This window comes from Pectinophora gossypiella, chromosome 11 (genome assembly GCF_024362695.1).
Source record: "Pectinophora gossypiella chromosome 11, ilPecGoss1.1, whole genome shotgun sequence".
NCBI classification, from domain to species: domain Eukaryota; kingdom Metazoa; phylum Arthropoda; class Insecta; order Lepidoptera; family Gelechiidae; genus Pectinophora; species Pectinophora gossypiella.
Window position 1 is genome coordinate 3,110,637 of NC_065414.1, and position 247,703 is coordinate 3,358,339.

The following is a 247,703-nucleotide window of genomic DNA, read 5'->3' on the forward strand; positions in this document are numbered from 1 at the left end:
ATCTAGACTGCTGGTACGCAGAATTCTATAGTAATATTTCTTTTTATTTTTTTCTTTCGGGGAGCTTACAGCCTAATTTACAAAATGTTTTGACTTATAATACTTAAATGCCAATCAACAAGCTTCCACAAATGAAAAGAAAAAATATTAAAAAACATAATAAGTCAAAGCCACCCTTAGTGCTAACGTATCAGGTCTGGTTCTCTATGCAGTATCCATTTGATAGTTTGTGTACTACTATAAAACAAGTCAAAGCGGTCAACCGCATTATGCCTGTTGATCATCTTTGCCGTTCTCAGCAGAAAGCTGTTATTCCGGCAGATATACATCACACTAACTTTTTTGACAAATTGAACTGTAAGTCTCACTAAATGTCAAATATGTTAGTGCGACAGAGTCCTAAAGTGGGTACATTATATTGCTCATGACTGTACATCCACTCCTCACCAGCTATGTTTGAGATCGATGTGATGGGGGCGAGCCTGTTGCTATTAACCAAGCACAAATCCCGGAAACCACATGATATCAATTAGCTATTACAAAGTTACAAACTTATATTATATTTTGCAAACGCAAATCGTAAAACAACTTAAATATTCATTCATTTTATCCCCTTTCTATTGTACCTAATTTCCCTCGACACTGTTTCAGTAAACCTACCTAATAAGTAAGTACGCACCTTCTAAGTACAAGTTTAGAAACACAATTTTCACTAAAATATATATTTTATTTACACCATAAACAAAACAGTTACTTACACGACAGAAATAGACTTATCAAACAAAATAAAAATAAAATTGAATAAAACTTAAATAAATAAATTAAACTAAAAATAAAACAAATTATTATACAATTAACACTTAAACTAAACCTTACTTAAAAAGCCCGCCTTCAATAGTATCTGGCGCAAATGTACCTATAATGCTGGCTGCGTTTCCGTGTTGAATAGATAGCGATATGCATTGCACCAGGTGCGATTCTGAGCGGGATCCGTATCTCTATTCCTGAGGTGCTTATTCGCAAAAAAATCATCCTCCGAAGTAGTTTCCTAATACCTTACACATCGAGTCGTTACTGAACCCCATAATTCGATAAATAGCGAAAGGAATCCGAAATTAGGCAGTTCCATAAATTTTTGAGAACACGTCAAAAGCGACGTCGCGTCGCGTCGTGCCGAACATCTTCAGGATTACATATTTATCAGAAAAGGTCACGAGTTCTTATAACTTTTTGTAAGATTACGCGGAAAAGTTTTCCATTCGGATTTTTGTTTTTACCCGAATCATGATATCAGTCTTTTTAATTTGTGTTTCATTTTATTTTATCATGTTAGACACATAAGAAATGAATAAAAAAATGTGTTATGAAAACAATTTCATAATATATTATTTTAAAACAAAATATGTAACATTTATTTCAAACATTACAGTTATTTAAAAAGAATAAAATGCATGAACATTCGAAAATTCGAACTCAACACACCCATTACTTCGAAACGAGTCGTTTAAAAACAATGTATTGGCTATCCATAATTACTACCGGAAAATTTCGACGTGTTTAAAAGTTCCGGAATTTCGGGAAAAACGAGTTCAAAATTATTCCCGTCACAGAACATGGAGGCGACTTTTTTCCAAGAATTCAATTTGCGCGATGCAACGCTGTCACGTGGTGCCTAAGTATGGCTGGCGCGTCTACTTTATATTTAGAACGTCGTAAATTCGAAAATAATATTTTAAATTTTCTTTACAAATACATTTTTTTATTTTATATACAATTAACATAACATGACTTCATTTTATTTATTCCTTTTAAATGTAGGTATCTTCTTCTATTTTAATAAAAACATAACATTGATTTAAGAGGTTTTATGTATAATAAATCCCACTTAAAACATTTTCATGTAAAATGTTGTCAAAACGAGATCGTGTTGAGTCAAGCTTCTAACTCAACACGCCTTAACTAAAACACTAAGTTCACAAACTCTAGACGTTAGGCAAATATGCAGGATGTTAGTGACATACAATGCAATGGAATTTCCTATCGGATTTTTTTTGTGTTCTTTTTCCGTTCCATACTTTTGTGACGGAATATTCCACTTGATATCAACTCAGAATCATAGTCTGAATCATTCCTCAAAGTTTTAGTTGCGATGTCACTAATACCCTGTATATAGCTGTGATGCAATCGTTCAAAATATCATGTGTGGGATATTATTGTGATAAGTTAGGTACCTATTTCATTTCAGGACTCTCCAAAGAAAAAATGTTATAGGTACCCATGTTCCATCAACATCGCAAGCCAATTGTTTGTAATTCAACAATCAACAGTATAGAAATATACTGGCCACTTTTCCCGTCCAATATTATTTTATAAAATAAAACAAAAACATTGAAACTGTCTGGTTTTGAATTTCAAATAGAACATAGTTTTAAATCTACATGGTTCCGAATTTAAATCACACGCGTCAACGCCGCTACCCTCTGACGTCACGGTGTCACATGACACCACGCGCGCCAAATTGAATTCTTGCGAAAAGTCTACGCGTCTGGTTCTCTGGGATTTAGAACTAGTTTGAATTATACCATTATATTATATAACTTAAACATGATCACTGAGGTAGGCAGAGACCACGCAATTCCCCTAGGTATTAAGCTTCTTATATCCCTGCGACTCGCTTCTTTAACTCGCATAATAATCTTCGAACATGTTCGCCGACGTACCTATCTACTCTTGCTTCAACTGGCCTTTCTGTAAAATTATGAACATCCTAAATTAAGTCGTATTATGCGAGTAGTCCTCTACCGACTTAATTTCCTTTACTTTAATAATAAGATCTGTTCCCTTTTGTTCGTGATAAGTACTGAAACTTCTATGCCGATTTTGTCCCTCCGAAATATTATTCTGATATGATTGAATGAGACGTAATCGACCTCTGTGACACATTTTATATTAAATAATTATTTGGATTGGATGACGTAATATCTCTGACATGTACGAAGTCGTATGATGAAAATGAGTACCCACGTAGAAAGCTCATTACTCATTAAGAAGCTCATATCCACCATACCAAAAGTACCATCAAGTTTCGAAAACCAATTCCCTGCAGTCAAACATAGAGAAGTGACTCCAGGGAAAACAAATAGAAAATTAAGCATCTCAAGAATCAACCTCGGTAATGGCAAACAAAAACAATTTGTGATTCAACGAATACACTCAAAACTTCGTTCCTCGTTTTGCCCTCGAAAGTTTTTCAATTAGGAAGGCGATCGTGCTAGGGCGAAGTAAATTCGTTAAAAAAAAATTGCGCCTCAATTCCATGTCCTATTGTGTTCGGAGTTTTAATCTAAATTTCTTCATTTTTCGCGGCGTTAAAGAATTTATGCAGTTTCTGTTGCTTATCTGTTTTAATACATACATTCATATAATCTTCTCTCTTTCTCTATTTCATTTCATGTACAGATTGGTGCCGATGCTGGCAGATTAAAATTAACTTTATTTTAGTCTGGCAACTCGAAAATAGTGTCCTGTACTTACGACGACTTCAAGACAGAGATACTGCCAGTTTTAGAACTGTCAAACTTAATTTAAATTAAGTTGGTGTCTGCAGGAATCAGTACCATTGTAGCTCCGTCAGGCTTAAAATATACTGAAAAGTCAGAAGACTTTAAAACTCATCTATCTGTTCATAATAACCCTCCTAACACAAAATTAAAAACTGGCCAAGTGCGAGTCGGCCTCGCGCACGAAGGGTCCCGTACCATTTGGACTAGGTAAACATCAGTAAGTACACAAATTTCATATTGTAACCTTTTTGATATCAGTCAAATATAAGCAAAAAATTTTGTTTTCTTTTGTATGAGAGCCCCCTTATTTTATTTTTCTTTTGTGGATTATTTTATCTCATTATTAGTATTTGTTTTTATAACGGCAATAGAAATACATCTGTGAAAATTCCGACTATCTGACTATCATGGTCCACGAGACATAGCCTAGTGACAGACGGACGGACGGACGGACCGAAGGACAGCGGAGTCGTAATAGGGTCCCGTTTACCCTTTGGGTACGGAACCCTAAAAATAATCAAATCAATTATTTTTTCTTTACTAAGGACTGAATTCTCTTTTTCCCAGCAGCACTCACTGAAGTGCGTTTATGTGTGTGTGTGTGTGTGTGTGTGTGCGTGTGTGGGCTGTATCCATGTAACACTCAATTTAAAATACAAATAGCTGACTGACTCAATTACTAAGTAATTTCTCTCACCGTGTCACCTCTAATGGCACAGATAAAATATTGTGTCTGGTTCTCAGATCACCGTTCGGCCTTTCCCAATTTTATGTCTGTTCAAATTCAATTTTACTCAAGAGTTTTATAGCAATAAAATTCGGCTGGATTCCAATTTGGTTAAGCACTCAGTGAGATGAAAAATTTAGAACGTGAGGTACTATTGATACTCGAATCGTGCTCGAGTCACGATCGGTGCACGAAGCGATCTCGTTTGGTATTTACCTATAGTTTTCCACGTGTGTAGGGCATTTTGTGGTGAAAAGTGGGTGTAGAAAGTTTTGAAATTTGCTTTGTCTGGAAAAAATGAGTGGGACGTGGTTAGATAATGTGGGTAAAATCTTTTTGTTTGTTACTTTCCATTTTTATTATCCTTTTTTTTCTTTTACCCATTTGTGGGTCAGGCTAAGATCATAAGGCCATGCTGCCTAGTTTTTTATTATCCTTCAATCGAGATACGAGTTATTTTTTGGCATTTAGTGAGGCTTACAGTTCAAATTACAGTAGTTTTAGGCGGATGAGACGTTCGTTATGTAAAAATTGACGATTCAAAGTCTAACTATGTTACCAATTGAATAAAGATGTTTTTGAATTTTAATTTTAATTGTCAATAAAAAATATAAAATATTTATTTTCAAGCAAACAAAACTTATTAATTACGGTCAAAAATTTTACTTCAATAAAATTAACTAATAAAATAAAACGAAAATAATAGGTAATATATTAAATAGTAATAATTATTAATAATCGATTAAATACAACAAATAATAATTACGACTGCTATTATAATTTTATCACAAACATAAATAATAAAACATTTATTAAATTATTTTTTATAACACTTAAAAAGTGAATGCGAAATGGTACCTGTACTTATATGCTTACTTACTTATTATACTTATATTATGTCGTAATTGTGTGTATTCAATAATAACAGAATTATCTTATCTCTCTACACCTATGACAACAGTTGCGGAATCCACGAGGCAATCAAGTAATTCAACATTATGCAGAGGTAAGACTATTTCAATATGCATTATGCATTGGAATATGTGACGTAATACAATGTAATACCATCTAATTTACAAGCTAATATAATCTGATATATAAGCATTTGAAATGTATGAATTGAATTTATTTTATGAGTTCTGTGGGGACTCTCCTTTTTTAAAATAATATAAGCGATTGACCCTGAGTTACCTAAGATTTCGTATTCTTGAATTTGGATTAGGTATTAAATCAATTCTCAAAACGCAGACTTACTTTCTATTTTGTTTCATTAGGTATTATTATTTTATAATTATTCTTCCTTTATCGTGTGGATTGTGAAGTAGATTACCAACCCCATCAACCGTCAGGGTTATTACTGAGTCGCCATAGACTCATGTAACGACTACGTACTTACATTAGTAAGTAATAGCCGGGACCAACGCCTTAATATGCCTTCCGAAGCACGGATAATCTTACTTTTGGACAATCAGGTGATCAGCCTGTAATGTCCTAATCAAACTAGGGATCACAAAGTGATTTTTGTGATTTGTCCTCACCGGAATTCGAACCCGGGACCTCCGAATCGTGAGCACAACGCTCAACCAGTGGACCATGAAGGCCGTCATACATCATACAAAAACCATAAAACGTATTCATAGAAATGCCTATTGTTTTCGAAGAAAGAACGGCAAAGGAAACATAAAACGTTATTCCACTCTCCCTTTATGCCTACCACAAAATCGACGTACCTCCAAGACGTGTATAAATACCCTCCTGAAACATCTCTTTACTCTAAATAAATAATGACCTTTACCGTAAAAGAGCTAATTCAATTAATTCTTCAAACATGGTAAAATAAATACGGGGTAGAAAAAAAACCGTTTCGTGAAGGCTATTATCCCGGACGTAACTCCGCTGACGTAAGCGGGAATAAACTGCTTGTGTCCTGTCAGGGATGCATGCATAGTATAAATAAAACAGTATCCCATCTTCATATAATAAAGGTTCTAGCTAGACTATTTATTTATTTATTAATGGATCACTAACAGCTATGCACATTATAACATTTAGTTAGGACATAATTTAACAAATTAAAACAGTACTTATGTGTAAGCCAATCACAAGTGAACACAACATTCATCATAAAAAGAAAGCAACATCTAGTCTGTTGAGGCTAACTTCTCAGCAGCTAAAATCTCACTATTAATAACATTAGTATTAGACTAGGATTGTATATATTTGCGTTCTACGTAGAGGCTTTTTCTGGCGGAAATTAATTATTTTATAGATTTGCCAGGACGGTTTATAACCCAGCGGAAAAACGGGTATGAAAGTACAAGCGTAATGCGATAATAATTCAATAAGTCTGCCCTACCTTCAGTCAATGCCGTTAGGATTGAAATCCTCTTTCATTTATCGTGAAGAGAGATCTGTTCTCAACAATTTTCGGCAGTGAATAAACTTAAATATGACAAATTAGTCGAAGATCAAAAAAAGAAAAAAAAAGTTTTCATCTCGAGCTCCTCCGTGCTTTGGCAGGCACGTTAAGCCGTTGGTCCCGGCTGCATTAGCAGTCGTTAATAACCATCAATCCGCACTGGGCCCGCGTGATGGTTTAAGGCCCGATCTCCCTATCCATCCATAGGGAAGGCCCGTGCCCCAGCAGTGGGGACGTTAATAGGCTGATGATGATGAGTCAAAGATCATTTTCCACTATCTTTTTTCGTATATTTTCGAGCTTGTATATAACTAAGACAAGGAAACAGCAAAGCGCGTTTCTACCATTCTAATAAGTTAACCCTCCATTCTTATTTTGCTATGGCCCATATCCAACAAAGTAGGACCGAAGTAAAATGTTGCTTGCCATTCATTCTTCGTTGTATTTTTCCTGTAGAGCAAAATACGAAGGATTATGTCAAAGTAATGTGGACATTTTGCGAGTTGTTTTTCGATAAAGGGACGAAAACAACTGACAATTAGGTCACTATGAATGAAGCTTAGAGTCTTAATTTGTATTAAATATTAAACAAAATCTCATTCTGTAAAGAAGTAAGTACGTAAACAAAATAACAAAACACGAAAAACAACTTAACACGACGGAGTATAAATTAAAACAGCAACATTTTAAACGCCTGAGCTCCGACTACATTTCTCACAAACGATAAATCGTAAATTAACCCGTAAATTTTATCTTGTTTTAAGTCAAAAAAGGTGGAAGGAAATTAATTTCGGCCCCACCACACATTGTGAAGGCGCCCGCTGGTAATTGGCTAATCCTTTACACCTTTTTTTTAAGTTTTTTTTTTCGACAGTGACCGGAGGCAGCCATATTGGTTTTCCTTTTGTGGGTTTAAAATGTCGCTCCGGATTATTTAAGCTTGGCGTAAAAAATATTGACTGGAAATCACGTCGTTATTTGAATAAGGAGTATTTAACTTAGTCGACTATAAAGTCACGACTGTGTTACTTCTGAAATAATCATTAATTGTATTCATTCGTACCAATCTCTCTCTCTTTATTTAAGAGCTGCGCTCTTTTTGGTGGAGTAATCGCCATTCCTCTCTTCTTCCCGCCAAATCCGTCACCTCCTGATACGACATGACATTTTCTTTTATTTGTTTCATAAATGTTCTCCTAGGTCTACGCCTTCCTCTCTTCCTTTCAATTTTTCCTTCTGTGATGTTTGTTATAAATGAATCGTGTCGTATCAGGTGGCCAATCATATTTCCTCTTCGGTTCTCTATAGTCTCATTATGGTTCTTTTTTCTTCAACTTTTTCCAGCACTGTTTCGTACAAATCTACAGTGCGTAATTTTACCGATATTTTTATTTAAACATCAGAAAACCGTTGAAAGTTTAAACAAAAACAATCAATCGGGAGTGAGCGATGCCATGTCGAGTAGATGAATATGAAACCGCGGGCGAATTGCAACCATTCCATCTGTGCACATACCACGGTTGTTTGCGCTCAATATACACACTGTTAGTATGTGCTATATTTTATGTATCTATGTAATACACTCCAGGATCGTGATAGGTTATTTTTTTTTTTTTAATTAAAATCAGCTTGCGTTTGACCACAATCTCAGCTAATGGTAAGTGATGATGTGGTCGAGGGTGGATCACGCTTACCTAGCAAATGAATATTTACTCTAGCATTGAAGGCTCCCAGATTATAAGGAGTTAGAAAAACAGACGACGGCAGACAATTCCAGTTCTTTGTCGTTCGCATCAAAAAGGAAGAAGCAAACGTTAGTGATATATAATATAATCATTTGAGTAGACAATAGTAAACATCCAAAAAAAATGTTGAATGTTGGTACTGAATAGCTTTATTCCGTTTTCACAAGGTCCGCTTGTACTCACCAGAAGATTTGACAGGTCCGGTATTTTACAGAAGCAACTGCCTTCAAATAAGTCCACCGGCTGCTGTTGCTGTTGTCGAAATCGACTGTGAAGCATCAGAAATAATTATCAAATCAGTCAAGATGCTGAATCTGAAATCCGTTCTTTAATATCTCATTAATCGCTAGAGATATTCATAGATAAATTAAGCATTTTCGCACCAAGTCTTCAGTTGGAAATGTTTGCTTATAGGCATAGGAGACCAACTCTTCGTCACTTATAATTCAACATGTTTAAAAACATCACAGAAGGAAAAAAATGAAGGAAGGAGAGGAAGGGGTAGACCTAGGAGAACATTTATGAAACAAATAAAAGAGAAGGTGCAGCTCGTATCGTATCAGGAGGTGAAGGATTTGGCGGGAAGAAGAGTGGAATGGCGATTACTCCACCGACAAAAGCGCAAAAATAAAGAGAGAGAGAGAGAGAGAAACGATGAGGATCTTTCCAGGCTTTGTTCCCAAAAAATAATATAGATGGCCTGTTCAAATTTGTGATAACTACCTATTTTCTCATTATTCAAAAAATAGGTCTGATGGTAGAGGCATTTATAAAAATAATTGTTGCTTGTTAATTGGATCACATTACGTATAGAATTATGTTACTACGGATATAATATTGCTTTAGTTCTCTGAACTGAATAATAATTGTGCCTGGGTATAATAAGAAGGGTCATCTTTTGTACCCAAAAACAAAAATAAAATATGCATAATATCTGTTATCCAATAAATAAAAGAAAGGAAGGAAAATCTTTACAGCGCCATCTATGTGGTTGAGGAACGTAGTCTAGAGAGTCCCTCATTCCTCTGTCGGCTTTTACGACATGCCCGGAAAGACAACGCCCTTTCTTTGACACTTTTTACCTCTCTCAGACGAGCTCGGAAGATTTTCTTTTTTAAAGACCTGTCTTTTGGTGGAATCCCGCGATACTTGTCACGTGGACGTCGATAGCGTGCACCGTACTGCGGGGGCAGAGTTTCAATTTGTTAGCGGTTTGATATTCATCTGCGCGACACGGCTCGTTTCATTCCGCCTTTCGATTGGTCGACAACCTTCTGATTGATTTTTTTATTTGCACTTTAAATGGCTTTCCGGGGTATTGGTTTGGTTCGTTGTGATAAAAATATATATATATGTTTTTACCTCAGCTTTTATTAGTGCAACACTTTGAGGTCGCAGGTTCGAATCCAGCACAGGTCTAAACCAATGATTGTCGAATCTGTTTTCGAATTCATGTTTGGATCATAAAGTTTGTCACATGCTTAGTGGTGAAGAAAAACGTCGTGAGGAAACCCACATTGCCAAGAAATTCATTTTCGGAGATATGACTGTGTTGTTTCCCTGCTCGATCGAATCAGAAATGAGGAGATCCGCAGGAGAACTAAACTCACCGACATAGCTCGGAGAATTGCAAAGCTGAAGTGGCAGTGGGCAGGACACATAGCGAGGAGAACCGATGGCCGATGGGGCGGAAAGGTTCTTGAATGGCGACCACGTGTCGGACGACGCTCAGTGGGTAGGCCCGCTACAAGGTGGACCGACGATCTGGTGAAGGTCGCGGGAAGCCGCTGGATGCGGGCAGCGCAGGACCGGTCGTCGTGGAGATCCTTGGGGGAGGCCTATGCCCAGCAGTGGGCGTCGTACAGCTGATGATGATGTGTTGTATTAGGCTGGTTTTCCCTTTGCGGGTTGGAAAGTAATATTTTTAAATTTTGAATTTGAATTTGGAATCCAACTCATAACCCACACGATAGAAGAAGATAGATAATACACCCGTTACACACTCATCTCGCAACTCACATTGTCAAATTCCTGAGCGTCACACGGTAAAACACTGCAATCAATTTTCGAGTCAGCGCTTATGCCATGCCTCTGCCAATACCTCGCACCATTAAACTTATCTTTCACACTGTTTTTAGATTTAAATCTTACGCTGACCTAAAATATTGCACTTTGGACGTAAAATACTGGCGCTCTCGCAACGTCCGTCTAGCCAGTTTCCTTCGGGAAAAATTCTGACTGCGTATCCTAGGAAACGGTTCATGTATCTTGTTAAATTCTTTATGTAAAGCTTTAAACTTAATGGTTTCAGCTGGGCGTTTTAAATTTTCTGGAAAATCCCTTTGAAGGCTAAGTTATGTGAGTCGTGTATAAGAATTCTGTTTTATTTAAAAAGGTGGTATCGCCTGTGGGGTCTCCCACGAAGGACGTAATATACGATCCTGACGACCAGATTACTCTAGCCACAGAGGCAGCCAATCAGCTCGCGACACCAAACACTTCAGGACCCCGATACCGACCCCGCCGCCGTGGTCGAAGATTTCCCTCAATCAGCGTTTATCGCTATCGACCCTCTAGGGAGGATTAATTCTTTCAAATATTTTTCCCCTCAGACGACGCCCTGAGCCGAGGTTCGCGCCCAACTGGGCACCCTCAGGCCTGATGTCTTAAACTTTGTACCGGGTGAGAGCCTTCAGCTCTCGCCATTTGTCCGGCCAAGTAGTTAATGCCATAAGAGATAAGTCCACTTTGTGAACCTATTTTTATCATTATCAACTATATTTACGTGTATAATAAAGAGTTTATATAAAATCCATACTACCCTTCTTATGTCCATAATGGCGTCCGCAATATTTACCGGCAGACAGAGTTTCATTTTACGCGATAAAATACCTATCTAGAATAAACTGGGATGGGATGGAAATTGCTTTAAGTACGACTTTTTTTTAGTTTATATTAAAATGTTATATTGCTTCCGTGTCTTGAAATTACTTCTTCTCTTCTTGTTGCGAAGTCGATACTATTTAGTTTGCCACCGACACGTTAAGGAGAGAAGACTTCTTCTCTCGTGTGGGTTGAGAGGTGGATTACCAACCTCATCAACCCTGGTGTCAGGGTTACTATTGAGCCGCCAATGGCCTCTGACATGACTCATGTAACGACTAATTATTTAGTAACCGAGACCAACAGCCTAACGTGCCTTCCGAAGCAAGAATCATCTTACTTTCGGTCAATCAAGTGATCAGCATATAATGTCCTAGCCAAACTAGGGATCACAAAGTAATTTCTGTGATATTTCCCCACTAGGATTCGAACCTGGGACCTCCGGGTCGTGAGCCTAACGCTCAACAACTGGACCACAGAGGCCGTTTTGAAATTACTTACATACATACATACATACATAAACTCACGCGTCTTTCGCACCGGGGTGAGCAGAGACTATGGAATTCCATTTGCTTCGATGCTGACACACTTCTCTTGCTTCCGCATTCATCAATCGTGTCATACGCACACGCGGGTTCAGAGTAGATCGTACTGAACTTTTCTAAGGACATCTTCAATTTGGTTAATTTACGTCCTTCTAGATCTTCGGTAGAAAAAAAAACACTCGCCCCGTCACGGAAAAACGTGATAAAATGTCGGACTACTTATTACGTTTTTCTTCATTAAGAATCATAAATAAGTTAAAAAGAAAAACTTAAATGTTTTTCGTTAGTTTTAAATCTGTCTTTATTTATTAGTCAGAATTTCATAATTTATCTTGAACCTAGTACACGACCCAATTCATTCAAAAAAGCAATATAGCATTTTTACATTTGCGAATATAAAAGTATCCAAATGCACAATGTAAACAAATGTCAAATAGCAATATTGCTTTTTTAAACGAATTGCTTTAACATTCGAGATTTAAATAGTCCACGCCCCATGCGATGTTGCAATATTAAAGGACTTAATAATTAACAATTTCTGTAAAATTATTGTTGTAAATGGCCCTATCCTTGACTACTAACTTTATTTATTTATTTAGATAGGTATACCAACAGTACACATATTGTAAGGTTATAAAATGCAAGTCTTAAAATTAGTTTTTGTATATGTGCCCCAATTAGAGGTACACACTGGTGCTAATTCCTGTAAATACCATCTAATTTTATTTTAAGTTATATCTGTCATTTTCTTATCCGCCGAAAAGGAAAGGGACGGGTAATCGACAAGCATAAAATTTATGGAACACACGTCAATTTTAAGCACAAATCTAAAACAACCGTCTAAAAATTTTACATTGGCCAATAACCCGACACAGTAGACAGCATGTCAAACGGATTGCATACCAGTGACGTACCTTTTTGATTCGCTCGGGTTATTCATTCATTTACTCATTCTTCCTAAAATTAAGAGCTGTGAATCATCCGTCCCTTTCCTTTTCGACGGATATGAAACTGACGGATATAACTTAAAATAAAATTAGGCGGTGTCTGCAGGAATCGGGGCCACTGCATTCACAATTACAACAACAAAACGTATATATCTAGGTGTATATAATTACATATAAATATATATGTATAAAACTTAAACAGAAATTATCTTCTAAATGAAAACAGCCATAAATCTTCTTAACAAACATAAGACAAATATCACGTTACATCTTGGAATCTTTAAAACTAAGAGTGGAATAGACTATACGAAGCGTGTACCAGCTTAGGCCAAATCTTCACTTACCGTCAGATTGTGGACAAAGGCAAACAATTTGTTTTTTAATAAAACATTTCAACTCCCAGTAGTGTTTTGAAATTATTATGCCGCGTCATCGTTCCCATGCCATAAAAATTTCCACGATCATAAAACAAGACACGACTCATAAAAACAAAAAAATGCAAAAGCAATTGAGTACAAAACAAACTTGCACAATGTTAAACAAAACAAATTACATACACCAAGCCTATATTGTGCTGTAAAGTCTTTTCGGAACTTTTAAAAAGGATAAAGCTCCTTTTAATAACTTTTTGAAAGTTGAAGAGCCCTTTTTAATACATAATTGGCTGATCAAAACTGACGAACTTTTTATTCATTAATGCTGCTTATGAAAATACTTTTTGGTCATACTAATTTATTTTTTGGTTAAAGTAAGAAAATATTTTTTTAGCTGGTTTTGTATAAACCGTGGTAGCTCAGTTGGTGGAACGCTTGCCTCTCAATTTGAGGTCGCAGGCTTGAATCCAAAGGCCTAAACCAATGATGATTGTCGAATTTGTTTTCGAATTCATGTTTAGATCACAAATGTTTATCACGTGCTGAGCGGTGATCCCTTTGCGGGTTGGAAGGTCAGAAGGGACTACAAAGTCCACATCAAAACAACTTATCTTAAAAGTAATATTGCAATGTGACATTTGCGCATACAAAAGTAAGTGCGAAGTGTTATTTAAATGTTTAAATATTGCTGTTTAGATAACACATATATAAGCATATATCAAACTTATAGCTGAAGCATGAAACATTTCATGAATTTTCCGACGGGAATTTCCACTTGATATCAACTCAGAATCATGGTCTGAATCATCTCCCTCAGTATTAGTTACGGTGTCATTAACCTGTATCTTGGTAGGTGTACTGCGGAACGGAAGGCGATCGGGGCAACCGCCGTTCTACACGCCCTGTCTATGGAGTATTGAAGGCGATTACTCCAGCGACAAGAGCGCAGCTCTTAAATAAAGAGAGCGAACTTGTATATTACACGTAAGCGTCTTCCTAAACACAAATACGGTAAACTGCCAACTAGAAACAAAATATACCTCTATAACAAACACTAACAGTAATAATCTTCCGTCAACTCGCAGATTGAAATCGTCGTGCCCTTCCTGTCCCTTGGGAAATAACTGACTAGTTCCACGTTTAATTTAGTACGAAGGCTATATTGTGGTACAATCATACAAAATAATCTTGATAGTAGCTTCAACAGTCTTCATACTTACATGATATATGTTTTTCAATAATATATGTTCGCGTTTAATCACAATCTCTCTTGACGGTATTTTTTTTTGACGTGACTTATTGTAGATTTGCCGCAGATGGCATTAACTACTTGGCCTTACAAATGGGGAGCGCTGAAGGCTCTCACGCGGTACAACGTTTAAGACAACATGGCTGAGGGTACCCAGTTGGGCGCGAACCTCGGCTCAGGGCGTCGTCTGAGAGGAAAAAAATTTGAATATTTGAAACTAGTGGGTCGATAGCGATAAGCGCTTATTAGGTAATCGGCGACCACGCCGGCGGGGTCGGTATCGGGGTCCTGATCTCTTGATGGTAAGTGACACACGCTTACCTAGAAAATACCTATTCACTCTAGCCTTGAAGACTACCAGATTATAACGAGTTGGAAAAACAGACGACGGCAGACATACACATTGTATACACCTGTACATTTACATCGTAACGATTGATCATACTTACATGAGCTTACCTGCTGGCCTGGGAGTAAAAAAACATAGAACACGTTCTACTGCTTAAGTTACGTATTCTATACGGTGTCACTAACAGACTGTATTTGAGACTCTTCAGTAACTTTGCGTAATAATTCCCGTCTGTAAACCAAAAGAGTTATTGTACGTACATTATCTCTGCGCATAGACATTTGACGATAATAACTCCTTGGTTCATTATAAGTATTTCTATATTTCGTCGCTGATGTAACGAATTAACGTATTTGCAATTTGTGCCGAAATAGATTTGCTCTTTTTGCAATAATTGTCAATAATACGCAAATAACTTTAGCAACAAATTCCAGATACGTCAGTTAGCAAAGTCAACCACGATTTGACCTACTTTCTTAAAACTGCGACCATATAAAAGACACATTTTATTATCAATATAATCACTTAATGGCGGCAATATTTTATGCTTAATTTAAAAGAAAATTGCCGGATTAATAAAGATTTACTGGGTACGTTGTAATATTCTTAAAATACTAAAATATATCGATAAAATATATTGACTGGAGATTGGTTGGTATTCTTAATAGGCAATTTCTTCATTAAGTATCAGGAAAAAAGCGAATTTATGATTAATTACTTTAAAGTTATTAGTGATAGGTGTCATTCAATGACTTTATTTGTCTCGACATAATTTTGAATACTTAAACTGTTGCCCGCGGTTTTATTATTACCATTCAGGTATTTTCGTAATCGCAAATACTGTAACTCCTTTCCTGTTTATCGATCTATCATATTTCTTTATTTAGTTATTTTTGAGTTTGATAATTTCTAATGACGTCACCAGAAGAATTCGGCGCGTAACGCACTAGGTTGATGGCATCCGTTTTTTTTTAATCTAACTCTGTTCTGTGGTCTTAAGTGATTATTATTTCATACAAAACTGTAAAATATCGTATGATGTGACGAATTTCGATTTATTGGCACCTTTATGACATTAGGGTGGATAAGAAAAAAAAACACATAATAACGGGTTCTTACCGCGTTTAAATGGGGATATGAGACTCCCGATATACACACTAACCACTGTAAACTTAAAACAATGAAGAAAAAAAAAAAATTATGTATATGCAAGCTCCATAAATTTTCCACACGTGTGTGACAAAACAAAGAACCTTACCTTAACTCCAATGCACTTTAGTCGAACGAGTCTTTCTAACAGGGGGCAACCTGTCAACGTCAATTTTTGCCACGGAATAGAAGAATGAGCTCGAAAAGGCCCTAACGCGCATATTGCATGAGAACCGCTGTCAACGTATCAACCCCATTCTCTCTTACTACTTACTACTTTTACAAACAGAAAACTACGATAGTACTACTGCTTCCCAAATTCCACAGCCACTTTTCCATCTATGCATATTTTATGTGATAGGTATAGGCTGCAATTTTAACATTTCTTTTAGTCAAATACTTTATTGATAAATAAGCAATCATACTAGGATTTTCAGCTTTCCTGTGATAAGGAGGGATCTGCTTACACCATTGTCGATATTTGAGTTTTTGCCCCGTAGATTGTGATGCACAAGACGACCTTTTAATATACCTACTATCGCGGAGCTCCGTGCGTCGTAAAGTTTGCGAACGAGTGGAGTGCAAACTTGAAGTATCAACTATTTACTCATACGTGTAAGGCGCGCTTTTCGACCTCACTTGGCCCTTCCAAACACTTTCTTCTATTCCACAGTTTTTACTTTTGAGGTTTTTCAAAACTTCTTATAACGACCTCCGCGGTCCAGTGTTTGAGCGTTGGGCTCACGATACAGAGGTCCTGGGTTCGAATCCCGGTGGAGACAAGTCACAAAAATCACTTTGTGATCCCTAGCTTGGTTAGGACATTACCGTCTGATCAACTGATTGTCCAAAAAGTAAGATGATTCGTGATTCGGAAGACACGTTAAGCCGTTGGTCCCGGTTACTACTTACTGATTTTAGTAAGTAGTCGTTACGTGAGCCATGTCAAGGGCCTTTGGCGGCTCAGTAATAACCCTGACATCAGGGTTGATGAGGTTGGTAATTCAACTCACAACCCACACGATAGAAGAAGACTTTTGAAAGAAATGAAAAAAGGTTTATTAATGTGTAAGAAACACAACAACTATGTACTTACCTAGACACAACTCTAACAATTTTATTTTCAATTTCCAACAGTGCCTCTTGCTACTACAGTCGCAGGTACAACCTGCAATTCCCTTTGTCCCTTTGGCAAAGTAATAAACATTTACTGCGCTACACATTGCTGGTAAGCTACTGAGACGTTTACCTTACTAGCTCGATGTAAACTTGGATATAAACGTATATTAACCCGGGTTCGAATCCCGGTGGGGACAAATCCCAAAAATCAGTTTGTGATTCGTAGTCAAATCAGTTTGTCGTTCGGTTAGGACATTACAGGCTGATCACCTGATTGTCCAAAAAGTAAGATGATCCGTGCTTCGGAAGGCACGTTAAGCCGTTGATCCCGGTTATTACTTACTAATGTAAGTCAGTAGTCATTAAATGAGTCATATCAGGGGCCTATGGCGGCTCAGTAATAACCCTGACACAGTCTATAATGTGAGATTGAGAATAAAAAATAAAAAAGGATAGAACGTGTTCACCTGCTTACCTCCTGTCACATCCCGGACACTTCATACAAAACACTTTGTTTTACACAGACATTACACATTGACATTACCGTACACGCGAATCTATTTATGTGGTCCGACGCCATACGATTGAAGAATAAATTGGGACCAAGAGGGGGTGAGGTGAACCTAGCTCAGCCGCTCGTGGGGAGCGGAGAGTTACCGTTCTATAAAAAGTATTATTATTATCCTTATTCTATGCTCCTTGGCAAGTGATAAAATCCAATTCAAGGATTGTGTCCTTTCTGAAATGATCCTTTTCTTCTCGTGAGGGTCGATCAATGACCGAGCCAGTCAGCTGTTGCCAGGGTTACTATTGAGCTGCCATAGACCCCTGACATGGCTCATGTTACGATTACTTGCCTACTGAGGTTAATAGTAGCCAGGGCCGATTACTTAACGTGCCTTCCAAAGTACGGACCATCTAGTTTTCGGACAATTTAATCATCATCATCAATTTAAGAGCCACGCTCTTGTCGGTGCAGCATTTTCCATGCTACTTTTTAGGTAAAAATAGGGCAGTGGTTTCCTTCTTGCCTTCCGCCCCACAGTACTCTGTCTGACGCAAGTGGGATGGCGCCCCGAGTAGTCTATTACAAAGCCATACTAGGACTCCTGTCCTCCGCCTCTGAATAGTACTGACAGTTACTGCTGCCCTCTGTCAGGTTCCAGGTTACAGTCCCAGACAATTGCACAATTCACAATTGTTAATTGGCATGATCAGCCTATAATTTGCTAACCTAACTAGGGACCACAAAGTGTTTTTTCGACCACTGGACCACGAAAGCTACTGATTACTTGGTCCTCTGCTAATCTCTTTAACCTTTCACAAAATATGATGAGATTTAAGTTGATTTGTGGGGGGTCCTTCACTTGTTTATATGGGTATATTATATACTTAGACCCACACCAATTATTGTTCTAACTATAACTAATCAGGATGAAGTCACGAAAGTAAAAACACTTAGTGAGTTTAGAATCTGTATTGTCCAGTAAACACTGATTACAATTATGAGGAACACAGATTAGACCTGGAATTATTATTATTATAACCAAAAAGTCTTCTCTGTTACTGAGAAATTAGCGTAGCAGATAGATATTTGCACCAAAGACTCAATCAAAAGGAATGTATTTTCACGTGAATGCCTATTTGCTCAATTCCGACTGTGGTTCCTCAACTGTGAATTGAGTTGCGTAATTCAGTACAATGTTGGTAACTCATACCAAAGAATAAAGAATAATACTGCGTATAGAACGGTAACTCTCTGCCCCGCACCAATTCGTCTCGGGCGCCGACCTCACCCCCTTTGGCTCTTACTTTACTCTTCTTCTTCTGTCGTGTGGGTTGTGAGGTGGACTACCAACCACATCAACCCTGGTGTCAGGGTTACTATTGACCCGCCAAAGGCCCCTGACTTGGCTCATGTAACGACTACTTACATACATCAGTAAGTAGTAACCGGGACCAACGGCTTAACGTGCCTTCCGAAGCACGGATCATCTTACTTTTTGGACAATCAGGTGAACAGCCTGTAATGTCCTTACCAAACTAGGGATCACAAAGTGATTTTTGTGATATGTCCCCACCGGGATTCGAACCCGGGACCTCCGGATCGTGAGCCCAACGCTCAACCACTGGACCACGGAGGCCGTTACTTTACTCTTAAATGGTCATAAACGTAAAAGGGTGTTTCTACTTCTATTGACTAATGACCATATCTCGCCCTTTATTACAGGTCTTCAAAATAGCTGACGGCGAATGGGTGTATCTGTATACATGAATACACATCTGCCTACCCCTTCGGGGATATAGGCGCGATGCTACCTTATGTTTATGTTGTAGAAGGCACATATAGATCCTCTGTCAATTTTTATACAAACACACAAAATCGCGATATTTCCAACCGGGGTAAGCAGACACTACATAAGACACGAGGTAGAGAGTCGGATTGTACGTTCGGTTTTTTTTTGTGATATATAAAAGTGGTAAAGACCCTTCCATTACAGCGGGAACAAAAAACATCTTAAACTTACATACTATATTTTCACTTATTTATACTTATTTTATTTTCTTGAGTTTGGTATCTCACAACCCACACGATAAGAAGAAGACTAGACACAAAGTGAACATTTAATAATCTTATTTAAATATTCTAAAACAGCTTTCTACAATTTCTACGAATTTCACGTCATCATCACCATCATCACCAGCCCATTAACGTCCCCACTGCTGGAGCATGGGCCTTCCCTATGGATGGATAGGGAGAACGGGCCTTAAACCACCACGCGGGCCCAGTGCGGATTGGTGGTTATTAACGACTGCTAAATGCAGCCGGGACCAACGGCTTAACGTGCCTTCCGAAGCACGGAGGAGCTCGAGATGAAATCTTTTTTTTTTATGGTCACCCATCTTATGACCGGCCTTTGCGAAAGTTGCTTAACCTCAACAATCGCAGACCGAGCGCGTTTACCGCTGCGCCACCGAGCGCGAATTTCACGTAGTCGTTCCCTTTTCTTCTGTCCATTCACTCATACCTCTCGTTCTTCCACTTTGTTCAATCATATCCGCTTTCACTCATTTCCTTTATCTGTCTCTTTCACTTCTACTATCTTACTCTTTTACCTACACTTCCATTCATCCCACATAAATAATCGAACATTTTCTTAACCTATTTAAGTGTTGCATACATGGTTCATTCAACAGAACATTCTTTGAGCACACTACGCTAGAACGATTTGGCTTAAGATTTTGTGTTAACTGCCAAGTATGTAAGAGTTTCTGCCAAGCAAATCTCTCGACTTTTGGAATAAATAAATGTATGTACCGTTCTTTCATAAATATTAATGACTGTCGCTTTCATAGTACTTTTCACGTAGATAATGAAATACTTCGGTATGTACTGGTACAAAGATATGTTGTTTTATGAAATGTTATCCAAAAAAATACTGATATACTCACTGGCCCTGTGGTTTACCGGCTTGTTTCTCAAACGGGGAACGCCGGTTGATATTCCGGTGCTGGTCTTTCACCAATGAGTTAATAATTTTTAAATTGTCATAACTTGTATCTGCCCGGCGAAACACCGTAGAGACTTTCCAGTACCTCCACTAATCCTTAGTGGTTTCATTTAGTTAAGTGTTAATTATATAAATTGCCGTTTTGATGCTCAACATAATAACCTTTTTTTGTTTCAGGTAAGCATCGTCTTTTCAAACATAAAAGTGAAATATGAACTGGTAAAAAGTAATTTTTATTTTATAATATAATGTAGGTACCTATTTTGTAATTTTCTAAGTGTCAAACAGCGGTCGTATGCACTTTGGAAACGAAAATGTTTAGCCACATACTTAACATAATTTAAGATAAGTAGTAAAATATAATGAAAAACTTAGAATCGGAGGTATTCTGTACCCAGCAGTTGATAGGGACTCTTGCTATCGAAGATTTATTGTTCAAAAAACCTTGAACGAAAGTAATCGATAGCGGCATAAAAATTCGAATGTGTAACAAAAGCAATAAAACATTCGGAATTTCCATGAAGCGCGCGACCTTTTTGGTCCCAAACTCATTTTCACATTTTGTTTGCAAACAGTCGCGCATAGACTAGACGTACAGGAGTTACATTTTAAAATTCGAACACACGCCCCGCGTACGACGCGGCACGTTCGTTTCGAGTAGAATTTCAATTCGGAATGTTTCGCCTTTAGTCGGCTTTTGCCACGTACTGGCAGGAAGGATGAATTTTAAATTAGAATTCCTTTTTCGAAATTCAAAAGCATCCATTTTGTTTTCAACTCCTCCACCATTTTGACTATCAATGAGAGAGTCACTTATTTTATTGTAACGGGCCTATTCTTACTATTCATCTAACAATAGAAAATTCTCTCAGTATAATTTTGTTTGTCTGTGTGGTACGATATCAGTGCAGGTTAATATTTTATCTGGCTTCGTCAGAGCAGACACTGCGATCCAGATTTTCAATTTGACCAGCCATTTTGAATATTTCACCGGATTTCGGCGCACAGCGCTATTTTATGACTGTGGTTCCGTAGGGTCGATTCGAATGCTAGATTTATTTTATGTAGCTTGGCTAGTTCGAGTTTTTTATACTATTTACCGACGCGGAGTGAGTTGATTTGATGTTCTACATAGGAAAAGAAAACTTAAATAAGTTAAATAAAACATTTCACTAGTCTGATTTGGAATCATACCTATTAATATTTTAGGATACAAAAAGTTCATAATATTATTAAGGAAAATTCTCATATTTTATTCCTAACCTAAATACGAAATACTTCTATCGTCTGGATTAAGGCTGATCTAACCAACCCTGTGGTCAGGTTTATTATAGAGCCGCCAAAGGCTCTTCAAATACAAAATTAATAGCCGAAAGAATCAGACTGTACCAAAGTATGCTACTGTATAAAAATACTAGATTCGTCTAAGTAAACCTCTCATTACCCATGTTGCTTTAGTATACGTATAATAGTCCCAATCGAATCATACGCTGAAATTACAGCTTACCAGCTAAGACTTGAAAGCCGCTGTAAAATAACTATCTGAACCGAGCAGGCTTCTACTAAACTCCACACCTAAGCCATTCTGTTACGTTTCGATTATATTGTAGATACCTATTATAGCACACATTCTGGAAATGATTCTGTTGATATATAGTCTCGAGATTATTTTCCAATAGACGTACACAAAGTATGGTTTGACGTAAACGCGTTAAGTTTTCTTACTTAGATTAAGTATGTGCCTAATTTTAACTGACTTCGTAAAATAAAGTTTTAGATTCAACCCATATGTAATATTAAATTTACTATTCATAATGGTAGAAAAACTATAAATTTACCTGTAACAATACATAAAAAAATATAACAATTCAAATAAAACATAAATTCCAGGAAAGAGGGCTTTCAGCTCATCGTCACAAAACTGACGCTGCAGGGTGAACAGAGCGCTGATTTTTAGTCGAACCCTTTAGGGTTCTAATAGAAAAATGCGTCTAAGCTGTTTTATTACACAAATTTTAAATAGCCAAAATTACTGTTATATTGACTAAAGAATCCAAAGATTTACAACCTGATTAAAACATACTCTTACACCACAACCAAGAAAAACCTCACACAGCATTCCAGTCTCGCCTCAACCACGGAGTATATTCTACCACTAGATATATTCTACCCCTTTATATTCTACTATAAGTATATACTATATTTTCTACCGCGAGGAAGGGGAAAACATCCCCTCATGCTCTGCCCTCACATAATAAGGCACCACTTCATTAGGCCCTGCACACGCACTAACAACTTACATTATTATGTACCTACTGTGAGAGCTTTTGCTTATAATTATATTGTAGATGTAGGTACCTAGTTTGTTAAGAGCTAATATTTTCACACTAGGTGAACGTGAAGTAACAAATAAATAAAAGAAAAGGTGCAGGTCGTGTAGTGTCAGGAGGTGAAGGATTTGGCGGGAAGAAGAGAGGAATGGCGATTACTCCACCGACAAGAGCGCAGCTCTTAAATAAAGCGAGAGAGAGAGAATGTGAAGTAACGTTTTCGAAATGGTAGCTAGAAAATATTTGTAAACACGAACATTTAAAGATTTGAAGATATCGAAATATAAATAGAATCGATTAAAAGCAAAATAAATCTTATAAAAACTTCAGCAATGCCAAGAAAACGAAGTAAGTAACTTACCAGTTCCCACACACTTCCCTTTAAATCAAAACTAAGCAAGACGTCCACGAACCCCTCATCATTCCTTTAAATTAACGGAACTTGCACTTTACCTAACCGACTCAAACAATCGCCAATCAAACCGGCCGAGACCAGATTAATCTGGTTATCAGCTGCCACGCTCCAGGACGCGGCAGACTATGAAACAGACACACTGAGCAGAAAATCCGCATTTCCTTATCGCAGATGGTACAATACATAGGCTTTAGACAGTCTTATGAATGGCAATAGATTGTAATAGTAAGAATTACACCAAGCATGTAATCACTAAAACCTCTCCTAAATTGGCTGCGTAATATGGCAATCTGTGTAATTTACTTGTAACTGTAGGAAGTTATAGAAAAGCTCATGTTTATTTCAAATTCAAATTCAAAAATATCTTTATTCAGTAGATAACATAGTTACACTTTGAATCGTCAATTTTTACATACTTAACGAACGTCTCATCCGCCTAAATCTACTGCAGCTTCTCACAACCTGTATAGCCGGGGAGAAGAAGCTGCAAGAAAAACCTCGGCACAGGGCCCTAGACGTTGTTTAAAAAAAAAAAAACATAAAATATTGTTATACAATTGAATAATTTAGCTGCCTAATATCAGTTCTCAGACAGTTAATTCCATGCATTCATATCTTCTAAATAATCACTAACTTTCTAATAACCTTTTTTTTTCTTATCGAGACATGATAGACTATTAGCGGCTTAAAATTAACAACACAAAAAACGAAGCCATCTTCTTTCTATTCCGTGGACTATACTGATGCAAATTGTAATGAAAACAATCATTTTAAATAATACAAAACGTAATTAAAACACATAATAACGGATTCTTACCGCGTTTAAAGCAGGGATATGAGACTCCCAATATTTCGACACTGTTGCAAGTGCCGTGATCATGGCACCCGTTATTATGTGTTTTAATTATCATCATAACCGCGTAAACTTAAAACAATGTATACAAAACGTGACGATTAATCAGTCAATTGAAAATTTATCTTCTAAAGGCTGTGTTTATTTCAACAACTAAAAGATAGGAGTCAGAGTAGTGATATAGGTATCTTGGAGGCCTTTTGATCAGAGCATACGAGCAGAGAACCATATTTGATTTATGCTTTTTTTCACAACAGCGTCACATCTTAGGCTGTTGTGGATGGAGGCATGAACTAAATATGATTTTTGATCAGTTTTAGACAGTCTTGATTGATAGGGCTGGCATAACAATCTCTGTTAAAAGCCCTTAAATAGAATAATAAAAAAGAACTGCTAGTTTTGCTGTTAGCTGATATTTCCTTCGGGTCTAATCCTATCTATTTATGTTCATCATCACCAGCCCATTAACGTCCCTACTGCTGGGGCACGGGCCTTCCCTATGGATAGGGAGATCGGGCCTGAAACAACCACGCGGGCCCAGTGCGGATTGGTGGTTATTAACGACTGCTAATGCAGCCGGGACCGACGGCTTAACGTGCCTTCCGAAGCACGGAGGAGTGCGAAATGAAAACTTTTTTTTGTGGTCACCCATCCTATGACCGGCCTTAGCGAAAGTTGCTTAATTTCAACAATCGCAGACCGAGCGCGTTTACTGCTGCGCCACCGAGCTCCTCATTTATTAACTATTTATGTTACTTACATAATATTCCTCTATACCAAAGCTACAATACACAACTAACCGAATATACTCTAATGCCAAGCACACAACGAATGTTAACGAGAAAGCCCTATTCCAGTACAGAATTAAGCTTCTATACATTAAATGCAGCCTTCGTGGTCTAGTGGTGAGAGCGTTACGCTCACGATCTGGAGGTCCGGGTTCGATTCCCCGATAGGGACATTGTCGAAATCACTTTGTGAGACTGTCCTTTGTTTGGTAAGGACTTTTCAGGCTTGAATCACCTGATTGTCCGAAAAAGTAAGATAATTCCATGCTTCGGAGGGCACGTTAAGCCGTTGGTTGGTTGGTTGGTAACCTACCAACGATTTATTATGTTCGATCGCTAGTTTCTACCAACAATCCAAATTTTCGGAATTATTAAATAAGTTCCGACGAAAACTTGTAGGTTTAGAACTTGTGAAGGCTATAATTTATAATATGAAAACTAGCCAAGACAAACCTTAGGCTACAATATATTATCTTATGTTATAAGAAGATATGATATGTTATACTGTTATAAATAAATTTCAGGACTGACCATTGAACTTAGCACCCATTTAGATCTCACTTCTTTTGTCGTTGAAGTCAACAAGCAAGGCATTTATCATAATATTGGACTTGGCTCTAATTTCACATGTATGTTTTTGATTGGTTTAAGTTATTACAAGTATCTACGACTATGTCAATATAAAGTCGTAGATACTTGTAATAACATAAATATGAAAAGGCGTTCTCGTAAACTTAAATACTTACTAACTTAATATTTGACCTGGTGAACTTCAACTTCTGACCTCGTCGTCGCGCTAAACTCGTTTTCTACTTATCTTCAAAGCATTCATATTCGCAATGCCTTTTCATTTACATTTAGACACTGAAATTCATATTTAATATCCATTTACATATTCCTTTTCGAAATTAATAATTAAATCATTTAAAGTACGAGGGCGCTAAAATATTATTACGACTCTTGCACGCTGTAACGATTACAGAAATTCGCGCGAATTCGTCGACGCCAAGTTTCGCGAAATATTCGGTGTTTCGTAACGAATTCACACGTTCCTTGGGCTAAATTATTTCAATTGTTCACGCGAGAGATGGGGGCAATGCGAAATATTGCGTTTGGGGCTCGGGGTCCTCATTTAGAGAATAGTATTTGGTCGGTATTAAATTTATTTCTGACTTTAATTAATGGAGGTATTTAAGAAGTTCTTATTTCCGTTATTTTTGTATGGATATTTTGTAGTAGGTAAGTACTCAAACTTACAAGTATCTTTATTCATGTATAAGTTTTTGCCTTAAAGTTACTTTTTTTTAAAATTATTTTTATTATAATTTATTAAATGCGACGTAATTGATTCGTGAAGTATCTACTAATTTTATTTTGTCAAATAGAATAATTAAACTAGTTTCGAAATACGACCAATTTAAAACGTCATTCTTATTTGAAAAATCAGAACGCTTTTATCTTAGTTTAATAATTTCCAATAACACTTACTCACTACCTTCCACCCCTACTAACGGAATAACTTAAAAACTCTCATAATCAAGAATGAACTTTCATAAGAACCCTACACCCATCACCTTTAGGAAATTATAATGGAATTTTAATGCTATCGACCCGAACGTTCTTAATTGAAAAAGTTTTCTGCCCCCGAGAGAATGTGCAAAACCATGGAAAAGACGATGTATTGAATTTGTAAAGAGTTCTGTCAAACATTCTTATTGAATAATTGACGGTCGCGTCGCGTGTGGCCGGAGAGCGAGTTTTAAATGAATTTTCATAGTAGGGGTCTCATTTGAATAACGATCAATTTATGACGTGGATGTGAGTTTCCCACAGAGCCGCGGTAGCCCAGTTGGTAAAACGCTGCTTCACTTTGAGGTCGCAGGTATGAATCCAGCACAGGCCTAATCCAATGATTGTCGAATTTGTTTTCGAATTCATGCTTGAATAATAAATGATTATCACGTGCTCAGCGGTGAACGAAAACATCGTGAGGAAACCCACATTCCCAAAAAATGCTTTTTCGGAGGTATGTGACCTTACCTGTTGCGGGTTAGAAGGTCAGACAGGCAGTCGCTTCTGTAAAAAACCGGACCTGTCAAATCTTCAGGTTAGGTAACCGGACCCTGTGAGAAAACGAGATGTGAGTTTCCCACATAATACATAAAAAAGTGTTAGTACGAGGGGAGCGGGGAGTGAGAATGAAACGACGCGTATTACTCACAAGATGGTCTATTAGTGACTGCCCTAACCGGTCGTGTAGGGCGCAGCGTACACGCAAATCTTGATGTACCTTACATTACTAACATACCCACCCCTATTATGCCATCACCTTTGAATTTTAACTCTGATTTCTAAAAAGGCATGACATTGGAGCAATGAGGGTTTTCTGAAATGACGTCCCGTTTTGACAGCGCGTATTGTTCAGATAAGAGACCCCTTGTCAAAGTGACGTGAATTTTCCTAACCCTCCCCTTTTTCTTCTCTCATATGGGTTGCGAACTAAATGACCGACCTGCTCAACCCTAGTATCCGAGTTACTAGATACAAAGCGTGGCATCTGAAGCTCGGATCATTCTACTTACTCCGGATCATCAGCCCGCAAAGTCCTTAGCAACCTATTATAATCATTAGCTTTACACACTTAGTAGTATAGGGGTAAAATACCTTTACAATACAAATACCTTTGTGATAGATGGAGAGACAACCACGGATCATCTTACTTTCGGACAATCAGGTGATCAACCTGTAATGTCGTAACGAAACTAGGGATCACAAATTGATTTTTGTGATATGTCTCATCATGAGCTCAACGATCAAACACTGGACCACGGAGACAGGAGCTTCATTATTCATCACGTGCGACATCCCACCCAAAAGGCTTCTGAGTAATAAATAGTACAAAATGTCCTATACTAATGGAAGTTGTAGCCATAATAACTTATCTTTTCCCGTACCGTCACCCCAATAAATAAGTTCTGACAAATTAAGAGTTTGATAAATTATGCAGTTTAATTAAACAGGTCCCCATATTTTATCCCCCATACATTCTTGAGTTAGAAACTGTATCGTATTGTGTTTAAAACCTCAAGATCCGAAGCGCCTGACAAATTATTTATACTAATTGTTTTTTTTTCGATATGTGTCCGAACCTAGCAATAGGTATTGTTGCAACCTTCACTTATTCTATTGTGTACTTCTCTGAATAGACGCTAATACTCCGAAACCTTTGTTTTTCTAATTAAATTCCTGTGATTAGTTTAATGCATATTGAGAAATTTGGAATTAGTCTTATTTCGTTTTGATTGGGTGAAGTACGCTCTGCCCGCTAAAGTCTTTATAACTACCTACATCGTCTCTTTATGGGGAAACCCGCGTACTTAAGCGTGTTTTTGAATCACAATCTGATGTTTTTTCTTCAACTCTCTCTCTCTCTCTCCTTGGCATTTATTATTCCCATCTGATGATGGGGTCTGCTATCTTCGTACTTCTCTTCCACTTCACTCTACAGACGTGTCTTCCTCGGAGACATCGCACATGCAGAGGTCCTTTTTGACCACATCCGCCCATCTTGTTTTTGGTCGGATGTGATTTTCTTTTACAATACCTCGATTTTATCCAATTAATTTCATTCCGTGTAAAAATTGATACCACGACTTTTTTATATGGATTGAAACTAGTTTGTCTATGGCTTGTTTATTTTTTGTCGATTGTCAATTGTTTTGTTTCAGTATTTTTATTTTATTTATTTTTATGCTTTATATTACGTTTGTCCCTCCGGTTGATTGAGGGAAGGCCTGTGCCCAGCAGTGACACGTATATAGGCTGTTTATGTATGTATATAATTATGATTTAATTATGTGTGATTTATTAAAAAGTCGCTTACGTGTTAAGGCGACGAGACCCTAATAAGTAGACTTCTTATTCAATTACTATCTCTATATAATCGAAGTTTAAAACACAATTACCGCGTAAACCAAAGTCTGCTCGAGATTAAATTTCCATAACTTTCTGGTCCAAGTTCAGGATTGGCTGGCGCAAAGTACACTCCCTATGGAGAAGTGTTATCCAATTTAGTGAGGAGTATTGTAAGGGTGTGATCATAGCGACTATCCAGCGCGTGCGCCGCTCTGCTACATTTAGGGTCGCGAAATTCGTGTTCTATGTCTCTCTGTAACTGTAACTACGACTGCAAGTTGAGAATTGTTTACGATCCGGAGGTCCCTGATTCGAATCCCTGTATTCGAATATTACAAATTCGATTCGAATATTACAAACAAACACTTGTCATCGGTAGTTTGGTTAGAACATTGAAGATTGATCACCCCATTGTCCTAAGACAAGATAAGCTATGCACGTTCTTTTAGCAGTCGGTCTTAGCTACTATCTATTTAAGGATACGTTCAAATTCAAATTCAAAAATATCTTTATTTAGTACGTAACATAGTTACACTTTGAATCGTCAATTTTTACATAACGAACGTCTCATCCGCCTAAAACTACTGCAGCTTCTCACAACCTGTATAGCCGGGGAAAAGAAGCTGCAAGAAAAACCTCGGCACAGGGCCCTAGACGTTCTTTAAAAAAAAAACATAAAATATTACGTATATACCTTTCTCCCCTATCAGATTCAGTTTATGTAAATTAGTAAGATTTTTGATTCAAAACTTTAGGTAAAAGGAATGAAGAAAGAAAATATTTATTATCACAGGACGCCACAGTGACACTCTATTTAAGTAACCGACAGATACAAAAGAAAATATATAACTTTTGAAGTCTTAAGCTATGTCGTTGGGCCAATAAAGTTTTTTTTTTTAATTATTCTCGTCCCCCTACCGTACAGGAAAGGCAGCGACATTGTACAACATCATACGTATCTACCGACTATTCTTTATTCTCTAATAAGGCCCTACGATCCGGACACATCCATTCCAGTCCTCTATTACCATACCAGTTCTCGCATTTATGCCTCTCGCACTTTCATTCGTCATCCCAAAATGGGCCAATAATGTTACCACGAATTACTTGAGCCGGTAGTTTGTATTTCAAAATCATCATCATGATCTCTCTAGCACTATCCCGTTTTTCACAGGGTCCGCTTACCTAATCTGAAGATTTGACATGTTCGGTTTTCTACAGAAACGACTGCCTGTTTAACCTTCCAATCCGCGAAGGGAAAACCAGCCCAATATAGGTTAGGTCGCATACCTCTGAAATGCATTTCTCGGAAATGTGGGTTTCCTCACGATGTTGATAGTTTTTCAAAATGCCTGACATAAAAATACTTCAGCTAAGTACGTGGATAAGTTGGATTAAATCCGCCACTGCGTCAGTGACGTGAAGGTGCGCCCGAAAGACGCTAGTTTATCATCGCGGCCTTATGTCCCAGGAGCACCGTCGCTTCAAGGATTCAGCCTGGTACGTGCCTCGGTGGAAATATTAATCATTTTCTTGATTTGCATGTCCAGTGGTCAAATCTCCTTTGGGTATACGTTAGCGGACAAATATTTTGGGTTTAAACATTAAAGTTGGTGGTTGAGGTTTCAATTCGGAATCGGTTGGACAAAAGCTTTGACGTGTGCACCAGTTTTGAGTAAAGTAATAAACTAAACGTTTGGCGTTTTAGTAATATTTTAGGTTTTAGAATATAATAGAATACATACATAAACAGTCTATACACGTCCCACAGCCGGGCACAGGCCTCCCCTCAATCAACCGGACGGGGTATAGAGCATACTCCACCACGCTGCACCACTGCGGGTTGGTGCAGGTATTTGGGCTCGTGTTTGAAGCAGGGACCAACTAGCGTGCCTTCCGAATCACGGAGTCATCTTACTTTTTCAGAGAATAGAATAGAAATTTTTCATTATAAAAGGACGCAACACACAAAAACAAGACAATAACACAATTTAATTTTTTTACAGACCAATTAAAAAGAAACAGGATTTTCATTAGAATGATCATTGTTTTAAGTTTACGCGGTTATTATCATAATTAAAACACATAATAACGGGTTCTCTGGTTTAATAAAACATAACTTCACAAATACTTTATTGCACAAACAAGAAACACAAAATGCAAAACAAAAGAGAAATACAAAGAGTACGATAGGCGGCCTTATTGCTAAGTAACAATTTCTTCCAGGCAACGTTTTAGTAAAGGAGATATTTAATATTATATATAAAATAGAGGAATAGTGCAGCGGGAGTACTTATACTTGTAAAACGTTCCCGATACAATAAATTTAATGTTTCACACTACCTAGCTACGCCACTGCCTAGGCCCAGTATTCCCAAACCTCGAAAACTAACGACAACTAACTACTAAGCATTAAAAATGTACCCAAACTTAACCTCTTTCAACTAGAACAAGTATCCCCAAAGGCGTCATCTTCTCAAGAATTCACACTGCAGTAAAGTACGTGTGCCAAGCGAAATATTAATCGAATAGTTTTCAGAATTGACGCCCCACTGGGCCGCGGTGCACGATGCAGATTCCTGCTAACCAACTCTTGCAAAGTACTTTCAAGTCACTGCAGTTTTGTAATGTTGTTATGGATGTTCAGCTTAACCTCGCGAACCACAGAAAGGGACTCAAACTCAAATATTATTTATTAATTAGGTAAAATTATACTTTAAATCGTAAATTGTTACATAAATATTTTTTTTAGTACATTTCATCCACCTAAACTGCACAATTACGAGAACTGTATAGCCGAGGAAAAGTAGCTACAAGGACACCACGGTACAAGCTTTTGTTCTTAAAAAAACGCAAAAATCTTGTTCGAGATTCCGTTTCCGTTTAGTTAAATCGTGGCGTATCTACTAGGTACGTAATACTGGTTTTCTATTCCTTTTTTTGCATTTAAAAGAAAAACTCATCTATTTCCACGTCGACCACATTCTTTTTTTTTTTTTTTGTTTTGTTTTTCCCCGAAGGTTAAGGCAACGGGAACTATGCCCATACAGCCATGTCTTACGTATTTTTTTTCTTGATGATTAATGAAATGATGAAAGGTGATGATGATGAAACCTAAGCCCCCACCCTCGGAGTAGACTCCTACTCCGAACCCCAAACGAATTAACTCAAAAGTCCGCATAAACTTTTGAGTTATGAAGCGGCTTCCCAGCACGAAGCGAAAATAGGCAGATACACTTTGTTCATTGAATACTCCAATATAATAACACTCGCGAATGTCTTCCGACTAACTTAATGCGATCATTAACCACAAAACACCACTTCGTATTAATTATTTAGATTACTCAATGAAGAAAGCAACTGTCCCGTTCCCGTTTCCCGCTGAAAAGCCTCGTCGACCACATTCGATGCAGTTTCGAAATTTAAAAAGTTATACGTTAGTTTTTTTCTCTCAACCGTTTGACCAAGGCAATCCTCTATTCAGCCTAGCCAGTCAATCAATCAAACAGACCCTCGACATGTTTTCATTGGAAGTAATGGATGCAGATGAAGGCCTTTTGTAAACGGATTGCTACTCTTTGAAAGGAAAATGCAGTTTGAATCGTTAGTGCAGGTATAAAGTTCATCGTATGCTAAAATAATACGTACTTACAAATCAGAATAAGCTAGTATTTTTCTTTTTCTTTAGGTACCTACTTAGCTATTCCTTTCTCAGTAAGTATAACAGTCTCTCTCTCTATCGTGTGGTGAGATGAATTACCAACTTCATCAATCCTGGTGTCAGGGTCATTGTTAAGCCGCCAAAGTCCCCTGGCATGGCTCATGTAACGATTACTCACTTACATCAATTAGTAGTAACCGGGACCAACGGCCCTCCTAAGCACGGAATCATCCCAAACAAAGGACAGTCTCACAAAGTAATTTCGACAATGTCCCCATCGGAAATCGAACCCGAACCTCCAGATCGTGAGCCTAACGCTCTAACCACTAGACCACGGAAGCTGTTTCTGATGTAGGTAATTGATGTTAACTATATAATGACATCAAAACTTATATCGTTTCCGCTGTCTCAGGCATAATATTCACAGCGTAATTAACTTTATGTTGGGCAAAATGACATTTAATTAATAGTGGAAGTGGAAACGGGCCTGATAAATTGCGCTCCATGTCACATGCAGATACATGGACCCATTTTTGATAGCCAACTTAATATGTGCTGACGGAAATTGAGAGGGTTGGATTCGTAGTTTATTCGATATTCAAACGTAGAAAAACTCACAAACGTTATCCTTAATGTAAGCAGAGTCGCGAGTAATCCACAAGATCCGCAGCCCATTGGCTACTTGACAGCTTTCGGAAAAGTATTTAATAAAAAAAATACAGATTGTAACACAACTATGTAAAATAGTCCATGCGCCACGCCAATAGATGGCGTTAGTAGTCTATGAGAACGCGGTATCGACATTGTTATTAGATTCTAATAAGAAGATTACACACATATGTATCGTTGTACTCAGAATCCAAGCTTCTGGATAGCTTGCCTACCTCTAGGTGACTACCATAGGACCGATCTAGGAACTATAAGTTCTGCTTCCGAAACGTATTTCATAGATACGTAGACTTTTTCGTACTCCCGTGTTACGCGGTTAGGACAAACCCCCTCTTCACAATTGATTTCCAACGTGTGGCCCCTTCACCAGATGCTCATTTTATACCTCTTAACTCATTTTATACCTCTTAAAATATTTTATTTTCTCGAAAAAGCTTTTTTTAATAGAAAAAAAAAACCAAATTTTTCTTCGTGAGCCCAACGCTCATCCACTGGACCATGGAGGTCGTTACCTACCTCACTTGTACTTAATTTAAGTTTCTTAAGCCAGATTATATTATTATCAAAGTTTCACTTATGCACTTCTTCATTGGCGCTTCTGCACTGTAATGTCGTGAAATGTAAATAAATAATAATAATACTAATACTAATAAATAATAAACATACATTCGAAATTCAAAAGCTACTTCATTTAGATTACTCACATATAGAAAGAAAGAAAGAAAGAAAGAAAGAAACATTTATTACACACTTATACATTTACTTATGCATTTATACGCACTTTGACTCACAAGTTAGTACTCGTAAATTCGTAATACCTAATTTGATCAGAGACCCAGCAAAATCTCAAGGATTTAGGCGTGGTTTTAGGGCGGCACCAAAGTTATTAATTACCGGAATCCTACACTAATCACTTCTTAGGACAAGATAGTACAACCTAGACTACGGATTAGACAGGATAATCGTAAATGATTACATATTTACTCTCCAGTAAGTAGGTAATGGGATAAGACGTTCAGTTACAGAGATTTTTAACATTGACCAAATTGGTGATGTCCTAAAAGAAGGCTTAGTATCTATAAACCACTCTGGACCAGCGCGCATGTATTAAAATTCAAAATCCCCGTTATACCCCTCCCTGCCTCTAACACCCCGTTTAAAGCGTGCAAATCTCCTAAATGGTGTAGCATTTGCAAAATTTATCGCTTAGAAACTCCAAGACCACATCAGAATTGCACTCGGATGCTTTACTTGGAATTACTCCCTGCTTTCAATTGACAGCTGAAATTGTTGAAAGCGCTCACTTGAATGAATCTTGAGATTTCAGTGAATTGTGATTGACGAGATTCTGTTCTGAAAGTATGAAAAGCGAAGGAATTAAATCTTCTCCATAATCTCTGTTTTCGGTACAGTATTCTCCATTCTTGTCTGAGACTTCTTTATAAGACACGACGTTCGCCTTCTTTTTCATTTGTTGCATGTAAGCTCTTCTTGGTCACCCCTTTCCTCTATTTCATTTTATCTTCCCTTCAATAATGTTTTTACTAAATTCATCGTGTCTTATCAAGAGTCCTATCATCTCTCCTTTCTCTTACTCTTTCTGGTTATCAATAATAATTGAGAATAAAATCTATTTAGTTCTTTACGTTTAATTCTATTTCTCTTTTGTTTTGTTTTTTTCCTGTTTGTGCAATAAAGAATTTGTTATGTTATGTTATGTTGAACACGGTTTAATGTTAGTCACCACTTATGTCAATACATAGTATAAATTGTATCAGATTTAGTTGAGACATGTATACATACATAGATGCATACATAAGATCACGCTTATATCCCGTTGGTGTAGGCAGAGGTCACGGAATTCCACTTACTACGATCCTGACACACCTTCGCTTCCCCCACTCTCATCAAAGTCTGCATGCATGCTCGCCAGAGTTCTTTAAAACATCCTGGATCCAACAACAGCATTCTGGATTCTGGATTAAGATAAGTAATTAAAGAAAATTAAACATATGTATTACTAAGTTTTACAATGTTTTGATTTGCGTAAGCCAAGTTGTTTCGTTATGCAATAAATTGAGTGATACAAAAGGTCTTATAAAACTGCAAAGGCCAACAAAAACCTACTCCAAACCCACTTTTTCAACAAAATTAAAATGCAGTCGCACAACTTCTTTACGACGCAATAATTAAACCGCAAAGGACAAGCATAATAATTGCATTCACGTTGCAACCAGATATAATAAGAACCAGCGACCACTGTGTGAATATACTGCTTAAGACCTGACAGTGTCAACCGACATCGTACTTACTCGCTACTCTTGATATTTTTGTCCTAAAATAACATCAAATTCAAATATTTATTTCAGACATTAACACATCCAAAGTATGGAACACATCCATAGGGTTAGTATGAATGAAGACTTAATAGCTAGATTTTTTTGTTTATTTTTTTCACGTGACTTGTTGTAGATTTGCCGCAGATGGCTTTAACTACTTCGCCGGACAAATGGGAAGCGCTGAAGGCTCTCACCCGGTACAACGTTTCAGACGACAGGCCAGCCTGAGGGTACCCAGTTGGGCGCGAACCTCGGCTCAGGGCGTCGTCTGAGAGGAAAAAAAAATTATTTGTATCATCAGCCCTGTGGGGTTATGGCCCAAAATATAATGATCAATCATATTAAAAGGGCCTTCCTGTAGATTTTTACTTTCTATTTGCTCCCCAGAAAATAAAACAGGGCCAGAAAATATGAATACCTTTAATACTATCCGGAACAAAAGATCCAAAAAAATCAACCCAGACAGACAAGCATGTAATTGCATTGTGAATATATCCTCACATTCTAACCTGAAATAAAAACAAAGGCGTATAACCGCTTCTCTGAACGTACAGCCGCATATAAAGGACACAGACGACAGGAGAGCATAAATCTTTGTTAAAATATCACAGAATATCACAGACGGAGTTTATGCAAGTGGCGGAGAGCTATATAGCTGAGCAAGCCTTTGAATTGCTTCGGATTAATATATTAAACGGTGAAATGGTTTAATACTAGACATACTGGTCTTGTTGGTAATAGCTGCATGAGAGAATATATTTATACGACAATAAGAAAATGAATAAATAGGTACAATTGGGCGGAAGGCGAGAGGGAAACCACTGCCATATTTTTCCCTAAAAAAGTAGCACGGAGAATGCTACACCAGCAAGAGCGTGGCTCATTTAAATTAGTGATGATGAGGTACGATTATAAAAAATACAAGATCTTTAAATAGTTTGTAGGTACTTGTTAATTTGCAATGATTATAAAAGTTGAACAATGTTTAGTATGACCATTTAATAGCTGGGTGGGCATTTAGTAAGTTATAATATTGGCGTAAAAAGGAATTCGTATCGCCGCCGACTTGCCTCCGTCTTACTTCTTTTAGTCTTACTTTAGTCTACTTAAAAGTAAGAGAGAAAACACGCGAAATGTATTGAGATACATTATGCAAGCACTCACTACTCGCACTTATGCATTAGATTGCACACGGTAAGATTTTTGTTTCCTGCCGCTATGCGCATTTGGCTATATGTCTACCCCGATAGGGAGCAGAACCGTGAGTTTTATTTGTCTTGTATTTTAAACAGTAACAACAGACAAATGTTTCTATGCAAAGGAGCCTGTAGGATACCTACTTGAGATGCACTGTGTACCAGGAATTCGTGAGAAGATTTGAATAGTGAGTAGCTTTTGGCTGACATAGAAATTGGTTAACGCTTTAGGTCCATTAGGCGGTGATCGGAGGTGATGGTGACTCCTAATGTTACTTGGTAGTATGAAAGTAGTCCTTGTGTTTAGCAATACAATGACCCCGATTCCTGCAGACACCTCTTAATTTTATTTTAAGTTACTTATCCTCCGAAAAGGAAAGGGACGGATGACTTAAAATAGGCATTTCTCTGATATGCACCCCGTTTGACGTGTGCTGTCAACTTAATTCTGTCGGGTTATTGGCTAGTATAAAATTTTAGAATGGTTTTTTAAATTTCTGCCTAACACTGACGTGTGTACCATAAACTTCAATTTCTTGTCGTATACCCGTCTCTTTCCTTTTCGCCGGATAAGAAAATGACAGGTATAACTTGAAATAAAATTAGATGGTGTGTATTGGAATAAACACCAATAGCAACTGGACACCCTCAGGCCTGTTGTCTTAACTCAGCGCTCCCCATTTGTCCGGCAAAGTGGGTAATACCATTTGCGGCCAATCTACAATTACTATAAGTCACGTATGTTGAAGTTAAGCAACTGAGGAGCTCGGTAGCGCAGCGGTAAACGCGCTCGGTCTGCGATTGTTGAAGTTAAGCAACAACAGAAAAATAAAATCTTTTCATCTCGAGCTCCTCCGTGCTTCGGAAGGCACGTTAAGCTGTTGGTCCCGGCTGCATTAGCAGTCGTTAATAGCCACCAATCCGCACTGGGCCCGCGTGGTGGTTTAAGGCCCGATCTCCCTATCCATCTATAGGGAAGACCCGTGCCCCAGCAGTGAGGACGTTAATGGGCTGGTGATGATGATAAGTCACGTTAGAAAAAAATGTTTAGCTATAAGGCTGCCTATTGGCGCGCTTCTTCTTTCCGTATAAAAATGACTGTCTTCTATCGTGTATTGTGTGCAAACAGTTATTCATATATTGATTTCTTTTTTTATTTAATTATATATGGTTTCTTGCATTAGCCGTAGTTTGCACATATTGGGGAGCCATGGTTAGTAAGAGAGATACAATACGGGGGTTTTATGTAAGTTTTCTTAAGTGGGTACAATGACCTTTCAGACGAGAGACTTGTATAATATATGTACTGTATCGAGTACAAGGCTCAAAGTAAACGCATTAGAGATAATTTGAATAGTTTACAAACGATGTAAAGGTGAACGACCGCAAACCACTGGTTGAATACAGAATTTTGCGACTCGTAGACTAGTAGGATTGGTAAATCCAGAAATACTCGCAATGCAAACATCTCCGATTTGTAAGAGACGGGAGGGTCAATAACCTCAAGAAATATTCCTTTGACTTGACATGTCGTAAATATGACTTTCTAACCTTAATGGAGTAATAGTTTGAAAACTTGTAGGTACAAAAGTAATTATCCGCGTTATTGTTTTAAAATCGATGTCAGCGACCGAAATGAAACAGGACTTTCTGTGAATCATCACTACATAATGTAAAATAAAGTCGCTTTTTCTGTCCCTATATCCCTATGTACGCTTAAATCTTTAAAATTACGCAACGGATTTTGATGCGGTTTTTTTGATAGATAGAGTCATTCAAGAGAAAGGTTTATGTATTATGTAAGTATAATAACACCCATTAAATAATGGAGAAATACTGTTATTTTTGAGGTTTTTAATGTGATGTCGTAAATAATTTATTTTTTTCCTCAGCATTGCGCCCGAGCGAAGCCGGTGCGGGTCGCTAATTAATAATATATACTTAATAAGAACACAAAATAATTATAATATAAAAAAACCTTACTTCATAATCAACAAACCTAGGCAACTATAGCTGCCAGATCTGACGCCAACATCTCTCCTCCTGGTAAGAACCAAAGGTCTTACAAAGAGTGGCTGCAAGTCTGAAGATTTGGGGTTCTGCGCTCTGATAAGGATTACGGTCGATTATGTTTCTAAATATTGAATTCTGTTAGTGAAGGTGGAAAAGAGATCCAGACTTTTGTATGTACTATGCAAGTTCACCACACTGCCGTGGTATACGAACTGCCGGGGTGACTGCATACTCCCTCGCACCACTAATTTCTCTGTAGCTGTTCACTCTTCTTCAAAACCAGAGTGAATAGGCATTTACTACATAAACGTCCACCTTCAACCACATCTGAGATTTCGGTCAAATGCAAACCTATATTTCAAATTTTAAAAAGCGAATTCCAAATCGCTATTCATGGCAACGACGCAAGGATCAAAGACCTCAGGAATTCAAATAAAGGACTTTATAATAGAATCGTCACAGACAACCAAAGTCTCATACAGCACAACTTTGTAGAAACATTGCCCAGCCGAAATTATTCATACGACCTTAAAAGTCTGCACAGAAGTCGCGTCGTAAATTCGGCTGTAGTGCCATCAGAATAAGGATATGACTTTGCTGTCGTATGCACCAGATTTATTGCACAGCCTTCCGTCTTTGCTTGCTGCATGTTCCTGTTGGGTTAGTGTTGGGCAAAGTGTTCGAAATAGCTTGGAAAAAAACACCCAGGCGCGTTTAGAGTGCAGGTTATAACTTAAACTTTTTGTTTATGTGGTATATCTATGTTGTTTGCTTATGGTTTTATGTCATGTCAGATATGATAGATAAAAATGCAAATGCCGTTTTATTATAGTATTTTATGCAACAGTTGTATAAGAAGGGTCAAAAAATGCGAGTGGCGTGAGTTGCGATGTGAGCCTTGGCGAACATCGCAATAAGAGACGCCACGAGCATTTTTTGACCTAGTTATACAACGTTGCATACAATACTTTTTCTACGACGACGTAATTTTAAATGAAACAAAAATTTTCCAATTTATTTTCCAACGCGCGGGAAAATGGCGGCAAATGTATACTTTTTTTTTATAGTATATCTATGGCACCAAACAAAGTAAAGGTGCCAGTTTCCAGGTCAAAAAAAAAACATCAACAATGCTTTTTTGGCGACATTATAGTACAGTTACACTTTGTAAACAATGCTTTTATAGGCCATAGAGCGTACACTTTTTCAAAGAGTTTAATTATGTATGTACTTATATTAGACTTTTTGGTTATTTAAATGCCAGATTAAAGTAGAGGAGTAGAAAAAGTATATTATAAAGCAGACGAGGGTGTTCTGTTTAGGCTAGAGGGTACAGGTCCGAAACTATACGGACCTGTCCCAGAGATGGAAATTTGGCGAGGTTGTGAGAGTACCGGGGCCGGAGCACTATCTGATGAGAACGGGTGACGCCGAGACCTGCAAGAGGCACGTCGACCAGATGCTGCAGACCTCAGTAACAAGAGACCAATAGTAGCTTATTACCAGATTTAGGGAGACCTGTGGTATATCTATGTTGTTTGCTTATGGTTTTATGTCATGTCAGATATGATTGATAAAAATGCAAATACCGTTTCATTGAGTATATTAGTTTCACTAGCACAGTTGGTTCGACCATTATAGACGGCGACACGGCTCGCTATCTATCACGTTGGTCTAATAAAAAGATGAGGTGTGGATAATTAGTTCATCTTGCGATGGATGTAGTTCTCCCAATTGAGATAATAGTCATGAGCTTATGTTCTATTGTTGTGTTATTTTTGAATCCGTGGAATCCCCTGTTCGAAGAATGTGTCAGTACATCACAGATCATTAACATATTTCTTTTTAAACGTGACCTAGATTGCCACAAATGGCATTAACTACTTCGCCGGAAACGAGATTGAATACCGGCTTAGACTTTAAACCACTAAATTCGACCTTTACCACCTTACAGATAAAAAATAAACCAGAGATGAGCGTGGGTTTAAGTATTTGACAGCCAAGCAAAATTGAATCCAATTATCATACAATTCGATTGAACTTTGCTTGGCTGTCAAATACTTAAACCCACAGAACCGGTGTAGGACCATCCATGGAAAGTCAAACGATCACCTACATAAATGGGGCTTAAAGGAGTCGCCATACTGTGAATGTGGTCACCCGGATCAAACCATATCTCACATAGTGAACGAGTGCGCTCTGCACCGGTTCCCAAGTGGCATAGCCGAGCTGCATTGTGTGACGGATGCGGCAGAGACTTGGTTAGGGGAGCTTCAGCTGGATCCACGCAGGATATTTTATTTTTGTCTGCCATACGCAATAATAATAATAAACTTAAACCCACGTTCATCCCTGGTTTATTTTTTATTTGTAAGGTGGTTTGAATTCATGTTTGCATAGTTAATTCATATCACGGGATAGCAATAGGTTTGCCCTCTATTACATGCCAGTTAAAAATGGCTGACGAAGATTGGCCGTTTTAGAAATATAGTCGTAAGCTTATGTCATGTCACACATTCCGCTTCATAGTCTTGTTTTTCGAATAAATAAAAAATAATAATTTGCACAGTGGTTATGTTAGAATACGTAGTCTTGCGAAAGAGCTCAATACTCAAAAATAAATAATAATTTTAAAGTCATTATAATTCTACCAACTTACTACTTTCATCTTTTGCTTCATCTCTCTTAGCCGCCATAGCGAAAATACTTGTAATTCCGCACAAATGCTCAAAACCTCGGGTACCCGGATATAAAGGTCTGTCACACTGCCACACTAGACAGAAAGGCATAAGTCCTGAACATACACCCGGGTTAAATGCTTTCCTTACCCGTGACTTTTGACATTTACCCTTGATCAAAGAAGAACTAAGATCCAATTATTATGGAAGTACTTATGTATACTCCTAAATTCAATAAAATATTAGTCTTTGAATACTTGCGAAAATACATTGTTTTAAGTTTATGCGGTTATGTCTGCCCGTAGAAAATTATGGATCTACCTACTCCACTCCAATCTCATCAGTCATCCCGTGATCATGGCACTTGCAACAGTGTCGAAATATCGGGACTCTCATATCCCCACTTTAAACGCGGTAAGAACCCGTTATTATGTGTTTTACTTGCGAAGATGTTCTGATGATGACCGAATAGACAGGTGTAACCTTCACCCGTAATAGGCATAGTTTGATTGCAGTGGAGGTCCTAGAAAAATAATTAGGTGGTGCAAGAACTCACAGTGTCGCCCTTGAAAATACAGTTTTGTTTACGGCCGCCGAAACATGCCTAATTAACATACATACATAAACTCACGCCTATTTCCCACCGGGGTAAGCAGAGACTATAGAATTCCATTTGCTTCGATCCTGACACACTTCTCTTGCTTCCTCCACATTCATCAATCGCTTCATACACGCACGCCGGTTCAGAGTAGATCGTATGCCACGCCTAATTAAATATTTTAAAAATCTCGTTTACGGTCACCCATTGAATGTATGAGTTTTATGTGACCACTAAGAGGTCTAATTCAAAGGGCAGGTGTGCCCAATCCAGTTACTCCCGTATAGAATCGAGGCTGCTAGCCAGGGTGGTCCCATGTTGGCGGATTTTGGTGCTGTGATGCTGTGATCAGTCAGTTACAACAATAATCAGAAAACAATTCGCAGTCGCTTTTCATTAATTGCAGCTACGAATAAATAATTGCAGTCATTTCAATGTTATATTCTTATGACTATCTGATCATCATCATACCCTAAATACTAACCAACAAAAACCAACTAAAACCAAAGTGCTGATCAAGAGAAATCAAACAAAACTTGGGGGTCTTGCGGCATTTAATTGTCGAGTTCCTAAGATCACCTGGTCATTATCCGACCTTGGATCTTTTAATCATATCTAAAAACCTTCTCGCCTATACCAGGTGGAATTGGAATCAAACAAAAAAATCTCATCCACACCGGAATAACTGTTCTGGAGCTGTGATGGCGCAGACGGATAGACACTTATGAGACATCTTGCGATGCGTCAGGGTTTAAAAAGGACACAGTCCCTTTATCGATAAAGAAAAAAAAAATCGTCAAAAAAAATATATACAAATTTTCTCAATTAACTTTGTATCTAACCCACAAGAGATTCACAATGAAGAATGTAGAAGTAAAACTTGGAAAGTGGAATTTCTTGTAACACCAATGTGATTGTCTTCCAAACTTTTCGATGCTCTCCAATAGTTTTTGTTTTACGTCGATTTGGCAGTTTCGAACTTCAGATCGGATAAATTGCACTGCGTTTCGTTTCAGGTTGTAAAATAATAATATATTCTTATTAATATTATTCACCAAAAAAAATATGTTATGATGTGAAGAAGGATATATTTATTTATATTACATTTGTACTGAGGAGATTTCATTTTAAACGAAGTAATACCGTTCTACGGATCATTTGTAAACTTATTCCAAATCTAATTTCCTCATTCATCTTACAAGACAACTGAGGTACCTATACACATATAAACATTTTACTATAATTCCACCATATCGTCTCGAGTTGTCGACCCCTATGTCAATGCCGGGTGGTTATTTTGGTAGGTTCTGATGTGGGGGTTAAGGAGTAGGCAAAGGAATCGAGTCGATAGAGACACCGGAAATCAAATGACGCGATCCTCGCCCTAACCGGATATCTGTAGATGACGTCGTTGCGCAGCATCCGGTGGACCTTGTGAATACGAATGTTCTATATCTTATCTGTGTGTAGGTATTTTATCGGGAACTTTTGATGTGAGATGAGAATGCTGGCTGGATGAATTGTACCTTTCTATCTTTTTTGTTTGACGAATGATAAAATATTTTCAACTTTCTCTTTCTCCGCTTCCCCCCCCCCCCCCCCCCCAAATATAGTTAATGAGTTGAATCGTATGGCGTCAGACGTCACACAAACAGATGCGCGTGTATGATAACGTCAATGTATGGTGTCTGTGTACAACGAGGTGGTTTGTATGGAGTGTCCGGGGTGTGATGTGGATTTATTCACCATAATAGGGGTTTTGGACTTGAGTATGAAACGATTCTTTTCATGTAGTGTCTTCTACTCATATATCAATAGCGATAGAACATAGGAAGGTACATAAGCAAATCGAACGAAACGCGATTTGAAGATCTTCTGGCCTCTATACGGATTTATATTGGATTCTTACGCTTCGAAGAGTCTACAAAGCGGACTTTCGATTTGGAGAACATTTTGCAGAACCCTTTTCTGAGAATAAAACCTCTTACAATGTTAAAAATTGGGAATTCGCTACGTGTCTGCGTCTGATTTTGTATGGGTATTTGCATTTTGCCTTAGAAGTTTAACAGATGACGTCTTCGCTGCGTTTTCCCACGGGAAAATCCGAGTATAACATTAAAAAATAACTTTGTATTATACGGCCATAAAATGGGCTTTTCCTCATGGTTTTTGCATGCATGAAAATAATTAATGTTAATGCAAGAAAAACACTTATTTCGAGTGGCAGAAGTATTTTTGACGTGTCTTATCGTAGACTTTATAGCATGTTACTTGGCCAGACAAAGGTGCACTGAGGGCTCTCACCCGGTACAATATTTAAGACAATAGGCCTTAGACTGCCCTGTTGGTCGCGAACCTGGCTCGGGGCTTCGTCTAAGTGGATTATATTTGAAAAAAAGAATCGCCTCTACTGAGCCGATAGCGATAAGCGGTGAAAGAGGGAAATCATCGATCACGCCGGAGGGATCGGTATCGGGGCTAGAACAAAATATAGAATGCTTTTACCTGCATCAAAACCAGGTACTTATGTCGTTATTTTGATTAAGATATATTCGCGTCTTCTGTAACATAGGTATTAGACAATGTGCACTCTCTGTGTATATTATCTGAGCAGAATTCTATCAATCAATAATACTTTATTGCACAACAACATACAGAGTGTTAGTGACATCGTAACGAAAACTTTGAGGGGTGGTTCAGGCCATGATTCTGAGTTGATATCAAGTAGAAATTTCCGTCGCAAAAGTATGGATTGGAAAATAATTAAAAAGAAAAGAAAAATTTTCATGAATTTTTTGACACGAAATTCTCTGTCTGAACCATCCCCCTCAGTATTCGTTACGGTGTCACTAACACCGATACCTACTTATATGGCTACCGTATGTACTTGTACAGGGTGTAAGTGTCATCGTAACGGATACTGAGAAGGATGATTCATCTGATTATTCTGAGTTAATATCAAGTGGAATTTTCCATCGCAAAAGTATAGAATTGAAAATACTTTAAAAAAAACTAAAAAAAAATCATGAATTTTGCGACGGAAAATTCCACTTGATTTTAACTCAGAATCATGGTCTGAATCAACCCCCTCAGTATTCGTTACGATGTCACTAACACCCAGTATACAAAGGACATAAACATTCGAATAAAACATAAGCACAATAGGCCGCCTTATTGCTAAACAGCAATTTCTGCCAGGCAACCTTAGGGTGAAGAAGAGTTAGGTGTCTATCAATCTCTCACTAAAAAGGGTTATAGAAAACGTTTACGTAATCGATCCATGATTCATTCCAACGGCTGAGTTATAACTGAATCCATAATAAAGTGATAAGTTTCATTGGAATACCAATCATTGAGTCTGTCTCGCAATTCTGTACATTACAAATGCAATGCAAAAAATGTACTTTATTGCACCAAAATAAATAAAATATAACTATTTTATTTATATAAAGATCTTTCTTTATAAAGGTAAAAGTTCTCTTGAACTTGAAATTGAAATTGTACTGAATGGCCACATCGAAGCAATTCATCTAAGAAAGCAATATTGCAATTTGACATTTGCGCATATAAAAGTAAGTGCGCGATGCAAACAATTGTCAAATATCAATATTGCGTTCTTATATGAATTGCTTCGATGTGGCTATTTTAACCCCCCAGTATTCATGTGTTATGTCTGATTGTTGAAACTTAGTTCTGTGCAATAAAGTATATTTGATTTGATTTGAACTTAACTAGGTATATGGCAAATATTGGCTTTATCGTTTAAAACGATAGTTTTATTATTGTTATTAAAAAGTATTGATGACATCGGTCATTGACCTCACAACCCACGCGAGAAAGGCTCAAAGTGTCGAGTTGACTTGTACGATATAACATTTAGCATTAAATTGTTTTTATCGCAAAGCCCCTGCCACGTCGGTACAGGCTCGGATCTGATATTTTAATCCAAAACGAGGGATTATAGGGTCTCAAGGCGCTTGGGGCTCCAATTACCTACGATCGTGTCCCTATTTGCTATGGGACAAGGTGTACATATAGGCCCGCCCGATTCGTGTATGTTTATTCTTCGCCCTGAACATACATTGATTAAATAAATATGCTAATGGTGCTGATTCCGGTACATACCGTCTAATTTTATTTCAAGTTATACCTGTCATTTTCTTATCCGCTGAAAAGGAAAGGGACGGGTAATTGACAGGCATAAATTTATGGAACACACGTAAATTTTAGGCGGAAATTTAAAAAAAAAAACCCTCGCGCAATTTAATATTGGCCAATAACCCGACAGAAATAAGTTGACTTATAAAACGGATTGCATAACAGCGAAATGCCTATATAATTCGCGGGTTATTAATTCATTTTAAAATTAACAGTTGTACAGTTGTAAAGCCCCCACCTGACTACAGCCCCCCCCCCCCCATGACTACAGCACCCAACCCCACCCCTCCACCCATGACTGTATTGTATTGCATTATAAAGACATGGACTGCTATTTATAGGATATTTTGCGACGTCAAACGCTAGTGCCCCTAAATTGGACCGTACCCCAAAACAGGCGGCACGCCTATTCATATTTAATCTTTAACTAAGCCGATTTTCATTTCAGTAATCCTCATTCCCCCAAATTCTAGCGATTGTTACTGTTCCAACAAAAGGGTATCATTAACTATAATTAAGGTTAAATTACACATTTAGTTTAATTATGAATATAACTAACTGATGGTGAGTTAGTTAGGCTTTTGGAGAGAACACTTTTGTTCCAATTTCAAAAAGGAAAGTGGTTCAAAATAATATAAACATGCGCTTTACAGCTGAGTACTGGAGATTGACATTGTAATCGAATAAAGAGTGCTACATAACATAATAATATCAATTTCATATATCTTATGATGGAATTATATTTGATTCATAACTAATTTAAGAGCCACGCTCTTGCCAGTGTCGCATCCTTCATTCTATTTTTTAGGAAAAAATAGAGCAGTGGTTTTTCTCTTGCTTTCTGCCCCGCGGAACTCTGTCTGACGCGTGAGACGTCGCCCAGAGTAGTCTATTTCAAAGCCGTACTAGAACTCCTGTCCTCCGTCTAGTTACTAACTGTTGCCCTTTTTCAGGTATATTTGATTACACTGTCGTTTTGCACTTTCCGGCAAAGTAGGTAGTTGTTGCCATCTTTGGCAACGTCATACAAGAAGTCACGTCTAAAAAAGAAGAAAATAAAATTTTTAACAAAAAAAAACCGACTTCAAACGCAAAACTAAAAAGCAATAAATAAATTTACTTCGCACAAAGTAATTAGTACGTATTTTCAATTAGTTAATTATTTTATAAATCTGAAGCCGGTGCCAAGGAAATGCTACAACGAAGTACCGATTCATATATTTTTCAATACTGATTGTTTTGTAATTTTTTGTTTGACATTGTTTTGTAATTGCTTTGATATAGGTATTAAACAATATTGTGTGTACATAGTAATTTGATATTGTAGTAGGGTTGTTGTAGCATTTACTTGGCACCGACTTCAGAATTATAAAATAATTAACTAATTGAAAATACGTACTTATTACTTTGTGCGAAGTAAATTTATTTATTGCTTTTTAGTTTTGCGTTTGAAGTCGGTTTTTTTTTGTTAAAAATTTTATTTTATTTTACGATTTTAAGTGATGGTTAGACCGAGCAAGGATGCAGACAGACAGATTGTCTGATTTATATTCATATATAATAATATAATATATTATTAGTAGTGATCACAATTATTATTGATGAACATGTTTACACACACACACTCACACACGCGCTAACGCACACGAGCACACGCGCACGTACACACGCACACACACAGACACACGCACACACACACACACACACACACACACACACACACACACACACACACACGCGCGCACACACACGCACACACACACACATGTGTATGTGTACATACACACATGTGGTTGTCAGTGGAAGCTGCTATCATACACACTCACGCATACATATAGATACAGTAGATTTCGCGTGGTTCGCTCGCTGCTAAAGCAGCTCGCGTGTCCTGTTTATTCGAAACTGTCCCTCTTCGTATGGCGGCCATCTTGTTTTTCCGCCACTTTGTTCTTTTTCACCGGCGACAGAATTTGACCAAGATTTAAATGGGTGTCGTGGAAACAAACAAAATCCAGGTGCAATAGGTTTGCCAGGCCGTAGGATGTCTCCCTGATTGGGAGCAGTTTTCAAAGATGACGTTCCGATCACACGCCTATACATCATTTTTACCCCCAAGACATTTTCTGGAAAAACAAAATTTTGTATGGCGGCCATCTTGTTTTTTCGCCATTTTGTATTTTTTTCACCGGCCATTAAATTCGACCAAGATTTAAATAGGTTTCGTGAAAGAAAAATTGGTTCAGGTGTGATAGTTTCGCCAGGCCGTAGGGTGTCACCCTGATGCGGAGCAGTTTTCGAAAATCGGGAAGTATTTCCATACTTAACATGACGATCCGACCACAACCCCGATATATATTTTATATCCCGAGACATTTTCTGAAAAAACAAAATTGTGTAAGGCGGCCATCTTGTTTTTCCGCCATTTTGTTTTTTTTTACGCGCTATGGAATTTGACCAAGATTTAAATAAGTGCTCTCAAAGAAATATTGGTTCACGTGCGATAGTTTTGCCAGGCCGTAGAGTATCTCTCTGATGCGGAGCAGTTTTTGGTGATCAGAAAGTATTTCCGTACTCTACATGACGTTTTGAGTAAGCGCCCCATACATTATTTTTACCCAAACGGGCTTCTTCCAAAATCGACAAAATTTTGTATGGCGGCCATCTTTTTTTTCCGCCATTTTGTTTTTTTGCACTGGCGATTGGATTTGATCAAGATTTAAATACGTTTCGTGAAAGAAAAATTGCTCCAGGTTGTATAGTTTTGCCAGGCCATAGGGTATCTTCCTGATGCTGACCAGTTTTCGAAGGCCGGGAAGTTTTCCCGAAGCCTAAAGATCGATCCGATCAATATGACTTTACAAACGCACTAGTCGCTCCTACGATTTTTGAAAATTCCCCTCGATTTCTCTGGTCTTCCATCATCAGATCCTGACTTCCTTGACATGGGACCCCCTTGGGTATATCTCCTTTCAAACAAAAAAAGAATTATCAAAATCGGTTCATATACGACGAAGATATGCCCGAACAAACATAAAAAAAAAAAAAAAATATACGGTCGAATTGAGAACCTCCTCCTTTTTTGAAGTCGGTAAAAATAAAATCTGACGTTATTCGTAATCGATTGCAACTTGGCTGAGCACACTGGCTACGCATTTCGCCTAATTCTCATGATTATAATCTTATTACGTACGGTCACATCATATTTATTTAAATATACCTTATTTAGGTTACGATATTGTGACAAATATATGACAATTACGGCGTATATAACAAACACAATTAAGGATTTTAAAAGGTATTTAAAAAGAAAGTAAAAAGTAAGTAAGTTAAAGTAGCATGGAGAATGCTACACTGACAAGAGCGTGGCTCTTAAATTAGTGATGATGATTTAAAAAAAGTACAAATAACATACACAGTACATTACATACATATACAGGTACATTATTTTACTGCTATAATTAATTAATTAATACATGTTGAGCTTTATATTAAACTCAAAAAAAAATTACATATATTTATTCAGTGGATCATGAAACACATACTGGTAACTTGTGCTTTAATACAAAGTGCAATTTGTCTTTTACTTATTATTTAAATTAATTTCATATCATCCATTATTATCGGCCATTTTTGTCTGGCAGAGTAGTCAATGCCATTTGCGGCGTAAAAATGTATTTCCTGGTTCAGCTCCTTATTTACATTAGGGATGACAAACGTGACTTATTTTGTAGCATTTTTACATACATACATACATAAACTCACGCCTATTTCCCACCGGGGTAAGCAGAGACTATAGAATTCCATTTGCTTCGATCCTGACACAATTCTCTTGCTTCCTCCACATTCATCAATCGCTTCATACACGCACACCGGTTCAAAGTAGATCGTCATCAGCCCATTAACGTCCCCACTGCTTAACGTCCCCACTGCTGGGGCACGGGCCTTCCCTATGGATGGATAGGGAGATCGGGCCTTAAACCACCACGCGGGCTCTGTGCGGATTGGTGGTTATTAACGACTGCTAATGCAGCCGGGACCAACGGCTTAACGTGCCTTCCGAAGCACGGAAGAGCTCGAGATGAAAACTTTTTTTTTTGTGGTCACCCATCCTAAGACCGGCCTTTGCGAAAGTTGCTTAACTTCAACAATCGCAGACCGAGCGCGTTTACCGCTGCGCCACCGAGCTCCTCAAGTAGATCGTATTAAACCTTTTCTAAGGACATCTCCAATTTGGTCATCGTAAGTCCTTCTCGCTCTTTCTCTGCCAGCCCTACCATCAACATTAGCAGCATTACTAGCATTTTTCCACTGAAAAAATCCAATTTAACATAAAAATAATCACTTACAAAGTCGGAAGCGGGATCAGGCTAAACCTAGAACCGCAATCCAAATAGAATTTGGTTCTAGACTCGGTTTAGTTCATCTCGTAAAAATAAATCAAGGAGTTTAACTCACGCTTCAGGGTAATCCCTCTTTCCATTACCTCGGAATAGAACCGCTATTCTTCAAGCATTTTATGGGAAACGCCATACATTTTGCGCTTGTGAAACTACTTTTTCGTTCCGCAGTACCTCACTTGCACCAATGAGCTATTAATTTCTCTGAAGTGCAATTTCCATCAACTCCCTCCGTGGTCCACGACCTCCATAGTCCAGTTGTTGAACGTTAAGCTCACGATCCGTAAGTCCCGGGTTCGATGCCCAGTCGAAACATACCACAAAAATTACTTTGTGGTCCCTAGTTTGATTAGGACATTATTGGCTGATCACCAGATTGTCCGAAAGTAAGATGACCCGTGCTTCGGAAGGCCGTTGGTCTCGGTTACTACTTATTGATGTAAGTAAGTAGTCGTTACATGAGCCATGTCAGGGGCCTTTGGCAGCTCAATAGTAACCCTGACACCAGGACTGATGAGGTTGGTACTCCACCTTACAACCCACATGATAGAAGATCAACTCACTTGGCTTGACCATCATAGACGGCTGATATCATGGTCTAACAGACAGAGCTCGGTGAAGTGTGGATACTTTGTACCTCTGACTTACCCTATTATGAACATAGTTATGAGCTTATATACTTAAAATTCTATAGTAGCAATGATTATTAAATTTGTAACATCCCTAATATTGCTATATTATAGGATGCATAAAACACGACTCCAAACTCTAAACCTAACCATTCAAAGTTTGGTATACTTTGCAATTCTGTACAGTTTCAAGAAAGTTTATTAATCACAAACAAACCGTATTTTATTGCTCATAAAGTTCAACTTAGCGTGTTTTGTGTTCTTCCCTTTATGCCTGTGACAGTTACATTTTTAAAGCTACTGTGACCTTATTTTGAGGAAAGTTGGGACTGTAAAAATTGTTAGAACTCTTATGGGAGACGTTGTGAGGTTGTAAAACTAGGAACTTGTGAACATTTTGTATTTTTGACAAATCACCGTTCAATTTTTAACTGTCGTAGGAAATTATTTCGTTGTGTAAAATTCTTACACTTTTTAGTATAATTCTTTGTGGTCCCTAGTTTTACCTAGTTAGGACATTACAGGCTGATCACCTGATTGTCTGAAAGTATGACGATCCGTGCTTCGGAAGGCACGTTAAGCCGTTGGTCCCGGTTACTACTTACTGATGTAAGTACGTAGTCGTTATATGAGTCATGTCAGGGGCCTTTGGCGGCTCAATAGTAACCCTGACACCAGGGTTGATGAGGTTGGTAATTCACCTCACAACCCACACGATAGAAGAAGAAGTATAATATTTTGTAGATATGCCTTGAATAGCACCAATTACATGGCCGGAGTAGGTAGTTGTGAGGTCTTAAGTAGAAGATCCAAATCCCATTGCTTGACTATTGTACCTGGAAATCTCTGTTTTAAGAAGTTAAGTAACTTAGTATTTTTAATAAAAAATACGCATAAGTCTTCATGACAGATTTCATACCACGTATGACTGCAAGACACTCATGTTTAAGTAACTAGTAGTAAATACTAACTGACCCTTCCCAATAAGGATTTCTCTCATCATTTTTAATTCTTGAAATAATTTTAAGGAAGAAAAGCATACTTCTGTTAGATAGAAAATAATTGATCAGCCAAATCTAGACTGATACATCACTATGCAACACCGTGACGTTCCGTTCTTTGACACCTGTCAAAGAACGGAACGGGTTTTTTAGATAACCTTATCTAAAAAAAAATCAAATCAAATATACTTTATTGCACACAACATACAAAACAAATAAAATGTTCTAAAATGTTGTCTTTATTGAAATGTAATCACTGATTGTACTAAACTGGTGATTCTGCTTAATACGAATACCTTCTGGGCACCTGCCTAACTTAGTCTTAACTTATCTTGCCTAGCCTAAAGTGTTCCACTGCTGGGCAAAGGCCTCCCTCTCAAGTCTCTCCAGTGCTTCCTCCGGCCAGCCTTCCAGGGAAACGCCATCTCCGCCTCGGTCTGCCACGCCGGCATCTGACTAACTTACCTTTTTTTTGTCGAGGGGAATCGTCTATCGCATACCGTCCCGCCGCGGGGCAGCGAGAGGGTTATGCTCGCACCGACTAAAACCCCCCGATTTACGTTTCACCGACGTTATGCCAAGCTGCGGGGACGCTTTCGCATAACCTAACCTAACTTAGTAATAAATCTAAAATTATAATATTCTACAAAATGAAAACACACGAGTGCGATAAATTTTTTCATTGTCAGACACCGTCTGACGTACCTTAAACCTCTTAACAGCGAACACTTACAAATACAAGAACGAATATCGAATAAGAAAACACGAATGTGGAAAGATACAAGGTGTTACGTGTTACGACACGACATTACGTACATGAAGAACGAATAAAATAAACTTTAACACAGTGTTAATAAAAAGAAAATAAATAATGATAACAATAAATATTAAGAATATTAGAAAATCAACTAAGATGCAGAGCCACCAACCTACACCTTACAAAAAACAATGATCTGTCGATAGACCAGCATAGCGCATATATATTTGCAATAACTTTAAAAACTTTATAAAATCCTGTAGAATGTACTTAATAATCTTGTCTTAAACCTAATGAGGGACTTTAGAAGCTACAATCCCCAAAAACAATATAGATGGCGTTGTATAGTTTTAACACGAGTTACCTAATATTCCCGTTGCTTGAGTACATAATTTTTCAAAAATACAATGTAAATGGCAGAAGCTTACAGAAAAATAATTGTTGCGTGATATTTGGATCACATTATGTATAGAACTATGTTGCTACCTATATTTTGCTTCTCTTTATTTTGATAACAACAAAAATTGTGTCTGGGTGTAATAAAAAGGGTCATCATTGATATTCAAAAACAAATATAAAACATGCATAATACTCGTATTATGTCTGTTATCCGTGAAATAAGAAGTTTGAACGAAGATAAATCTGTACAGCGCCATCTGAATTGTTTTTGAGAAACGTAGCCTGAAAAATGCTTCATTGAAAAGCTTTCCATGGAAATCCGGGGTCGGAATGAAAATACGGAAGAAACCCTGTTAAGATACTTTCGTTAGCTATGTTATTAAGACGATCGAATTTTAAAATTTCGGCTATACGCGTTCTTTGTTTTTAATTCTCTCCAGATAAAATTGTTCTATCGCGGTAAAATACTATTTATATTGTGAGATCGTCGTTCAAGCTTGTTCCGAGATCGGGATTACATCTGAAGTCAGAGTTAATTGCAAGATAAAGCTAGGGTAACGTGGTGTACCGCTGTAAATCAATCAGGAAGTGCTATCGTGGGGGGGAAGAAATGTGATAAGAATGTAATGTTGTTCAACCAAATGCAACGAAGCAAAGAAGGATAGCAGTGTTATCCATGTAGGAGCATAGAATCCGTACTAATATTATAAATGCGAAAGTACCTCTGTCTATCTGTTACGATTTCCCTCGTAATTTCCTACTAGTCAAATCAGTTATCTTTTACTTAACGTCAAAACACGAAATGGCTTTGGAATTTGTATGAAAATGAAAAAGCGCACTGTGACGTCATAGAAAAATGTGACAAAATGTCACAATTAATTTTTCGTTTTTTAAAAAAAAACACCTTCGACAGTAGCATACGTACTTTATTTAAGTACCCAGATAAAACGATGAAGTAACAAATTTTCTAATTAAGAACATTCAAATTTCCAATCTGTCCATGATCAAAACGGGCTTGTCTATCAAACGGACATTTCCTGGAACATCCCATGAAGATTGAACTCTGTAATGGTTCCTATAAAACTGAAATTACAAATTCCACGTTACAAAGTCTCTTTGTCTTTACTTAGATACTTACTTACGTTTATGTCAATTTTACAAAGATCTTTTGGCGATAATTTATATCTAGTAACGAACTTCATTGTTCTGTGTATTGATGATAAAGTTTTGGTGTCAATGCTTTGAAGATAGATATTAACGAAAATGAACAAAATAGCAATATTGATGTATGTACATTAATATTAGAAAAAACCGACAATGTACTGCTCGCGGTCGTGGGGCGCTCGGCCGAGGCAACCTGAGACACGCCCACACCGGCCGAAGCATCAGTTCATCATCCGAAGATCTGGCCTCGATTCTTGGTAGGAATACGTCTAACTAAAAATCACTTTGAAAACAATTCTTGGCTTGGTTTGATATCTGAAAATAACAATAAGATCTCGTGTTGATGTCTCGTATAAAGAAATCCTCTCATTTGACGTTGTAGCCTAAAATTGTGGTAGTAAGAGTTACATCCACCTCAAGACGGCGATACGGCTCACCACCTGTCACATTGGTCAAACAGAATGCTCAGAGATGTGAGTACTTACTTGGTTCATCTTGCGGTGGATTTACCTCTGACTACCTTATCTAACCTACCTACGGGGTTAAAGTGACCAATTCATCTACGAAAACAATATTACTATTTGACTTTGCGCACTTATATGCGCAAATGTCAAAATGCAATGTTGCTTTCTCAGATGAATTGCTTCGACGTGACCATTTTAACCCCCCTATTCTATTTAGTTACCTGATATTTCTTCTAAAATTGCCTTTTTCTTTGTTCCCAGGGGTGGTGTTAGCCTAAGATGGTGTTGGCGCTTGTGGTCGGAGTGTTGTGCGTGTGGGGCCGCTTGACCGTCGCAAACCCTGAAGCGAAGCGGCTGTATGACGACCTCCTCTCGAACTACAACCGCCTGATCCGACCTGTGGGGAATAACTCGGATCGGCTCACCGTCAAGATGGGGCTACGGCTCAGTCAACTCATCGACGTTGTAAGTACTTGCATCTTCTTCTAAAACACCCTTTTCATCTTCATCTTGTCAAAACATAATAAACACTTTCTTGAAGAAAAGACAAAATTCAAAACAAAAGAGAAATAGAAGATAGAGTACGGTCACGAGCATTAATATGTACACACACTTTGGTACCATGTCACATTAACTTTTTTGACAAATTGAACTGTAAGTCTCACTAAATGTCAAATATGTTAGTGCGACAGAGTCCTAAAGTGGATACATTATATTGCTCATGACTGTACGCGGCGGCCATCTTTTTTGTCTAAGGTACTTGACTCTACTAATTTGTATCTACCAGATGTAATCCTTCTGTATTTCAGAGGTAGACTCGTTTGAGGGCCTTTCATTTCTTCGAAGTTTCTCTTTATGTCGATGTTATAATATAATATCATTATTATCTGGAACTTGGCTTGCTGTCGTTATCAGAAGATTCACCTATATAAAACGATGATTTTTTAAATGAGTTACTCTGCACTAAACGTACGAAAAGTATTTATTACTAATACTACCGCCTCCGTATATAGCGAAGACCTTTGAAGACTAAAAGACTTTTAATATGGAAATTGAATCTTAAACTTAAATCAAAAGCAATAAGGTACCATGACTATTCTGTTCCTAGATTGCTCAATCCTGTCCAATTCAATTGACCGTTAACATTTTCATAATTATTTTGTACAATCTTATTATCAGTGCTGTCATCAATAGATTTCTACGTTACAATAAGATAGGTTCTTTATAATAGACCCTTTTGTAAACAATGTATTATTGATTTATTCAAGTGAAACTATAACTTTTGCCATTATATGAACGTCCACAATACGACGAAGTTACAAGTTTGTCTATTAATCGAGTTGCAAGTTTCAATGAAGTTGTTCCAAAGAATAGTTCTTCAAATATTAAACACAAGTGTTTAGTAACCATCCCTCAAATATTCTTGACAACAATAAACCCGTGCACAATAGACATGAGTATGTAATTTCGAGCTGTTGGCATGGAATATTGGGCCGAGATGGGATGATTTGAGTCAATATGACAGATGACAATCCCGTCGTAATATTGGATGCCTGAAATTTAATTGCGTGGTGGAGGTAGTTAGAATATACTTAGGTTCAATAAACTTGCTTTCCTGTGAAACTAAATAATTCAATGATTCTTACATTTGTCTTGATTTTAAAATATCATACTATGAAAATAATAGCTACTATGGAAATTAATGACATTACCGTAAGGTAAAATTCTATAAACTACAAAACTAGGGTACTGAAAAATGCATGTTTAAGAAACTACATTATGTATATGACAAATTCTGTGTAAACCGCATTACGGGTCGCTAGCTTCCTCTCAATCGTGTTGGATAGTAAAAACACACTTTATTTTTTTAAACAAGTACACGCTAAAGACTATCCTTTAGCCTAATCAGACCATTCCAACCTCTACTATGAATACCTATAGGTGTACCGTTTCACCAACCCTAATATATTTTATCCTTATTAAATTACTCTCACGTTTCCTCTTTACCCTACTAGTCCAGACCTACAGCTCATCCTTTATATCTTCAAATCCCTTCATTAAAAAGGGGTTTGCTCTGTTCGGTTTACCTCGTTCACTGTTTAAAGTAAGTTGCATTGTTATAACAAGGTTATGTTATTTCGTTCAGCTGGCTTTAGCTGTGGCCAAATCTAATTTGCGATTTTATTATGAAGTTTCAAGTTGTGTGAAAAGTTGGCATTTGAGGTTCTGTGGTTTTTGGTGTGGACATTTCGGTCATTTTAATTTCGGATGTGTTTTTTCTACCTCATTATAATGTAGATATAATAATGTGCGTATTTTAATGAATAATAATAATAATAATAATTTATTGCCAAAAAAGTAGGTACAATTTTTTCCTTAAAATAGCTTAGTCTTGGACACAGGTATAAATAGGTAGGTACCATAGCTGACTAAGTATATAAATACTTGTATTACAGCCTATGATGCCTCTCTCCTGGATAATTATGTTACTTAAGCTAGCTAGTTTACGCACTTATGTTTCCAAAACAAAGAAATACAAAAGTTTTTAATGACTGGCTTAACAAAATAAAAAGACAAAAAAAAAACAGAAAGAAAGAAAGAAAGATCCTCTCTTTGTGTGGAATGTAGTTGTACGTGAGTGTGTGTGAGAGGGTGTGTAAAATAGTAAAACATAAAAAGAATACAAAGTATTTTTTTTATTTATATTATATAAATTTGATCACTTTGGTGTTATTTCTTTCTTTAGTCTTATTTGATAATTATTCTTGAAAATAAATTGGGTTTAGTTTTATGAAGAAATATGCAATAATTCCTCAGTGTCCTCGTACGAAAGTTTAAGAAGCCACTTAGTAATTTTGGTTTTACACTCATATTTATTTAATGAATATAGTGACATGATTTTATTTACTTTATTGTAAAGGTAGGGACCTATAAAGCAAAGAAACCTATTTGAGAATGCTCTGTTGAATTTAGAAGACCTATGACAAACCACATCACATCGACGCTTACGGAGAAAGTTTGGGTCGTATGTTAGTTCACTATGCTGCCTGAGAATAATGCTCAAAACAAAAAGGAATGGAATCCTTTTTTATCTCAATCCTTCCAATCATGTTTAATATTTGCTTTTTCTAATTTAATTTGTTAACTTCTTAGGAGTATGTTAGCACTTATCTTTGCTTTCACTCAAGCACCTTAAAGTAATAATCCGAATCCACCAACTCCAGCTCAAAATTTCATCTCTTAATATTCCACTGGCAATCTTAGTTTAACTGCTGTAAGTAAGATAGTATTTGCATTCAGTGTAGAAATCGTCTTGTTTTGTAATTAGTGGTATGCACCCGAATGGCAATTAGTTACAAGTTCGCCACCAGCATTCAGTTAACACAAGCAGTTGACTATAACTTCCTGAGCTCTTGATTTGTGAACCCCTTTTGTGTAATCGAAATGTACTTAGACTTCCGCTTAGATTGGGTTTGCTACACTCGCTTCTCGCTCTTTCTTTGTTGTGTTGTTGAGAATTTTGAATTAAGTTATTATTTTGATATAATCGGTAATACACCAAAGGTTGTTAGTAGGGTTGACAGAGGAAGACTCAGAAGGACGTACATTGATCAAATTGGGGATGTCCTTAGAAAAATTTAGTACGATCTACTCTGAACCGGCGTATATGTATGAAACGATTGACGAATGTGGAGGGAGCAAGAGAAGTATGTCAGGATCGAAGCAAATGGGAAATAGATGTAAGTTGGAAGAGAAATTGTTAATTCTTGTAGTTTATCATCTGTCTTTGCTTACTCAAAGGTCTGCCTCTAAAACCTTCGATATTCCAACTAAGTACCTTTTTTGACTTTACTTATTACGTGCAGATTTACATCGTCATTCTAGCACAATCATGTTTTTCTCAGGGTCGTTACCTACGTTGAAGGTTTGACAGGACTTCTACAGAGGCGACTGCCGGTCTAACATTACAACCTGAAGGGAAAACCAGCAAAATGATTACAGGTTAGGTTATATACCTCCCAAAACACAACTGTCCGTCCGTCTCGGTCTTTTTGGACAGCATTTACTTCATGACCGGATATTTCATCTACCTGTAAACTTGATTAACGAGTGTAAAATGCAAATGGCCGGCTCACACAGCTCTTTCAAAGACGAAGCTCCAAGCGATCATCCTATCTACTGAATAACTAAATCTCCTTTGTTAGCCTAGCCTACTTGCATAAATACCTATACCTTCCTTAGGTTTATTACCTTTCCGATATATTAGTTTCAAAATAGTTAAGTAATTATACAACGTGAAGCTTGTGAGTCCTAGTTTCAATTGTTATTTCTTTTCTCTGTAGCCTCTTTCACATTTTCTTTTCCTTTATGTTAGATTGGAGACTTTTGTCACTATTTTCTTTTATTTTATTTTGATGCAATAAAAATATTTGAATTTGAATTTAAAGAGCGTCTTCTTTCACCATGTTATCAGAAAAGTTGCTTTTTAACACTAGAAATATGTATGATACTATTAAATAAACAACACATCTACCGTTTTTTGGAGGGCGTACAGACAAGCTTAAGGGCCCAATCTCGCAAGGCCACCCTGGCTGTAAGTTTCACAATAATGGCTATGATAAAAGGTATATTCTTACAAGAATTAAATGTAAATTATTCGCTCTTTCTATCTTCTTCTTATCGTGTGGGTTGTTAGGTGGAATACCAGCCTCATCAACCTTGGTGTCAGGGTTGTGATTGAGCCGCTAAAGGCCCCTGACATGGCTCACGTAACGATTACTCACTTACATCAGTAAATAGTAACCGCGACCAACGTCTTAACCTGCCTTCCGAAGCACGAATCATCTTACTTTCGGACAATCAGGTGATCAGCCTGTAATGTTCTAACCGAACTAGGGATCACAAAGTGGTTTTTATGATATGTCCCCACCGGGATTCGAACCCGGGGCCTCCGGATCGTTGGACCACAGAGACTGATCTTTCACGAGTACCGTAGATGCTCAGAATTAAAAGCTGAAATCATCATATTTCGATAAGCTGTCGAAGGGATGGTATGGACTTTTGAAACGATCAGTCCGGGCAATATTTGGTCGCGGGGAATCGGTCGCGAAATTTTTCCCCGGTACTTTTGGGGTAGGACATTTATAACCGGAGTAGGCTTTGTTTTTGTTAAATCGACAGTAAACAAGAGCCTCGTAGGGCTATTTGGGGCTTCCCAATTTTCCAGTAATGATTCTTTTTGTTTAGATATGGAGGAGATTTGTTTTGTTTACTGATTGGCGGAAGGGAACGTGTTGAGATATATTTCCAATCGATTATGAGGGTAAACAGTGAGTTCGCGTGTCTGTGACCTAAATGAATACGAGTAGGGTATTTTGTTACTACCTATAAACAATACGTTACGATAATTAAAACACATAATAACGGGTTCTTACCGCGTTTAAATGGGGATATGACTATGGGAGTCTCATATCCCCATTTAAACGCGGTAAGAACCCGTTATTATGTGTTTTAATTATGATAATAACCGCGTAAACTTAAAACAATGTATAATACGTTACGATGTCACTTACTCCCCGTACAAGTATACAGGTAGCCATACAATATACTGGTGGCGATGATTCAGACCATGAAAGTTGATAACTAGTGGAATTTCCTCTCGCTAAATTTATGAAAATTTTAGTGTTTCCATTAATTATTTTCAGTTCCATACTTTTGCAACGGCAAATTCCGCTTGATCAACTCAGAGTCATGGTCTAAATCACTTATTAAAGTTTTCGTTACGATGTTACTAACAAACCTGTATAAAATCCAATACAAATAATTACTTCATGCAGTCCAAAATCTAGGAACATACATTCAACTTTATTCCTATATGTGCATCGAATTCAATTTCAGTATTCCTGTCGGTTCAGTTAAATGAGTTCTGAGGTGGCCTGACCGGTTCTAAGCAGTGCCACAGCTAGGGCGGGTGACACCCGGCACAGATAATGGGTGTCACCTTAAAAATTAATACCGTTAAAATTGATAAAAATCAAATAAGTGTAAATTTTGACCTTTGACAATAAATCAAGTTATCTGACTTAAAGCATCTTGAGTGGGTGTATTTCTACACACATCTGCCTACTTCATGTCAGCAAAAGATAGGGAATCATTTAAGATCAAAACATAAATTTGAGACCAAATTCGAAAATCATAGGTTCAGTCCCGTGTTGGATTTGAACCTGCGACCACAATGAGGGCCACGGGTCCTCATTCGTCGCTACATTTAATAATAATAAGGCCTGACCCTGTCATGTACTTGGCTAAGGCCCGTGCACGGCAGTAAACCGGCAAAAGCCGAGGAAACCTAAGGTTTTAAAAATAATAATAATAATAAAAAAAAAAAAAAACATTTTATTGCACACAAATTCACAAAACATTTACAGGATAAACTTATTCTAAGGTGGGCAAAGGCGGCCTTATCGCTAAGAGCGATCTCTTCCAGACAACCTTCGGCAAAGGATATATGGTACATTTGTACAGCTGCAGTGTAGCGCGCAGATACGTAAAATAAAACAATAGACACATTTTATATATACATACACAATCTTATACACTAAATATATATGTTATACACACACATACTATAGATATATACATACAATGATACATATAAGTAAAAATAAAATATTAGTTACAAGACGATGATTTAGCCAAGAAAAAATGGTGAAGTTAACATAAATGGTACTTGGTTTAAATAGAATGAAGTTGCAGACGAAGCCTTCAACTGTTAGTAATACAAACTACACTCATCATCTCCCTAGCATTATCCCGTTTTTCACAGGGTCCACTTACCGAAGCTGAAGATTTGACAGGTCCGACTTTTTACAGAAGCGACTGCCTGTCTGACGTTCCAACCCGCGGAGAGAAAATCAGCCCACTACAAGTTAGGTCACATACCTCCGAAAATGCATTTCTCGGGAATGTGGGTTTCCTCACGATGTTTTCCTTCACTGATGAGCAATCATTTATGATCCAAATATGAATTCGACAATCACTGGTTTAGGCCTGTGCTGGATTCGAACCTGCGACCTCAAAGTGAGAGGCAAGCGTTCTACCAACTGGGCTACTACGACTCCACTAATGTGCTACTGCACGGCGCTGATGCAAACTACTACTTTTACTACTCCTAGTAATACAAACTTAATATATAAGTACAGAGTAACAACTTGATAAGTTTTATATTTTTGCGGTTACCTATCACTCGGATACAAGTGCCTAGCTACACCACTGTTCGGCAGTTTTCAGCGGTTCTACACGCTTCGAACCAGTTCTATCCGGATATGTGTGGTTCTAGCCAATACAAAGCGTCATTGTTAGAAAGTTAAATAGATTCTGCGACTGATTGAATTGGAATTAGTGGGCATATCAGGATCAGTGTTGAAATTGGATGTCGGCTTTGGGAAATATAGTTTTGTGGAACAGTTTCGCTTTGATCAGTAAGTTCAATTGCATATTGGCCCATACTCAGGGCATCTCCATTGTGTTTTCCGGCTTTATGTCTCTCTCTCTCTCTCTATTTAAGAGCTGCGCTCTTGACGGTGGAGTAACCGCCATTCCTCTCTTCTTCCCGCCAAAACCTTCACCTCCCGATACGACACGACCTGCACCTTCTCTTTTATTTGTTTCATAAATGTTATCCTAGGTCTACCCCTTCCTCTCTTCCCTTCAATTTTTCCTTCTATAATGTTTGTTATAAATGAATCGTGTCGTATCAGGTGGCCAATCATATTTTCCTCTCCGGTTCTCTATAGTCTTCAATATGGTTCTCTTTTCTTCAACTCTATCCAGCACTTTTTCAGTTGACACCATTTCAGTCCAGCAGCTTTATGTCTAGAAGACAATAAAGATTTTTTTTTAGTTTATTCTAATTAAAGCATCGTGCACTTATAGACTCCGTAATTAAGATTAAAATGAAAAGACTTAAGATTAACTTAAATATGATGCGGATGTAAGTGATAGAGTTGGAAAAGGAAAACCTAGACGTACTGACACGAGCACTAATATTACACTTTGATACCATGTCACATTAACTTATTGGACAAATTAAACCGTAAGTCTCATTAAATGTCAAATATGAGAGTGCGACAGGGTTCTAAAGTGGCTACATGATATTTCTCATGACTGTACATACTGCGTTCAGATCCACAATAATTTAAAGAAAGGCCACGTCTAAAGTACTGTAAAACGGTGAGCATGTAGTAGTGGAATTCCGTGGCCTCTGCCCACGCCAACAGGAAATAGGCGTGATCTTAGTTACCTACATATAGTACATTTGTGTGTGTATGTAAAAACATCTTGTATAAAGCATTTCATAATATACGTTTTAATAATCCTACCAATAGGTATTCATATTAATAAATATGAATATCGATTCAATCCTATGAATATGCAATGAGTAAAGTAAATAGACCTACTTTTAATGTAAATAAGTTGTAATCTCACCCGTTCACAGGATTTCTGTAAAAAGTCGGGTAATGTCACATTTTCCCCTCCGTTCCTTTGCCTCAAACACGCTTTGAACCTAACATTCTTTGCCGAGTTTCTCTAAAATAAATATAGTTACGTTTCGGCTTTAAATCGAACGCTTTTTTATTTTTTTCGGTGTCGCTTCAGCACTGATTGGAAGCTTAACGTTTCTTGCTCAAGTACCTAATTGGATTTTTCTGCCTTTAAATCAGAAATACTTCTCAGTACTTCTATAAAATGTTCACAAGCTATTCCTTTTACAAAAAAAATACAATAAAAGCTCCACAAAGTAGCTACAAAAGAGATTAATTTTATTACGAATTCTCTGGACGAAATAGATGAAATATCTAGAGAATTTAAAAGCATATTTTCTTAAATTACCGCCCATTCTTATTCAAGTTACTGGCATAATAAGGGTTATTTGAAAATGGAATGGAATAACAAATTACGAATAGAGATAGCCGGGCATTTATCGATAGAGCTCGATGATTCATCAATTTGAATATCGATAAAACGCCGCTTGGGTATTCGAATTTTAAAATTCATCACGTTCGCGTTCCCCTTTTCTCGGCAACGCACCACCCGCCCGGAGCGTCGTCGACACGAAATCTTTGTTTTACGAACTTTTTGGATTTTTCGAGAGATTGACATTTATTTGCTTACGGCACGAGCAACTCGCGGCAATTTTCCGTCGATATCCTCTCTGTACCTACTTATTTCTGCGTCTCAGATAAAATATTTTTACGTGTATCTGTCGGAATTTTTCTCGAAAACAAGGTCTTTAACATATACTAGGACGGCACTAAGACGGCAAACACCACTTAGATGGTTATAAACAACCAAAACATAGACACAAAACTTTACGACAATATTCGGATTTATCCGCGTCCCGAAACTAAAGTTCAAATATTTAATTGTTAAACTTTGATGAACGTTTTAATTGACAAGAAGTTCAATTTAAATTTTGACAAGTCAAACCTGTGGTTGTTGTTGTTTATTAACCAATTTATCGAGAGGTAAAACTGACTGATAGACTTGCTTATCAGCCCAATACAGGGTGTTAGTTACATCGTAACTAAAACTTTGAGGGATGATTCCGACCATGATTCTAAGTTGATATCGTGTAGAATTTTCCGCCGCAAAAATATGGAACTGAAAATAATTAAAAAAACACAAAAATTTTCATGAATTTTCCGACAAGAAATTCAACTTGATATCAACTCAGAAACATGGTCTGAATCATCCCCCTCAGTATTTTGTTATGGTGCCACTAATACCCATACCTACTTGTATGGGGTGTAAGTGACATCGTAACGGATATTTAATACGGAGGGTTGATTCGGCACGTTTATATTAGCCAATAACCCGACAGAATTAAGTTGTCAGCACACGTCAAACAGGTTTTATATCAGCGAGATTCCTATTTTATTCGCCCGGGTTATTCGTTCATTCACTCATTCATTTTAAAGTGAACTTGTCAATCCTCTGTCCCTTTCCTTTTTGGCGGATAAGAAAATAAAATTAGGATGTGTCAGCAGGCGTCAGGGCCATTATTTCGTTACCATATCTCGGTACTATAGAATGCAGGACTTTTGGAAGGCGTGCATAGGGCAAAAGCCAACACTTTCACCCCTAAGACAATTTAATCTAAATGTGTGGTGTTATTATTACTATAATCTACCAATATTTTGCGCTGGCAACTTTAAAATTCCTACCAAAACCGGTTGCACGTCCCAATAGGCCGAGGAGCGACCATAAAATACCTACCGAACGATCCGCCGCTGAATAAAATATCCCTATAAAGAAAGTGCATGTGTTACTATTCAGCCAAAGTTACTTCGCGTAATAAGGGTAGAATACTGGAGTGTGTTCAGCATCCAGGGAGCTACTATGGAGCTCGATGCAATAGGAAATAGGTTTTGCTATCTCAGATGTCATAAGAGAGGATAATCCTGATTTTCTATATTCCTTAACACTGTGGTTAACTACACTGGTGGACAACCGGGTGAGAGCCCTTGGCGTATCTCATTTGTCCGGCCAAGTAGTTAATGTCATAGGCGACAAAAAGTCGACTCAAGTTCTCTTGTCAAATTAACTGCAGTTCGAACAAACTAAATATGCATAGAAAAAAAATAACGAACTTTTTAGCGGATAAGAAAATTACTGGTATATACGTATATAACTTATAATAAAATAAGTGTACAATAATCAGCACCATTATCTGCCTAAAGGTTAGGTAATAAAGATTTTTTTACATAGCTTCTGCGCTTTTTTACTGCCGGCAAAGTTCCCAAAGTGTTAATATTGTCAGGAACCGCACATCACTGGTCAAAGTGCATGTGTTACTATTTCACCGGTCTTTCTGGAGTGTTCAAGTCTCGAAGGAGCTAGGAGGTACTTGATGCAATCAGCTCCCGAATCTGTTTAAACATTCATATCGTGAGGTCTCTACTATACGTACAGAGTGTTAGTGACATCGTAACGAATACTGAAGAGGATTCAGACCATTATTCTGAGTTAGTATCAAGTGGAATTTTCCATCGGAAAATTCAATCTATCAATCAATAATACTTTATTGCACAACGACATATACAAAGGACATGAACATACGAATAAAAATAACCTTTTTTCTTTAATTATTTTTCAGTCTCACACTTTTGCGATGGATTCCACTTGATATTAACTCAGAATCATGGTTTTAATCATCTCTCAAAGTTTTCGTTAGGTATGAGAACCCTTTCGCAATAACATATTTGACATTTAAGAGAGAATTTGTTTAAGTTTTGACAAATAAGTCAATACGACATGGTTCTAAAGTATAAGTTCAGATATTTTTTAGACGTTATCGCACTTTATACATACATACATAAACTAACGCCTATTTCCCACCCGGGTAAGCAGAGGCTATGGAATGCCATGTCCTTCGATCCTGACATTCTTTTGCTTCCTCCATATTCACCAATCGTTTCACACATGTACGCCGGTTTATAGTAGGCATTTCTAGACGTTTTTGTAAGGGCATCCCCGGACATTTGGTCCAGACTTACCAATGACCTTCACCACTGTCCTTTTTGTACTATTCAAATTGTAATATATCTTTAAGCATTTTAGTAATACAAATTAAAAATAAAAACAAAACTCTGTTATATATGAGAAAATATAAAGAAAGATAAAACTAACTAAGTTTAAAACCCTACTAACTTTACAACACTCATCCGTAACTACTAGGTACCTAACTCTCTCCTTAGCAATTATCCCACGTGTTATAAAGGAGCCTGCCTTCCTTATAACTATGTGTAAGTAATAATAATAATAATAATAAGTTTATTTCCAAAAAATAAAGTAAAGTCCTAAAACAAACACATATAACCGGCTTTTACTTAGCTTTTAAACAATTAGCCTGTGTGTGTGCGAACAAAAACGGGATAACGAAAATAAGTTGCATCCACTGATATACCATAAACAAATAGACTCACAATCGACTAAGGATTTTTGTGTTATAAATACGTATACTATTGGCGACCTACCAATAATAAACTGGTTCTCGTGCAAACAGCAATAATATATTTTACAAGAAGCCATAAAAAGTCATTGTCAAAAATACAAAGACAATAAAGAAATAAAAGACTATATCAAAGAGTTAAAAATGTATAAAAAATTGTGCTATCTTACACATATACATTAAATTATGTATGTACTGTAAGTTCTTTCCCTCAAATTAAGATGTTATGGTTGTTAAAATAAAGGAAAATATCTGTTTTGTAATGTCGTCATTACACCCATTGCGACTAAATTCGATCTTGACAAGCCGTCAATTGGTGACGAGGCCCCGGGTTCGATTCCCGGTGGGGACATATCAAAAAAATCACTGTGTGATCCCTAGTTTGGTTAGGACATTACAGGTTGATCACCTGATTGTGAAGATGATCCGTGCTTTAGAAGGCACGTTAAGCCGTTGGTCCCGGTTACTATTTGCTGATGTAAGTGAGTAATCGTTAAATGAGGCATGTCAGTGGCCTTTGGCGGCTCAATAATAACCCTGACACCAGGATTGATGAGGTTGGTATTCCACTTCACAACCCACACGATAAGAAGTCGATTAGTGACAAGATGCACCACGGACACTTTTTTACAGAAATTGGTAGTCTATTTGTTTATATACGAGGTCAATGGTTGCAACTATTCTATTCACATTGCATAGTAGGAAAGCTTTCTTCCACGCGCGTGTCCGCGAATCCAAATGAGGGGTCGTAGTGTACGTTTGTTCGCGAATAGAAGGTAAATAATATGACGTTTTCACTAATATTTCATAGAAAAACGTGCTACGGAAATACTGTTTTAATAACGCGTGTTTTTCCTGGGAATTGGATTGTTTCGTGAGTAATGCGCGGGGGTTATTTTGTTTTATGAAAGTGTGAAAGACTGTTTATATAATACGTATACTTAAATACAATTGAATCGTTACGAGAATGGAAAAAATACTTTTCTGTTTCATCGGCAGTTAAGAAAATTATTTTTTTCGTGTACTCCAGCCAATCTATTCGATGAGTGTTAAGGTCATCTCGTCACCGGTTATGCCTATCTAAAACATCGATCGTTGTGTTTAAACATACACCAATTACTTATTCTTCTTCTTTCGTGTCATGTAATGAAATGAAAACTTATTGTCATAAATGTGGTAGGTATATAGATGGTAGTGATGCTTATAAGTGATCCGGAGGCCCCGGGTTCGAATCCCGGTGGGGTCACAATAATCACTTTGTGACCCCTAGTTTGGTTAGGACATAACAGGCTGCTCACCTGATTGTCCGCAAGTGAGATGATCCGTGCTTCGGAAGGCACGTGAAGCCGTTGGTCTCGGTTACTACTTACTGATGTAAGTATGTATTCGTTACATGAGCCATGTCAGGGGCCTTTGGCGGCTCAATAATAACCCTGACACCAGGGTTGATAAGGCTGGTATTCCACCTCACAATCCCCACAATAAGAAGAATAAGTTGAAATCACCTGTGAGTCCCCACCTGAACAGACTTGGCCAGAGTAAGGGCCAACCTGTGATTACTTATTGAGAAGTATCAATAAATTACCCACCTGCAGAAAATGCACAGGATCTTCGTTCCAATTTTAACCGTTAAGAATACTAAAACTTCGCAGACCCGATAATCGCCATCACATTTTATACCTACGCTCCGAAACGCTGCTCCCGTGGCTACTGGCGGCCATTTGTCAAAATTCACGGGAACTCCGTGTGTTAGCGCCGTACGCTAGGCAACACTGCTTCCGCCCCTCCCCCCCCGACCAGCGGATGTTCGCGCCCCGCGCTACAACGTTCTCTCCACCGCGCCACGCCCGACCGCAACGACGCTCTCGAAATACTACGCGATTTTAACCTAACAACGACCTTGTAATTGATATATATTCAAGTATTAAACGATTTCTAAGTGAATAAATATTTTATTGAAAATTCATACATAAAGTACATGAACCGCCAACCAGCGCGTTCATGTTGGCGACCGTAAACTGCACGAGACCTGCACGAGTCACGCCAAGAGGGCAATCTTCGGAAGGCTACATATTACAAGCCACGAGCGTCAAGCAGTTGGTCGCGGGCAAGTCAAGATACCTATCCAGCAATTCGAGTTTCACAAGTAAGCGGTGGAGAGCAGAAGCCACGTGGACGCACACATAGCGGCGCCACGTGTTACAAGAAGAGGACGCCACGCGAGAGCCACGCATCTGCAAGAAATTGTATGCAGCTGCGCCAGAGGCACAATTAGATTCCACTTCAAGAAGAAAACCACGTGTCTAGACGCCTTCCCAGTCGGTCTACATACGTCTAGCATCAACCAGTACAAGATACCAGGTCCCAGGTCATCGGCAGCGGAACGCCGCGTCGGTGGCAGTTCATCACATCCAGCTCGGCTCAGCACGTCGCGGCCTGCACGGGCGTCGAGACAAGGAACAGCGAGCGAGCGAAGGCGAAGAACGTCGGGAGGAGGCGCCGTGGTACATAGTGGAATGCCAAGGAACGTGAGCCCATCCTTTTATTTCCTATCTTTCTATCCTAGTTTCCGTCTTTACTTGTGCGAACAGAATAGGCATTTCTAGTGTCCCTATCGTTCAAACTAATATCTCTAGTTTTCTATTTCTTTTCTTTTTATTAACAAGTCAAGTCTAGTATTCCCTATCAAAAGTTGTGCGTAATCATTTTATCATTGCAAGTCTAGTTTCGATTTCGCACGCTCATTGATTAGGGCCAATTATTTCTATTGAATACCTACTGTCTAGTATGCAGCTCAGGTTCAATTGCCACTGTCTAGTCATGCAGGGCAATCCAGTGTTTTAGACCAAGTTTCGTTTATTACTGTCAAGCTATACAGTATAGACAAGATCAAGTATAAGCCTACTGTCTAGTTATGCAGTAGGCACAAGCTAGTATTCCTAGTTCTAGTTAGGTTCTCTTATTATTGTCTAGTATGCAATACAAGTGACCAAATATTTCTAATTTTCAAGTCTAGTTTCTCTTGTTATTGTCGAGTATGCAATACAAGTGCTTATATGCCTATCTAGGTAATTATTAATTAATTACAAGTCTAGTTCTAGTGCATCCTTATTACAAGTCTAGTTAAGTACGTGATCCTAGGCAAGTCTAGTGAAATTAGGTGCGTACATTCGCTTATCTGATAAGGATTGTCATACAAGTTCAAGTCTTACGTAAGTTTTTACGAGTCTAAACTACGTAGGGATTCCAAATAATCCAAACAATTATTTTCAAGCTATACAAGTGTCATAAAACAATCGAGGTTTTATAATTGAATAATTCAATTGACTTCCATTTTCAAGTCTAGCGAGCGAGTGAACGAACAAACAATCGAATGATATAGTAAGAGTGAGTGAAAGGAAGCTATAGCTAACTCCACGAGTGTGACGAGTCTAGATATACCGGCGTCCACGCCGGCGGCCATTTTGTCATTACCTTATTTTTTCTTCTAGTTCTAGTAAACAATAGTTCGTTTCGTATTTTCGAGTGAAATATTATTGAAATTACAGTGATTTTCTACAGAGTTTTGTGCATAACGTGTAGTGAAGTTAAAAGGTGATATTTGTAGCTAGTTATTACAATTTTATAATCATGAGTGTCGAAGTAAACAAAGAGTTAAACGAGTTAACAGTGAAGCGTCGCTCTGTAAAGGGCAGAATTACGAAGTTTAGCAAGTATTTAAATTCTTTACCGGCTGGAGACCTATCAGTTCAGGATCGCAGCCAGTTATGCACGAAGCTCGAGAAGTTTACTGTGATGTTTGATAGTTTTGACGACTTACAATCACGTATTGAAGTCTATAACGAGGACAATTTGGATGACGAGTTGCAAGAACGTGAGGAAATAGAGGACAGTTTTCATAGCAACATAGCATTCGCTAAGGTCAAGTTAGGCACAATTTCCCTTGCCGAAACGAGTGGACAGGCAGAGCGTGAGAGTGCAACATACACTCCTAATGATTCACAATGCGCTCATAGCTGCGGAGGTCAGCAAGATCTTGGTTTCCGCCTTCCAGTCATTCAAATCTCAAACTTTGATGGTACGTATTTCAAATGGCTTGAGTTTCGTGACACATTCGAGTCGTTAATTCATAACAATACGCGAATTAAACCGATCAACAAGTTTCATTATTTATGCTCGTATCTGCAAGGGGAAGCTGCGCGTGTCATTTCAAATCTAGAAGTTTCTGATAAGAATTATAGTGAAGCATGGGACTTACTTTGCGAGCGATATAACAACAAACGCCAATTGACAACTAATCACTTAAATTCATTGTTTAAAATTGATCCTATCTCACGCGAATCTGACAAGTCACTCAGGTTTCTAGTGGACCACGTAACTAAAAATTTACGTGCTTTAAATAACCTTGGGCAGCCCACAGATCAGTGGGACACATTAATCATCCATATTATGTCCTCTAAACTAGATAATGTTACAAGTTTGAAATGGGAGGAGCATAGGTCAAGTTCTAGTAAGGAAATGCCGTCTCTTGATGATTTCTTCAAGTTCCTCAAGGGTCGAGCAGACGTTCTAGAGTCAGTACAAAGATCTAAACAAGATAAACAAGTCTCGAGTGGCAACAATAATACACATAACAAGTATCAAAGGGCTAACAAATCTGTGAATGTCATTTCAGCTAATCCAGTAAATTTCGAACAAGTCAATCGAGGTCTGCATTGTTTCGTCTGCAAGGGCAAGCATAGAATATACGACTGTCCAGCGTTCCTGTCCATGAGCATCGAGGAGCGGATACAAAAGGCTAGTTCACTGAAGCTCTGTCTGAACTGTCTGCGGAGCGGCCATATTGCAGGCGCTTGCAGGTTAAGTAGCTGTCGTATTTGCAATGCACGTCACAACACAATGCTTCATAAGCCACACACACAGACCATCACAGCCACTCCTAGTATTGACAATGTTATCCCTACAAGTACCACAAGTACAAGTACTCCCAATTCAGTCACAAGTGATGCAAGTACAAGTTCTATTTCTATGTCTGTCACTTCCACTAGCCAGGTTGTTCTTTCTACAGCACTAGTGGACATTGTCAATCCAGATAATAATCAAGTGGAAACAGTAAAGGTACTGTTAGACTGCGGAAGCATGTCTTCATTTATTACAAGTGATTTGAAGCAACGGCTTCAACTAGATACACAAGTGCTAGATGCCACTACTATAGTAGGTATTGGTAACTCTTCTCTTAACTTTGCTCCGGAGAGGGGCACTGTTACTGTCAAGTCTAGATGCAATCCATTTAGTGTCACATTGTCATGTCTCGTATTGCCTGAGATCACAGCCACATTACCTAGGCGCCCTATAAACATGAAACAATTTAGCTTCCCTAGTAACATCAGCTTAGCTGATCCCAGTTTCAATGTCCCAAGCAAGGTGGACATGCTTATAGGCGCGGATCTATTTTGGGATCTTATAGGCCCACGACAGCAGTCGTTGGGTGCTAATTTACCCACTCTGCGAGAGTCCAAGTTAGGCTGGTTCTTAGCAGGTCATATACATGACAAACAAACAAGTAATTTACAAGTGGACAATTCTAACACAAGTATTCAATGTAATTTTTCAGCACTGGAGAGTCTGCACACCAAACTGAGCAGGTTCTGGGAGCTAGAGGAGCTTCCGACGTCGCAGAAGGCTTCGGAGGCGGGAGTCGATGCAGGGAACCCATGCGAGACACATTTCATGACACACACCACCCGTTTAGAAGATGGTAGGTTCTCTGTCCGATTACCACTAGTAACCACTCCCGACTGTCTCGGAGACTCTTACAGTGTCGCTAAGAAGCGATTTCTCAATCTAGAAAAGCGTTTTGAACGCCATGCCCAGTTAAAGTCTATGTATTCCGACTTTATGAAGGAATATGAAGACTTAGGACACATGTCCGAATCCAGTCTAGTCAAGCCACCAGTTTCTTATTTTATTCCTCATCACGCGGTGATGCGAGAGAAATCCGAGTCCACCAAGCTGCGAGTTGTCTATGACGCCTCATGTCGTACGTCGTCAGGCTTTTCCATCAATGACCTTCAAATGATCGGTCCTAATATTCAAGATTCCCTCTTTAATATCCTAGTTCGATTCAGGGAATACAATTACGTCATGACGGGCGACATTGAAAAAATGTATAGACAGGTACAAGTATATGATTTTGATCGCGACTTACAGTTGATACTGTGGAGAAGCGACCCTTCTAGTCCATTGAAAACATATAGGTTAAATACAGTAACCTATGGCTTCGCTAGTGCAAGTTACTTAAGTACAAGGTGCATATGGCAGTTGGGCGAAGAGAGTTATGATCCATTAATTAAAACTATTTTACAAAATGATTTCTATGTTGATGATCTGATTACAGGGGCTCAAACTGAACAAGAACTGCTCTACATACAAGATTCTGTGGTCCGAGCCCTGTCATCGGGTTGTTTTAACTTACGCAAGTTCAGATCGAATTCTAGGGGTGTGTTGCAAAATACGCTAGCTAGTTCTCATGACAATTTAACTCTCAGCCAGACATATGACACCTTGGGACTTAACTGGAACCCTGATACAGACACTCTACAATTTCCAATGTCTGTACAAGGTCGAGAATCCAATGTTACAACAAAACGCTCTATATTGTCTCAAACATTTCAAATTTTTGATCCCCTAGGTCTACTTAGTCTATGTACTATAAAACCAAAGATCTTAATGCAAAGACTTTGGGCTAGCAAGATTGAACGGGATTCAGTTGTTCCTTCCGACATACAAAGGTCATGGAAACGATTCATTGATAACCTATCATGTATTTCACACATTACTATTCCAAGAAATGTAATTAGAGACTTACCTGTTTCAGTCGAGCTTCACGCCTTCAGTGACGCTTCCCAGGCTGCCTACGGTGCTTGCATCTACGTCAAGTCTGTCGATCAAGCAGGAAACACGAGCATTCTTCTCTACTGTGCTAAGGCACGCGTAGCACCGTCTAAGGCGGCTCTCACCATCCCGCGCCTGGAGCTGTGCGGCGCGCTACTCGCGGCCCGCCTGCTGTGCGCTGTAAAGAGCGCCCTCCGCCGACAGATAAGCAAGTCTTACCTGTGGACGGACTCCAGCGTCGTGCTAGGGTGGATCGCCACCGAACCCTCGAGACTTAAAGTCTGGGTTTCCAATAGGGTTAGGCAGGTTCAAGAAATGACAAGTACTTCATCGTGGCGGTACGTCCCTACCGCTCACAACCCAGCCGATCTAGCATCCCGCGGCGTAGACCCACATCAAGTTCAAGACTCCACCTTATGGTGGCAAGGTCCATCATTTTTGTCTAGGCCTGAATCCGAGTGGCCTACTCTCTATTCTCACAAGTGTGACAACCTTCCAGAGTTAAAGGTACACACTACTCTAGTTACGGACTCTATCAAGGCTAGTATCGATATATCTAGGTATTCAAAATTGCAATTCTTACAACGAGTCATTGCTTACATTTATCGATTCATACATAATTGCAAGAACCCCCATGATAAGCACACTGGCTCGCTAACTGTCGATGAGTTAGAGGGTGCATTCACATGTCTAGTTAGAATGTCACAACAAGACTCTTTCCCTCACGAATTACAGACTTTACAAAGACAAGACAATCTCAAGCTCAAGTCTAGTATCGTATCATTAAACCCATTTCTAGATTCCCAGGGCTTGCTCAGAGTTGGTGGAAGACTGTGCAATTCACAGTACGAGTACGAGAAGAAGCACCCAGTTTTATTGCACGCGAAACACCACCTCACTAAGCTCTTATTTACACAAGAACACCACAGGCTGCTGCACGCGGGACCACAATTGTTGCTCGCGTCCATACGAGAACGCATCTGGCCGCTAGGTGGTAGAGAGTTGGCTCGTCGTACAGCGAGAAGCTGTATCAAGTGTCGGCGTATCAGCGCTCAACCTCTACACAACATTATGGGTAACTTACCGGCGCAGCGAATCACACCTGACTACCCTTTTAGTACAGTCGCCGTTGATTTCGCGGGTCCTTTTATGATTACAGACAGGAAGGGTCGAGGCTGTAAGATAACAAAGGCATATCTATGCCTATTTATATGTTTCAGGTCCAAGTGTGTCCATCTCGAGGCGGTGAGTGAATTGTCGAGAGACGCATTCATGTTAACACTGCGTAGGTTTATCGCTCGCAGGGGTAAGCCGAATGACATTTTTTGTGATAATGGGAGGAATTTTGTTGCTACTGCTAGGGAGCTAGGTACGTTTTTATCTAACAATTCTGACCTCATTGCGCATGACGCCAGCACTCATAACATAAATTTTCACTTCTCCCCTGCTTACGCACCTAATTTTAATGGACTTGCAGAGGCCGGAATAAAATCTGCTAAATTCCATTTAAAACGCATACTAGGCAATTCTCATCTAACGTTTGAAGAGATGTCTACTCTTTTTGCACAAGTCGAGTCAATCCTTAATAGCAGACCCCTGTGTCCCTTGTCATCATCCCCTAACGACTATACCCCCCTTACTCCGGGACACTTTCTGATAGGCAGACCACTAATGTCACTGCTATCGCCTTCTCTAGAAGACGAAAATGCATCCCGCCTGAACCGCTACCAGCGCATCGAGCAAGCTAGAGAACATTTTTGGCGCCGGTGGCAATCCGAATATATCTCCGAGCTGCAACAAAGGCTTAAATGGCGTATTCGTTGCAGAGATCTGAGACCTGGTGACTTGGTGCTCATCAAAGAAGACAACACGTCACCACTCCAGTGGCGCTTGGGTCGTGTACAACAACTCTTCCCGGGCGCAGACGGCATTCCGCGCGTCGCTGACGTGGCTACCGCCAGGGGCATCGTGCGACGAGCTCTATCGAAGATCTGCTTGTTGAAAGCGGACGCTTCCAACGGGGGCGACGATGTTAGCGCCGTACGCTAGGCAACACTGCTTCCGCCCCTCCCCCCCCGACCAGCGGATGTTCGCGCCCCGCGCTACAACGTTCTCTCCACCGCGCCACGCCCGACCGCAACGACGCTCTCGAAATACTACGCGATTTTAACCTAACAACGACCTTGTAATTGATATATATTCAAGTATTAAACGATTTCTAAGTGAATAAATATTTTATTGAAAATTCATACATAAAGTACATGAACCGCCAACCAGCGCGTTCACCGTGAAAAACTAGCGCCAGTTAACTGACTAATAGCCATCTGGACGTTCTTCGGCTGTAATTTGTTCCGCTTGTGCCCCAATGATTAAATTATACCATGTTTTATGTCTGCCGCCGGCTTATGGTATTTAGTCTTTGTTCATTATGTTTAATTCTCTTCCTACAGTGTAATGAATCTATTTTATTGCGGAAGTGTATTAAGAAAAATTATGAATAAGGATTACGGAAAAAAAACTTTTTTTCCTCTATTAGAGACGAATCATAGAAACCTGCAACAGAAGTCATTGTTAATGTACTTAAGTCGAAACAATGACTTTGAGCAATGAACTTAATATGAAAAAATCACTATCAAAATTACATCATAATTCCCTCCAAAAGTACCAAATACCAATTCCAACAAAGGCAATTCCGAATCCAAACACGGTCCTTATTTTTAATGATACAGCCACCTGCAACTCGCATATCTAAACGCGGGACAGTTATACCAGAACTCGTATACTATAGTTACTACAGTTATACCACTACTGGTACACTATACAGGCATACTCTGAGACAACAGACCGGGCCATTGCAGTGTCCCTAAATAGCTTGCACTGACATTATGCAAAATGCAACGCAGCCTTCCAATTCTGGCTATCTGCTTGAATAGTTATTGTTGAATGTCTGAAGCATTCAAGATGTTACCTTTAACGTTGATTGTTGCAAATTCCAATATTACCAACAGACACTGTAATTTGTATCGGAACGGACAGAGCTGCAATTCACCACAAGCATAGAATAAAGAATAATACTACATAGTAACTCTTCGCCCCGCACCAATTCGATTTACCTCACCCCCTTTGGGTCTTACTTTAGAACGACGCCGCTAAGGAAAAGAGGGAGCGCGCGCAGACTCTGTCTCGTTCGCACTTAGGCGGTAAAGAGGTACGGATGATAATCGATTCACTTTAATTTAAGAGCCATGCTCTTGTCGGCGAAGCATACTCCATGCTATTTTTTTAGGGAAACATAGGGCAGTGGACCGCCACTACTGTGTATTGCGCGAGTGGAATGGCGCCCAGAGTAGTTTATTTTCGATTAGTTGTTTCAAATTGGCTCTTTTTCTAAACCTGCCACCCCTATCGAGTGTCAGTACCCATCACTGCAAAGTCTTCCCATTCCTGAGCCAGCGTGACTGCTTCCATACTTTTACTTCGTTTTTGGATATTATGCAGCCATTTTAAATCTCCCTTCTTCCCCTTCCTAGTTCCACAAATATTTTTCCTTCCATAATTACTTTTATTATGCATATTTGTTGTGTCTATATTATATTATGTCCCCAAAATATGCAATCTTATGTTTTCTTTTTTTCCATATGACTAAAATTTCCCTCTTCTTAAATAAGATTAGCTAATCATGACCAATTTTACTAAATTCTTCTTTTTAGCCGTATTTCACAAAATCTCATGTTAGCACTGAAAAATTCAGTTGACCATTAAAATATTCAAGTTTTACGTCCTCGCAAAGTTGCATCCAATTCCCTCGCCGACGCATTTAAAGTGAGCTACTCGGAGGTATTTCCTCACAAGATATGTTGCTAACCGGTCGCCTTGAGACGTTTTAAGGTCTTGCAGACGTGGTGAATTCTTACATTTGTGAAAATGAAGACATTGAAGAGGAGATAATTCCTTGAGGAATAATTGTTAAGAAGAGAGGGATTAGCTGTCTGGAAACTGATTAAGCAGCCAAATTACTGAATTATACGTTCCGTCTAGCAGCTTCTTTTCTCCGGCCATACAGATAGAAGCTTTAGGCAGTAGTTTTAGGCGAATGAGGCGTTTGTTATGTAAAAAAAATGACGATTCAAAGTGTAACTATGTAAAATTATGTTACATACTGAATACTTACATGTATTTTAGAATTTGAATTTAAATGAGATGGATAAAGAGAGAGAGAGAGCTCTCTGGGGGACTGAGATGACGATAACAAGAAATTAATAATGTTGTTTTGATAAAATATGTAAATATTAGACGTAGTAGAATCCATTAAGATTTAAAAAAGACATAGACATAGATTGGGTAAGTATAAAAATGATATTATTTATATTTTCATTATTCCTTAAACCAACACACCAACCCACCCAACCCGCATTGGAGCAGCGTGGTAGAGTATGCTCCATGCCCCCTCCGGATGATTGAGGGAAGGCCTGTGCCCAGCAGTGGGACGCATATAGGCTTTTTATGTGTATGTTATGTTATTCCTTAAAATCATCATGATGTTATGATAGTTCCGTAAAGCCAACTACGTGCAAATATAAGCGATCCAAGCCACACGTTTCGAATTCCATAGCGTTATCCCGTTTCCACAGATTTCGCTTACCTCACCTGAAGATTTGACAATTCCGGTTTTTCCAGGTTACGTTCCCCAAAAATAATATAGATGGCGCTGTCGAGTTAACGTGATAATTAATTATTTTCTCATTATTCGGGTACATAATTATTCAAAAATGCAATGTAATGGCAGAAGCACATATTATATAAAAAAAATTGTTGCTTGATATATGAATCACATTGTATATAATTATGTTGCTAGGTGCCCTATATTGCTTCTCTTATTTTGATCAGAATATGGAAGAAGATGGAAGATGTAACTATGCCTGGGTGTAATAAAAAGGGTCATCATTTATACCCAAAAACAAACATAAAAGATGTATAATGTATTTTATCCATGAAATTAGAAGGTTAAACGAACGATGTAGTTTTAGTTTGAGGGACGTAGCAAAGAGGGACTTCTTTGATAAAAAATATTAAAAATTTCTGATTATCTATTCCAGTAATGTAACATAATGTTACCTAATTGCCGTATTTAGGTACATTATTACACTACCGACACTAGGACACTAGACACTACACTACTTGAGGAGCTCGGTGGCGCAGCGGTAAACGCGCTGCTATTTGTTGAAAGTTAAGCAACTTTCGCAAAGGCCGGTCTTAGGATGGGTGACCATAAAAAAAAAGATTTCATCTCGAACTCCTCCGTGCTTCGGAAGGCACGTTAAGCCGTTGGTCCCGGCTGCATTAGCAGTCGTTAATAACCACCAATCCGCACTGGGCCCGAGTGGTGGTTTAAGGCCCGATCTCCCTGTCCATCCATAGGGTAGGCCCGTGCCCCTGCAATGGGGACGTTAATGGGCTGGTGATGATGATTACACTACTATGTGTAGAAGGTCGAAATTGAATGCTTCCCTCAGTCACTGTGAATACTAAAACTTCTCCGTCTTTTTTAACTAGAAACAGACTGTAGAGTAAGTTCGTTAAAAGAACGAACATAGAACTCGAGTACGCGAAGTTAGGTGAATAAGTAATGTTACTTAGACCAGGACTTTTAAGAGTTTATGTCGTTTTCTGTTCCTTTGCTTAAGTAGTCGTCTGACTATTACGATTCAAGACAACCACAATGTTGCTCTGTGGAACATTCTTTGTTTTTACTTGCCTGTGTGTTTTTAACGGCCTCTGTGGTCCAGTAGTTGAGCGTTGCGCTCACAATCCAGAGGTCCCGGGTTCGAAACCCGTTGGGGTCAAATCACAAAAAAACACTTTGTGATCCCAAGTGTGGTTAGGTCATAACAGACTGATCTCCGGATTAACCAAAAGTGAGACGTTCCGTGCTTCGGTAGGCACGTTAAACCGTTAGTCCCGGTTACTACTTACTGATGTAAGTACGTAGTCGTTACATGAGTCATGTTAGAGGCCTTTGGCGGCTCAACAATAACTCTGACACCAGGTTTGATGAGGTTGGTAATTGACAACACAACGCACACGATAGAAGAAGAAGACTTGTGTGTAGTTTCTAGTGAAATTATGAACTACTGTGACTTTATTGAACCTTCAGGATAATTATATTATCTAATTCCCATGGATTGCATTCTATTGCATAGGTAATACCAAGTGTATATGTGTTTTCAAGTTAGTAAAATTATAATTCTATTTTTAAACACTCCAATTCGCCTTATTTGATTACAGCAACACGACTCTCTCGTAAATTGCATAAAATATTTATTGGATCAATATCTGCTCCAGTATCGTCGCTAAGCACATTCTTCAAACTGTCACTAACCGTCTGAAGTCCATTCTAGTTTGTAATTCCATCGAAGCATTATTGAATAACAATGTTTACTGTACAGTCGCTCACCTCGGCTGACCTGGTAACTTTACCCGGCAAAATGCAGCTGGTGCTCCAGTAGTACGATAGCATAAATAATACGTGTCGTTACAAACTTATCGGGTAACGTTGAAGTTGCAAATATGTTAACAGGTACATCGATCAAGTTGGAAGCTTTGGGATTGTTCACATGGAATTTGTTGAGGCAAGTTCATCTCGAGGGTGCAATGTTCTGGAACTTCGTGTTTCGATACACCGATTAAATTTACATATTAATGTCAACTGTTCAAATTGACCGATTCGTGACTAAGGCGTTTAGACTATTCATGAGATTAGAAGCCTGTGGATTCACATTACACTCAATAGTAGTAGCCTCTTAACTGATTCTCTAAATCGAAGTGATGTACTCTGGTCTCGAGTGTAGAATGTCTTTCCTTTACATATTACTTTTATGGCACCGAGTTCCATTACGTTCGTCTTCTACGCTGGACTGGGACACATACATACATAAACTCACGCCTACTTCTTACCGGGGTGAGCAGAGACTATGGAATTCCATTTGCTGATCCTGACATACTTTTTCTCGCTTCCTCCACATTCATCAATCGTTTCATCCCTGTACGCCGGTTCAGAGTAGATCGTACCTATCGTATCTCCAATTTGGTCAATGTACGTTCTTCTAGGTCTTCCTATGTCAATCCTACTAACAATTTTCGCCTTTTATACCGATTATATTAAAATAAGAACTTTATTCAAAATTTGAAGTGGTCTAAAACGAGAACAGCAGAAATGGACCGTGTAGGTTATTATTTTGGGATTGTTACGGAAGGTTTGCGTTTATACGTATTATACATGTATAATAGAAGGGTTGTTAACCTTTAACTACTTTGTAATAATAACGACCTCCGTGGTCCAGTGATTGAGCATTGGGCTCACGATCCGGAGGTCCCGGGTTCGATTCCTGGTGGGGACATATCACAAAAATTACTTTGTGGTATCTAGTTTGGTTAGGATATTACTGGCTGATCACTAGATTGTCCGAAAGTAAGACGATCCGTGCTTCGGAAGGCACGTTAAGCCGTTGGTCTCGGTTACTACTTGCTGATGTAAATAAGTAGTCGTTACCATGAGCCATGTCAGGGGCCTTTCGCGGCTCAATAGTAACCCTGACACCCTGGTGTCATCACCCCTGGGTGATGAGGTTGGTAATCCACCTCACAACCCGCACGATAGAAGAAGAAGATTGTAATAATATTTTTAACACGCACGTACAATTAGGTTGTCTGTTATGCGAAATCTGTTATGCGAGACCTACATCCCAACAGGGGATAAAAGAATTAGAAGAAGAAGATGCCCGGTCGGGCACGGATTAGTAGCTTGATTTTAAAACTTGTCGCTTTACTATTACGATATGCCACTTTCTAGATAACTTTGTAATAATAATTACAATTTTAATAAATTAATATAAGACGCACACACGCGTGTACGATAACGACAATGTATAGTGTCTGCGTAAAACGAATTTCTTTTTGTACGAAGTGTCCGGGGTGTGGTTTAAGCCTTAAAAGAATTGTCTGAAAGCCAATTTATCAGGCCTAGGTCTCAACAGTAAATTAGGCGAAATAAACCTTTTACGGCCATTGTTTTCGGAGACCAAAGATCGTTGGCGGCTATTAAAGATAAGCACGCCTGGATAATATATTGTCTGACCTTTGGAAAATTAAAAGTAAAAACGGCACTTACTTCTTTGTGTTACCCATTGCGTATTGTCACGAGAGGCTTTTACTTTTAATAAACATCTACTTTCATATCAAAATATCTACCATGCGGTCTTCTTCTTCTCTCGTGTGGGTTGCGAGGTCAATGGCCGACCTCATCAACCCTACGATGAGGCATCATGCAATACACACACACACACACACAAACACACATACACACACAACCGAACTCATCCGAGTCCCGGGTGCGATTCCCGATCGAGTCAATTTATGGAAATAAAACATTTATTTTATTTTTATTTTCAATGATACTTTTTTTTTTAAATCATTCAATCACCACCATAATCTCACCTGATGGTAAGTGACGATGTAGTCTAGGATGAATCACGCTTAGCAAATGCCTATTCACTCTAGCCTTGAAGTCTCCCAGATTATAACGAGTTGGAAAAACAGACGACGGCAGATAGTTCCAGTCCTTTGCTGTTCGCATCAAAAAGGAAATTTATAAAACATATTCCCTATTAAGGTAGTCATAGGTGCATCATATTATGTATGCATGACTTCAAACCATTATAATAATCATTGAATTATAGAGGTAATTACGAACTAGAGTCAGCGAGCTTTTGTTACAAATTATATAAAAAAAACATGTCTGGTATGAAAACAACAATGGCGGACTTGCGGAGTCAGTCGAAATTAACTTTAGTCATTAACCGGGCCTGGCCGATGCGTTTGTCACACTCAATTTACTCGGAGGGGTTCCGCATCTGACACTTAAGCGCTTTCCGTGCTGGAATTAGCGCGAGGACATAAAATGGATTCAATTACTCTCAAATTCACGCACTTTATACATAGTAAACTAATAAGGTAACTATAAGGTAATTCCCTCAATCAGAGCTTATCGCTATCGACCCACTAGGGTCGATTAATTCTCCCAAATATTTTTCCTCTTAGACGACGCCCTGACCCGAGGTTCGCTCTCAATTGGGCACCCTCAGGCCTGTTGTCTTAAACGTTGTACCGGGTGAGAGCGTTCAACGCTCCCCATTTGTCTGACCAAGTAGTTAATGCCATCTGCGGCAAATCTATAAGGTAATTGTTTTTATCTCTCGTTAAAATAGTTCACAATGTATAAAATCGTTTCGTTTTATTCGTAGATAATCACTTGGATTAAAACATATCGGAAAGTTATTGATTGTGTGTATAACCATATCTCTATAGATACTGGAAAGCAAGCAGATCTCCCTTTCCTAAGCAAATAAAATATATCTAATTCGTTTTTTTTTTTTCGGGACAGTGTTCCCACTGATTTAACCTACTGGTATAACCACGCTATACCACTTTCTTACTAAATTGATTCCTATTGATTGGTATTACGATCTTTTTCATCAAATAATAAGTCGGTATTCGTCGGTACTCGTGTTTACAAAAAATAACATAATTATGATAGTAAACTATCGAATTCAATATCAATAGACAAATTATATTTTCAAACGATTTGATTGCTCTTCTAATTTACCAAAAAAAGCGGGTTATCAATACGAAAGAAGAATTAAACATTATTTATTTTACACTAGCGGCCTCCCGCGACTTCTTCCGCGAGGGCTTCGATTTCCGTTTTTTTTTTATTGTTATAGCCTGTGTGTTATTCTGATGTATCAGCTACATTACTGTAAAGTTTCAGAATCATAACAATGATCTTACAATTAAAAAAAAACATTCGGTAGTTTTTGTGTGAAAGAGTAATAAACATCCATACTCACAAACTTTCACATTTATAATATTAGTAAGATTTGCTTTTCATTGGTACCTATTAAATATCCTTTGCAAAGTTTAATTATTCAGTTTTATATTAACCTTTTAAAGCTCTTTTTGGCTTGATTGTCTGAAGTGCGTTTAGGAAATGGATCTAACGATTGATGAAGGACCCCTACCTGTCGGCGTCTGTTTTAATCAGCGCAAGTGTATCGGAAAGTAATATGTGGTTTTTGAATTTTGGGGCGAGGAACCTTAAATTAGAAGGGGGCTAGTGAAAATTGGGTTAGGGTCTTGATTTAATTTGAGATGATATATTGGAAATGAGTGAAAATGGGAGGAGCTCGGTGGCGCAGCGGTAAACGCGCTCGGTCTGCGATTGTTGAAGTTAAGCAACTTTCGCAAAGGCCGGTCATAGGATGGGTGACCACAAAAAAAAAGTTTTCATCTCCGTCCTAGCCGTCCTAGCTGCATTAGCAGTCATTAATAACTACCAATCCGCACTGGGCCCGCGTGGTGGTTTAAGGCCCGATCTCCCTATCCATCTGTAGGGAAGGCCCGTGCCCCAGCAGTGGGGACGTTAATGGGCTGGTGATGATGATTTATTCTTTATTTTATTTTATTGTATGATGATGATATTGGAAATAAAGGTTATAGACGTAGGATCATTTATTTTTTAGGGAGTTTAGAAATTGTCTAGTAAGTTGTAAAACATAATAAAAATAAATAATAGCCTTTACAAGTCCCACTGCTGAGCACAGGCCTCCCCTCAATCAACCGGAGGGGGTATGGAGTATAATCCACCACGCTGCTCCACTGCGGGTTGGTAGAGTAAGTTGTAAGTTGTTGTTAACTTTTCGTCTATATTACGGGGAATGCTCTGAAGAACTGTTTTGCTCTTATCCCACCTACAGGGTGTTAGTGATCGTAACAAAAACTTTTAAGGATGATTCAGACCATGATTCTGTATTGATATCAAGAGAAATTTTCCGTCGCAAATCTATAGAATTGAAAATAATTAAAAACAAAACAAAAAGGCAAAGTCTCTCTTGTCACGTAGGTCAGCTGGAAGAAATCTCTTTGTTTAGAGATAAGCTTGCCTGTACTATCTGTTTTCTTCGTATGTTTCTTGTGTCTGTTTTATTGTGTACAAATAAACAAATAATAAATAAAGGCATGAGTTTTGCGATGGAAAATTTCACTTGATATTAACCCAGAATAATGAGCTGAATCATCCCCCACAGTACTCGTTACGATGTCACTAACACCTGATTACGTCCTACTGCTGGGTACACACACACACACACTGGGTTTGGAATTACACATTTATGTATATATATATATATTATATATATGTATGTTTATAACCCAAACTCTTCGAACCGTTTGATCTAAAGCTGCTATAGCGGCATAAACGATGTTCTGAACGTCCAACAAATTTTAGAGCCAAACTTCTCTCTCAGCTAAGTATTATTGTGGCAAACATCCAAAGTTGGAATAAATTATTCTATTGTATATTCCGAAAGCTTTTAGAATGTGAGAGCGAGCAATATCGAAGTTACTAGTAAAGTTGTTTGATTTGCGTGAACGCATGAACTAACAAACAAATTAACGTTATGTTATACCAAAACCGATTTCACCTAAGTATATAATATAGCACTCAATGTTCCCCACGTTTGTAACGTATGTTATCTCTAGACGTGTCGCCCACCATGCTGGTCGTAGCTCCCAACATGTTGGAACACGTCCCGACGTGTCAGACATATGCTATTTGTGTTAGCCATAATGTTGGTGACACGTGCAAGTAACAATCATGTCTTCAAGACATATAAGAACGTGAGGGTAGTTTGAATTTATAGCCGAAATGCAGTTTTAGAGCATAAGTTCGGTACTAAAGGTAGCTTTTGTTTTACAACTTTATGTAGTTAATGTAGTCATTATAATGGGCTATAAAGGATACAATTGAATTTGTTATGGCTCTGTTATTGTTATCTATGAACGACTTCTAAGTTTTAATGGGTTGGTGGCAAGTCGCCCACTTAATATATTATGCGGGCGAGTTAACACTTTTATATTTTTTGAAGTCTGCTTACGTGAGACTGATTATTTGATTGATTTTGAACCTGGGCCAGTTTTTTCCGAACGAAGAATAAAGAGGTAATTCGCTCCATTTCCTTTCTTATAGAAATATCATTTACAATATTTTACAATAAAATTTCCCTTTTATTTTTCGTTCGGAGTAAACTGGCTCAGATTCATGTGTAAACTCGCCAACAGGCCAGATATTAAAGGGGCGACTTGTCACCTAATCCGTTTTAATACCGTGGAAATCGACGTATTAACAAATAAAAATATTTTCCTGCACATCCATCGCTAAATGAACTAAGTACCCACTCCTCGCCGAGCTTTCTGTTAAACCAATGTGATAGGTGGTGAGCCGTATCACCGTTTATTTTAACAGCTATTCTTATTTCAATTTCTATACAGTGTGACCATCTAAAACCTATTTTTCACCTTCTTTTTTATGTCGCGAACTAGAAAGGTTATTTACCTCGACAACTCGAGGTAGAATTTCGTTTCACGTGTTCATTTTGTTGTGACAGAATCCAACATAAATCTTCGTACTATGTCTACCCTTTAAGGCATAAAGGTTTGAAGGAGAGGACCTTTCTTAAAGGTATTTTGTAACCAGCCGTGTGGAATGTGCCTTTCAGTACATATGGAGCATTAAAATGCAAACATCGTTTCCGCACTCACTTCACTGTACCTTTCATGTAAAGTTGAGAATTTGAAAGTACATTTTGCTTGAATTTGTTAAATATAATTTTGAAAAAAGAATGTTTTCTTAGCGTATCGATGTACTTGGTTTGTGGTATTGTAATACAAGAGTTTCGATTGATATCCGGTACAGTGTAGTGTAAAGTCCGTCTAGTCGGCAATCATAGCATTTCCACATTTCGTGAACAAAACAACAATGAAGTACATAGTTCTAAATTCTAATTCTAATACATGATAAATCTAATAATTGATGGACATGGAAATACGCATTCGTTTGTATTCGGAAATGTAATGATTGTCAAACTTTGTAGTTAGTTGTCTATAGCCATAGTACATATTTATCAAAGACTAGACGTTTCTAACAAAAATAAAACTATAATAATTTATTGGTAATTTCTTTATTTCCATGGCATGGAAATAGGCGCGAGCTTATATATGTATGTATCGACTTTTCTAGTCTGAATTTACCTAAACGATTCTCTTTTCAAAATAATAATTGAAGATTAATATGGGAGCTCTTTAGAACATCTCTATTTCCCAATCAAAATCCAACTTCTAGTCTACACAGCAACTATTTGAAAGCTATTATAATTTATTTACAAAACTAAACACCAATTTATATGCTCACAGCCACTAAAGAGCGAAGCTGCCGATAAATAAACCGTTAGAACGCTTTCCAAAATCGTGGAAACCTTTAAACGCAAGGTTTGAGGCGGAGACTTCCTCATACATAGTAAATTGAACCCATATTGGTGCTCCGCGAACTGTTAGGACTCCGTGAGTGAAATAGGAAGATGTTTTGTTGCTGTTTCCTAACGTAGATTGAAAAGTTGTGTGAAGTAACTGCGAGGTGTGTTTGTAGAGGAATCAATATTATCGCACGATAAACTAAGTACCCACACCTCACCGAGCTATCTGTTAGACCAACGCGATAGATGGTGAGCCGTATCGCCGTCTATAATGGCCGAGCCAACTGTGTTAGTGAAAACTGTATTTAATGTAAATTAATAACTCATTGGTACAAGTGCGGTATTGGGGTTCGAACTGACGCTCCTCGTTTGAGAAGCAAGTCACCACAGTTACTCTACAGAACCTACTGATTCTGCTATAGAATCTTACTGGTGATAGTTTAGTTTCTCACAAAGTATTTCGTAAAACGAAAGAAAATAATTTACATTACGCCAAAGGTATTTTCTCAGAAGCCTCTAAAAACAGCTTAAAGGCAACTCGTTAAAGAACAAAATCCACATTTCGAATGTCATCTTAACTTGCCTTTTAAAATACGACTTAATTTTGAAAATAATTCTACGCAATCTGCGGTGTGCGATAATGAAGCTCTAGCCGTTGGAACAAGGTATTATATTCCGTAACGGTAATTAGTTGAACACTAAGAAAATGCAGTTAGCTCGTGGACAAACACAGATAGGAAACTTCTAGATGTGTCTTAGTTATGTTTTTGAAAAGATACACTATCAGCATATACACAAGATAAAAACAATTACAATGTGCTAACACAACTAACGAATGCCAATGCGAATGCTAATGTGCCATAACTGGCACTTACATACCTACATAGATAGAACAATTCCATAAACTAAATGAAATTGTTGGCACCCTAACAGAATGTGATCTATTTGACTCCTACGATATGCCCAGAATGATAATACAGTGACATCATAACGAAAACAAAATAGAACGTCTATTTGATGGTTTTTTTTTATCTACTAAAAACGATGGTAGATGTATTTCTTCTCGCAAATGTTTAATTAAGATATTGAGTTTTTACTATGCCGCAATGTAAAACTAACAACGCGAACAAGCAGCTAGACCTATTTACCTACGCGCTACCTTACACGTGCGTGATACGATGTTGATACCTAGGTCGGTATTTTAGTAGAGATTTCATTATCTTTTATTTGTTTTTAAGTATTTAGATGCATAGAGGTTCAAAGTTTATTTTTTTTTAGAATTTGTTGAAGTACCTAACATTCTGTATACAGGGTATTTGTGACATAGTAACGATAACTTTGAGGGATGATTCAGACCATGATTCTGAGTTGATTATAAGATATATTTTTTTATTATTTTCAATTCTATACTTTTGCGATGGAAAATTCCACTTGATATTTACTCACCTTGGTTACCTAAGAAAATAAAAATAAACTTTTTGCCCATATTATTAAAACTTGTATTTTACCTATTACCTAAAAATAAAACACAATTCAGTTATTCGAACAGACTTACGTTTATTCATACATACATAAACTCACGCTTATTTCCCACCGGGGTAAGCAGAGACTTTTGAATTCCATTTGCTTCGATCCTGACATACTTCCGTTGCTTCCTCCACATTCATCAATAGTTTCATACACGCACGCCGGCTAACTTTTATTCATAGACAAAACAAACCAAAAAAATCTTAGATAAGGTTGGATAACTGCATACAGACAAACCATACCGTGTAGTATTTATTTAATATTAACACGCTACCTACCTTTCAGACCAAGCAGGAAATGTCATTAGAGCCAAATCTACAATACCCTACCCATGTCTTCTTCTTCTGTCGTGTGGGTTATAAGGTGGATTACCAACCTCATCAACCCTGGTGTCAGGGTTATTATTGAGCCGCCAAAGGTCCCTGACGTGCTCATGTAACGATTACTCAATTACATCAGTAAGTAGTAACCGGGACCAACGGCTAAACGTGCCTTCCGAAGCACGAATCGTCTTACTTTCGGACAATCAGGTGGCCAGCCTGTAGTGTCCTATCCAAACTAGGGATCAGAAAGTGATTGTTGTGATATGTCCCCACCGGGATTCGAACCCGGGGCTTCCGGATCGTGAGAGCAACGCTCAACCACTGGAGCACAGAGGCCGTTAACCCACGTCATGTTACCTAGTGCGAAATACTTCGCATTTACTTAATAAAAAAAAAACAGTCTACTTAATAAAAAAATAAATTAAACGATATTCTTTACTGAATGAACACTCGACTTATTCATAAAACAAAGCATTTAACGGTAATCGACACTTAGGGATTATGAAAAGGAGTACATCAGGGGAAAGAAAAATTAACCTCACCGCAAGTGCGTTAATGAGACCCCTCGTTATATCCCTCAAATATTTAAATTACGTGGAAGATTTATTATGATGGAGATTATGTAAAATACCTCGGCTTTGTAAGCCTGTAGTCGAGTCGTCTTAAGTTATGATTCGAAACGCATTAGCTTTTGAAACAATACTGTCATTATTTACCAGTTTTAGAATTCATGTTTGGATAAATGAATAGTCCTCATACAAAATGCTTTGACCTCCTTGTAAGTACCGCATACCTATTATTTAAATTTTTTATACATCCTGTTAAAAACGTAAATAATAATAAATGTATTCGTGCGTACCTGGTCGTTTTTAGTGACCCATGTATGGGTCACGGACGTATGGAGCTAGTCCGTAATGACCCGTATATGGATCACTGGACTGTCAACGTGCTAAAACATCGTGAGAAATAGATTTTCGGAGGTATTTGGCCTAACCTCTAGAGGCCGGTTTTCCCTTTCTTTTTTGTAAAAAAACGGACCTGTCATATGTTTTAAGCGTTCAGGAAAACAGTTGACTCGACTGTTATAAACAGCGATACGGCTCATAATAGAAAGCTCGGTGTGGTATGGGTACTTAGTTCATCTTGCGATGTCACCTCTGACTACCCTAATTGGGATATACTCGTGAGCTTATACCGTAAAAATAACGACCTCCGTGGTCCAGTGGTTGAACGTTGTGCTCACGATCCGGAGGTCCCGGCTTCAAATCCCGGTTGGGACAAATCACAATTATCACTGTGATCCCTAGTTTGGTCAGGACATTACAGGCTGATCGCCTGATTGTCCAAAAAGTAATAAGATCCGTGCTTCGGAAGGCACGTTAAGCCGTTGGTCCCTGTTATAACTTACTGATGTAAGTACGTAGTCGTTACATGGGTCATGTCAGGGGCCTATGGCGGCTCAGTAATAACCCTGACACCAAGGTTGATGGGGTTGGTAATTTACCTCACAATCCACACGATAGAAGAAGAAGACTGTAAAAATAGGACAATGCTAGGGAGTCGATAAGATTAAATTAGGGATGTACGGAATTGCCCTTGTGTAGCTCTTTTTCACATTGACTATATTTAACATTATGTAAATGAAAATAATGTGACTTTACTACCAGTAACTAACTATCCGTAACTACCTGTACAGACTTTACACCTAGCACTAAACTTCCAGGGACTTTAATTCCGTGATAAAGAACTACGAAGCAGTTACTTTCCTTTAGTTTCACAGTGTAATGAGAAAATGTACGCCTCTACCGAGTTTGTCTTGCATATATTGTTTTTAATGGCTCCTTCTAGAGTTAGTCACAATGGCTAATGCGCTAGCCTTCCTTTTATGCGAGCTACTTAGCCTTTTTAATGTGGCCTAGCTTAATTCTGTAGGTGTAATTTTCAACTATAAATATTGTGTTTTTATCTTCAAGCGTTTAGCGGAGAAAATTCCATTTCTTAATTATCAACTCTCTGAAATTATTGCTTGAGATGTGAACCGGTGTTGGCGACCGTCTGCAATGACTTTCTTTGAGGGACTTCATTCCCCAATTGTATCTAATTTTGCTCTAGAAATGTCAATAGGCTATTAAAAAAATGGGTGACAATCTATCACTATGTCATTTATTATAATACATCTTAAGGCGAACATCAAAAATATCTGCGAATTATCTTAGCGGTAACTTATGATTTTTCACAGTACATAAGCTCACGACTATAACCCAAATGGGGTAGTCATAGGGTCCCGGCAAACTTCTTGAGCATCGACCTTGACTGCGCACAACCGAATTTTAGATCTCTTTGGTGGTACGGTACGGGGCGCGGGGGCGGGTGAGTCCCGCATCGACCGGCTATTGGTAGATCAGTCGATACTTCCCCCGCGCACTCTTGCCTTCGTCCCTTTGACTCCCGAATACACTTGCGTGCAGTGAAACTGTCACGTTTTTGTTATTGCTCTTTTGTTAGTTTTTTTTGTTATTGCTCATTTGTTTAAGTTTAAGAATTAGTTACTAGCACGAGGTCTATGTCTACAGATCCAAAACCTAGCACCAGCTCATCAACCCCATGGAAGGAATATTATACTTACCTGACGATTAGTTTTTTATTAAATATAATATAAGTTTTAATAAACTATAATAATATACGTTTAGTTTTATTTACATAATTATATAATATAATTATTGTTTTTTTAATGAGTTAAGAAAATAATCCAAAGTTCATTTTTTTTGCACGGAAGTGTACGTGCGCGAACTTTCCCCCACTACGACACTCGATGCTCAAGAAGTTTGCCGGGAGTTATACAGTCATGAGCAATATAATGTACCCATTTTAGGACTCTGTCGCATTAACATATTTGACATTTAGTGAGACTTACAGTTCAATTTGTCAAAAAAGTTTATGTGACATGGTACCAAAGTGTATACATATTAATGCTCGTGACCGTACATCTATCGCAAGAGGAACTAAGTACCCACAGTGTGGATCCGACACCTCACCGAGGTTTCTGTTAGACCAACGTGATTGTTGGTGAACCGTATCACCGTCTATAATGGTCGAGTCAACTGTGTGTTTTCTTATGGTAATTATGGGTGTGCATGATTACTTGGTGCAAACGGCCACCGACCACGGCAATTTATGACTGTCGCTACCACCGCATTTGTAGCAGACTAGGTCGCTTTTCACACAGCATTATTATTTATTATCTTGTACATTTTCCAACAGAATCTAATGCTATTATTATCCCCTGTTGACCAAGAAGACTCATCAAAGACGCCCATTTCTTATGCAAGTTGAATTAATAATGGCCCCAGTACACTTGAGTGTCAACTGTCGTGTTATACATTCCGGCGGCATGTATTATTCTCGATGTGAAACATACAGTAAGCTATTGTGTGCGGGCCGGTTAAACGCCCATATACAAGGGGATTAATTGCTTTTGTACGCGATTAATTATCTTTCTTCAGTTCCGATCAAATTGCCTACAATATCCCGCAGAAAATATTCGTTTGAAAGATGTATTCGTATCATTTACTTCTACTATAACATATTTTTAAGTGACACTACTCGTGTGACTAAATCGTAATACTTTTTTTATTAATAAATTACAGTACAAAATTCTTTATTGCACTTATAACAAACATAACAATAAACATTTATAATCAGTTAGGTTGCTATATAATTATTGCCCCATATTCAACCTTACGTTTATAGGACTGTTTTTATTTTTTATTTTACTAGGACTAATTATTTTTATTACTTCACTGAACAATATAAATTAGTTACTTACATAAGTCGCTCTTATTGTATTTTTTTTTTTCAATTTTTAATGTAATATTTAAAAAGTTATTTCAATTTTAATTTCAAAATACAATCAGTGTTACCAAGTTTTACAGTATATTATAGTATAGAATATCATTTGAGGTTAGTAAATTTTCTTAAATACTAATTTTGACAAGCTTTATGGTTAGGTGTACCTCGACATACCCCAACTCAGTACCAGTTTGGCTATGTCATTCCACGGATCAAATTCCACATTTGACATAAATTTTGAATACCATATAGCGTTACCGCTCGGAAAATCAAACTGTATGTTTACCAAACTCGTCATCCCCACGGCAATATTCCACAACAGTATACGTAATATAGACGATGCATTCCTCATTTCAGCAGAGTGTTGACACTATGGAAATTAGGATCTGCTCTGGTTTTAATAAAGGCGACGTATAATACTGAAGTGTTTATTAATAGTGCTATTTGCATAGCAGTTATGAGTTCTCGTTGGACGAAAAAACGTTGTGGGGTTGAATATTGCTCGGGGACTTGACTGAGTATGAAAAAAATGTAGGTTACTTTTCATTAATACGCCTATTTCTTGTTGGGATAGACAGATACCACACACACATGCACACACACATGCTTAACACATGTTTATGGAACACCCGGTTCAACGTTTAAGACAACAGGCCTGAGGGTGCCCAGTTGGGCGCGAACCTCGGCTCAGGGCGTCGTCTGAGAGGAAAAATATTTGAAAGAATTAATCGACCCTAGTGGGTCGATAGCGATAAGCGCTGAATGAGGGAAATCGTCGACCACGCCGGCGGGGTCGGTATCGGGGACATGGTTTAGAGTACTCTTGACCTGCCTTTTTTTAAAACATCTTGGATTTGATCGCGACATGTTCGCCTAAGGTGGGACAGACGTCTTTTATTTCACTCGTCTGTTAAGATATAGGTGCTAATTCCTGCAGACGCCATCTAATTTTATTTTAAGTTATACCTGTCATTTTTTTTATCCGTTGGAAAAGAAAGGGACGGGTAGTCGACAGACATAAAATTTATGGAATACATGTCAATTTTAAACAGAAATCTAAAACAACCGTCTAAATTTTTTACATCAGCCAATAACCCGACAGAGTTAAGTAGAATGCACGTCAAACGGATTACAATACCAGGGATCGGTTATTCATTCGTTTTAAAATTAACTTGTTGACAATCATCCGTCCCTTTCCTTTTCGGCGGATAAGAAAATGACAGATATAACTTAAAATAAAATTAGGAGGTGTCTGCAGGAATCGGGGCCATTATTAAACTTATATGACAGGTTTCTAACCCATCCTCTATATAACCAACATTTGCCTTATACTAGACAAGCCTCTTTTACCTCTGCAATCGTTTCTTTCAAATTATTATTTTTTTCTTTTTTTATGGATACTTATAGTATTATGTATTATGACATCATCATCATCATCACCAGCCCATGAACATCCCCACTGCTGGGGAACGGGCCTTCCCTATGGATGGATAGGGAGATCGGGCCTTAAACCACCACGCGGGCCCAGTGCGGATTGGTGGTAATTAACGACTGCTAATGCAGCCGGGACCAACGGCTTAACGTGCCTTCCGAAGCACGGGGGAGCTCGAGATGAAAACTTTTTTTTTGTGGTCACCCATCCCATGACCGGTCTTTGCGAAAGTTGCTTAACTTCAACAATCGCAGACCGAGCACGTTTACCGCTGCGCCACCGAGCTCCTCGCATTATTATTATGACATAATCATACAAATAATTTGACAGAAACCTTCATTTAACCAGGCCTACCACCACCAAGACAAGATTGTACCCAAACAGTTCTGAAAAGCACAGAGCTTATCTTATCCGACCAGATTCTTTCACTGTAACATTTAATTCCTCAGCTTTTGCGGCATAAGTTTACTGTATCGCACGCCTCGCGACATATATCGCTGGCTTCAACCAAAGGACGCAACAAATTCTGACTACATAGATAAACTTCGTACAGGCAATGGTCTAGCATAAGTATTCTACTAACCCGCTACTCTATATCTGTATATTTTTTAAACCGGAAGGTTGCTTGGAATAAATTGCTGCTTCAGTCATAAGGGCGTCTGTTGTACCTACCTCGCCTTATGTTTCTGTAGTGTGTGTTTCATCAAGTATATTTTATTATTATTATAAGTGCGCAGGATTTCCTATTTGGGCACTGTAAAAACAAGTGAGTGCTTGTTAAGGCAATGACCGTACGTTTATTGGACAGAACACATTATTTGTCGCGTCGCGCGCTATAGCGTTAACCCACGCAGCGGGGACAGGCGCACTTTTTAGAAAGGGCTTAATGTTAAATTCCATTAATTCGGCCACATAAATCCGCGTTAGGGCCACGGAGGGACCTCGTTGGGCTCTAGTGATACCAGGGACCAGTATAACTTGACCTCTGGGCTTGAGACCGCTGTAATTTCATCAGAGGAGGGCCTATAAGGGTTCGGCTTGATGTTTGCTTCTGTTAAGTAATGAATTGCTTATTTTCATTATTTCGGTGTGATGTTTGGTTTCAAATCATGTTTAATTATATTTCAGCTATACCGCTCTTATGGAATACCTGAATTAGAGCCAATTTTATATGATATTTGACGTTTCTTAATCTCATAGTAATAACGTTAGTTTCCCTTGCTGGCTCCCGTTTATTATACGTCGGACGTTGTCAAATACAATCAATTAAATTGGCCATACTTTCATTTTAATAACAATTTGTTATGTGAACCTAGATATATCTATATCTACCTACGTAAATAAAAATCCATTCTATTATAAATGCGAAAGTAACTCTGTCTGTCTGTTACTCTTCCACGCCTAAACGGCTGAACGGATTTTAATGAAATATGGTATGGTGATAGATGATAATCTAGAAATGGTCATAGGCTATAAATAATCACGCCATCGTTCTTAGGGGGTAGGCAGTAGGCAGATAACTAAATTGAGTTAGTGATTTTTTGGCGTTTTTGTTGGGACTTTTGCTCTTACTCACTCTCTTTTAATCAAATGCTATACCGTTCCTTTTATATAATCCTTAATATTCAAATTAATAGTACGCAGATGAAATCGCGGGTACCAGCGTCTCATATATCTAAAATAAAAGCATTTTTTTTTCTACTTCTAAATTCAAAACCACACATATTTTATTCCTAAAACCTTTACCTTTAAACTAAAACGAATAAAAAAAATATCTACAGAACGTTTTCATCATAGTGTTACAATACAATACCACGAAATAATTACAAAAAATAATTACAAAAAAGAAGTACATAATATTATGTAGTGTCTTGTATCAAAATTGGTTGTATATAATGTAAAAAGAACTTAACATAAAACAGAAATGTTTATTGAAAACCGTCCAGCCAAACCCTCCATATTCGCCCGACGGAAATCAATGAAGCCTTCACAGTGCGTTAGCGGCGTTATCTTGCGCGTAGTGTACACAAGCCCTAATTAAATCCAATGACAGTGTGTGCGTGCCTTTACCCGGCCTTTGTTTAGCATGTTGGTGTTATGTATGTTGATGACTGGAAGGCAATTGATTACGGTGTTAGGGTAGCACGTTAAGCTGAGTTCAGATAGATAAATATAACGACATTAACACCCGCATTCTAAGAAGTTCACCGACCCTAAACGGCCTCTGTGGTCTAGTGGTTTGAGCGTTAGGCTTACGATCCGAACGTCCCGGGTTCAAATCCCGGTGGGGACATATCACAAAAATCACTTTGTGGTCCCTAGTTTGATTAGGACATTGCAGGCTGATCACCTGATTGTCCGAAAGTAAGATGATCCGTGCTTCGGAAGGCACGTTAAGCTGTTGGTCCCGGTTACTATTTACTGATGTAAGTAAGTAGTCGTTACATGAGCCATGTCAGGAGCCTTTGGCGGCTCAATAGTAACCCTGACACCAGGGTTGATGGGGTTGGTAATCCACCTCACAACCCACACGAAAGAAGACGATTTCAAGGTTTTTTTTTGGAACTCAGCTCAGGTATTCTTAGATGGCGCCTCACCTTTATCTCGACTTTACTCCAGTAAGTCATGACGTCATTCAACGTCATTGGAGCTTCACGTTGGTAAAGTACTAAGTTCTGAATTCAAATTCTTTTACTCGATAAATATAATAATTGATGAACATGGAAACTATCATTTGTTTATGTTCGGAAATGCGACAATCACTGAGGGTGGAAGGACCAACAGTTTGTCCACCAGAGGAAAATACTGTACTATGTAATGGTAATACTGTTAAACGTACCACATTCGTCGTAGGTAATGAGTGCTCGTATGTCGACGGTAACCGTGACACCGTGATCACAAACCACCGGCTTTCCTGGTAATTGTGTTCATTAACCAACTGCGCAAAGGCAAAGGCGGGTTATGAGTTATGCCGTATGTGAGCAGGACCCTAAACAAGATTATATCTACAAGTTTGTCGTAGTCTGTGCTTCTGTGAATATACAGTAACAGGACAGCTGTTTCATCTTAGCTCCTAAATTATATAGTGTTAGTAACACCGTAACGAAAACTTTAGAGAATGATTCAGCCCATGATTCTGAGGTCATATCAAGTGGAATGTCTTTGCGGAAAATTCATGAAAATTTTAGTGCTTTTATATATTTTTTTCAGACCAATATTGTGCTGCGTAGAATTCAAATTTAAAATAAAAAAAATGAAACTGAATAATTATTAAAAACTCAATCAATGTAAATCGAACGACGCGAACAGTCGCTAGACTATGTATAATTAGACGTATAAGTTGTTCGCGCGCGTTGTTCGACTTACATTACGGCGCAGCAAAGACAAATCCTTGTCAAATTCAACGATATATACCTGGATGGGAGATAATGAACGCGTTCTATGCTATTTAACCATTCACAATCCAACATAAACGTCATTAAAAGTAATATACTGTCAAATACAATCTATTAAATTGGCCCTACTTTCATTTCAACAATTTGTTATATATAGATATATCTATACCTACCTACGTAAATATTATAATAGGTACATCTCGTATAGCTAAAACAAATGCTTTTTTTTCTACTTCCAAATTCAAAAATACACATTTTTTATAACTATAAACTTCACCTTCTACAAAAGTCATTAAAAATAATATTAATTTTAAATGCCACTATATCGAGTTCTGAGAAAACGGTCCTACACAGTACACATAGAGCGAACAAAAGCTTTGCCAATTCCGTGTCTTGACCTATGACGAACCGGGTTGGACTGAAGCCAGTTCTATTCTACTTACAATGAAAAATTTAGCTTGCAGTAAGATATAAATTCAGTTATGCGTCTGTTCCCCGCATTTTTATGTGAATTTTCCATCGTGTCTTTCTTTTATGGAGTTCGAAAATGCTTCGGATAATTTTCTTTATACCTACCTACTTACATTTTACAGTTGGTCAAACTTTTGAATGTTTCTGTTACCAACGTAGGTAATTTCGGTGGTAACTGTAATGCGACTGAATTGAATAGAATATAAATTGTTTATTATAAAAGGCCATCATCTTGCTAGCGTTATCCCGTTCCTCACGAAGTCTGCTTACCTATCCTGACGATTTGACAGGTCCAGTTTTTACAGAAGTGACTGCCTGTCTGACCTATATATAGGAATACTATGAAAATCCCATTTTTTACACGTGAAATGCTTTCGTCATTAGATAGAAAACTGCTTGTGAATTTCCTACAAAAAAAGCTGAAACTAACTTTGGGGAGTATAGTGAAAATTCTTTTCTTTTTTTCACAGCCAGATATCCTTGAGCTCTCTCGTAGGGTTTCGCCCTTTGCGTCTTTTATTTTAAAGGTTGTTTACGTACCAAGTTTCGCTGGATGTGAACGGTCACGTATGCAACAAAAGGAACTATGATAAAGGTCCGGTTGTTATTAAAAACGTCCGGTTCTGGTCCTTTTTATTTATGTCTGTTTTCGCAAGGTCACTACTACAGTACCAGTGGATGCGTGATGGGAAATTTTCCAGAAGTTTTCCTATTACAGCGAGGCTACACAATAAAATTGTGGCTATATTCCTACGCTCCGTCGATCTGAATATATTCTTTTCTTATATATTTCAAACTTTTACTTTTTCTGGTAAGCTGGGTTATTAGAAATGACTAACTAAACTTTCTTAAATAGTGGTAGGGGGAACCTACCTTCCAAATCATGTAACCATTTTTTTATGACGTCATAGGGTGCTTTTTCATACAAATTCCATAGTAATTTCGTGTTCAGACGTTTCATCATCATCATCAGCCCATTAACGTCCCCACTGCTGGGGCACGGGCCTTCCCTATGGATGGATAGGGAGGTCGGGCCTTAAACCATCACGCGGGCCCAGTGCGGATTGATGGTTATTAACGACTGCTAATGCAGCCGGGACCAACGGCTTAACGTGCCTTCCGAAGCACGGAGGAGCTCGAGATGAAAACTTTTTTTTTGTGGTCACCCATCCTATGACCGGCCTTTGCCGAAGTTGCTTAACTTCAACAATCGCAGACCGAACGCATTAACCGCTGCGCCACCGAGCTTCTCAACTTCTGACGTTTAGTAAAAAGTAACTGATTTGGCTAGTTGGAAACTGGCCTATTGTCTGTCATTGTAGAAAGGACACAATGCTTATGTCGGATATTACGACAAGAAACTGAACGTATTATGATACTCTCAATCCCTCACTAATCACTCTCTCCCTTACACGAGGCACAGAACTAAATATGACATGTCATGTGTGGGTATAGATAATATAATTAAATGGTTGACGCCTCAAACCCCTAATCTGCACATATAATAAGGAAATCCTTCCCTATAATCAAAGATGGGTATTGCATAATCCTATAATCAGTACACTATATTCTATCTATACTAATATTATAAATGTGAAAGTGTGTCTGTTTGTTTCTTTCACCGCAAAACGGAGCGACTAATTGATGTGATTTTTTTAAATGGAGATAATTGAAGAAATGAAGAGTGACAGGGCACTTTTTGTCTCTTTAACCCCCCCCCCCCCACACACACACACACACCACTTCCCTGAAATGGGGGGTAGAAGTTTGTATGGAGCAATTCATATTCATATATTCATATTCATTTATTCCTTGTAACAACTTTACATTGTGTTGGAAATTGGAAATAAAAAATAAATAAAAACAAGCTTAAACTACAAATTTTCAAGGTAGAAACCTAGAAATTGTTACGCGGACTCATTTTTTTTTCTTAAGGAGGGTTTTACCTAAAGGCATGACACCCTCATAATGAGGCACCAATAACGCGGACTAATTGTGACTAACAAAAAAAAAACGCGCATATTTTTTTTGGAAATCTGCCCGAAACCCCTTCAAAGAGGGGAGTGAAATTTTAAATGAGACTTTGACAGTTTTCATAGTAGGAAGCTAAAAAAATGACAGATTCCTTGTTACCAACAAAAACTATCTGCCTTAATTTGTAAACCGTGTTATCCCGAATTGAAAGCGGGCGCAGCCACGGGCAGAAGCTAGTCTGTATATTATTATGTTATTCTATAGTGACCTCAATCCGGCACATTTAGGACTGACTCTAATCTTACTATTATCTTAACCACAATGGGACTAAGGACTATGTAGGGCACTTTGACTGTTCGGTGTTGTTAGTATTAGGCAGTTCAATATGTTTTTAGATACGTAAGGTTTTATTTAAGCTAACCTAGCTAACACCTTATGATGTTTTTCCAACGGACACTTTTTATTTCGAAAAAAATTTATGAAAATCTTAAATTGAAAATCCCAAACAATGTGAAAGTAAGGGTTTCAGAGGAAAATGTTCAGGGTAACTTTTTGGTCGATATGACACTTTTTTCACTGGTTGGCACTTTTGACTGTGGGCCCAACATTGTATGAAACGAATGGTCGTCCTTTGTTGCTACATGGCGTGGTAGAGATTCCAAATTCAAAGTCTTTTTTGGCTTTTTGGCATGTCGCAGTTTGCGTATCTATCACAGACATCGATGTTGTGTAGTTCAAATAAAATACCATAAAGATACAAAAGTCTTCAAAAGAATGTTTAATATTAACACGGGGCAGCGTTGTAGCTACATACTACGTCGTAGCTACATGCTACGCGTGTAGCAAGTAGCCACGACGTTATTACTATGAGGTTTCATTTTACCACTAACTCCCTTACGTATTTATCCTTTAAAAAGTAATTATCAATAATGTCTGGTAGAGAATGTGTTCCTCTAGTTATAAATAACTTGTAATGTACACCTACATTGATTTAAAAGATATGTTACTGTTGCAGTTTCTTGTCTTTCTTCTCCTCAGCCATAACACCTTGCGAAATGACGTAAATTCAAAAATATTACATTGACCTTCAATAAGTTTATCCGTGATAATTACGTTGAATAAATGATTTTGATTTCTGATTTTTTAGTATCATACTAATAGGCAGGAGATTTATTAAAAATGTTTAAAAGTTATGTTATTTTCATTTAGTGTATTTACTAACATAGTTATAATTTGCACACAAATCACTGGCCTGTGTTGCCAAAATAATCAATTTTACTATTATTATCATTTACATGAACGTATTTTTTATTTTCTCCGAAGAAGCTCAAGTGACACGGGCCGCAGCCAAGTGCTTTCATAGTCTCAGGGATAGGAACACGTAACGACGCGACATGTTTTTAGAATAACTACTTATTAAAAAATAGTTTAGGCGAGAGTTATGTATTTTCATTACCCGTAAAATTACATACTGTTTTCTCGGAATTTCTCCCATTCCACCTCAAGATTACTTCCTCGACCCACATAGTTAATCACTCATTTATCTTCTTCTTTATTTAGCGAATAATTTGCCAACATCATAATCCTAACGTTACAGCCAATCCCTCGTTATTTATTATTAAAGACGCCTTAATGATCTCTCACCCGGCATTACATAACACAATTCCATTATTACGGGCCACAAAAGCGAGCCATAAATCAACACGACCAGTAAAAGTTGACATCTTTTTTAATAACAAAAGGAGCGTCATCGTGTCATCCTTTGTTCGGCTGGTTATCGCATACAAGCGGAGGAAATAAAGAGGGCAGCAGAGCCGTCTTTTGTGGATAAGATTCTCGTTTTAGATACAGGTGTTTAAAAAATTAAAAATTTGCCTCCGGTTAAAAAGGGCCTTCTCGAGTGGTCTTGAACTGAATATCCTGTTTGATTGCCCTCTTGATAATGCTTGCGTGGGTGCTGGTAATCTTTTTCGGGGTAAACGATTTCGTAAAGCTGCGTCATAGAATAAAAACTAAAATTAATACTACGTATAAAAATGTACACTCCGCCCCGCACGCACCAATTCGAATCAGGCGCCGAGTTACATTTACTTCACCCCCTCAGGGTCTTACTTTAATCTGAATGGCCGTAAACCGCTAAATACAACAAAACACGCTAGCGCGCGCGATTCATCTGTCTCTCTCGCACTTACGCGTTAGGCTTGACACGGTGAAAACGAGATTTTTGTATGGATCGTCGTGTGGTTGCGGCTAAATTTTAATTTAGGCTAGAATATATTTTTTTATCACGCTAGAATGCCGACGCAATACTTTCATGCAAAAGTAACAACATTTTACAAATACATACATTACTCATTGAAGTAAAACACTACTAATACTACTACTTACTACTACTACTTGTTTAGTATATTGGTAAAAACTGCAAGGGGATACAAACGACCACATCGAAGCAATCATCTCATCATCTCCCTAGCATTATCCCGTTTCTCACAGGGTCCGCTTACATAACCTGAAGATTTGACAGGTCCGGTTTTTTATAAAAGCGACTGCCTGTGTGACCTTCCAACCCGCGACGGGAAAACCAGCCCAATACATGTTAAGTCCCATATCTATGAAAATTCATTTCTTGGAAATATGGATTTCCTCACGATGTTTTTGAACACGTGATAATCATCTATTGAAGCATCCATCACCACCAACCAACCACCACCAAGAAAGCAATATAACCATCTAAGAAAGCAATATTGCTATTTAAAATTTGTTTGCATTGCGCACTTACTTTTCTATGCGCAAAATGTCAAATTACAGTAATGCTTTTTTTAGATCGCCTCAATGTGCCTTTTTAATCCCCTATTTCTTTTTTTACACTAAGACCTTCGCATCTAAAACGCCTACAAATTATCTTCTCAGTGTTTTTAGCACTGCCCACAATAAAGACTTGGTTTTTTGTATTATCATTATGCAACAAAAAAGTACGAATATAAAACCTTAGCAAATATTTAGTGCCATCACTAAAACGTTGCTATAGCTGTTATGTAGCAACTAGCGCCATCTGTGAAGTAGCGCAGCCATGATGAGTAATTTAACTTTATAATTGGATTGGTCGGGCCAACTGGTTGCGATCTTGCGGACAGCGTGAAATGTAAGTAATTTAGCTACTCCATTCGATTTACATTTATTTGCAGCTTATTCTCGTATGGAAATTCTGGTTTAATCGCATTTTGGTATTGCTGAGGAGTTCATTTTAATATTAAGTGATCGAAGCACGTGAGTCATGTCACGTGAAGGTTTAGTACGATCTACTCTGCACCGGCGTGCGTATATGTGGAGGAAGCAAGAGAAGTGTGTCAGGATCCAAGCAAATGTAATTCCATTGTCTCTGCTTACCCCGGTGGGAAATAAGCGTGTGTTTATGTATATACGTAAGTAAGCGCGTGATCGTACAATTATCATAATTAGGTACCGGAATTTGGCGCGAAGATGCATTCCATTACTAATGTCATAGTAAACATTGAGTATATGGTAGATTTTTAAATCGGTGTCCTTAATTTTTATTTTTTGTAAGACTTATTGGAGTATGCTACATATCCCCACCGGTTGATTGAGGGGACACATATGCCCAGCTGCGGGACGTATGTAGTCTGTGTACGTTTTGTTATGTATGGAAGACCGAAGAGATTTTTTTAATTGAGTTGGGATCAACCTACATACAACTTAAATTTCTGAGGAAGCCTCTCAGGCCATTGAGGATAGTTTGTCTTTAAAATTAAGTCTTTTATATTGAGAAAAAAACATGAGGAATTTCTGCAACACATCCTAACGCGGCCATCCTAACCAACCTGAGTGATAATTGTCCTTACACTATTATACACGAAGTAACACCCTGTTACAGTTCCACATGCACTAGAAGAGGAATTTTCCACAAAGACATACTTACTTAAATAGTGTCAGCAGTCTTACCTACACAAATCAAATGCTAGAATACATGCCACTAGAATTATTCTAGTGGCATGTATTCTAGCATTTGAACAGACAGACAATACGGATTGTTTATTTTTGTTTTGGAAAACAATGGTTTTTTCTTTCATAAAAGCCGCAAATTGTTTTTTGCCATCTTGTGTAGGTAAGACTTTATTTTCTTTTTTTATGTATCCGCATTTTATTGAAAATGTGTATTCAGTTAATATTGGGAATAACAACAAGGAAGTTGCTCTCTATAATAATTTCCATAAAAATGTCGTTATAAAGGGATTATTTTCAACGAAATAACTTGACTGCGAAATAAACAATAGTTTATACCAAAAATATTGTATAATGAAAAAGCAATTTCAAAGTATGAAAGTTTATTCTAGTAAAAGTTTAGGAAAATAATTACGTCTTCTAAATGCATAACGATTTTTAAGCTGTTTCGAAAAATCTTTAAGTTACTAAATGGCAAATGAAGTATTACTTGTCATATACTAGAATTTAAATCACTTTTATTTTGAGATAACATTTTTTTTTAATTTAATAAGCGACATAATAAAATTATTTCGCTCAATATTTTTAATGATAAAATGTATCTTGACGCTAGGTTCCAAGCGACGTATATTACGCTTTCAAATCCTACTTGATCTGAACACAAATTTTTGAGTAGGGTTTATGTGACAGTTTCGATTATGGAGAAGTCGCTTCTCAACAATATGGGTCCGACACGTAGAGGGAATTCATAATACGCGTCCTGTTTAATAAATTTCGGCAAAAAAATTGAAGGGGGAAAAATTTTAACTCTTTCGGATTTTTTTCGTAGAGATTACAATAAATGGACAAAAGTAAAGAAATGAATATATTTCTCAAGTAATTTCATGTTTTTGCAAACTTAAATCGTCTATAGGTCACCAAAAACGTGTTATGATACTTTTAACTGCCTTATTTTTCCCTCAGGGTTGCCTAAGATTAGATGGCAGTAGTGTCTTTATGTAAAAAGTGCCTGCTGTTATTTTACTAAGGTTAAGTGTTCGAACTTACTCCGGAATAAACGAGGAATAAAAAGCACGGGTTAACACCACACTTTACCTTTCAAATGGCATTTTAATGCAGCACACCTTCATATTTATCTCCACTTATGTTTACCATCAGTCTTAGCTGGACTTTGGGCTTTTTTAGTCCAACACTTTTTTTGAAATGCACGCTGCTCGAGCGATAATAATAAAAATTATTTAATTTTCGATAATAATTCCCAGCGATTTATGATTTTTCAAATTTCGAAACTTTAATCCTACGCCGCACTCTAAATTTAAAATCAACTTAACCCATCCTTTGTCGTCTAAATAAAGCGCACAACTCTTGGTGCAAATGGGTGGCTAGGCGAAGTGCGAAGGGACAGTACTTATTAAACTTTGTAATTGCCTCGGCGAGTCTGGCGTGACATCTATGGAACCGTTTTTCAAAGGCCTTCAAGTACCGTTGTACGATTTTGAAGAGTCCAAACGAACCTTCGTGAATAATTTGCATTATTTTGATTGCCTCATTTATTTTATTTTTAACTTTGTGAAATAGACAAAAATAGGAGTGGACAAGGTACAGCCAGTGAAATGAGATCTCTTTTGCACACCGTCAGGTCTTTCTTTATCGTCTTCATAACAGAGTCAATCAATCAATCAATCAATCAAATCAATTTATTTGCGAGAACACATAGAATACAAAAAAGGTGGTAAAATAATACAAATAACAATGTTGTGATGTGTTCGGCCTGCAGGCGTACAAATATACATAAAAAAATAAGAAATAAAAAATAAAGAAATGGTACATTGAAAAGAAAATTATTGAAAATATACTTATTATTACTAAAAAATTACAAAATTTAATTATTTTTATGTTCAAAATATTCCTTCAAATTATAGTAACATTTTGTCCAAGCCGTTTTGTTAGGTTATTCGCGCGCGGTCGCGTGCTTACAGGATATTATTTCGTGTCATTTTATTTTTTCTTGTTTGGATTGTAATGGTACGGGTCTGAATTATACCGAGAGCATAAGCTGCAAATGCTATAACTGTAATACGGCTGTTGATCGAAGCCATCGATATAATTCGCGTGGAACCCGTAACGCGGACGCCAAAATTATTATTTATTTACATCTTTTATTTTATATTTTCTAAGGCTGACTGTTATGCCTGTCCTTATTTTTGTTTATTTCTGTATTAAGTGTCCTGTGTGCTCAATAAAGTATTTTTATTATTATTAATTTGTAACGTATTTACATCGTAAGGAAACTCACATTCCCGAGAAATGTGTTTCGGAGGTATGTGATCTAACTTGTATTGGGTTGGTTTTCCCTTCGCGGGTTTGAAAGTCAGACAGGCAGTCGCTCCTGTACAAACTGGACCTGTCAAATCGTCAGTGTCACGGATAAGCGCCATCTAGCGCATAATTTAGGAACCAATTAGTTCCCGTCGTTCCTTTTACTTTTACTTCAATGCCAAAATATTTGTAAATGTAAGTGAGTAGACAAAAAGCCTAACAGATATCGCTATTAACCAACGCCAATCAAATAGTTTCTACCGAGATGTAGTAACGACGAGACACGGGTTTTTTTTTATTTTCCGCTCCCAATTAAATATGACTACAAAGTAAAAACTAATTCATATCAAAATACAAACTTACATCCCTTATTTCTTCAGTCAGGTTAGGTAAGCAGGCCCGGGAGGGATAACTAGGAAGATGATGATTATTATTTTCGCGTGTCTTCTGTCCATTACTAACATCACTGTATCGCATAGTAAACGAGAACCCAGCATTTTTTCTTCGAAAAAGAAATCAACTAATGCCCTACTAGCTACTAAAGGACACGTTTTTACATCATTATTTTAGTCACGAGCACGTCTATAAACAGTGAAACCGTTTTTGTTCCTAATCGCGCTCCCCCACACTGTCAAAACAAATCGTCGCTGTTTTTATACGCCGTTCAACGTTTACGATATCGTTTCGATAGCCATACAATAATCGTTTGCAAATCCGCCCGACCTGTTAGGAAGCAATTGTGTTATAAGAGTCATAAAAGTGAGAAGTTAACAGAAAGGGACGGAGAAGTTTGGTGATGACTTAGTCATTCTGTTCCAAAAACAACCTATAAACTTTCATTGCTGAACATTGAATAGATAATACGACGTATATAACGGAGTCCGGAATCCGTGCTTCGGAAGGCACGTTAAGCCGTTGGTCCCGGTTATTACTTACTGATGTAAGTACGTAGTCGTTACATGAGTCATGTCAGGGGCCTATGGCGGCTCAGTAATAACCCTGACACCAGGGTTGATGGGGTTGGTAATTCACCTCACAATCCACACGATAGAAGAAGACGGACTTTCCCCTCCCCGCACCATTTTTTATCGGTACCGAGCTACATTTACCTCACCTCCCCTTTGGGTCTCACTTTAGTGTCTAAAAGAGCACGCGCGGACTGTCTGTTATAAAAATTCTGTCTAAAATTGAGTACCTACATGACAGTGTTCGGCTTAGTATTTTAAAAATTACAAACGCTTATTTTATACCTCTTAAAATATATTATTTTATCGAAAAAGCTTTATACAGGGTGTAACGGAACGGGGGTATCAACCCGAAGTGTGCCTACTCTGTCACTATCTACAAATCACATGCGAGAGTATTGGCCGCCTAAATTCATATTTGCATTAGTTATGAGCAATTGAATTCCAGGTCTTCATGTAATAAATTCAAATTTGCACAACACTACGTAGCAATCAGCTGTTCAAGGTATTTAACTTTTGAGTGAACAGCTACCACCTCTTTTATTTATGCCTGCCCTAGTAAAGGGTAAACGTGCCAGTGATGGCCATATTAATCAATATTTTTTAAATTGTTTTGTTTCATCCTTGTGAGGCCAAGATTTCCAGACACAATAGTTAAAAAAACAATGGGCATTGGTCCCGGTTACTGCTTACTGATGTAATAAGTAGTCGTTACATGAGCCATGTCAGGGGCATTTGGCGGCTCAATAATAACCCTCGCACCAGGATTGACGAGGTTGGTTATCCACCTCACAACCAATAGGATAGAACAAGATGTGAACATACATAAATCACGGCTTTATCCCTAATGGACCAGACAGAGCTACAAGTAATTACACATATCTAATATCACACTTACTGCGCTACTGAGATGGGCAGAGTCACTTTGTTGTACAAGTTTTGTCCAAAAATGTAGTCGATTACCTACATTAATAGTTGATAAAGAAATGTACTTTACAATGCATCTCGTCTCCTTGTGTAGTATGCTTTATTTTATGATTACGTAATATCAGGCTCCCTTAACACCGTCATCCAGGTCAAATGGGCATCACACTAGCGGCGAATGCGTTCATGGCTAGCTAGGTACGGGACAGTTTCATTAGAATACTTTCAGAGTTTTGCAGGCCCTAAACAACTACTACTACTCATACACAGTTACCACCAATCACTGACTAAGGTGTGCAAATACTAACACCTCACTTTACAATGGATCAAAGGACACAGTGATTCAAGAGGTAACGACGCGGCGGACGAGTTGGCCAGAAGGGGAACGGGAGGTAACAGCCATCGGTCCGGAACCGATATTGCCGATCTCATTCGGACAGGTCCGCTCGCTGCTACGAACGAGAGCAGCCAACAAACACACCTTTTTTTGACGTGACTTATCGAAGTTTTGCCGCAAATGACATTAACTACTTGGCCGGACAAATGGGGAGCGCTGAAGGCTCTCACCCGGTACAACGTTTAAGACAACAGGCCTGAGGGTGCCCAGTTGGGCGCGAACCTCGGCTCAGGGCGTCGTCTGAGAGGAAAAATATTTGAAAGAATTAAACGACCCTAGTAAGTCGATAGCGATAAGCGCTGATTGAGGGAAGTCGTCGACCACGCCGGCGGTGTCGGTATCGGGGTCCTGAAATGTTTGTTGTCGCTAGCTGATTGGCTGATTCTATGGCTAGAGTAATCGGGTCGTCGGGATCGTATTACATACTTCGGACGCCGATGCTATTCAGTACCGTTCCTAAGCGGGATGTATTCGGAAGCCGCAACTACCAGGGGATTTGGTTGGTGCGGAGCAGAATCAAAAAAACTAATTTGAGCCATTGGGCAATGGTTGGCAGACTTAGGTCAATGTGCAGATTTTCATTGCGATGGAACCACGAACGATTTTGTATTTCCTGTAGACGGTGGATTTGAGAGAGACTCGCGTGAGCGAAAACTACCCCTGCATAGGTCATGATCGGACGGATGCAAGTCGTGTAGATTCCAAAGGGATAATTTACTACGCTTGTTAAGGAGACAATGAACACGGCCCATTACAAACGTGGCGCGATCGCGCACACGTTTGATATGGGCCTTGAAAGTAAGACGTCTATCTAAGACTACGCCGAGATATTTGACTTGCTCCTCCCAAGGGATCGGCTTGCCAGACATCTTGATGACTTAAGTTGACAGCGTGACCGTGACGTATTATAATAGCCCTTTGAAAAGTACACCGCTGCACTTTTCTCCGGGTTTACCTTGATTCTCCATTTGCGAAACTACTTGCCCAAGGCATTGGCGCGTTGGAGAATTCCGGTCATCATAACTCGACCACGGCACGAAGAATAGATGGCTGTATCATCCGCAAATAAAGCTAGTTCGGTATTAGGGTATTTGGGAATGAACAAACACACCAGACTATGAACCACCGTAAATAAATGCAGGCAGGCTAAGTTGGCACTACCCAACATCAATAGTTGTCTCTCCAAAAGAATTCTAAATGTGAAGAGGTCTCCACTAATACAGGTAACAGCTGCAGGTAGCAGGTGTAGCTGTGTGGTCACGGTGATATCAACAAACATCTGTTTACACTAGGTGTCACCGACAAGCCCCTGTGCAGAACCTGCATGGACGAGACAGCGGCCCATGTGCTACTGGAGTGTGAAGGAGCCGCCAACTACCGGGTCCGGCACCTTGGCCAGACGGGGTGCCTCCCTGAGGCGACCGGCAACGTCAGAGGCTTCTTAGAATTCCTTGGGGATTTACAACATAGTAAAAGCAAAATAAATTTCTCAAGTACCGTTGTGACTGCCTACCCCTTAGTGATACGGGCGTGATATTATGTTAGTATGTTCTGATTACTTATGGCTCTGCCCACCCCATTAGGGATACGAGCAGCTGCAAGTGATTGTGTATCTTATTAACGAGACATTAATGTTACGTTTACAACATAGTAAAGACAAAATCAATTTCTCAAGTAAAGTACCTACCTAACATAACTTTACTTTTACTATGACATGGTAAAAGTAATCTTAAAATAAGTACTTTCGTACAATACAATAATACTTTATTGCGTACAAGGAATTAAAAACACATAACAGTATTTTTTTAAATCTTTCTATCGTGTGGGTTGTGAGGTGGATTACCAACCTCATCAACCCTGGTGTCAGGGTAACTATTGAGCCGCCAGAGGCCCCTGACATGACTCATGTAATAACTACTTTCTTACATGAGTAAGTAGTCACCGGGACCAACCGTGCCTTCCGAAGCACGGAATTGCAAATTGCATTGGGACAGTTAATGGGATTTATACCCTGTACCAGGATGCCAGGGCTCGCGAATAGAAAAAGGCACGCTAGTGTTTCAAACTATCGATAGTTCAGTATCGATTATCGATCATAATCATTTTCAACTACGATTTTGATTGGTAGAAATAAAAAAATAGCTTTTCAAAAAATCTAAATCCATGGACTTTTGAGTTATTGAAATTCAGTTTAGACAATCAGCCCACTCAAAATAACCATACTATCGGAGTGTAGCAATACTACTGACTGAGGGCAAAATTATCGATAGTTTGTTATTAATCCGCAACGATACTATCGATTGTATTGCACTTAGGTAATAAAATCGAAAATGTTCCCACTTTCCGAGTTATCAATAGTCTTGCTATCGATCGACTCTCGGTCGGGATAGATTATCGATAGACATTTTTTGATCGGCAAGCCCTAGTGCACCCGAAATTCAAAATGGCGGTGCTGTTAAGGGGAAGTTATCATTAACCATGATAAAAAATATTTTTTTTTTGTATTTTTTTTCCTTCCTAAATTGTAGTCGTGTATTATCCAACAGTGAACAATAACATCACGCCTTTTTCCCATTGGAGTATGCAGAGACTGCGGAATTTCACTTACCACTACACGCTCGTATCGCTACATGCCCGTACCAAACATACATACATAATATCACGCCTTTATCTCTTATGGGGCAGACAGAGCCACAAGTAATCATAACATAGGTACATAAATAATTATCATGCTCGTACCGCTAATGGGATGTTCTTGTGACTCTGCCCACCCCATTAGGGATACGGGCAGAGTGATAGTATGTCTTATTATTGACAGATTAATTTCGCCTTCTGCTATTGCGCGGGATATTTGCGAAGAAACGTGGCAATTCTGTGTTAGTGCCAGAGTGTGAGCGCGGGTGATCCTTATTAGATAAACGACTTTTTTACTTTTCTAGGTTCAAAGTAAAATACGTACCTACTTTCATAAAATACAATACATTCATTCATTCATTCAAACAATACCATAAAAATATTTTATTGCGCACAAAGAAATAACACACCCTTAAGTACCAGGATACTAGCATTCCAAAAGAGATAGAAACATGCACACGAAAGTAAACTGTCAAATTATTTGTCAGTGCTTGTTTACTATCTGTGGAGTGAAGTTCGAAATTTGGATTTGTTGTGATAACTGTGATCAGTGATAGTTCGAGGTGTCTTTGAGTAATGTAGGTTATTATGAAATGATGATGTGTGTGGGTGCCGGCGATGGCAACTTAAGTGAAGCACGGAACTTGTATCAGCGATTCATAGAAGGTAGACCAGCTGATGAAGCCAGGCAACTGCCTTCACTGCATTGCTTCAGGAAAATGGTCAATCGCCTACTGCATTTAACGGGCTCTTTCCACGCGTCATCCGAGACTGGCCGCTCGGCGACCCGTGATCCGGAGTTTGAAGAAGCCGTACTAGCCGTGCAGCCAACCCAAGGACTACCACGCGAACCTTACCACATGCAACGTACGCCCGAGCTAATTCCTGCTGATTATTTACCTCGTGTGGCATTCTGAGAATGGTACCGAGTTCAAGTGGAAAGCTCACCAGACTTTGCTTCGAAAGTGTTGTGGACAGATGAAGCGGCAGGTCTGTGCATCGAACGGGGATGACGACATTTCGAACCTTTCTTGTAAAACGTAAGTCTAATTATTAATTACCTACCTACTTACCCACACTTTCACACTTTTTTTCCTATTTACTATTAAATTAAATACCTTACCTAAACAAGTAGGTAATTTTAACTTATTTTACACGTCATAAAATAATGTGAGAATAGTTGTCAAAGCAAAATGACTCCAATTATTAGATGCTTTAGTGTCATTCTTGTTTGTTACAGTCGCCGACGTGCCGCCGACTCGGATTGTTCCAATCGGCCGCCGACTCCTTTTGACGTTGCCGCCAAAGCCGCCGCCCGCTCGAATTTCGTACCTATCGCGGCCGTGCGAGCGCCGCGAGTACCAGGCGACCAGGACGCGCTAGGAGATTTGTGTAGTGCCAATATTTGAGTGGATTAAGAACAGTGACCTCAATAGTGCTGTGCCGTGTTTTTTACATGCTGGAAATATTAAAATATTTTTTTAACTGAAATTGAAAAAAATATCAAAAGTGTTTTTTTTTAATTGAAATTTTGCAGATAAGATCTACATAAGGTATAGTTTTGTCCCCTTTCGGCTTGATACCCCCCTTCCGTTACACCCTGTATAATAGAAATAAAAACATATTTTTCTTCAATTATTTTAAATTTGGCGCGTAAACAGTTGGTCACGTGTCATATTGGCCAGTGACGTCACATTTCAGTAAACAAAGATACTGGAAACCTGACAGATAGTTTTTTGTTCATTTTGTGATATAATGACTTCATAAAAAGCTCAATCATTGCCGCCCGCTTTTCAGGTCTTACAATACACAGAAAAAAATCGCATTTTTATTTTCTAAAAATAAAGTATTTAAAAATAATCTTAATAAAAAAAAACTATTGGATAATTATAATTAAATAATAAACTACCATATCTGTCGTATTTCATATTTTTTCGTTACAACTGACAAGCAGCCAATTATTAATATTTCCAATAATTATACTTGCAACCACTGTATTGGACTTGGTGAGTTTGAATTCATATTTGGATCATAGATTATTGTTATCACGTGGATTCCAGGTTTCGCGCCCGTTTGATGGCAATAGAGTCCCCTCCTATTACATGGGACTTAAACGAAGCTGGCGACGTGTGGGAGGAATATATACCTATGCTACTATATACCTGCTTTAAGACAGTAGTTAAACAAAAACTTTCCAAAAAAGGTTATTATAAAGTTAGTGATTATTTAGAAGATATGAATGCATGGGATTAACTGTCTGAGAACTGATATTAGGCAGCTAAATTACTCAATTGTATATCAATATTTTATGTTTATTTTTATTTTTTTAAAGAACGTCTAGGGCCCTGTGCCGAGGTTTTTCTTGCAACTTCTTTTCCCCGGCTATACAGGTTGTGAGAAGCTGCAGTAGTTTTAGGCGGATGAGACGTTCGTTATGTAAAATTGACGATTCAAAGTGTAACTATGTTACCTACTGAATAAAGATATTTTTGAATTTGAATTTGAATTTGAATATGCTTACCTCCACGGAGATACAGGATCTGTTACTTGGCCAAGCAAAAAAAATATGTCTTTGATAAACTAATTTGTTACATAATATCACCAGAAACCGACTTCAACGAAACAACACAATCAGAATTTCCGAAGTTGCAATGTTCCAAACAATTCCCAACTTTCATTGTGAACTAAGTTTCAGGATTCCTTTAGATTTAATTACCAAGACTGCAGTTCTGATAAAATTCTTTAGCGTTCGTGGAATGTAGAAGCACGTTAAAATGGGGAATAGCTGGCCGCCGTGATTGTAAAAGTCTTTTGCAATTGAAGTTACATTATGTTTCTTCGATTATCGGAAAAATCTTAGGTATTTCATTTTATTATTTGGAATTACTTGCTTAAGAACTTTGTATTTAATAACTTTTGTGCTGGACTGTGAGTAAAAATAAACACAGATCTATGCGTAATTTGCTATGTGTACAAGGAGGGTTAAAAAGGCTTTTTTTTCACGTGACTTATTGTAGATTTGGCGCAAATGGCATTAACTACTGGGCCGGTCAAATAGGGAGTGCTGAGAGCCTTTACGCGGTACAACATTTAAGACAAAAAGCCTGAAGGTACCCAGTTGGGCGCGAACCTCGGCGTGCGCGTCGTCTGAGAGGGTATTATTTGAAAGACTTAATCGACCCTAGTGGATCGATAACATTAAGCGCTGAATGGTTAAAAGAGCCACATCGAAGATATTCAAACAGCCATATTGCACTTTATCAAAAATAGCAGTTTAGCATGCAGTTTTGTGCAAAAATATTGCTTATTTGATAAAGTTACAAATTGTCATGTGATTACTTATAGCATTGCTCACTCCATTAGTGAACACGGGCATGAGTTTATATACCTACATACTATGTCAAAACCCACACTTACACGAGATACATTGTAAAATTTTACGATCGGTATATCTTTGAACTTTGCGGAGACATTTTGCGCGTGTAAGCTAAACTTTATGATACCTACTTACTTTAAATTCTAAGCGTACGTTAACATTTTTGTTGTTATATTAACTTTACAACTTATAATAAACTTTAGAATACAAAAACATAAATAATTTTCCGAAATAAGTAAATGTTGTTCTATTTCAGATTTGAAAATCAGTCTATATGGGTTCACGAAACCGTCTTTTCTTTTGGATTAGATACCCTGAATACAAATAAATGAGGTATATTTTACCGCGAATAAACTTCCCTGATACTAACCCTGTCGGCGAGGTCGATGATTTCACTCATTCTTTCAAATGTAATACTCTCAGGCGGCGCCGTGAGCTAAGGCCTCAGGCCTGTTGTCTTAAAATTTTGCGACGGATAAGACCCTTCAACGCTCCCCATTTGTCTGCCAAGTAGTTAATGCCATCTGGGGCAGCCCTGCAAGAAGTTACGTCAAAACAACTTTATCATCAATGACGGTCGTGCTTGTCTAATAAGTTTGAAATAAACCGATTTTTTTTTTATTCTAGAAAAACACGGCATAATACTTAGTTCCAAACTTTGTTACCTCAATTGACTTAACCAGAATTGCGGACATACACATTTTATAACTACTAAATCCTAAACATTGTCGCTTTAAATAATCATAGTAGACTAACCCGACACTCGAAGCATAAAAGTTCCAAAATTGTCTCCTACATTGTAAGCAAACCGGCAGAGTGTAAACGTTTAGTCAGCAGGATATTTTCGAAGGAAAGAGTCGACGCTTGAACGCACTACCCTTTTGCCGTATAATATTACGGACATCAGAGCACTTGAGTGGCGACCTAAAGTGAACAATGTCATATTTTTTTACATATGAATATTATTTATTCACTTATTAAATCCATGATCGCCCTATTTGCTGAATGCATGACTTACATCATAGGGCTCGAATCCGGCCTCGGTCTCTAAACCCAATCTTTACAAACACACACACAGGCACAGATACCCGTTTGTAAAAACTTATTTTGTTTATCTTTTGTTGAGATATATTGTAAATCTAACTGTTTCTTCTTATCGTGTGGATTGTAAGGTGAATACCAGCCTCAACAACCCTGGTGTCAGGGTTATTATTGAGTCGCCATAGGCCCCTGACATGACTCATGTAACGACTACGTACTTACATCAATAAGTAGTAACCGGGACCAACGGCTTTATGTGCCTTCTGAAGCAGGAATCTAACTGTATTGTGTTAGAAGAGCGAGGCATTCCCAACACAAGTGTCTTCGACTACTTTTAAGGAAGTTTCATTAATTGATGTAAAAGATTTATAGAAATAAAACTATTTTTATTTTTTAAACTACTAAGTTCGACTTTAGCAGTTTGTACCCGGTTGACCCCCCTATTACATGAGACTTAAACATAGCTAAGGAACAGTGGTGTGTGTATAGAGTGAGTCTGCCTGCCCCTTTAAGAATACAGGCGTGATGCTTTGTTATGTTATTTATTTATAAATTCACGTTTAGCTGTTTAACTTCTTATATCGTAAAAGATCTTGCCTCTAACATAACTAGTATCAAATTATCATGGCGTAGAAGGGATGCTACAAGGAAAGAGAGGAAGGGGAAGACCAAGAAGAGCTTACATGGAACAAATAAAAGAGAAGGCGAACGTAGTGTCTTATAAGGAAGTCAAGGAATTGGTCTTTGATAGACAAGAATCAAATTGCTGTTTAGCAATAAGGCCGCCTATTGTGCTTATGTTTTTATTCGTATGTTTATGTCCTTTGTATATGTTATTGTGCAATAAAGTAGTATTGATTAATTGATTGAAGAATGGGGAATGCTACACCGACAAGAGCGTGGCTCTTAAATTAGTGATGATGATGATGACTAGGTGTCTAAACTTTTATTTTATAGAAATAGAAGATATGTATTTCTTAACACACTGAAATTACTAATATTATGTTTTTCTTTCTTTTCAGAATCTTAAGAATCAAATCATGACAACGAACGTTTGGGTAGAACAGGTGAGTCAATTGAAGTTTATATAATTATTATTTATCTTTAATATAGATGCGCTTATAAAGTTACATACTTAAGTAATTAATATACATATTATAATAACAAGTAATAACTAAAGTCCTAGAACATAGTAAGAACAATAATTATAATTATTACGTATATTTAAGGAAGATCAAGATGTACATAAAAACAGCCTCTGTGGTTCAGTGGTAAGAGTATTGGGCTCACGTTTAGGTCCGGGTTCGATTCCCGATGGGAACATAGTCGAAATCACTTTATGAGATTTTCCTTTGTTTGGTAAGAATATGGCAGGTTTTGGGTCACCTGAGTGTCTGAAAACGTGAGATGATTTCGTGCTTTGGAGGACCTGTAAGCCGTTGCACCTCCACCAACCCGCAATGGAGCAGCTTTGTGGAGTGGTGAGGAGCTCCATACCCCGTCCAGTTGATTGAAGTGAGGCCTGTGCCCAGCTGTGGTACATATATTTTTTGTATGTCATCATCATCAGCATCACCAGCCCATTAAAGTCCCCACTGCTGGGGCACGGACCTTCCCTATGGATGGATAGAGATCGGGCCTTAAATCACCACGCGGGCCCGGTGCGGATTGGTGGTTATTAACGACTGCTAATGCAGCCGGGACCAACGGCTTAACGTGCCTTCCGAAACACGAAGAAGCTCGAGATGAAAACTTTTTTTTTTATGGTCACCCATCCTATGAGCGGCCTTTGCGAAAGTTGCTTAACTTCAACAATCGCAGACCGAGCGCGTTAACCGCCGCGCCACCGAGCTCCTCAACGGTTTTTTGTATGTATGGATAAAAAAGTACTAAAGTTATATAATAAACTATGAGTTGGGATAAACAGCGAGGTTAATATAAATACTGAGTAAGATCTTAGCCGTGAACTGTTGTGTCTCCACCTAACCCAGTAAGGTCCTCAGGTAGTCTGCATCTCAATAAAAGTAGGTCTCAGGTAGTCTGCATCTCGAAAATCTCATAAAGTGATCTCAACTCGTCCTAATTAAATAAAACACCTTCCATAATTAAACAAACATTCACGTCCCAATTTACGTAACGAAATAGACTTTAACAAACATACAAAAACAAAAGTGGGTCGTTACAATGAGCTCCATCATTTATTTCTAAACAACCTTTTTTGGTCTCATAAAACTTATTTAATTATCTATTTTGTACACTTGCGTAACAACGTGTTTGGTCCAGACTAATAAATTAACCTATAAAAGTGTTGCTTACGACAGTATTACGGAATATTTACTTATACAGGGTGTTAGTGACATCGTAACGAATACTGAGGGGGATGATTCAGACCATGATTCTGAGTTCATATCAAGTGGAATGCAACGGAAAAAAATATTTTTAATTCTATACTTTTGCAATGGTAAGTTATTCCACTTGATATTAACTCAGAATAATGAGCTTAATCATCCTCCTCAGTATTACCATAGTTCTGAGTTGATATCAAGAGGAATTTTCTGACGAAAAATTCATAGACAATTTAGTTTTTTTTTTTTATTATTTTCAGTTCCGTACTTTGCGACGAATTCCACTTATTGTGAACTTAGAATCATGGTCAGAGTCTTCCTTCAAAGTTTTCGTTACGATGTCACTAACACCCTGTATACTCATAATTTACGAATTGTGATATTCCTATTGATTGTGTCCTTCGGAAACTTCGCCGAATATTCTATCTCTTTCCTTCCTATACGTAAATCCGATTAGGCGTCTCGCTGTATCTAACGCCAGATCAACTTTTTTCGCCGGAGAAGTTATTCTTCTGATAATAAAAATGTTATGATCGTGAGAGAACTTTACGATTTATTTATTTGGTGGTAGTTGGCGAATTTAGGGTGTATATTCGTGTAATATCGTGGCGGTTTCGGCCTTGTAACGGCTTGTATGTGTGGGAGAGACGTAAACATTGTTAAACTTGGTTTGTGGCTCTTAAAAGATACATTTATTTTCATTATTCCTGGGTATTTTTACTTAAGCTCCACGGCCTCTATTGTCCAGTGGTTGAGCGTTAGGCTTACGATCGGGAGGTCCCGGGTTCGAATCCCGGTGGGGACATATCACAAAAATCACTTTGTGATCCCTAGTTTGATTTAGGACATTACAGGCTGATCAACTGATTGTCCAAAAGTAAGACGATCCGTGCTTCGGAAGGCACGTTAAGCCGTTGGTCCCGGTTACTACTTACTGATGTAAGTACGTAGTCGTTACGTGAGTCATGTCAGGGGCCATTGGCGGCTCAATAGTAACCCTGACATCAGAGTTGATGAGGTTGGTAATCCACATCACAACCCACACGATACAGTAGAGAGTTTACTTAACCTTTTTTACATAACAACGGCTAAATGTGAATAAAAGTATACCTTGGGAGTCAATCAGGAGGAATTTCCATGAGTCAAACGGCTTGACGTGCCTTCCGAAGCACGGATCGTCTTAATTTTGGACAATCAGGGTGATCAGCCTGTAATGTCCTAAACCAAACTAGGGATTACAAAGTTAGTAAAAGAAGCTTTTTTAAAATATTGACACGACCCAAAGAGGGCGACAAAGAGTATATATTTACTTAAGTTAGTAAGATAACATAGATACATAAACTCGCGCCTATTTCCCACCGGGGTAAACGGACTATGGAATTCCACTTGATATTAACTCAGAATCATGGTCTGAATCATCCCTCTCAGTATTTGTTACGATGTCACTAACACCCTGTCTTTCCGGGCACAAGCCTCCCCTGAATAAACCGGGTGGGACATTATCCACCATGCTACTCCACTGTGGGTTAGTGGAAGTCTTTGGGCTAGTAGCCCGGGGCCAACAGCCTAACGTGAATCACACTTTCGGCCAATCAGATGATTCAGCCCGCAATGTCTCAACCGAACAATGTAAAATCTCCCAAAGTGATTTGGACATTATCCCCCTCGGGAATTGAACCCGGACTTCCAGATCGTGAGCCTAACGCTCTAACCACTGGACTATGAGACTTAGGTCATATAGGCTCAACAATAACGTCCCTTTTAAAACACTAGGAAATACTTTCATAAAAAAAGAACTGCCAAATCACCTCGGACCCAAAAGGCCTAATTCACTATTCTTGTCATATTGTCCCCTAGAGGCCAAATAGGGGTCCGCGTGGAAAAATCGCAGTGTGTGTTGGGCCTAATGTGACGTCATCAGCTGACGTCGTGGCTTCGCGTGGGTCTAATGACGTCGAGGTGGGCCCAGAGAGCAAATGGGGCCCTTTGCCGTTACGTTGTAATGGCCTTGCCATTGGTTCGGTTAATTTTTCAGTTCGTAATTGATTTTGTATATGCGACACGGTTTTTTGTTTAGTGTATTATGCATAGGAGCTCGGTGGCGCAGCGGTTAACGCGCTCGGCCTGCGATTGTTGAAGTAAAGCAACTTTCGCAAAGGCCGGTCATAGGATGAGTGACCACAAAAAAAAAGTTTTCATCTCGAGCTCCTCCGTGCTTCGGAAGGCACGTTAAGCCGTTGGTCCCGGCTGCATTAGCAGTCGTTAATAACCATCAATCCGCACTGGGCCCGCGTGATGGTTTAAGGCCCGATCTCCCTATCCGTCCATAGGGAAGGCCCGTGCCCCAGCAGTGGGGACGTTAATGGGCTGATGATGATGATGATGTATTATGCATCTACGTGTTAATCGCTAGGATAATATTCATAGCTACATAAACTCACGGATGACACATAGTAGTAGGGTCGCTTTAAGTAAAACGATGATACAACTAATACTTGTATCGCACTACCACTCTTTATCTCACTCTAGCAAATAACGCTTCTGAGTGGCATAAAAGGATAGAAGCATAGGATAGTGCGACCAGTAGGCTCTGCACGGTAACCGCGCCGCGCGCGGCGCGAATTATTTCAAAGCCTTTCGACCAATAGCCGTTTGACGTCCATCTACGTAGATAGCATTCGTATCGTTTATTGGTCGAAGCGCTCAATATAATTCGCGCGGCGCGGTTGTCATGCACCCGGCTTATAAATGTAGTTTAACCCTAACCATAGAATAAGGAATAATCAATAATACTACGTATAGAATGACAAAACCAGCGGCTTATCTAGGTTTACCTTACTCAACGGTCTTACTTTAGTCTTCAATCGTATGGGCTTCAGACATCACACACACACACAGATGCGCGTGTACGATAACGTCCTTGTGTAATGTCTGTGTATAACAAGCTCTTTGTGTGAAGTGTCCGGGGTGTGTCCACACAATATAATCACAACATAACTTAATATAAGCTCACGACTATGTCCCAATAGGGCTAGTCAGAGGTACATCACAAGATAAACTAAGCACCCACTCCGCACCGAGCTTTCTGTTAGACCAACGAGATAAGTAGTGAGCGGTATCGCAGTCTTTAATGGTTGAGAAAACTGTATTAGTGAAAAATGCACTTAAGATGAATAACTCATTGGTGCAAGTACAGTACTGGGGTTTGAACCGGCGGCCTCAGTTTGAGAAACAAGCCGGTAAACCACACGACCACAGGGACTACATACTATAATCGACGACACACACCGATATGAAAGTAGCAATGATGTCTTGCAACCGACTTCTCCTTTATAAATGAACTCAGTACGTATGAAAGATATTTATGATCTGTCAGAAAGTCACATTTTAGAAGCACTTTATTCAATTGGTAATATTGGTTTTCTTTTAGTGGGACGGGAGCTACGGTCCAATATTAAAACTGGGATGTAATAAATTTGTTCTCATTCCTTTAACCGACTTTATGCGGTTTTGTAGAAACGTATCTCCTTGGAACACATACTTTATTGGGCAGTCAGAATTGATAAAATCGAAATGTGTTTATTACTCTTGATTTTAATTTTGATTTAGAACAGTCTCTTGCAAATATTTGAATCGTTAGAATCATTTGCTAATAAAAAAAATAATTGGCACTTATAGTTACAGCCTTTGTGGTCTGGTGGTTAGAGCATTAGGCTTACCATCTGGAGGTCCGGATTCGATTCCCAATGGGGACATTGTCAAAATCACTTTGTGAGACTATCTTTTGTTTGGTTAGTACATTGCAGGCGTTTGTAACCATTAAACTACACATTACATTTCAAGTTCTTTTTTCGAAAGTGTACCTTGTGTACTAAACAGTTATTTTTAATAGTGTAGTGCTGAGTTTTGCAGACCAATGCAGTTTCGCAGATAGGACTCGTTCAAAATGCGTTAAAAGAATGATTTACGGATAGCCTGCAGAAGACAGTGGAAAACCCTCGTTTTATTGATCACTTGGTAGATATATGGCGGAGAAACTTTGGGCTCATCTATGTAGGTACTAGTGTGGTCCTGTATAGATGGCAGATGATAGACTGTCGATAAATATGTGGGACGGAAAGCTGGAGGAACCTATGGTACGGTCACGAGCATTAATATGTATACACTTTGGTACCACGTCACATTAACTTTTTTGCCAAATTGAACTGTAAGTCTCACTAAATGTCAAATATGTTAGTGCGACAGAGTCCTAAAGTGGGTACATTATATTGCTCATGACTGTACAGCAGTTTATACAGGTCATGGCAAGGAAAAACCATATTGTAAAATAATATGTAATCATTTATACTTTTTAAAGGAAGTAACACTTAGAAATAAAGATGCATTCGTTATTACAGGACGCCACAGGATTAGTGCAATGTAGACATTACATAAACATACATAAAATCAACATTACACTCTGTCCCCTTTGCGCCAAATTAATGGCTTTGTATGAAACCAAAACCATAGCCCTTATTATAATAACATAAACCGCCTATATACGTCACACTGCAGGGCACAGACCTCCCCTCAATCAACTGGAGGGGGTATGGCGCTCCACCACGCTGCTCCACCGCGGGTTGCTTTTTATAATAAATAACATAAAATAGTTTAATAGTTTCGATACTTTCGATAGTTTTGAACAATACATTGTTTTAAATTTACGCGGTTATTATCAAAATTAAAACACATAATAACGGGTTCTTACCGCATTTAAAATAGGGATATGAGACTTCCAATGAAATGAAATGGGGAGTCATATCCCTATTTTAAACGCAGTAAGAACCCGTTATTACCCATGTGTTTTAATAGTGACTTTACCACGCAAAAGCAATACTATCTATGTTATCGATAATATGTCACCATCGATAGTTCAAATCTATCGATAATTTCGACTATCGATATATCGATACGTTTGGCTTTTAGACTAGTGAAATATTAAAATTATAAAACTATCGATTTTTCAGCAACACTAGGTGCCCATAGTATCATTGGGCAAGCGCCCTGTCTTTGGCAGGTGGAATTTATTTATGGGCACAAGAAGTAGGTTTACGAGGAAGGAGTTGGCAACGCAAGAACAAATATGAGCAATTTTAAACGCAATGTCTTGTCGTTACAAGGGTAATAAAGAGATGATCGGTAGACATAATGACACATTTCTTAGATGTTGGAGGTAATATTTTTGAGAAAATACAGGGTGTTAGTGACAACGTAACGAATACCAAGGAGGATGATTCGAACATGATTCTGAGTTGATATCAAGTGGAACTTTCCGTTGCAAAATTCATGATCTCTTAGTTTTTTTTTAAATTATTTTCAAGTCTGTACTTTTGCGACGGATGAGGAGCTTGGTGGTGCAGCGGTAAACGCGCTCGGTCTGTGATTGTTGAAGTTAAGCAACTTTCGCAAAGGCCGCTCATAGGATGGGTGACCACAAAAAAAAAGTTTTTATCTCGAGCTCCTCCGTGCTTCTGAAGGCACGTTAAGCCGTTGGTCCCGGCTGCATTAGCAGTCGTTAATAAACATCAATGCGCACTGGGCCCGTGTGATGGTTTAAGGCCCGATCTCCCTATCCATCCATAGGGAAGACCCGTGCCCCAGCAGTGGGGACGTTAATGGGCTGGTGATGATGACTTTTGCGACGGAAAATTCGACTTGACATTAACTCGAGCTGAATTATCCCTCAAAGTTTTCGTTACGATGTCACTAACACCTTGTATATGTAGCTTGGTTCCGTGTGATGGAAACGAGTTACAATGGAAAGCAGAATAAGTTCAATTACACATACCTACATAAAGTCAGAGTGACAGAGAGTTATTCTTTATTATATTACTTATATATTCGGTTTTGGTGAATTCGACAATGTCCCCGTCGGGAATCGAACCCGGACCACCGGATCGTGAGCTTAACGCTCTAACCACTAGACCACAGAGGCTGTGCTTTGTGAGACTGTCCTTTGTTTGGTAAGGACTTTGCAGGCTTGAATCACCTGATCGTCCGAAAAAGTGTTTCGGAGGGCACGTTAAGCCGTTGGTGCCGGCTATTGGTCGTAAAATACCTTTACCAACTCGCAGTGGAGCAGCGTAGTGTAGTATGTCCCATACCCCCTCCGGTTGGTTGAGGGGAGGCCTGTGTATAGCAGTGGGACGTATATAGGCTGGTTATGTTATGTATTCGTATTTGGTTGAATCCGTGATAGCCCTGTTGAATCCATGATGGCCCTGTTGAATCCATGAAGGCCCTGTTGAATCCGTGATAGCTCTGTTCGGCGATCGCGTGACTTACATTGTTCATCGTAGTGTCACACGTTCGATTCCCAGCTCGGGCTCTAAACCACAAAATTCGACTTTATGACGTTGAATTTATGTTTGAATCGTACACGGATTTGTCCAGTTAATGGAAATAGGCTCGTCAACTAATTTATGGAACTTAAATTTCACTTAAATATCGCCTATCACAGACACCAGTCTCTTGCCTGCTTTATTAATTTTGTACCCGTATTGATTGGATATTGTACTCAAGTTCTAAGCTAGTGAGAGAAATAAACATTATTTTTATTTATTTATTTTATTTATTTAAATATACTGGATACCCCTATGGGAATACAGGCGTGTTGTTATATTATGTACATGGTTTAATTTTTAATATAGCAGGTACCTGCTCTTGACCTTTGTCACCTTTGTAATTGGGGAAGTCGCGAGGGTACGCCCAAAACAAGCACCTTTACCGATAGAATGATGGATTACTAGAGGAACAAACATCAACACGTTTGCATCACGCCTTTTTCCCCAAAGGAGTAGGCAGAGGAGTAATAGTATACATAAACACCCACCCGACTATATTTAAGTCCTATGTAGTAGGCGAGCCTATTGGTATAAACCGGACACAAATCCTGGAAACCACGTGATATCAACTAGACTGTCTAAGTAGAGGACATTAAAGTCGTACCAAAAATGATGAATCTATATGGGCGACAGACTGATCCCCTATCACCATACGGTTCATCATTATCCATCTTAGGACTATGTATCAAAAGTGGCTGCAAATAGTCTTCTGATTATTTGTGGCTCTGCCCACCCCTTCGGGGAACATGGGCGTGAGTTTATGTATGTATGTATGAATTAAAGTCTTAAGAACGTATGTCCTTTTAAAAGCCAAACCCCATTGATTAACTATAGTGTCTGGAAATCTCGAGCTTAGGAGGTTAAAATAAATAACAGATAGAAATCAGAGAGAAAATACATTCAGCACACATTTTGAAACAGACTACTTCAAAACAATCCGAGAAAGTCAAACTCAAGCATTAGTAAAAACAAAGACCTATACAGCTACTAAGTACTACTCGATAAGTCAATAGTAGCAACCTTTCGAGAACATTGTCAAGAGTTTGACGTTACCACTTACCCACAAGGGTCGATTAAATCCTTCAAATCCTGTCAAACGAGACCCTGAGCCGAGTTCTGTGCCCAACTGAGCACCCTCGGGCCTGTTGTCTTAAATTTTGTACCGTGTGAGAGCAGTCATTGCTCCCCATTAGTCCACCCAGTAATTAATACCATTCGCGGAAAATCTACAAATTCAAATTATAAAATATGTTTATTCAGTAGGTAACATAGTTATTCAGTAGGTAACATACTTTGAATCGTCATTTATTACATAACGGACGTCTCATCCTCCTAAAACTACTGCAGCTTCTCACACCCTGTATAGCCGGAGAAAAGAAGCTGCAAGAAAAACCTCGGCACAACAATAAGCCACGTCAAAAAAAGGCATTAACGAGTTCTTTTCATAACAAAATGTGTTCAAGTCAGTTTTAGCAGAGGATCCTTCGTTATTTCATCCGATGCTATAAAAACTTGGGCCATGATAAATCATTGGTAGATTACCGCGTTTTGGGAGGCGACGAAAACTTTTTAAATGGAATTTAACCTGCCAAACTTGGGAACTTTAGGTTATATTAAGAGCCGACTTAGAATTTGGAAATCGACCGCACGAAAGTTTGTGATCCCAACGGCTGGAAGGACTGTCTTGAATGTGTCTGTCGCGGAGGTTTATTTTGTATGGAATTGAACAACGCTACGCATGGATGGAGAAAATCTACGTAAAGGTTAAATGCATATTTATTAAAAAAAAACGAGTAGGTATCAGAATAAAACTTATTCATTATATAGATATTAGAAAAAAGCAGTTTGACTAATAGACGTACCTATAATATTTATGGAATTGCACAATATTTTATTTTACTAGGAGACCTTATGGCTTAATTTACTAAGATCGCTCCAAAAACATTTTAATTTTTCTCGAAAACTAAATAACATGTATTGTATCCCTTTTAGCCGATTTAGACTACAGCGACTACTGCTTCTAATGGTAACCCCTTTCTTAGGGTTAAGAGCATTGCTTGTCTGCTCTCTTGTTAATAAAAGTGCGAACACTGACTACACCTTAGAACACTGTTAACATAGTGATAGGTAGTGGCAGCAGATAGTTTAGTCTTAAGGTGATTCGTTTTCCATACAAAAGTTGATGCAGTGCTACAGGAAAACGGATAGAGGAATATTGTTATAAAACCGATAAATAGTAATATTTTGGTGTATTATTTTCGCAAACTAACAAAAATTTAGGGTCCGAATACGAGAAGTACCATATTTCAGACCCTCAATTTTGATCAATTCTACATTTGTAGTGGTGCAGATTACAGTGTATTTGCTGAGCGTGTAGTGGTGTCAATGTTAGTGTGTGTGCGTGATAGTTTTTTTTTTTCTCTAAAGGCTTTGACTACTTGACAAGTGTAATAGAATGTCAGTGACAATTTATAAAGAGATTTTGTATGAATAAATAAAAAACTAAAAATATTACAATCTGAGAAAAGGAATATTGGAAAAATATTTTTGTTTTAACGCATATTTTTTAAACATTTTTAAATAATGGGTAAGTACCGTGTTTTAAAAGAGGGCATATATTATAATAAAAAATCAATACATAAAATGACATGGCTGTATGGGCATAGTTCCCTTTGCCTTACCCTTCGGGGAAAACCAAATCAAAAAGAAAGTTGTTGCATTTGCCGGCCTAAATAGTAGTCATTTATAATTAATTGTTTTTCCATCCAACATACAGATTTATTTATATTCTCTTTGCCGCGGACTTTTTGGTGGGAACGGGAACGGGAAGGTTGCTTTCTTCATTGAATAATCTAAATAATAAATACGAAGTGGTGATTTGTGGTTAATGATCACATTAAGTTAGTCGGAAAACATTCCCGATAGTATTATTAAATCGGAATATTCAATAAACAAAGTGTACCTACCTATTTTCGCTTTGCGCCAACAAGCCGCTTACTTCGTTTGGGGTTTGGAGTAAGAGTCTGTGTGGGGGCTTAGGTTTCATCATTTCATTAATCATCATCAAGAAAAAAAAACACAAGACATGGCTGTATGGGCATAGTTCCCTTTGCCTTGCCCTTTGGGAAAAAAAAATAAGATAAATTTTGAAATTCTTATGTATAATAAACAAACATCACAGACATCATGACAGATCTAAAACTAACGAAAATCTTTTTTCTATTTGACTTATTTATGAATTTTAATCAAGAAAACGTGATAATAAGTTCGACAGCAACCAGTTCAGGTCCCCGAAACAGCCCATTTCAGGCCGCGTATATATGGAAATACTACTTCAACACGTCCCAGCCTCGTCATTTTTTAACGTCCTCGTTAAAAAAAACGTCCTAACCTGAACTAATTAACCTAACAATAAACACCACGCGTAAATATAAGTCCAGAAATGCGCTGCAAGTCGTCTGGACTGGGCGCGAAAACAACATAAAATTCGATTAGCTGCTAAGTGTCCCGCATGCTATCACCAGCTGTCACTGACATACGTATGAAGTCCTGCGGATTTTATTGGAACTAAATGACAAGTCATAATAATTATATGCGGATACTGCGACATCAGCGCCGTGCTTGCGGGACGTCCTGAAGCGCTATTACATCTTTCAAACGCGATGCGTCAAAGTTTGAACCGACGCAATTTAGGAAAAATCTACCTTATTATTACTGTACTGCGATCGTTATTTGTAAAATCATACAATACATATACACAATTCTTTATACACAATATAATTATTATGACATATTGTGGACTTTCCGGTAGACCTACAAAAATGGAACAATTCAACCATACGTTGTTTTGTTATATCTCAATGGGCTCAGGCAGCGTTTTCGCCGAAAGCTCCAAGTCGGCTATATTTGTAACGATAATTATGTTTGATATTCATCATCATTTTTGAACCATTTTATACAAACAAAAAATACTTGTATAAATTATATACCCTAAAGCACGCCCATGAATCACTCTACTCATTGGTGAAAACCGTATGAAAATCCGTTCAGTAGTTTTTTAAAAAATACGGAAATTACGGAAGGTACTTTAGTGCAAAGTACATTATTGTATAATTATAATATTACTGGTAAAAGTGATACTTTTTGAAAATTCCGTAACAAATAAACGGGTTCGCCAAATTCAATTGTAAAAAAAAATACAAAAAGTAAAAACAATTAAAACATGCACTTGGGGTTTGAACCGTGAAACTTAAGAATGGCGGCGACTGCTTTACCAAATGCGCCATTTAGAAGTTAGAAGTAGACTTCAAATTATGCATCTCTTTTAATAGCTAACCTAGTTCGCATGTGTGTGTGACAGCTTCGTGTTTGTACACAAATTGAAATGACACCAACTTTTGATGCAATGTTTTAATATGATATCTGCAGTAAATACTTCAAAATTGTAGCTTAACTTAAAGATAATGTATGTAAGATTTCGCCACCTAACGTTTCACTGGGTCAGAACTCAACACTAAACGAATAAATGGAAAAAAATACGAAAAATGCAGAAGTAACGCCATCTGCTGACGCAGCGTTACCTAGCTGACTGACACGCATCACCTTAAATAACATGATTTAAAATTCCAAAGAATTACACAATAAACACAACAAAGCATTACAAATTAAATGCCAACAGCTAATATAAACCTTTAAGTAAACCAAGTAAGTAACTAAATGAACAACCTGTATTTTTTTTTTTTTATGTATATTAAGAAACAAACGGTCATTTACATGAAAGTATTACATTATGGTAATTAGTTTAGACCTATAGTTTCCTTAATTAATTATAATTAACAACAATGTGGCCTGTAACTTAAATTACTTACTACTTCCATTTTAATTTATCTAGGGTAGTTTACTTTAATAACTACTATCACAATAAGGTTAAATTTCGAGAAAAGTAATAAATGATAATTTAGAAAAAAATATTAAGTACACGACCACACTGCTCGGCGTACAAAGACGGACTGTATCTATGAACGCTAATCCCTTCCTTTAACTAGCTTGTCGATGAGCGATAGGTAGCCATACTTCACTCACACTTGTAAACAACGTATCAAAGCGATGTATTTCTTGTTTTTGGTAAGTTTTTATATGCATACCCTCTCTGCCTGCTCAACGGCACTTAAGTGACTATGTATAGTTTTTTCATGAGAATAAAGTTCTTTAAACTGAAAATCAATAATAAATCAACCGTTTTTTTTTTTGTTTTTATAGCACTTAATTTGCAAACAGAAAAAAATAAAAAATCTACTTGGACGGTACTTAAACCCGCAGCATGTGAAGCCGGGACGTGCTTGTCAAAAATTAAACCACCAACGGGCTGCATATCAGCGAGATGCCTATTTATTCGCCCAGGTTATTCATTAATTCACTCATTGACTTTAAAATTAACAGTTGTCAATCATAATTTTATTTTAAGCAATAGAAAATGATTTCTTATACGCCTAAAAGAAAAGTCTGTTCCTTTTCTTAACTTAAAATAAAATCAGGTGTTTACGGGTTTATCGGGGCTAATGTCGCACAAAGCGTCCCAACAAACATAAAAATTTAATTAAACAAAAATATATCGTAATTTTTATCTTGACTCCCTTCGCCATACCATCACACATTCCGCAACACTGTCGCTCAATAAACAGATTTTCGTTGTCGTAAAATTTTATTACATTTACAATTTTAAATGCTTTGTTTCCAAAATGCATTCTTGCCTCGAATTCTTGCCGTGCTCCCGTCGGCTGCAAACTTTTAAACATTTTTACTCTCGCTCCAGAATTTCTGAACAATCTCGTATAGCAGTTTGCCTGTTTTTTAGCTTTGTTGATGATATTTGGCTGTGATCCCCACTTGGAGTTATTTCGCTACATCATTACTTCATGTTTGGAATTGTTTCTTGTAAACAGTTTATTTAATTCCTGTTCTTTTCTGCTTTTGTTTATAATTGAATTTTCAATACACTTAATTGAATTGAGCTTTTTTTTGCCCGTGCGGTCATAAAATTAAAAAAAAACTTTATAATTATTTAAAAATACAGAGACCATAAAGTTTATTTGATACAGGTTCTTTGTCACATTTAATGTAAATAAAGCAACAGAATAACTAGTCGTCAATCATCAGTTCTCCATTCCCCTATGATTAATCGAGAGGAGGCCTGTGCCCAGAAGTGTGTATACGTATGTAGGCTATTTATGTCATATATTATATAACATAACATAAGTCCACAACTACATTACATCCACCATAAGATGAGATGAACTAAATACCCACGCCTCACTGAGCTTTCTGTTAAACCAACGTGATAGGTAGTGAGACTCATTCAATAACTCATTGGTGCAAGTCCGATATCGGGGTTTGAACCGGTTCACCCTGTAGTACGCATATTGTATTGTTGTGTTCGCTGATAGATAATAATGTTTAATAATAAAAAGGCTTTTTTCCACAAAAAAACATTGTACAGTGAATTACAAAAGTTCTTAAGCTAAATATGTAGATTTTTAAGTAAAATTCATAAGCCTCTGCAGCCAAACTAGGTGAAACCTGTATCTCAGCTAAAGACGATGGAGTGTATGGACAGAGTGTTCCCTTTACAACCGGACGATCGAAAGTTTGCGGCGACTCATAAAATTTATATCAGTTCATTATTAGGACTTATTGAACACAGAAAAAATAATAAAAAAAATCTGGAGTATGCTGGTCTTCAGCAATCAGACCCTCACGATCGTGAGGTTCAGGAAATAAAGTTAAGTGGCACGTAAATGAGGGTTATGTTTTACTTAAACGTTTGGTTATATTATCGGGAAATAAAACAAGTAAATTAACTCAAATCTAAACTTTTGATATTTATTCAACTTACAAGCAAAAGAAAACATAAGAAAAGATATTTTAACTAGTAATATTTAGGAACTTAGTCAGATTACATCAGTCAAGAAATTTCTTTACTAAAATAAGAACGTAATGTAGATGTAGTTATTACATAGTAAACAATCTAATTATTTTTTATGATAACGTACAAAACAATCTTTAACACGAGAAAGACACAAATATACAGGGTGTTAGTGGCATCGTAACGAAAACTTTGAGGGATGATTCAGGCCATGATTCTAAGTTTATCTCAAGTAGAATTTTCCGTCGCAAAGGTATGGAACTGAAATTAATTAAAAAAAATACAATTTTCATGAATTTTCTGGCAGGAAATACACTAATATCAACTCAGAATCACGGTCTTCATCATCCCCCTCGCTACGGTCGTTTGCTACGGTGTCACTAACACCCATACCTACTTGTATGGCTACCTGTATGTACTTGTACGGGGTGTAAGTGACACCGTAACGAATACTAAGGAGGATGATTCAGCTCATTAGTTTGAGTTAATATCAAGTGGAATTTTCGGTCGTAAAAGTATACAATTAAAAATAAAAAAAAACTAAATAAAATCATGAATTTTGCGACGGAAATTTTGATCGGCCACGTACAGATCGGCTTTGTCGTGACCGTGAAGCTGTAGGACTACCAGCAGGTGAGTCAAGTGGTGGCGGAGATGGTGGAGGCAATCGTGACGGTGAGACAAGCGGCTCTTGTACTGTGTCCTCGGCTGATAATTCCTCGTCATCACTGTTTTCTAAGTAATCGAACACCTGAGGCACAAATTCTGCATCTTCGTCATCCACATCTTCGATTTCTGACAAGGTTCCTTCTCCGAGAATGTCTTGTATACTTGGTCTAGCAAAGGAACCCCTAAAATAAGAAAAATAAGCTATAATTGAAGCAATATCAAGCAAAAATTTTGATTGAACCCCAAAATCTTTTTTGTTAGCGACAACCGGTATAACACGATCGTGCGTGTCAACATTTAGAATATTGCTGTGCAAAACCTATTAAATACATTCAATAAATATAAATTCATATAGGTAAATAGATCAATATTCTACCAATATAAATAAAAAACTATAGTGAAATTAATGATTAAACGAACTTACCTGTATGTGAAGTTCTATCATAATTATACGAGCTGCTTCGTCCGAAGAGATTAGCATAAGATACATGTAGTAGCACATACGGTGTCGCCTTATCGCACTGTTTAGTTGAGAAATATAAAACAAAAAATGTCAAAAAGTGGCGGGTAGATTGTTTCCCGCTCAGTTAGTAATCCACATTTCGTCATTTAGTTAAGAGAGATAATAGTAGGGTATTGGTGATATTTCACGCACTGGGGTAGAACATAGGGTGGGTGGGATGCTAATCTCTTCGGACGAAGCAGCTCGTATAATTATGATAGAACTTCACATACAGGTAAGTTCGTTTAATCATTAATTATACTCGTGCTTCGTCCTCGAGATTAGCATAAGATACATGTAGATCTTGAGAGATCACGTGAAATATCAAATAATAGAAATAAAATTCTATCAATTATAATTTTAATTTCTAACAACATAAAATGACTTCTTGTATAAAAGGAAAACAACAATATTTTTTAAATGAATAAATAAATTAAGCTAATTGTGCTTAGGTAAATTATAATTTATATTGTAAATTAATCATTCCTGATTTATAAGTTTAATATAATATTAGTGTAACGAATCGTTATTTATAATAGATCTAGCAAATAACTCATGATCGATTATGTCCCCAACAACTCTGTTATAGAATCTACCAAACACATTAGAAGATCCGCTCCACCCAGCGGTCTTCCTTATAAGATCCAAATTAACTCCTAGCTGGTGCGCCCTAGAGGTCGCAGCGTGTCGCGTACTGTGTGCCGTGAACACAGACACGTTTATACCGCACTCGCTAAGAGTGCTTTTTACCCACCGACTAAGTGTTTGAGATGATACCGATTTATGTGGTTTTTTAATACCGATAAAGAGGTAATGATTATTGCCTCGCAAGGAGTCAGTCATGTCTAAGTATCTAAGCAATACATTAACAGGACAAACCTCTGGTCGGTCTCGAAAATAAGGGAGGACGAGTACAGGTTGTAAGGAGCCAATACGAGACGTCTTAATCAGGTCAGGGATTTTTATTATTACCTTATCAGGAAATCGTTCAATATTATTAATATTAATCTTGGACAAGGTCTGTAACCTATGAGCGGTTACAAGAGCTAAAAGAGTTGAAATTTTTTTTGAAAGTTTATCGAGATTTAAATTTTCATTAGGATACCAGGTAGCCAAAGTGTCCAGAACAGTTGATGTGTCCCAGGTCACGTTATATTTGGGTAAGGGTGTACGGAGTTTAAAAACACCTTTAAAAAACCGTTTCATACGGTCATCGTTACCAACGTGAACACCGAGTATCAACGACAAGGCTGATCTACAACTATTAAGGGTCCCGTATTGAGCACCTGCTTCAAAAAGTTTCGTTAGAAAATATATTACGTTAGGAATTGATGCTTCAAAGACATTAAAATTATGAGCATTACAAAATTGATACCACTTCCTCAAACACGTGTCGTATTGCCTGACCGAACTGTCAGAAAGTGAGGCTAACATAATCTGGATGGATGATGGCGGGACTCTACGCCTCAAGAACGATTGGCGGACAACAGCCCGGCAACCAGGGTAACTCGCTGGTGGACGGCTCGGTTGCTGCAATGAGACAGGATTAAATTTCGACTAGGTTCGAATATAATCGGCTTGGAAACAAGAAGTTTTCTGAATAATGGATACCACGGCTGTGTGGGCCATAAAGGGACAACGACTATGCCTGTGGCTTTATCTTTTATTATTTTCCTAATTGTTTTTAATACCATAGTAAATGGCGGGAAAGCATATACTTAAATAGAAATCTGACCATGATAACGTAAAAGCATTTATGGCATATGCGTCAGGATCTCTGTGCCAAGACACGTATTTGGTACATTTCTTATTGATTCGACTAGCGAAAATGTCTATTTCGGGAATCCCAAACTTATTGATGATCTTTTGAAAAGCAAAATCATTTAGTTCCCACTCAATATCTGGGTGGTTCTTTCTAGATTCTGCATCTGCAATGACATTTTCAGTCGATTTTATGTACGATGCAAATACAATAATAGCCCTAGACTCGCACCATTGCCATAAATCCTTCGTTACTTGTGTGAGGTGTGGGAACTGAACGCCACCCATACGGTTTATGTACGATATGGCTGTGGTATTATCAATTCGAAGAAGAATTTGACAATTTTTCATAGATTTGGCAAAGACTTTTAACCCAAAAAATGCTGCAAGAATTTCAAGATAATTAATATGCATCGTTCGCTCCTGCTCTGACCACGAGCCACTTGCAGTGTTATCCCCACATGCTGCTCCCCACCCCGTAGTCGAAGCGTCACTGAAAATTTCCATGCAATAGTCATCATATTTAATTTTATTTGCCGGCAGTAAAATAGCCTGTAACCACCAGTCAAATTCAGCAGAAAGATATGATGGTAAGTTCATGAATCTGTCATAATTCTCCGGGTCATCCTTTAGATTTAAATATTTGCATCTTTCAAAAGCCTTTGTGTACAGCCAGCCGTATTCTACGGCTGGGCAAGCAGAGTTAAGCATACCTACAAGACGAGCAAATTCTCTTATTCTGCAATGTTTCAAAGATTTGAAGCGATTTAATTCGTTCTCAATTTTTGTGATTTTGTCATCAGGTAGGCTAACTTGGAAATTTTCAGTGTCTATTACGTAACCTAAGAACTTGCAACGCCTACTAGGTGTGAGAGAGCTTTTTTCGGTATTGATAATAAAGCCTAAAGAAGTTAACAGTTGCTGTGTAGCGTAAATGTTGGCTACGCAAGCGTCATACGAAGAACCGAGTAAAAACATGTCATCTAAATAAACCGTAGATAGATATCCACAGGAGCGAAGCAATTTCACAACAGGTTTCATTACCTTAGTGAATACAAAGGGTGCAGTATTTAGACCAAACGGTAACACATTGAATTCATATAACTTGCCATCAAATATGAAACGAAGATACTTTTTTGAATTTTTGTGAATTGGAATTAAAAAGTATGCATCTTTCAAATCCAAAGTGCTCATGAAGTAATTTTCAGACACTAGTTTCAAAGCCGTACGAAGGTCTTCAAGCTTAAAATGTTCAGTATCTATGAAATCATTAAGGTTTTTCAAATTTAAGATAAATCTGTGTTTACCATTTGGCTTCGGTACTAAAAATATACTCGATATGAATTGACCCTCACATGGTCGACACTGAGATATTGCACCCATTGTCAAGAGGTCTGTAATACATTTACCTATTTGTATTTTTTCTGTACTAGAATAATTATGATTCATAGGAGGATTACTTTGTACAACTGGCCTTGAAAACGGAATTTCATATCCAGCTATCCACGACAAAACTACAGTATCACTGGTTAAAAGTGACCACTGGGTAAAATACTGAGAAAGCCTGCCGGCGTATCTCACCGGGACATCTAGCGGCGGTTGTAATTGGTCTGCGATGCCTGCGCCGGCGCTCGCTGCGATGGTCGCGAGGAGTTCGCGTGCTGGTTCCTCTGAGCAGGCTCCTTCGCCCTCTGAGTCCCCTGTTGCCTGCGACCCGGGGGAGGAGCCTTCCAGTTTAAATTATTCCTGGTATGTTGTCTAGATGGTCCTGGATTTTGTTTGTTCTTGGCCGGTTGTGTAGATCTTATTGTAGATGTGGTGGGAACTGATTTTAAATCTGCCCCCGATTTAGATATTGATTTTGCAGTCTTAATTACCTCCACTACATCAGAGCCAAATAGAAACTTATCAATTTTTGACTTCACGAGGTGTTCCCTTATGTCCTTTTTTATGTTATTAAGGACAAAATTACGCCGCGTGACTGAATCAGCATGTTGACAATCACACAAAAGTCGACTTCCATCCATTAAGAGTTTGATAATCTGTGTGTCCTTATTCTCTCGAGATAACAATATTGTTAAAGCTTCACTAATACATGAAATTGCACAACCGACTTGTTTCTGTTTCGCTTGGATGCTTCGGTCTCTTTTATATATAACATCGGGTATAGCAGCCTTAACTTCAAGATTAAGTTCAGGAGCGCCAACACAATTACAATTACGAGGTGGTAAATATCTGTCATGTAACTCCTTCCGAATTTCTTTGGGCATTCCCTGAGTAAGCAGGTGCTTAAGCCGTAACGCCAAGTCCGCCTGAATGTCATTTCCATATTCCTTGACAACTGATAGGTCATCTCCTAGTATCGCTAAGATTTCATCGTTAAGCTCTGGACCCGGCAGCAGCTCATTAGGAAGATCGGCGGGCGCCGGTGCGGTGCCGGCACTCGTTGATGGTAATGGTTCGTCATCAGAAGCAGTTGTTAATAACGGCAATGTGTCTCCGACCTCATTATTGCTAGGTAAGTTCGATCGACTCGACTCCAGTACTTCTTCCTCACTAGATATAATATCATAATTGTTTCCTACAATCGGTGGACCGTCTGTAAAGACAGAAAGTAAACAAGTAGGTATATGGATTTTTTTTTTTTGTTGAAAAAATATATATCTTTTAATAGATATCTTAATTGTAAATGTAATCCTCTCAAATACAATTATTTGATGTTATAAAGTGAAGTGACAACGCGGTATAATTGCCCGCAACACTAAAGATCATTAAAACGATCGTAGCATAAAATAAACTGTTACATTCTGCACTCTTATTGTGAAGTGACAACCCGGTATGGATGCCCGCATCACGTTTACGAGTTCACGCTGATTAGAAAAGTGACAGCCCCTCAAACTGCCCGCAATTCCAACTTATACGTGATATAAACTGCGTTTACATTCTTAAGTGGTAACCCCTCGAATTACCCGCAATAAGAATACATAACGCCAATGCACATAATAGTACAAGCAGATGTAACTAACCTTCTTCGATTGACGGTGCATTCCTCGATGATGTAGAAGACGTATCACTATGATTCTTCCGGGCTTTTTTTAATTTCCTTTCGAGTTTCTTCATTTTTTTCTTAATATAATCGTAATCGTCGTCACGTTCACGCTTCCTTTTTCCCATATTAAAGAACTTTACACTATTTAATTATTGGCTTGAAAAAATTAAAGTAATACGTGCGAACCGGCGGAGCACTGTACTGTGAATGACGAAATGTGGATTACTAACTGAGCGGGAAACAATCTACCCGCCACTTTTTGACATTTTTTGTTTTATATTTCTCAACTAAACAGTGCGATAAGGCGACACCGTATGTGCTACTACATGTATCTTATGCTAATCTCGAGGACGAAGCACGAGTATAATTCATCAAAACCAGTAAAAAAAATACGTAGTTACCTGAGCGGGTACGACGATCAAAAAATGCAGCCATCCCTCCGGCAGGTTTTGGACGACTGGCGAAACCAAACGTGTACCGACATGTTCAAAGTATTTTTTTCTATACTCTAGAATACCCGCACGATCAATCGGCGCCGGTTGCGTCCGCTAAAGGTAATTTAAATTCAGCCTAGAATTTTTCAAAGTTTAACAAACTTAACCCGCACGATCGTATAGGCTCGGGTGTAAAGGGATGGACAGAGTGTTTGGCTTTTGCGAGAGGATATTTTTCTATTATTATTTTGATATTTTTTTGTGTGATTACCTTTCAATTTTATGATTGTAATCTTTTGTTTTCCTTTTTTTTTTGTTTCTTTTTCATACATAGATTATTGCGTATCCCTAGTGTTAACGACGGCCTCCTTGGTCGTCCTAAGTTTTGTTTTTTAAATACACTTGTTACGTTCTGTTGTTTTTTAAAAAATGATAGTTTTTGTTCAATATTAAAATCAAGTTTTTATTTTGTTTTCTTGTCATACAGCGCATTAGGTTACACTGTAATGTTGTATGTTCCTTTATAATTAAATAAATAAATAATGAATAATTGTATAGAAATAAGTATGAGTTTCAAAACAGCCAAGTTTTGAGGCGAAAAGGAATGTGGCATTGACCTTCTCGTACCTTTTTGCTTACCCTTCAGTTATCGGAAAATAACAGTATCAAATTGGACCCAATCAATTGAGAGCAATGGTAGCCGGTACGGAATGCTTTTGATATCCATTCAGAGCTCGAGTTTTGATCTTTGATCGTACAAATGAACATTTTGAAAACAACCTGCATAATTTGTTAGAAAATTTTAAAGCTCATGTGAAGCTTAGAATGATTTCCTAAATTATAAAAATGTCTGGTATTAATTGTGTTCCTTAGTTATTAAATAACCAATTATAATGAAAAGAAAAAATACTCAAATTCGTTTCTTTAATAGAGTAATTTATCATTTAAAAAAATACCTTACATAGGTACCGAATTAGTTTCAAAATCATTCAATTTTACTATCATTTAAGGGGCAGTCATTGACGTGTCGATATTTAAATTGATATATCAATTGGAAACCATCGTTGGCAAAGTTACGGGTGCGTTAAAAGCCTGCGTATTAATACAAGGGATTTTGTGTGAAAGTACAAAGCTTTTATACGAATACTCGATTATATGGTGATCAGAGGAATGTGTGATTCGAATTTGATACGACTCGATGCGTGCGTTCAGACCGCTTTTTAACTTTTCGTCTTTTCTGTTTTACTTCTTATTTGCTTTTGTGGGTTTTTTCTGTTCGGATAGCCTGGTAAATCGTTGGGTATTTATCAGTTGAATGTACGATACATAATCCTGAAAGTATAATTTATCTGCTGGTATTTAATTTTTTATTATTTAAGTAAATTCAGAAACACCTTGAGTGGCACATATTTATGTATTTCAAAAATACAAAAAATATTCGACCAAAAGTAGGTACTTTTAATTATTTAAATTCAGAAACATCTTGACGGCACATAATATAATAAATATTTCAAACATAAAAATTAAAAAAAAATATCGAACAAAAAATAGAAAATGAATTTAGTGTACTTAGGAACTTTTCTGGTTCTGTGCAGAGACCGCTTCCAATTAGTATTTCTAAACCGCTTTGGCATCTGTCCGTTTGTTTGTCAGAAGGTCTGAAAATTTTACTTAAAAACCCTGTAGCTGATGGTACTTCTAAAATTGGAAAAAAAATACGGTAACGGCCTCCGTGGTCCAGTGGTTGAGCACGATCCGGAGGTCCCGGGTTCGAATCCCGGCGGGGACAAATCACTTTTTGATCCCTAGTTTAGTCAGAACATTGCAGGCTGATCACCTGATTGTTCTGAAGTAAGATGATGCGTGTTTCGGAAGGCACGTTAAACCGTTGGTTCCGGTTACTACTTACTGATTTAAGTACGTAGTAGCTACTTGAGTTACGTCAGGGGCCTTTGGCGGCTCAATAATAACCCTGACACCAGGGTTGATGAGGTTGGTCATTCCACACAACCCACACGATAGAAGAAGAAGTAGAAGAAGAATGGAAAAATTGTCTCGTGGCAGGTCTTCTGACAGTTACTGTAAAGGGTACCCAGATAAAAAGGAACAAGCGTAAATTACTTATGTAAAATACATGTCAAGTCATCCAAAGGTGTTTAAGTGAGCTTTAGCTTCCTTTTGACCTTAAATCTTAATTCCGAATTAAATAAACGTAGTAATTACATTATAATGAGTCGTAAATGGAGCTATTCGGGATGACTTAGGTAGGTTTATGGAAACAAAGAGGTTTTGTCGTGCCGTGGGAGAATTAATTCTTTAGTCTCCGGTTACGTATGGGGAATTATAATTCAATATAACATAACATAAGCTCACGTCTGTATCGCAATTGGGGTAGTCAGAGGTACACCCATAACAAGATGAACTAAGTACCCTAGCGTCACCGAGCTTTCTAATCTTCTTCTTCTATCGTGTGGATTGTGAGGTCAATTACCAACCCCATCAACCCTGGTGTCAGGGTTATTACCGAGCCGCCATAGGCCCCTGACATGATTCATGTAACGACTACGTACTTACATCAGTAAGTAAAAACCGGGACCAACGGCTTAACGTGCCTTCCGAAGCACGGATATTTTTACTTTTTAGACAATCAGGTGATCAGCCTGTAATGTCCTAACCAAACTAGGGATCACAAAGTGATTTGTCCCCACTGGGATTCGAACCCGGGACCTCCGGATCGTGAGCACGACGTTTAACCACTGGACCACGGAGGCTGTTAGCTTAAGCTTTCTAATAGACCAGCGTGATAGCCTACCCCACCGGGATTCGGCGGACGGAATCCCGGTGGGGACATATCACAAAAATGACTGTGTGATCCCTAGTTTGGTTAGGACATTACAGGCTGATCACCTGATTGTCCGAAAAGTCAGACGATCAGTGCTTCGGAAGGCACGTTAAGCCTTTGGTCCCGGTTACTACTTACTGATGTATGTAGTTGTTACATGAGTCATGTCACGGGCCTTTGGCGGCTCAGTAATAACCCTGACAACAGGGTTGATGAGGCTGGTATTCCACCTCAAAATCCACACGATAACAAAAATTATAATTATATAATTATTTTAATAAATCACTTTTCGTATATATATGATATTATTAGATACCCATTAGAAAACATAAAATCTTTTAAGTATTTATATTTATCATACATCCTCATATAATAATAAATTAATCAATATCTTCTTTATTACTTAAGCTAAAATAATATTTTGCAAGAATACGATGGCAACACTGCAGTAACTAAGATTGCGTAGACAAAATTTTAAATTGAGTTTTGGCTGTAATTTTGTCGTAGGCTTTAGAGTTGCCAAAATAATAATTGAGTTCCATTTACCTCGGCAGTGACTTTGCCAAATTTTACACACAAGTATAAGAAAGTATATGTAGTAACTAAAATCATAATTTTGGTACAATTACAATTACCCGGGAATGTAGGAGTTGATGCTTTGACCATGTTTTGTTTGTGATTGACTAATTAAAGGCGATGATGGTAAATTGACACTAATAGTTTAATCTTTAGGCTATGTAAAAGTACTTAGGTAAATGTTTGTTTTTACATAGCATTTTACCACGCCATAATCATAATCACAGCTTAGACACTCCATACAAAAATCTTGTTTTTACCATTTCCCGCCTAACGCGTAAGAGCAAGCGAAACAGACAGCCCTTTCCTATCTTCCATCCCTTTCTGGTTTACGGCCATTTATAGCGGAGGATGAGGTAAATCTAACACGACACCGACACTAATTGGTGCGGGGCGGAGATTGTCCGTTCTATGCGTAGTATAATTCTTTAGTCTATGACACTATTCCTGGCTTTATAAGAGCTGCTGGTTCGAATCAAATTACGAGCGGCAGAACGGGAGAGGTAGACAAAATCGATTGGTGGACAGAGTAATCTTGATACAGCCAATCGCGACTAAAAACTTAAAAATGTTTTTTTTCTATTTGTATTCTAGCGAAATACCGGAATAGCGAGAGCCGTGGTAGCCTAGTTGGTAGATCGCTTGACTCTCACTTTGAGGTCGCAGGTTCGAATCCAACACAGGCTTAAACCAATGACTGTTGAATATGTTTTCGAATTCGTGTTTGCATCATAAATGATTATCACGTGCTCAGCGATGAAGGAAATCATCATGAAGAAACCCGCATTCCCATGTGACCTAACCTGTACTGGGCTGGTTTTCCCTTCGCGGGTTGGAAGGTCAGACAGGCAGTCGCTTCTGTAAAAAACTGGACCTGCCAAATCTTCAGATTAGGTAAGCGGACCCTGTGGAAAACGGGATAATGCTAGGGGGATGACGATTTAACGGAATACCAACACTTCTCTAAACCGAGATCCCGATTCATATACAATACAAAGTCTATAGAAATCACTCGACAACAAATGCAGGCCACAAACGATTGATCTTTTCTCCTTTCGTACTAAAGACCAAAAATATTCTTTACAATCTTAAAACCGATCCCGTTACCATGGCGACGGGTAGTCTCGAACAAAAAGATGCCTTTGGGGAATAAGATCAATATCAACCATGTCTTTCTAACGTGCTCTGTGATATGTGACACAATAGAAAAGGTCCAAGTCTTACACGATTATTTTAAAGAGATTAAAACATAAATGTTTTCGGATTGAGGATAAAAATAGAAGCAGAATTTTGACACTTCTCCATACTGTCCGGCTAAAATTCCTGATAAATTGCTATAAAATGTAAAGCACAGTGGAGTGTATCTCGTCCGAAGGATGAGTTACTTACGAAGAAGAAAAACAGCCAGTTGGAGAAAGGCAGTTTTGATTAAAAATAAGTTTTTCTAAGTTTCCTTCTTTCCGATATTTAGGGAATAATACTATGATTTTGCAGTTAAACGCTAGCGTAAGGGGTTATAGTGTAAAAAAATATCCATACCAATACGTGTGTTTACTGAAATAGTATGGAGATTTGGTGGGAGAAATAGGTAGGTTTAATCCTCACTCGGTTAATATACTTAATTTTTTTTTCAGTTTTTTACTTTTGCGATGGAAAATTCCACTTGAGATTAACTCAGAATAATGAGCTGAATTATCCCCTTCAGTATTCGTTACGATGTCCCACAAGTATGTATGGGTGTTAGTGGCAACTTTGGGGAATGATTCAGATCCTGGTTCTGAGTTGATATAATAATAATAATAATAATAATTGGTGAGGCGGGTAAACCGCCTCGCAGAAAGCGGTGTACACCTCTCGATACCCTGAGCTGCTCACAACCATGTTGCTGCCTTGCCGTCCAGCCGCGTCGGCTAGATATGTGGCCCATCCAGTGAGTGGCGAGTCACCGCCTGCTCATTTATCCATGTTTACCAACATTGGTCGAGCTGGCGCCATAGTCCCCCATATCTCCAGTATCCCGGTCCACTAACCCCCAACCCAATAGCCCAGTTCCCTTTGTTCCCATAATCTGCAATAGTCCTACACGAACCGGGGATTGTCTTTGTGTGCACTCCCATAGTGCATACAGGGATAATCGCCGGTTGGTGTCACACCACATTTAGATTAAACTGTCTTAAGGGGCCTCTACGTGTTCGCTTCGGCCCCACGCACACCTTCCAAAAGTCCGACCTCCATAGGCCCGAGATATGAAAAAGACATACAATAATAATAATAAGTAATCAATTGGATTTTTTACATTATTTGAAATACAGCTTTTCTACTGGAGTGGGAATAAAAGGATGAAGTACTCTCAGCTGCCTATTATCCGGCCACGTCTTATATGTTAGCTAATTTGACCGGCATTCTTGAAAATCGAACCGCTGGTAAACCGTAACCATAATACCTAATGTTGGGACTTCAAAACCATACTCAATAGTGTATTTGACTCGGTCAAAGATAAATTATAAAATGCTAATATAGAAATAGAGGCCAGTCTAAGATGGTCAAAAATCAATCTTACAAACTCTTCCCCTTCTCTCTCTTTTTTCTTTTTTTCTTCTTCTACTCTTCTTCTTTACTATTCTTCTCCTTTACTTTTCGAATTATTATTATTTATTTTTATTTATTCGGAATAACAACAGCTAGTTTTTACATATAAATATTTTAAGTTATAATTTTACAATATACACCAAAATAGTTATCCACTTTTGAAATTATTTTAGAATTTTATTTATGAATTATGTAATAATGAGTATGACGTTTAACCGTTTTCATTGATGACGTCACAGGCCAGTATTTTCATACAAACTCCAAAGAAAACTTTCGTTTAGGCGTTTCGTAAAAAGTATCTCATTTGACTAGGTTGTCAAGTACCCTATTGACAATGTTTAAATCCCACTATTGTCATTGACCGATGAGTATGGACTAAACAATAATTATTATTCAAACTTAAAAAGACGAATTTATTTAGTAATTCAGAGCCCCAGCCGGATTCGAACTTGTGACTATGATGTAAGAGATAACCCTCTTCGACGAACGCGTTATCTAGGTTTCCTTTATTGCAAAACTAAAGACAAAACCTAAAGAAAAACTACCCTCAAATTAATCCCGGCACAATGCTTACAAGTTGAAAAATGGTCAACTCTACTTCAGTCGAGTTTTTCAATCGCTCGGAAGCGGAAACTAATAAGACAGCGCAATATCCGGTTCCACTGCGGGTAAGCCAAATAACTCGACCTTCCAAAATGTGGGTACTTGGAAAATGTGGGTTGAAAATGTGTAGTTAGAGGGTCTATTGAATTCTGAGTGCAACTCGAGTCGTAAGGGTTAGTAGTTAGATAGTGGAATGGTTTTAGGGGTAGGAATCTTGGGTCGTTTGTTCGATGGTGATAATTTCGGTGTAGTAAATAAGTACGTTATGTTCGGAATATATAGGGTATTAGTGAAATTATAACGAATACTCAGAGGGATAATTCTGACCATTAATCTGAGTTAAATCAAGTGGAATTTTCCGTCGCAAAATTCAAGACATTTTATTATTTTCAATATATACTTTTGCGATAGAAAATTCCACTCGATATTAACTCAGAATAATGAGCTGAATCATCCGCCTCAGTATTTGTTATGATGTCACATACAGTCATGAGCAATATAATGTACCCACTTTAGGACTCTGTCGCACTAACATATTTGACATTTAGTGAGACTTACAGTTCATTTTGTCAAAAAAGTTAATGTGACATGGTACGTAAATGGTACCAAAGTGTATACATATTAATACTCGTGACCGTACATACACCCCTTACAAGTTTGTATGGGTGTTAGTGACACCGTAACGAATACTGTGGAGATGATTCAGACCATGATTCTGAATTGATAGAAAGTGAAACTGTGACTATTTTAAGCTCAGAAAATAACATATTATATGACTGTCAGTGTCTATGATAAACAATTTCCTCATTGTTTCAGGAATGGAACGACTACAAGTTAAAGTGGAACCCAGACGACTACGGTGGAGTCGACACACTACACGTGCCTTCAGAACACATATGGCTGCCAGATATCGTGCTTTATAATAAGTAAGTGATTGATTGATTGATTTCAAAAGTCTTTATTATACATTAGAAATTACAGTATTACAGACACAGTCTAACAATACTCACAAGAATTAATTTAGTACAAATATTTCGCCAGCCTTGAAGCCATACAGAAATTTATGACACATACATTGAGAACTATTTTAAAAGTTAACTATGTTGGTATTATGAATCTGCAATGGAGTATTAATAATACCAACATAGCAACTTATATCACACAGCGACAGTTTATGTGAATGTAGGTAGATTAGTTAATATGAGAGTACAGTACGTTCTCATTTATAGCAACTAAGTATATAAATAAGTTAGTATTTTCTAATAAAAATAGACGAAATAGACTACGGGAGTTGCTACCTTATCGTTTCGGCGCAACGTTATTATTTTAACATATGACCTTCGTGGTCCAGTGGTTGAACGTTGGGAGGCCCCGGGTTCAAATCCCGGTTGGGAAAAATGACAAAAGTCACTTTGTGATCCGTAGATTGGTTAGGACATCGCGAGGAAACCAGCGGGAGGAGGAAATGTTTTTCTCGTCAGGTGACGTCACCTGACCTGTATTTGGCTGGATTTCTCTTTGTGGGTTGACAGGCAATCACTTTTATAATAAAAAACCGGACCTGTCAAATCTTCAGGTTAGGTAAGCGGACCCTGTGAAAAACGGGATAATGCTAGGGAAATGATGTAGTTTGGTTAGGTTAGGTTATAACAGGTTAATTACCCGATTGATGATCCGTGCTTCGGAAGACACGTTACTAATATAAGCGTGTAGTCATTACATGAGCTATGTCAGACGCCTATTATGGCGGCTCAATAATAACCCTGACGCCAGGGTTGAAGAAGTCGGACACTGACCACACAATCCACACAGAAGATTTTAACATAACATAACCTGAGCTCACTTCGGCTACTTAGAGTCACATTAATCGCAAGATAAAGTGAGTACCCATGCTTCACGGAACATTCTGTTAGACCAATACGATGGCTGGTGAGCCGTATCGTGCTCATGAATGGTTGAGTCAACTTTAATAAATCTACATAATTAAATAAATTAATAACTCATTGGTGTAAGTCCAATGCCAGTGATAGAATCGTTGTTTCGCGATTGAGAATTAATCCGATGATACACAGGATCACAGTGACTTGTTTTTGAGTGTCACCTATGCTTTATCTGTTTGTGCGCTCACAAGTAAAAAGATAATTAAACAAAACTGCAATATATCATTTACATTCATGTTTTTTACAGAACGTTCACGCAAATGCTTCCAATTCCCCCTGATGGTTCTATCAGCCCCATAACAAATCCTTTACGATAAAACAATCCACAAATCCTTACATTTATCTCACTCTAGTATGTTTACTGAAGAATCAATTTAAGGGCGAACCTGCCTCACAAACTTTCTCAACCCCATTTCTTTCAATGAGAATAAACTTTGCCAAAGACCTATAAACTTTATTAGGTGGACCTCTTATCTCTTTATTTCTTCAGACATATCCCATTATTCAGCATTATCACAGCAATCCTAGCTAGTTTGTCTGCTCAAAGTTCAACCGCTTCCTTACATAGTTTCTTTTTCTAACAATTGGGAATTATAGTCCAAGTTTTTGTGGATGTACGGTTGAGTTTGCTCAAGTTAGTGGAAATTATGTTACGGTTTGAAAGATAGGGAGTTTCTACCTATCACCATCGGTACGACCTCACAAAGAGAAAATTTAAATCGATAAAATTCTGACTCGCACGGGACTTGAACCCGCAGCTCTTGGCAAGCCGGGACGAGCGTGATAACCCTTACACCAGCAAGGAAAAGATCGTGAGAAAACCCGCATACTCGATAGTTATCCGGAGGTGAGGTGGTGACCTGTATAGGAATGGTCTTCCCTTCGCGGGACGGAAGGTCAGATAGGCAGTCGCTTCTTCAAAAAACCGGACCTAATCATATAAAAATATTGTCGAAACGTGGTGGAGTATGCTCCGTACTTCATCCATAATGTTACCTACCAATGTATAATTTATAGCTTTTTGTTAAAACACTTGGAATTGGAAGTATTTTTTCGGTAGAAGGATCTTTTTAGTTGTTTTTAAAAAGAACGGATATTGCTACGATAAAAAAACCTATATCTAAACCTCTACAAGTAAGTAAACATCTAAACACTGTTTATCTTTTAAAGTACCTACTTCTACCAACATTTCTTTTAACATAAGGTTGAAAATCGTTAGCTAATCGACCCGTTCAAAACCATTCACAGTCTAAAATCGATACGAGCTCCCTAACCGGCCATTTTAAAAAGCAATATTACTTGCAACATTGCCACTATCTGAGCCAGTTCACCGCATTTCTATGCATTAACATCACTTAAACCTCCTAGCATTAAGGAGCTTAGCTTTAGGGGGTAAAGTTGGTTTTTGACTAGCTAGTTTGTGTTTGAGAGAGGTGCGCTAGTAGTTAGTCGGGCGGAAGGAGAGATAAGTGCACGTTTTAATCTAAATGGCATCAAAGTAGCTCAGTTTATCATAATAAACAGATGCTGCTAAGAGGAGAAAGCACTGCGACTTTAACTTGACTACAAAGGAGATTTAAAATGGCAGCTGAGGTATTGTGTGCGCGAAAGTTGCAAGCGGACTGTTGCTAGGAAAATATTTAAACTGGCTAGGATTGATAAATAAGTTTAAAAGAAGCTGAATTTGGATTATTGAATTGATAATACTGACTACTTATAAAAACGGCCTCTGTGGTACTTACCACAGACTCTTTTGTGGCTCTTGCACTGCATTTAGTCTTTGATTCCTGGTAGAAACATATCACAAAAATCACTTTGTGATCCCTAGTTTGCTTAGGACAATGCAAGCTGTGCTCAGCCCGATTTTCCGAAAGTAAGATGACCCATGTTTCGGAGATTATTACTCTTCGGAGACTACTAGTTTTTTTAATTAAGTATGTACTCGTTACATAAGGTTTGTCAGGAGCCTTTGGCAGCTGAACCCTGACACTAGGGTGATGAGGTACCCACCTCATCGTCGTTGGTCGTCGGTCGTTGACCTCAAAACTTTGACAATATATATTTTTTTAAATTAAGACGTGACTTAATGTAAATGGCATTAACTACTTGGCCGGACGTTGAGGGCTCTCACCCGGTACAAAACTTAAGAGAAAAGGGCTCAGGTTGCCCAGATGGGCACGAACCTCTGCTCAGGACGCCGTCTGAGAGGATAATATTTGAAAGAATTAATCGACCCTAGTGGGTTGATAGCGATAAGCGCTAAATGAGGGAAATCATCTACCATGCCGGCGGGGTATTTATCGGCGTTCTGAAGTGTTTATTGTCGCGAGCTGATTGGCCGACCATAAAACTATCCACATCATTCACTGCTTGTTTGATATCGCACAACCAAAAAAAACAAACTTACAATAATTGTCAAAAATAAATGTATAGTATCAAAACTCAAAACATTATTAATATCAAACTTCTTAGTATCTTTAAAACAATCACACGCTGACGTGGTTAACAGGCGACATGCGGACTCGTGTAATTTAATGCTAAGGGCATATCTGCCTTGTTTCTATGGTCCGTAGCTACGACCTACTGAGGCCTACTGTTCGCATTTTTCACGTAGGTATTTACCTCATTGTAATTTTTCCAGCAATCCCATTCTAAATCTAAACATAGGGGTTACTTAATGCACCTGCGACTCCTAAAAGCGCTCCCCGCGAATATTCAGCGACAAGTTTATTTTTAATGGTGGCACGTTAGCCTAATGGAAGTAAGCTCGACCTATATTTTATGGTACAATTTTCATAAACGCGACAAAGTTGGTTATGACAACGCTTTTAGACGCGTCAACGTCAGAATTTTGTAGGGGAAAGTCGTAGGCGTTGGCTTATCTTGTGAGTGTGTTCATCTCCAGTGACGTAGTTAGGGCGCGGGCGTCATCCATGGGCACACCCCAGACACTTCATACAAACATCCTCGTTTTACACAAACACTACACATTATCATCAGCCCATTAACATCCCCACTGCTGGGCCACGGGCCTTCCCTATGGATGGATAGGGAGATCGGGCCTTAAACCACCACGCGGGCCCATTGCGGATTGGTGGTTATTAACGACTGCTAATGCAGGCGGGACCAACGGCTTAACGTGCCTTCCGAAGTACGGAGGAGCTCGAGATGAAAACTTTTTTTTTTATGGTCACCCATCCTATGAGCGGCCTTTGCGAAAGTTGCTTAACTTCAACAATCGCAGACCGAGCGCGTTTACCGCTGCGCCACCGAGCTCCTCAAACACTACAACAAACATGACATGTAGTGGAAACACTACACACATTGACATTAAAGTACACGCGCATCTGTGTGCGTAACGTCTGACACCATACGATTTTAGTCTAAACTATGTTCGAGGGTGAGGTAAACCTAGCTCAGACGATGGTGGGGAGCGGAGAGTTGCCGTTCTATGCAATATTCCTTATTCTATGCCATGAGTGAATTTCAGTGCATCACATGACACAAGCTCACGAATACATCCCAATTGGGATAGTCAGAGGTACGATAAGTTGCAGAAGTCCAATCAGTACATATTTCTTGCAAAGTAATAAATTAACTGGTTGCACTTAAAACCTCCTGGTTACATATCGTTTCTGTAATAGACCAAAAACACCTACAAAAACAAAAATAATATAAATATGGCAACTAATGGTTCATAATTTCACCACTGTTTACAAATAATTATTTTGGCTCAGTGACTGCCCTTTTGCTTTTTGATTGTACATCCATCGCAGGATGAACTAAGTACCCACAGCTCACTGACCTTTCAAGACCAATGTGACAGGTGAGCCATATCGCCGTCTGTAAGTCCCTAATGGTCGAACCAACTATATTAGTGAAAACTGCACTTAAAATAAATTACATAAACATACATAATCTCACGCCTTTTTCCCACCGGGTGAAGCAGAGACTATAGAATTCCATTTGCTTCGATCCTGACACACTTCTCTTGCTTGCTTCACATTCATCGATCGTTTCATACACGCACGCCGGTTCATAGTAGACCTAAACAAAATAAATAAATAGTAGTATTAAACCTTTTCTAAGGACATCTCTAATTTGGTCAATGTACGTCCTAATAAGAGCTTACATGTAACAGATTAAAGAAAAGGTTAACATCGTGTCTTATAGGGAAGTCAAGGAATTGGCCTTTGATAGATTGGAATGATAAATGTTACACCGACAAGAGCGTGGCTCTTAAATTGATGATGATGACGTCCTAATAAATAAACTTAGGAAGTTACTCGTATTATTTGAAATTAAAAAAATATATGATGTATGATTCATATTATTTTTTATTTATTTTATTAGTATTTACTGGAGTGTACCTGTATATTATCTCTGGGTGTCACCCATCCTAACTACGACACTGCTCTGACGTTCAGCCTCTTTGTATTTTTTTTTGTCCCTGATAACCGAATTTGTCACTCATAATGCCTTTTTGCCTGTGACGGCTTTCTTATTTGACTGGCACTCTGGCTGTCGTGTACCATTGTCTTAAAATATACTTTCAATGTAAATATTGTTTATAAATGTTCTTGTCTACCATCTTCTTATCGTGTGGGTTGTGAGGTGAAATACCAGCCTCATCGACCCTGGTGTCAGGGTTATGATTGAGCCGCCAAACCCCTGACATGGCTCACGTAACGATTACTCACTTAAGTACATCAGTAAATAGTAATCGGAACCAACGGCTTAATGTTCGTGAGTGTAAGGTGTGCGTGCGTGTTGTCGACCATTATAGATGGCGATTCTGCCACCTGTCACGTTGGTCTAACAGAAAGCTCGGTGAGTGTTCATCTTGTGATGGATGTACCTCTAACTACCCCAACTGGGATAAAGCCGTGAGCTTATGTTCTGTTGCTTATAAATATAATACGTCTACACTACGAGGTAATGATTTACCCATCCAACACAGTGTAACCACCGATACTAATTTTATATAAGGTATATATGTACGCGCAAGAGTGTGTGTCTGTCTGTTTGTTTGTCCGTCTTTCACGGTAAAACGGGCGGAGCGACGAATCGACGTATATTTTTAATTGGAAATAGTTGAAGGGATGGAGAGTGACACAGGACACTTTTTGTCACTTTCAAACCCCCCACCAGAAAGCTAAAAATTGGTAAGTATGCGGACTTCTTGTGACTAACTACAAAATCGTGCAACTTTTTTTTTTGTAATCTGTGCCTAACGCCTCCAAAAGGGGGTGAATTTTTCACAGTTTTCAAGGTTTTTCAAGGCAAAAAATTGGTACATTAGGAAAAGGGAACTGTGGGTAACACGAGCAAAGCCGCTGGCAAAAAACTATAAAATAGAATAAATCTTTCTTAAGTTGCAATGTTCTTTGCTAACATTATATAACAACTTAATAGAAAATTCCCAAGAATCACACTTTTACTTACTTATGGTATCAATCTTGCAGTGCCTGCTTTAACTATTCTAATAAGTCTGAATACCCTCCTCAAAATGAAACCGATAAGAAAATTAATTTAATGAAATATTACGATTCAAATTAAACTGAGCAAGAAACCGTTGATTGAAAGATATCAAAGTAAAAACTCTTTCATTGGTAACCATTGGTGGAAGTTTAACTAATTTAAGTTTGGGAAAAGTAGCTACTTTCTTCATTTTCGGTCATTAGCGGAGCTTCCGAGTGGGACGAACGAAACTTCTATCAATAGAGTAAGACTTATATGTATTTCGATTGTTGTTCTTGCAACAACAGACTGTTGTTCACACAACAACAGACTGATGTTTTGTAGCTCGGTTAGGTGTGGGTACTTAGTTCATCTTGCGATGGATGTATATCTGACTACCCCATTTGGGTTATAGTGAGCTTATCTTATGAGATATGTTTTCACAGAGTTCTTATCATAGAGAGATGCCGTGGGAGCATTGCCACATACTCGAGAAATGTGTTTTCGACTAATGAGACTTAACCTGTATTTGGTCTCACAACAGGTCACATAAGTTGCTAATAATTTAATAAAAGCTTTCCAAATAATGTTGTTAATTTTGGTAGTTATTATTCAATTACCACCAAAGTTGTTCAAAGAGTTTCAAAGTTCTTTATTTAATTAGTGAGTTATTTAAAAATGTAAAAACTTCATAAAATTTTATGTGATAATTTTAAGTAAAATAATGTTAAATAATTTTCGTATCATTATTACTTTGGGGCATTTTTTAATTACTTTAATGAATAATACGAGTACGTAAAAGTATAAAAGGTTGTCTGTAAATTAAAATATATATTTTTTTTGCTTGTGGCTCTGCCCACCCCATTAGGGATTACGGGCGTGAGTTTATGTATGTATGTATGTATATTTTTTTTCTATGTGATGCTGGTCGGAGTGATCATATTATATAGTGGAGGTGGACGTTATGCATCAAACATTGCGAATTGTGTGCCCTGCATGCCATGCTATGTGGAAATATGAGCGTAGCATATGCCTCGCCGCCAATATGCGAAGCGTACGCCGCATAGCGTGCGAGGCCCATGCTCTTATCCAGCTACGTTTATTACCTATCCATCCAAACTAAAATCTACACTGCCTACAAACCGCTGTTAACATTTTCCTCACCAGCCCTACCAATAATCAATCACCAACTCCTCATTGACAAGATGTCTTGATAAAGCCCCTCCCTAATTGTTCTACTGGCACTTTTGTCCGTCCTTACATCTGTAGCTTTTTTGTTTGACTTTTTGTCTACTTGCTTATTTTCAGGCCGCTCTCGCGAAAATATTAAGTCTATAGCTTTTACCATAGATTTATGACGCGAAAATATTCTATATCTGTGGTTTTTACTTTTTACCAAAGATATTTTTTGTTTTCCCCAAAGGACAAGGCAAGGGGAACTATGCTCATAGAGCCAAGTCTTATGTGTTTTTTTCTTAATGATTAATGAAAGGTGATGACAATGAATGATGAAACCTAAACCCCCTCTCTCGGAGCAGAGTCCTACTCTGAACCACAAACGAATTAACTCAAAAGTTCGCATAAACTTTCGAAACGAAAATAGACAGGTACACTTTGTTTATTGAATATTCCGATGTAACAACACTATCGCGACTGTTTTCTGACTAACTTCATGCGATCATTAACCACAAAACACCGCTTCGTATTAATTATTTCGATTATTCAATGAAGAAAGCAACCATGTCTTTTTTTTACTTTTGATGGGTTTGCTCTTGGCCCCAGACTTGTTCGAAGGCATTGACGAGGCCCAAGATGGAGCGAGCTCGCCCAGAAGGTGACTGTTTACGCTGGCCTTGTCATCTTCTCATGTCGTTCACTTTCCCGCCAAAAAGTCTTTACCATAGATTTATGAGGCGAAAATATTCCAAGTCCATTATTTTCATTATGTAGGTTGTAACGTTTTCGAACAGGCGGGTTAGACTAGAATATTCCATACTACTGCTAAAAGTCACTGTGGTCCTGTGTGGCACCGGTTTTTCTCAAACGGAGAGCATTGGTTCGAACCCCGAAGACTTTCACCAAAGAATTAGGTATTTATTTATCTTAAGTATCATTTTCACGGGATTCACATACCTAACCTATATCTACCTGAAGATATTGATAGGTCCGATATCTTTACAACCCGAGGTTCGCACGCAACGGGGCAAACTCAGGCCTTTCATTGTAAATTTTGTATCGGGTGAGAGCCCTTAGCACTCTACATTTGTCCGGCCAAGTAGTTAATGTCATATGCGGCAAATCCACAAAAGTCACGTCAAAAATATATTTACAGTATTAATTAAACAAATCTTAATTATCCCCAGCGCGGATGGCAACTACGAAGTGACGATCATGACGAAGGCCATCCTCCATCATGATGGAAAGGTGGTGTGGAAGCCTCCAGCCATCTACAAGTCGTTCTGCGAGATCGACGTCGAATACTTTCCGTTTGATGAACAGACCTGTTTTATGAAGTTCGGGTCTTGGAGCTATGATGGCTATACGGTAAGTTTTGATTCATTTACAATTCAAATATAATAATATAAGTCCATATACCTAGTTCAACGGTGACCAAAAAGTGAAACACGGTCCGCAATACGAATCACAGACACGTTACGGTAAAAATATCAAATCTTAATTTAAATCTCAATTGATATTTTTATCCGCATTGAAGCAGCGTAACGAAGTATGCTCCATACTCCCTCCGGTTAGTCGGAGGGGTCTGCGCCCATCAACGGGACGTGCATAGGCTGTCTAAGTTAAGTATATTAATTGTTATTCTAATCTACGTTGAAATCCGAGACCAATGGCAGATCAAACGGATAGCGACATTCATAATTATTGTATGAAACGAAACGATTTGGTGATGCCTGGGCTAGCTTATGGAAATACGGCGCGCGGTAAAAACAAACGCATGGCGATGTACAAGAGCGTTCACGCAGAAGCGAACACGCGTGTTTTCGTAGTACCCCACAGCACGTGCCGCTTCTGAATAAATGAAGTCAAGTGGTAATATTACAGAATAATGAATACTTATAAAACAATAATATTAGAATTACAAAAGCTACAAGACAATAATTATAATAAATATATCATTTGAGACAAACTTGCTATAAACGCTTTCATTCTAATTGATACTTCAAATTACTTATTGCAAAAAATGGAAAATGTATTAAAATAATGATTCTTAAAACTCATAAAGAAATTATTATGTTTTTTCCTCTTAATAACCAATTTTGCATATTTTTCCTGTTTGACTTTGATGTTTAAATATGAATAAGGCGGTATTTTTATATTCTTTGTTTTTTGTACTAAAAAGATTTTTGATTTATTTTATTTTGCAGACACTTCTTTTCTTCTACTCATAGACTTAGAATTATTTCGTGCTTGAACATGAACATGAACATGAACATGAACATGAACATGAACATGAACATTAATAATATTTGTAGAGGCTGGAGCCTAAACTAGGGTACCCTGTGTTATAGGTCTCCAGGCCTCCACCTCCAGGAATACGGTCATTAATAATGTTATAAATAGAGCAATACAAAGAAAGTAAATAATAAAAAAAAAAGTAAGAAATATGAGAAAAGTAATTTAAAAATACTGTTACAAAAAGGTTGTGTGTGTGTGTGTGTGTGTGTGTGTGTGTGTGTGTGTATGTGTGTGAGTGTGAGTGTGTGTGTGTGTGTGTGAGAGCGAGGGTACTAAACTTGGGTTCGGAATAGTTTCTTCTTCTTCCACTATTCGGGTGCTTATAAATTGGAGCTAAGCAGTTATCAATAATAGTTCCTCAGTCTCGTCATAACTCAGACTCATAAGCCAAGACATCACCGTTTTCTTGCATTGATACACGTTTAAAGGGTATATTTTGTTCACTGCATTACATCTGTTGTATAGGTACGACCCAAGAAAATCGAAAAATCTTTTGGCGAAGGTTGTATTAAATAGTTTACTGGGACAGATTAGGTCATGTCTTCTCTTATTTTGAGAGTAAGCTGGATTATAAGTCAACTGAGTGTGTTTTTTAATGATGGTTCCGGCGATAAATAACTGGCGAACAGTTAATACTTTACAATCACCATACAAATTGGACGTCGGGAACAAGAATGGACGAAAGGTTGAGACCTTTAAAATTGCTCGCTGCGCCACCTCTAGCTTCTTAAGAGTTGTCTTGTGAGTACCGCCCCAAACAGTAATACAGTAACTCAAAATTGCCTGACATAGTGCATAATAAACTATTTTTAAAAGGTTATAATCGGCCATGTGCCTAAGTGTTTTAAATATAAAAATTAACTTTCTGGTGCGTGCTGAAAGTAGCCTAACGTGGGTTTTAAAATTAAGATTTTGATCTAGATGTATGCCAAGATACTTGATGGTTGAGACGTTTTCTAAACTTGGACACGAGCAGGGATATGTTAAATCAGAATGACATTTGTGGGCTGTTAGTCTATTGCTATTTTGATTAGATGGTGTTCGGAGAGAAAAGGTTATATATTTTGTTTTATCGGTATTTATCGTTAGTAGATTTTGTCCTAACCAGCGCAAAACAGAATTTAATCCTTCCTGAGCACAACAGAATAGCTCTTGGGAAGAAGGTGCACTAAAAATAAGAGCTGTATCATCAGCGAAAGACACGATTTTTCCATTGTTTAACTGCAAATTACAAAGGTCGTTTATAAAGACCAGAAAAAGGGAGGGCCCGAGAATGCTCCCCTGAGGGACACCATACGCAGAAGTTTTAATATATCTTTGAAAACAGAAACGTCGTAACGTATAATACGTCGTAATTGATTGAATTTACTTAGTTAATAACTAAAACGGACTTGCGTAATAAATAAAAATGAAAATGTAATAAAGTACCAACTTCATTTGCAAATGCGTAAACAATTTATCAATTTCTAAGCAGTTTTTAAGGCTGTACTGAATCTTTTTGTTAGCTCATATACACATATCTATAGACATATCTGAATTTTTTTGCGAATCAGATTTGCACCTTTTGCTATTGTCAATAAGGCACAAAATATTTCAGATACGTCAGTTTGCAAAGTCAGCTACCAATATCTAAGAAAATATATCCAAGAAAAAGACATTAACCAAAAAAGGAAAAAGAAAACTTGTTTCAATCAAAAGATGACTTAGGACAAAACAAACTAAATTTGATACGAAATTAAATCCTTCAGTTTAAGAAAAAACATTTGCCCGAAGCAAGCGTTTAGGAAAGTAATCGAATTCCGTACAAAAGCCTTTCCCAATACGTTGTCAAGAAAAATATTTATTGGGTCGCAATAAATAATATGGACAATGAGATACTACGATGAGAGACGGGAAGTGATAAAAACTTTGGAATGGAGCTCACAGCTATAGGCTCAAGAAACACCATCCATCGAAGCGAGGAAGCGGCGGAGGCTAATAAATCTGCGCTTCCTCTTCCACATAAATAAGACTGCTCACACCCTTATATCGCCCGCGTTAAGGTTCACTTGGGACGTGCCATCTATCTCGCTCACACCTTAGATAGTTGTTGGAGATAGCAATAAACGCTAGCTCGGCACGCTTTGATTCCCTAATAACGGATGGTCCTGTCGGGTTTTTCCTTGCTGCTTTCTTCTAAAGTAGGCTTTCAACGTTTTAAGATCTCAATCATGGAAATACGCGAGCTTAAGCGTGATCAAGGGGGAAGTAAGTAAATGAGAGGTCCTCTGTTTGTTTTACTCAATACGAAATCAATTTGCATTCGAGGGTTTTGTTTTCGGACCGTTTAGTTTAGTGGATTGTTCGTCTATACGGGGTACGAGGAACCCCAAGAATCTAGCGTTCGATTTGCAATCGGCAAATAGAATGAATAATATCTGATGAATGTCTGGCAAATTATTAGTCATTCTTATAAAACTCATCGCGTATCCCGATAAATATAAATGCGCTATTATGAAATCAAATTAAATGAAAATTACTTTTAACGTTAAAAAAAAATATTAATGTTACTGATTCTGTTAATTGTATACTTACGTACTTACTCCGTGTTCTCGTCTTTATTTAATATTTGTTTTTGCATATAGTAATAAGTAACAGCAAGTCACGCAGCACTTTCTCAGCTCTCTCTCCTCTTTATAACGCTTTTCTTTTCTACTCCATTCTTTTTCATCTTCTTCTTTATAAGGTAGGTAGTACTGTCATGGTTTCCTTTCTTCCATAGTAATGTATCTATATATTTACGTATTTATATAATTATTATAATCATTATTTATTGTTATCTATGTATTGATTTTAATATAGTCTATCTAGTTATAAGTACTTATATTTTTCAACATTTTTTTTATTTTGCACTGTCTATCCCGCTACACTTTTCATTAAATTCATATCCTATACCTAAAGGTTGCCTGGAAGAGATTGCTACCTTAGCAATAAGGCCACCTGTTGTACTACCAATTTAATTATAATACATTTTTTCTTGTGATTTAAGTGCAATAAAGAGTTTTTGTATTGTATTGTATTGTAACAGATTCATCTAAGTAACTAACATACATTGTTCCCCCTTTCTAATAAGATTATTCTTGTTTCAGGTGGACTTGAGGCATTTAAAACAGACGCCAGACTCAGACCACATAGGCATGGGCATAGATCTGTCGGAGTATTACATCTCAGTAGAATGGGACATCATGAGGGTCCCCGCCACAAGAAACGAAAAATTCTACTCTTGCTGCGAAGAACCATACCCCGACATTATCTTCAACCTCACTCTTAGAAGAAAGACCCTTTTCTACACGGTCAACCTCATCATCCCCTGTGTTGGGATCTCTTTCCTATCAGTCCTGGTCTTCTACTTACCCTCTGACTCTGGTGAAAAAATCTCGCTCTGTATTTCCATCCTTCTCTCCTTGACCGTGTTCTTCTTGCTTTTAGCAGAAATTATCCCACCGACGTCCCTTACAGTACCTCTGTTAGGCAAATATTTATTATTCACTATGATGCTAGTCACATTATCAGTAGTTGTCACTATCGTGGTGCTAAACGTAAATTTTAGGTCGCCAGTCACCCACCACATGGCTCCGTGGGTGCGGAAAGTCTTTATAGATTTTTTACCCAAGATATTGTGTATACAGAGGCCAGAGAAACCGCCAGACGACGATGAGAATGACAAACCGACCGAGGTAAGGGGTGAGGGGTACCTGGTGTACCCAAATACTCTTGGCGACCTTCATCATCCAATCACAGCTTTATATAACCACTGGAAGCGTTAACGTTATGCTCTTAACAGTCAAGAGTATTTGGTTACACCGCATAATATGGGTATTTACTCAGCTGAATTTATTATTATCTACTAAAATTACAAGCCCTTCGCCATCACCTTTAATTTCCTCCTCTTACATTATCGATGCTTACTTTACCTTGACTCTCCAAACAAGCTCAGTCTCGCTTTAATTAAATTCACAAAATAAAAGCTCTCGCAAAATGAAGTTCTCCAGACGGAATCCCTTTCAAAACGGAAAAATAACACGCCGCCTTTTCTCATCGAGTTTCCTTCATTCAAAACATTCCATCGGAACTGATTCAATACAAACAGACGCTATTACAGTCGATCCGAAGCCGCCCTCAACAATAACCATTTTAATTGTCGTCAGCCACGAGACTCTTCTGGGAAACGTTCCTTTCAACGGTATTCTAAATCCATTGTGTTCTGTGTGTATCGCGAAAATATCGCTTCCAGCCCAATTTCATTCCATTTCGATTTTCCTTTATTACTCAACGCCGGCGGGCTTAACGAGCGAAAGCGGCCCCTGTTATTTATGTTTCCCTGGTGGTTGCGGACGGATCGCGATATATACGAGCGAGCCCGAAACCGAAACCTCCACTCCGGCCTAATTGTGTGCCAGCTTAAGCCACGTCGATACACTGCTCCCTCCAACGAGAACTGACGTTTTAATCTCCAACCGATACAGCCTTCACTAACCGCCTACGTTGGCCTGCGTAAACTGTTGTTGACCATAATACCATATCCACAGTAAACCTAGGTATTATGTTTCCGATGAAGCACGTTTCAGATTTCAGTGTAACATTTTCGTAATCCTCTTACGTTATATTTCTTGTTTATTATAATTATGGCCGTCTTTGAGTCTTGAAACTGAAAGAAATATTTCCCTGCTTCAGGTAAAATAAGTTTTATGTATACTTTGATACTTACTTGGGACCGTGGCCCTATCTATAGACGTAGGTACTGGCCATGAAGATGTTTAAACCGTATTATATTATAAATGTTGGTTTTGAAAAATTGGGCCTAACACGAAAGTTAATTTCAGGTCCTGACCGACGTTTTTGGTCCAGACGACATGGACGGAAAGTTCAAGGAATGGGGCTGTGAGGAGTATGAGCTCCCTGGCATGCCGCCGTCCCCTCCACCCCCTCCAGGAGGGGACGACGAACTGTTCTCCCCTCCCCCCGGGTCCCCCTGCCGCCTAGACCTAGACGACGGCAGCCCATCTCTAGAGAAGCCCTACGTGAGAGAGATGGAAAAGACTATAGAAGGCTCCAGGTTTATCGCTCAGCATGTCAAGAATAAAGATAAGTTTGAGAGTGTAAGTAAAGTTGTCCTCTTTCCACGCGACTGTCGGAATAATATCTTTAGTAGCATTGTATTTAATCTTATCTCTTTGAGGCACCAGAACGTTTGGATCGAAGCCAACGTCGTAACAGATAGAGGGATGGACCAAAATTAGCTCCTATACGAAAAAAATCTTTATATTAATTCACTTTGTCTTGTGAGTAAATATTTTGAAACATAATATTGATGGATTTTAAAAGTAACCTGTTGCTTTCAGGTGGAGGATGACTGGAAGTACGTAGCGATGGTACTGGACAGAATCTTTCTGTTCGCGTTCACGATAGCTTGCGTCCTCGGTACCGCGCTCATCATATTCCGGGCGCCAACCTTCTACGACAATAGCAAGCCCATCGATATTCTCTACTCGAAAATCGCCAAGAAGAAATTGGAGCTGCTAAAGATGGGCTCGGAAGGGGACCCGGGTCTCTGAAATTCGTCTTACGTCTTCGGCCACTCGCCGCCGAAGACGTTCTGGGAGCTAATCGTCATGTGGTGGCACGGATGATCGATGTAAGACTCCCAGATGGGAACTGCCAGGCGAGAACTATTAGTGCTCAGTGTGGTGCCAAGCGCCGGGTGCGCAGTGGACGTGAACACGCCGCGAGCGTTACCAAAGCCGTCTTTTTATATAAACTCGATCGTTAAACTGTGTCCGTCGAATCGAAAGAACGGAGCAACCTCAAGACATGGCCGTTTTGTGTTGACGCCGGATCCGCCACTATTTTTATATTAGACGCTGTAAACGTTTATACCTTAAGCGAATGTTCTTTTGTACGTTCATTGGAATCGTTTCTTTTCCAGGATTATTTAATACGAGCGCACAAACAATGTACAGATTATCTTTAGGGTTTATATTTATTTCTCGCGATAGTATTTAGTTGTCGGATGTTAACATTAACGTGCATAATAAGCGGTTACTTAATATAAGATTTACTTCGAATAAAATCGAGCTCAATTTCGTAATGTAGGTTATGTAAAGTGGTACTATTCAATCGGAGTCGATTAGCAATCAACATAATTATAATAGTTTCGTGCAAACGTCCCCAATGAGAGCCGGACATTGTAGATTGACTTGTATTTAATAATGGTGATGTAATTTTGAATTATACATTTAGTATTTGATAAACTACCTACGTATTCGCGTAAAAATCATAAGGACAATATCGATAAATTGACGAATGGTAATAATTCCCCTGTAGTTGTAATGAAGTTATAAGGGAATGTAGATATTGTTAGGTCAAGCCTAGTCAAGAGACGTATTGAAACACTTATCATAAAGCCAAAATAGTTGATATAGTCACGTTGCGACGGTGATATTATTTGATTAGAGTATATTTGTGAACGCAATTGACTGCCAATTGTAAATTAACATTTTTATAAAATCGATATTCTTAGATAGTTCGATAACTTGTTTTTATTAGATTTTTTAAACGGAGTGCCAAATCCTGTCGTCAATAAACTCAGTTGACTGCAAGCTGTAAGCTACTGACGTTATACTTTTCTAAGCTAATTTGTCTTTATATTTTGAGATTCGATGGTTTGCTTTGTACGATTAGTTTGGAGGTACAGAACAGCGAACGCTATACCTGAATGCGACTGAAAGATCTCACTGCGCTTCAAGTTCGGCGCGTGATCGCACGAACGCGCTAATTCCGTAATAATAATATTAACAGTAAATTCACTAATAATTCTAGAGTACAGGGTAAATTTAGAACACAAGTATCTTCTCCTTATTTGAATTCTCACAAATTTTCACCGATTGTAAGTCTTTTACTCACTTATCGGCACTTTACCACTAACACTCTTAGATAATAAATCATTGTTGAGGTTTGTGACCTTAGTCTTAACTTAGGTAACCTGACATTAATTTGTACCTAGATTAGATTCAATATTAGATATTTTATTTCGATTACTATTAAGTGTTACCTACTCATTCACGTCACATTTTTCATTTTGTAGTTCATACTTTTTATTATTTAAATGTCTTCGCGCATTTAAAGACTTACCTCACCTCGACCCATTTAGTAGGGTAATGTAGCAGTCTATCTTAATAAAAAAAATATTTCGAGCCGCGTATTTGATATGTCAAAGTAACTCATGATAATGTTTATTAGATAAAAATTACTTAGATAACTCAGAGTTATGATATTTAATGAAAATCCACAGCGAGCAGATAGGAAAACAGGGATGGTTAGTAAAATAATTCAAATTGTTTTGTGTGAGTCGTCTTCATATTTATAAGTGTTATTGAATGTGTATAGCTGTTTGTGTCTGATGCGTACACTGGGCTAGTCTAGATTAGAAGGTACGTAATAAGCGTAGTTTACGTGGAATACGGTCCTAATGTTAGGCATAGCCGTGGAAGCTCGCTAAAGGTTGAACGAAGTAAATATAGTCCCGCCCGCGCGTTGCGCTCAGGGCCCGCTCTGGCTCTGAGTACGTCAGGATCTTGATGGAATTTTGGATGGAATTGTTCATCTTACTGATACTTAAATTAATTTTCTAAGATACACAGTCACGTCGGATAATTGAAGTAGGAATGTGCTATTGCACGCACCGAAACACACACCAATTTAGAGAATAATTACTAATTATCAATAATATAACTTAAGTCCACAGGCTTCCCACACTGATCCATGGTCATCCGAACTTTTATTGTAGATATTTGCTAGAAAATAAACGGTCTGTTGTTATTTTTATATGACTGCAAATAAATAAATAGTTAGATTTTCTATAACACCATAGGATAATGATTGTTTAATGACAAGTGTCATTACTCTGATTGATTATAATTGAGTGTAATAATGGAGTTTAAATGAAGATATATATATTGTAAATATATCTATATATCGGGCATGATTTTGAAGAGTAGTGGCTCTAATTTGGGTCTCGTGTTCCCAGCAATACCATATTGCAATAACTCATAAAAGTATAATGAAGAATCTTTGTGAAAGAGCGTAGTGGACATAATTTTTGTAGATTACGAATGCTGTTAGGCTTACGAAAACTGGATGAGCTGAGCCGATACAACGATTAATAACCCTAGTGGTTTATGTGGATGTTTTGGTACACTCGGTGTTTGTATTTATCCCCAAGTTATTCTGGATCTCAGGTCTTGCTCAAACCTAGTTATGTGTATGTCTATGTCTGCTGCGCGAATCATAATCCTTGTCACAATATTTACGTGACTCAATTGTGTTTATGATACGCGAAGTAGCGATATAACCTAGTCATTTGAAGTTTTCTTTCTGTGATCTGAAACCTTGGTTGTTTACTTGTTATTGTCTCAAAGACAAGCGAGATTTAATCCTCATTTCGTTATACTTTTGAAGTAAAACTTTATGTTTGTTTGTCTTCGTCACTTAGGGCGTACGCTAACACTCGCGCGGGTCTGACCAACTTATGTTGGACAATTCTACAAACACAAACAAACTTATTAATCGCCCAGTGTAAATTGGTCCTCTGCTAGTGACCGCTGGCGGTTCGACGCGTGCGATTAACTTACACTGAGCGACAGACAAGACTGTAGGATTATCCAGTATAAGTTGGTCTTACTCGCGTCGGACCCTTGTCGTAGGGCAGAAATTGTTAGTCAATCAGACTCCAGTCTGTTTAATGTTTCGGGTGATAAACGGGTAAGAAAATGTAGTTTTGTCGTATATCTGGCGGTAGATAGGTAATAAATAAATTTAACAATAAATCAAGCTAGAATCAGCTGTCAGTAAGTGTAAGTTATAAAAATGGGTACGTGTTTAAGTGGTATAAATTTAGCTTCTCAATGTTTTAGAGTTAGTCGACGAATGAGTCAGCTCGAAAACACGATGTCAGATAAATTTGTTGTACCAGATTCAGTTACAACTACAGAAAAATAGTTTCAATTACCTTAAACATTAAGCATAATTCCGTTAAACATTCTAAATGATAATAATTATCATTTTTATGACCACCTTATGCCTAGATACGAAGTTTATTTAATAAAATGTTATTTGCTAAAACTTAATAAAAATGTGTTCATCAAATTGTCAGTTATTACCAAAGATCAGGATATAAAACTGTGCCAAAATGAATTAAAATCTACTGCCAACTTTTAATATAAGTTACCTTAAAAATGCTAGGTATTTTATAGAGTGCGTTGAGTTTGACAACTGTTACTGACATAAAAAGGTTATTTGATGGAGTATTTAAGATGTTTTAAAGGCTACTTTTTGGGTACTTTAGTTAGAGTAACACATTTCTGTAGTTTATTTTACTTTAATTAATAACCTAGGTATTTTTGACTCTTGGACACTAACTTACCTTTGTAAATCTCACTACATGATAAATGAAGTATCATATCAGTTGAGCAAACATTCGTTTAATCACAGATGTTTGCTCAAAGTCGCGCCATGTTTGTATTGTATTATTCCTCTTCATTTTTAAATATTTTTATTTCCGAAACATTCAATAATATATTATGCGGAAATACACTTAAATTAATACTAATGGAAATATCTCTGATATTTGTTTTATTTCAAAAATGTCTTGGGAATTCTCTCTTTGAGATACCTAAGTACTTTACTCCGTCAAATGCCTTGTATATTCCATATATTTTATCAGAAATACGTTAATAAATGTTTTATGATTGTTTCGGTCAAACCAGCAGGTTTATCTACATTGGGTCATGGGGTTGAAAACTCATAGTCAGCTGTCACATGGCTGTCACTAATTATAAGAAATCAACTTAACCGAAATGTTGACGTGTACATATAGCAGATCAACATAGAAATTTAAATAATATTTATAATTGACGAGTTATTTTTCTACGTTCCTTTCTTTTAGTGCTAATGTAGGTGTAGTGAATAATTGTTGCAGAGAACGATGGTTAGTAAGTAAAGTGTGTGTCGTGTGTTTAGTTTTTATTGTGGTGTCTATATTGGTTGTGTTCTGTGGTTTTACTTTTCGTTGTTTCTGAATTTTTTTCGGAGGTAATAACTTCGTTGTCTGTGACATTTTTATACGGTGTTTGTTTTTAGAGATGGTTGTATTATGGCGCATTATATTCATAATAACGTTCTTAAAAGCACTTCTTAAATGCCGGTACAAATTCAGTGTTTTTGAAATTAAGACCTAAATTCTACTGTAATTTTACTTTTAAAACTTTGGGATTACTTATAACGCATTATCCTTCCAATTTTGATTGATCACAATCAAGTGACTGTTTTATCGTTTCAATGGATTTATCGAAAAAGTCTGATGACGGGTAGTGTTTCAAATAACACAAAAAAATCACTGCCATTTTAAGTATATCAATGCTATTTCTTATTTGGTAAAATATTATATTTGCTAAGAAGTGAACCCGGGTTTTTTGCGTCCCGTTCATAATGTGTATAAGTACATCATCTCTAAATTTAAATACCGAACAACCGTATTCACTTGTTTATACCTATTCTTCTTGTTTTGGAAGGAAGTCAAAAATAACAGATCGGTAAATAATCCGTAACGCTTTATAATTAGGTTCATCGAAATCTAGAATAACACTTTTGACATCTTGCTTTATTGCACTTTTCTTCATATTATTTCTATTTAATTTCTCATTTTCTCGCATTTAATCTTTATAATAAATAATATTACTTAAATATACTCTTAACCCTATAATACCTATGTAAGTTAGGCAATATTTGCATATTTAATCGAACGTCTTCCAAAGCGACGTAAGGTAAAATTATTTTATTCGTTTTCTTTTTTAAAATAATATAATATATATTTTTTTCCATTTAAAATTCTTTAATTTTACCTTAAGGTGCCACTAGTCTTGGCTTATTACTATTATTTACGTTTTCACATAAATTCTTTTGAAATTAATTATGATTAATTTCCAATAATTCAGCTGTATTTATTCTTTTTTTTTTTTCTTTTAAATATTGGTAATAGTTTTACATAAATATGCATTAATATATTAATAGAATAAATGTGTACATGTAAGTAGATGAAACCACACGAAATTTGCGTTGAGCTTCCAACACGATTAGATGTAAATACAGACATAAATGAACCACAATCTAACTTCCTTCTTCTATCGAGCCTCGTTTTGACTGAGAGCATTTACGTTTACATTGGAACACAGTATTAAAAAACCTTCATATTCTAACAATAAAAAAACAATAAAGTAATACATAATACAGTATATAGACAATAGACATCCATCTGTTGCGGTTAAGTCTGATCATGATTTCTGGTTCTGAGTCTACAAATTGATTTTTAAATTACTAATGAAGAAAAAAATCGTTTCCTAAGACTAAGAATATACTATAACGACAATTTTATTCTAATAAGTGTATTATTCGATAAAGTTCAATGCATAAGGTATTTTATAATATACGTTCAAACGTCAATGCTCTTCGTCAAAATTGGGCTAAACATTTTTGTACCTACTAATTTCTTTTGTAATATACCTATAATAGGCAATCTAACATTATATAAATACTGTCGATGTCATGAAATAAAAATATATGTACTAAATATTATATTGGACTCATCGACGAAACTAGAATATGTAACATACCTTTAGTTGGGTTGCCTATAAAATATTATAGTACTTAATATACTTATTGGTTTATAAATGTGTAGTAAAGTATTATTTTTTTGTAACTACTTTTTGTGTTAATTCATAACGGACTCTAATCATCATTGAAATCAATATTTTTATGCATTTGTTTTATTTTAATCTAAATTAAAAATTATTTTAAATCCTTTCAAAAAAGAATTTACTGTATAATTATTAATTTTGAAGTGAAATTTTCTGTGCCTTTTGATAAGTCTATTTTAAGTTGACTTAAGTAAATTCAAGCTGATAATTCAAGTGCATTTGAACATTTAATATGTGCTTAAATTATATTACCACTTAATTAAATTACGGTAATATTTTGTAAATGTGAGTCGTTGTAAAATCTTTAATTCCACGAAAGCAATGTACTGTAATTAATTTTTAATATTTGTGTACGTATTTAAATTATCATACTAAATTTAATATCGTATAATAATTATTTTCATTTCCTTAGAATGGGGTTGTTAAGAAAAAGATTAAGTAGGTATGAAAGTGTGATGAAAAATTATTTTTTTAATCATCAGGTTTTTTCATGCGGGGTCTGGATCTGGGTGGCTGCTTTTAATACGAAACGCGTCTTATTTTTTCCAAACAAATGTATAAATTAAACTTGTTCGAAACAGGCTTAAATTTGTTCGTTTTCATTTTATGTATTATTTGTGTGTTCTTATTAAACTTGTTCTTAAGTCGAAATTTATTTGACTTACGAACTTTTCGACAGTTGAAGGCAATCTTTATAAGGAAATCCTAAAACGGACTTATTAGTAAAAACAGGCACTAATTAACATGTTTCGAATGACAGTAATTTCATTCATGTAGCAAGAACTAAACCGACGAATGAAAATAACTATTATCTATTATATCTAATCTTTTTCTGAGCAACCCCCAAAACTCACTGTCAAAAACATTATATAGGTTGTTAGTGAGATCGTAACAAAAACTTTGAGGGATGATTCAGATCGTGATTCTGAGTTGAAATCAATTAGGATTTTCCGTCGCAAAAGCGTCGAATAGAAAATAATTTAATAAAACGCTAAACTTTTCATGATTTTTCTGAGAAAAGATTCCACTTGATATTAACTCAGAATCATCCCCCTCTGTATTTGTTTCGGTGTCACTAACACCCATGACCCATACGTACTTGTATGGCTACGTGTACTACTTGTACTGGGTGTAGGCGATATCTTAACGAATACTGAGAGGGATGAATCAAGCAAAATATTGAAAATAACTTAAAAAGGCGTTCAGCATGTCATGAATTTTTTGACAAAAAATTCTACTTGATATTACCTCAGAATCATGCGCTGAATCATCCCCTCAGCATTCGTTACGGTGTTAATAACACCCTGTATAGGTTAGATCAATGTATGTCCCAATTTCGTCTCATATTATTAATGTTAATATAATTAATGTCCTTTACTAGTACTATAATAATAATTTTTCGTTAGTTATTGAATTATTTTTCACCTTTCTCGTCGCGAGTAACGGCTTTTGTTGAGTGAAAATTGAGAGGGATAAAATTACATCTGTAGATAATTAATTAGAATTTTTCGTTATTTATTTCTACAATTCAATCAATAAAATAAATTATAATTAATTGTATAAAATGAATATACAATTTATTTATTAATTTATTTGAATATTACACTATTTCGGTATAATATGGGTTAAATTTGTCACCATGCGGTTCGTTCAATCCTTCTTAGAACAAAATACCAAGAGTAGCTGCAAGTTCTCTTATTAATTGCTTGTTAATACCCTTACCGTTACAGATTACCGACGATACTTTAATTTATCTACATATATTTCGTTCCTTTAGGGGGATACGAAAAACCATAAAACATGGCAGTTCCAACGCGTTTTCAATATAATCTCGGGAGAATGTCGTCATAAAACACAGATGACGGTGACTGCCACTATTATTGCAAAAACCAAGCTATTGAATACACTTGCACTTAATATTACATTATATATTGTACCTATATTTCTTAAACTTGTTCGGTTAGTCAATTTATTTTTAAATTTATATCCCCTTCGATCAACTGTTTTAAAGCGCTGACGTTTATCGAAGCCAACCATCAGCCATTTTTCTTTCATTATCATCAATTTAACAGCCACGCTCTTATCGGTGTAGCATTCTCCATTCTTGTCTATTTTATTATTTGCCTTTGGGCCAATTCTTTGACTTTTTTATAAGACACGACGTTTGCCTTTTCTTTAATTTGTTATATCTAAGCTCTTCTTTATTCCTCTTTATGGATCACTATATTTTTTTATACGTCATAAGGCCCTTTCAATATTCACATCGAACAAAAGACCAGTGAAAATGACACTTGCAAACGAACACCACACTAATGATACAAATATAGTTATTAGATAGTACATGAGAGTGAATTCCTAAATTTATTTTAATATGTAAGGTAATATAATTGCATACTTAATACAATAAATAGATTTCTATGGAAAACTTCAATAGTCGACGTATATAGAGTTAGAAATAGCCAAACTTGTTCATTCGACATCGTTTGTATCATGTCAATGCCACTGACATACTGAATAAGGTCATGCACTATGCTATATATAATAATAATAATGTTCGTATAGGAGTTCTAAGTCATAGTAGCTCAATAATTTACGGAATCTATGAAATTGTATAATAAATAGCGATAAGCAATTATATAAATAAAACATTAGGGTTAAATTGCAAAATTATTGTATAAGGAACGCGAAATATTATACATAATGAATAATATAGCATAAGGTCTTAAGTTAAGTCCCATTTTGTAATGTTAAATTAATTAAAATCAGCACTACCACCTACTATTATGAATACACTCATGACTTCTTACTGCTAATATTGAAATATATTATAAATATGAACTATAAATATTAAATGTTATGCGTTAATAATAAAATGTGCATTTTCATTGCAAACACCTATACACCCGCATACTTATTTAAACGTTAACAAAAGAGTGATTACATTATTGAGCCAATTATCATTACTGAAATACTAGGTTGTACATTAAATGCCTACCCATATCTCAACGAAGTGAACTATTTCAAAACCACACGAAATTAAAACAAGCAATAAATAAAACCTCACACTTCAAACTTTAATTATTTAAAATTCAATCTTTGAAACAAAACTATTACATCCACACAGTCTTTGTAAACTAGTCAACATTATCAAAACATGGGTAAGACATCCAATATATATTACCCAAAAGTACTACTAAACAACGACCAAGGACGTAATCCACTGTCCATTTTTGGTGCTGGAGCATTATAATACCCTTGTGCTAAGTCCACTAAAGATAACGGACATTTATAAATGTCACAATTTTCTAGTAACACTCCTAGTCGATGTGCTGAGTCGTATATAGTGTGCTCTAGTGGTTCTGTTTGCAGAACCTTTGACATTGGTAGCCTGAAAAAAAAGACAAAAAAAATATTACTCTCGAATTAGTTTAGTTTCGACCAATAGACGCAGCGAATGCTATCTACGAAGTTAAATGACGTACGGCTATTAGTCGGAGGCCCCGATATAATTCGCGCCGTGCGCGATGCGATTGCTGTGTCGCAGGGGCAGGTATTATGTATGAGTAGACTTACGAACATACGTAACAGCCTCCGTAGGTTAGTAGTTAGAGCGTTAGGCTCACGATCTGGAGGTCCGGGTTCAATACCCGATAGGGAAATTGTCGAAATCACCTTGTGAGACTGTCCTTTGTGTGGACTTTGCTAGCTTGGATCACCTGATTGTGCGAAAAAGTAAGATGATTCCGTGCTTCGTATGGCACGTTAAGCCGTTGGACCCGACTATTAGCCTTAAAAATAGCTCCATCCACCAACCAACGAGCAGTGGAGTACCGTGGTGTAGTTTGCTCCATGCCCCCCTCTGGTTGATGGAGGGGAGGCCTGTGCACAGCACAGGGACGTATATATATAGCTGTTTATATTTATACTTACGTAAACAGAGTTCTGAACATTTCCTCAACCATGTTTTCTCCGTGAGGAACCAGTCGCTGTGTAGTCTCACAGAGAGTCTTCAGAATACACTGCCTGCCGTTGTAACCCATACTAGAACACAATTAGATTTTTATTTGCAAATTCTAAAATGTTTTGAGAAACCATAGATAATTAATCATAATAAACATAACACAAGCTTACACAATTGCTTTTGTTGCATTCATGCATGCTATGTCTTTGATGAGAGTCAAAGAAGCGAAAGTGGTGAGTCAAGAACGTAGTAGGTAGAATTATCTCTTCTCTGCCTACCCCAACTACCCGAACAAAAATGTATATAGGACATGAACTTACTTATCAATAATCGCCTCTAATTTCTCATACAATTCTCGTCTGTTCCTCCTCTGCATCATGGGCTGCAGCTTTTTGTACTTGTACTTCTTGTGATAGAATCTGAATAGAATAAAATGATTTATTTTCTTCAAACATGGTGATAAAAGACAAAACAACAGCACAATACACGTTTCACCAAAGTTTATCAGCATACAAAATGACATTTTCAACAAAAAGCTGGTCGAGTGCAAGTCCTACTCGCGTACCAAGGTCCGAAGTCTTGACTTTGCCGTTGAAAACCTATTATTTCCATACATCGAAATAGGTCACGATTATTTTACCAACTGCAAATAAGTTGGTAATCGCAAAAATATTTATTTACAGCTTTAAGCCATGCAGTCATAAGTAATAGATGTTAATTTCCATTCAATACCTTCACGAGTTCTAAAGAGAAAATGGATCTTCACAGACAGACGAAAAGACGGACGGACAAAATATTAATCCTTAAAGATCCGTTTTTGGTTCGGAACCTTTACACTCATATTTTTTTTCAACTCTCATTATTGCACAACACTATAAAATTATGCATGAAGCGACAAGGATGTATTGGCACGTGACACGCATAATCGGTCATAATCGGAACTACGTTAGTTCCGATTACAGCCGATTTCACTCGCTATGAAAAAGACATGATGAAGTGGTCAGGTACGCAGGATATATTAAAGTGCGCAGACGTAGAGAGTCCATGGAGAAAATTCACACTAGCGCTCTCCTATCAAATATCAATGACTTAAAGTCACCCATGAACCACAAGAACCTTGTCCTAGGCATATACAAATTTGTCAATAAAAATATTGTTGGAAAAAATATTATCAACACATCATACCTGAGTGACTCCGTGGCGTTGGGCAGCTCATACGCGATGCCCCAGTTCAGGCCGAAGGTGAAGGTACCTGGGGCTGATGATGGAGCTGGCTGGCCGATCACACCTACTGTCATGCAGCCGGCGCACTAGAAAATAAATTTGAGGCAAGAATTAAAAAAAACCGACGACATCCACCGCCAAATTTTGTGAACATTTTAAATTATGTTATTGTCTTGTTTTTGTGTTTGGCGTCCTTTTATAATATAAAAACTTTTTATGCTATTATTTTTATTCCAAAAAAAAATTAAGTAAGTACATATGTCCTTTCTAACAATGTTAAACCGTAGAAAGATGACCGAGAAAAGTGTGGATGTCAGATGAATAAAAATCTGTGGCTGTAATGTATTGACAAAAAAATATAATACGTTTTAAAAGGGAAACTAAGAATCTACTAAACTTATTAAGAAAAATACAAAATGGCATAAAGATGAAATAATGACAAGGAAAAATTATAAAAAATATATGTTGTAATGCAACAAATTATACAAAAATTAAGTACCTAGTAACAATAACATAACAAATACTTTATTGCACACACGGGAATGGAAATCTTATATAATCTAATCTTATCTAGCTTACAAAATCCCACTGCTGGGCAAAGGCCTTCCTCTTTTTATTTTTCGCGGTCCTGTGCGTATTCCGGCCAGTCCCTCCGGCAAACGTCCAAGTCGTTGCGCTATTTCTTTACACACAAACACACACAGAAATCACACACACACAGGAATCATGAAAGTTTATTGGTAATACTTCAGAAAACGTCTCTCTAAAATTCTGACCAATACTATTAAGTATCTACAAATATACGACCGCAAATCTTCAACACCATTCACCTACATACTCTTTCATACAAAAACAAACTAATCCCCTTAGAAGTAACCAAAACCAAATCCCGAAATCCGCAAACTTTTCCGACCCCAAACCAATGTGGGCAGGTGTGTGCGAATCCATAACATTTAATGAAACGACTCTCGCGCGCTGTTCCATATTCATAAATCGCCACAACAGAACTAAGTGACGTCACGAATCCCTTCTGTTAGTTTATAGGCGGGCAAATGTTCGCCAAATAAGTTGAATTAAGAATATGTTTGGATTTTCTTTTTTCGTGGATAGGAACGTTCATTTTGTATGTGGCCAGGATTTTATTTTAGTCGTTTGAATGAATAGCATGTTAAATTTCTATTATAGATTGATAAATTCATACCAATACATAATCTCTGCTATATGCTTAGAAAAACTTTAATGCTTTCTACTAGAGGAGTATAATATGTACTTACATCAATATATTTTATTTTGTAATGTAGGCAATCCTTCTCACATCGAATTTAGTTACAAATTCCTTTATAAAACAAAGTAAGTACATAAATATTTTTTTAATAAAAAATAAACTTACCGAGAAACTTGATCCTTCAGGGAAAGTGACATACCGCCTTCTTCGCGATAAAATTTTCGATCTTTCACTTGCAACCTCTTTAGTAATACTCTCAACTATAAAACTGGTCAGAAATATAAACAAAAGCCAATTTAAATTAGGAATCATTTTTAAATATTTTCAAAAATAAAATAGGAGAATAATGTTTAAAATAAAAACTAAAAGTGTGTAAAATAAAGCCGCGAATAATTTCGATATTTTGAATTTATTTTAAGAATTGTTTTCTCTTACTCTCGTAAGTTTGTTAAAGACTGAAGTATAATATTAGTGGTTTGGTTTGTATCACAAAAACGGTCAGACACGAACTGTGTCAGGCATGTAACGGTGACGGTAATTTTCACGTTCCCTAACGTGATTTTACCGTGGACAATGTTGCTAAAAGCCCCTAATTGACGTGGACGGAGACAGAAAATAAAGTAGGTGAAATTATAATATGCTCCACATTCCGTGGCGTTTTTTGTGGTGACCATTTTGTGGAATTATTTTTAAATTCTCTTTTCAAAAGCATTTTGTTTTTATTTTTTTATTTACGTTAACCATTATTAAATTAGAATTAATAAAATGAGTATTTAAGTAATATAATTTTCAATTAGAAAGTAGGTTTCTTTTTTGATTTACTTGGAGAACTTAAGTCAAGTCTAGATTTAAAAAAAAATGCAGATTAGTACAAATTCTTCCCTACAATCCTATAATATAAGTACGTATGATGATACATTTCAAATACAAAGACATAGATCTAAATATCATTATTATTATAATATTACAATACTATTAATCTAGTTTCCGATTGGAATTATCGCTACTAAATAATTCAATCATGGGACGAACTCGGTTGATGACTCCTTGAAACTTTATTACACTGAAGTATATTTGTCTCTTCCTACCGAAGTTCCACCAGTAAATTTTATGTTAAAATCGAGGAATCCTGAATAAACAGAATCCATCTTTATTTAACAACCCCTTCATTGGAAACGAACGCTGTTGGTAGCAATTTATTAAGCATGGCTTTGATTTGGGGAGCGACGAACAAAAGAATTAAGCAAGACGCTCAATTTTTGCTAAATCACAAGTATAGGTTTGTCTCTTTGAAGTTTACTGTGTGTTTTCTTTATCTGTCTTTTATTTTATTTATTTATTTTAAGTCATTGTTAACTAGTTGACTAGAAAATGAAGCGTTGAGGGCTGTTACCTGCTAAAATGTTATTGGTTATTCTCTATAGTCTCACAGAATACCAGGGTCGCGGCTCACGCTGTGGCATAAGCTGAGTGAGGATCTTTTATTCGGGACACCATCAACTACAGATGGGTAAGCCAACATAACATCACATTTAATTTAGGTATAAGATTTTGTGTTCGTTTGCCATGTTCTTACATAGAAAATATTTCATTTGTGCGTTATTTGCCTTTTGGTGTGATGTCATTGTAATGTATATGTTACGGCTAATACCCGAAGTACGGCTACATTTAGTTATAGTCAGTTAGAACTAGGTGTAGCCACTTACTCTTGGTAACCTAGTACGCGGGTGGAAGGCTTGGCGGGACACGCATTTAAGTTTTATCCAACAGAGAATGGCTGGACCTAGTTCTAACCGGCTAAAACTAGGTGTAGCCGCACTTCGGGTATTAGCCGTAACATATATATATGTAATCCGCGTCTGTGGTGTCCTAAATATTAAATGTTTCTTTCTTTCAATCTTGAAATATATTTTAGGTATTAATCAAATCAAATAGACTTTACTTAACAAACAGATATAACACAAGAATCACAAAGTCATGAATGAATAAATCTATATATACTTGTTTATATAATTACTTATTTATTACTCGTAGATTTCGGAAGATATTCGGCTAGACGAATGCGGAGACGAATAACTAATGGGTATGCATTAAAAAGCGCTTTATGGAAATCCAGCTTCTAAGGTACCAGACATCTGCGGCTACTATAAAATACAAGGAAAAATAAATTTGATTCCTGATTCCGTGCACAGTGCTATAAAGAGAGCTGCAGAGCTTACACGTTACGGCTTTCCAATATATTTTATAACAAAAAGTAACGCGTCGTTTTTGTACCACGTAGAGCTGCACTGGACACAAAACTGTAATGCGCTTCATTTTACACGAACTTCACATTTTTCTTTTCAGTCCTTCCTGTTATTGAGTTTGTGGTCACCAGTGAGTATTTACTACCATTGCGTTAAGACGCGGTACTTATTGAGCACTCGATTTTGAAGACTCATTTTTATGTTACATTTTACGAGAACTTCCCATGTCCCTTTTCGCTCCTTAATTCCCTTTATTGGGTTTGTGGAAACCATTTTCTACTGGACTGTGGACTGCAGCTGTTTTATCATATCAGACATATCGTAACAACCGAATATACGTCCTACAAAACAAATACAGACGTGCGATAGACTGGTTTTCTTCTATCGTGTGGGTTGTGAGGTTAATTACCAACCTCATCAACCCTGGTTATTATTGAGCCGCCAAAGGTTCCTGACATGGAGCTCAAGTAACGACTACACACTTACATCAGTCCTTAACGTCCTTCCCGAAGCACGGATCATCTTACTTTTTGGACAATCAGGTGATCAGCCTGTAATGTCCTAACCAAACTAGAGATCCCAAAGTGATTTTTGTGATATGTAGTCAAATATAAGATATTTATTCAAAAAGAAAAAAGGGATTGTCTTTCATCATTTTAAAACAGCTTCTATTTCGTGAAAAACAAGTGTATTTTAGCTTTGCCCCAGTCATCTACCCAATTGTGATTCCGACCGCTCTCGCCAGATTTACGTACGGCCACGGAGGCGTGTACTACGATTCTGAATATGACCGTGATTTGTCTACTGGCCCTGGATAATAGCGACCACATTTTTGGGGCCCAAAGGGGCCTAATGCACCTAATGGAATTACTCCGATCTGTCATCTGGGGCCGACAATTTGGTTTTTTACCATAGGGGGGTAGGTTTGGTACAATCGCGGGATTAAATGTTATCGGAGTTGGGACGTTTGTTGTTAAAAGTGTTATGAATAAGTAATAGACCACAATACCTGATAGTAATATTTTCGTAGAACCAAATAACGGGAAAAATTGCCTCTCGGCGAAGTGCTCAACAGTTGGTGACCGATGTGTTTCAGAGGTATGAAACTTTACCTGTTTGGGCTTGGTTTTTGGATTGGAAGGTAGGTTATTTTAAATGTATTAACTAAACGCTGCTTAATACAAATTCAGTCGCAGAGCCCAATCTCACTGGCACACAATGGTGGTACCTTGGTTGCGGCACTAATAAAATGTATACAGTTGTATAAAGGGGTATGTACATACCTCACCTTGTTGCGAAATCTATTTATTGTCGCAACTACGGTGTCCTAGTGAGATAGGGGCCTAAGAGTTGCATGCAGTAAAAAATCATCATCATCATCTGCTCATTAACGTCCCCACTGCTGGGGCACGGGCCTTTCCTATGGATGGATAGGGAGATCGGGCCTTAAACCATCACGCGGGCCCAGTGCGGATTGATGGTTATTAACGAAAAAAAAAAAAAAAAAAACCAATCAAACAATCATGCAATCAATTGCAATCTTTCAGTTTCAAATTTTACATATTTTTTGGCTTATGGTTCTCTGGAATAAATCGCTTTAAACGACAAGAGCGCCATTTGCCACGTACCTAGTTAAGTCTTTTGAAAATATTTCCTTTTATTTTGGTGCAATAAAGTATATTTTGTATTTGTAATAAAACTGCTAACTGTTTACAACTAGGATTGCATTCCTACTACAATAAAAATTAGCACACCCGGTTTTTGGCATCGCCAGCGGTAGCCAAATATCCACCTCACGGGCAAGTTAATTCTCTTATTTTAAAACACAGAAAGTACGTATTTTCTTGGTTTTATTTTGGCCCACAGTTTAGGTTTCTACCCGCGGTGCAAAGGCATTTTATCCTTACAGTTTTAGCGTTCAAAAGATTTATGAAAACATATATCACTGCGAATGGGGCTACTAAACATTCTCGATTAAATGTCGCTTTTAAGGACACAAAATGTACGAAATCTTATAAAGTATGCAGTTGGGATATGTATGTAATCGTGGTATTTCTGTGTAGGACTTTAATAGGTAAGTTTATTTTCTATTACCTCCTCTTTTTAGTGTCATTTTAGTAACGCAATCAACCACAGTCAACCTAGTTGTTTGTGAACCTAGTACTTCTTCATTACTAAGCTAACTATGAACTATTACTAAGCTAACTATAAATAAATAAAAATAAATAAATAAATAAAAAATATTTATATGGTGGTTTTTTACATATCCCATTTTCACCGGGGTCCGCTTACCACTACTTAACGGTTTTACTTACCAACAAAAAAGGCAAAGTAACGGCAATGCGAACGCGGCGGCGAACTGGAGGTCCGGGTTCGATTCCCGATGGGGACATTGTCGAAATCACTTTGTGAGACTGTCCTTTTTTTGGTAAAGACTTTTCAGGCTTGAATCACCTGATTGTCCGAAAAAGTAAGATGATTCCGTGCTTCGGAGGGCACGTTAAGCCGTTGATCCCGGCTATTAGCCGTAAAAACACCTCCACCAAACCGCATTGGAGCAGCGTGGTGGAGTGTGCTCCATACCCCCTCCGGTTGATTGAGGGGAGGCCTGTGCCCAGCAGTGGGATATATATAGGCTGTTTAAGTTGTTTATGTTAACGGCAATGTCCTCTGTGGTCCAATGGTTGAGCGTTGGGCTCACGATCCGTAGGTCCCAGGTTCGGATCCCGGCGGGAATTTGTCACAAAAGTCGCCTTATGTTCCCTAGTTTGGTTAGGACTAATCACATGCTTGTCCGATAGTAAGATGACCCGTGCTTCAGAAGGCACGTTAAGCTGTTGGTCCCGGTTACTAGTTACTGATGTAAGTATGTAGTCGTTACATGAGCCATGTCAGCGGCCTTTGGCGGCATCATCTTACTTTCTAATCTTACTAATGTCCTAACCAAACTATCCTAACCTAACCTAACTAAGATTTGAACCCGTGCTCGTGCTATACTAATAGCCGTGCCCGTGCTATTAGTTATAATGTAGTTTTCAAAATTAATAAAGCATTTCTCTCTTTTAAAACCAATGGTAGGACCTCACGAAGGCTGCATTTGAGGCGATAGTTATTTTCAAATTCCACACAAGTCGTCCTCGCATTGTTGTGAACGTATCAAATGAGTTTCTAAGTAAATCTTTACCGCATTGTACTCTGAATTGTTCAATAAACTACTTTTAAACTAGATATTTTTATAAGACAAATTATGTACGCTATTTGGTATATAAGGGGGAAAAAATAGGCTAATTCTAAAACCATTTCGAGATTTCGTCTTAATTAGCTTTATTTCTCTATTTTTAGCTCTCAAATTAGCCGGTTGGTGTTTATTTTAGGAATAATCGTGTGTTCATTTTACCTTCATGTGACCTCTAAAGGTAGTCTGTTTACGCAAATTGTCGTTGCCAAATGCCGTTTATAATAAATCAAATTTAATAATCTATGGTCATTATTAGGGTAAGGTGTCCTACAATTTTACGGTAAAAACTTAATGAAATCACTTCAATAATAACGAGGATCACTAACACCCAAATATATACAAACTTAAAGAAATGAAAAATTATCTTATAGGTCCTGAGACTCTAAGGGACCGCTTACAGTTTGCACTTTGTTTGCACACATAACCCTGACAACATTAAAATTTTAATACGAACTAAGCAAAGGGATAAACGTCATTCAGCCTACTTTTCACAATACTTAAAAAAACTAACAACTGCATGAAAATATTCAAATTAGTTTTTTGTAATAGCATAACGTTTCATTTAAAAATATACCTTTAAAAGTACCTTACATACCCAATTTAAATGTATAAAGACTATTCAGCAGAGAAGTTCTATTTCAAACAGTTATGTAATAAAAAATTGATAAAAAGTCGTTCGTAACATAAACATAAAACAATTTCTCATGAATACCAACAGCATTTGGAGCGTAAAAATGGTTCTGATCAATAAAAAAATAAAGTTACTGATATTCAACTGCGTTGTGGAGGTTCCCCTCATCGGTCGAAGGGGATGTGGAACTACTTCGGCACTTTGGTCCCATGGGTATTTGTGGTGGAACTCGAGTGGATATCTCATACGTTCATACTTTTATTGTTAAAGAAATATTTTGTTTTCGTGTGTGTGTGTGTGCACCTGAAATATCGATATATATATCACTTCCCTAGCATTACCCCGTTTTCACAGGTCTGCTTATCTAACCTGAAGATTTAACAGGTCCGGTTTTTTACAGCGGACACCTGTCTGACCTTCCAACCCGCGAAGGGAAATCCAGCCCAATAAAGGTTAGGTTACAAACTTCCGAAAGGCATTTTTCGGGTATGTGAATTTCGCCACGATGTTTTCTTTCACCGCTGAGCACGTGGTAAACATTTATGATCCACACTAGAAAATAATTTCGATAAGCAATGGTTTAGACCCGTGCTGGAATTCAAAACCAACGACCTCACAATCAGAATCAAGTATTCCACCAAGTAAGCTACCACGTCTTATGCAACTTATATTGCATCTTTTTATATGTTATGTTTACTTGTTATACAAAACACCAACCCGCAGTGGAGGAGCGTGGTGGAGTATGCTCCATACCGCCTCCGGCTCATTGAGGGGAGGTCTGTGCCACGCAGAGGAACGTACTCGTATATAGGTTGTTTATATTTATCGTTTTGTTTACTTGTCATAAATATTCGTAACATGAAAATACTTTATAAACGAGTCACTCTTTTCCAATATTCAGTTCAGTTTGATTGACTGAAGATTTTTACTCAACGTAAGTACATCTCTAATTTAATATAACCGGCGACGCGAGGCCCCGTTTGACACATGTTGATCGATCACTCTTTACGCAATTTGCGTTTGCATTAAATACGTCGACTTTTGCATAACATCATAAGCTCACGACTATATCCCGAATGAGAGGTAGGCAGAGTTACATCCATTGCAAGATGAACTAAGTACCCACACCTCACTGGACTTTCTGTTAGACCAACGTGACGTGTTAGACCACGGTTGTATTCGTCTCGCCGTCTTAAGTGGTCGAACCAATTGTGTGTGCGTGTGTGGGTGTGTGTGAGCCACTTTGTGACTTTTGAATCCATTTTAAAATTTAGAACATCCAATAAAATATCATTTTCTTTTTTTATTAAAGGATAATATGAAATTAATAATAGAAAACGGACACGCGGTACTTCGTTCACAAAGGTCAGGGTCTGATAAATCGTTGTAAATGTCTCCCATTTCCTCTGCAAACTCCTTCTCTTCTAGGGGTGCCCTGGAAAATAAAAATAATAGATATAATTTGCGGTCTATCAAACTATTGATATTTTGGAAACAGTAAATCCTAGCGTTGACCTTCAAAATCATGTGTACTGTGGATAGTGTTGCTTGACTATCGATACTCAATAGTCCTTACGATAGTTAATGACTATCGATACTCAATAGTCTTTACGATAGTTAGTGACTATCGATACTCAGTAGTTCTTACGATTGTTAGTTGCTATCGATACTCATTAGTCCTTGGGATAGTTAGTGACTATCGATACTCAATAGTCCTTACAATAGTTATCGATATTCAGTAGTCCTTACGATAGTTGGTGACTAGGTATCGATAGTTTTTACCTATCGTTAATGTTTTTGATGTGATTGGATGATTGGTAAATATGAGATTGACGTCACTTTGTCAGTTTTTTTCTACTTTACCTATGTCAATGCTACAGGTATGCTTTCGTATTCTCCCGTGGCTTGGCGACGACTCTATATCACCTTACCGTAATATGCAAATAGACTTGTTTCCTACTAGTTAAATCAGTTACTTTTTACTGAACGTCTTTTTTTTGACGTGACTTATTGTAGATTTGCCGCAGATGGCATTAACTACTTGGCCGGACAAATGGGGAGCGCTGAAGGCTCTCACCCGATAACTAAACGTCAAAACACGAAATTACTATGGAATTTGTTTGAAAAAGCACACTTGACGTCATAGAAAAAGCGATAAAATGTCGGACGCTTTTCTTGTTTAAAATTCATAAATACGTTAAATAAAAAAAAGAAACATGTATTGCGTTAGTTTTAAATGAGTCTTTATTTAGTAATCAGAATTTCATAAATTATCTTTTGCCAACATAATAATATTATATTTAAATATTTATATTATATTTCCTTGAAATAAACAGATAAGGTTATTCTAAATATTATGTTAAATATTCTTGCATATTCAAATGAGTTTAGATACCACATATCTGTGTGGAAACAATATCTACACTCCACGGTTCATATCACGTTAATTGGCGTGTAATCCGAGTACGTGACACACTTAACCGGATTAAACTGGTTACATTTGTATTGAATCGTGTAATAGAATATCTATTGGCGTACAATAGTTTGAAGGTTCTCTTATCGCCATCAGGATGTTTTCTTTTTATGGTACTTGTCGTAGAATTACCTTGGTTGGTATTCACTACTTAGTCGGGCAAATGGGGTGTTCGGAGGGCTCTTTCTCTCTCTCTCTCTATTTAAGAGCTGCGCTCTTGTCAGTGGAGTAATCGCCATTCCTCTCTTCTTCCCGCCAAAACCTTCACCTCCCGATACGACACGACCTGCACCTTCTCTTTTATTTGTTTCATAAATGTTCTTCTAGGTCTACCCCTTCCTCTCTTCCCTTCAATTTTTCCTTCTATAATGTTTGTTATAAATGAATCGTGTCGTATCAGGTGGCCAATCATATTTCCTCTCCGGTTCTCTACAGTCTTCAATATGGTTCTCTTTTCTTCAACTCTCTTGGAGGGCTCTTATCCGCTAAAAAAATTAAGACAACAATACTTACGTGAAAATGACTCTGAGTACGTCATGAACTAAGGATTTCCCAGGCGGAGCCAAATGGGTCTTCGCCTCGCAGATACTTCTTAGGATACAAGCATGGCCGTTCATGTTATGTCTGAAACCCAGAATAAACTCAGAATTATTTAAGTTCAAATGAAAAATAGAGGAAGGCCTATGCGTACAATATCATGTACCTACTTTAGAACCCTGTCGCACTATCATATTTGACATTTAATGAGACTTACGGTCTAATTTGTAAAAAAAGTTAATGTGTCAGGGTTTCACAATTTATAGATATTAGTACTCGTGACCGTACCTACATAACGCGATCACATCCAGGATGTACTAAAGAAAGGCCAGGGGGATTGAAAAGGCCACATCGAAGCATATTGCTATTTCACATTTGTTTGCATTGCGCACTTCCTTTTATGTGCGCAAATGTCAAATTTCTTTTTAGATGAGTTGTTTTGATGAGGCCTTTTTAACCCCCAGGTGGTACTCTTACAGCCTCCATGGTCTAGTGGTTAGAGCGTTAGGCTCACGATCTGGAGGTCCGGGTTCGATTCCCGATGGGGACATTGTCGAAATCACTTTGTGATACTGTCCTTTGTTTGGTAAGGACTTTTCAGGCTTGAATCACCTGACTGTCCGAAAAAGTAAGATGATTCCGTGCTTCGGAGGGCACGTTAAGCCGTTGGTCCCGGCTATTAGCCGTAAAAACACCTCCACCAACCCGCAGTGGAGCAGCGTGGTGGAGTATGCTCCATACCCCCTCCGGTTGATTGAGGGGAGGCCTGTGCCCAGCAGTGGGACGTATATAGGCAGTTTATGTTTTATGTTATGTGGTACTCTTAACTGGGCAGCATGCACGATCGAAGTCTTTGATGAGAGTGGAGGAAGTAAGGTAGTGTGTCAAGATCGTAATAAGTGGCATTCCGTGGTCTTTGCTTACCCCTACGGGAAAAGTCGTCTTCTTCTTCTATCATGTGGGTTGTGAGGTTGAGTACCAACCCCACCAACTCTGGTATCAGGGTTATTATTGATCCGCCATAGGCCCCTGACATAACTCACGTAACGACTACATACTTACATCATTTAGGAGTAACCGGGACCAACGGCTTAACGTGCCTCCCGAAGCACGGATCATCTAACTTTTGGATAATCAGGTGATCAGAATGTAATGTCCTAACCAAACTAGGGATCACAAAGTGATTTTTGTGATTTGTCCCCACCGAGATTCGAACCCGGAACCTCCGAATCGTGAGCACGACGCTCAACCACTGGACCACGGAGGCCCCTGGTCATCTTTTGTATATATGAAAAAAAAGTAACAAGAATGCGGTATTAGTGTAGTAGTAGGGTCATTTTTGCTAGACAGTTTGTCTTTAGGGCAGGCGATAAATAGGACAATGACCTTAAGGAAAAACTGTTGATATCCCCTACAACCAAACGCGGCACTAAGCATAGCGATAAAGGGGTTATACGCATCGTTTTTTGTCGACACTAACGCGGTATAAGTATCCCTACACTTCTACACTTGCCCTAACATCGTCTTCTTTGTCTCATTAATCTTTTGGGTCGGTTTTTACAATCGAACGTCTTCCTTCAACTGTAGGGTTAACATGCACAACGCGATAAAATTTTGTCACGGTCATTTTATCGATTCTGACGATATAATTAAGTATGTCGATTGCTGCTAATATGTGAACCCAAATAAGTTACGTTCTGTCAAAATACGAACAGAATCACGTGACACGCATATTAGGGAAAAAATAAACTTATCGATTTCGACAAAATTTATTGAATCAATCGATAATTTTATCACGTTGTGGATGTTAGCCCAGCTGATGTTAACTCTTCCGCCATTATTATCAGCATACTGTAGTAACTTACAGATTTAGAGCATCTCTGATCCGTTCCCATAGCTCTCTCTTTTGTCGGTGATGGAGTTTCCTCCTTAAGTGAGAGCTGATAAACTTCTTATCTGGCAGAAGGTACACCACGTCTAAATCCATCGTCACGAACCAGCCTGATGGAACATGGGTGAGGAAAGTCTTCGCAAAGTCCATTGTTAGCTGAAAACAGGATAAATGAAAGTGCATTCATTATTTGAATTCATCAATCCAGCCTTTGTAGAGCCGTGGTAGCCCAGTTGGTAGAACGCTTGACTCCCACTTGGAGGACGCAGGTTCGAATCCTAGCATAGGCCTAAAACAATGATTTTCGAATTTGTTTTCGAATTCATGTTTGGATCATAAATTATTATATCACGTGCTCGACGGCGAAGGAAAACATCGTGAGGAAACCCACATTCCCAAGAAATGCATTTCGCATATATGTGGTTTTCCCTTTCGGGAGTTAGAAGGTCTGACAGGCATTCGCTTCTGTAAAAAACCGGACCTGTCAAATCTTCAGGTTAGCTAAGCGGATCCCGTGAGAAATAACGGGACAACGCAGGGAGGTGATGATGATCATCATTAGGCCCTTTTCTTACTCTATTTAGGGAGGACACAACAGACTTCTTCACCCATTTGTCTCTGTCAGCCATCATCTCAGTAGTTACACTTTTCCCACACATATCCTTCCTAACGCTTTCCATCAACACTTAATAGAGACTCCCCTCCCCCAATCATATGATATTCTTTCCTGATCTTTAAGTATATTTATAATATGTACCGCTCTTTGCGACACGCCACGCGACAAAATATAAGAGGGTTTATTAGCGTCAAAATGGCTGTACCAAATTGCATATAGTTATATACTACATATCCACTATTTGATACCTAAACTAAACCTAGTACCTTTCTCATTCAAAAGATACACACGTTAAACACTGGGAACAGAGAAAACTGCGGGGTCTGTCCATTAAGCACCCATTCCAATACGCCCATAATACGCAAATAATTGCTACATAATGCCGAATTCATATAACCCAGCTTTCAACGCCTGAGTGAACAGGCACCTTCTGAGCGAGCTCGCTCCATCTTAGGCCTCGTCAATGGCTTCGGTCAAGTCTGGAGCCAAGAGTAAACCCTTCAAAGGTAGAAAAAAAAAGCATATACAGGGTGTTAGTGACATCGTAACGAATACTGAGGGGCATGATTCAGACCATGATTCTGAATTAATATCAAGTGGAATTTTCCGTCGCAAAATTCATGTTTCTTTTTAGTTTTTTTTTAAATTTATTCAATGTAAGTAATTCTATACTTTTGCGATTGAAAATTCCACCTGATAGTAATTCAGAATAATAGGCTGAATCATCCCTCCCAGTACTCGTTACGATGTCTTTTACTCACCCTAAAAGTACATACAGTAGCCATACAAGTAGGTATGGGTGTTAGTGACAGGGGGATGGTTGAGACCATGATTCTGAGTTAATATCAAGTAGAATTTCCTGTCGGAAAATTTATGAAATTTTTTGTGTTTTTTTTTTTTAATTATTTTCAGTTCTATACTTTTGCAATGGAAAATTCCACTTGATATCAACTCAGAATCATGGTGAGAATCATCCCCCAAAGTTTTCGTTACGATGTCACTAACACCCTGTGTATATTTACTACCTATCCTTTTAAAACTGCGTGTATTTTTAGACGCATACACAGCAAGGTTAGTCTCGTTTCCAGTCGTTATGTTCACAATCGTATGGAGCTTGTTATATGACATTACTCTTAACACCTCTACTGATGGATAGGTCATGTAGGGTATTGAACCAAGAAATAATTTGTGGACACAACGTATTTGTAGCAGACATGAGCTGTAGCGGAGCTGGCATTCAAAAGATGCTTGCCCAATAAAAATCTGGTTGAGTTTAAGCGTGATGGAGTTTAATCCTTACCCCCTCCGGTTGATTGAGGGTAGGCCTGTGCCTGGCAGTGGGACGTATATAAGCTGTTTATGTTATATATATGTTATGTTACGTTTTGGGGATTCAGTGATTAAAATGAGAGGTCCTGCGTTCCATTTCCAGTAGTATTTTGTCCGAAAAATAACTAAAGCTACAACTAAAACACTGAATTCTCATGTCATGTAATAACAAAATTGTTATGTCATTCAAATAAAGAGTATCATTACGCCGTTTATACAGGAAGTACGTATTTTAGACGTTTTTCCTTCCAAAGAAATCAGAAATCAAAATCATTTAACGTAATTATAATAGACAAACTTATGATTGTATATTTGAAGATGATGTCACTGTGTCCGGTTTCTGATCTGATTTCGTGTTTGGTATAGCTTTTTTTTTGACGTGACTTTTTGTAGATTTGCCGCAGATGGCATTAACTACTTGGCCACAAATGGGGAGCGCTGAAGGCTCTCACCCGGCACAAAATTTAAGACAGCAGGCCTGAGGGTGCCCAGTAGGGCGCGTACCTCGGCTCAGGGCGTCGTCTGAGAGGAAAAATATTTGAGTTTGGTTTAGCAGAATTTACCTGATAGAGAATCAAACCCGGTCAGCATCAATAAATTGGTGATTGAGGTGTTATCAAATATACACGAAAGAGATCGTTGGATGCACTTTTAAATAAACCAATCACCTAAAATATAAAAAAAAATCTTACCACAATTATACTACTACACTTCCCCACTACACTTCTTTTCTTCCACTTATGTTCCCCTATTAGGGATTAGGGGGGTTAGTTATATAACACATAAAATATCATAAACAGCCTATATACGCCACACCGCTGGGAACAGACCTCACCTCAATCAACCGGAAGGGGTATGGAGTATTCTCCACCACGCTGCTCCGCTATGGGTTGGTAGAAGTGTTTTTACGGCTACTAGCCGGGACCAACGGTTTAACGTGCCCTCGGAAGCACGATATCATCTTACTTTTTCGGAGAATCAGGTGATTCAAGCCTTCAAAGTCCCTACCAAACAAAGGATAGTTTCACAAAGTAATTTCGACAATGTCCCCATCGGGAATCGAACCCGGGGTTATATTATGTATATGTTTGTGTACTTACAACGAAATTACTGCCATCCGGGAACACCAGATGCCTTCGTTTTCTGATGGACTTGACGTCTGTCTTCAAGTTGGGGCAATGACCATTCGACCATACACACTGAGGCACTAAGAATACTATAAACATTATCCTATACTTCAAATTCATTATATTTTTTCAATAAAAAGAAACTTATTGAGATTTTTCTAGAACGTTTTGGTAAAGAGCACTGGAAAATAAATTCTAGACTCTATTTTCATGAACAGTAGAAGATATTACGTGTATTTCACTACAACTGGCGTAGAAACGTATTTCAAATATAGTTACATGAGTAGGTATTTAGATAATGTTAATATACCTAAGTATTTAGTATTTTTTGGTGCAATAAAGTGTATTTGTATTGTATTGTATTGTATTTATATAATATAATAGATGATGCGCCGGTCACTAGGGATGTCCATGAGAGAAATATTTTTTAAGTACTTACAATACTGAAAGAAATACTGTTTTGAAATTAGTACTTTCTTTTTTTTTTTTCTTTTTTTCCCTTTATGCTCAATGATCGCATATACAGAGACGGCATATTAACTTGTAATGTACCCTCATTGATTTAAAAGATGTGTTGCTGTTGCAGTTTCTTGTCATTTCTTCTCCTCAGCCATAACACCTTGCGAAATGACGTAAATTCAAAAATGTTACATTGACCTTCAACAAGTTTATCCATGATAATTACGTTGAATAAATGATTCTGATTCTGATTCTATTTTTGTAATGATGCTTTTGTATCTGCGCTGCACTGCGCACAGAGATCCGGGTGCTTGCTAACTCCCGCTTCCCATAATACTTTCCGTAATGCATTTGTTTATGTTTTCCTTTACTTTCTTAGATTTTTTTGCGAAGTAGAGTGTCATGGTCATAGTATAGAAACCCGTGGTATGCGCATAGCCCAAAGGAAAATAGGTGTTAGCTTATGTATGTGTGTGTATAGAAAATATTTTGGATCATATTTCATTTCGTGGCTGACTTTGCTAACTGACGTATCTGTATTTATTTGCTATTGTGATTTGTGTCTTATTGACAATTGTAAAAGATGCAAAATTCGCCAAGAATTGCAGATACGCCAGTACGCGACATCAGCGATGATTTCCCGGTTTCGTTGCTTTCCCGAAGATGTCGTAAAATCTGAAGTAATGTCTAGAAGATATGGTGAACCATGGCCGTCATGGTGATCATCTATCACTGCACCTTAGCACTTCGTAACAAAAACGGCTGTGAGTTATGTAATCATGTACTTGAGCTAAGCAGCCAGAAATAGTGAGTATACGCATCAGGTAACCACCTATAATTAGTGAGTACATCAGCCCAACTGGGCACCCTCTGCTCTGCCTCTGCCTCTGGGCCTGTTATCTTAAATTTTGTACCGGGTGAGAGCCCTCAGCGCTCCCCATTTGTCGGGCCAAGTAGTTAATGCCATCTGCGGCAAATCTACATGTGTATAAATCATGTCAAAAAAAGCATAACCCAACGAGAAATAGGTGTAAGCTTAACAAATCATTTTGGATCAAATTTAATTTATTACTTCTGTGGTAAACTGGGTCCCAATAAAGGCATAGAACAGTTTCGCTGCTCTCCCGAAGACGTCGTAAAATCTGAAGTAATGTCTTCTGACATGGTAGACCATAGGACTGATCATCTATCACTGTACCGTTCAGCATCCAAAAACGGCTGTTAGTTGTGTAATCATGTACTTTTCAGCCAATCAGCCAGAAATAGTAAGTACTCGTACATCAGCCAAATAGCCCAGAGTAATCAAGCGGAGGTCAGTGTTGCTCTATGAAGATAGAGGATACAACATAACATAAACATACATAGTCTATATAAGTCCCACAGCTCGGCACAGGCCTCCCTCCCCTCATTCAACCGGAGGGGGTATGGAGCATACTCCACCACACTGCTTCCCTGCGGGTTGGTGGAGGTATTTTTACGGCTAATAGCCGGTACCAACGGCTTAACGTGCCCTCCAAAGCACGTAATTAACTTATTTTTTCAGACAATTCAAGCTTCAAAATATTGGATACACTCAAAATAAAAACACAATTCAATTATTTCTTCCGCGTCTTCAAACTATTCTGATTATTATTAAAACGGTATAATGCTAGGGAGATGATGTGTCTTCAGACTATTTTGAATCATCCTCATTAATTTAAGAGCCAAGCTCTTATCGGTGCTCCATTCTTGTCCATCAAAGGCCAATTCTTTCACTTCCTTATAAGGCACGACGTTCGACTATTCCGAATGACCAAATCTGAATTAAACAAAAACTTTACAAAAACGGTTATTATAAAGTTAGTGATTATTTAGAAGATATGAATGCATGGTATTAACTGTCTGAGAACTGCTATTAGGCAGCTAAATTACTCAATTGTATACCAATATTTTATGTTTATTTTTTATTTTTTTTAAAGAACGTCTAGGACCCTGTGCCGAGGTTTTTCTTGCACCTTCTTTTCCCCGGCTATATAGGTTGTGAGAAGCTGCAGTAGTTTTAGGCGGATGAGACGTTCGTTATGTAAAAATTGACGATTCAAAGTGTAACTATGTTACCTACTGAATGAAGATATTTTTGAATTTGACCAACCCTATTCCACTGCACCTTATTAGCATATCACGCGCAATCCGGTTACAAGTAGTTGCGGGTTTACGGCGCTCTGACGTCATTTAGTGGAGTTAGGGAACTATGACCACATGCTCTTGTTGGATTATCCACTGGAATTATAAAGGTTATGTTAAGGTTAAATACGTTTGGGTGGTCCAGTGGTTAGCGTTGGGCTTAAAACCCAGTGGGTTCAAATCCCGGTGGTCAGTTGTCCGAAAAATAACTAACTAAAGCTAGGTACAACTGAACATTGCAACTAAATATGGAGAAATGACAAAATGAAAATGTCATTCAATAAAGAGTATCATTACACCGTTTGTACAGGAAGTCAATATTTTAAACGTTTCTTCTTTCTAATAAATCAGATATGTCATTTATTCAACGTAATTATCATAAAGAAACTTGTTGAAGGGTAATGAACATTTTCGAATCTACGTCATTTCGCAAGGTGTTATGGCTGACAAGAACTGCAACAGCAACACATCTTTTAAATCAATGTAGGTATACATTACAAGTTATTTAATAACGGGACGAATACATTTAATACCAGGCAATTTTTCATGTAAGTGATCATTAATCTTAATACTCTTTTTACATAAAGAAATCTTCACATGAGATTTCAATTTATTTTCTGACAAATTCCAAATATAAAAAAGTAATACCTAAAATTTCCACGTCCTGATTTTGTGACTAGTTTATTTTTTGCGATAATGTCAATTAGAATTCTCCTTTTCATATTTAAATAATCATTCAAATATATAAACACATATTAAAAGAAAAAGAAAAGAAAAAGAAGAAGAGTGTGGCACCTATTTTACTCTTCACACTCTTCTTCTTTTTATAAAAGCGCGCTCGCTTCGCTAAAATATTTATATACAAAGCTTTACAGGCGTATACCCTCTCAATAAAAGGACTAGATTTAAGTATACTTCATTTTAAACCATAAGTATGTCTCACTGCTGGATATAAGATTCCCTCTTTTCATTTTAATATAATATGTTCTTACCCCACACACTCCATACAAAATTCAGGGCAGATAGTTTCAGTTCTATACGTAGTATTATTCTTTATTCTATGGTCGTGTGGTCAAAGAATTTCGGTCCAATTCAATTGGCCTGAGTCACTCAAAGCAACTGATTAGACTTTTTTCCCAGAAATTTTCATCCGAGGTCCTTACTCTTACTAGGAGGCAGTTAAGGATCTTAATAAGGGCCCTCACGGGGTATTTCACACTCAACAAGCACCAATATAGAATGGAGCTGACCGAGTCCCCTTTATGCAGATTCTGGTTAAAGGAGGATGAGACGCTATTACACCTGCTGTGCAGCTGTGAGGCTCTCATACACAGTAGAAGCCGAGCACTGGGGCGCCATATAATGGATCCCCTGGAGGTTATGGAGGTTTCTCCCAAAAAGACGCTAATTGAACGGATTGGTCTTGAGGAGTGATTCGGGCTGCATCGGTTCGAGCCCTCTCAAACACAAATAATAATAATGGTTATGTGTTATGACGTCGCTTTTCGACTGCAAACTATCGTGTTCTTAAATAAAGTACTTTTACTTTTAAGTATATAAACATCTTACATACTGGGTGTTAGTGACATCGTAACGAATACTGATGAGGATGATTCAGACCATGATTCTTAGTTAAAATCAAGTGGAATTTTTCGTCGCAATCGTCGCAATTTTTCGTCGTTATTCATGATATTTTTAATTATTTTTTGATTATTTTCAATTCTATAATTTTGCGATCAAAAATTCTACTTGATATTAACTCAGAATAATGAGCTAAATCAGCCCCCTCAGTATTCGTTACGATGTCACTTACACCCCGCACCAGTACATACAGGTAGCCATACAAGTAGGTATGGGTGTTAGTGACACCGTAACGAATACTGAGGGGGATGATTCAGACCATGATTCTGAGTTGATATTAAGTGGAATTTCCTGCCGGAAAATTCATGAAAATTTTTGTGTTTTCTTAAATTATTTTCCATTCCATACTTTTGCGACGGAAAATTCCACTTGATATCAACTCAGAATCATGGCCTGAATCATCCCTCAAAGTTTTCGTTACGATTTCACTAACACCCTGTATATACAGAGTGCTAGTGACGTCGTACCGAATACAGAGGGATGACTCATTTATAATTATTTTCAGTTTTAAACTTTTGCGATGGAAAATTCCGCTTGATATCAACTCAGAATCATGGTCTAAATCACCCTTCAAAGTTTTCGTTACGATGTCACTAACAATATGGAGAAATAAAAGTCCATTAAATTTACAATTAAATATTTATTGATCATCTACTATAGTGGTATCACAATTAGGGTACAGTTTCGCGCAATCACCGGAAAATGAATGAGCGTCATCATATTCAACACGTTCTTCACCAAAATGGCTACGGGGAAACCTGGAATTATAATTATAGTACTAAATATATATAAAATAGACCAATAGATCATGTAAAAAGCCCTGTTCAGAGAATGCCAGGCTTGTTTTTTTTTTAATTTGGTACCGGGTGAGAGCCTTCAGCTCTTTCCATTTTGTCCGGCCAAGTAGATAATGCCATACGCGGCAAATCTACAATTAGTCACGTTAAAAAAGAGCTAAGGTACTATTATATTTGTACAAAATTTTCCTATACCCAAAGGTTGTCTGGTAGAAATTGCTGCATGAGCAATAAGGCCGCCTGATGTGCCTTTCTGTATCTGTTCTCCTTATTTCTGTGTCTTGTGTCCATTGTGCTTAATACAGTATTTTATGTATCTATCTATAAGGTGTGCTATCAACACAGGGTTTAAAAAGGCTTCGCATTTAAGTGCCCAAAATTTAAAAAACCTTACGTTAAATTGCCTGCGTTCAAAATACCTAAAATCTACTTAGATTTTACTTACCTAATGTTGAAATACATATACGTAACCAACTAATATGAAGTTCTTCTTATCATAAGAGTAGGTGTAGTATTATGTATAAATGGTATTTAGATTTTAGGTATTTTTTATCTAAGGTGATTTGACTGTTGAAGTGTTTGTAAACGAATATTGTGTCTTGTTTCTAAACGTAACAAAATATCTTTGTCTCGCTCTCTCTCACTTCTGACGTTTATTATTTATTTTTTTTTAATTTTTTTTTTCAATGTGTAATGGCCGTATTGTATTTTTGCTTGCTCCCAATTAAATCCAGATCTATTCTTATAATTTGTTTCTTTTATGCCCATAATCCTTCATTGACGTTAGGTTTTTTAACTTTGGACATTTAAATACGTAACATTTAAAAAGTGCCCCTTGACTTGTCCTATACTGAACATCCTGTCAAACTTTGGAATGTGGATGCTCATTGAGCGACCGTCAGAACTTTGGGGGTTTTGAGTGCATTAAGAATAGTAGTATAGAATATAATAGAAATTGTTCATTATAAACGCCACACACAAAAACAAGACAATAACATCACTTAAGATTTTCACAGAGCAACTACAAAAAAGCATAGAGGATGTTTATTAGAATGATCATAATGTGGTGGTGGACGTCCTGAGATAAGAGGGCCTCACTCAGCACAAGTCGCGGCGTGAACCACAACGCTGGTATTAAGTGGACCCTGATGGGTGAGGCACGAACGTCGTGTTTCATAAATATGTGTTCAACAGCCTCCGTAGTCCAGTGGTTTGAGCGTTGGGCTCACGAGCCGGAGGTCCCGAGTTCAAATCCCGGTGGAGACATATCACAAAAATCACTTTGTGATCCCTAGTTTGGTTAGGACATTACAGGCTGCTCACCTGATTGTCCGAAAGTAAGATGATTTGTGCTTTGCAAGACATGTTAAGCTGTTGGTCCCGGTTACTACTTACTGATGTAAGTAGGTAGTCGTTACATAAGCCATGTCTTTAGCGGCACAATAGTAACCCTGAGACCAGAGTTGATGAGGTTGGTAATTAACCTCACAACCCACACGATATAAGAAGAGAATATAATATGTTAGTAAAAGTTCTCAAAATATTGTAAATTCATCCTATAATTTGTAGACACTCAAAAGTTAGACTCAGTTTAAGGAACTTTTACTAACTTCTGATGCACACAGAACCTCAAAGTTCTGAATATCTTTGGATGCCAGTACCAAAGACACCAGCTGTTATCTTGTGACTTGTCATTCTATTCATTTAACTGTGGCTTATAAGAAAAAAAATCTTTATATTGGTTTTTTTAAGTGACTTCTTGCATTAAAAGTATACAATTAAAGTATATACTTACGTGAATGTGGTTCTAATAATTTCTTCAAAAAACGTTCCTTGCACGTTTTTAGCGTTTGCACTTTCACAAAGCAGTCTCAAGACGCATTCTTTGCCTTTCCAACCTAATCTGAAAGAAGAATGAGAGTACAATTTAAAAACACAATTATTATTTTTTTCTTTAATCTTTCAATGCGTCTCATCGAGGCTTCCGTAGACGCAAGGGCTGATGGTATTTTGGTCAAAGAGTAATTTTGCCAATTTAGAGAGGCATTGCAGCTTTTTGGACATGTTGCCTCGATGTGACGCATCGGAGAAGGCGTTTTATTAAGAAATCATTGTATTTGTATTGTTTTAATTAAAAAATAATAGTCTCTATACAATAGGCTAGTTTCCAACAAGTCAAATCAGTTACTTTTTATTAAACGTCAAAACACGAATAAGCAACCTGTGACGTCATAGAAAAACGTATCAAAATTTCGCACTTATTATTAAGTACATGTTTACTTATTAAAATTCATAAATAAGTTAAATAAAAAAAGTAATCGTATTTTGTCACCTAATCTCATAATTTATCTTTGACCTAGGAAACTACCCAATTCTTATAATACTTATACAATACTGTAATATACCCTTCAAAGAAAGTTTCAAGCTTTTCATAAAGTTTCTTCCGGCTTTCTCTGTGAAATTCGGTACTAATTTTGTCAAAATCTTGTAGATAGTTCTTCTTGTGTGTCTCATGCAACTCTTTAATAGAAAACTTTGATTTAATACCATCAATGGCGTCAACACTACGTTTGGCAAATGCTGGATTAATTATTGGCTTTCTGAAAAAAATAATACCCATGTAAGAGATTCTACATAATGATTAATTACGTATATATCAGTTGATAGTCGATGCATGAAATGGGCCTTTAGTGGCTCAATAATAACCAGGGTTAGTGAGGTCGGTTCAATAAATTTACCACTCACATAATAAGAAGAAGAAGGGCATATTATAAAGAAAAGAAAAGAAAAGAAAAGAAAAGAAAAGAAAAGAAAAGAAAAGAAAAGAAAAGAAAAGAAAGAAAAGAAAGAAAAGAAAAGAAAAGAAAAGAAAAGAAAAGAAAGAAAAGAAAAGAAAAGAAAAGAAAAGAAAGAAAAGAAAAGAAAGAAAAGAAAAGAAAAGAAAAGAAAAGAAAAGAAAGAAAAGAAAAAGAAAAGAAAAGAAAAGAAAAGAAAAGAAAAGAAACGAAAAGAAAAGAACAAATAATTTAAAAAGTAATTTTAAGAAGTTACAAAGACCCTTCATATTTACTTTCCGGACAAGATTCAAATTGACGTCGAAAGAACGAACCTTCTATAAGGCTTAGTATATATAACTTTTCCATTTTCATCCAAGAATATGATATGCTTGTTATCCTGTCTCCTTTGGCCGTAGATTTTCTTCTTCTCCTTGAAGAATCGGAAGATGTTTGGATCTGTAGGCAACTCCCAAGCCAAGGCAGCGGTGTTCCCAAACCATACTACATCGCCTATTTGAAGATACCCCATGTTTTGGGTACAGAATACTGTGAAAGAGATTTTTTATGGAGTAAGTTCCAGTGGGCAGGCAACATCGACACATATCGAGTACAGTCATCAGCAATATAATGTACCCACTTCAGGACTCCGTCGCACTAACATATTTGACGTTTAGTGAGACTTACAGTTAAATTTGTCAAAAAAGTTAATGTGACATAGTACCAAAGTGTATACATAATTAATGCTCGTGACCGTACCTAACACCCTACGAATAAATATATTATTTATTCGTAGCTAACACCTTATACCACAACGTGTGCCGCCTAGCGTGTGAGTGCGAATGAGACAATCCATGCGCTCTCTCCCTTTATTTTTAGGGGCTTACGGCACGAATAAGACGAAGAGGGGGTGAGTTTGGCGCCCAATTCGAATTGGTGCGGGGCGGAAAAGTTACCGTTCTATACGCAGTATTATTTTTATTCTATATTTTACTGAATACTTAATTTATGGTCAAGTAGTTAATGTAAAACATGTAGTAGTATTCAGAGGCGGAGGACAGGAGTCCTAGTATGGCTTTGTAATAGACTACTCTGGGCGCAATCCCACTTACGTCAGACAGAGTACTGCGAGGTGGAAGGCAAGAGGAAAATCACTGCCCTATTTTTCCCAAAAAAAGTAGCATGGAGAATGCTGCACCGACAAGAGTGTGGCTCTTAAATTGGTGATGAATGAATTAATGTAATTTGCGGCAAATTTAAAAAACATACTGAATGTGGAACACAAAGATATCAGTGGGTTTAACAAAGGAATAGACAAAGCTCAATAAAAAACATACTTAAATTACTTTATATTTCTTATTTAAAAATTAACCCAATGTTACACATAAAAAGAAATTAAGTATAACCTACTTGTCAAATAACTTACCCAACTGAAACGAACTCCCGTCAGGAAATATCAAGTAACGCTTTGTTCTAGACAGCAATTTCGTATCTTCTGTATTTTCAAACTCGAAAGAAGTACCATTACTTTCGTTACTGGCTATAGAAAATCTCACAAAACAAAACAGTAGAAACACTTTTATACATTTGAAACTATCCATGTCTATAAATCTGAAAGGAGAATTTTATTTTATATTCTACTGAGCAATCATTTTTATTTCTTTAAATCTCTTGATCTACTTTTGCTTAACAACTTCCTGAACTAGACAAAATAATAAAGATTCTCAAGATTTTCAAGATATTAAACCAATGAATCCTAAGATTCCAAGTTCGATTTTCAAAAAATTTAAAACAGGGAATTCAAATATTTTTCTGGCATAAATATAACTGAATAATCCATTTTACCGAAAACAAATCTAGGAGCTTCAAAATTAGATTTTCAAGAGGCAATTTTACTTCAGGTTTGAAACACTAATAGCTGTCGGTAAATACGACCACAAAACAGAGGAGGCTCTGTGACAGACTGACTTATACCCTCCATTTAGCAAGTTAACGAAACAATACAAATTGACTCGGAATTTGTTTACATACAATTACGGGCCAACAAAACCGTACTCCACTAAACGGGTTAAACAAAAACTTTTTAGTTAACATGTCCGATGGATTACTGTGAGTCATAGTTTATTTGGAATTAGAAAGTCGATTTGTCGAGATTTTTTGTGAACAGCTGCTGGGCAAAAGCCTACCGGGTCCTGTGACCGTGTGGCGCCTGCGGAGTCAGTCAGTATAAACGATTTAGAAAAGCAACAGTGCTAAAAATGTATGACATTTATATAAAATGATAATTATGTCAATCCCGTAATCCATTGCAACTTGGCTAAGGCACCTTTGCACACAAAAATAAATCTCGGGATTTTATTCGTATAGAAACAGACCTCAAAAAAGTTAGAATTTAATTCATGTTTTGCCTTAAGAATTTAATACTTAGACAGGTGCCCAAAATTGTAACTACTTATTTATTTAAGCATTAATACTACTTTATGATGATGTTTCTTTATGATGCTTTTTAAATTTAATTCATCTGAATTTTTAAATGAATTCTGAAATTTAATTCAATTTAATTCTTTTAAATGAATTGCTTCAATTTGGCCTTTTAGACCACCTGACCTACATATTTATCTGTCTCTGAATAATTAAAAAGGGTTACTTTGAAGTTTCTGCTTCTTTGAATTCTTTATAAAACAATAATACGTACATAATAATGGAGATAATTTCGTGACAAATATGGGTACATTTAAACTTTACTAAAGAGAAAGGGTTGGATGAAATAAAACAAGGTGAGACTTCTTAACTACGCTACATTTAATGCTGTCAAAAAACTCAGAAGGGAAAACGGACAGTTAGTGAGTTGGTCGCAAAAGTCCGGGTCCGGAAGTTCTTTGTAGTTGGGACTCATTTCTTGTAAGAAGTCTTCGTCGTGTTGTGGTGCGCTGGAATTATTTTTTAATAAATTACTCTGAGATAGGAAGGTAAAAGTTATGGTTGACAGACATGGCCCAATTGGAAGAAAGCCGGATTCTCACACCCGTATTCTAACAGTTGAAGCGGCCTCAAGGCCTTCCTTGAGTTCGGTATTCTGAGACGACGCCCCAACCTTTACATACATGACGATGACGTCATTACTTTTAAAGAGTCGAGTGAACTTCTTAGATTATGAGCGTCACTGTGAGGTCGCACCAATGTTTTTCGAATTCATATTTGAATCTTCTTCTTCTATCGTGTGGATTGTGAGGTGAATTAACAACCCCATCAAATATATTTAAAAAAATATATATAAATAGAATAAAAATAATAATTCGAATAATTATATATATATTTATATTTGAATTTTAAATGATTATCACGCCTTCAGCGGTGAAGGACAAAAGTCGTGAGGAAACCCACATTCCCGAGGTATGTGACCTAACCTGTATTGGACTGGATTTTCCTTCTCGTTAGGTAAGCGAATTCTGTGAAAAAGGGATAAGACTATGGAGATAGATGACTACGGAAAATACCTAAACAATAAAGAAAAACATAATATACGTTATTATACGTTATATAAATATCTCTTTTAACTGCTAGGAATGTGAGTATCAAATATTTTTTTAAACTAATTTATTACCAGTGATTTTTCGTTCCCGGGAATATTCTCGTGGGAATGTTCAAGTTCTAAAAACTATTTAATAATAAGGACAAGGTACTTTTCTTACGAATAGTACTTTCTTGTACTCTGGTCCTATCTGCTTAAAGACTAGGTAATATCAGTCCTTTTACATAACTTTTGCCCCAATTCTATATACCCAAAGTGGGAATATTCCTGCTAACGGCACATCGCTAATTATTACACCAAAGTCAAGTTAACCCTTAAACAGCATAGGAAATATTAATGACATTTCCGTCGGTAAATTTGAAAAACTGCGCCAAGTAAGGTAAGGTCCCAGCGGGTTATTTTTCATAACCACACCTCTTGGTATCGAGATTTATCGTCTGTAGCAGCGAGCAACCTGTCCTTTATTTTCTTTCCTTGATACTTGGTTTTTATTGGTTGGGGGTAGGTATACTACCTAGTTCAAGCGGTTATTACCTGCCAATATGGAGAGTTTCGTTTACAACATCGTCCTCACATTTTTTATTTTCACTCATTCCATCAGAGTAGTACCGTTATTAAAATTGTCATTATACCTATACTCAACGTTACCCTGTTTTTCACAAGGTCCACTTACTTACCTAACCTAACCTAACATGTAAATTTGACAGGTCCGGTTTTTTTTTACAAAAGCGACTACCTGTCTGACTTATTTCTCGGGAATGTGGAATATTCATATTCATATTTTTATTGGTAATGTCATGTCATTCAGATAGAGATCAATAAGAAAAAAAAGAAAAAATATTATTAGAATAGTATTTTAGATATTACGTTAATACTTACGTAAACACAGCTCTCAGTAGATCATGAACCAAAGACACTCCAGGAGGTAACAGATGTTCTTTGGCGTCGCAAATACTTTTCAGAATACAGGATCGACCGTCTAAATTGTGACTGAAATTTTAAAAAAATGTTATGTAATTTAATATAAAGGGAAACACACTGTTAATGAATACACACTAGTTAGGTATTGTGTAGCGGTCCATAAAGGCCACATGAAATCAATTCATCTAAACGCAGTATAGAAATATTGACAATTGCGCATTTTAAGGTAAGTGCGCAATGACAAGAGATATCCAATAACAATATTGCTTTTTAGGAGAATTGCTTCAATGTAGCCTTTTAATATTATTATCTTATGATGAGTCAAGCAATTTTGTATAAAACGTCCTTATTATTTTTTTTTTTTTTTGTTATTTTCGAGTTTTTTAACGTAACTTATTGTTGATTTGTCGCTTAGGGCATTAACTAACTGTACATGGCCTGTCACTAACACCCTGTGTAGTAAAGTTAGAAACCTTTGTAATTGTTAGCCGTGTCGTTTTTAAATCCAGCCATGTACATCACTCCCTAGCATTATCCCGTTTTTCACAGGGTCCGCTTACCTAACCTGACAATTTGACAGGTCCGGTTTTTTACAGAAGCGAACACCAGCCCTATACCTCCGAAAATTCATCCGACCCTGTGACGACATCGATACCTAGATAATGCTCTAAGCTATGCTTATTAGGCTCAATAGTAACCCTGATACCAGGGTAGATGAGGTTGGTAATCCACCTCACAACCCACACGAGAGAAAAAGCGACAAATCTACAATTCAGGAACGACAGAGAGCTGTTTTTCTTGAATTTCGATGATAAACATCAGGTACACGATGCACTTTGACGTAACTTAATGTAGATTTGCCGCAAATGGCATTAACCTTCAAGCGGGCGCGTGGTCTTTTGTGACGGGAGCGGGCGCGCGTAACCCAAAATACGTTTGGGATGTATAAAGGAAATAAAGCACTAATTAATCAATAATTATTAATTATTTGTACTTACATATATTTATTATTGTCCTTAAAGTATAATTTGTCAAAAAAAAGTAATTAAAATTATGAAAAAAAAAACAATTAGTAACCTAATTAAAATTGGCGTGTGATGTCTTCAAGAATCCCGCTATGTATAATAATCTGAAAATTACTTGGATTTCCACCGCATCTGTCTGCACCGGGACTTAAACAATTGCGATCTGTGGAGTGGTGGGAGCGCCCCGTGCCACGGTTTATTCTTTGTTTTACTCCCAATGACATAGCGACAGGCTACTAAAAGTGACAAATAAATTTAATAGATAATAATAATAATATGAACGAAAATGTACTAAGCGCGGTCGATTCGACTACGCGCGCCCGCTTAAAGTTAACTACTTGGCCGGAGACACGATGCGCATACACTTACAATTCCAAAGCAGTTCTCAACCGCTCCCACAACTCCCTCTTCTGCCGATGATGTAACTTCCTTCTTAAATGTGCTAGAGTGTAGTTGGCGTCTGGCAGAGGGAAGAGGACGTCGATCTCTATTGCCAAGTTCCATCCAGCAGGAGCGTGAGTCAAGAAGGCTTTGACTAGCGAGAGAGTTAGCTGGGAAATTGAAAAATACATAAACATAAACTAACGCCTATTTCTCAACGGGAAAAGCAGAGAATATTGAATTTCATTTGCTTCGATCCTGACACACTTCTCTTGCTCAAATGGAAAAAATACCTTTAAACATACCTATATTAATAACTAGAGCATAGATAATATTTAGGTGCAACACTTCACTAAGCTAAAACACTCTGATTCGATACATGAAGCTTTTCTGATTTTTATTCGACACATCTACTACAAAAAAGTTTTGCTAAATTATTTGAAATAGAAAACTACAGATGAAATGCTAAATATTGCTAAAGATTTAGTAAGTATTTACACATATAAATAATCAACTTTGCGATTAAAGTATAATGAAAGAAGTCTCTAGGTTTCCATCAATTGGTATGCTAATTTTCATCCATATCCGTTCAGCAGTTTGGAAGTAAAGTAAGATACAAATACAAACTCATCTTTATTCAATTGGTAACATAGTTACACCTTAAAAAGTCAATTTTTATGTAAATACTTGTATTATTTTTCCAACGTCTCATCCGCCTAAAACTACTGCAGCTTCTAACTACCTGCTGTTTAGCCCAGGAAAAGTAGCTGCAAGAAAAACCTTCGGCACAGGGCCCTAGATGTTCTTATAAAAACTGCTTCAAAGAGCACTAAAGATGAATTCGTTTCTCAAAATTATACTTACAACAACATCACTCCCATCAGGGAATGTCACATGTCTCCTTTTCCTCAGTAAACTCAAATCGGACTTTACATTAGGGCACTCAGAACTATTCCGATTACTTTCGACCACCACAAAACTGAGTATCAAAGAAATCACCAATACATTCAACATTATAGACACATTAACAAAACAAAAGACAATCAAATCGCCACGAAACTGGAGTATGTGAAATGCGTGACAGAAGATGTACAATAAAATAAGTACAATGTACAAAATTATTAAATTATATTACAACATGTTTTCTTTTTTCAAATAAAGACAACGGATTGTGACAGGTACAGTCGCATGTTTTGAAGCGTGCCTCGGCGTCGGAGCAAGGCAACTCATGTGTGACGTCACCGTTAGCATGTGACTTGGTGTTTGACGTAAGTATTAGTGTGGATGCAGCCATGTTGATTTTTTTATTAAAGTAAGCTAGTGAATCGACTTGGTTTCACCTGAGTATTTACGTAAAACCCATAATGCAAATTCATTTAGATTCTATAGATTAGCCCGCACTTACAGCAGAGGGCAGACTTCTATTTATCCAACTCCGCGACACAAAGGAGGGTAATTTGTGTACAGGGTGTTCGAGGGATGACTTAGACCATGATCCTGAGTTGGTATCAAGTGAAATTTTCCCTCACAAAAGTATGGAACTGTAAATAATAAAATAAATCACTAAAATTTTCATGAATTTTCCAACTTGATTATTCACTAAGACTCAATGTCTGAATCATCCCACTCAGTATTCGTTACGGTGTCACTAACACCCATATCGTGGCTGATTTTGCTAACTGACGTATCTGTATTTTTTTGCTAATGTGATAAGTGTCTTATTGACAATTGTAAAGGGTGCAAATCCGTCCGCACGAATTTTCATTATTTTCATCCACCTAAAAGGTATGTTTCGGGATAAAAACTATCCTATATTCTTCCGTGGGTCTCAGGCTCTATATCTCCTTACATAATTTCATTTCAAAGGATTCAGCGTTTTAAGCGTAAAAAGGTACCATACAGAGTTACTTTATCGCTTATATTCGTAATATCGAACGAATGTTTCTTCCGTGAAGTCAGAAAAAAATTCGCATAAAATATCATCTCATCTTACCTGGTTAGAATTACGAGAATCACAGTAGAGCTCATTTACCCAATTTCATTTCAATGGATTCAACGGTTTAAGCGTGAAAAGGTATCAGACAGAATCACTTTATGTGTATGAATGTTTATACAATTCTGCCGTCTTTTCGCACAAAAATCATCTCATCCACCCTATACCTTTCCCGGTTAGAATCACAAAAATTTCAGTAGTGATCATTTACCCAATTTCATTTCAATGGATTCAACGGTTTAAACGTGAAAAGGTACGATACAGAGTTACTGTTTCGTTAATATTCGTAATATCGAAAGAATGTTTGCAAACAATCTTCCGTGAAGTCAAAAAATTTTTCGCATAAAAAATGATCTCATCCACCCTATACCTTTCCCGGTTAGAATCACGAGAATCTCAGTAGTGTTCATTTACCCAATTTCATTTCAATGGATTCAGCAATTTCTTCTGATACTAAGTTACTGTTTCGTTTATATTCGTAATAACGAACGAATGTTTGCAAAAAAATCTTCCGTGAATTCAGAAAAAAATTCGCATAAAAAATTATCTCATCCACCCTATACCTTTCCCGGTTAGAATCACGAGAATCTCAGTAGTGTTCATTGAACCGGGATGTTTGTGCAAAGTATTAGAGCGAGTGCCTCCTCCCATTAGCTTACTACGTTTAACACCTCCAGTCTTTATGCAGTTTACTTTCCGTTCTCAGCTTTAAATTGAGAGCAGCTAAGTTGACTTTACTCTGATTTCTTTGTAAGGTAATCTTATTTAATATAATGAGGGTACTTTGAAGTTTATAATATTTGTAATTTAATATAATGCAACGCAGAATTTGTCTAAATTTTCACAAAAATACATACATATACAAACTTACGTCTGAAATATCTAATGGACTGGGCAGAGCCGCAAGTTAACTACAATGCGACACCAAAACGAGCAGCTATTTTTACCCGACTGCGGCGAAGCAAAAGGAGGGTTATGTGTTTGACCGCTATGTATGTATGTACTTATATATGAGGGATATAGAATTAAAAGGGATATTTTATTTATCTTCACTCCTTTTATTTTCTACTTTTCACAAAAAAAAACAAATGCACCTTACACTCCGACCCCAATAATCAGACTTAAAAAAAACATACATGAAAAAAGAACTTCCTTCCGTCCCATTCATTAACCATTCTTAATTAATACCATTTCTTTTTGTTGACTCAACTTATTGTAGATTTGCCGCAGACGGCATTAACTACTTGGCCGGACAAATGGGGATCGCTGAAGGCTCTCACCCGGTACAACGTTCAAGACAACAGGCCTGAGGGTGCCCAGTTGGGCGCGAACCTCGGCTCAGGGCGTCGTCTAAGAGGAAAAATATTTGAAAGAATTAATCGACCCTAGTGGGTCGATAGCGATAAGCGCTGAATGAGGGAAATTGTCGACCACGCCGGCGGGGTCGGTATCGGGGTCCTGAAGTGTTTGGTGTCGCGAGCTGATTGGCTGCCTCTATGGCTAGAGTAATCGGGTCGTCGAATTAATACCATAAACAACCAAATCCCCATGCATTATCCTTCCATAGCATTCTCTCTTACTTTCTTATCAATCGTACGTTCCGTTCTACTCACTTTCCTACATATATTACACAAATGTACTACATACATAATACGTATATGTATGTATGCGTGTATGCACGTCTGTTTCAACCTAACTTCTAAACCTCCTGTCAGAATTTAACAAATGGTGTGTCACTAGAAGCGTATTGATTATCCGATGGTTATACGCTATGACGTCACGCTAAATTGAATGTGGCGCCCTCTGGAGGACATAAAGTGAGGCCGAAGTTTTTTTTGTATGGGTATCAAATTAAAGGGCTTCATTTACACATTTCAAACATTATGTACATATTATTGTGGGATAAGTAAGAGGCTGAATGTTGATTTCTGAACGAAGACGAATAAAGAAAAGATGGATGAGTGACTTGAAATGAACGGTGTGAACGGATTTAGATGAGGGATTTTGAAAAAAGAAGGAGTCGTTGGGTGAGAGTCGAGGTGGAAGGGTGTTTTTTTGATCTGCGTTAAGAATATTTTAAATTAAAAAAGTGTGATGTCTGTGTGCTTGTTAGGAGAAGGTTAATAAAAAAAGTGTTAAAGGTGCTATCGTGTTTAATTCTCGCCCGACGGTCCCACATTACTATACATTAGCTTTATTTTTATGTTTATGTACATTAGCTTTTTCTTGCAGATTTTCTTTTATTCACTCGATAATTGCGATGAATTTACAACGTGAATGCTCAGACTTGTTATGGATAGGTTTTATCTCCAAATCATGCATAAAACTCGTATTTCAAACACGTCATCTTAATAAATAAGAATCCAAAATAATATAAATAAAAATATAAGTTTAAAAATTAAAATCCGACTACGGAAAATCACACTCTAAAAAGTAAGCAAGAAAATAGGTACATTTCTTTGAAATTCTTCCAAATAGTGATGTTTAGAAGATAGCTGTGGTCATAGGACGTTAGAAGATAGATAGAATTGCAGAGAAAAGTACCCATTTTCTTGTTTCATACTTTTTAAAGAGTTATTTTTCCGTAGTCGGATTTTAGTTTTTAAACTAATATACTTTAATTTAATTACTAAAACGTCCACTATGTGTAAACTTACGATTCTATGGTCTTTATTGAAATTTAATTTATTAAATATTTTTAATTTATATTAAACAGCTACTTACATGAAAAAATAACAAGTTATACGAGTAGGTACATAAAAATGTTACTTATAAAATACCTAAGAAAATATGGTGGTGGTGGAATAAATAACTATTAAATAAATCATAATCAGCCATTTAAATATTTTTATTTAATTTGGTATCATCTTTTCTTATACAGGAATTATAGATCCTTCACAACCGGGGTACAAAGTGGAACAATCGTCAGTTTTGCTGTCGTGGTGTGCCTTGTCATAGTCCTTATGTTCTTCTTTAGCAAACTGCACTCCTTTGGGTAACCTGTGGAATAAATAATAAAAATATTTCTATCTATCTATCTTTATGTACATTATCTTTCTTGTGAATAATTTGCTATCGTATCTCATACAACACTTGCGTCTTGCAATAGCGCTTGCCTCTCACTTTGAGGTCGCAGGTTCGCATCCAGCACTGGCCTAAACGAATGATTGTCGAATTTGTTTTCCAATTCATGTTTGGGTCATAAATGATTATCGGTTGTTTTTAAATATAATCGTTTCCATTACACAATTTTAGCATCAAACAAGAGTCTACAAAATACGAAATAACAATTATATATCCGTAGCTACCAAGCTAATACTTACGTGAAAACAATTCTCTCGAGCTCCTGAAGGAATGTCCCCTGGCTCGCGCGACTCCGAGCTGACTCGCATAGTTTGTAAAGAACGCACTGCTTCCCATCGTTCCCTAACCTGCACAGATTATCCAATAGAATGGCTTTGGGCTACACGTAAACAAGTCATAGCAACGTGGCACAATCACAGCATAATGTACCGCGCAAAACTGGACACCATCAGGCATGTAGTCCGTCTTTTTTCCGTCCAAGTAGTTATTAAAAAAAATAGTAAAATAAAAAATGCCAAAAAAAAAATCCAAAAAAAAGCCATTTGCGGCAAATCTACAATAAATCACGTCAAAAATCCACAATCTAGACGACGTCATTGATACAATGACGCGTAAATTAAAAAATAAGAAATTTGACCTTGTGGAATAACAGATACTGTACGGTCACGACCATTAATATGTATACATTTTGGTACCATGTCACATTAACTTTTTTGACAAATTGAACTGTAAGTCTCACTAAATGTCAAATATGTTAGTGCGACAGAGTCCTAAAGTGGGTACATTATATTGCTCATGACTGTACTGTTTCTTGTCTTGTACTGAAATTTCTGCAACACGACATCGTATCATGCTTACTTGCATAAACATGTGGGATATTTTGCAATAGTTATGTAACTTATAATTTACTCCGTCCCCTTCTGTTGATTGATTGGAGGCCTGTGCCCAGCAGTGGGACGTATATGGGCTATTTATGTATTTATTTTTCCTTTTTATAATTACATACATACATAGATAAACTCTCACCTATTTCCCACCGGGTAAGCAGAGAGTATGGAATTCCTTTTGCTTCGATCCTGACACACTTCTTTTGCTTCCTCCACATTCATCAATCGTTCATACACGCACGCCGGTTCAGAGTAGATAAACCTTTTCTAAGGACATCTCCAATTTGGTCAATGTTCGTCCTTCTTTCTATTATTTATTATTTAAAGGACGGTAAGTAATTAAGAAGGTGATTAAATCAAAGAAAAGAAAACTTTAGAATAATCCTCCATGTGTTAGTTTGATGTTACATGCAAAATTATAGCATTCCTTTTGTCTTTTACCGTACGAGAAAAGTGACTTTGAAAGTAAAAAAAACACTTATGAAAAGCTGTCGCTGTCGAATCAGAAGCGACATTACTTACGCAGTAAATAGCTTCTCCAACTTTTCATACAAGCCAACGCGACTGTGTCTGTGAAAATTCACACTTTTCTCATCCATATATTCAGATTTCAGATATTGTCTACTCTTTTGTTTTTCGTGCATTTTCATTCTGTCCAATTTGATTTTCAACTTTTCTTTGAACGTCGTCTTTTGTTCGTCCACGCTCCTCTTCGCGAAAGCTGGGTTTATGATTGGTTTCCTAGAAGTGAAATGTCAAATAAAAGTTTGTTTCCTAAAACATAACAGACCGGTAATCAAACGATCATTGGATTGGTAGTTATTACATCACAAAGGTGGTCGAGAGTTGTTATTTATGGTTAAATTGTTGGTTGATTTCAGATATACAAAGTCAGCGAGAGAGTCAGCCAGGCCCCGCGAGTTTTGTTTACGTATATCTAATACCTAAATAAAATGCTTTAAAACCTTACTGATATTTCGCATGTTTTAATTTTTTTGACAAGTGACACAATTGGGTGAGACTCTCAAATGAGTGATACCTTCAAACGTGTGATGGCGCCCCTGTATTAAGGACTAATACTACGTATAGAACGGCTACTCTCCAATCCCCACCAGCTACGGAGCTAGGTTTACCTCCCCCCCCCCCCCCCCCCCCACTCTTCCGTTCGTCTTCAACCGTACGAGCGTCAGACGTCACACAACAGATGCGCGTGTACAATAACGTCTATGTGTAGTGTCTGTGTAAAATGAGGTGTTTTGTATGAAGTGTCCTTGGCGTACTATTACGTAATTACCTTTTATACGGCACCTTAGCAAGGAGCTTTCCGTTGGCGTCTAGGTAATAGATTTCTTTCGTATCCTGCCGTCTTTGAGATTTTTCATGTTTCTTAAACATCGTCAAGAAGTCTGGGTCCGTTGGCAAGGTCCAAGCTAAAGCCGCAGTGTTACCATAGAGAAAAATATCGCCAATTGGTATTAGAGCTGAGGTTTGGCAACAGAAAACTGAAAATAAAAACTATAAAAAGCATCTATCCTGTACAAAAGTTGCACGTAAGCATTTGGTATATGTTTGGGTTAATTACTGATGTAATATTGAAAATAAAAATAAGCTGCAAGAAGTCAATAATATTTAATATTTATTAATTGTATTTTACTAAATATCAAATCATTTGTTTCGCGTATTTTCCCGGTGATGAAGACAAAAACGAATATTTACATGGCATGCCAATGTGTAGTTAGTAGAGCCAATCTTAGTTAAGCCAATATGTCAAAGGAAACTTAGCTAAAGTAAACTTTCATGACAGCCATATTGGGATAACAGTAATACTTTCTAGTCAAGACGCGACGGTTCATTGACCTGTCTCGAGCATACACCATAATTGCCTAGTTACACATGACAACATAGGAGACATCGTTTAACACGTCGCCGTTGCTTACAGAAGTTATAGTATTTACTCACCTAATTGGAGCGAACTAGCTTCTGGAAACACTAAAAACCTTTTTCTCCTCGAAAACGTTCGTAAGTTCGAAACTTCCGAACAATTTCCACCGCTCTCAGACATACTTATTTCACTTGCAACCGTTTGCAACAAAGAAACTGTTATTGCAAACAACAAACAATTTTGAACGTACCAATACATTCTGTTCTACGTTTGAATCTAGCACAGTGTATCATTAACTTTTAAAATTAAAATAAAAACTTTTTGCTATTACTTTTAAACGCATTGAAACTGGCAACTTTAGTGATTCGAAATTTAAATTTTGAGTTGACGGTAAGGGAGCATGAAAAATACTGTCTCGTTCCTATCTTATGGAGCGAGTAAGAGTGTATATGAGACACCAATTAACATAGTTTGTGTCAACCTCTGTCACCGCATTCACAGTTACTTCGTGTTGAAAATATTAAATTATTTACGTCAGAAAACAAAAACGGTAGCGCCCAATCGATTTAATTATAATGCTTTTCACATGGTGTTGGGAAATTGTAATGGAAATACACTTAAAATTTTGGAGTTTTGTCATATTTTATTTAAAAACATCACATTACATGAGGTTCTAAATTGAGATTACAGTGTAGTTACAAATGTAACTATAAAATACAATGTTATATTATTTATATTGCCAAATTTCAATACTAAATCAGATTACATTAGATAAATTGCAAAAAAAAAAAAACAATATTATGATAAAGCTTTCTCTAATAGTTCGTATGATCTATGTAAGTAGTTCTTTTTATTTGTACAAGTACAAATTAATTACCATTTTAATCAAACATTATTACGAATACTGCAAATTAAACACCTATATCCAGATAGAAATAAATTACATTGAAAGTCAATAGCTAATTTGTAAACAAACAAGTACACAAGTACCTATGACACTACTAAATTGACACTATCTTAAGTAACACACACACACTACGCGCACTTTCATTTTATATGCGCAAATGTCAAATATTTTTTTTTAGATAAATTTAAATGTAGCCTTTTTAGACACTCTGGGGGGTTAAAAAGGCAACATCGAAGTAATTCATCAAAAAAGGAATATTGCAATTTGACATTTGCCCATATAAAAGTGAGTGCGTAATGCACACAAATGTCAAATAGCAATATTGCTTTTTAGATGACTTGCTATAATGTGGCCTTTTTAACCCCCCAAGTAATAATTATAGAAGACTCTAGAATAAAAATTGTACCCAGGCTAAGCTGGGTCTGTTCATTAACGTGCCATTGACAGGAATGTTCCTGTTGTAAATACTCTTTAATAGTTTGGACACTGGTTGTTTTTCTTTTTCAAATTGTTCTTACTTCTACTCTGATCTTATCTGCCTAAAGTTGAGGTAATAAAAATCTTTTTACATAACCCTTTACTTCTGGGAACGGCACATCACTAATAATAGTAAAATGACGTCATTAAAATTACTAAGTCAAACCATCACCTACATAAATTGGGCTTAAAGGGACTCCTTTATGGAGTGACTACATTCACAGTATGGTATCAATCCATATCTCACGTAGTGAACGAGTGCCCTCTACACCGGATCCCAGGTGCCATAGCCGAGCTGCATTGTGTGACGGATGTGGCAGAGACTTGGTTAGGTTAGGTTAGGTTATATGATCCACCCAGGATATTTTATTTTTGTCTACCATACGCAATAATAATAATAATAATTAAAATTACTGTATAACATTCGGCGGTCCTGTGCGTATTCCGGCCAGTCCCTCCGGCAAGCGTCCATGTCGTCACGCCATCTCTTTCGAGGTCTGCCACGACGCCAAATGGAAAGAGGAAGGGGAGGCCTTTGCCCAGCAGTGGGATCTTGTAGGCTAGATTAGATTAGAACATTCGGCACTGCATCTTGTACGGGCTCGTTACATTCAGGATACAAAACATCACAGGATTCCTTAGCAGACATTGCGTCGTCATACTCTTTATACTCCGGATCAGAAGAGTGGCCCTTTGGTAACCTGTAAATATTACAGATAATAAACATTATTACATAAAAACACATTTATGCAAATTAAAAAAGAATAGTCACATTACATAATGTACCTTATTGAGCATCAATTTTGGTACCATGTCACATGAATTTATTTGACAAATTGCACTGTAAGTCTCACTAAATGTCAAGTATGTTAGTGTGACAGAGTCCTAAAACACATAACATTGCTCATGACTGGACAGTGTAATGAAGGACGTTCCAGGCAACGTTTCCAAAAAAAATATATAAATGGAATATATATCTTTAGGGTGGTTATTGTTATCACACAACGGTCGCGGTTGGCAGTGAAGCAGTCGGCACGGTATTGACTCGTATTTATTTACCCGACTGCGGCGAGGCAAAAAAGTCAACCGCTGTGTATGTGTGTATGCACGTCTATTCCAACTTCTAAACAGACCGGGATTCGAACCCGGGACCTCCGGATCGTGAGCCCGACGCTCAACCACTGGACCACGGAGGCCGTTAGTGAACTAATTATTGATTGATTGATTGAAGTATTGTGCAAAAAAGAACATATTAGATTTGTTTTAAACGTTAAATCGATTTTCCTCACAACAACAAACTTATACGTACGTGAATACACTCCTCAATATCTCCTGCAGGAAGCTGCCCTGGGGATTGTCCTGCGTCTGTCCGACTAAGCATAAAGTTTTCAACATGCATCGCCTCCCACCGACGCCGGAGCTGCATAGAAAATAAATCCTTAAGAAAACGCTACTTTGTAGTTTGAAGTAGAAGAAGTATTTGAGCGAAATTGTTTTCGCTTTTGTAAGAGCAGTGGCTGTTTTTAAATTTTTTATTTATTCATTTACTTTTAGGAAGATTAACAGCTGAATAGTACAGTAAATAAAATCACTAGTATCTATATGCTAATTACAAATCTCCACCTAACTCACGCCCGTAACCCCTAATGGGCAGAGCCATAAATAAAGAAAACTGGCAGCTACTGTTAATACGAAATCCTACGATAAAACAATTACAGATAGGTCTAATTTCTACTGATACATCACTATTCTAAGGAACGTCACAACACTGGCTTCTGTACTTTGACAGATTTAACTCGTACCACGCATTGAAGCTATTGCAAATCACCTATATTGAAATATAGGTGAACTAGCTAGTCTGATTTGCAGTATATATAGCATTATAAGTTACAAGAACATTCTACCAGCTTAATAACGAGAGATCATAGAAATTATACGTAGACGAAAGTTTCCTTTGGGCTAGCTTTAGGCCAGGCGCGCACTACTACTACTGTAATTCTGTACCAAACAGTTTTAAATTGTATTGCGCGCACTTGACGACAGAGCCACCGCAGCGGCGCAGTATTACAGTGCGACATTATGCCGCTGCTCTTTTCTGCCGCGCGGCGAAAACTCGTAGTGCGCACTTTGTGACGGACGTGAGGTACACACTTACAGCACACGTCTACTTATTGCCGCATACTTATAAGAAACGCACAATTTCTCTATAAGCGCATGCCAAAATAAAACCGCCACACTAATAAAAAAACAAGAACCGATCGTTCATGTACTATGTACTTCGGCAGAGGGGAACGCGTGCGCTTGGCAACTCCCGTCTATAACTTCTCTGAGGACGAAAGGGATACGAAATAATACTACGTATAGACCGGCGCTAAGCTAGGTCCCCCCCCCCCCTTCTCATGTGTGTTCTTCGTACAAACACTTATGCAAAGCTGCAAAGCAAAACAGTATCCAGTAGAAGAAGAAGGTCTTGTTGGTGAAATGATGCACATACTGCTAACGTATAAATGTTCAATTTTGATTGCATTACAACGGTAACTCTCTCTCGGTCTTACTTAAGTCTTCAATCGTATGAGCATCAGACGTCACACACACAGATGCGCATCTGCGATAACGTTAATGTGTTGTGTCTGTATAAAACCACGTTTTTTGTATGACGTATCCATAGTGTCTAAAGTACAACTTTGCGCCGTTCAAAGGCAGCGTACCAAAACAAAACGGGATAAAATACGCACCTCTGCAGCATTGTCTCAATTTTCTGGTACAACAGAGAGCGACTTCTCCTGTGAAATTCGACGCTGCCTCTATCCATGTGGACGCTTTTCAAAAACTCCCGCTCACTACGCAATCTGTGCATCTGTATCCTGTCTATTTTGAATGCATCTCCACGTGTTTTCGGCGAATCCACACTACGCTTCGCAAAAGCCGGATTTACAATAAACTTTCTGGAAAGAGGAAAAGCGTTAAATTCCTACGCAAATGCAATTTTGAACTAAATCGTCGGACGCCGTTTACGTTTGTTATTTTAGTGCTAATGTTTTGTATGTTGAGCTTCTACAAGTTGTTATTGATGTAACTGAACATATTGAGCTCCTGTAAAACGTATCAATCGAGTCAAGTACCATATAAAACTGCTAATTTTATTTAAAAAAGCATTCATATCCAATATGATTTCACCAACATTGGTGTCAGAGTTATAGGTATTGATCCTCCAAGGACCCTTGACCGTTTTACTCCTCATTACAATGTAATTAACAATAAATACTTACTTCTTATAGGAACCTGACCAGACCTGTCAATTCTTCAGGTTAGGTAAACGGACCCTGTGAAAAACGGGATAATGCTAAGGAGATGATGATGATGACTTACTTCTTATAAGGCCGTTTATAAATAATCTTGCCGTTTTCGTTCATGTAATAAATCTCCTTGGTGTCAACTCTTCTGTGCAGAGGGTCAGCGTGGTGCATGAAGGGGGAGTACGGATCCTGAGGTAGCTCGTACGCCAAAGCTGCTGTATACCCCCAGAGCATAATATCCCCGATTGCAGAGACCAGAGGAAACGAGTTGCAGAATACTGAAATATGGATTGATCAGTAAATATAATGGGTCTTTTTTGTTATAAGTGTATTTTTGATTTGCCCCGGATGGCAGTATCTACGGTCACGAACATTAATATGTATACACTTTGGTACCATGTCACATTAACTTTTTTGACAAATTGAACTGTAAGTCTCACTAAATGTCAATTATTTTAGTGCGATAGAGTCCTAAAGTGGGTACATTATATTGCACATGACTGTACGTTGCCAAACAAAAGCAGATTACCAGGCTCTCACTCGATACAAGATTAAAGACGACATGCCTAAGGGTACTAAGGTGGAACCGAACTTCCGCTCAGGGAGTCAACTCTGAGAATTATCCACAATACATGTTACAATGAGCACTTGCCTCTCACTTTGAGGTCTCAGGTTCGAATCGAGCACAAGCCAAAACTTTGTTTGGATCATAAATGGTTGTCACGAGCTCAGCGGTGAAGGAAAACATCGTGAGGCAACCCACATTCCAGAGAAATGCATTTTCGGAGGTACGTGACCTAACCTGTATTGGGTTGGTTTTCCCTTCGCGTTGGAAGGTCAGACAGGCAGTCGCTTCTGTAAAAAACCGGACCTGACTTTTCAAGTTAGGTAATCGGACCCTGTAAAATACGAATAATGCTAGGGAGATGATAACATGTTACAATGAGAAAGAATGCAAAATTTATTATATAGGACTCTATATAACTGGTAAGTAAGTACTTGCAAACATAAACTCTTACCTAACTGCAAAGAACTACCTTCCGGGAATACCAAGAATCTCTTTCTCCTCGACAATATTTCACTTTTTCCATGTAGCTCCGTCGTTTCATTGCCAAAAACATTATCTACCATTTGAGTTATAGCACCAATCAGCACCAAATTGAATAATGCTGCAAAACGGAAAATCATTCTTAATTTGAATAAACCAATCACTGGCACGAAAAAAAATTACTCATCAATATTTGAAATCATTTATAAAGCACAGATGAAAAAATAGTTCTTTATTTTTAAATCGTTATTGGAATGAAGTATCTTGGGCTAGTTATGGGATTACACTTACCCAAAACGTATCTTGGTCTGATCTCTTGAAACCGTTAATCACGATTTACAAATACGAATGACAAAACCGTTATGGATTAGTTTGGCACCTACAGGATGTAATTTTAGACACGTTAAGTAACGCCGAAAAACCCCTCAAGTCACAAAAGGATATTAAAATGTCTAAAGAATGAGTAACTTTACTAAAACTATCTGTAACATGTCGCAATATTAACGCTAAGTCGAAAATCTTCATAAGAATAATAACGAAATATAGAAATATCACACTGTATAATTATGTTACCCTAAATTCACTATGTAACGCTTCACCCAGGTCAGTATCTGAAAAGCGTTAATCGCAACTTCAAATAAACTTCAATGCAATAACCGTTACAGTGACACTTACTACCATCTTAAGTTTTACTCTACATGATGGCAGTATCAAAGTTGTGCTTGGTGCAAAAAATAATGCCAGAAAAAGTAATTCCGAGATATTTCACCATAGTGTTGACTTAGCCCCGTGGTGTATTCCAAATTCAAGTTTTAATTTCTATTTTTAATATCTATTTATTATTTAAAGTAAGAACATCAAACAATACTGGCAGAATCACAAGATAAAAAATATAAATTTCAATCCATTTCTATTATTAATTTGTTTTAAATTGATTATGATCAAAGTGTATGTGATTATCTTGTGTTATACTTCTTTAATAGCGTTTCTGTTGGTGGATTTTGGTGAAGCAAATGACAATGCACATCTTAGACCAAAAAGATATTTAAGTTTCAAAAATAATACACGTTTCTTCGTAAGTATCTTTTTCAAATGTATTTGTATTGTTTCTTTACTTTAAATGGCTATATTTGTAAAATACATAAAACTTATATCTCTGACGCCTGAGGTATACTAACATAATAGTATATGTACAGGGTGTTACATCGTACCGAATACTGAGGGGGATGATTCAGACCATAATTCTGAGTTAATATCAAGTGGAATTTTCCGTTACAAAATTCAAGATCTTTTTGCTTTATTAATTATTTTCAATTATTACTATTTTTTAGAAAAAATCCACTTGATATTAACTCAGAATAATGAGCTGAATCATTTACTTACACCCCGTACAAGTACGTACAGGTAACCATACAAGTACGGATGGGTGTTAGTGACACCGTAAGGAATACCGAGAGAGATGATTCCGACCATGGTTCTGAGTTAATAACAAGTGGAAATCTTATCGGAAAATTCATGAAAATTATTTAAAAAAAAATAACACCTAACACTCACTTGTGATCCAAATATGAATTCCTATTTTTTCATTTTAATGTACCTAGGAAACAGTATTATTTATTACAATTTATATAATTTTCAGCTCCGCCTCAACTTCAAAGCGAACATGGTGCCATGGAACCAGATATTCGCCCAGGCATTAGGGTTCCGCATGAATTGGGACGAAGCCCCGGATTCTTTTCACCCATACCATCACTTCCAGAGGAGAAGTGTCTACAACAGTTTAGAGATTTTGATGGACAAGTAAGGCTTGCTTACATAGATTGCACAATATACTACACCAACTATCTCACTCACTCACCCTCACACACACACACACACAAACACGCGCGCGCGCGCACACACCCACACACTTTCACTCTCTCTCTCTCTCTCACACACACACATACACACACACATACACACACACACACACACACACACACACACACACACACACACACACACACACACACACACACACACACACACATCTACGCTACGTAGCCCAAACTCGCATAGTACAGCACTCCTGCATCCCCCCTATTCTAAATTATTTGCATGTACCCATGGTTGGTTATGTCAAACAATTCAACGGAGAATCTTCATCTTCAAGAATATTCTAGAGAATATATTGGTACATTGTTTGAGGTTTACGCGATTATCATAATTAAAACACATAAACTATTAACGAGGTCTTACTGCGTTAATAGTGGGCATGTGAGTATTTAAATATGCATAATTGATCTACCGTAGGCGGTCGGGCTTATAGAGTGGACGGACGCTTTCCGCCCCGCGCCAATTTTTATCGGTCCCGTGTTAGATTTACCTCACTCCCCCGCTGAGTCTCAGTATAAGTCTAAATAGCCGTAAGCCCTTATAAACATAAAGAAACGCGCGCGGACTGTCTGCCTCTTTCGCACTAACGCGTTACGGCACACGGTAAGAACGGGATGCTTGTATGGCGTTTTTTTTGACGTGACTCATTGTAGATTTGCCTCAGATGGCATTAACTACTTGGCCGGACAAATGGGGAGCGCTGAAGGCTCTCACCCGGTACAGCGTTTAAGACAACAGGCCTGAGGGTGCCCATTTGGGCGCGAACCTCGGCTCAGGGCGTCTTCTGAGAGGAAAAATGTGTCGATAGCGATAAGCGTTGATTGAGGAAAATCGTCGACCACGCCGGCAGGGTCGGGCTTATATCGGTGGCTTGTATGGCACAATCTCACCGCTCTTACCTCAAACGATGACAACTTGCGGACTATAATGTCCACTAAGACTGATATTACGGTCATGAGTTTATGTAACCAATAAAACTTGTAGATTCATAAGTCCATCCGGACCATAATTTGCCAAAGAGCAAAGTTTTCGAAGCTAATTTCAGCAATTGCTTTCAGGAACGGACTGAACGGCTACCATTGCATACGTCGGGCCATTTGTGAGATGAGGCAGGTCAACGAACCGAGAGAGATATACCACAGAATTTTGAAAATGGTTTTCAGGTAATATATTAAAATACATTCAGGGTGTTCGTGACATCGTAACGAAAACTTTCAGACCATACTTTTGTGACGTAAAATTCCACTTACCTATATTAAATGATCAGACGGCCAGCTTCACCTCTATATAAAACGATCCAATAGGAAAGACACATAATCTCTGTTGATTTTAACCACGTGCCTTAGAGCATGAGTCGAAAGAAATTGCTGCAGGGCAATAAGGCCGCCTATTGTTTAACATTACATTTCTTTTTCTGTCTTTAATCTAATAATCTTTAAATTCTTTTATGTGCAATAAAGAATATTTGTGTGGGATATAGAATTAAAAAGGGATATTTAAATTATCTTGACTAGTTTTATCTTCGAAAAACCAAATGCCCCTTACATTCCGACGGTAATCCATTCATAGAACCTCCTTATGTTTTTAAAACTTCCTTCCGTCCCATTGGTTAACCATCCTAAATTCGTACAATCATACCATAAACAACCAAATCCCCATTTACTTTCTACATTTGTTTCAATTTGATTTGATAGGCAGTTACAAGTAATAGTTAAGTTTAGATTTTTGTTAATGTCTTATCTTATTTAGCCGATCCCTTTTCCGCTCCTCTCGACTTTGCGGGATCTCCGGCCAATCCTCCGATAAGCATTGAGGTCGTCACACCATCTTTTCAAATCAAAAATCAAAAAAATCAAAAATGTATATTTATAAATTCAGTCGTACATTAGTTTATTGGAGTTTCCTTTTAAGCTACAAATTGCCTGTGTCAGGAAAAACTCCGCTCTTCCAGTGTTTGTTATTATCAATAAAGAAATTTTTTAATGCGATAGAAATTTAAACAAAACAATAAAAATAAAATAAAAGAACATAAACAATAGAAAAGTACAAAAGTATCTTAGGTCTAGCTCCTAAGATCTTCAATAAATTGCCTGAACGTATGACATGTTTAGATCTAGAAAATTTTAAGAACGTGTTACATGCACTATTGACAAATAAAGCCTATTATAACATCCATGAATACCTAACGGATAATAGTCTTATATAATATACTTGTATCTTTAGCTTTAAATTGACATCTCTGCTTAAAATCCTATTGTATAAATTGTTGAATTTAATAGTAAGTACTTAAATAATAAGCCACTATTTGTATGCCTACTAACAGGCTGAATACAGAGATTGTAATAACTTTATGTAACACCTTTTGTATACCTGTATTCACAAATAAAGATTTTGATTTGATTTGATTAGATTTTGTCTTTTCGTTTCTTTTTTTTGGGTTGCCTCGACTTCTGTACCCGCCTTGAGGTGTTCAGTGGATAACGACTCTTACCCGCTTCGGATGGATTTGACAAACGTGTCCAGCCCAGTACCACTTCAGATTGGCGAACTATTTCCCCACATCAGTGTTTTTTGTTAATGTTTATTTTTGTTTTTTTTTTTCAGTCAAAAGTCTTCTGCAACAGAGAAATGGCACAATGCAACGAGAGAAGAGTGTATAAGATCAATAAACTTATGTCCGTTATCACTACTTCAAGTATCACTATACACCGACCTTTAGTCCTTATACATCCGCCTAAATAAATGATTAGTTTTTTTTATTATACTACTTGTATTTATTTTTAATTGTTTTCTCTGCGTACATATCCCTACCTCCGCGACACAGCAACCATGCCGCTAATTATATCGAGAGCTGCGACCAATAAATGCAGCGTATGCTATATACGCAGATAAACGTCACCGGTCTTCAGCACCAGAAAAAAAATAATTTTCGTTCCATAGTAAAAAAAAAACACATTTGTCATCATATCTCGTTAAATATTCGTTTTTCGGTAAAAATACAAGTATTAAATGTTGATTGTATTGATTTTTCTATCGATTGGCATAACAAAATAATGACATTTTGTCAAAAAAAATCGTAAGTTCCTTTTTTTCAAATCCGATCCAGTGTGCGTCGTACGGGTATTGGTCGAAGCCCTCGATACAACCTAAGGTGTGGAATCCATAGTTATAAACTGCCTATATACGTCCCACTGCTGGGCACAGGCCTCCCCTCAATCAACCGGAGGGGGTATGGAGCATACTCCACCACGCTGCTCCACTGCGGGTTGGTGGAGGTGTTTTTACGGCTAATAGCCGGGACCAACGGCTTAACGTGCCCTCCGAAGCACGGAATCATCTTACTTTTTCGGACAATCAGGTGATTCAAGCCTGAAAAGTAATTACCAAACAAAGGACAGTCTCACAAAGTGATTTCGACAATGTACCCGTCGGGAATCGAACCCGGACCTCCAGATCCTGAGCCTAACGCTCTAACCACTAGACCACGGAGGCTGTTATATGTGTTAGAATCCATAGTTAAAAGGAAGTTTATGCTTAAATTCCAAAAGCATGAACCTATTGTTAGAGTTTGCATGCAACCACAGCCCGAACAGTCCATACAAAAATCTCCTTCTTATCATATTATGCTCTCTCATCACGTAAGTGCGAGTGAGACGGACTATCTGTCGCGCACTTACGCGATTTAGAAGATTTTTGTATGGAATGTCCGGGGTTTGACGACGTGCACGTTATTCTTTTGTAAGTATTCCATAATTTCCAATTTTCTAGTCCAGCTACAAAATACATACATACATACATACATAAACTCACGCCCGTAATCCCTAATGGGGTGGGCAGAGCCACAAGTAATCAAAGACAACTTGCAGCCACTGTTGATACGATGTCGTAAGCTGGATATGATGAACCTTATGGTGTTAAGGGATCAGCCTATCGCCCATAACATTAGTCCATCATGTTAGATGACACAATCCCTCTGTCGGTTTTTACGACATGCCCGGGAAGACAAGCAGCTACAAAATAAATAATTATAATTATAAAAATAAGTTCTATAAGGTACTACGGTTTTTCTACAGATTTATTCCATAGTATAGATATGAAAGCCTCCCCTATTAATGTAAGATGCACCTAATGAGCTGTCGCGACAAGCTCCTGCCGCTAACAAGCTTCAAATAGGTCAGATTTTTCCACTGAAACCCACATTTTTACTTTCAAATAAATACCTTTCATGAAATCCAACAGCTACTTACATAAAGTATTAAAATCATTTTCGCTTTTCACTCCCTAATTAAAGGATTATACTGGAAACATTTTTTATGGGAATACCGGAAAATGTTTATGTTTCATGGATGAAAATGAGGATCAAACTCCAAAACGAGGAGCATAAAATGTCATAATCAGGAACAAGATTTCAATGACAGTAAATTACGCTGAAGAGATGTTTTCGTCATAATAATAATGAGGAACTTTCTATAAATGATGACCCTTGTTATTGCACCCAGACACAACACATCTGCCACCCATTATTATTCTGTTCAATCTTTAAATATACAGGGTGTTAGTGACATCGTAACGAATACTCAGGGGGATGATTCAGACCATGATTCTGTGGAATCAAGTGGAATTTTTCGTCGCAAAATTCATGTTTTTTTAAATTATTTTCCATTCTATACTTTTGCGATGGAAAATTTCACTTGATATTAACTCAGAATAATGAGCTGAATCGTCCCTCTCAGTATTCGTTACGACGTCACTTACTCCCCATACAAGTACATACATGTAGCCATACAAATAGGTATGGGTGATAGTGACACCGTAACGAATACTGAGGGGGATTGTTCAGACCATGATTCTGAGTTGATATCAAGTGGAATTTACAGTCGGAATATTCATGAATTTTTTTGTGTTTTTTAAAATTATTTTCAGTTCCATACTTTTGCGACGGAAAATTCCACTTGATATCAACTCAGAATCTTGGCCTGAATTATCCCTCAAAGTTTTCGTTACGATGTCACTAACACCCTGTATAAAAGGAGAAACTGACTGACTGACATATCAACGCACAGCCTAAACGGCTAAACGTAGGCACTTGAAATTTGGAAGGGACGTAGCTTAGGTACCGTAGAGGTGCACTAAGAAAGGAACTCTCGGAATTCCCACGGGAACGGGAATTAGTGGGAAAATCCTTTTGTATGAAAAATCTAAACCGCTTAAGTTAGACGCTTCAAATTTGGTACGCAGGTACCTTAGTTAACTTAAAGCTTAGTTGCAACAGGATATTGCAAAATTCCTACGGAAGCGTGAGTTAGCGGGAAAAAACATTTGCATGAAAGAATCGAAACCGCGTAAGATAGATGTTTTCAATCTAGCATGCATGCATACCTTAGTAAATATAAAATTTAGTTATGGGTGTATTTTGAAAAAATGGGAGTTAGCGGGAAAAAATAATGTATGAAAAAATCTAAACTGCATAAGTTAGATGCTTGAAATTTGATATGCACTCAAACACATACAAAGATCTCTCTTTTATAACACGCAACGCGGACGAAGTTGCGGGCAAAAGCTAGTATAAACATAATTCGATACCATATCTGATCCACATACCGAACAACATTCTTTTTTTAAATATGCTTCTGCCATTATATTACATTTTTGAATAATTATGTACCCGAGAATTGAGAAAATAGTTAATCACGTAAAATCTATACAACGCCATCTGTAGTAGTCTTTTGAGAAACGTAGCCTGGATCCTCCCTCATTCATCATCATCATCATCAGCCCATTAACGTCCCCACTGCTGGGGCACGGGCCTTCCCTATGGATGGATAGGGAGATCGGGCCTTAAACCATCACGCGGGCCCAGTGCGGATTGATGGTTATTAACGACTGCTAATGCAGCCGGGACCAATGGCTTAACGTGCCTTCCGAAGCACGGAGGAGCTCGAGACGAAAACTTTTTTTTTTTGTGGTCACCCATCCTATGACCGGCCTCTGCGAAAGTTGCTTTACTTCAACAATCGCAGGCCGAGCGCGTTAACCGCTGCGCCACCGAGCTCCTCACTCCCTCATTATTAAAGTCGAATTTATGATATAGATTTTCTCATCAGATTACTATTACATGCTATTTTTTTATTGCTTTTACTTTTTTTTGTTTTTTTTTTTTTTGATGATATTAAAAAGCTTTTTGTTATTATTTGGAAAGACCAAAAACATAGAGGGGCTGGTATAAGATAATGGTAAAATTTTCCCACGTAACACCTATAAGCATTTGTCTATACTATTTGTATAGGCAAGAGATTCGTACAAAATAGTTTCTGAATAATAATGAAGGGATGAAATGTAAAAGGGGCAACCCTTCCGACACATTCCTAATTAAACTAGCTAAATGTTTAATTTACTATTTGATCGATTCACGGTTGAGCTAACCTATGATCCTGGTAATGTTTATACGGGCTAATTTGATGGATTAATTCCTGTTAGTTCCTTTCAAAGTGTCACAGTTTGAGTTTCGATGAGGATGTTTTTTGAACACTGCTTTTATTTCTGTCCTACATGGCACTGTTTTAGTTTCCGCCCTATAAACAGAACACTGTTTTAATTTCTGTTCTATGCAATATAGTCACATCCCGGAAACTTCATACAAAACACCTTTTACACAGACACTACACATTGACGTTATCCCGCGCATCTGTGTGTGTGTGTGTGACGTCTGACGCCCATACCACGGTAATACTATCATACAGTATTGTAACTCGGCCGTGTCCTTGAAATAAATGCCTACACCCGCGCGGTACGTAAACATGCGATAGGGCTGCCCACCTACAGAATTTTAATTACATCTGCCTACTTTGAGTTTCTATCTAGTTTTGTGATTGTAAAAGTATGATTTTTTATTTAAACAAATAAAATACTTTGTAATTGGAATAGGAAGTGTTTAATAAAAATGCATGTTTTTTTTATTCTTAGGTTTAATTTAAAAAATATATGTTTGTCTTATTTTGCGACCGAAAAATATTTGCGCCTCGATTGAGACGTACGAAATGCCTTATTATTAAATTTTAAAGTATAAAAAATCCGCATTCGAATATAAAGCTTAATTAAAAATTGTTTTGGGAAACATGGACAAGGAGGAGACAACTGGGTGCGTTATAGATGAGTTCATGCAACCAAATACAGCACAATATGTCCTACTCGTCATATTAAATATGCACTTGTACTTATTTTAACTTTAAGTTTAATGAAAAATCGCGCGGTTATCTTTTAAAATACAACACACCGTCCGTTCGTCACTGTGCGACATTCGCGACTGGTTGCATGCCGAGCGCATGCTGAGATCCGAGCACGTAGGTATAACTCGCGTTTCGCCCGTTTGTATGGAGTTGGAATACTGTATGATAGTATTACCGTGCCCATACGATTGAAGAGTAAAGTAAGACCAAGGGGGGCGAGGTGAGGGGGGGATGGGGTAAAACTAGCTCAGCCGTTAGTGGGGAACGGAGAGTTGCCATTCTATACGTAGTATTATTCCTTATTCTGTGACTTTATACTGTTTTAGTTTGTGTCCCATAAACATGACACTGTTTTAGTTTCAGTCCTCCATGGCAGTGCCTTACTGCACTGTTTTAGTTTCTGTCCTATAAATAGGGCATTTTTTTAGTTTCTGCCCTATAAACATGGTAGTACGGTCACGAGCATTAATATGTACTTATACACTTTGGTACAATGACACATTAATTTTTTTGACAAATTGAACTGTAAGTCTCACTAAATGTCAAATATGTTAGTGCGACAGAGTCTTAAAGTGGGTACATTATATTGCTCATGACTGTACCTGCACGATGCTGTAATTTAGTCTGTATTAGATTTTAGTTTGACACTTTTCCGAGCAAATTCTCATGCCAGCCACCACTTTTAGCTTTGCTTTAGTATTTTTAAAAGGCGATGTGCGATTTAAAACAATTGCAATATTCTTTAGCGACACAAATATTTATTGGTACAAAAATAAAAATATTAAATAAAAAAAATATAACAAACAAAAAAAATATATTTTTTGCTGAATAATTTATTTATTCGCACTACAATACACTATGATTACAGGTAGAATAATAATTACTTATTACAATATTTTTTCTTTCACATCAACGTATGTCCACGTATAATTTATATTATCTTATATTTATATTATCTATTCCACAGGCATATGAAAACTAAGATATAAAGCTAATCGAATTATAAGAAAGTCAACGAAAACTGGACACAAAAATCTTGTTATTTAGTTGCAGAAAGCTCAATAAATTCCCAAAGCGTCTAAATCGGAGTCCTACTCATTGCCCAGTGGAGCCCGTTATGTGCTACTGTGAATTCTCGATGAAGGAAGAAATCAAAGATCTCGAAGATACGAGTAAGTACGTATTTATACGTACACAGACTACGAAAATAAATGTAAAAGAATCATAGTATAAGTAGTGCAGAAAGATTGTAATATCTGTTTCTGTAGAGATTGAACCAAGCACGACTAGAATTGGGTCGTGTACTAGATTCAGTATAAATTATGAAATTCTTATTACTAAATAAAGACAGATCTAAAAGTAACAAAAAATATTTAACGTATTTCCATCCTATTTTATTTATTTATTTATTTATATCAGACAACACAATAGTCCATAGATGGTTAGTTAAGAGTGTTAGTAACACCTACCCTATCTCACCTAACCTATATGAATAATAAATGCCAAAAAGAGAGTGAGAGAGAGAAACCTTGTGCCTCAGCCAAGTTGCAAAGGCATGGTATGGTGGGTGACATGTCATTCCGATACATTTCATTCAATTATAATGACGTTTTTACGTAGTCGTATCTCTCGTGTAAGTTGTGAGATCAATGACCTCGTGAACTGGTGTTAGGGTCACTATAGAACCGCCCTCCCCTTGGCTACAAAAACCCCTGATCTATGTCAAACTATCCTGACTTTTGTCGGCGTAGAAAAACATCAGCGCGATAGTTTGAGAATAGCATCCTAGATAGCTTAAAAAACTATCGAGAACCTTCGAGAACCGATAGTGCTCTCGCTCTAAGTCAATGTAAATATCCTGAGGAAGCGATAGCTTGCGCGTGACCTGCACCGCGTATGAGATTTACTTAATTTGCTCGCAACGTGACGCCGCTGAGTAAACTCTGAGGACACTCTTATTCCGTTTATTGAATGTCGCTTTTGTGCTCGATCTTCTTTTACTGTTTCTTGCGGATTTATGTTTCATGTACAATGGCGGTAACAGAAGTGAGGAAGCGACTATTTTGTAATATCGAGTTTCTTTTGTTTCTCTCGTTTAGTTGTGTTTGAATATACAATTTTCTATACCCACAACACTGCTGGTTTTTGTTTTTTTTTTTTTTGACGTGACTTATTGTAAACTTTCCGCAGATGGCATTAACTACTTGGCCGGAGAAATGGGGACTGAATGCTCTCACCCGGTACAACCTCGGCTCAGGGCGACCAGTTGGGCGCAAACCTCGGCTCAGAGCGTCGTCTGAGAGGAAAAATATTTGAAAGAATTAATCAAACCTAGTGGGTCGATAGCGATAGGCGCTGATTGAGGGAAATCGTCAACCACGCCGGCGGGGTCGGTATCGGGGCCTTAAGTGAACGCTGCTGCAATCGTTTCTGTATGTACTAAGTTTAAAGGATACAAATGCTCGTAGAGTGTTGCATGACTGACTTCAATCAGATCAAAATGTATTATTATATTTTTGATGGCTTTGCAATGCTCCTATTTCCTTAATTTTCTTCGGCAATCATCGCATGTCCAAATGCAAACGAATTTGAATTTCCATGTTCAAACAGAATTTTGAATTTCGAACTAAGTCTGGCATATAAAGTAGGATAGTCTTACAAGTAGTGTTCTAAACTCATGAAAGTGATTCTTATTCCTTTATTATACATATTATATTATAGTTTTCTTGTTATTATAAATTAAAACACAATAAAGCACACCCCATTTAATCAATCCTACATGCATTTAAACACAATAAGACCTCATAATGTATGATACTTATTTAACATTCTTCAACTAAAGAATCAATCCGCAAATAATTTCGCAAATCGCATCTACTGTATACAGGATGTTAGCGACATCGTAACGAAAACTTTGAGGAATGATTTAGACCATGATTCTAAATTGAAATCAAGTGGAACTTTTCATCGCAAAAGTATGGAACTGAAAACAATTTAAAAAAAACCCTAAAATGTAACGTATTTTCCTACAGGAAATTCCACTTGATATCAACTCAGAACCATGGTCGGAGTCATCCTCCTCAGTATTCGTTACGGTGTCACTAACACGCACGGAGTGTTTGTATGGGTACCACGTACATGTACGTACTTATACGGGGTGTAAGTGAGATCGTTACGAATACTGAGGGGGATGATTCAACTCATTATTCTGAGTTAATATCAAGTAAAATTTACCATCGCAAAAGTAATTGAAAAATTAATGTATTTTCCGACAGAAAATTCCATTTGATTTCAACTCAGAATCATGGCCTGAGTCATCCCCCTGAGTATTCGTTAGGGTGTCGCTAACACCCTGTATAGACGCAAAGCTATACATCCATTTGTTTTGTACTGAGAGATGGAAAAATGGCCAATAATATCTATATTAAAACTTGGTGACTACTAATGGTCTCTCAGTGTAGTGATGAGATCCAACACCCCCTGACCAAAACATGCACTATATATAGAAGCACAACTGAACATTTGTCTGCCCGCGATCGCGGCGTCCTTATACTGAGAGATAGCGGCTTCCCACTCAGGGTCAGCATCTTCAAACTCTGAATGCCCGTAATCTGGCCTGAAAAGTAAAATTATCACAGTTTAAAACATGTGAGTATCGTGCAAACAACCTAACTTAGGTATTATGGGGTTTGTCAAAAGATGCTTTTTGTGTCACGTTAGGTTAGGTTAAATCATTTTCTAATTTTATGATCAGAAGCACGGAGCACGAAGGCGGGTGCTGTAGTAAGCCGTTGGTCCCGGCTATTAGCCGTATAAACACCTCCACCAACCCGCAGTGTGGTGTAGTATGCTCCATACTCCCTCCGGTTGATTAAGGGGAGGCCTGTGCCCAGCAGTGAGACGTATATGGGCTGTTTATTTTATGTTATTTTATGCTCAGAAGCCCTCCTAATATAAGTTTAATGATGAATTTAATTTCTTTCTAAAAAATTTTTTGTCTCTGTCCAGAACAAAATAATTTATTCAACGTAATGAACTTGTCATAAGTTAATATTTTTACCCAAGCATCACTTCAACAGTTAGGTATAAAAGATAAATAAAGAATTCTTCCAACAACGGTTTTCAAAGTTCACATAACACATGAGATAATTATTATTCAATTTAGTGACAAGAAAACAACTTCTTAAGCATGAGCAATAAGTCCGTCTGTTGTGCCTTTCTGTATGTGTTGTCCTTACTTTTCTATCTTGTATCCATTGTGCTCAATAAGGTATTTTATCAACCTGTCTATCTTCTTATAAGTGTTCCCCAAATAACTTAAAAAGAAGACAAAAAGTAAGAAAGAATTAATAAGTAAGAAACACTGTGTGGATGACTGATCTCACGACTCATGAAACGACTACATATTTAATTATTTACCTATTTAAATAAACACCGGAACCAAAGACCATTCGTCTTACTTTTTAAACTGAACTAAAAATAAAAATATAGGTAAGCTTTCTTAACTAGCGTATGAGCCTAAACTGGAATTTCCCGTGGGTCGCGATAAAAGCCGCTGAGCGCTATTTATCTCAATCCTGCATTCCGACAGTCTCGAGATTAATCGTCTCATGTGCACGCGGCTGAAGTTAGTACTTATTTATAATTCTTACTTCCTTATTTTTATACTGTATGGTGCTTAAAAGCTTCGTGGCCGACCGAGAAAAGATGGCGTGAGTGGGATGCATACTTGATATTTGGAAAGAGACAGTAAAAGATCGGAAGGAGTGGAAGAAAGGGAGAGAGGCATTTGCCCTGCTGTGGGATGATGTTGAACTGGGAGCGAACTCAGACCTCGGACACTTCATACAAAACACCTCGTTTTACACAGACACTACACATTAATGTTATCGTACACGCGCATCTGTGTGTGTGTTGTCTGACGCCAATACGATTGAAGACTAAAGTAAGATCGAGGGGGTGAGGTAAACCTAGCTCAGCCGCTGATGGGGAGCGGAGAGTTACCGTTGTAATGCAATCAAAATAGAACCTTACGTCAGCAATATGTGCATCATTTCTCCAACAAGACCTTCTTCTTCTACTGGGTACTGTGCAGCTTCACAGATCGTGCGAAGAACACATTCTCTGCCGTCCACACCTTGCCTGGAAATCACAAATAGAAAGCCTTAATTATCGAATTCAATTCATTCATTCACTCATGACTTTATCCCAAGTAGTATAGTCAGAGGTACCATCGCAAAATGAACGGTGCCCACACTTCTGCAAGCTTTCTGTAAAACATTCTATCTCTGATTCCTCTTTCTTATATTTCTGTTTTTGGTAGGTGTCTTTCTGTAGTGTTTTTGTGTTTTTTTTTGACGTGACTTATTGTAGATTTGCCGCAGATGGCATTAACTACTTGGCCGGATAAATAGGGAGGGCTGAAGGATCTCACCCGGTACAACGTTTAAGACAACAGGCCTGAGGGTGCCCAGTTGGGCGCGCACCTCGACTCAGGGTGTCGTCTGAGAGGAAAAATATTTGAAGTAATCGACCCTATTAGGTTGATAGCGATAAGCGCTGATTGAGGGAGTGTTTCTGTATATTGTGTAGCTTTGTGTTGTGTTGTGATGTAAAATCACAAGAATTGTTCTTTTTCGGAAGGCAATTTTGACTACTTATTCAGTGAGTAAGTATGCAGTCTTTACACGAAAAACTAAAAGTGGGCAAAGGCGGCGTTATCGCCAAAAGATACACATGATAAATACACACACAGATACACATACATAGTCTACAATGTAGCGTGCAAATATATAATAAAAGTTCATAATGAAAAGTCTGGTACATAAAAAAGCAAGCTAGCCACAGTCTAGGAAATAAGCTCACTAAATATTTACTTGTTCGTAAATTTTACGATTTTAATTAGAGGTCGCAGCTGCACTACAGTTTCAATTATGGTAAGAACTTTTCGCTTATTTTGTTAAAGAAATTTATATTAACCACACTGGGTCCTTATTTTTTAATCATACATACATACATAAACAGCCTATATACGTCCCACTGCTGGACACAGGCGTGGAGGGGGTATGGAGCAAATTCCACCACGCTGCTCCACTCCACTGCGTTTTCTTACGGCTAACAGCCGGTACCAACGGCTAAACGTGCCCTCCGAAGCACGGACTCATCATTTTGGTCTTCGGATGATCAGATAATTCAAACCTGCAATATCCTTATCAAACAAAGGCTAGTCTCACAAAGTGATTTCGACAATGTCTCCATCGGGAATTGAACCCGGACTTCCAGATCGTGAGCCAAACGCTCTAACCGCTAGACCACGGAAGCTGTTCTGAGATTTTTTTATCGGTTGTCTTCACGTTCGTAAATATATACCCATTTCACGTTGCACATCAGAACTTGTCATCAGAACGTGAGGAAGGCGAGCGTATTCAAAATAGGACCTCTGGTCTGCAAAACTAAGTATCACACATTTAAATTATAATAAAATAACTAAGATAAACTTTCGAAAAAAGAAGACCCGAAAAGGAGTTTAATTTTCTATAATACAGATCAGATTAGATTAGATAAATTAAATTATATAAAATCAAAAACATTTATAATCGTAATAGGAATAAAATACACATAACAATTTCTAAAAAATCAAATAAAATTAATATTATTAATAAAAGTGTTTTTATTTTAAATCTCTAACTTCTTTAGTTTAGAAAATAAAAAAATAAAAGTGTACTTAATACTTAGTTTTGCCGGCCAGTGCATTATATTGTTGGGGACGCTTGTGCTCATCTGTAGGACTTGCATGCCCATTTATATTGTATTGACGGTAGAATAACATTCTATAATATAGCATTCGAAAACCACGTAAGCGCTTACATGAAACGTACGCCACGTACACGCTTTTGAAAGATCACATTCTTATGTGATTTCCTCCAACAAAACCACGATTTCTTAAATAAATTTCATTTTTTTTAAATCTGGGAAAAAATTGAGAGCACAATTTTTTACCTGGAATTCGTACTTGACCGCCTTTTTCCCTCCCAATCCAGCATAGACTTAATTTACTTACGAATCCAATAAATTAGCAAAAGCTCTGTAGAAGGTGAGTCTTTCGTTCCTCTTCTTCTTCATAACTGCGTCTCTTTCTTCCCTGGCCACTTGCTTTATAAAGTAGTACTGCGATAGCTCAGTTATATTCTGAAACTGTACGTATTGGTACTGGAAATTAGCAGCGAACGCCAAGCTGATTTTGTCCTTGTTCGGGACTGGTACAGTGAGGCCGATCAGGAGCTGAGGAAGACATAAAAAATACTTTACATAAAACAAACATAATGCTGCTAATTCCTGCACACACCAAACTAATTTTATTTCAAGCTATACCTGTCATTTTCTCATCCGCTGAAAAACAAAGGGACGGGTAATCGACAGGCATAAAATTTATGGAACACACCTCAATTTTAGGCAGAAATCTAAAACAACCGTCTGAAATTTTTACATCGGCCAATAACCCGAAAGAATTAAATAGACAGCACGTCAAATGGATTGCATAGCAGCGAGGTGTCTATTTTATTCGCCCGGGTTATTCATTCGTTTTAAAATTAACTTGTTGACAATCATCCGTCCTTTTCCTTTTCGACAGATAAGAAAATAACGGGTATAACTTAAAATAAAATTAGGAGGTGTTTGCAGGAATCGGGTCCAATACGCCGCAATGCTGAGCGCAGGCTTCCAAATTCAAATTTAAAAATATCTTCATTCAGTAGTTAATATAGTTACACTTTGAATCTTCAAACACTGAGGAGTCTTTGACGATTCAACGTAACACAGTATAACGCCTGTATTCCCTAAGGGGTAGATCTATAGTATATACTTACACCGGCTCTTCGCCAACTGTGTTTAAGTCCCATATAATAGAAGGCGATCCTATTGCTATTAACCGGGCACACATTCTGGAATCCACATATCAATTATCTACAATCCAAATATGAATTCAAACTCATAAAGTCGATTTTAGTGGTTTAGTACCCGAGCCGGAATTCGAAGCCACGGTTTTAAAAGAATAACAGTAGCCACGCGTATCCTTATCGAGGTGGCCATAGGCGATAGGCTCGCGATGTTATGTTTAAAAATTTCTGTGCCCAATACGGGTCCAATGTGTTACTCACCTTAATATGTTACCAACCTTCTACCATGTAGGTAAGCTATAAATAATATTTTATGATTATGTTATAACAGCCTCCGTGGTCTAGTGGTTAGAGCGTTAGGCTCAGGATCTGGAGGTCCGGGTTCGATTCCCGACGGGTACATTGTCGAAATCACTTTGTGAGACTGTCCTTTGTTTGGTAAGGACTTTTCAGGCTTGAATCACCTGATTGTCCGAAAAAGTAAGATGATTCCGTGCTTTTGAGGGCACGTTAAGCCGTTGATCCCGGCTATTAGCCGTAAACTCACCTCCACCAACTTGCAGTGGAGCAGCGTGGTGGAGTATGCTCCATACCCCCTCCGGTTGATTGAGGGGAGGCCTACTGTGCCCAGCAGTGGGACGTGTATAGGCTGTTTATGATATGTTGAGATTAAGTTATAAAAAAATCCCAACGTACCTTATACGTAGCTCCATAAGGGTACACAAGTGGAATACTATTGACTTGTCTTTTATGTCTCAAATCTTCTTCTCCAATAAATGATTTCCCACATTTCACTGAATCACTCCTCACGTGGTAAATGTAGAGTAGCACAATCCAGTACCTGAAAACATTTAAGGGTTTCATTGTAACTTTCAATCGATCAATCAATAATTCGACGGCCTTATTGCTAAACGGCAATTTCTGCCAGGCAACCTCAGTGTGAAAAAAGTTTATGCATTTGAGCGCGGGATGGCGCAATACAAAAAAAAAGAAAAAATAATAAATACGAATAACTTAAAATAAGTAAAACACATAATAACCGGTTCTTACCGCGTTTAAATCAGGGATATCGAAACTGTTGCAAGTGCCATGATCATGGGACGATCAGTCATCCCGTGATCATGGCACTTGCAACAGTTTCGAAATATCGGGAGTCTCAGTTATTCATCATCATCAGCACATTAACGTCCCCACTGCTGGGGCACGGGCCTTCCCTATGGATGGGTAGGGAGATCGGGCCTTAAACCATCACGCGGGCCCAGTGCGGATTGATGGTTATTAACGACTGCTAATGCAGCCGGGACTAACGGCTTAACGTGCCTTCCGAAGCACGGAGGAGCTCGAGATAAAAACATTTTTTTTTGTGGTCACCCATCCAATGACCGGCCTTTGCGTAAGTTGCTTTACTTCAACAATCGCAGACCGAGCGCGTTAACCGCTGCGCCACCGAGCCCCTCAACCAAAGAACCGGTTATTATGTGTTTTAATTATGATAATAACCGCGTAAACCTAAAATAATGTATAAAGAAATATAAGTATAAATAAATAAATAAACATACAAACAAATAAAGTTCTTGTCTGTTGCTTCCTTTTATATTGACAAGCCCGTGTTCCCTAATGGGGTAGTCAGATCTACAAGTACCTAATCAGAAGATCATTTGCAACATTGTTTGATGTAAAGTTCCAAGATGGTTACGAAGGAAAAAATATTTATTTTATTCATTCATTTTCTTATAAAAACAATGTTAGAAACATTGGCATATAGAATCGGAAAACCCGCAAAGGTGTGTAACGTTTGTTGGTAATGTTTTATAGAAAGACCACATGAAGAAAGCCGAAACTTTATTCTTCCAACTCTATTGTAGTAAGACCACGGTAACATGATCATTAACTAACATACGGATACCTGGATATACATAAAGCTGCCTCAGGTACATGCTCTATAAATAAAACAACCATTGAAATAATAAATAATAAGTATATTGGTTACTTACTCTAAATTTCCAAAACGCACGCGTGCTCAAACACAAGTGTACACGTGTTCAAAATGGTACGTCTGCCTTCGATGCGTGCTCGAATCAAAAGAACCCCAATGAAAGACAAACACGCCTTTTTATACCCTTTCTCCTAGTGTTGCCATATGAAGGCAACACAAATTCGCACAAAATTACAGAAAACCTAACATTCGACCATCCTGACGTCGTGCATGTCCTCATGCACGTAGACAAAACGTCTAATGTTCAAACCTAACATTCGGCGGGCCAAGTGATTCCACACTCATCGAGAACAGTTACAAAGCTTCACTTAAAATCTAAAAGAACAACGACATATAATCACATTTACGGGGTGAAACATCAGCTCTTCTTTCTAATCATAATATAAAGCTATTCAAGTTGTCAATAGTTCGCAAACCCTTCCTTCTCACGAACTATTGCAAAGCAATTGAGTGTGAACCTTCTTTCTCACACTTGTAATTATCGTATACAAACCTTCCTTCTTATATACGATAATTAAAATAATCATAATATAAAGCTACTCAAGTTGTCAATAGTTCGCAAACCCTTCCTTCTCACGAACCATTGCAAAGCAATTGAGTGTGAACCTTCTTTCTCACACTTGTAACTATCGTATACAAACCTTTCCTTCTTATATACGATAATTAAAATAATCATAATATTACAAAGCTATTCAAGTTGGCAATAGTTCGCAAACCTTTCTTTCTCACGAACTATTGCAAAGCAATTGAGTGTGAACCTTCTTTCTCACACTTGTAACTATCGTATACAAACCCTTCTTATATACGATAATTAAAATAATCATAATATTATAAAGCTATTCAAGTTGGCAATAGTTCGCAAACCCTTCTTTCTCACGAACTATTGCAAAGCAATTGAGTGTGAACCTTCTTTCTCACACTTGTAACTATCGTATACAAACCCTTCCTTCTTATATACGATAATTAAAATAATCATAACATTATAAAGCTATTCAAGTTGGCAATAGTTCGCAAACCCTTCTTTCTCACGAACTATTGCAAAGCAATTGAGTGTGAACCTTCTTTCTCACACTTGTAACTATCGTATACAAACCCTTCCTTCTTATATACGATAATTAAAATAATTTTGAACCCTCCTCACAAAATTGAAAGTCACCTTAACTAAATAGCTATGAACCCTCCTTCTCAAGCTATTACTAAATACACATCTTACAGTTTCATCCAACAAACAGTACCTCTACTTACTTTCTTTTGATTGTATATAATAATGACACAATCAGTCATCTTCATCACTACTTTCTTTATCATCATTAACGTGAATCCAGGGTGACATTCGATTTGTTAAATGAAGTAGTCATCAATCCCAACAAATTCAAACTCAAAAATATGTTTATTCAGTAGGTAACATTGTTACACTTTGAATCGTCAATTTTTACATCTTTAAGGGATTCCCGAACTGACAATAAAGTATAATTTTGCGTTTCGCATACTATTTCGTTCAACATAGGATTAATTTCCGCATCCATCTGAAGTCCAAACATTACCTCAGTCCGTCCCGTTGTCTTCCGACGGGTGTTGTTCATGCCCCATTGGACTCTACCTATCTTGTCATCCCAGACGTTCTTGTCAAAATTAAGATTTTGCGCAGTTAACGACCCTAACATCGTGCGATTACACTGCTCTACTTGTCCATTGGACCTAGGACTTGCAACTGCGTTCAACACGTGTCTAATACCTTTATCCGAGCAAAACGTTTGAACACGTACGATGTGAAGAAAGTACCGCGGTCGCTAATAATTCGATCTGGGTTTCTGAACGTATAGAAAATATCTTCTAATTCTCGCGTTGTTGTAACTGTTTTTGGTATTTCTGACTGGCCTGATAAAGGAGTATGGGCGAAACTGGTCCAAGAACCTCCACTGATGAGACTTATATGTAATGAAAGCTTATGATTTCCCTATGATTTTGGCAAAGTCCTATCAAATTCTGTCCCGGGGTTCTTTTTCTACGGCCATGTTTGTCCCGGCTAAAAATGTGATAAAATACATTGGGGGACTAAAATCGATTCAAGATTAGATGCTGAATAACTAAGTCTTCATAAATAATTCTATATCATAATGTATATCGTTTAAAAGAGGAACTTTTCCAGCATCCAAAACATATAAAAAAAAAAAAAAAGGTTGCGTAAGCGAATTATAGTCAATTTACATCTGTGGCGTGATTGTTTCTCGGTAGCTAAGTTCGAGTATCGCGCCTTCCATCCCTTCCAAAGGAGTCCAATTTTTTTCTTCTTCTGATATTGCATCCTCAACCTGATCAGTGACAAGAAGAAGAAAAAAAAAGATACCACTCTGATAGAGGCTGCTTAAACTATTGCAAGATTACGTACTCAAAGTCTCGTCATTATGGTCCCACAGACGTAACATGATTAGAATGCGGCAGGATGGAGGTGTAGTACATCGCCTTGTGCGAAAGAGACGAAATATATGTCTCTTTTGCACTAACGGTAAACAGCTTAGTACGTGAGAATCAAGAAATAAGTCATTCTAATCAAGATACAATACAATGACTCTATTGCACACAAAGGAAACACATTTCATAAACAATTTCAGGCAATAATTGGTGCAAAAGGCGGATTTATTGCTAAGATAGCAATTACTACCAGGCAACCTTACGTTTACGATACGTTTGTTGTACCATACGGCATTGTATAAGACAAGCTATAAGCCTGGATTAATAAAACAAGATTGTGGTGAAAGAAAACATACTTATTCGTTTACAATTATTGAATTTAAAAATCTGGCTGGTAAATGAATGTCGCCTTCATACCGCGCAAATCCTAGGTACCACACTATAGTCATTATGTGGGCACAGCATCCCACGGTGCGTTTCCCTGCCTTACAAGACCAATAATAGTGCTGAATAGCATCTAAGCCAGATTCATCATCATTTATCACCACATAAGAATAATGTCTACGTGCTCGGGTGTGTCTAGACTTAATTTTTCCTCTGAGCAACCATAAACTCCCTCCAGGGATGCCTGCTACATTTAAATCGGCTGTTACCCTTTCCGAATCTCTATATAACTCTATAGAGTACACCCCATCTTCTTCTAGCTCGGCATAATAACTGTTAGCTAGTTTAAGCTGATACGACCCGAGTGCAAATAAGTGTAGGTCATCCTGTGTCAACCTGGGAAATGTTTCAAGACCTGGTAATTCAGCGGCCATATTTTGGAAGGCTACACGTTGTCCGTTAAGACGACGACGCTGTACGTATTCAGCTAGATCATTTTGCATTTCCCTCCGTATTGCAATTCTCTCAAGAAATGCAGCAGCTTGTGGGTTGTCTGTAATGGGAACATGGAAAGCATTTGTTAATGCAGCAGCTATCCTAAAATCAGTAAACATGTGGGGCATTGCTTTGTGAAAGTACTCCTGGCGAAATAACTTGAAGTCACGTTTGATGCGTCCGTTAACGACTTCGACCACCCATCTAACCATTGTTATCATTCTCGATTCATTTGCTTGAGAGGTAGTTAATTGACTCTCACCGACCGAGACACTTGCAGGCATATGTGCGTCATAGCCGAACGCTTCGAGATCTTCCATAGCATCTCTAAAACCTCTGTCGAGAATGAATGTATCATTATGATTGAAAAATACATGAAAAGGATGTTCGTCGTTATGCAATATATCTAAAGTAATGGATGCATCGGACTTTTTGGCACCATGGGGCCCCGTCACATCGATAATGTAGCCATCACTGCAAACTATCATTAACACTTTTAGTAAGTTGAGAAACTTGTGCGGACTATACGTCTCGATTTGAAACCCAAAGTTGCTGCTTTTAAATATATAAACATAGGTCGCGTCAATAACAGCAATGAGTTTGTTGTTATCTGGGGTTCCAAAAAGTGCATTAGGTACTAATAAGTTCCGCTGCAGCAGTGTATCTCTACTAATATGGTCCCAGCCAAGATGACGTGTGACATATTCGCGAGTCAATGCTTCCCTAGCAGATTTCATTAATCGCTCAAGTTTCCTGCGACTCATGTGAAAAATCAATGACAATCTCTCATTCGGTTCTCCGGTCGTTAGCTTTGCGAGCATTATAATAAGAGCAGTTTTGGGTTGACCGCATTCACTGAGTGATGGAGTCTCGTTTAAGATTGCAGAGATATCTTGTTTTGTTCGACCGGTCCAATAATATAACTCATCATCATCTACTTGTTCGAGATTTTCAAAATCATGTCGTTTTCTTCTAGTTGCGACTTGTTTTAGCATGTTAATAATGTCTGTTATTTGTTCTCTGTTGAAACTGTGACTAACATTTCGTGCTTCTAATAACTGTACCCAAACATCGGACTGTAAATGAAACTGACATACTCGTGCTGCATCGGGGACGTAATAGTTATAATCCAATAGCAATCGTTTTTTTGTAGCGTCTGAAAGGCGATGGCGTGTACTATTGCGGCACTCGAAAAACATACAAGCATTTGACGTATTAGGTGGCCGAGAATAAGTAGGTAATTCTATTATCGCATTTTCTTGAATCAATGGATTTGCTTCCCGATGTAGACCATTTTGATCATTATCAATTTCAGGTGGAGGGTTTGGTGGTCGTTCTATGACATTTTGCTGATTAAGGTTTTCCAAAACTTCTACCCAGCAAGGTCGACAAATGTATTCAGCATTGTTGAATAATATCTGAAACAAAAAAATCAAAGCCTCTCCTAATAACATAATATACCATCACGCCTGTATCTCCGAAGGGCTAGGCAGATCGGTGTATTGTATATAATACTGGATGTACTTCTCGCCATCTATGCTTATGTCCTATTTAATAAACACAAATTCTGGGAACCACATAATATAAATTATCTATAATCCACACATTAATTCAAAACTCATAAAGTCAAATTCAGTGGTTTAGGACCTGACCCGAGATTCAAACCCGTACACACACACACACACACACACAAACTAGCGTTTCCGCTCACATTCATCCAGTATAATATGCTTTTTTATCGCTTTTATTGTAAACACAATAAAAATATCCACACCTGATATGGTTCCAGATCTTCTGTGATAATCACAGCAGCCTCTGGGTTTTCATTGAACAGCATTTGAGTAATAGTTATTCGCCTTTTTCGTAACACAGAACGGTTACACAATAAACAAATAACTCCCACTGAAGGTCGAAACATATTAAGAGTTCAGTATCTATATCACTATGTCCAATCACAAAGAAAAAGAGGTGTCCTTTAACAAGCATTAGTCGGTTGAAATCAGGTCCATTAACTAGCAAAGGTCAGTTTTTGTAATCGGTCCAAAACATTTAAAATCCCAACACAAACAAGGATGCAATTATATATCGCTATAATTAGTTTTATGTTTTTAACAATTGCCGTCTAAAAATAATAAAAGCTAATTATTCTTTTTTCTTATAAAAAAACACAGACTAAAAATATACCGAACGTAACAAGTTTAAATTATGCCTGTATCAATTTGTTATTAAACCTTCTTGATGCTGGTTTCCGAAGACCGTGGCCAAACGGCCACAGCCTGCACTTATTTGCACTCGGGTCGTATCAGCTTAAACTAGCTAACAGTTATTATGCCGAGCTAGAAGAAGATGGGGTGTACTCTATAGAGTTATATAGAGATTCGGAAAGGGTAACAGCCGATTTAAATGTAGCAGGCATCCCTGGAGGGAGTTTATGGTTGCTCAGAGGAAAAATTAAGTCTAGACACACCCGAGCACGTAGACATTATTCTTATGTGGTGATAAATGATGATGAATCTGGCTTAGATGCTATTCAGCACTATTATTGCTCTTGTAAGGCAGGGAAACGCACCGTGGGATGCTGTGCCCACATAATGACTATAGTGTGGTACCTAGGATTTGCGCGGTATGAAGGCGACATTCATTTACCAGCCAGATTTTTAAATTCAATAATTGTAAACGAATAAGTATGTTTTCTTTCACCACAATCTTGTTTTATTAATCCAGGCTTATAGCTTGTCTTATACAATGCCGTATGGTACAACAAACGTATCGTAAACGTAAGGTTGCCTGGTAGTAATTGCTATCTTAGCAATAAATCCGCCTTTTGCACCAATTATTGCCTGAAATTGTTTATGAAATGTGTTTCCTTTGTGTGCAATGGAGTCATTGTATTGTATCTTGATTAGAATGACTTATTTCTTGATTCTCACGTACTAAGCTGTTTACCGTTAGTGCAAAAGAGACATATATTTCGTCTCTTTCGCACAAGGCGATGTACTACACCTCCATCCTGCCGCATTCTAATCATGTTACGTCTGTGGGACCATAATGACGAGACTTTGAGTACGTAATCTTGCAATAGTTTAAGCAGCCTCTATCAGAGTGGTATCTTTTTTTTTCTTCTTCTTATCACTGATCAGGTTGAGGATGCAATATCAGAAGAAAAAAAAAATTGGACTCCTTTGGAAGGGATGGAAGGCGCGATACTCGAACTTAGCTACCGAGAAACAATCACGCCACAGATGTAAATTGACTATAATTCGCTTACGCAACCTTTTTTTTTTTTTTATATATGTTTTGGATGCTGGAAAAGTTCCTCTTTTAAACGATATACATTATGATATAGAATTATTTATGAAGACTTAGTTATTCAGCATCTAATCTTGAATCGATTTTAGTCCCCCAATGTATTTTATCACATTTTTAGCCGGGACAAACATGGCCGTAGAAAAAGAACCCCGGGACAGAATTTGATAGGACTTTGCCAAAATCATAGGGAAATCATAAGCTTTCATTACATATAAGTCTCATCAGTGGAGGTTCTTGGACCAAGTTTCATACAAAAGTGCCCATTGTCATTTAAATTTCGTAAAGGCATCTACGACTACCAATAGGTAAGAGTTTTCCTCTCTTTGATCGCACAAAAAGGTCCAAGGTGATTGATGTACAGGGTGTGAAAAGGCACCTCGACTTTTCGTTTACGTGGAATAGGCCCTCATTTGAATTAGTTTTCTGTTATGTACTTTAACCCATCTGCATCAATATCAGTGGTAAGAAATTCCCGAATGCGACCCAGTTCACTATCACCTAATTGAAGAGTCTACAACCTGTCCCCCTCATTGATTGACATAACCGTCGGGTAAAGACCAGCATCAATTTCCATTGAACTAAGATCCTCAATTGGGTTCCGAAATAGAAGGTCCACGTGCGTCATTTTCGTGCCAGCACGATATTCAAAAAGCAAAAACAGCCACCAGCGGGCAATACATCTAACCAAATCGCGTTTGGAAAGCATGGAGCGCAACGCACTACAATCGGTCATGATTTTGAAATTCTGACCCAGAAGATACACCCGAAACTTTTGAGCGAACTTACTATAGCAAGAGTCTCAAGTTTATAAACCTTTTCTCTTCTGGAGATGTCTGGCGACTATAGTACGCTACGGGATGGTAGGTGTCGTTTCCATTACGTCGCTGCATCAATATTCCACTGACGCCCACTTCACTGGCGTCAGTGTGCAACTGTGTTTCGGCGGTCGGGTCGTAAATGGCTAAGATTGGCCTATCTATCAGACTACTCTTGAGATCAACAAATGCGGCTTCTTGTTCCTCAGTCCAACACCATTCCACATCCTTCTTGAGCAACTTATTCAACGGATGTGATAAAGACGCGTAATTCCTTATAAATTTTCCGAAAATATCCTACTAGTCCCAGAAATTGGCGGACGGAATGTGGACTGGTGGGACGAGGAACATCAAACACTGACTGTGTCTTTTTGTCAGCCGGCCGCACCCCAGCAGCGCTAATATCATAACCCAAATAGTTAATAATTCTGCTGTAAGAAATTACATTTTGCCAAATTCAGAGTTAGGCTTGCCTTTTCTATCAACTGTAAAGCCCTTTCTTACCTATCCAAACACTCTTCTACATCCTTTTCGTAAGTTAATACGTCATCGATGTAAGCAGTAGCTTCTGAGAACCTAGCGGAAACCAATACCTTATTCATCAGCCTTTGAAATACAGCTGGTTCGTTAGCCAACCCAAACGGCATACGATTAAATTCATATTGGTCGTCTGGGGTGATAAAGGGAGTTAAGGGTTTCGATTCTTCTGCAATAGGCACCTGGTAGTATCCAGATGCCAGATCCAAAGTTATAAAGTAGGCCTGCCCCACTAATCGAGCAATCTCGTCTTCAATCACTGCCATCAGGTACCTTATCTTAACTGTCATTGAATTCAGAAACCTATAATCAACACAGAGCCTTTGTTTACCGTCCTTCTTACGAACCAACATAATTGGACTCGCATATTCCGATACAATTTCTCGTACAATCCCCGCATTCATCATCTCACCAACCATTTCTCTTACTTGTTGTCGTTCCTTGTGCGACAATATGTAAGGCCGGTAAACCACAGGATGCTCAATATTCAATTCAATTTTCATTTCAGTCATATTTGTACATCCCAACTCCTCTAATGATTGCGCGAAGCAATGCTTGTATTCGTTCAAAATGTTAAAATAGACGTCGTTTATGTGGCTCTTCAAGCGTTTTTGCTAAAGTTAACATCTTTAGGCTCTATACCTAAATGCTCGCCAACGAGGTCTGTGGGTGATGTACAAATATGATTGACAATCTGAACTCTATTTCATCCACCCATAATATCACCTTCATCAATATAACAAAAGCTGACAATGGGGTAATATGAACAAAGAGCTGACCTTCCTCTACTTTGTATAACCCGCCGGCTATCGTGAACTCTCGGTTTGGCTTCCCCACGACTCTTTCGCTAAGCCTAACATATCAATTAATCACAACATCAGTACGAGCTCTGATAATCGCCTCTCCACTCAATCTTGCGCATGAAGCGGAGACGACCTTTACACTCGCAGTATCACCACTACCACCGTTAGCAAAAGGGAATTCATCATCATAATAAAACCTCAATTCGTTAGCATTCTTGAATACCAGCACCTGATTCTGTTCGGTGAAGGACTGTCCTACTAATATCGGACAATTGAGCAGATTACTGTCAACCACGTGACACAAAACATCCGCACTAACACCGTCGATGCATAAATTAACCTGTGTCCTGCCCATGGACAAAATAAAATCACTACCAAAACTTTTAGTGGAGTCGGGGATTGATCACAAGTCTACCCCAAAATCAGTGTCGTTGTTTGTTTTATGAGCGAAACTTCGCTACCGAAATCTATAAACGATATCATAGAGGTGTCATTTACCCTAACTGTAATGAAATATTTTGAGCCCGACTTAGAGGTAAGTATGCGCATGATTTTAGGAATGTTACCTAGATTATCACGGTTTTCAAAAAAAAAAAGGGACTCTGCAAGTTTCCATTTTATGACCGAACCTACGACATCCTGTACATTGGACCAGAGGTTTGGGACATTTAAGATACGGGTAACCTTTTTCCCTACAGTTAAAACAAAATAATTTGTAACTAGAATTTTTTTTTTTTTTGAAGTCTTAACTGATTTATCCCTATTGTCATTATTACTTCCCGCTGTGGATTCAGTCGACTACTTTGTTTTATTAAAATGAAAGCGATCGGGCGGCGGTTGGTTCTCCTTATTACTCATCGGAAAATGGAGTTGATCAGGCTGCGTACATCGTAACGCTTATCGCTGGATCTAATTGTCTTGTCACTTAATCCGTGGATAATGCAGTCCACGGCTCGTTTCCCTTCGATGTCACACCGGTTCACGATAGCTAATTCTTCATAATAATAAACCTCTAGCGGTTCACCAAACCTACTCTTTCGCCTAAGCGTATCCTCCAGGGATTGGCCATAATCATGTTCAAAAGGAAATGCGTCTAACCACTATAGCTGCCATTCTGCCCAGCTGTACACAATAGAATTGAAGCTTTCATACCAAACTTTGGCCAACCCCTGCAGTTTCTGCATTGCGAAGTGGATAACGGTTGTTCTCATCCCATCCGTAAACAGTGGCACACTCATTAACTTCCTTTAACCAAGTATCAATCTTTTGACTTTTCGATGAGGGTCCAAATTCGGGTAACATGGTTCATAATACTACTGGAAGGATGTGATGTGGCGACTGCTGTCGGATTAGGTTAAGATCTTAAGTTAACTAATGATTCAACAATATTAAGAACATCTTTAGATGAAAATGTAGGGCTATCTGACCTTTCTATTCCCTTAGCTGCCGACGAACGTCGCACCTCCTGCCCTTCGCCGCGACGTCGTTGGCTGTGTCGCTCGTTGTGCCGACGCGTGAAGCGACGTCTCTCTCCGGCTGCACTCCCGGCTCTCTCTCCGGCTGCGCTCCCGGCTTGTATCGGCTCGGCTCGGCTGCGCTCCCGGCTTGTATCGGCTCGGCTCGGCTCGGCTCGTCTCGGCTCGTTTCGGCTCGTCTCGGCTCGTCTCGGCTCGGCTCGGCTCGTCTCGGCTCGTCTCGGCTCATCTCGGCTCGTCTCGGCTCGTCTCGGCTCGGCTCGGCTCGTCTCGGCTCGTCTCGGCTCGTCTCGGCTCGTCTCGGCTCGTCTCGGCTCGTCTCGGCTCGGCTCGGCTCGGCTCGGCTCGGCTCGGCTCGGCTCGTCAGTCGTCTTCGTGGAACGATCTCGTCTTCAAGAGGCATAATCTGGAACTCGAAAACATTGGAACATGTAAATATTCTTCAGATAACCCTATATGTATATATTTATACAGATATATTTCCAAAGTAAAATATCTCAAAAACGGTGTATCCTGATTAACACATATGGATACGATCCCACTTCTGAAATGTAGTAAGACCACGGTAACATGATCATTAACTAACATACGGATACCTGGATATACATAAAGCTGCCTCAGGTACATGCTCTATAAATAAAACAACCATTGAAATAATAAATAATAAGTATATTGGTTACTTACTCTAAATTTCCAAAACGCACGCGTGCTCAAACACAAGTGTACACGTGTTCAAAATGGTACGTCTGCCTTCGATGCGTGCTCGAATCAAAAGAACCCCAATGAAAGACAAACACGCCTTTTTATACCCTTTCTCCTAGTGTTGCCATATGAAGGCAACACAAATTCGCACAAAATTACAGAAAACCTAACACTATCATAAATGTTAGATTTAGAGCTCATTCAGAAATTTATTTCGTGCACCTTTATCAACTACAAGAAATATTTTTAAACTTACCTCATCTTTCCATAAGCTGTTAATCTTCAAGTATTTTTAAAACACTTATAATAATACTAAGGTTAAAACATCTGTCCCATAGGTATTTTATTTAACTAAAAGCTGTAACAAACTCGTGACCTCTGAGGCAAATGGTTTTACAATAAGACTAGTGAAAGAAAAAGCTTTAAGAAGGCCTAGTACACACTAAATAATATTTCTTTATTTAACAATACAATACAATACTGTTTATTGTACAAAAATAAATAAATACAACAACAATACAATAATTGCCCGAAACAAAGTTTTTTTCCTTTTAATAGACAGCCTTATTGCTTAAGTTCGCTACTTAACTTTAAAAAAAACGCGCAGGCGTAAAATAGGCGTGAGTTTAAGTATGTATGTACCTAAGTGAGCAAACTTTAAATAACTGGCTTTTCTCACGTCAAACCTTCTTCAAACATGAGGCACAAAAAAACAATGTTGACGACACGGATTTGATGTCAAACAACAGATAAAAACAAGTAATAATAATAATAAGGGTAACTTAAATTAGACATTTCTTGGGATAGCACTCACTAGGTATTTGCCCGGACAAAATGAAGAGCGCTGAGAAATGAGCCCACACGAATCCCCAAAAAATGTAAATCAATCACTTACTTGGTTTTTTTTTTGACGTGAGATTTTGTAGGTTTGCCAGAGAAGCCCAGAGCTGCAACCAAAAGTACCATGCTCTATCAAAGAAAAGGGGACTTAAAAATCCACATTGAAGCAATTCATTTAAAAAAAAACAATATTGAAATTTGACATTTGCACATAAAAAGTGCGCAACGTAAACAAATGTCAAATTGCATTATTACTTTTTAGATGCATTACTACGACGTGGCTTTTTTACCCCCCAGATTAAACATTCCATGATAAACGTCTCTTACGATTACCAAAAACATTTGACATTTGATTAAACCTTCAATGTGTCAAATAAGTTAATGCGATATGATTTTAAGCTATAATACAGATCTCAAGGCCGTACCTAATATTCAAGGATGTGCTCGGCAGAACAACATTTGTCACAACCTTTTTAGGCATACCCTTCTGCACGTGGCCTTACGTAAGTAAACACTGTCACATGACTATCCGACATTTGACTAATAAGTATACCTATTTACCCAACAAATGTGTTACCTATCATGAGTGCGCAGGCGACTAAATTTAGTCTTTATTTCGTGACAGATCAAGTCAGTTGCTATCGTCGTTTTTACTTCCAATTTCGCGAAACTGAAACTAAATGTCTGCTATAATTTAAAACTATTTTATTTAATTATTTTTTTCAAATTACATTTAAAAAGACACGGCTAATTTTATAGTGATTTCGTATCATATTTCGAATATTGGAGTTTTAAAGGCACGTACCTAGTTGTTATGTAAAACACAATATGACACGCATCTTCATTGTAATTCTAATTTTAAAATTGGTTTTCTATTTTATTTTAGTATTTTTTTAAATTAATTTAGTAAGTAATATACTTTATTTCAACGAACAATTGGGTAGTTTCTTAATTCAAAGATAAATTATGAAATTCTGATAAATAAAGACAGATTTAAAGGTGACCAAAAACGTTTTCTTTTTTTATTTAACTTATGAAATTTAATAATAAGTGCAACATTTTGTCACGTTTTTCTATGACGTCATAGGTTGCTTTTTCGTACAAATTCTATAGTAATTTATTGTTTTAACGTTTAGTAAAAAGTAACTGATTTGAATAGTTGGAAACTATCCTATTGTCAATAAATTTATTTTTTTATTACTGATTAAACATCTGTCGCTATGAGATAGCCTTCCAATCGCCATGGTAACACGTAACAAGTAACACACTTGCTTCCAGATTTTGCTTCATATTCTGTGCATCACAATAACGCCATGTATTCTAAAGAGGCAACATCGTTTCTAGTTCTTCTCTCTCCAATTTTTATATGTGTGAGCGAGGCAACAGTACACGAAGATGTGCTATTCAGAAGCAAAAGACAATTATTGTTTCCCAACTCTACGTTGTTGCAGGTATTTTATTATTAATAATAATTCATAATTTACACTAGCCTAACAGCCTCCGTGGTTTAGTGGTTAGAGCGTTAAGCTCACGATCTGGAGGGTTCGATTTCCGATGGGGACATAGTCGAAATCACTTTGTGAGACTGTCCTTTGTTTGGTAAGGACTTTTCAGACTTGAATCACCTGATTGTCCGAAAAAATAAGATGATTCACGAGGGCACGTTAAGCCGTTGGTCCCGGCTATTAGCCGTAAAAATACCTCCATCGCCCCGCATTGGAGCAGCGTGGTGGAGTATGCTCCATACCCCCTCCGGTTGATTAAGGGGAGGCCTGTGCCCAGCAGTGGGACGTATATAGGCTGTTTATGTAAGTAATTTACACTGGGAGTAAAGAATACGTATATGGAATGCGCTTAAGCCTCCCCCTCCCCCCTTAACTCCACCGCTGGGGGGGTTTTCACTTTGCCATTGTGGCACCACCACCACCCACCCGGTTCTGATTATAATTACAACTTATTAACATCGTACCTAA

At 37.7% G+C, this 247,703-nt stretch overlaps 10 protein-coding genes across 13 annotated transcripts; 3 read left to right on the forward strand and 7 right to left on the reverse strand.

The window, feature by feature from the left end:
- The first annotated feature begins 55,284 nt into the window (after positions 1–55,284).
- LOC126370686 (acetylcholine receptor subunit alpha-like 1) lies at positions 55,285–161,006 on the forward strand. The gene is made up of 7 exons (XM_050015694.1): positions 55,285–55,470; positions 116,886–116,930; positions 145,355–145,464; positions 154,302–154,482; positions 158,541–159,128; positions 160,275–160,550; positions 160,794–161,006. The coding sequence occupies exons 1-7, from the start codon at positions 55,285–55,287 to the stop codon at positions 161,004–161,006; spliced, it is 1,599 nt and encodes a 532-aa protein (XP_049871651.1).
- LOC126370668 (uncharacterized) lies at positions 70,475–76,111 on the forward strand. Of its 4 annotated transcripts, XM_050015657.1 has the most exons (4): positions 70,660–70,731; positions 70,805–71,096; positions 71,694–71,877; positions 75,133–76,111. In XM_050015657.1, the coding sequence occupies exons 2-4, from the start codon at positions 70,814–70,816 to the stop codon at positions 75,959–75,961; spliced, it is 1,296 nt and encodes a 431-aa protein (XP_049871614.1). In that variant the 5' UTR covers positions 70,660–70,731; positions 70,805–70,813; the 3' UTR covers positions 75,962–76,111. The 4 variants fall into 4 exon arrangements, with proteins under 4 accessions (XP_049871612.1, XP_049871614.1, XP_049871611.1 ...); XM_050015655.1 differs by having other exon boundaries at positions 70,475–71,096; XM_050015654.1 differs by lacking the exons at positions 70,660–70,731; positions 70,805–71,096 and adding an exon at positions 72,633–72,776 and having other exon boundaries at positions 71,767–71,877; positions 73,896–76,111.
- On the reverse strand, positions 133,028–137,825 carry LOC126370700 (uncharacterized). The gene is made up of 3 exons (XM_050015711.1): positions 137,472–137,825; positions 136,027–137,044; positions 133,028–134,214 (listed from the first exon to the last, which is right to left on the reverse strand). The coding sequence occupies exons 1-2, from the start codon at positions 137,617–137,619 to the stop codon at positions 136,035–136,037; spliced, it is 1,158 nt and encodes a 385-aa protein (XP_049871668.1). The 5' UTR covers positions 137,620–137,825; the 3' UTR covers positions 133,028–134,214; positions 136,027–136,034.
- A 9,372-nt stretch (positions 161,007–170,378) lies between the features above and the next one.
- Positions 170,379–173,923, reverse strand: LOC126370792 (uncharacterized). Its single transcript, XM_050015816.1, has 5 exons — positions 173,777–173,923; positions 172,348–172,472; positions 171,483–171,581; positions 171,132–171,242; positions 170,379–170,589 (listed from the first exon to the last, which is right to left on the reverse strand). The coding sequence occupies exons 1-5, from the start codon at positions 173,921–173,923 to the stop codon at positions 170,379–170,381; spliced, it is 693 nt and encodes a 230-aa protein (XP_049871773.1).
- A 7,086-nt stretch (positions 173,924–181,009) lies between these two features.
- Positions 181,010–187,931, reverse strand: LOC126370743 (uncharacterized). The gene is made up of 4 exons (XM_050015778.1): positions 187,673–187,931; positions 184,602–184,783; positions 182,713–182,823; positions 181,010–181,161 (listed from the first exon to the last, which is right to left on the reverse strand). The coding sequence occupies exons 1-4, from the start codon at positions 187,817–187,819 to the stop codon at positions 181,017–181,019; spliced, it is 585 nt and encodes a 194-aa protein (XP_049871735.1). The 5' UTR covers positions 187,820–187,931; the 3' UTR covers positions 181,010–181,016.
- Positions 187,932–198,324: 10,393 nt separating this feature from the next.
- LOC126370747 (uncharacterized) lies at positions 198,325–202,601 on the reverse strand. Its single transcript, XM_050015783.1, has 4 exons — positions 202,257–202,601; positions 201,381–201,562; positions 199,945–200,055; positions 198,325–198,463 (listed from the first exon to the last, which is right to left on the reverse strand). The coding sequence occupies exons 1-4, from the start codon at positions 202,404–202,406 to the stop codon at positions 198,325–198,327; spliced, it is 582 nt and encodes a 193-aa protein (XP_049871740.1). The 5' UTR covers positions 202,407–202,601.
- Positions 202,602–206,258: 3,657 nt separating this feature from the next.
- LOC126370733 (uncharacterized) lies at positions 206,259–209,629 on the reverse strand. Its single transcript, XM_050015764.1, has 5 exons — positions 209,316–209,629; positions 208,651–208,858; positions 207,879–208,097; positions 206,709–206,816; positions 206,259–206,385 (listed from the first exon to the last, which is right to left on the reverse strand). Exons 1-5 carry the CDS (start codon positions 209,494–209,496, stop codon positions 206,259–206,261), a joined length of 843 nt encoding a protein of 280 aa, XP_049871721.1. The 5' UTR covers positions 209,497–209,629.
- A 1,558-nt stretch (positions 209,630–211,187) lies between these two features.
- LOC126370793 (uncharacterized) lies at positions 211,188–215,049 on the reverse strand. The gene is made up of 5 exons (XM_050015817.1): positions 214,938–215,049; positions 213,992–214,196; positions 213,358–213,567; positions 211,932–212,042; positions 211,188–211,323 (listed from the first exon to the last, which is right to left on the reverse strand). The coding sequence occupies exons 1-5, from the start codon at positions 215,047–215,049 to the stop codon at positions 211,188–211,190; spliced, it is 774 nt and encodes a 257-aa protein (XP_049871774.1).
- Positions 215,050–215,903: 854 nt separating this feature from the next.
- On the forward strand, positions 215,904–219,560 carry LOC126370756 (uncharacterized). Its single transcript, XM_050015792.1, has 4 exons — positions 215,904–216,041; positions 216,606–216,766; positions 217,900–218,004; positions 219,446–219,560. The coding sequence occupies exons 1-4, from the start codon at positions 215,904–215,906 to the stop codon at positions 219,558–219,560; spliced, it is 519 nt and encodes a 172-aa protein (XP_049871749.1).
- A 7,879-nt stretch (positions 219,561–227,439) lies between these two features.
- On the reverse strand, positions 227,440–245,278 carry LOC126370740 (uncharacterized). The gene is made up of 5 exons (XM_050015775.1): positions 245,147–245,278; positions 232,659–232,803; positions 231,128–231,348; positions 229,102–229,209; positions 227,440–227,683 (listed from the first exon to the last, which is right to left on the reverse strand). Exons 1-5 carry the CDS (start codon positions 245,149–245,151, stop codon positions 227,509–227,511), a joined length of 654 nt encoding a protein of 217 aa, XP_049871732.1. The 5' UTR covers positions 245,152–245,278; the 3' UTR covers positions 227,440–227,508.
- Positions 245,279–247,703: the final 2,425 nt, after the last annotated feature.

Coding starts and splice junctions, on each gene's coding strand:
- LOC126370686 (XM_050015694.1), top strand. CDS start 55,285: ATGGTGTTGGCGCTTGTGGTCGGAGTGTTGTGCGTGTGGGGCCGCTTG. Junction 116,931..145,354: donor CGAACGTTTGGGTAGAACAG/GTGAGTCAATTG, acceptor TCATTGTTTCAG/GAATGGAACGACTACAAGTT. Junction 159,129..160,274: donor AGAATGACAAACCGACCGAG/GTAAGGGGTGAG, acceptor AGTTAATTTCAG/GTCCTGACCGACGTTTTTGG.
- LOC126370668 (XM_050015654.1), top strand. CDS start 72,749: ATGACACACACCACCCGTTTAGAAGATG. Junction 72,777..73,895: donor CACCACCCGTTTAGAAGATG/GTAGGTTCTCTG, acceptor TACCTGTTTCAG/TCGAGCTTCACGCCTTCAGT.
- LOC126370700 (XM_050015711.1), bottom strand. CDS start 137,619: ATGGGAAAAAGGAAGCGTGAACGTGACGACGATTACGATTATATTAAG. Junction 137,045..137,471: donor TGCACCGTCAATCGAAGAAG/GTTAGTTACATC, acceptor CTGTCTTTACAG/ACGGTCCACCGATTGTAGGA.
- LOC126370792 (XM_050015816.1), bottom strand. CDS start 173,923: ATGATTCCTAATTTAAATTGGCTTTTGTTTATATTTCTGACCAGTTTT. Junction 171,582..172,347: donor AACGCCACGGAGTCACTCAG/GTATGATGTGTT, acceptor TATTCTATTCAG/ATTCTATCACAAGAAGTACA. Junction 171,243..171,482: donor TTAGAGGCGATTATTGATAA/GTAAGTTCATGT, acceptor ATTGTGTTCTAG/TATGGGTTACAACGGCAGGC.
- LOC126370743 (XM_050015778.1), bottom strand. CDS start 187,819: ATGAATTTGAAGTATAGGATAATGTTTATAGTATTCTTAGTGCCTCAG. Junction 184,784..187,672: donor CGGATGGCAGTAATTTCGTT/GTAAGTACACAA, acceptor TCCTGTTTTCAG/CTAACAATGGACTTTGCGAA. Junction 181,162..182,712: donor GTACTCAGAGTCATTTTCAC/GTAAGTATTGTT, acceptor TTTATTTTCCAG/GGCACCCCTAGAAGAGAAGG.
- LOC126370747 (XM_050015783.1), bottom strand. CDS start 202,406: ATGTTGAATGTATTGGTGATTTCTTTGATACTCAGTTTTGTGGTGGTC. Junction 201,563..202,256: donor CTGATGGGAGTGATGTTGTT/GTAAGTATAATT, acceptor TCAATTTCCCAG/CTAACTCTCTCGCTAGTCAA. Junction 198,464..199,944: donor CTACTGAGAGCTGTGTTTAC/GTAAGTATTAAC, acceptor AAATAATTCCAG/CGCACCACAACACGACGAAG.
- LOC126370733 (XM_050015764.1), bottom strand. CDS start 209,496: ATGTATTGGTACGTTCAAAATTGTTTGTTGTTTGCAATAACAGTTTCT. Junction 208,859..209,315: donor AGCTAGTTCGCTCCAATTAG/GTGAGTAAATAC, acceptor TTTTATTTTCAG/TTTTCTGTTGCCAAACCTCA. Junction 206,817..207,878: donor TTGGAGAAGCTATTTACTGC/GTAAGTAATGTC, acceptor TAATCTGTGCAG/GTTAGGGAACGATGGGAAGC.
- LOC126370793 (XM_050015817.1), bottom strand. CDS start 215,049: ATGGTAGATAATGTTTTTGGCAATGAAACGACGGAGCTACATGGAAAA. Junction 213,568..213,991: donor TATAAACGGCCTTATAAGAA/GTAAGTCATCAT, acceptor TCCTCTTTCCAG/AAAGTTTATTGTAAATCCGG. Junction 212,043..213,357: donor ATTGAGACAATGCTGCAGAG/GTGCGTATTTTA, acceptor TTTTCTATGCAG/CTCCGGCGTCGGTGGGAGGC.
- LOC126370756 (XM_050015792.1), top strand. CDS start 215,904: ATGATCAAAGTGTATGTGATTATCTTGTGTTATACTTCTTTAATAGCG. Junction 216,767..217,899: donor TTAGAGATTTTGATGGACAA/GTAAGGCTTGCT, acceptor AATTGCTTTCAG/GAACGGACTGAACGGCTACC. Junction 218,005..219,445: donor ATTTTGAAAATGGTTTTCAG/GTAATATATTAA, acceptor TTTTTTTTTCAG/TCAAAAGTCTTCTGCAACAG.
- LOC126370740 (XM_050015775.1), bottom strand. Junction 231,349..232,658: donor CTTATGGAGCTACGTATAAG/GTACGTTGGGAT, acceptor TGTCTTCCTCAG/CTCCTGATCGGCCTCACTGT. Junction 229,210..231,127: donor TTTGCTAATTTATTGGATTC/GTAAGTAAATTA, acceptor TGTGATTTCCAG/GCAAGGTGTGGACGGCAGAG.